Source organism: Grus americana, chromosome 2, assembly GCF_028858705.1.
Source record: "Grus americana isolate bGruAme1 chromosome 2, bGruAme1.mat, whole genome shotgun sequence".
Taxonomy (NCBI): domain Eukaryota; kingdom Metazoa; phylum Chordata; class Aves; order Gruiformes; family Gruidae; genus Grus; species Grus americana.
Genome location: NC_072853.1, coordinates 35,182,702 through 35,449,438, shown reverse-complemented (window position 1 = coordinate 35,449,438; position 266,737 = coordinate 35,182,702). Strand labels below are relative to the sequence as shown.

General features: G+C 39.7%; 2 protein-coding genes across 15 annotated transcripts; both read right to left on the bottom strand.

Moving 5' to 3' along the window:
* Positions 1-38,730: 38,730 nt before the first annotated feature.
* STAU2 (staufen double-stranded RNA binding protein 2) lies at positions 38,731-216,739 on the bottom strand. Of its 6 annotated transcripts, none has more exons than XM_054814524.1 (15): positions 216,618-216,738; positions 195,803-196,010; positions 194,577-194,707; positions 189,863-190,022; positions 187,397-187,532; positions 161,491-161,650; positions 158,460-158,567; positions 152,314-152,526; positions 148,691-148,828; positions 145,363-145,494; positions 141,249-141,309; positions 125,562-125,869; positions 106,665-106,778; positions 40,694-40,782; positions 38,731-39,836 (listed from the first exon to the last, which is right to left on the bottom strand). In XM_054814524.1, exons 2-15 carry the CDS (start codon positions 195,999-196,001, stop codon positions 39,743-39,745), a joined length of 2,043 nt encoding a protein of 680 aa, XP_054670499.1. In that variant the 5' UTR covers positions 196,002-196,010; positions 216,618-216,738; the 3' UTR covers positions 38,731-39,742. The 6 variants fall into 6 exon arrangements, with proteins under 6 accessions (XP_054670499.1, XP_054670500.1, XP_054670502.1 ...); XM_054814525.1 differs by lacking the exon at positions 216,618-216,738 and adding an exon at positions 198,093-198,307; XM_054814527.1 differs by lacking the exon at positions 106,665-106,778 and having other exon boundaries at positions 216,618-216,739.
* A 512-nt stretch (positions 216,740-217,251) lies between these two features.
* Positions 217,252-265,457, bottom strand: UBE2W (ubiquitin conjugating enzyme E2 W). 9 transcript variants are annotated; one of them, XR_008575675.1, is made up of 6 exons: positions 265,347-265,412; positions 244,458-244,549; positions 241,238-241,340; positions 238,522-238,677; positions 237,303-237,397; positions 217,252-217,396 (listed from the first exon to the last, which is right to left on the bottom strand). XR_008575675.1 is itself a non-coding variant. In XM_054814821.1 (6 exons), the coding sequence occupies exons 1-6, from the start codon at positions 265,359-265,361 to the stop codon at positions 217,392-217,394; spliced, it is 447 nt and encodes a 148-aa protein (XP_054670796.1). In that variant the 5' UTR covers positions 265,362-265,412; the 3' UTR covers positions 217,252-217,391. The 9 variants fall into 9 exon arrangements, 7 of the variants coding, with proteins under 7 accessions (XP_054670796.1, XP_054670795.1, XP_054670793.1 ...); XM_054814821.1 differs by having other exon boundaries at positions 237,303-237,378; XR_008575674.1 differs by lacking the exon at positions 217,252-217,396 and adding an exon at positions 229,895-232,813.
* Between the last annotated feature and the right edge of the window lie 1,280 nt (positions 265,458-266,737).

Sequence of the window (266,737 nt, the reverse complement as noted above, 5' to 3'; positions counted from 1 at the left end):
TTGTTCAGACCCTTAATTTTTAATCTCTTACTCAAAAGTCAGTTAGCTACATATAGAGAAGGGGATACTAGATAGCTTGCAGATTGGTGAGAATTGCTTAAGTACTTGTGGGAAGGTTCTTTGAGGCTAATTTTATATTATTCTAGTTTGTCAAGTAATACCAAAGTTACTGCACACAACATCCCTGGAGCCAGCCATGGTTGCAAACTTAATAAAATGGAGAGTGATTGTCTTGCAGAATGGGAGACTGAGTTTAAATTCAGTTCAAGCCTCTAGAGAAATGAATTCAAAGTGTTAGTTTTTCCTGATACAGACAAACTGGTTTAGAAACAGTCCTGAAACTTCTGTCACCTCTAGTCACACCTTAAAATAACAGCATGTAAAGAAGCTGGTCACCTGTCCAAGAGGGTTTTTTGTTGACTTGATGTGTTCCCAGTTACACAGGTGACTCCTACAAAGCAGGAAGAGAAGACTTGTGACTGAGGATGGAGTGGAAGCTGGGGTTTCCCCTGTTCAGATTACCCTAAACTGCTGCAAATACCACGTGATGCTGAGAGTTTCCTTTATCACTATGATCAGAACCTATGTGAATTACTGTCTGTCTGCAGGGTTGTGGCTACACAACGATTAACTGATAGACTGCATTATTTCAGCACAAAAGCCAGTGCAGTTTAAGTAGCTCAGATAGAAGTTTTAAGTTAATACTTTAAACTAGTAATTTGGTGTAGGAATGTTTTCCTTCATTCTGTAAGATGATGCTGAAGTTAACTGTTACATCCAGATGAGCCAATGTGGGTTCACCTCTTGGTATCTTCCTGTCTTTGCCTTGCTGTAACAACCAGATGGGATAGTCAGCTGATGGAAATTTTCTCAGAATGTTCCTGTCTTCATGGTGCTAAGCTTATAGTCATGTAAATGGTTTCTTTTAATCTGGCCAGACTCTTTTCAGTGGTGCCCAGTGACAGGACAAGGGGCAACAGGCACAAACTGGAACACAGGAAGTTCCACCTGAATATGAGAAAAAACTTCTTCACTTTGAGGGTGACAGAGCACGAACAGGTTGCCCAGAGAGGTTGTGGAGTCTCCTTCTCTGGAGATATTCAAAACCCACCTGGATGTGATCCTGTGGAACCTGCTCTAGCTGATCCTGTTCTAGGAGGGGGGTTGGACTAGATGATCTCCAGAGGTCCCTTCCAACCCCTATCGTTCTGTGATTCTGTAAACGAAGTGTTTGAAGATCATTCTGTATCACCGTACTTCCCAATAAGCAGCACAAATCACACACTTGATGCATCTACAGTTGTACTCTAGGGTTAACAGTCAATGGAGAGAAATAGGTGCTACCTGATTTATGGACTTGGGGTTTTTTGGCATTTTAGTCATATTCCTATCTGATGATTAGATACTTTCACAGCACAGGAGCTGGCTGCTTCCTTGCTACAGAAGATATCTGATGACTAGTTCAGACATTATCATCTGTGCTTGGTCAGAGGAATGCTACCTTAATGGTTTACATGTGTTCTGTTTAAACCAAAGCTCAGAAGGTGTGAGAGAACTTTTTCCTCTCTGAGGAATAAAATTCCTCGCATTTGCCCCATGGTTGCTGTAATATAACTGATGTATCAGAACTGTGTTCACAAGCAGGCTTACCTTGTGGTAGCTTACTCCTGGGGTTACGCTTTGAGGGTCTGTCTGTGTAGTTCCCAAGTAAATGTCTACACAAGTAGTTTTTTAGAGCCAGGCTCTTCCCAGTGGCATCCATATAACAGAGGTGCCTGGGGGAACAAACTTATCTCTGTAAAATCTAAGCTGTTCTCAAAGTGAGTCTTCCTTCTCTTCCATTCCCTAGTCTTTAAAAGGAATCTGGGGTTGCCAGGTTTCTAAACTGGGTGTGTACCAATTAAGTAACTGGGGTGAGATAGGACAAGTTTGGGCTTTAAGTATCTTTGGTTTTGGTGTTAGTAGTTTCCTGTACTACTGCCCTGTATAGTATAAATTGTTCTTTTCCCCACACCTCGTTAAGCCTGTTCGGGTGGTGTATAAGTGTGTACGTCAGCTTACATCATAATGACTTGTGAAGAAGACCTCTGAGGTAAGCTAATCAGGAACAATACCCTTTTGCTTCATGATGAATAGATAATTCAGGAGCAAGCATCATTCTTTACATTCAAACACCGTCATTGTCTGTTGTAACTTTTGTGCGTAGACAAATGCTGATGACCTTTGTCTTCAAGAGCAACTTGGGAAAATTCAGAGGAATCAAAGCTGTGTAGCAAATGTACATAAATTAAGGGATTAAGTTATGGACCGCTATGGTTCTAAAAGTGAGCATCTGCACAAGAGTTTAATTTGTATAAAAGCATTAACTTAACCTCTGAATTTGATTCCTAATTTTTCTCCATGTATCTGAGTAGACAAGTCCTAAGCATCTGTTCAACAAAACCAGATGATCGTAACACAAATAGTAATCTGGTAAGTATTCAGCCTCAGAGTCTGTTTCTGTCCACTAATGCTTTAAACCCCAGTTTTCCAAGTACAGAAACTTTGGGGCTGTGCTCAGTTTTCCATTGCTGCCAAGTTCATACCCCACAGACAAGAAATAAAAGAGATAACTTCTTCCAGTAGCCCCTGAAACAGCAGGTTAGGCAGAACTGGTTGATGAGGGCACCTGATTAAAGTTTGACTTTGTCATGAAGCTCTTAACCCTAAATTCCAGGTCTTAGTCACACAGCTGCTCCCCTCCCTTTCAAAAAAAGCTGGAAAGTCTAGGGATGGTCCCCGACAAAATTAGAAATGTAGTTACATAAACCCCCAAAACCTGATATCGTAATTAGCCTGTCATGTTTCAACTTGACCATTAAATGCTGATGTATGCAATGACAGAAAGTATGGCTTTATCGTGCTGTCAAAGAAATGAAGCAATTCATACTAACTTTATTTAAACATAGTTTAAGTGGACAAGCCAAATATTTATAATAACTTTAGAAATAACATTCCAGCTTACATACTTATCTATTTGCTTAATGCTGACAATACACAAACAATTCATTTCTTCCACAAAAAAAAAAAGCTTTTGAGCTTAATGATGAATATGCAGAAGTCAAGATCAAGTGTTTGTGTATGTGTGTGTGTGTTTGTGTGTAAGTTAAATTGGCAGGATGTTTGTTTCCCTCTTCCTAAACAGGGCAATTGTAGCTCTTAGCCAAGGAGTTACAATATATTTTGAAAAAAATGAAACCTTTAAACACATCCCTGTCTGCACAGCCTGACCAAACCGCCTTCAAAACATTAGCCTGTTCTGATTGAAAACATTTCGGCAAACGATGTGCCTGGGCCAGCGTCCATGGCACTGGGATAACTGGAGCCTTTCTTTCCTAATCCAATTATCGATAAAAGCTGCTGTGGCAGTGAGACGTAGGGACCAGCTAGAGCTCAGCCTCTAGGAAAGCTAGTAGCTGTGTCCAGGGACAGGTTTTTAGCGGGAGAGGAAGAATGGGGTGCTAAGATGACTCTGGGGATCTCCCCTCCATACCCCGCGCTAGCAGCATCTGTTGCGGAGTGTGTGCATGCACAGCATCCCACTCGTGTGCTGACATCCAGCCCTCCCTTCTCATCGCAGCTGCAGGCAGTCACAGTCCTGAGCTCGTCAGCTAGGGCTCGTCTACACACATCTCGGCTCAGAAGTTAGTCTGGAATAACTACGCTTAAGTGTGTGCATGTGTGTGTGTACGCCCTTATATTTTGCAATAAGCATAAACAGTTTCAGCCTAACTTAAACAAGAACAATGCTGTGAAGTAAGAAGTTATGTGCTCTGGGACTTATTCAGGACTAGCCAGTGCGTTGTGAATGCCTGTCGTACTCTCATCTACATAAACTGTCACGTCTAAACGAGCCCTTAGAAGATAATTACAAACTTTCATTGGGACGCGTCCGCTTAAGCTACGGATAAGCAAAGTTAGTTTAAACTTGTTCTATTTTCTTAACGGGCAAGAACATTTTGATCCACTGTTCAGAAGAAACCTTGCTTGATACAAGTTAGGTCTTCACATACGTCAGTAGTTAATGGGCAGGCCGAAGCGTGCCAGGGTGATTAGGATGTTAGGTTTTCCTGCTGCTCTTCCAGCTGTTTTGGAAAGGAGCTCCTGGCAAGTTAGACCTCTGACATGGAAGGTGAGGAGTTTCATGTCAACAGCAAGATCAGAGCAGAGGGTGGAATTAAGGTCTCACAAGCACCTAAGAACCAAGCTAGCATCAGCGCTCTTTGTTTTATGGGTGTCTGCACAGAGGTTTCATCACCAGTTCTTGTCTTGTTACTCCTACTAGTTCAACCTTGCTTCTAGTAGCAACAGTGGGAGCCCAAATGCAGATACGGCTCCAGGGGACCAGTGTTTCCTCAAGGCCTCTGCTTTCCCAGGGCTTGCCTGTGAACTGCAATGCTTGAAATGCTGAGGGTTGCCAGCTTCTTGTCCAGCAAGTGCTCACAGTGGTGGGAAATAAGCACGAGGCAGATGAGACCAAGGCTTCCAGTGCAGGGCTCATAAACTAGACCAGTCCGGCAAAAACATCGATACGTGGATTTTCTCATCTCTCTCTTGTATCCACAATGCAAACCACCTGATAAGAAATGCCAGCTTTTCTCTGCTTGCAGGGACTCAAAATAAAAATCATTTAAACAATTGCTCTCTGTATTTTATTTCTGAACTTAGAGAAGTGACCGCTTCTCTGGTTGTTTAACTAACAATTTTGACATTTAAAAATAACATGTGGCTCACGTAATACATCATCTGTTAGCACGTGCAAAATAAGGCACGTTGTTAGTCCCAGGGCTAAACTGGGAATTTCTGAGGAATACTGGGGTGGTTCTGAAAATGCTGGTTGTTCAAGAGAGAGTTCAGTCTGGTCTAGCATTCTTCCACATCTTTATTTTGTGTGGCAAACTAGAACAAATGGAGCAATTGGAAGATGTGTAAGTGTCCTTACTAGATGGGAGAACAAACTGAGCTTTCTGCAGTAATGCCAGGTCTGCAAAGAGGTTATAAGCTTTGGGAGTAAGTTTTTAAAAATAATTTGAACTATATTTTAATATGGAAACCTTATTTATAGGCAGAGCACTTATGAGCCACAGAAGTGGCTGTTGGTGAGATGGTGTTTTCTCAAGGAAATAGCTCATTTCTCCTTTACTGAAAGAGTACAGTAGTAACTTTCACTGAGCCACTGTCCAGTTCAGGTTGGGGTTGGGACTGTGACAGGGACTGGAAGAAAAGTTGTGCCCAAGTTTTCCATTCCTGGAAAAGATGTAAGATTTTAGCTGAAATCAGCAAGTACGATAGACTTGGAGGTTAGTGTTCCGAGAGTCTCAAACAAGCAGCTTTTAACTTTCTCTGGCTTTTTGGTATTCTAAATATTTGCAGTCCCCTGTGAAGGTTCTCCTCTGAAGACCTAGAGCATCTAATAAGAATGGTCAGGTCAGCCAAGGCAGCCCCTTTTTATTGAAGGGGCAAAATTGCACATGAAGTTCCACGACCCTTGAGCTTGTGGGACCTAAGTTTCTTGTCTTCTCAAAAAAAAAGCATATTTTCATTTTTGCCTTCCTCCTGATACTTGAATGATCAGATGTGGAGATGCTGTCAGTGTTCCTGGGATTCACCTTGGGAAGCCGAGCCTTTGTTACTAAATACTTGGAACCAGACCTAAAATTATTCTCTCACTGGGGACTCATAACACAATCTGCTGCCTTGAAAATTCTTACACGAAACAGCTTGTGGGACCGGGATGGCTGGGAAGCGGATAAACTAATACGGCACTCTGGGCCAGAAGGAGCAAGGCAGAGCAAAAGCTAAAGCCCCACTGGGAAATTCATTAACCGCAGCTCCTACAGCTGCTGTAACTTCCTGTTCTGTCACTGTCTGGAGTTTTTCCTCGAGTCCCACTCCCTGAAGACAGTTCCAGTGTGATGGTCAGGACTCTGAGGTTTCTCACCTGATGAGATGCATCCTTGCCTTCTCTCCCTGCCGGGGGTGATGGGTCTGACCCCAGGGAGGGCGGGGGGTGGGCAGGAATCAAACGCATGGTCAATGCCAGAGCTCCACATCTGTCGTGTCGTTCTCACGAGGGGAAAAGGGAAGTTATTCACCATCATCATCGTGCTTTTGCTTCTCCCCCAGCCTACACCGGGAAGCTTCAAGTGCCTACAACAAAACAGGAAAGAGAGTTACCACTTGCAGGCTGGCCCACGCACGGGGGGGGATTTTCTAGCCCAACTTTCTGGTGTTGCTCTAAGGCTGGAGAAGTTGCCCGTGGGATGTTGCGCTGCATTGTGCACCTACAGCCCTATGAAAGCATCTCTAGCTCCGGAGAAATGAAACACGAGGCCATAGGTGGAGAGCACATATCCTAATACCCGTTTCAGCTGGCAGAAAAAGAGAGTGTGAGAATTTATGTGCATGAACAGAGGTGCGCGTAGATGGTTAGGAATCTCTGACCCCCTAGGACAGAGCGGTGTCTGCAGGTATCTCCAGTGCCCCCGTGGTCAGTCATGTTTTGTCAGGCGCCCTTGACTTCTCCCTGAGTAAGAGGAAGTTGCACATGCACCTTTTCAAACAGAAACCCACCATATGTGGGAGAATGTCACCCCTTAAAAAAGATAAAGCAATGTGTCAGTTGCTGAAACACGGAGACAAGCCCTTCCCGACCTCGCCAGTACCCTGGTCTCTGAACAGCACGTCATGCCCACCGGTGCTATCATCAGCCGTGTTCCCAATCAAGTGAAGCTGTTACATGGCAACCGTGGTTGAACTGCTTGCTTTTCAAGGATCAAGGTTGTTAGGCCAGATCTGTTACTTGAAGCCATCCAGATAGGCTCCCATTAAAATTATTGGTACTCATTGGGAGGTAGAGGCTTTGTCTGCTGAAACAGCCACAGCTCGTGTGCCTGCAGCAGCAGGACAAACCCGAAGGATTTCTCTTTTGCTATAAATAGCCACTTTCTCACTAGATGGCTTGGCAGCAGTCTGGACTAGACACACTGTTGACTTTCCACCTGGGTGTCCTGTGAAATGGTCCTACTGCCATCCTGTCGTGCGGCTCCGCCTGTCCTGTGCCGGTGCTGAAGTCCCTGGCGCACAGTAACCCAGCCGGGAGTTCAGGCTGCAGCTCCCCAGCTGAGCAGAAGAGCCAGAGAAGGACAACTGAGATGCAAAGGGGAGGAAAGCATAAAGGCTTGCGGGACACTCTCCTCAAACAGCGCTGTGTAGTGGTACTGTGTCTCCAGTTATTAAATCACTGCCCACGGTGCGTCTGAGCATTTCGCTACAAATTCCTGGTAAAAATTGTTATTCGGATTTCACACTTTACAAAACAAAAAATGGTTTGCATGTCCTCTTAACCACTGGATCATCTTGCTTCTTTGCAAATCTTTGCTGCATGAGTACCTTTGCCTTCTCCCTTAGAGACCCAGTCATACTGGGTCAGATCGAACCATAGATTTTCATCCTGGTCTAAGTCTTTGAGTTTGCAGTTTACCTCACTTGGACACTGCATCTAACTACTAAATCTGCTTCACAGATCAGATCTGTAGATGTCTAAGCAGTGAGTGCGCTTGCAGAGAGCAGTGGTTATTAGCAAGTGCACACACAAGGCAGATTGGCATTGGAAAACAAAGCTCAAACACAGAGAAACAGAATTTTATAGCTGTCTGCCACACATGAAAAGCAGATCCAGCTCACAAAAATAGCCCCTTAGTTCTTAAATCTGTATCTTGAACTGACTTTCAACCAGGTGTTTCCACTTTAATTTGATCCCAGGCATTCCTAGAGGTGATGTAAGATCCAGATCCACAAGGTAATAATGAAGTCAAGAGTTGAAAAATTATCAAGACCTAATCTGGCAATTTAGTCCCTTGTAAATCATTGTGGTTAGTTATTGCAGGGCCATTCTTACCAACCAAGTTCTCTTGAGACTTAGCATTAACTTCGCCACCTGTTTGACTGTCAAAAAGATAAATTTCCTTGAAGGGAATCTTCCACTCCTCACTTTATTTATGACTGGGAGGAAGAGGATGGATTGACTGGAAAACTTCAACAACAAGGGTCTGCATCTGCTGAATCAGGGAGTGATACAATTCCTTTAATCTGTTTGATATTATATATAAGGTCCCAAAATGAAACATATAGGATTAAGAAATTCTTCTGACCTGTTTGCTGGACAGAAAGCTCTAATGAAATGTAGTCAATTGATGCTTTTTCTCTTTTTTCTTTTCTTTTCTTTTCTTTTCTTTTCTTTTCTTTTCTTTTCTTTTCTTTTCTTTTCTTTTCTTTTCTTTTCTTTTCTTTTCTTTTCTTTTCTTTTCTTTTCTTTTCTTTTCTTTTCTTTTCTTTTCTTTTCTTTTCTTTTCTCTTTAATAATCAGACCCAAAAGTCGAAAGATCACATCAGAGCTATTCTGTAACCTAATACAGCATGTCGTTCAGAGCACCTGTGCACTCAGTGTCCCAGTGGCTAATACCCAAAAAGTGTATCAATGAGTTTGAAAAAGCTCCTCCACTGGGAGATAAACAAAAAAACAGGATAATAAAAATAGCTCAGTGGGATGGATCCTTCAGCTAACTGCCTGGGTTACAGGAGCAAACCGTGTGAGAACTTGTAGGCTCCGAGCTGTGGTAGTGAACCGAGTAGCTTGTGTCTTGAATCAAAGATAAAGCAAAGTACTTTCACAAGCTCAAGCTTGAGACTTCTACACAAAGCGTAAGCTCAAATTGCTGCTCTGGCTTTTTTTTTTTTTTTTTCCTCCTTTTAGGAAAGTCCTTTGAAAGAACTGAAACTTGAGTGGATTAGAACTAAAGAATAAAAAAGACCTTTTTTTGTTTTTTGGATTTTTTTAAATCTGTTATTTCCTGCACACACCAGTTGCTTCTAGCAATATTTTCTTGAGTTTCTTCAGTTTGAAACGATACAGCTTATAGTGTGGGGTTTGTTGAGCGAGGTACTGGGTATGGACACACACACGCACACCACAAAACTCTCATCCTCGCCTCCTCTCATTCAGTACCCTGAATCTGCATCCAAACCACATGGCTTATTCTGTGTAAAGTCTGTCCACGTGGCAAGCAATTTTCTACTGCTCCCAGCAGTTTTGCATACATTTGTCATAAGCGGTACTATATTAAACACAGCCAATTGATGCTGCCTCTGCCGAAAGGCAAGATAACGACTTCCACGGCTTCTCTATCCCGTCGGTGTTCCTGACCACAAAAAGCGACTAGTGTAAAGAAATCTTTTACCTGAATTTACACAGAGTGTCTCATTTCCTAGGCTTTTTAGAGGAACTTGTTTTGTTATTCTGTACTCTTGGAGACCGCTGGCAGCAGTGGAAGGGAGCCTGTGCCTCCATTGGCACGAGGGCAGGACGCTCCTTCTTCCTCCAGGCTGATTTACCTGCCAACGCAGTGAGAATAACCAACAAGCTGCTCTTTACCATCAGGGGTTTTTTAAAGATTAATGAGAAGGTCTGGAGTTGAGGGGGCGGCGGGGAAGGGACAACCATCCAGCCAAGGAGAATATCTGTATTGAGAGATGTAAACTAAGGAACAGATCGATGGAGAGGAACTGGCAGTTCTGGAAGGTGCTGTGAGCAAAGCTGGGAATATAAGTGTGTCTTAAGGAACTGGACAAAGTAAGTAAGATGATACAGAGTTAAGGGAATACTCAGGATTTGATTCAGAGATGTTGCTTTTCAGGGTGTGAATCCTGTGTGCTCTTTATGTTGAGCTGTACAGTGGGCAATGCCAGGGCTGTGGTCCTCAGCACTGCTCCCTGCTCCCTGGTGGGAAATGGGGAACCAGAGCCAAAGCCCTCAAGCACTTTTGAGGGCACTGGAAATGTCCCCATGTGGATGGAAGCCTTCCTAGGCACCCTGGGAACACAGAGTCAATCAAGCCGTCGGTGAGGATAGACTCAATATTCTTTCTAACACCCACTGGCATTTCTGGAAAAGATTGACAAGCTTTCAGGTCCAGAATCCCAGCAGTCCACAGCCCAAAAGACCTTGGGCTGTTTAGAAACTGTTCACTCAGTTAAACTCATTACATTACTTTTGATTATATTAATGTTACCCTTTTTTTGACCCAAACTTTAGCCAAATTTGTGGACCTGCAGGTGTTGCACGGGAAACCGAAGATGGAGTCAGCTGTCTCTCTGAGGCAATTTTGTTTACTTGCAAAAAAATTCAGAAACTATGCTGTCCCTGGAGGTCTCAAGCTGCAGGTGACGGTCCTTTTGCTCCCTGTTTCACATTGCTGTCAGCCAGCACTCTGCTCAGGATACTGCCTCTCCCCAGGCTTTTCTCAGAATCACATTTCTGCACAAGTTTAGCAATGCAGGAATTGCCCAGGCAGCGTAGGAAGGAGCATGACACTGCAGCCCGTTTTTGGGGAGCCTTGCTAATGCATTTTTTTAAACTGGCTGGTCACTGAGTTAAAAAAGAAAATACAGAAGAGGCCAGCATTCAGATGCTTTCCAGACAAGCCCCACAACATTCAGCTGTGGAGCCACGGTCCTGTTCGTGCTGCCTCGCTGGCCCGAGAGCCTTGCTCGCTTCTGCCCAGCTTCAGTCACAGAAGGCTCTGGGAAGCTGCATGGTGGGAAAGGTCCTTTCTCATGCAGGGGTGGCATGGCTTTGACTACTGATTCCTTCTTCGGTCAAAACATTTCAGGTTTGTTTCCTAGAAGAAAGATCCACCCTTTGCCAGGGGCCCAGTTTTCTTCTTCCTTTTCTTGGCCTACGGGCCAAATGAACATTCAAAGCAAGTTGGGAGGGGACAAGCGCATCTTGATGCCCCAGTGATAAAGTGACTGGGGAGAGCAGTTTGCAGATTGAATTTCTTGCTTTTTGCCTAAGTCAGGCCAGCCAGACCTGTAAGCCTTTTCCTCTGTGTGACCAGAGATCTTCCAGTTTCCAAATTTTGAGCAGCTCAGGCAACCAGATGCCCACAGCTCCCTGACAAATTGCTTCTGCAGCACATCAGCCCCAGTCGCTGCACATGAGCAGTCAGGTCTGTGCATGCATAGGGTGTCCTGCGTGTCCAGGCTGCTCAGCTCAAGCAAATGTCCAGGTTGGCTTTATCTCTTGCCTTTAGCCCCTACGGCCTTCCTCTGCCTCCATGTGCAAACTGGGGCTATTTGTATCCTCTACTGACCTGGGCAGACCACAGGCAAAGTGTGTGGGAGACTTGCTTATAGAAGGTGTATCTGTGTATGTTCAAAATAATTGCACAATCTACAGCCAATTTCTCTCCACCGAGGTGTGTCAGTCTTCAGTGAGAACCACACTTTGATAGGAGAGCTGGGAGATGGCTCTGGCTTTTGCAAGCCAGGAGCTTAGGAGCAGCGTGAAAAAACAGGGCGAGAGGGGTGAGAGGCCGTGATGTGGTGATGGGTGCTTTGGAGGACGGGGCTTGGCTGGCCAAGGTGACAGGGACCCCGGAGGACAGGGAGGGCGGAGGGAGCTGATAAGGGCAAGCACCAGAGTGAACGGGGATTGACCCTAAGTGGAAGCTGTCTCCCTGTACGTAAGCGTAAGAGAAGTGAACGGGCTTGTGCGAGCAATTCATTCTGGCATTCCTTAACTGTTGAGTCCTTGGATCGCTTAATTACAATATTTTTCACTGTGTTGATAAGAACACATAAAACATACATATGCTTAAGATGTATTAAAATGAAAAAAATACCCCAGCGCTTCCAAAATAACATTGGTCTTATAGAAAACTGATTAATCTTTTCCCAATCCCTCTTTCTAAGTGTTATCTTTTGAAAAATGAGCAAGAAAGGCTGTAAAAGATAAAGCTGAAAAAGGAGGAACAATATAATCAGGGCTGCGCAGAAATTTGGGGTTAAGTCCCACTGGCTAATTTTAAAATATAGCCCTATAGACAGAAGAGTTTGTGTGTTCAAAGGTAAGAATTAAGGCCATGTGAGTCTTAACTCACATTTCCTGGCCTGTGTCAGTCTAAGCCATTATAAAAATGTGTGGATAGGGGTGTGGGTATTTATAATTCATGCCTTTCAGCTATCTGGGATACACTTTTGTGTTGTTTGTGTATGAAATTTAACAAAGAGCTTGGAACAACAAAGCCTGAAGAAGTCGTCAATTATAATTTGAATACACCCTCTTAATTATGAGAAAACAGCCAAATTGGCCATTAATTTACCAAACATGTGAGTTTAAGATGATTTACTGGTACTTGGGTGTGCGCACATGTACACACACACACACTGAGTTGCTTGCATCCAGCTTTACAAGAAATCTCGGAAAATATCCCAGCCTGCTTTACAGAATTACAGTAAGAAGAATGTGACACCCTTTGCCATTATGTTTGCTGCCAGTGATTCAGGCGGGGGTGGTGGGGGAAGGGGAAAGCTTTTGGCACAACAGCTCAAGGTCCCCCTACACTTGAACTTTGAATAAGCAGTGACTGTATCTTCAGGAGAACTGTGGGTGTTAGAGCAGGACAGTGAGATAGAGTGAGAGTAAAAATACCTCAGCAGGGGTTTTCCTTCTGCTTTATGGAAAATGATGCGAAACTTTTCCTTGTAATGGGAGTGAAAAGGGACACAGGCATTTTTTTTTTTCTTTCAATTAAGGCAGATGGCGGTTTTGTGAGGTCATCATTCTTAGTCAGAGCTATCTCATGGCAGCTAAGTTGCTTTTCTGTCTTCACCTGGCTGCATTGCTCATCCAGTGCCCTGGGAGACTCTCCTTCCGACCAGGTTTGAGAGGGCTGTTTGGATGAAAGGAGCTTTTAAAAACAAAGTGTACTTCCTTGTGACTAATCCCTTTCTGATTTCTTTTTGGTGATGCAGAGCCATCTCCGGCCGAAAGTGTGGCTGATACTGCATCTACCGATCGCTCCAGGGACTTGCCCATTTGTCTTTGCCCTGGAGGAAGAGCTCAAGAAACGTCTGAGAGGGTTGGAGCCTTTCCCATCGCCCTCGCACGTGTGGGACTACCGGAAAGTGAGGGTTAAAGGGTGGTGTGACCCTGGCACGATTCCAGGATCCCAACCCTTGAGACATCCCAGGGCTGGGAGATGCGAGCCCAGCCCTCCTGGGGTTTTGCTGGGAGCAGAGCCCCCTGCTCGGTCATCTCATCCCCACAGTCGGGGGGGATTTGCTGCAGCCGGGCTCCTTAGCAGTTTTTCCTCCCAACCAAGACCCTGGGAGGAGGTGGTGAGCAGCAGAACCCCATCCCATGTTGGCACCGTGCTTGCCTCCACTCGTGCTTAAGGCACTGAAAAGACTCAGTTACCGCAGTCCCCAGATGTTTGAAATGAGGGATGAGGAACCCCAGTAGGAAAGAAGAAACATTCACATCTTAAAAATCAGAGAAAAAGCTGCATTGCAGTCAACAGCCTGTGAGAAAGGCATGCTGCCCACTGAAAAACCATAAATGCATTTACCTGCGCACACACAGATACACCCCATTTACACAAATAGCACCCACTGGGTTGTCCCTCTTCCTGCCTGAACTTAACTAAAAATATAAGCTTATTTTCCACGTAGCTTTTGATAAAGATGTGGGCGCTTTGGGTGTATCTATCCCATGATTAAAACTCATGTTAGGCCATACAACCAGCTTAAGTCTTCTCTCACTTCAATGGTCATTGGATCAGCCCTGCAGCTAGTATCTAAGAGCTTTTTGACTGGTTATAAACTGTATCCCTGAAAATATCACTAAATCCTATCAAATTCTTCTCATATTTCCTTCCAAAGCAACCCTACCCTTATGAGTTGAGAATGATATACTATGCCTCATGGCAGGTTTTTAAATAACATACCAGAACTGTGTTTGCCACTTGCTAGCCCTAGTAAATTTGATATTTACACTGTCATCAGCTAAAGTGTGTTGGGCTCCTGTTGTGTGACTTTGGGGATTTGCTTGGTTTTCTATAAAACACAGGCCAGCTGCAACAGTGAAGGCAGTTCAGTTTAATAAGCTAATAAATACATTTAATGACCCTCATTATGTCTTGCAGTGATATCTGGTATTAAAGTGCAAGTGTTAGCCCAAGTAGAACGTAAAATAGAAAGTCCCCTGCCGAAATGGTGCAGTCTGTGTGCATGGATATGTACATAAACACACATACCTATGCATATAAACCTATTGGAAGTTTCCTACAGAAGAATGCTATAGCATTTATTTTTCATTAATTATTGAGAACTTTCAGCTGTCTTTGCAGCTCAGAAAGAGGAAATCATTTTAAGTTGCAAGAGAGTTGGGTAGATAGGAGTCGTGGGATAGACCTGCCCCAATACAAAGGTAAATAGCTGCTTGCTGGCTAGCAGACACACTGCACCCATGGCTGTGCCACTGGTGGGTAGCCAAAATAATTCCCCATGGGACTCCTTATGCTTTCTAATGGATTGGGGGAGGGGGTTCTGAAACCCCATGACTTTCATAGAATCATTTAGGTTGGAAGAGATTTTTAAGATCACAGAGTCCAACTGCAAACCTAAAACTGCCAAGTCCACCACTAAACCATGTCCCTAAGCACCACATCTACATGTCTTTTCAATACCTCCAGGGATGGTGAGTCAACCACTGCCCTGGGCAGCCTGTTCCAATGATTGACAACCCTTTTGCAGAAGAAATTTTTCCTAATATCCAATCTAAACCTCCCCTGGCACAACTTGAGGCCATTTCCTCTCATCCAATCACTTGTTACTTGGGAGAAGAGACCAACACCCACCTGGCTACAACCTCCTTTCAGGTAGTTGTAGAGAGCGATCAGGTCTCCTCTCAGCCTCCTTTTCTCCAGGCTAAACACCCTCAGTTCCCTCAGCCGCTCCTCATAAGACTTGTGCTCTAGACCCTTCACCAGCTTTGTTGCCCTTCTCTGGACACACTCCAGCACCTCAATGTCTTTCTTGTAGTGAGGGGTCCAAAACTGATCATACTATTCAAGGTGCAGCCTCACCAGTGCTGCAGTGGTAAAACTGGTCACCAAGCCCACATTGAGTGTGTGCGCCAAGAGGCTCCACTTGCGGCTGACAGAGGGGAAAACAAATCAGTTACCTTCATTAACACGACTTGGAGATAACGCAGGCAGCGGAGGCACCAAGTCCCTGTACCCCTGTGGAGCTGTGGGCTTTCTGGCACTTTCCTAAGAGGACACCATAGATAATTCTCTGGTCCAAGGTCCCAGGGTCATCCTCCAGCTGCCTGTGAGACCGTTCTTCTTTGATCCGAGGAAGGGGTTGACGCTAAGGGGGGTCCACACTAAGGAGGTCCATGTATCAACTTGCTTAGCCTGACATGTATTTGTAGCAGAAAAAGCCGAGCAGGAGCCATGATCATGAGGAAAGGCAAAAGCCTGCACATGACTGTGCATCATATGGTGAGCGCCACACAAGTCACAGCACACTGGCAGGTACTCAAGCCAGCTGAAATGAGTTACCTCTGGAACTGGAACTGGCCAAGCCAAGACAGCACGGCTCAGGGTGGACACCATTATCCTCGAGGGATGTATCCACTGCTCACCTGGCTCAGGCACGGCACCAGGGCTGCTGTCGGGAGGGCACAGAACTTTGACATTTCAGGCTAAGTGGAGACCATAGGAGGTTTTTAAAAATTCTCTCCCTGATTAAGTTCATGAGTTTGAATGGACAAATTGAAAGGGAGATGCTGTATGGGAAGAAAATGTGAAGTCAGTCAGTCAAAAAAGACCAGGTTTTTATTTAAAAATAAATCTTCTGGTAAACTATTCAGCATGTAGTTGCTGGATCCAAACATGCCAATCACTAGATCATCTGGGCCCAAATGTCAGCAGGTGCTCTAGGCATAGATGTATCTTTTTTATGCACAATTTAGATTAACTCATGAATTAACTGGCGAGTACAAATTTGAGTGCTGCAGAAAGCAGAGGAGAGAGGCTTGAGTGGTTTCTATTGTCACCAGAAAAGCGAGATTATCCTAGAATTCCAAATATGTCCAGTCTTTATTTTTAGTTAATATGTTAATCCGCTTAACAAAATCTCCCTCTCTTGCAATGCCCCTCTGCTTTCCTCCTTGTGGGATAGAAAATGATCTCGATTATAAAAGAATCCTCTCAGGCCTTGTTTTTGGTTGTTTTACCATAAACACAGAAACTTTTCTGTGCCAGTCAGGCAATGCACTAGCACGGTGACTTTCCAACGCTTCTGCCACCTGCGCACTGTAAGCAGACGGGAGGGAGCACCGCGTGCGTGCCCACGTGCTCTCCCTGCTCTGCGCTCTTCGCAGAGGCTTCCCGAGTGCTGGGGTCAGCTCTGCGTTCATTCGCTCTCCACGCAAGGTCAGTCTTGTGACCCCAGCCAAGCCCTTTTTTTGGAGGCAGTGTGCAGCTAATCACGATTCCGGTTAGCTCAGTTGCCGTGACGATGGGTGCTCACGACAGGTATGCTGTGGGGTTCTCTGATTCTGGCAAGTACAACAAGCCACATTTTTGCTTTGATCAACTGCTCCCATCAGGAACAAGGAATGATAGCTTTTGGAGAGAGAGTTTACAGCAGGTCGGGGAGATGCGGGCCAGGCTATAGAGTGCTGGACCACAGGGTTTCAGAGACAAGGAAAGTGTTTGGACAACAAGCTGGTCACCCACAGCCAGAAAGATTGTCCTCCTCAGAGTTCAATAACACTGTTAGTCACCATGGAAATATTGGAAAATGTAAACTATGGGTGAACTTCTCATGGGCTAGAAAGCTAAGCTGACTCCTAGAGCATCCCCTCCGAACTAGGGATGGGAACAGTATGCAACTGCAGGCTCTGAAGTCATCGACCCATGTTCAGTGACATGGCCTGAGCTCCTGTGTACTCAGGCAGAGGTGGGGGGTTAGAGTTAACTGTCTCTAACCAGTGTCGCTGTGTTTTCCTTCATCTCACCATAGAAGTCAGTGTGGCCACGTGTGGTGATTCCATACTGTTTTTCCTAGAAGCCCTTGTGGCAGGCAGAAGCTGTGAGAAGCACAAGCCTTGGAGGATCACAACCTCAGAAGGCAACAGAGGAAGGGACCATTATAATAATGGATTAAATCTCAGGGGTTTTTTGAAGCGTGATGTTGTGAGCCCTGCAAGGGCAGTAGACGTGCTGGCTTTGTTGCTTGTTTCCATGATGGTCCTGCTGTGGATGGACATGGATATTTCCAAACAGCTTATTTTCTCAATTCCAAATGCAGTATGTATGCCCCCACAGTACAGCAACGGCATTTGGGGGGCTGGTGCTGAGGCAGTCTGGCTGCTCTTTGCCAGAGCATTGGGTGGCTGGTTACATGCTACGAAACAAACTTCGTAAGCCAGGGCAGCCCGGGAGCGACAACCCCCATGTTAGATTTTTCCTCTCATCTATTACCAGGTATTATTCCAAAATCTTGCAGGCTGCACAATGGCACTGACAATTCACCACTGCTTTGGAGACTAGTGTGCTGAGCTGTGTATAAACTTGTTCCTGGTGTTACGGTCCCCACAATACTGCTGTGATTCATGCGACAGCTGTTGTGTTCCTTAAACACCCTGGCTGCTGCAGGATGTGACTCTGTGAGTCTTGCTATTTGGTTTTGTTGCCTTTTTTTTTTTAAGGGTGAATTTCCCTTCCTAATGGACCATTGCAAGATAAGGATGGGTGTGGAAGCGGGCTGAAATGTGACCTGGTGATGTTAGCATCAGCAGACCTGCCAGCTCACTGACTTCTACAGTGGGTGTTTCGGATTATTTAAGGACTTCTCAAACCAGCGTAGCCACACCACTAGTCACAGGGCAGCCTGTAATGGCCTTCAAGCCTAGTGCTGCCCCAAGGGCCACATGCTGGCAACAGGTAAAAGCTCGCCATCTCTGTTGGATACGACAGGATCAACGCAGAGAATTTCCTTCATGTGCCGCAGAGGTTCACTTGCATTTGCCTTAACAGAAATGTGCTCCCAGTGAGTCCTGGGGGAACACAACTTACCTCCAAAGGAGGGGGCTGCTTTTAAAGAGTGCTGGAAGATGCTGCACCCCACAACGCACGGCAAAGCCGCTGTGCCCGTTACAGCTGAGGAGGAAGCAGACGCACATCAGTGAACTCACCGGGGCTGGTGTGGCCTGACAGTGCCTTTTAGTAGGAAAATCACAAACTGGATCTTTATTCCAGAGAAACTTTGAAAGCCTTCTACTGTTCTGTGGATTCATGAGAAAGTGTAATCCATTTTTCTTTAATAAATTTTCTTGTTTCAGATTTTGATAATGACAGTCCAGAAGTTTGAACCTCTGTCTGGCTGCCACAGTCCCCACTAGGTTTACTTTGGTGATAGCTGCCCATTTGCTTTGACAAAAACAGACGACTCTCGCCGTGGCACTTCCTAGTGTTTTGAAACCAAAAGGTGCTTTTGCGAGTACTTTGCAAGACAGAAATCCTGCACCTGCCAAAGGAGCTAGAAGCGAGCTGAGCAGGCAGCTGGCCAGGCGGGCAGGCAGAAATGGGGTAAGAACTGGTGCATTTCAATACATTTCAATTTTCATTTAGCATTTCAATATTTTCAACAGAAATCAGTTTCAGTATATTCATATTTTCAGTAGAAAGAAAAAGAACATTTATCTAGAAAACCTTTAACTAGCTGTGGTAGCAGGGATGGTGCCACTCTCCGGGCCATAGGAACCATAGGAAATATTTCCCTTGTCCTGAATCAGCTCCAGAAGAAGCTCTTGTAGATCATTAGGAGGAGGACACGTGGTTCCTTACACAGTCACTAAATTGTCCCTTCCGGACTTACTACGCATTGCACCATTGGCAGTGGTTTGGCCTGAACACAATCTAATTTTAAAATGATGTGTCTGGTATTTCTGGTGACTAAGAACCAAAGAAGAAAAGAACTTTTCATTACCGCTGCTCACAATGCCTTCCCCAATTTTTATTCATCTTGATAATCTCAGCTATTCTCCGCTCCCAGGTGAAAAAGGGTTGGGCGAGTCTGGTTGAAACCGCACTCTTTCTGCCCGGACAAAGAGCTGCACCACAGCATTACGATGATGAGAATATTCAGGCTGGGGATACATTGAGGGCCGGGAGCTGATTCTTTCACGTGAAATGCAAGAGAGGTATTTCATTTCTTTGTATTCCTTTGAAAATGCCCACTGAGATGACACAAACACAAAGCAGACTCAGCCTACGCAACCCTGACTGACAAGCCCCTGTGTGGGATAGGTAGTGAAACCTTCCTGCTCAGTGAAACCCAGATTATTTGAGAAACATCTCCAGAAATAAAATTGAATGCTGTGCCAGGCAGGAAAATCAAGGTGTATGATTTATTGGTGTCTGGCCTGCCTCTCCACTGCTCTTACCCCACCTTAATTCTTCCTTGTGTGTTTTCTGTCTTAGGCTTGTAAGCCCAAGGTGTTGAGGGAGAAGAAGGCTGACCGAATGTTCATTTCCTGCAAGGGTTTCCTGTATGATGTAAGAACGAGAGTGGGAGCAGCAAACAGCTCCTCAAACATTAACTGTGTCGGGATGTTTGAGATTGTGTGAAGCAAATGGTACTCAGAGGCTCGAAGGAAAGGGTTTTTTCATAGGTGAGTTTAATCATTAGGGATTTTTTTTTTTTAAAGTTTTCCTTCTCCCCAGCTCTCGTAGGAATTTGCAGGTTAAGAAGGGGCCTAACAAACTAAAAGGAAATGTCCCCACTCTTCAAGTTTATTATTGAAATTGGCCAGATGTCATTTGTTTGTGACTAGAAAAGGGAAGTTATATTACAGAATGTGACACTTCAAACCCCATGATAAAAACAAAAGCGAAAATGGAAAAGCATTCAGCTGCACTCATTTACATTTGTGATCCACAGCCTGGGGCCCTTTGACATGGAGATAAGAACTGAATTTTATCACATTTAGGCACATTGTGAGCGTTGCGGGTCCCGTACATTCATTTGGGTGTTCATCAGATGAATCCGAAGCCAGCTGGGGTGGTGGGTGGTGGAGTGCTAGTGAAGGAAATGCACTACATGAACTGGTTGGAAGTAATCTAATGTTAATGTTTTTTTCTTTCCCAGTCCCAGCTGGAATGCCCTCTTGTACTTGGACTCAGAGCTGTGAATTGTTGCTTCGTATGGGACATGAGATCTAAGAAAAGGGATGTGAAGCTCTTTAGCAATTAACTAATTATTCTGGCACATGATTCTAAGCAATAATCAGAGTGGAGGAGGTAGAAACACCATAACTTGTATCTATCCTACTAACTTTAATAAAGAAGAGGCATCAGGCAAAACCTCTGCTACCATTCATGGATTCATATTAGCATTAAGGATCTTCTGCCAGAGTCAGAGAATGAGATGGCTTATATATGCCCACTTGGAATCATTTAAGCTCTTTTTTCTTTTTCAAGGTATGTGAAAGAGATAAATTCACCAGTGAACTCACAGGTAATGGCAAAAATTATATAGATGTCATGACATCAGATGCAGGTTCCCTAGACCCAACCAGTTGCTATCATCTCCAGTGAAAGACCATCCTGGAATAAAAGACACATTCACGCAACAAGTATGATTCACCCTAACTTCTCCATAAGTCTGCCACCAGCCAGTCACAATTTCTATGCTGTGAATAGCCAAAGAGTACGAACAAGAGGTGAGACCAGCAATTCCTGTCCCATAGGCTTCCAGACATGAGGAGAATGTCATGACGTCCAGTCATATCACCAAATGCTGGATGTGCCCTGGAAAACAAACAAAAATCTCTGTGCTGGCACTCAAATTCTCTGCAAATACTTTCTCACATATGGTCACTTTCTGTGTTTGTGCATGAGACCAAGTGTTGCTAACACAAATGCCTACAGAAGTGCTGTCCAGAAGTATTTTTTTACCAGCCAGGAATCACTGCCATTGAGTAATTACATCTTGAATCTGGGAGTTCTTAGACTGGGAAGGGGGTAGAAAGTACTCACGTTTCTTTGAGTAATATAATGGAAAGAATAAAATGAGTTCTATTCTGGACACACCGGCTATTGCTGTGTTTGTAAATTAAATAGTACCAAAGACCATTCCCAGGCACTGAAACATGTTTATGTTGTTAAATTGTTGTTGAGATCCCTGGCACAGTTCTGACTAATGCCAGGTAGCATTCTCCTAAAATCTTCCAAGCGTGTGTCAGGAGATGGCGCAGGCCATGGGCCAGATCCACTGGGTAGAGTGAATGTGCCTGTCCCCATGCCTTGTTGGCCAGAAAAGTTCAGGAGTGTGGATGCACCTAGAACATGCCTCTGGGTCTCAGGGTTGGCAGAGTTTGAGTTATTAGTATACATATAGCTACTGGTGACAGAAAAAGTGAAATGATTTTTGCTAGTCCCACTCCCACTTCATTAGTCATACAACCAGCATGTTTCAGATGACTACAGGAGACATACCATAGAAAACTACTGGAGACAAACTCCACACTTTCTAGGGGAAAAAACAAGAAAAGGGAGACAAAGAGCACGCCCAAGAACTCAATAGAGAAAGCAGCCTGTCTGGGACGGGCAAAGGTTGCTCTGAGCCTGAAGGGTCCCCAGGTGTGCTTTCTCAGGTGCCACCATGGAGAAGCTGCAAGCTCTGTGCCAGGCCATGTGGAGGGAGAAGCATTCAGCTGTTCAGGCTGTATTTGCGTGCCACTTTGAAGAGGTTTGGCTATTGCTAGTGACACCTGTGACACAAGATAGGGCTCCTCCTGCTCCAAGGTAACTCTCCGTAAAGAGAAGCGACCTGAGAGAAGAAGAGAGGAGAACTCAGAAGGCCACCTAATGGGTACCTTTCTGATCATGCTGCCATCAAGAAATAGGATCTTATCAGGACATCCATAAAATCATCTTGGATGGCAAGAAGAGAAAGGGTTGATAAGCTATTGGCAAAGGGATATATATCAGTATTCACAAACTGATTAATGGGATGTCCTTTGAGAAAGAAGCAATTATTCTTTCTCAAGAAGATCTGCAAAGTAGCAGTGATGGAGCTGGGTGCTTGCCTCAGTAACAGTGAACAATACTGCCTGGGCTAAAGGAACAGGGCATGCTCCTTACCGTATCCATGTGTGATTGTCCAGGCGCTGCAACGGGGATGAAGAGTCTCTCAAAGAGCTGTACAAACTCATTCCTGTGTAATCAGTACCTACCTGCTCACACCAGAGGTCTACGGACAGTCGATGTGGATGCAAACTAAACTGGTTTTCATTAGAATAAAACTAGGGTGGGATCATTCAAAGCCTCTGGAACAACACAACACCTGTTAGTTACGCTGAGTGCTGTTACTGCCTCTGTGAGATACAACTATTGGCTCTGTCTCATATGTGTCAGCATTATCCATCCCAGCTGGTTGAAATATTCTGGATTGCTTCACAGATCTGGTACAGATAGGCTCTCTCTGAGTCAGTGAACTGCCAGATCACAGAGAAAACATGTTTTTCCTCTGTGCTGTCTTTCTTCACTAGTAATAGCCTAATTGCCTTGGAATTTGACACATATAGGTTATGAGTGATTTTGTACATTTTAATCTGATCAATTGCTCACAGTAATTTATCATTTTCCAAAAGTGAAGAAATAAAGGTATTTCAAAATAGAAGTCCAATTCTTAAGTCTTCTGTTTAGGCTGCACAAAATACAGGAACCAAATCCTTGCCTTAAATGTGCAATCATAGAACAAATACAACCTGACACAAATCAGAGCAGACTTGATCTAGTTTGGGCATTGAAATAATTTATATTTCTTTTGCCATGAAGCCTAAGGTCAGACTGTTCCAACTGCAGATAATACAAACCCCTACTATATATGAGGGGTAAAACTTTGATAGGCTTATTTGGCTTTGTTTTGCTATAATAACAATACCAAACAAATAGCTGACACAGGACTCAGAGGGCATCATGCAGCGGGCAATCTGCAGGACCAGCTCCAATTGTGGTGCAGAGTTCAACTCCCTTCCCCTTCCCTCCCCAGCATGATTTATGCCTAGATGGAGCAAGTCTTTGATATGCTGCATGGAGCAATCATCAGTCTTAGCCAGGGCAAAGCCAAAAGGTAAACGAGTGAGTGAGAAGAAGCCATTTCAGTTGAAAAGAGGATCTCAAAGATTTGTGTTCCTGACATATTCCTATATTCAGTGGGGCTTTCCAGCACAAATTAGCAATGGACCAATTTATATGCGCTCAGTGGATTTGGGCTTGCAGACCAAGATCAGCCAGAGGATTCCAAGAACATTCCTAGAGGAGCATTATTTGCCCTGGAACTGGACGCCGTCCGTCCAGAAATACACTAGATGAAGAAGCAGCTGCTAGAAAGGAGGCAGAAAGCTGGCTGCCATGAACCCTGTACATACTGCTCTGTGTCTAATATCCTTGAGGAAAGGGGGATTCTGATCTGGCTCATGGATTTACTAAACACCAAGGACAGATGATGAGTTTATGCTGCAAAATAAGGGACTCTGACATAATATGGGTGAAATGTCAACTGTATGGAAAAAAAATCAGTGATACAAAGGAGTACTGTGAGTACCGGGCTGGACAGGGTGGAAGGAGCATCATCAGGGTCATCTAGCACAGGACATGAAAGGAAGGGGTAAAGCCTGGAAATGAAGATCAAGTCTATCAGTGAACAGCACTTGAGATTGAATGACAGAAGACAGGAAGGGCATATGGCTATGCCAATCCAGGCCAAACGTAAGTAGTGTTAAGATTATGGAACAGAGGGTCCAAGCCTGGAGCAGCCTGGAGCTCATCTACCAGAGAGAGTGATAAGGGAGCATGGGCCCATCTGCGCAGCAGTTTTGACAATGAGACAAAAGTGGGCATCTGTGTTAGTGCAGTCAGTGCCTGGCTATTTGTGTAACAGGGCTCTGGGAGAAGGAGCAGCACAAGGTGGGTTCAGAAGGACTCCTGCAGAGATGCTTCAGTGGGTACGCAGAGCCAGCCCAGCTCCCGTCCTGCTATCAGTGGTGTCAACCAGGCTGCGATCCTCTTGAGCCTCTACATAAGGGTCTCTGTGCTGCCATCCACTTCAGTCTGGGGACACGATGGAGTGGCACCTGGCCTCACCCTGAAGGCAGCCAGCTCAGGCTCAGCAGGACGCATCTGTTCAGGCTCCATACCACACAAAACCAGCTAACCCATTTTCAGGCCCGGCCTGACTGTGGCAACCACAGCAGCCTCCTGCTGTCACTAATCTACAATTGTCCATTGATGATGGAGAAGACCTGAGTGAAGTGGGTCTTATTACAGCTGGATAATTATGGCTAATGGCAGCTGAATATATGTTTATGCCCCAAAAAGTGATTACACAGACTTAAGCTGATTATTACTTGGAGACCTCTACACGCCAGTTGTAAAGGCAGTTGAGATTTAGAGCAGGTCTCACTCATGTTTAATTTCCTAAACAGCACAATCTATTAGGGTCAAGATATTGAAGCATCATCCATGAATATGCATATAATTGACGCAGTTGTGATGTACCTGGAACAAGGATGTATTCTGATGAACTTAAATGTGCGGCATGTAGCCGCTCTCACAGCTGTGTCAGAGAGGTGCCGACTGCTGGAAGTGGAGGTTCGGGCTTGTCACGTTCCCTTTTCTAAAGCATAATACAAGCTACCTCGCTGGGTGGTGGATTAGTCTTGAAGATTTCCGTTAGCCCTAAGCCAGGGTGTAGCGCTCCACAAGTCCTTATTTTCCTTATCACATCTATTAAGTTAAATATTTGGGATGATCGTCTTTGTGAATTCACGGGAAACTGCTGCTACTACATGAGCTTGTCATCATAGCTCGTCATTGTCTAAATGTAAAACCACTTAGAGAGAGCAACGGCCAGGAAGAAAGTTTTGTTTCACAGTGGTCACAATTTTCTAAGCATAAAAAGGTGCAAGAAGGGTTTGCTTAGATGGGTTTTAAACAAACATTCAAATGAGACAAGGCCTGGGAAATATAAGCCACGATGGTGAATTTTTCAAAATTATCTGTACAGGTTATAATGGAAAATGTGTTGCTCCTTTGGCTCAGAAACCTGGGTGCAATTTAGAGAAATGCCAGAGTTTGGTTTGTCACTGCTGAATGAGGTTGGGGGTCCCAATTCCCTGAAGTATTTTGGAAATCTCTACCCCTTCTCTTCATGATCTGTAATGCAGCCTATCTGTATAGACTTGAAACCCTTTTCTAACAAGACCCTTCTTGCCTGTAGCCTAACTAAAGCGACTTGACAATGCTGCTGAGCGTGTGCTACCCAGGCTGGTTCAATAAGGCAAGACACTGCTAAATTCTGACGCTGTCAAACAACACGTTGGATTTTCTTCAGTGGTCTTGAATCTCTGCGATTACATCTTTAACACATCAATAACTTAGCCTCTGGTTAGCAAGGATCGCTGAAGCATGACTAATCAGCAGATGAAAGTGTCTTTGTGGGGATTAGCTTTAATGAAAAGAAAAGGGATAGTTATTTTGGTAGTTTGAAATCTTCCATAAATCAAAGCGAATACTGACAAAACAGGTTCATACGGTAAGAATGAAGCTATTGTGAATAAAATTAAGGGAACAGCTACTTTTATATAAATCACAGGCCAGGACAGCATTTGTAAGAGAGTTCATGGGAACAAGATCATTTAACTTCTTCAGGTGTAAATAAGTGATATTTAGCTAATGTTAAAGCATCCCTGAAGAAACACAGATGGATGAGGGTCCTTAGTAGGGAGTTTCTATTTTGGTTTTCATTTTCTTTTCTTTTTTTTTTTTTTTGCATGCAAAGAATACCCAGCTAGTTTATCTTAGCCACTTTGTTCTGTGCAGAGACAAACAGCCGACATATAAGTTGTTTTTTACCACTGTCAGAGAGGAGGACATAGCCAGAGAAACTTTAGTCTGGATCACTGATGGCAGCTGTTTCTGTCTGGTGTAAATTAGAAAGTTTCTTGTTCTTCTATAATGTGGCCTGGAGAAGCTCATGGGGGCCATGGGGATAGTGGCGAATAGAAAGAAATGCAAACTCCACACCTTCTGGAGAGTATTCATGTTCAGCTCCTGAACTTTAGACCTCCTATATACTCCTGTGTGGTTAATGTGCTGTATAAATAATCACCCCTTGAGCTCCTCCGGGCAGTGACTCAGAGCTTAACCCTCTCCAACGACTGTATGGGAAGCCTGAAGTTAAACGGTACGTGTCGATGTACCTAACAACTCCCTTCCCTTTATGTTCTCCTGTTGGTTTATGCTGTGCCTTCTCCATTGCTTCATTGAAACTTTTAAATTTAATCCTTGTGGATGTGAGAATGAACACCAAACTCATAATTATGATATTGGAGTGGGTATCTCTGCCTCTGACTTAACTGAACATCCTCTCAGGCAGCCTGAGGCAAATGAAAATCCACTCAGATCCAGGTTCCCTTGTTTTTAGCTATGCCTTTGTACTGCTATCATACATACTTTTTTAAAAAAGCTATTAAAATGCTTGGTCTGCATGTTGCAGGAACTGTTGCTAAATGGTTGATTGGAAAACAGAAATGCTTGCTCATCATTCTAAAGAAATGTGGCATTAAAAGTAAGGCTCTACATAGACATGTCAGCTTACGGTACCACTCAGTTACCGTATTGGAGGGTTTCCCATGCTCCGGGGTCTTTCAGTTTGGGGTGGTTTTTTTGGTATATGCTCTCTTTTTCTTGTGCTCTCACAGCACAAGCTTTCAAGGGACTCCTGAGTGAGTGACAGAGCTCTGCTGAAGAGTTTGTGAATTAGGGTCTTACTCTAAGCTTCTTAGAATGCACCTTGTTTTCACATTTTGAAGACAATTTCCACGTTAACTGAGGCTGATGATTAAATATTTAATATGGATCACTATTCTAACCATTGCCAATTTTTTCCTCTTCCTCTACAAACATGCTTTCTATGCGAAGTCAGTGGGAATGTGTACATGTGCGTGCGTGCGTATCTGGGTCTTAAAATCATAGTTCAGTTACTGCAAGTTTTCTAGGGAAATTGAAGCAAATGACTGTGTGGTTACATAGCGACAAGAGTAGGATTAAAAAAATAATTTTCATGGAAGAATTTACCATACTGCCTAGTATAACTGCTCTTCCGTTACGTAGTTTTTAGAGTCACGATGAAAAAATAAAAACCCCAGACCAACAAAATTCTGTAATTCATGATGTTTACGTGATTCATAATTTACAATGGGAAGGAAAAGGAACGTTATGTGAAAAAATGCTATGCACATTTTTGCACAACATTCTACTGATATATGAATCATGCTTGTCTTTGGTTAACTCAAGGGAAATAATCCCAGTAATGTGTGTAAGGCAGTCATGCCCACATGTCTGGAGTTTTTTATATCCAGATTTCAGCGGAAAGAGAGATACTTTTTAAACAGATGGCAAACAAGCCCCTTTCCCCCAACTACTTAGCAAATTTAATAACATAGCTAATTATAGGACCGTGTATGTTAATCCATTCATATGCTTGCTCCATATATTTAATGTCACAAGTCAAAGGGATCTATGGAATTGCTGGGCAATGGCAGCTAAATTACATCCAGACAATATTCCCTCTTTAAGTATGCTTTTGAGACCGGATCTCTTGGGATTTCTGTTGGCAATTCAGTACAAAAGCTAATGTAAAATTATGTTGCTGCTCTGGCAGTGATGTCAAGAGAAGCTGAAAAGCACTCAGAGGCTGAATCTGCCTGGTCTAAGGTGATGTCCCATGTCACGTTTATTCCCAAGAGTCAGAAGGAAGAGAAAATTCACAGTTGTTCCCTGTGAATTTTCCCCTTGGCTGCTGGCTGTGTCACGGGGCCGTGATGCTCCCAGGGCCGTTGGCAGGAGCACCTCAGCCATCTGCTGAGTTGGAAGGGCCATTCCCTTCCTCAAAAGCTTCCTCAAAGCTACTGCATCTCTTTTAATCTTTCTAGACCCTCCACTCCACTACAGAGACCTGGTCACAACAGATGAAATACTAGACCAGGTCAGCATTGATTCGAGCATGTCAAGCACCTACATACTGCTGAGAGCTGCCTGTTGAGGGTCAGCAAGGAGCAGGAGCCACCACTTAGACCTGTGAAGCATCAGCCCTATCTTTGACTGCAAGCAGGAGAGAGCATGAGTGCTTCTTGGTGGTGCATCTAATGTAATTTTGCATGCGTTACAGTTAAAGTATGTCTGACGCCATTCGTGCTGGAGGTCAGAAGCAACTTTGAAAACATGCCTTTATGAGGGGAGAGGCATGCTAATTATTTGTGAGGACAATGGCTCATTTCGCTGTGACTGACAGTCTGGAGTACCTTGTACCAATAAAAGCCTGATCTCAAGTGTCAGATGCACTGAGTAAATATATACGGGGTTCTTACATCAAAAGCTGTCTGTACAGAAAAGAAAACAAGCTCAGAACCAGACTATCTCTTGGTTAGTTTTATATTTGTCATATGTAAAAAATTTGTCAGACAGGGAGATCTGGCTGTTTACATCACCAGTTCTTTTTATGTAGAATTCAAAGCATATTACTAATAAAGTATAAAAATTCAGGTTAAAAAATGTGAAACGTGTAAGAGAAAACAGTAATACAGTCTGGAACAGGTTAAACACCAAAAAGAGAAGAGAAATTTTAGAGTATCCAAGTTCTATAATCTGTGGATCTGCCTACACATATCTGTGTGCTTCAAGTGCTCTTTGTGATCTGTCAGAATTATTTAAAAACTTTAAAAATGTATGGAAACTAATTTAGTCACGTATCACAGAGCAGCTCAGGAAAGAGAAAAGTCTCACAGATCACAGAGGGATTAAGTTGGGGGGGATTCAGAAAAGTGAGGGTTGGTGACGTCTGTTTCTGTGCAAGTGCCATCCTCACCCTTCAAGTGTAGGGGCGAGGTGTCTCTCAGTTCATTTAACCATTGTGACACCCATTCAGTTCCCACAAAATGCTGAAAACTCAAAATATTTATACTGCAGAAAGTGGCTGGAAGCTAATCGTGTGTTTGAGTCTCCCTGCTAATTTCCATCATTTTGTTACTTCCATAATTAAAATTATTTTCTCCCAGATTTTAACTCTTGGAGCTGTCAGAAAAGCAAAAGTACAGTGAGTTTACAGGCTCCTACACTACCCCCACAAATGCAGGGTTTTCTTCAGCCACTTGGTCCATTTGTAGGGCCATTGGTGGGGTGGAGGTGCTGATGCTCCGGTTTGCTGCTTGTGCTGTTTCTGCTGCGGGCAGCAGACTTCCCTGCGAAAGTCCATCTGAAAAAGCCTTCCAGGACAGATTTCCACCGAGACCAAGCCAGCAACTCAGCCCCCTGTGCTACCACTGGCTTTCTCTGGGGCTTGATCCCAACCCCAGAGCTAGTCTGTGCCTTTACCCCGAAGGCAGCATCCCTTCCCTGTGGATGTATTTCTCTGAAGTGCCTTGCAATCCTGCAACAACCTCCCCCCTGCCCCCCAAATCCTGCCTTCTTCTTGGAGTCTGTAGGTTGCTTTTAAAAATAGAGCATGCCCTGGCTGTGTGTCTCACTGGGCAGAAGGCCTACTGCCTGTCATCCTTGATGTCTCTCTTACTACTTGTTTCAGCTGGTTGTTTTCTTCAGTATTTAAAGACTCTGTTGTGTTCCACACTTTCAATTAAGGAGGAAAAATGCTCTCTGTGTTGTAAGAGTGAAACTGGCAGTTGTACACTTTGGTTTGTAGCATAAACAGTTGCACAAGGATTCATTGGCAACCTTCCCTTCACTAAGGAGGCTATCAGCTAAATGTCACAGATGTGTCTGGGTCTTGCCAAGAGCTGGAAATGTACTGGGAAACTTCTGAAAATGCCCTCAATTAAAAAAAAGAAAAAAAAAACCAAACCAAACCACCAAACTCTCAAGGATGTAGTGGACACATGCTGCAGCAGAGGATGAAGACTCTCCGAGCATATGGTTAGCATCTCTTCTTGCACATTCCTCCTTACCTCTGGAGTCCTCTTCCTCATGCAACAGGCTGTGCCTCTCCCCCAGCTCGAAGTGAGTCTTCCTCCTCGGCAGCTCACGTCTTCCGTGTGGCCTATAAAGCTCAGCTTTTCCTTCTTGGTAACAGGATCACAAATAGCATAAAGCATTAAGAACGCCCTAACCCCTTGACACCTTCGTTAAAACCAAAGCAACAGCATGATCTTATTGCTGGAACGCTTGCCCTCCCTTCCCTCATCACCCATGATCACGTCATGGTTTAACTACAGCCTAATCCTGCAAACACTTCCTGCCCAGCAGAGCACTTACCAGCGCATAAGTAGCCCACTGACATCGGTGGATTATTCCAGGTAGTACGTCCTAGGAAAGCTAAAGAAGTGTTTGTACCACTGGGCCATTTGGTTTGCAAGCTCTTGGGGGATATTATCTTTTGTCTATAAAGAATCATGCACACGCACGGTGCTGTATAAATAATTAATAATAACAGAACTCACATCAAACTAGCACGTATGGGAATTTGTACCACTGGCTTTCCTGGCCACTAGAAGAAAAATTACCAAATTATGAAGTTTGGAGAAAGCCTCCTGATAGCATATCTGGGGTTGTGGAGTTCACCTCACTTTGGGAAAGTGTTTTCTCTTCCTCTGCACCAAAGGAAACATTGAAGGACCTTCACCTGGCAAGAAATGCGCAGGAAGCATATTTTAAGTTAATCCAAAATCTGATTAATATCTCCCAAAGGTAAAGTAAAGCTCTTATCACCCTGTCTAACCTTTAATTGCATAACACAGGAGGTCTGGGTTTTATCAAACTATTGACTCTTTTTGTGTTAAGATTTCTTTGGCTTTCAGCAATGTTGCACAAATTGTTCCTTGGTGAAAGCCTTAAGCAATAAGACTGCTAATATTATTTCCAATGCACTCACCCTTTTTGTTCTCAAATTCTGTTGTACAGTTTTCTCTCTGAAATATGATAGAATGAATCTGGATGGATCCAGGTTATCAAACAAAAATAAAAGATTAAACCAGGGAAAGCAAATATGCAAGCAAAACTGGAGCTGAGAGGCCACAGAAGCTTGGAGCATTATGTGATGTTATAATACAACTGCTGGAATTAAAGAGAAAAGCAAAAGTCTCCCTTTTTTATAGTACAACTAAAAAGGAAAATAAACCTAAGGTACTTGTTAGAACATAGTTCCCTCCTGACTTCAGGTGCAATAGGTGGTTTCTCACTCCAAGAATCCACGAGAATGAGCCTTTCTGTAAAGATACGGAGTATGTCATGGTCATACATTTCTTGGTCTTACATCACCTGTTGCTCAGAGGAAAGTTAATCACTCCAGTGCAGTAGTCATGAAGGAAGGTAGTTTCCTTCTTGGTAAGAAGACTTCTGCTCCCTCATGGGCAGGGTTGCGTACAGACATCATATTCGACTGGCCGTACTTTCCACGTGCTTTTGGAGACCAGAGTGAATTGTAAGATGCACAGGGTGAGACTACCATGAATTTTTGTTGCATGGACGATGTCTTTGATTGCAGGTAGAATATACTTTTCCACCTTCAAAGAATGCTTTAGCCACCAAAACATGGAAGTCACTGGGCTACTTTCCGTCTCCATGATAGGCATTCCATTTTGTACAGAATACTTTAATATTTGGTGGTTCAGAGAGTACAAAAGTGAACATGAATAACTGTCTCTTGATTAGATGATATTGATATTTCACTATTTCAAGGAGAAAACTTGGAACACCAGGCTCCTTCGGTCCTACTCTGCTAGTACCCTAAGCACCAGGTAATAGGAATACTTTCCTTTCTCACTGATTTAGTGACTGCTGAATAGATCTGTCCGAAGTGAAGAGGACCAGCTGTAGAGATGGATCACACCCTGCTTCAGCAGAGACTACAGCCTGGTGGGCCAGGGCATTCCCCAAAGCAAGCTGCAGAGGAAGAAGTTAAACTCCAGTCTTAGCTACTGAGTAAAAAGCAGATTTGTGTCGGCAGGAGTTCCTCCTTCACCAGTACTTTGTATCTTGCCCAAACTGGGAAGAATCCCTGAACAACTATAGGATAGGGTATCCTCTTCTTGGGAGGAAGGGAACGTCCAGCTTCAGACTCCCAAAGTGTCTGGAGCAGGAAGTAGTTCATGTGGCTAAGATCAAAGTGCTCTGAACATGCCCAGAAATGGAGCGATCTTTTGCTTTGAGAAGCTGTCTATCTGTGGACTGTGGACACAAAACAAAGATGTTTTGTGTTAAATCTGGGGTGCACAGAGATTTTTCCATACCTAGTTTGCCCCCAAGTAAGGCACTTAAACATTTGTGTATCTAAATGTAGGTGCTTCTTAAAATAGCATTCTGCTTTCAGATTGGCAGACAGATCACTTGTATACATATATTTAAATGCACACACACACACACAAATACATGTAGTTTGAATCCATTCACACACAGAGAAACATACAAGTATATATATATAATGTTTAAGCATAGTATGCATATATAATTATGTAATATACAAAATATATAATATATATAAAAATATTTTCACTCCATTCAAAAAAGGCAGCACTGTCCCTTTCTCCAGATTTTGCAAAACTGCTATTTTGTGTTTATTCTTCAACTGAAACAGAACGTGAAGGACTTCTGTTTGTTGAAAGAAAGCAAACCATGATTTATTTGGGAAGGGTTTATTAGGGGGGTTTCGTAAACCAAAATTTAAAAGAAGATAGTAAAAAAAAAAAAGTCGTGGAAGTTATTAAGTCTCTGATTTCTCACAAACTTTTGTTTCATGAAAATGTTTTCACAATCTTTTTGAAATCTGTACAGAAACTTTTGCATCAGCTGTAGTGCAGTTGGGAGTACAACTGATGTAGATGGAAGGGACAGAAGTCTCCTGCACTTACCTTCAGATGCCTGCAAAATCTGCCACAAAATTTTGTACATAAGGGTGTCAAGGTCTTGACAGTATCCTTCCTCCTCAACAAGCCACTTACTTTTGTAGGTCTTCACAATAGGCTAATAGATCTGCTGGTATTTCAAAAGCAGTTTCAAAATAACTCCAAAGGTGATATTCAAGATAATTGTGCCCAGTTGGGAACAGATTTTCAGAATGCATCAGAAATCTCATCATTTCTGGTATATTTTAACTAGGTCAACGCTATTAACATTCTGGCCCTGGGTTATTTTGTCTATGAGTTAGAAGAAACGTTGAAATAGTAGCAACATCTTTCTCTGTGCTGTTGATCACACGCAACAAATATTTCACAATAATAAGAGTAGCTTGGTTGAAGTGAGCTGCGTAAATTGACTGCACAGCCTTAGGCCTGGTGACTTTTCTTTTGTAAGGAACTATTTCTTTTCTCTGCTCATTCAATTGTTTACTCCTACCATGTATTGTACATGGGAACTGTAGTCCCCGCTTACTAGTTACCTTCCTACACTATTTCTACTACATCTGTAAACAATTTCCAACTTTATGAGTTATCATTGGGGTTGAACTTTCAATCACCAATAACCCTGGTGATAAGACAACGTGGGACTTGGTTAATAAGGCTGCGTGCAAAAGCTGGTCAGAGTACAGTTACTGTGCTGCACTCCGGACTGGTACATCTTCCTTGGCAAGAAAAAAATTTCTGCACATCTTTTACTTTATATTTTGTTCCCTGTAGGAGGAAGTCAAGTTTGGTTTGCAATAGATTGTCATTTTATGATAATACAAGGCAAGAAAGTAGGGTTGTCGCACTTATATTTGATCTAGCTAGCTACAGGGCTTGGGGGTACAATATTGGATTAAATTCAGGTTCTGTTGAAATCAATGGACAAATGTCTACTGTCTTCAGTAGAGTCTGGATGGAGGTCAGTCTTTCAGTATCAAAAAAATCAGTTATATTTTAGGCAATAGGTAGTTCAATTTTTGCACCACAGACGAATGTCACATTTTGATTTCTTTTTCCCTACCATATTTAAATATGTTTTCTTTGCTTTGAACCACTTTGAACCACCAATTCAACTACAGTGAATTGGGGGGGTGGGGAGTGGAAATGGGCCGTAGAATTAGGAAGGGAATGTAGGGAATTAGATGATATTGAATTTATTATTATTTCCCTTGAACATTTTTAACAGGTACCAGTGGCTTATAAAAAAGAAAATCTACTCTGCATATATAATCGCAAACAAAAAATAAATAAGCAGGCTTAGGTGATCTGTTTTAATGCATAAAGATATTTTTAATATATTGTAGTGAGAGGCATAAACTGTTTTATCCAGGTTCATTTTCCTCTCATTTATTGCGTGCTGTTGGATAAAACTTAATGGGCATTCAGGCTCCCCCAGATCCTGGTTACTGTAAATAATGGAAAGTTTGGCCCTTAAATAAGTTATATTTTCAGGTTAGCAACCACTGTGTTTTGCTTTCCTTCTTCTCATAAATCAATTATTGAGGTCTATTTAATTAAGAACAGATTAGAAACTTTTTCATTGTTGTTTTTTAAATTTCCTTTGTAAAGTGCTATGGAGTTAAAACACCAAGCACAAAAGTGCACAGCCAACCATGACTAACTGCATAAAGCAAATAACAAGCTGTATGATCAAAAACGAAAGCCAGTGCCATTCATGTGGAATAATAGAAATCATACCACCAAAGACTTCACACACGTCTCATCTACCGATGTACACGCTTGCTCAGCTCGTATCACGCCTCAGGAATGCAGTTACAAACAGAAAGGGACCTGCACGAGAGGTAAATACCCAGAGGGGAAGCCGCGTTTCCCTGTGCCTCATCCTGACGGTACCTTACCCCTTCAGCGTGGGGTTCCTTGGCTGTGGGGAGGGAAAGGCAGAGCAAGCTGTTACTCAGGACATGCTTCTCTCCTTCCAGCTCTTCTGGAGATGTCCTTGGGGAGCTATGCCAAATATATGCACCGAACATTGCTGCTCAGTGCCGATAACTTACCGTGTTTGAGATGGAAAGCTGGTGAAGGACAGTCACTATCTGTTCCCACCCAGCACAGAACGATGTCCCCTCAAAGCACACGAAATCATCATGCAATGTTGTGTTCAGGTTCAAGTCCCTCTCTTCACCATCATTAAAAATAACCTTCCAGCCTCTGCTGATTTTTCTCTAGGGTTGCAAAGGCCATTGTTATTTGAGCAAAGAAAATCTTACCTGCTTATGGGCTGCAGCTGAGAGTGGGGAAAAGATGGATGTTTCTGGGAGAGGATAAAGAGACTTTACCAAGCGTATTTTTTTACACAGTATTTTGAAACAAACAAACAAAACCCCAACCCTCTGCCTATTAACTCGAAAACAAATCCAGCTTAAAATTTGTGCTCAACTCTCACTGCAGGAAACGGGAAACTTTCTGCTGTGTCGTGGGGAATTGGAGCAGGCCAGAGAGACGAGAACAACAACAAGCAGCCACCCGCCAATAAAATGCATGTAGTAAAGTACTGTCAGAGAGATCAAGGGCTTTGCGTACACTTTAGGAAGGATTCGATTTCATTTTCACTTCAGGCCAAGGAGGAGGAGATTCCATATTCCTGCAGTCATTCATCCCGACTACTCCCCTACTGATTTTTAAAATCTGTTGTGGCTCAGACCTTCCCTCATGCTTCAGAGGGGAGAGGTGGCAGAGGGAACAAGAGCTCCTGAGGTTCCTCTCTGCTCATTATCCAAAGACCCTTTAAAAATGCTGCTGCGGAGCGCTAAATCTTTTAAATCCTGTGACTGTGACTTTGATCAGGGGAAAATATATTCTGGCATAATTCTCTCTTGAATTCAGTGGGGACTCTAGCTGAGGGGTAAATTCAGCTCCACTGTAAATGGGAGGTGACTGCTGGGATGGCTGGGGACAGAAATCTGCACCCTCTTCTCCACTCTACGGCCCTGGTGCTGCTGCATTTTGCATTTGTTGGAAGCAGCACATCTGTCCCTTTGGAATCAGTGCTACGCGTGCCAATGCGAGAACAAAAACTTCCAGAGTGTGTTGAGTTGTTGACAGGCTAGTGTGCAATTGGAGATGATAACTCAGATATAAAATGAACTGTGCGAATTCTTGTCCTTCAAGTTGTATCAGATACCCCACTTACTCAGTGATGAGGCTTTTCCTGTGCAAGTTCTTAGTTCACTGACCCCCAGAAGGTGTTGAGAAGATTTTCTGAGAGGATACCTGAGGGTCCTATTTTGTCTTTAGCATAATTCCTCCCAATTAATGAGTGTTATAGGTCCAGAAGTGATGACAGTTTGGGTTCTGAGTCCTTAAGGAGTTGAACACAGTGTTCACCACAGTGCCCTCAGTAGTCTGCTAGATAGGCAGACTGTCTATCCTAAGCCTTGTTCCTTATTCCTGCCTTATTCCTAAGCACCAGTTTGCACCTCAGATCCACATCTGTAAAATACGGCATCTGCTCATCTTTGATAGTGCTCTGAGATCCACAATGAGAGGTATGGGATGTGTGCTAAACAGGGAACTAAACTATTGTCAGTGCTTTGCGAACAGAAGTTTGACAAAGTCTCTACCTCAAAGAAGGTATAATCTAAAAAATAAAAATGAAAAAAATTAACTGCTGTCAGAAAAGAAAACTCAACTCCTTTAGAACTAATAACATTCAAGACATATTGATACTCTTCCAGTGTCCATCATTAGCTAATTATTGAACAAAAATAATAGAAATATTGCTCTGTTCCACATGCCCCTATTTACCAACTCTTACCTAAATTTAGGAAGCAAAATGAGAAAAAAAAATCAGGTTATTGAAGGAAAATAAAGTGGGAAAATAAAGTAGGGACTTTCAGATGCTGTCAGCTCAGGAACTAAGAAGAACAGCTGTGAACCAATAAGACTGAAGATTGGAGACCAGTCCACTGGCTGCTGCAACATCTCTGGTGCAGGAATTTTCCTCGGGCTCTTGGGAGGTTGCTAGTGACAATCCCAAACTACATTTAAATTTCATTTCTGCATATATGTGTGTGAATACTGCAGGATTTTCTTTGAGAAACTTCTTATGCATGATATGCAGGTGAACAGAGTAAAACCTCTGCATTGAGACAGGAGCCCTGGAGTGCCACGGTAACACTAAAGTTGTTCAGGTGCAGTATCTTGATGAGCTCCATATTGAGGTCTCCATGTTCCCATCCGTACCTGTAGGGAGCAGGAACTCTTTCTTCAGATTTATGCCAGGAACAGCTTTGTCTTAGCCTTCACTGAAGCCTCTTCGGTGAGGCTTTTAACCTGCAGCTTGGGAGGTGTTTTAAAACTGCCATCTGTGTGCACTTCAGGCTGCACAGACCTTTCTGACTTGTGATTATGACAATTATTAGTCAGTCCTGCACTTGGAAAATAGTTAGAAAACCTGCTGCTCTGACTCCCACCCCAAATCTGCTCCATGTTTCTATAGATTTGAGAAAAAGAACAAGTCCCCCAGCTCAGTTACTTGCCTTGGTTTTTGTCAGTGAGAATCAAGCACGCCTCTGACCAGCAAGAGGACCTGCGATGATGATAGTTTCATAGAGATGATCTTTCTTTACCATCGTCTCAACTGGAGGGGCTGAATGAGCCATCTTGGGCTTAGACAGCTGGTTGCACGCATTTGGTTGCAATTTGCTCATTTAGAGCGAGGCAAGCATCACTTTGCTGTTTTCCACATGCAATGGAGCAAGCCTGGAGCTCAATGCAGAGGCCATCTGCCACACAGCAACTGATCTGAAGTTTACTGGGCACATTTTTGTGGCTGTGCCTAGGGAACGGCACCAAGTAACAAGCTGTACCTTGAACCTCTGAGCAAACCAGTACAAAGGGTTTCTCTGCAGTGACTGGACAGGGAACACACCATGGAGGTGCTGTGAATGCCAGGGAGTCCATAACTGCTTGTCTCCTTGTCACATTCTCCCCAGAAAGCACAGAATTGTCAAGGAATGGGTTTGCCTCTTCGTTTTGTTTTTGTTCTCCATGGGAGGGGACAGTAATACCATTTGTATTCTGCACACTGGCAGGTACTGCTAAAGCATAGGCCGAGCCTGTTTCTGAGCTCTCTGAGCTCGCTGCTGAGGTGAAGGAGCAGTAGAATTTCTGGTCCCATTGTCAATTAGGCAGGTAACATATCCCTGAGAAAGATGGTGTGCAAGAGCTAAGTATTTTTGTATGCTGCCATCTGAATAACTTGAGCCTGCCAGGTGCCAAATGCCTCTGGAAATGTCCCAGTTCTGTGGGAACTGAAAGACTCAGCTTGTTCCTGACTCTTTTATGGAGTCAGACCCTAGAAAACGGCAAACTTTTAGAATAAAGGCTCCTCATCTGCTGGGGGGAGAGTGAATCATACCCATGAGAATCATGAAGTAGAAAAAAGGACTCCACATTTTTAGTGACCACTGATTCTGTAAGAGCATGATGCATGCTACCCTGAAAGCCTGTGCCAGAGGTGAATCAATGCCACCGTACCTTGCACCATTTCCTTACACTGACGTTTGTCTGCTTTCCTGCGTGAGTCACTTGGGTTGTGACGCCTGGTTTACATGCTGCTAAAACCTTGTGCAGTGTTGTCGTGGCTGTCGTGAAGTTGGTCAAAGCTTTATGTGTTTATTGCATTAGGTTTACATAAAATAAAATATCTGTATTTTGGATAAATAAATTACTTAAATGCCAGGATGATTGGTCTAACACAAGAAGATGTAGAAGGTGGTGGCATAGGGAAAGGCAGGTTGAACCCTAGCTTTGGCATGGTAGCCAGTCATTTGTTCGTTTGTAATTGTTGTTTTTTTCACTTCATTCTCTTAGTTGTCTACCTGTGAATGATAAAGAAAGAGACGACACTGTCATTGTACACATGAACTGATGTGGTTTTACTGCATTTGGCCACACACTTACAAGAAATATGCTGGTACAGAGCAGCCAAAGGTCTTATCTCTGCTGCCACTCCTTTCACAAAAGTATAATCTTTACATCAACAGTTTTCCATCCTTGGCTTGGTAACGGTGCAGTCCTACCTTTTGCTCTTGGTCCGAATGCAGATATTAAAAACACTCAGTTGATGCAAACGGCGGGTTGATACAACACACAGAATGGGGTGTAGATGTGCTTCACACAACAGAGAGCAGAATTGAAGGGGAAAATGTTGCTTGGAGGCAAGACGCCTCTTTAACTGATTATGGCAAGGAAAATCAAATCTGCTTTTTTCCCGGAGTATATCGAGACTGATCATAACTAACATCTGTTCATGTTAAGCAAATACTTGTCATGATTTAAACTTCTGTTTGCATACAACTCTGAGTAGTGTATCTTAAAGTCATACATATTCATATAGAATGAAGAATGCATAATGTCTGCATAAAAAGATAAGCTGTATGACTATATATGAAGACAACAACTACAATTCTCACAGCACTGTCATTGGTTAATTTTAAAATATTCAAGCATTATTTAAAAAACAGTAAGCTGAACTTAAAACTACACTACGAAAAAATTGTATAACTGAACCGATGCTGACTTGTTTTCCTCAATATTAATCAATTTTAAAGTTTTCCTTTTTTTTCCTAACACATTTGTTAATTAGTTGTTATTTTAACCTCCAGTAACATGATCAGACTTCTTCTGCCTCTGGGCAATTGAGTTATGCTCTGATCTCGAGTTCTAAGGGAAATGTTCAATTTTATTTTTTTCCACAGTTGAATAAACAGTACCATGTATACTATCTCTTGTGTTAGAATAGTGTTGTCTTCACATAAGACTCAAATAATGGTATTAGTCATTCATTTCCTTGTACACATACACCCTATTGCGTGTTGACAGGTTTATAAGGATGCAGTGGCAGCCGTGGGTGCTGGGAAGCTCCTAGACGACAGCCTTTGAATCCTTGCAGTCCTGAGCAATGGTGCCTGAGTTAGTCTGTTTATTGTCTGCTTTCTCTCCCAGATGCTTGACTTGTCTGAAAGATTAATACATTAACAAGAGTGGTAAGGTCCAGGGTTGCACATCTTTAAGACATGTTTATTAGCAGATGGCACATGAGATTCAAAGGTCACCGTGGAAGGTAACATTTTAAAGTGAAACAACAATATTTATGTTCAAATACTATGCTGATGAGATCATATGGAAAAATGTTTCTGATTAAATTAGTTTATAAATAGCCATGATACCTCTATTGAAAATTCCAAGTGCCACTTTTAGTCTTCTTTCTCTTATTCTTTTACTTCCTAATTTATATAGTAACACAAGACTACCTTCTTATGTAAACAGACTAGCACTTGGAAAAAGAAAAAATCTATACTGGACAGACAACCCCACTTCCTTAAAAAACTGAAAATCCAGCATGAAACCTGGTTCTATTGTCTACTACTTAAAGCTAATATTCCATGTAAGAGTTTTTTAAGACCTGAAAGAAATTTTAACTTACTTTTAAATTCTCTAGGGTAAAACTCATCTTGTGGACAGAAGGACTTATTGGCAGATAGCTATCCGTATTTAAAGGCAATATCATGTGCTACAACACATTTGACAAAAATCATATTATGCTACTTACACAGAATCCATACAATGAAAAGAAAATCCTTTTCTTTAGGATTTCCATAGGAGGACTGACTGTCTCATAGCTCATTAGTAAATATTATCAGTAACGCTAAACCTGAAATCTTGTTTATCCTCTCAAATTGTCAAAAACTGTAAGTAAATTCCAGAGGTAATATTTTTGCAGAGGTTTAAAAGGGCAACTAAGCTCTTAATTAACATTTCTTATCTTCCATGCCACACAGGCATTAAAATGCAGAGGATTTAAATGGTACTTACTTTTCATGTGAGCCATTTTCAACTTTCATAGCCCCTTCCACTGGATCCAGTCCTTGTTCTGAAAACTGTTTCAAGGCACTTAACGCTGCCTAAAGAAAAAATGACTTGTCAAAAAACCCACTGACACAACTGCACTAATACCAAATGAAGGAAGTTGTGTACTTTGGTATTTTGCATTTAAATAATTTTCTGTATATTGAAGCCATTTAGGCTACAGAGCTAATAGACAGGGTACATAGCAGCGCCTTGTTAAACAGCTGTGCTTGTGTACGAGTTTGAGGATATCTTCTTCTTCCTGGGGGTATGAGTGACTTCCATTTGTGTTAATGCAAGCTTCATCACCTACACGAAGAACACGATATACATTTAGGATTCTTGCCTCTCTGGCCTGTAAAGTCTCTCCAGCTTCCCCATGTGCTTTTCTAGAACTCATCCTTCCTGGAGCTCCTATGGACTAACTCTTGTCTTGCAGATGACTGCAGAAGGTGTGAGCAATGGGAAGAGGGTCACTACCGATACTCCAAGACCGGATCTCGAAAAACGCAGCAGACTGATGTCTTATACATAAGGGAAGCCAATATGGGGTGATTATGAATCATCAACAATAGAAGAATAATTAATTTTCAGCTGATATTTTTCTGTGCAAGTGCGTTCTTTATTGACCAGCTTCTCTCTCATCTTCACGAGTTCTCCTTTAGGACTCAAAATTGTTCTTCTCTCACCCCTAATTTGCTTTGGTAAAAGACAAATGATTTTTTTGTAATTAATTTAGCAAAGGTTGATTATGAAACTCTCAGACATGATGTGGCTGACTTTGAAAACACACCCAGCACAACAAAACAGTTGAGGTCAGTTCTGTCTTGAAGGTGAAAAGTAAAGCGGAACCGAAAACCGGATTTTTTTTTTCTCTTTAATCATGCCCACCTAAGATGCATTCAGCACTAATCATGGGGGGGGATGGGCAAAGGTATCTTTTCACAGACACTGTCACCTTAGGTAACATCTCAAACACTGGAAATGACTGCAGGCCCTGTGGCACTGTTCTTCATGGTGAGGCAACAACCGCCGTTTAGAAAATTGGAAGTTGCTGTCTTCTTAATGGTTGGGACAGAAAGAATCCATGTCTCTATCTTCATTTCCCACTCCTTTTGGAGAGCAGGGACTCTGTCCGGAACAGGAGCTGCCATTGTAATGAAGTATTAGATTTGCTTTTGTACTAATTCTTTGCCTGGATTCTCTCAACAGCTCCTTCCCTAGAAAGGTGTGTTTACACAACTTAAATATTATTAGACAATGTCTATTTTGGTGAGATGGATAACAGCACAAGAATTGCCAGGTTGCCCTAAAGTAAAAGACCATGTATCACAGATTTGTCTATAGTTATGACCAGCTGCTAAGACTGTACAAGGTACTCCCACCCATAATGCCATGAAGGTGGAATCTTTCTAGTCTGTGAAGTTTTTTGCCCTAGCAAACAAATAAAAAGCTAAACATTTCTTAAAGTGTCTTGGAAAACCTCTGATTATGACTGTTACCCATCCACTCTACCTTTACCATGTGTTCTGGGCCCCCTGTAATCTGACAGCTAACCTGCTCTCTACTTGCACTTTCTTCCCATCCATTGACATAATTTTCCCCTTCATCTTAAAATCTCTGCTGCCTGCATCTTTTTATCCCTTTTCCATGCTGTAGCTAAGAGCTGAGCCTCATCTTCACCTCAGTAACAACTTCTCCCATTACAGGATCTTTCACTTTTATCACCCATTGAGTTCCCCGGTGAATAAATTCTCTCTTTCCTCATTTCTTCTGGTTTTCTTGACATTTTGATATATTTGCATTTTTTATAAGACAGCTCTTTCTCTACCACCTCATAGTGTCCCTTGAAGTTTTAGACATGCATTCTCAACTCCTATAAGCTCTAATCACCATCTGCCTTTCCATCCTGGGTCTTGTCTGCACAGCAAAATCACTGTTTCTTCAAACCAAATAATTTCTCCCAGTGGCAACAGGGGTTTTCATCTACTCTCCTCTCAACTAGTTTGTTTGTTCCAGTAACCTGACACATTTCTTCATCCCAATTTCTCTCTTCTCCTCCTCTCCCTGGGGTTCTTTTCATCACAATGCAAGCACTACTCATCATGTGAGGAAGGGGAGCAACTTGGGCTCTTGTGCTTCCTTGCGCAGGACTGCTTCTGTATTGTACTTTAGTCAGTCATGGGTTAGCAACTATGAGAACCAGACAATTCAATGGGTAGAGACTGGCACACAAGAATCTCCTGTCTTCTCATATCCATTTTTCCTGATGCACATTAGCAAAACAGTCAGGATCTCCTTTCTTCTTAGGTATGGTAGGCCAAAAACCATAACCGGGTAGCACTGGAAGGAGAGAAGGAAGCTGAGACATCTGCTCCTCCTACACAGTTTAACTGCTACCTCATCTGTTTTTGAACCCACCTTGTTTACTTTTTTACATCCATTCTTAGCTTCCGGGACTGATGTGTGAATTGTAAACTTGTTGTTGAAGAACTGTTTGTTCAGGTTATTTGTTTGTACAGTGGCTTGGATGAAAAGGCCCTGATCATAGTTAGTACGAAGTAGAGCCAAGTAATGTTTCATTCAAGATTAGATCACAGGTTCACCATATGATATGCAGAACAGTCTGATCTTGATGCCCAAATCATCAAGAGATTTATTAGACCAACCCAAACTTCCAAATTCCTTTCTAGAATCGCTCTGAATATGAGTACATCTGTTACTTACTACTGTTTTACTCATAGAACTGGCTATTGCAAGGCATACCACATAAATTACAGAGCAGCTTTCAGGGTTGCTGTCCAGAAAAACTGCTTTGGAACTTCCTGGAGGAATAGTAGCCACTATTTCAACAGAAACAGATGATGAGAGCATCTCTTCTCTTCTAACAGCAGGGGAAGAAGTGCTACAATATAAAATAATGAACTCTTTGCCTGTAAGCATGGATCATCACTATATGGGTGTCAAGGAAGTAAATATGGAACAATTAGAGGAAACATCAAATGAAGGTACAAATTAAGGTGTTTAATGATAAGCATGTTTAATACCAAGACAACATCCAAATCCTAATGCTTGTAATATGATGCAGTCTTATTTTTCCATCTCATTCTTCTTCAAGCCATGCCCTTCCCAAACTGAAATGTGATATAAAAGATAAGATCTTAGATCTAATGTCTTTCTGAAACCAAATATCAGAGCGGGGAAGCGGCAGGAAAGCAGTCCTGTACCTGTATCCTTGATCTTCCAAGTAGAGGTGTCAGGGTGTTTGTGTGAGCACTGTGAAGAGCCAGCCCTTTACACTGTCCGTCATTGCTAGGCTTCTCACCTTTGCTGCTCTGGAAGCCGATGATCTTTTCAAAAGATCATGGTTCTCGCTACCGAGTCCCCACTCCCCACACCTTCTGCCAGAGTCCCACATCTTTCCCAAGCCACTCCAGCACTCCTCCTTACTATCCACCCCAGAGATCTGACTTCTTTTAAAACAATCACCTCTACTTCTTCACAAATGTCCTCCTACCCAGGTCCCTACTTTTTCCTGCTCCTAAATGCTCTCCCACCTATGTCCCCAGCTGCCCCCAGCTCCCAGAGCTAAACTTTCCTTCCCCAAGTCCTCCCAACCTTCTACACCTCACAGTCCCTCCTTATCTTCTAGTCTTCTAACATGTTGCAGGTTTATAGGAGGTCCGATTTCTTTTTCATAGAACTATGTCTCTCTCTCCATAGGATACCTGTGGGGAAAGCCTAACTACTGGTATCCTGACTTTTGCAACAACATTTGAGTTTTGGGAAAGTTTCTTTCCTTTTTCAAATGTCCGTTCAGGGGATGTGACTGAAGGGCAGCAGATGAATGGTAGAGAACACCTTGCAGCGTCTTAAAAACTCTTTTTCTTTCTCCCACAGCCTGCTTACATTTGGAAGGATCAGCAAAGCCAAGAGAAGCTGGTAAGTAGAAAATACTTTGGACCTTAATAGGTGTCCTTAATGTTTCTCCTCTCCCTGTTGTGCCCCTAGACAGACATGAAGATGCTGGATTCAGGAAGGAAGCTGGTAGCTGAGAGGCTGTGACCTCAATAGTGAGCAGAGTGACACAGAACCCAAGTAATCTGCAGTGAAGAAGAGTTACAAGTAGACACTAGGCTAATTTAATCCATGATTCAATTCTATTAGTCCCAACAGATTTACACCACTTGGCTTAAATATAACTTGTGAATAGCAGATAACTTAGGTTAAATGAAAAGGAAAGAAAAGAATGGAACATTTGACAGTGAATCTGGTGAACAATTTCCTCTTTTAAAAGCTCAACACTTCCTTCCATTGATACTTTTCTTACAATAGAGCATCTGCACAGATATAGAGAAATTTTTCTCTCCCCCAGAAGATTTTACAACTGTTTTGTGAGTGAAGCCCCATAGGTTACAGAACAGATGTCTTTACACATTTCTTGTATCACTTGTTTTCTGTGTAGCTACAACAGTGCCAAAAATACGATGCCAACAGGATGCACCGCACTGCTAGCTGTTTGTCTTGGCTGCCATTTCCATTATTAGAGTGTGTGTGTGTGTGTGTGTGTGTATCAGGATGGGGATGGATGTTTCCAGTCATTTTTTAGCTTTCCTCAAGTCAATTGGCAATTAGTAAATAGCATTGAAACTTGTGAATATTCTTCCTGTTTCTCACTCTAGGGATTAAGCATCTTATGATGACAATCTAGTAACATTAGATCATTCTTTTAGCAAGAACAGCAGACAGGCACTACACTAGCCCATGTGCATTTAAGAACCACATCCTCATGATAAAATTTTCACATGTTTGTTTTAGCACAGTATGTGGTTTGTGTTTTTCCTCTTAAATCTATATTGCATTTCAGATTATTCCATGAAACCAAAAATTGTAAAAGGTTGTTGTTCTTTGTGGCCCTTCCAGTTGACTTTACCAAGGAGGTCTGAGACAATCCTAATAAACACACTGCTTGATACTGTTAGTTTAGTGGTGATATGCTTCCTAACATCACCAGTTTTCTAAGTACATTAAAAACCATATTCCGCTTGGCCTTAATCAGTGTTTTCTAAAGACAGAAAATTATGGGCAGAAATAGTTATGCTGCAAAACTGAATTAAGTCAGGGTCCAGAGTAGGTCATGAAGGACAAGATTTTACTGTCTTTAGTAGATGTCTCATAGTTCAAGGTTGAGTTGGCAAAGTCAAGTGACTCATAGCGGTCATACCGCCTGTAGCCACATGCCATATACATGAACAATCTCAGGCTGTGCCCAAGTTTAGACTTGATAAAATGCTTGCATGCCAGGTTAAAATGATAGACAGATCTAATTCTAGTCCTTGATTTCACAAGCCAGAAGCCTAGAGAACAACAGAGTTAATGCATGAACAAAACCGGTAGCAAGTGTGTTTACAAACAATCAATGTTCATCTGTTTTCTAAGCCAAGAGAAAAATTGCCCTCTAAAGCAGGGAGGTTCTCTCTCCCTGACAGCTGAGGCCTCAAAAGTCAATATCATCTGTGCAATAACATTGCAGCAAAGCTGTTTGCATCAGTAATGAGATGCGCTTCATGACTTTTTAATATGTGGATTTAAATTTCACATTTAAAGGCTATTGAAAAAACCCCAACAATATCACAGCTGTAGAGGTGAGCCTGAGGACTTAGTGTCCCAAAGCTAAGCAACTATTTAAATTTGTATGTATTTAAAATTATTGTTCTTGGTGATTGTTTTTGCTTTCTCTCGAAGAAATTTTTGACCAAGCTTCCACCTGGCTTTAAGTTGTCCACACCCGAAATTGCATGGATACACAATTGCACAAAGGGAAGATATATTTACTTGTGTAGACTTATGTATATACACACACAAAGTAGCTAAAATTTGACTCCTGAACACACCCATTTAATTCTCTTGGATTTACCAATTTGGCCACATAGAAGCTGAACAAAAACTAGGTGATGGGTATTGCAAACAAATCCCTTTCCCCCACAGCTTCTGTTGTAAATTAAGTTACTATATCACAAGCAATAACTTCTGCTAGGAGTTTTCGCCACTTTCCTCACAATGTGCCGTTCTCCCCAGTTGATTAGATTTCATGTGAACCAATGTTAACATCTGTTTAAAAATTAAATTCAGAAAGGCTTTTCACACTGTACAATGTAAACCTTAATTAAATGACTTTAAGCCCTTTCCTCACACAGTTTATGATATGCATGAAAAACACAGGGTTATAATCTGATTAACTCATGTAGTTTACATGGAAATAGCATTTTCCAAACTGATTAATCTCTGCACAAAGGCATAGTCACCTGATAGGCACTGCAATTAAGGCTACTGATTGCACCTGTCAAGAGAAGGAGCTTGGAGGATAGAAGGAGTCCAGTAACTTCAAACAAAGAACGATGATTCACAGATGTAGCTTAGAACAAGTCCCACGTGGTAGTTAACGCTACCCCCAGGCACCTCATGCAGCCAGCATTTAAATGACACACAATCCACGTACAGCCTGACCTTGCCAGCTTTCTGGGGGTAATCCTAAAGCAAGGATTAACTGTTCTTGAACAATTTTTCCAATATATTAAGCAGAGCTTCTATCAACAACAGCGTGCATGTCACCTTCCACCTAGTTTTATCGGACACATGTATTCACTCCTCCATGCCTCTCAGTCTTCTTAAGAAGTGGATGGAGTGAAAGACACTATTCAACATGGAATTTTATTTCTGTAGCTTTTCATCTTCAACAATCTACTGAAGTAGACTGCTTGAGTTAACAGAAGAGAGAGTCAATTAAGCATGGCTTATTTTAGCACGTGAACCACCACACTAGAAATCTGACCACCATTCTTGGGACTATGCAATAATTCCAGACATAAGGAATGGCAAATCATTATCTCAAAGCCCAAGAAAAAGCTGCATGATCGTCTGAGGTGAAAGAATTCTATTGCTTTAATGATGATTCAAGAGTTTCTAGCCACAAAGAGAGAAAACTATACTGAAAAGCACCTGATTTAAAAAACAATTAAAAGGTATGCTTTCATATGAAGAGTATTTGATAAATAATACTGAATGTCAAACTCAACAACCTTAACGCTAAAGTAACAGATTAATCCAGTGTGGAGAGGCTAGTCTGGTTGCCAAGTTTAGATTGCAGTCTTACTTGTGGGTGGGAATAAGAGAGGACACGATTGCTGAAAGATCTGTACGGGACTGAGAAAAGAAATGTTCTTAAATCTGTATCTTCTCAGACTCTTCCCTCTTCACGTGGGACTGAGAAAAGAAATGTTCTTAAATCTGTATCTTCTCAGACTCTTCCCTCTTCAGGTATTCTCAGCTGGGAGGAGCAACATTTTCAGGTGCTACCAAAATGCTAACTTTTGCCTCTGTGGCAATCTGTGCAGCAAACCAGTAATTTGGCACTTCATTAACATCTTGAAAGAGCTTTCAGGTTCAATGCCAGTATCTACTGAGGTGTGTCTACATCCTCTAACAGTGAAGTGAGGTGTGAAAGTTCGGCCCCAGTATCAGCAGGTAAAATAAGTCCTAATCAAGCCACTTTTGTCGGATAATTTCAGTACCTTTTCAGTGTATACTCTTCAGTCTTTACTGGTTCTGGTCTAGAAACTTGGAAGTTCTCTTAAAGTAAATTTATTTCTTAAATTGAAATTTCATATTTTTTCTTCAATTGTTACAATTGAAAGAACAAAGTCAGAAAGAATCATGCATCATCACAGCTGACTTATCAACATGGAGAAAAATATTTTAAAATTAAATTTCCAAGTGTTTACACTAAATATATACAACAGAATTTCACCAGACAGCAATTAATCTTCAAATTAATCCGGCTTCTAATTTTGTAAGCTTGGACAAAAGCTACTTAACACTAACTTTCAGAAGGAGGTAGACATCTAAGTAAAATAGGTGCTTTCAGTACTTAGATACTTCCAAATGAGAGCATTTCGATGGCCAATTATTGTATGGGTAGGTAGATATTTAAAACATGCAATTGAGACAACACTCAAGCATGGTTGAGAAGCTGCAGACAAAAATTATAGGCGATTTTAAGAAACGTGGCTTTAAACTCAAAACTGAAACCAGCAGAATGTATATCCTCAGGCAAAATCCTGCACCAGCAGGGAAGAAAGGCCATGAATCACTGTCTCTTTCATCACTGATGGCTGGAAAATATCCTTGTCAGCTGTGTTCTCAGAACGATTTGGTTTATTTAATTATTTATTTATAGGCATTTCTCCACATCACTGCCATAGATTTGCAAGTCCGCTGTCATTAACCCTATCTGTATTGTAGGAGATTTTGACCTCTTGATTTTAAATAAGGGGATTGAGGTTCTCGGCTGTGTTCATGGTGACTTCTAAAATATGCTGCAATAGATGATCCTCTTGATCTGCATAACCTCCACAGTTCCATCCTGTTTGTAACATCATTACCACAACCTTCACTGCTTAGCTAGCAGTACATAAACGAGGCAAAGACCGTGTCATTCCCCACCAGGAATGGGCCCTGACCCATATGATGAGTAGTTAGATGTAGCCAGAACTGTTTTAACAAAATGAATGAGCTCTAAACTGAGCTGTATTTAAACAACATATAAGCATTTGTTCTGTTATTTAAGTGGTTTTCTTAGGCAACTGGTCATGCAGAGTGGTCAAAAAAAATGGGTATTAAAAGATTTTTATGAATTCTCAAAGATCCACACCAAAACTGAACAAAGTTCAAACTATCAAGTATTACTCAATGCTTACTTTAATATGGTTACTCTTCCATGTAAAGTAAACTGAACTTGTAAAACACACTCACTAGCGTTTAAATACTTTTAACCTCTACTTGCAAATACCCCTTTCTTCATGAAATAAAAATGGCACTAAGGACCAGAAGTAGTTTTATTATTGCTGTTTTTAAAGAGAAGGAAAATGAAGCAAAGAGAGAGTGCACGAGCACATAAAGAACTGGCCCAAGGTCAGACAATAAACGTAAGAATCAGTTTTACTAGTTTACATTCATTTTATCATAGCTCAAGACAGGCAGGGGGAGATTCTGGAAAGAAAGAAAAAAAAAGGTAGTCTTCACCGCAGCCGCAATTTTAATTCAAATGCCTCATTCCTGTCACTATCATCCAGCAAACTATAATCATCCCATTAATGTTAAACACTTTCCATGACATAGCAGAGAAAAAGACTCCCTTTTAAGAGAAGAGGACAGGTGAGAGCCTCTAACAAATTTGTTTTATTGAAATATTCTAAAGACTACTTTTTTGCCCCAGTGTTTTACAAAAATACATTTTTTTTTTGTTTAAAGCTTGACATGTTTCTATTTCTAAAGACTGTACACTTTGCTTTAGACCTAGGAGTAACTTCCTAAATATTTTAGTAATTTTAAAATGAAAGAAAGCTTGTTCACTCATACCAAAACCATTACCTTAGATTTTAAGTGCCTGTCAGTCTAAACATGTCTAGAAACTTTGGTTTGAAGACAAAAGCAATAGATCACACTTAATGCAAAGGACTGCCCATTGGCTTCTTCAAGCAGCACATTGTAGTTGGAACAATGGGGGAGTTTAGATGGGGCTGTAGATTCTTGCATTACAATATCTGTAATGAAGCCCACGTACTTGTATGTCTGCTTCTGTGTAACTCTACTCCTGTGGCCCGCATATACGCATTCAGAGAAGGATGCTTCTACCCTCAGAGCACTAACGACCAAGCCCCCTCTTATTCTCCAAGCCTCATTTTACAAGCATGCGTGTATGTCCAACAAAGTACCAAATCCAGACTGACAGCTAAAAGTGTTATATTTAGCATATATGGCATGTAATTAGAAACTTGAGTGTTTCCAAAAGACAAAAGTTTTTTATTCTGATCTCAGGGTATTTTTACACTGCATTAACTGGTATTTTTCTCCTAATTGAAGTTGATTTAAGTGAGATCAGAGTCAGGCCCAAGAACTACAGGTCGAACTTCTCATCTGAAGTAGTTTGTAATGTAATTTTGTCCTTGCTAACTGTTGATGGCTTGTCCTCATCCCATTTTAACCTACAACCATCAGCTCCTTTAATGGAAGTGTCTATAAAGATCTTCTCTAAAATATGCTTTTCCAGCACACTTAATGTCTTTTAATGTCTTTCCAATTAAATCCAGATGTGAAAAGCTTAAGGAACAGTTCTCAGGACTGAAAAAGATGACATAAATCTTGCAGCTGACAGAGATCCCACTGAGCTCAGTTGGGGAAAATCACAGAGGACTTCTTGTGGGCCAGAAAAGCTGCTGGGTATAAAGACAGATGTGTATACTCCTATTAAAAAAAATTTAAATAAAAACTGACTCCTACAATGAGGTATCCACAATTATCAGGGACATTACTTACTCAATCCCTCAATGTGCTGAGCACATCCTGTGCGGTACAGATTTCCCTCATCTTTTCGGGAAGTTTATCAGAGTTGAAGGGGGTCACATCTGTTTGGGAAAGAGCCCTTCACCTTTCAGGACTGCAGCTCTTAAACCGGTGCAGGGGCTGATTCTGGAAAACACTGTCTGTCTTGGTCTCGTACTGCTATCAACAGGGAGATAATGTACTCGGCAAAGCAAGACTGTGAATTTCTGCCCTCTCTCCTTTACCTCCTCCATAATCAGGTTAGCAGATTAAACTGCGCTTTCATTACAGTAGAGTCCCCAAATGTGCTATTAATTATAAATTCTTACCAATCTGATGGGAAACTGGGCATTCCTAGTAGCTGACTACCACTGCTGGGCAAGCGCTGTTTGTGCAGCTGTCAATTTGGGGTTTGTTTTGCAGTAATCACTTGTACACTCTCAGGATCTTTCTATTTTTTATTTTAACAACAGTAGATCATCTTATTTTGCCCTTCCCAAACTGTTTGTAAATGTGGGTTCAGCTCAAGCCCCGTCTTTCAGAGAGACAGGAAACACCTCCCTCCACACAGCTTGTGTTAAAGAAAGTTTCTAGAAAACTGCCCAACACTTACAGCTTTAATACTTTCCTACCCTCCTTCTACTTACTTATTTATTTTTGAAATTGGTAAATTATCCAGACAAATCAATGATTTTTAAAGAGCTACATCTTCATGAGACATCAAAAAAAAAAAAAAAAGAAAAATGTTCCAAGATAAAAGAAAAACCCATTTCTAACTGAAGATGAAGTTTGATCCATGTTCATTAGTGGCAGGAACTTCCATAGAGACATTTTGGATAGTGCTACTTAATTTCATTTTTCAATGCCCATAAAAAGGTTTTAGCACAGTTTGGTGTCATGAGTGAGTGTATGGAAACATGAAACTGCATACCTGAATTAAAGGACAATCTTACATACTCAAGTACAACAATAAGTGATCAAATATGGGATTTGGACACTAGCGCAGTGAATAGTGCACATAGATTTGGACAATAGTGCACTGAAAGCGGTAGGCTCCTAAACACGCACACAAGAGCCCTTGAAGATAAAATTCCTCCAGTTCTCAACTTGCTTTAATTTCCACAATGGCCAGCCCTCTTCAGACTATCACTCCTGCAGGGCTGAAGGCTGGATCTGACTCCCACCAAAATCAGTGCTTCATGACCATCACTCAGGAGACACGAGGAATGCCCTTCCTTTGGAATGAGCCGCTGTCTCCGCAAGGATCCCACTCTTGGCTAGCTCAGGGAATGAGCTCAAATCTCCTGTGCTTTGCTGCCAGGGACCACCAGGCCAGCTCTGATTTATAGCTTTTTCTTTGCAGTTTTATGATACAAGAATGTTCACTTGTAATTACAACAGCATTTTGTTGGCTCCCTGCCTTCACTTGGGTATGCACAACACCATATCCTTCATTCCAGCCTTTTTATGTCAAGACCCAAAATCTGAGAAGAAAAGTACATCAGAAGTATTATGAAGATGCTGCAGATCTTGCTACTCCTCAAAGAGGAGACTCATGCATATTGACTGGGGGGAACACACATGACCAGCTGGATAGGACACTGAACTAGAAGTCAAGAGGAGAGCTGGTCAAAATTCTTTCTCAGAAAAACACTAAATCAAGAAACAAACCTTTTTATGAGAATTTGTCAGTTTTGAGAAAAGGTTTTTTAGGTCCAGGATAGACTCTCCAGTCAAAATATCAGAGACAAGTGCCATACATAACCATGGGGCTACTGACTATGCTTGTGGTGGCACATTCATATATGTGTTTGTTCTTCTGCATTAAAAAATTTTAAGAGGTCTCTAGTTAATTTCAAAGCAAATGAAAAGACGTGAACTCTTGATGTGTTTTGTGGGATAAAAAAATCTGTTTCATTCAACAGGCAGTGACTCTGCCACTAATCTGCTGTGACCTTGGAGAACCACTTTAGCTCAGTATTTTTCAGACATATACTTAGCTCGTGACTTTGAGATCATCCAGTAGTACATTTCCATCACTTTCGGTGTAAATTTGATTTTGTCATTTTCAGTAAAGGTGTACACTTTTCAGAGGAAATTCCAGGTATTTTAGATACTATTTAATAGTTAACTGTGAAACAATTTCCAAGTCTTTTAAACAAAGAATACTTCTGTGCTAGCTTAATTTATAGAGCTATATATGTCCCATTTAAAGTGGCTGTGATTAAGAAGAAACGTTAAGCTTAAATTTTTCTACTAAATGAGAAAAGTTTAAAGCCAATAAACTGTATCTAGGATTTTAGCTGGGAGATGAAATAAAGGGCACATTTGTTCCTGGTCACTGAATTTTTAACCTGGGTCTGTTGCTCCTGCTGTTAAGCTCCTATACATTCCTTACTAGCCCATAGCGTCCAGCAATCCTAGCTCTCAGAGTTTGGAATTAGAGGTTAACTGCAAAATAAAATCACTTTTTTGGGAGAGCTAGTGCATGGCGAGTGCCACATATTCTGACAGAAGACGGCAGCTGAAAAGGTTAATTTTTAAAAAGAGGATTTCTTCCACAGACTATTTTTTTATTTTAGATTAGATGTATAAATTCCAATGTACCATTTGGATCTAAGGATTCTGACAATGTCTGGAAAACCTGGAAGATGCTGCTGAATCTGGTGGATAAATGCAACCTGTACTTTGTCTAGCCCTTTAGTACAGGGGAGAAGAGTTTGAGCCTTATGCTTAGATTCAGCTTTCTATCTCAGGTATGAGAATACCTTTCAAGTGCCCCAAAGTTTGCCTTTATTATACAGCAAGGAGGAAAGAAAAGCCCTGGGTTTATAGCAACAAAAGAAAGCTGTACTATTTCTGTCCCCCCCTATCCTTTTTCAAGCTTATATTCATATTTTTGATAATATATTTTTTTAAGTAAAATATTAATACCTGGTTTTTTTTCCAATACAGGGGCAGTATCATGACTTCATTGTTTCTCCTTTTACCTCAAAATCCTGTGAGGGTATTTGAGTATTTCCTAAAGGTGAAATAAAAAACCAATCTGCCTTCAGTGAATCATCATTCCAGTGATCAAGTTAAATGACAGCATTGCAGAAAACTCTCGTAATACATATTTTTCCCCCCGCCTAGTCCAGTGCTGCTATTTTACACACAAATTCAATCATTTCTTTAGCAAATGCATCTTCAGGTGAAGGATTAGTCTTCACCTAAAATCTATAGCAGATACCTTCCTATTCATTTTGTGAAGTGGCAGATGTACTTTTTACTGGATTATTTTACATTTTCTACTCCTTGCAGCTCCTTTTTTAATGGAAAGGCCAAATCTACACTCCGATTCAGCTTCTACTGCTGTTTAGGTAGGAACTGGCTGTGTGCACCTGGATTTGCTCTACAGTTGTTAACTCCTACTTCTGGCTGCTACTGCAACACAGGTAGAAAGATAAAAAGAGTACTGATGATGTGGGACCCATCAGTCACTTTCAGTCATCTCCATGAATACTGTCCTGTGTGCTTCTCTGGTAAGACTGGTATACCACAGGTACTAGGTAGCTCAAAAAGTACTCAGAGATGTTAACAGGCAAGAACCAGATTTCCTCAAGAACTCTGACTTCTTAAATTCAGGAACCTCTCCAACTGGCAGCTCAGCAATACAGATTAGACAATCCTTGACTCTGATTAACTGAGCTCTGCAACTATGGATCTGCTTTTCCTCCATTTACAGTTACAGTCGAAAATATAGATATATGTCCAGCAACTTTACTGAACAGCTGGCTTTTAGTCTGGAAGATCTGCTAACGGCTATTTTATCATTTCATCCTAGCACCTATTATTAAAATCCATTAACCACAGCTGTCAAAAAGAGCTTATTCAAAATCTTGCTAGTTACAAAATAACCTGTCAGGGTTAGATTCAATAAAGAATTCAGGTGCTTACAAGTTTTAAATAGCACATCCCTGGAATAAAATCAAAGGTCTAAAGTTAAGTACTCAGTTTCTTTATTTGGTGTTAGGAGGAGAGCCAGGTTTCTCTGAAGAATGACCTAAGAAAGTTACATGCTGAGTATGGAGCTACCTGCAGGCAATGAGGTACTCCAAGCCCAGAGGTGAACTCCTGCTCCTCTCTGGAGTCCAGCTGAAAAGCCAGGACCACATTCAGAGGACCTGGCAGCTCGATCGGCTAGGATCTACAGATGCACAATCCTCTCCTCAAGGCAGCTGGCTCTTCCAGCTCTTCAACATGCCTGAACAGAGCTCGTTGTTTTCACTGAGAAGATGACCACCAGAGGAGCGGATGGAGATGAGACTCCCCTTTTTCCACAGAGTCATAGAATCATAGACTATCTCCAGTTGAAAGGGACCCATAAGGATCATGGAGTCCTGCTCCTTGCAGGACTACCTAAAACTAAACCATACAGCTGAGAGCATTGCCCAGACACTCCTTGAACTCTTGATAGGCTTGATGCCGTGACCACTTCCCGGGGGAGCCTGTTCCAGGGACCGACCACCACATCCAATCTAATGTCCACTTTGTCAATGACATGGATGAGACAACGCTTGTCCAGAGTACAAGACATACTGATTTTAGATTTCTTAGCTTTAAGGCAGAAAACCACATGTCCTATGTCTTAGGTGACAATCTAACCTCCAGGATTAGTGATAGGGAAGGTTCAGCTGTTGCAGAAAAAATTACTCAAGATTCATGTGTCAAAGAAACGATAGTGCAAGGAAGAGCCTGACTCCATAGGCTAATGATCACAGCAGTTACTGAGCTATCCTGAGGATCATCCCATGCTCCCTAGATAATTTCTGGTTTTTATCTAATCATTACTTTAAAACCAAGTTCAGAACTGAAAGCAGGAACTGCAATCCAATACTTCTGCTTTTCAGTAGCTTCTTTAACCGGTAGGATGCAATAATAGTCCTTCTCATGCTTTCCCTGTGCAATCCTGAGTATTTTAAGTTTTTGTTATACAGTGGCTCTGGTTATCTCGGAAGGTAGATAAATAGCTCTACTTGCATTGGGACAATCTCCTGTGACATGTCATTATGCATACCTTCAAGCTGTGGAAAGAACAGAGTCCAAGTTCATGTTTGCTGAGTAAGGCTATGTTACTGTGTAAAGCACGGAAACCACTAGCAACTGCTCTGACCATGGCTAAAAAGAAAAGCCTTCAGGATGCTGTTTTATCTAATATTTTCCCTTATTTGGCATGTTAATTAATATACAGCTGTATCTTAATAAAAGATTTTATTAAGAAAAATAATAATAATCCTTCACTACTCAAGCTCTCTTTATGTAAATTATTCCAATAAGCTTGCTTATGTATGCAAACCCTATGAGACGGTGTCCAGGATCAGGCTACAAGCAGTTTTAGTCTGCCATGATAGAGTAAAATTAAAAGTCACTTAAAATCAACACACTCACAATAAAAGCAGAAATACTAATGTAACTTAAATGGCAGTAGAGACTAAAACATTATGCCCAGTCTTAGTTAGCTCCAAGAATTTAATACACATAAACAATACAATCAGAGCATGAAGGAACCACTAGCTTTTTAAGGCTGTCACCAGAAGTTGAGAAAATGCACTCATAACCATGCATATTATACAGTAATATTCTTCAAGCAAAAATAAGACCTAACTGAAACCATGCTTGAGATAACTGCCATGCTATCAAGTTACAATAAAGAGAGGAGATCAGACTTATTCTTTCCTTCACAATGAAATGAGTATAAACAAATCATATAATGTTTGGACACCAAACTCCTGAAACAAAGAAGCCTAGAAAATCTCTTAAAACCACCCACAGACTCTGCATGCTGGCCTGTGATTATACAACTGGAGAAGATCATCCAAACTGCGATGTAAACCAATGTCAGTCTGCAAATGATAGTACTACAATGGTTCTAACAAAAAATAAAGCAAGTCCCTGAAACAGCCATCAGTGAGGAATACTTTCATGTTTATCTAACCATTTTCCCCATAAATGAGGAATATTTTTTTTAAAACTTAGAGAAAGAAGACAACTTAATCCCCATATTGAGGATAATAGCTCTGTTGTGTGTCTTTACTAAACTGCAACACACATCCAGCTAAACAAAAAATGAGCCTGGGACCAACAGTAAAAGAGAAGGCTTCCTAATGTACCCCAGTGCCTCTTGCATTTCAACCTGCTCCTCTGTGAAACCCATTTTGTCCTCATTATTTGTCATGTGGGAATATTCACTCTCATTTTTAGAAATATATATGCCAATCAGCATATGTCTTTCTCCTATGGACTACACACAAAAAGAGAAGCTCAAACACTGAAAACTTTTCAGTTCTTTCAGGAAAATGCAGTGTTTCTATAGACCATACTTCTACCTCAAAACTGTAGTTTTTCTCCTTGCCTGGCTGTCAGAAGCAAATTATTCTAGATTTGAAAAAACATGTGCCAGTCTAGATGATATCTGAAAGAGTATGGCCAATTCTCTGTCTACAGATATCATCTGGAAAGTGTAAAACCACTGTGTACTTTTTAGGTGAGGCTTCACAAGATGCAAGTCACACAATATTAAGGACTCTAAAGCACTGGGAAAACCCAATTGCCCTGAAGGTGAGATCTATGATCTATCAATTTTTTTTTTTACCTGTTTCCACTCAATTTAAGATCCTATAAGGCTGAAAAATATTTTACTCAAATCAGAAGTTAATATGATACAATCACTTTCCCTTTCACAAATGCTGTGGAAAGCAATGGCATTTCTTTCTTTCTAGCTATGCCATAGAGGAATTTGATCATTTATACATGTACTTAGTAAAGAAACTTACTTCATTAAAATCAACCACCCCTGCAAATTGGTTAATAATTTATATTTCCCTAACATTAATCTCATTCTTGTCTTTAAGCCACAATTGACTGCACTGTATCTTGGTATCAACAATGGGTATTAATCATGCAAAAGAAAACAAAGAAGCAGTAATGAACTGACAAAGCTTGTTAGTCTTCTCCAGTAAGGGTGCTACAATTAACAATACAGTGAATGAATACCAATCATTCAATTGCAGTAAAGGAATATCTAGATGTAAATAAAAGAAATGAAGAATGGTAGCTGACAAAAACTCAAAAATCTCAGGGGGTGAAAAAAATCTAGTCATTATTACACTTAACAGACTGTGAAATACCAGTTTAATTGTTAAGAAGATGGCAAAAACCTGATTGTATTAAAATGAGTAAAGCCGTTCTTAAGAAAGTATCTTCTGCAGTACTTACACAAAGGTTGTTCCCTCATACAGTCATATATATGCTTCTTATATTTCTATATTACTAATACTTGATCTTCTCTAGTTCTGATTTACAATATCATGCCTGGCTTAAAGCTGTGCTACTGGCATCAGCATTACCAGCAATTGCACGTTGAGTTAACGATGCACTTGTACATAAACAGTGCTTTTCAGGAAACAAGGAAAAAGTCTTATCTGCTCTTTGTGACTGCTGTCTCTCCTGTGTTTTATCTATTGCAGTGATTTCATCAAAGCTGATCATATATGAAAAACTAAAGTCAAATAATTTTCCGCCAAATTTTGGTACGATTTTCAATATGCAATTTTAACTTGTAATGTTTATAATTGAATATAAATTATTTTGAATTCTAATGGAAAAACTTAAAAGTAAAAAAAAAAATATTTTTTAAGTTGCATGTTCAATCAAGATGTAATTCCCACCCTTCACTGGGGTAGGGGCAGGAAGGAGTTTTCAATGAATTGTCAGAATCATTTGCTGATATTTTTTCTATCATCGCAGTTACAAGTTCACAATGTACACTACACATTTTAATAAACAACATGCTTGCTTTGCTAATAATTTCTAAAAAGAGCAAACCCCTCCTTATAACAGCTGCAGTGGCCCAGATGCCACAAAAGCAGAATGCCTTTGCTATGCAGGGGAGGGGCAGGCCTTCCCTTTGCCCAGGCACGTGGAGGTCCCAACCAGCACCAGCCTTTTCCAAACACATCCTGCACAACAGGGTTTGGCCATGGGAGAGGGCAAGAGCACGTGCAGAACTGTTTTAATGAAGAAAAGGAATTTATTTGTTGCTGTACACATGGCAAAGGAGTTTCAGACCTGGTTTGCTGAGTGGAAACCAGCAGCTCCAGCCCCGATGCCTCAGTCTCCCTGTTGCACTGCCCAGTGCAACTGCCCAGTTTTTCTGATTTGGCAAAAGGATCAAGCTCTAGCCTTGAAAAATTGACTTCATAAAGAATATGATGTGCACATGCCAAATAACAACTTACCAAGTAGTCAGAGTTGATTGTTTCCAACGAACAGCAAAGTTTGGCGAGCAGAGGAGCTGCCTGCACTGTTGTGGGAAGTTGTGCACTTGTGGGAAGATAGCATTTTCTATTGTTGTCTCTACAAAGCTCTTAATACACTGTTAGAATAAGAGCAAGCAACAAAAGCACTGATTTCTCCTGAAAAACAGTGATGCTTCTTCCCTGTAAAGCATTGTGGAAGGTCCTACCTGGTAGTACTAGAAACACCAGCACTCCACTTTCCCATGGCAGCAGCAGCACAGAGCTCTTAGCCTCCTCCCATGGTTATTATTCTCTCTGTGCCTCATTCACGTTTTTCACCAGTTCCCCTCAGCAGTGAAAAAATCAGTCATCCTGCCAATTTCACTGTGGTACTGTTTCAGTCTGCAGGTTGCCTTGGCTGACACGGTGGATGCTGTCTCTGGGCATCTGAAGAGCTAAGCGCGGGGTCTAATGGAAATGGAAGACACAGGTTTTTGCCTCTAACATAATGTAACAAGAAAAGGGTAAGCAGAGGATGAGGCAAGGCCTGAGATCAGACAGAAACTGATCTGTGATCCTCATCATGCAAATGAGGGACTTAGTCATACAGTTTTCTCTTTGGAGAATGCTACCAGCCAGGAGTAACAACAGCTGTGCTCTCATAATAGCCAGTTCGGATTCCTGTATACTCTTCAGTCCTGTACATTGTTTTATTACTTTGCATTTAGATGTAGAAACCTCCATGCACCTGCACTACACAGCATTAAACCCTATATCTACTAAATCTGCCGACATAGAAGCCAATTCAGCCGGTGGATTTATTTGATGTGGTCACTCCCTACAAAGCGGGTTGAAAGAATAAACTTCTTTCAAGCCCGCCACTGCAGAAACAACTGTCGCATTTTACTGATGTGGGCAGGACCCAAGAGAGTAAAGGCAATTTGCAGCACACTTGTAAAATAAGTTATTTTTTTAAACAAAGTTCCTTTGTTCAGTTTTAACACATTTCTTGACTTGTATTACCCACTTCTCCCTTTCCCATTCCCAAGGAAGTTTCCATTAATCATCCCTCTAATGGAAACACTTGTGTCTGATCACTGAGCAGTGGACACAGGCATAGTCCTGGGCATGCACTGAACGAGAAGCCCAAGGGAAGCCTAGCTGAAAAGTTTGGGAAAGCAAGGATGCCTTTTTAAAATAAACTTTGGAGAGGTCAGCAGGACAGCAAGGGGTCAGCACCAGGCAGCCAGTGGGTGGATGGCACAGGAGAAAGACAACAACACTTGTCATTAATTATATCTGTTGGAATGCTACACATTTTCCCCCCCAAGTGGTAGTACTCCAGACATCCAAGCACAATCTCTCCCACGTCCTACTCGACCCGAGGCAAGGCACATGCCAAGAAGCTTTCATACACTAGAAGCCAAGAAGTAGCTAATACAAGCAGAGGTTAAAGAATTTAAATTGTCCCTCCACTTTGAAACATTTTTTCCTCTAGTTTAAAGCCATCCTCTCATAACTGCCTCCTCTACCCGTGAAATACATATTCTCTTAGAGCTAAATATGGCTAGATTTCTGTGCTCAGCCTCAAGCTAACAAAACTCTGACTTTCTTTGGAGAGGAATAACTACTGGGAACTGGACTGCTCAGAACAAGAACTCTGCTACTAAAACTGATCCTGCAAGATCCTGATACCATGTACCACTTACCTGGGTCCACATATATCTCATCTGCAAAGATGTTTTCTCCTATAAACATTTTTTGCAAAATGTCTGCAAATGCCGGAATGGATCACCATAAGAGATGCTCTTGCAAAACTTTGAACTATCCCTATTTACATGGCTAATTGTTTCATGAAGAGTAGTATCTTTTAATAAACCCCCCAATAAATTGTTGATTGCAGAAGAAATGGCAGACTACTAATTCATGGATCAGTTCATTGTCAATTTGCCAAGGGCATAGTCAAAGTTCATTGTCTATTGTGAGCAAAAGGAGACGGGTATCTCTGGAGCGTGATTTATCCTATCCTAAATAGATAGGTGGGAGGAATCAGCCTCTGGAAATGCTTCTCTCTGTACTTTCAGTATAGAGAAACCCATAAAACTATCCCAGTCTAGAAGTGGTGTACGTGTCTGAAAGGTATGCAAGATGTTTTAGTGACTATATGGTTTATGAGGAAGCTTTGGGTATTAGAACTCCAGCATAGTAGTTATAAATCATGGAACAATATTACCTGTTCATATTGTGAAAATTTCTGCCCATTTCTGCAGAGTGGCCTGAGATGTGTTAAAAACCACTTGTGGGGTTCTTTTGTGTAGATGGAACAAAAAAGCAGAATCTGGGGGAGGATCATGCCGGAGGAGAGTGGGGTGCCCCCCTGTACTGCAGAACCCTGTTTCACGCTAATGGAACTAGATAGAGATAACAACTAGAGCCAGATCGATCTGGATATACTAAGCCTTGCTAATGGGTTCTGATTATTAAGTGGTGAAGAAATGAAAAGCCTGTGGTTTTCTGGGGCCACTGAAAAGTGCTGCACTACTCTGTGGCTTAAGGAGAAATTCCCCCACAACGCAGGGAGTCCTCCTACCCTAAATCCATCTCTTTTAGATTGCAGTAGAAAATAATACATCTTTTTGTAGAGACCAAGGAGATCTTTGGAAAAAGATAACTCCTCCAGCAGATAAAAAACCAGACTGTGACAGTGTTTTCATTCGAATGATGCATCAAACGGAATATTCAAACTGAGAGTTACTGTCTGCCAGTTCAAGAGCCAAGATGGGCTTTGAACCCACAGCTTTAGAGCCCAAGTTAAGCCGCAAAATAGTTTTGCGAGCTTTTCTTTAACCTTATCTCTGTAGTTTTCAAGCTTTCATACAGTCATAAAACATGGGCGAAAATAAGCTCACTCTACAAACAGAAAAATATTGTGGAAGGAAACATATGCTGTGGTAAGGCACAGTATCCACAGGAAAGTATTAATCATTTTCTACTGAAAAAAGAAAAAACAATCCAATTCTGAAAAAGTAGTAGCGGTGTAAAAGTAACTTGGTGGACAAAGAACTCCAGAGTGACCCACACTGTTTGTCACTTGGAGGCCCATTCTTCAATCCTAGCATTGAACAAGAAAGGTAAGAATAGGGACTAAGTTACACATAAGAATTTAAAAAGCAACCCTTCCTGCCTTCCCCTCAGAAAACAACAGCAAACAAGCCAAATAATGAGCCTGGTTGTATTGATTTAAACCATTTGCAGAACTGCAGTTCTGAGTTGTGCTTGTATTAACCAGAGACCGGATGCCAGGCTTCCTTTCCTATTTTGAGAATTTCATCATAGCTAGAAACTGCTTCTACAGGAGATGGAGAGACAGTCCTAAAACACAATGCAACAACAATGAATTCACTACTCAAAACCCCAAAAAGAAGTGAAAAAGACACCTGACCAAATCATCAGTTTCAAATAGAAGCACCCTCAGGTAGCAGAATTCATTCCTTAGATCTCAACTGAGACCTTATTATGAAAGCAAGTTGGCACCACACTCCAGTACAGTTCCTTCAATTTGGCTCCTCTCCCTCTCTGAAAATGTGTATTCATTTTCCTGGTCTGTGCTACTTGGATGAGGGTTACAGGTTGGTGAGATTTCTGTTCCATAGTTACAAACCACATAGATTCATCAACTCATAAAGCCAGAAGAGAATCTGGGCTGGTGTAGTCTGACCTCCTGTATGTCCTACTGTGATAGTGCTGTCTTTGTGTGTTGACCAGAGAAATCCTATCCTGCTCCACAAGTGTTAGAGACATCTAGCTTGGAACTCATTCTTTGTCCTCTGAATTTGCGTACCTTCAGATTTTTGCTATTGGTTCTTATTATGTCCTTCTCAGCCAGATCAAAGAGTCCCTTAGAAACCAACAATTTTTTCTTAATAAGTACTTTGACAGAGTCAAGTCAGCTCCCAGTTTTTTCCTTTAGACATTGCACCAAACATTTCAAGTCTCTCACCAGAAGGCATTTCCCCCCACCTCCTCCAGCAAATACTTTTCTTGTGGTTGCTTTCTAAACTTACCTCAGTGTTTCCATATCCCTTTAAATATGCTGGCATCAGGACTAGATGAATTCTTCCAGCATCAGCTTGACCAATGCTATATACAAGGATATACCGTGTAACTCATACTTACTATTATCCGTGACATTCGTGGTCAAGTACTGTAATGGGAACTCTTATTCAGTTGCCCATCTTATATGACTCCTGATCAGTTACTTACTTGCAAGCTAAAATTCTCCATTCTGTCAGCATGGCTTTGATCCCGTGTTTCTTGATGAATAATTGTGCAGTTAGCTATGTCAGGATGGACTTTGTTGAATCAGCTAGGCTTACGGCATTGTATTCTACAATTTACCACCATTTAACACTCTGATGGTCTTTGTGCTATGAACAGATGAATTTATGCTTGCTTCTAGACGACCGATGAACATACTGCATATAACCCAAGACTGAAAATTAAAACTGAATTTTCAAGTGTTTATTTCTGTATAGTGTAGAGAAAGGGCAATAGAGTCTATCATGTACTGGAAAAGATTTCTCAGGATAACTTAGGAAATGCTGTATATATAATAAAAATAAAAGGTCAGGTCACATTTTCTACCCTAGTCTCCAGTTTTGTGTAAACTAATGATAGGACTGAAATGTAGATATTTATATGTGCCAAGAAGATACTGCAGGTCAAACTATCTGATTTCTGTGCAGATTAGGTGCATGGATCTTCTTCTTTGAGCCTAGTACATGTCATGCTCAAAATCCATAGCCTTCTCACACTCCTTTGGCAGATTAGGTTTAAGGAATAAATGTGAGATCAAAGTCTTGAATTTTGTGTATTAGTCTGCTGCAGTCTCAACAGAGCTAATACAGGAGAAAAGAAAAAAGGTGATACCTAGCCTACAACTTTGTTATAATCATAGAATCATAGAATGGTTTGGGTTGGAAGGGACCTCAAAGATCATCTAGTTCCAGCTCCCAGTGAGAATGTTAGAATGTGAGAATGAAGTTGAATATTGCCAGCAATGTAAACTATCAAACCTGAAGCTGGGAGCTTCCAGTACTATACACCTCATTAACACAGAATACCATATTCTGCTGAGCTGAAATGTCTGAAAGTGTTCAAAGAGATCTTGCCTATTTGTGGTGGGTTGACTCCGGCTGGCAGCTAAGCCCCACACAGCTGCTCACTGCCTTATTCCCTGTGGGATGAGGGAGGGAAATGGAACGGCAAAAGCAAGAAAAACTCATGGGTTGATCAAGACAGTTTAATAAATGAAGAAAGAGGAGATAAAATGAAGTGATGCAAAGGCAATCACTCACCACATCCCTCCAGCACCGATGCTCAGCCAGTCTCTGAGTGATGGCTACCTTGGAAAAACTCCCCTCCTGTTTTATTGCTGAACACGATGTTATATTGCATGGAATATCTCCTTGGCCAGTTGGGGTCAATTGTCCTGGCTGTGTGCCTTCCCAACCTCTTGCTCACTCCAGCTTGCTTGCTGGGGGGCCGGGGGTGGGGAGGGGCGGGCAGTGCAGAGTAGAAACAGAGAAGGACTTGGCACTGTGCAAACACTGTTCAGCAACAGCTAAAACATTGGCGTGTTATCAACACTGTTTTGGTCACAAATCTAAACCACAGCATCTTACAGGCTGCTATGAAGAAAACTGACTCCATCCCAGCCAGACCCAGTATACTACTGCACAGCAACGGAGCAGTAACAGGTACTGAATTCAGATTGCTAACAGCTCTGCTCTAGCCCAAGTGGATATTTACCTTATTTGGCTATAGAGTATATAAAGTCATAAACAGCTGTATATCCTGAATTCAACAGCCTGAGACTGTAGATTGTTATAACCAACAGAGCTATGAATTCCCACTTCCTCTAAACAATACTGTGTTTCTTTAAAGAAAATAAAAGATATCTGTATAATAAATGATAGGATTCTTTCCACACAAGACAAAGGCTTTCTTAAAACATGAGTTGTGCTTCACTGAACTTGTGTTGCTTTTTTAAAAAAATAGGTTTTTATAAAAAACTGATTTGTCTTTATTGCCTTGCAGTCTTAAACTTCATGCTCTGCTTGCTTCAGTATTTGAAAATCAATTATTTCAAAGTATTAATGTTATGAAGAGTTAGTTGCACAGATTACACTAAAAAAGATTGTTCAAAACATTCAAACTGCTTGGAATTATTTAGGGTGGCCTTACTTACATGTAAAAACAATAACAATCCTTACATCTCACTCTTTATTAGCTGACCAGTTCATTTTAATTCTCAAAATTCACATACTTATATACTACTCAATGTATAGTAGCAGCCTGCATTGTCTCAATGACAGGATATTAAATACCCTGCACTCTGTTTCCATTTAGTGTAGAAAGGAATCTAGGTCTGTTGCATCCAGAAATGGAATTAAGTTATCAGAGAATATTGATTTCAACAGTGAGAAATGTTGTGGCTTTGACAAAAAGTTTAATTGTGAAATAAAGTTAAAATAAAAATAAGATATAATGCCATCTATTAATTTCAGATAGGGTATTAGAAATATGAGATAAAAATTAAGTTCTGAAAATTCAGGTTTCTGCATCATCCTCACTCAACTGTGATGTTATTACTGGCCAAAACCACTTGGTTTTGTTCCCATAGCTTAGCTAAAAGTTTATTTGTTGATATATGATCCCAGAAAAATCATTCTCTGAGTTGGGATAGGAAAACAGCTTAGACATCCAGCCCTTCCTCTGGAAAGGTTTTCTAAAGGCTCCATTGCTTTGGTCAGACTTTTGTGTCTGGGCTCATAATCTGGGAAAAGCAAAGCCATGAATCCCCCACAGTTATTACTTTATATAAAGTGACCTGTTCTCCGGCTGTTATTCCAACCAGGGAGGCTGGCAACAGAGATCAGGGTTATACCTGCCTATAGTATATAGGCTCTTCCCACTAAGCTCCTGAAAGCTGAAACACTGTGGATTTTCTATCTTATAAATATCCAGTTTAAGAAGAAAAAAGGATCAGATAATCCATGAATTTAAGTGATGCTGGGATCCCATTACGAGCAGAAACCTTTGGACCTTCCTAAGGTTTACATTCCATCGCCTGAAGCATTTCCTTGAATTATTTCTTGCAGAGTTCAGTGCATTGAACAATGGGATTTGAAGTTTAGAGGAGGAAGACTTGGATACACTGGAATTATTTGAGACGTGAACATCAGGCAGAAGAACGGCCACCGTCCACGCTCTTTCCACACTCTTCAGGACCAGACCCCATGTACTTCACTCACCTTGGTGACTACTCCCAGGGCCTGCATCGGGGCAGTTCCCAGGGTGCATATGCCGAACACTGCAGGAGCAGGTACCTGCTGCCTGCTCCGGGGGCCTCGCTGCGATGCCTCCCCTGGCCCGTGCGCTTGGATTATGGCCGGGGAACGTCAGGGTGGAGAGAAGGCAGGAGGGAGGGCTGCTGGGCACCTGCTTCTTGTCCCTGTGTGAGGCTGGGAGATAGCCAGAGTGTCCACCAGTCTCAGGAGCCCAAAAGCACCTCTCAAAAGTATTTTTCTATATAGCGAGCTCAGATATGTTTCCCAGTAGTTACAACAAATGTATGAGAAAGTTGGAGAAAGCAGGTGGTAGGGCATCTTATTAACCTAACCGTACAGATTGAAAATTACATTATTCTGAATTTTGCCCTTTTCTAGACCTGCCAGAAACAGGATATCCTCCATCCAAGCTTTCCACACATGAAAAAAACATCAAATCACATTACAAATATTCAGGTGAAGGAGCTCTGTCTTATGACAAGTCATATTCAATTGTCATTATTATTTACCAACAGTGTCCATCCTCAATGAGAAAATTTTAATTCCTTGTTAAGTTTGAAGGAAGTACACAGGATGCTTTTGAAAACTGGCTAGATGTTCTTCCATGTAATATTAAATCTGTTTTTTCCTCTGAGGAAAAAAAACACCACTTCTTTATGTTCTCTTGAAATATTTTTTCTCACTGGTTCTGATGAAACTTCACTACTTCTGATGAAGGAGGAAGTGGAGATGCCAACATTTGATGCTGATTCAGAGGCACCCACCACATGTTGTAAAAGCTGCTGCCTAAAAGGGATTATGTGTTCCTTGAACTAATATACGATTAAGGAGATATGAATAAACTTCCAAATTCCAAAATGATTAGAAAATTAGAAATACTCCCACAGAAAAGAAAAAAAGGAGAACCAAAAAGAAAGTTGATGAAATGGAACCAATTCATGCCAAATTTTGCCAACATATTTCATATGAAAAAGATGTCAGATGTCCTGGAGTTATTTATACAGCTAGTCTACAAACAAGAACTGTCAGTACTAGGAAAAAAATGTGTTTCATCTGCCTATTTTTCAGTTCCAGAACATTTACAAACCTGTAGCAAAGAATAATCCAAAAAGACTTTCATGTTCAGTAGATTATACAATGAAGAATCAGAAGACGAGTTTGTTCTGCTATAATTTAGAGCAGCATTGAGGCTGATTAAGTCATGCTAGAGATTGGACAGACCATACATGATGTGCAGTCTTCTTCAACCTCATCTTCTAGATCCTAGTTCAGAGGGTGAAATATATCTGAAAGGAGACCAAATTTTCAGAGCTTTTTCAATCAGCTGTAGATGTGATGGTCAGTTTTCACTGGAGCTAGTTTCATTGTCACTATTCTCAATCATCTCTTTGAAATACATTTAATAGCTTCAGGTCACTATTCAGTTTTTGATAAGTGTAAATTACTATCTCCTCCTTGCCGTGAAAAGTTCAGACAGAAAGAAAAGTTAGACCCTTAACTTCAGTAGTCCTTGGTATTTATCAGAGGATTTTTTTTTAATCAACAAAGAACTATAGTGGCTGCAAATCTGAATGTAACAATCCGGGAATTACTGAACCAAACTATTTCATAATATACTGCAGTTCAGTTTCAGTATAACCCTAAGCTTTATTGCATTCTTCTCTTTAGAAGCAAATCTGCCTCAGGCATACTATTTTTGACAGTCTAGAGTACATCCTCCATAAACCTAAATTCATATGGTAAGCTCTTATTCTTAAATCCAATTTTATCCTTATTTGGGGGGAAAAACTAAAGATAAGGATCAGTTTCTACACTTGCCCGTAGCTGCTTCAGAAAAAGGAATGCAAACTGACAAAGCTTCTTTATTTCTACTTATTATTCTAATTACTTATCCACAGTTTGGATCATGATTGCTTCTATTTATACTGGGATCCTACACATAGCACTATTTCTGCATGACTGCTTGTCAAACAGACACCTCAAACAGCGATAAACAGCTCCCTTTCATAATTAGAAATTCAGAATTTTTCAGGGGAAACAAGTGAAACCTATTTAGATGGAAGGCGACTGAGCTGCAAAATGGAGCTGTATGCCTCAAATTTAGTCATAGAAGCAGCTTGAAGTAAAACAAAGTCCTAAAATAAAGATCAGGGCTCACAGTACATAAAGTAAACTTTTAGCAATAAAGCATATTTACACATGTGAAATATTCAGTTTTTAACACATGCAGTATGCAGCAATAGTCCATAGACATACTTTAAAATTACTTCAAATGATCCTGTTCTGACTAAATGGCTACCCACAATTAGCATGAAATGCATGGATTTTTTTACTAAGGAGAACAACAAAATTGCAGGTAGGTAGGTCTGCCTCTGTTTGGAAGGGTCATAAGAAAGAGGATGAATGTGAAACACCAGCTTTCATTTACAAAAATCCCAACATTTTAGGTCTTGTTATAAAGCCTTTACACACTGTACAGTTAGGAAAACAAAACCTGCGCATCGTTGTATGTTAGGAAACGATGCAGTTAAGTCAAAGTGACAGTCAAGTTTCCAACTGAAAATTAGGGCGGCTAATGGGGAGCACTGACACAAACTGTTTTTAGCCTCCGCGTAAGAACCTGACGTGCCAGTGACATGCCCTGCAGGTCTGACTCACAGGCTCTGCGTGACAAACTCCCTCCTTCACACGCTGCGGAGCAAAGTAGCAGTACGGAATTACTCAAGAGAAAGTTTGTCAACCCCTACAAATTTGGGCAGAAAGAAAGGCACAAACAATTTTAAGAGAGCAGTACTTGATTTCCTTCTGGGGAAGCTAATGTAATGCAGTCCACTTGTTAAGAGCCTGTTGTGGCGAGGTGTTGAGAGCACTCCAGTTCAATGGGCTGCAGTCAGCGTGGGATGCTGAGCACATTTCAAGTGGCACCCCAAATCATGCAAGCATCCAATATGCTCACAACAGGCTTATCAGTCATCCTGAAGATTTGCACATAACCCACGGCCACACAAAAAGAAGGTTGGAGCATATGGCAAGATTTTTAGTTGCTCCGAAAGACATCAGAGAACTTTACAGGCATCTGCAAAATATTACATATCCAAATGCTTCAAAGCTGTTTGCAAAATATTACTATCGTGCTGTGGGACTGATCCTGCTGTCCTTCTCCCTTCGTGTCAGTAACCCCTGCTGAGAATCTGAGAGTGCTTTGGCCCCGCAGCTCTTCATGCGATGGCATTTATTGAAAAATACCGGAAGAGAAAACACAGAGCTGTAGTTAGAAGATGCTAATGTAAGTGTAAGTCCTTCAGACACTAACAAAGGCATATCTATACAATTACAATATTTTGCAGGTTCAGATTTGTCCTGCTGTCTACCCAGTCTGCTCCGGTTTAGCAGTTTCAGTAAGGCGAGCATGCTCCCAAACAGGTGGGAAACTCCTGCGAAACTCCCCTCTTGTCCCCAAGCCCTTCCTCCCTCATTCATCCTGTGCGAACAACCAGCCTTGAATACGCTATCTAATCCTAGAAGCTCCATCTAGGACTACCTTACTGTCAGTTTTAGTCAGACAGCTGCTTTATCTTACCCTATACTCAGGGCTCAGAGTCGCACCCACTTTGACTGACAACACGAAGCAAATTGCATTACCCTGTTAATCTTTGAGATTGTCGCAACGATTTAGTGTGGCATGTTGGCAGTATGGTTAAACTCAGATCTTCTGCTCCAAAAGCAAATGTCCCTTACACTTTAGATAAAGGAAAGCCTTTGCTAAACCCTTACTACAGCAACGGTTATGCAGATACTTATTTCGGTGCCAGTATCTGCTAAAGCAGTTCCTCTCCGCTCCTTTTCTCTCCACTCCCCCATTACCATTCCAGCCCTTGTGTTGCTCCATTAATTATACTGCTACAACTGTCTATCAGGACATATCAGTGACCTTCCTACAATTAACTGGCCAGGAAAAAAGAAGTTATATTTAATGTCAGTCAGTTTTCCCATCTCATTCATCCTACAGGCCTGAAGAGTTGCACCAAGACAAGAGGTGGCATGTCAGGCATATGCATTAGTGTCGCCACTAACAGATGGTCTGTGCAACCATGCTCGATGAACTACATTAGAAACATGATTCACTGGGAAAGTTAATTCAGTTATACAGGCTGACTCACAACAGGAACCACAGATTTATTGTGGAATAGGGCAATTATGCTATTCTCTACAGAATACCAAGGCTAGTTTGGCAAGAAGGATAAGCCGATCTAACACTGTGGCACTGCTAAAATTAGTTGTCCAATCTCTCCCGTTTTTCCCCAGGAACATGCTCCTGCCCCCAGTCTTCCACCACCACGGGCACCTGATGGACTCCCAAGTGGAGCCTGAAATGTATTCACATATTTTTCCAGGGCTCATATTTTCTAGGTCTAGACCTCAAACCCGAGTCCCCATGGGGACAGGTGCCTGCGCGAAGCAGCCAGGGCGACCGTGCAGTTGGGAGTGAGATGCAGAAAAGGGATGAGACCGCCTCTTTTGATAGCAGCTAGCAATTAAGCTGGTTTAGCTTTAGTGTCAAACTACATAATGACTAATGAAATACAAAGAAGTACTACCTGTCTGTCAGTCAATCGTCCAGTGAGCATAAAAGGGTCGGAAGGTTCATTCTCCTGCCTTAACCTGGTGGGATGTGTTAGAACTGGGCAAAGAAAGTGGATTAATTTCTGCTGAGCCAAGAGTTTTGGGAGGATAAGAGGCATGGCTCATTAGCTCCCTTAGGTGTAGGGGAGGGGAAGGTGGCTTTTCACCTAGGGGCTTAGGTAAACACAGAATTTTGCAGGAAAGTGCTTTAAGCAGTCAAGCCTGAGAGGAAACATCAGACTAAAGTTTGCATCTTAGCTGTCTTTTTAACCAACAGTGGAGATAATTCTATGGAAATTACACATATAGGATTAATTCTGTTTAGTCTCTATCCTGTGCAGGTTATCATTTTTTATAGCCTTTTATCGATTCTTTTGTAAAAGATTTCTGAAATGCAACTTCTCTCAGTGTTTTGACAATGCAGAGACTTTGGCAGTAATACCAACTATAGAGCAAGAAGGGCTGATTCGGCATCTCTCTCAGCCTGAGATTTCCCACTTCTTGTGTCTATGCATTAAATGAGAGAAGCTAGGCTGTATAGGTGAAGAAAGTTGTGTAATAAAATATTATGGTGCTTGGAAGTGTGCTTTTCTACTCTGAATACCTAGATCTAGTGAAGGGTGTCATCATTCTATGATGATTCTATGATTCTATAAACATAGACACAGGAACAACATTAATAACAAAAAAGAATTAGAGTAAATCGAGGGGGAAAAGTATTTTATCCCCTCAGATTATTTCTTTCTCTCTTCCTCTCATCACAGTCTCAGCTGGGGGTGTGCTCTGCTCCTCCCACTGAGGCTGTGGCACTGTGCAGACAACAGCTAAAGGTTCCCAGCAAGAGAGAAGCCAGCTGCCTGACTCTATAGGTGGTCATTTGGGAGAAGACAGACCTGGATTTCCTTTTCTACTATGAAGATTTGTTGTCTAGTTTATCTAAAGTTTTATTTTCTAAATGTATGAACAGTTTTAGGTAATTTTAAGGTAGAACACGAGGTGTATTTGGAATCAAGCTACCATTAATATGATAGGAGCCTACTTGTTTTTAGGGTGAAGTACAAACCCCTAGCTCTTGCATCTTACAGTTAATCAGAGCACTGGAGTTTTTACTAGCACCTACTTTTAAGTAGTTAACTCTTTGGCTAGCTATAATGCTAAAGACCTAAACCTTTAAAGTCAAAAGATCCAGTGAATTTAGTCCCAATCTTTGAGGACTCCACAGGATGTGGCAGGAACTCCATGGGTAACACTCTGCATAGCCAGCGCTACCTCTATGGACATTGTCCTGGTTTTTGGCTGAGATGATAGAGTTAATTTTCACCAGCAGCCGGGAGGGGACACAGCCAGGATAGCTGATTGGTGCCCAACATGGGGCTCGAAGGGTTGAGATAACGACAGATCAGATCAGAGCATGTTAGAACAAATTTGTTATACACATTTAATATGTTAGCTAAATAGTCGCTGGTGACGATGGTGTTTTGTTTGTTCACATGGCTGTGATACGTAAACCCTTACTTGCTGTATGTATTTCCTGCGGTGCTGTTTATCACCTCTGGGAGTGGGATCAGGATTCTCATTTTGCTGTACTATGTAATATTGACTTATGACATGATAACATCACTGGTCAGGAGGTTAAGCTGCTATCTGTATGTGGCATTGCTGGCATGCCCGTACCTCAGATGACACCTCTCAGAATTGATTAATAATTGCACCCAATCTATGGGAAAGATGAGAGATACTTTCTCCTGCTCTTTCACCTCTCCTTTTCCCTTCAGGCTGGTTACAGCAGCTTTTGAGAATTTTGAATATCCTTGGGATGTCCAAGCCAGCATGCTTTTATTGCTATGTCTCCTGAACGTGTTCCAGGTCTTGTTTAGGGTTACAAACAATTGTTTTAAGAATACCACCCAGAGATCTGCCCAGAGGCTGAATAGTCACGGGTGCCATGACATGTGGGAGAATATGAGCAGGTATCTAGAGACCTTCTCACCCCCAATGGTTTGGAGCTGCACTCCTGAACAGCTACAGGACCCTGATAAAGTGATAGAATATGTGAAAGGAAAATGCTGTGGATATTCCAAAAAGGCACAACTTAACTGCGCTGTGCTGGGCTCTGGCCACTATCTACCAAGCACTGCTTGATATTAGGCAGTGCCATCAGGGGGAAGAGAGGGAGAACAGACTGACACTGCAGCTACTCCAACCCCTGTGACAGGCACTGCAGCTGAACCAAAAAACCAGCCTGTATCGGTATCAGTCACCTCTGTAGAGAAGAAGAAATACACAGTGAAATCAGTTTGCTTAGTAAGGGATGGTGATGAACCAGGACCATCACGAGAACAGGAAGAAGAGGCAGAACCAGAGGTAATCAAGTGATCCTTGTCCCTGAGTGAGCTGCGAGATACGCGGAAAGATTTCAGCTGCCATCCAGGGGAGCACATCATTACCTTGCTGCTCTGATGCTGGGATAACGGGGCCAGTAGCCTGGAATTAGAGGGTAAGGAGGTCAAGTAGCTGGGATCCCTGTCTGGGGAAGGGGGCATCGACAAGGCAATTGGGAAAAAGACACAAGCCCTCAGCCTCTGGAGGTGACTTCTGTCAGGCATGAGGGAAAGGTATCCTTTCAGTGAAGATGATGTGTATCATACAGGCAAGTGGACCACCATGGAACGAGGTATCGCAGTACCTGAGGGAATTAGCTGTGCAGGAGATGGTTTATTACGACCTGGACAACATGCAGTTACCCACTCACCCTTTAACAATCCCATATGATCAGTGCAAAAGTCTAATGGAGAGTGGAGACTGACAGTAGACTATCGTGGCATGAATGAAGTCACACCCACTGAGTGCTGCCAAGCTGGACATGCTAGAATTTCAATATGAACTGGAGTCAATGGCCGCCAAGTGGTATGCCACTACTGATACCGTTTGCGTTTTTCACAATCCCTTTGGCGGCAGAGTGCAGGCTGCAGTTTGCTGTCATTTGGAGGGGCGTCCAGTACCTGTGGAACCGACTGCCCCAGGGGTGGAAACACAGCCCCACCACTTGCCGTGGGCTGATCCAGAGTGCACTGGAACAGGGTGAAGCTCCGTAACACCTGCAATACATTGACAACATCACCATACGGGGCAACACAGCAGATGTCTCTGAGAAAGGGAAGAAAATAGTTCAGCTCCTTCTGGAAGCCGGTTTTGCCACAAAAAGAAGTAAGGTCAAGGGACCTGCACAGGAGATCCAGATTTTAGGAATAAAATGGCAACATGGGCGTTGTCAGATCCCAGTGGATGTGATCAACAAAATAGCAGCTATGCCTCCACCGATTAGCAAAAAGGAAACACAGGCTTTCTTAGTCTTTGTGGGTTTCTGGAGAATGCACATTCTGAATTATAGTCTGATAGTAAGCCCTCTCTATCATGTAACCCAGAAAAAGAATGATTTCAAATGGGGCCCTCAGCAACGACAAGCCTTTGAGCAAACTAAACAAGAAATTGTTCATGCAGTAGCTCTCAGGCCAGTCTGGACAGGACCAAATGTAAAAAATACGCTGTACTCTGCAGCCGGGGAAAATGGCCCTACCTGGAGTCTCTGGCAGAAAGCACCAGGGGAGACTCGAGGTCGACCCCTGGGGTTTTGGAGTCGGGGGTACAGAGGATGCGAGGCTGCTCCACTCCAGCTGAAAAAGAGATACTGGCAGCATATGAAGGGGTTCAAGCTGATTCAGAGGTTGTTAGTACTGAAGCACAGCTCCTCCTGGCACCCCAAATGCCGGTGCTGGGCTGGATGTTCAAAGGGAGGGCCCCTTCTACACACCATGCAGCTGATGCTACGTGGAGTAAGTGGGTCGTACTGATTGCACAGCGGGCTTGAATAGGAAGCCCCAGTTGTCCAGGAATTCTGGAAGTGAGCATGGACTGGCCAGAAGGGAAAGATTTTGGAATGTCACCAGAGGAGGAGGTGACGTGTGCTGAAGAGGCCCCACTGTATAATAAACTGCCAGAAAATGAGAAGCAATATGCCCTGTTCACTGATGGGTCCTGTCGCATTGTGGGAAAGCATCAGAGGTGGAAGGCTGCTGTATGGAGTTCTACATGATGAGTTGCAGAAGCTGCTGAAGAAGGTGAAACAAGCCAGTTTGTGGAGGTGAAAGCCATCCAGCTGGCTTTAGATATTGCTGAAAGAGAAAAGTGGCCAACACTGTACCTCTATACTGACTCATGGATGATGGCCAATGCCCTGTGGGGGTGGTTACGGCAATGGAAGCGGAGCAACCAGCAAACCCATCTGGGCTGCCCCGTTGTGGCAAGATATTGCTGCCCGGCTAGAGAAGCTCGTTGTAAAAGTACGTCACATAGATGCCCGTGTACCCAAGAGTCGGGCCACTGAGGAACATCAGAACAACCAGCAGGTGGATCAGGCTGCTGAGACTGAAGTGGCTCAGGTGGATTTGGACTGGCAGCGTAAGGGTGAATTATTTATAGCTGGGTGGGCCCATGACACCTCAGGCCATCAAGGAAAGGATGCAACGTATAGATGGGCTTGTGATCGAGGGGTGTACTTGACCATGGACACTATCACACAGGTTATCCATGAATATGAAACATGCGCTGCAATCAGGCAAGCCAAGAGGTTAAAGCCTCTCTGGCATGGAGAATGATGGCTGAAATATAAATATGGGGAGGCCTGGCAGATTGATTATATCATACTCCCACAAACCCACCAAGGCAAGCACCATATACTTCCAATGGTGGAAGCAACCACCAGCTGGCTGGAAACACATCCCGTGCCCCATACCACCGCCCAGAACACTATCCTGGGCCTTGAAAAGCAAGTTCTGTGGTTGCATGGCACCCCAGAAGGAATTGAGTCAGGCAATGGGACTCGTTTCCAAAACAACCTCATAGACACCTGGGCCAAAGAGCCACCAGAGCATCGAGTGGGTGTATCACATCCCCTACCATGCACCAGCCTGCAGGAAAAATCGAATGATACAATGGACTGCTAAAGGCTACACTGAGAGCAACGGGTGCTGGGACCTTCAAACACTTGGGGACACATTTAGCAAAGGCCACCTGGTTAGTTAACACTAGGGGGTCTGCCAATCGAGCTGGCCCTGCCCAATCAAAACTTCCACGTGCTGTAGAAGGGGATAAAGTCCCCATAGTGCACATGAAGAATACGCTGGGGAAGACAGTCTGGGTTATCCTTGCTTCAGGCAAAGGCAAACCCATCCATGGGATTGGTTTTGCTCAAGGACCTGGGCGCACTTGGTGGGTGATGCAGAAGGATGGAGAAGTCCGATGTGTATCTTAAGGGGATTTGATTTTGGGTGAGACTAGCCGATAAATTAAATTGCATGATGTTAATTGTTAAATAACCCTGCTGTTTTGTATGTCCTCACTACTACAATTCCTATACGCTATATCAAAGGTATTACAGTAAGAATCACACAAATTAATGAAGGATGAACTTTGATGAAACTGAGCAAAATGCAGCAATGAAGGAACTAGAACTGACTTCAGCAACCGGCGCCTGGCACCTGCCTCACAATTGACATCTTTGGCAGGCCATGGGTGTGGGTCATGCCAGATACACCAGCCGCAAGCTCCGAATGCAGTGTGCAACAATCCAACAGCACGCACCATCTCTCCTACCCTGAGACTGTTATGACAGATGAAGCCCAAAGTCATGGACTAAATGAACTCAACGGACATTTTAGAGGGATGGCCCATAGACTATAGGAATGATATCTTTGTGTATATCTATCTATCTATCTATCTATCTATCTATCCAAAAGACAGGAAAAGGGGTGATGATTATTTGAAAAGTGTTGTATTCTGGCATGATGTAGATGGTATAGAATAAGGGGTGGATAATGTCCTGTTTTTCGGCTGGGATAATTTTCACAAGAAGATGGGAGGGAATACAGCAAGGATAACAGACCCAAACTAGCCAGAGATATTTGATACCATGACATCATGCTCAGTATATAAGGGGGGGAGCTGGCCAGGGAGGAGGGATCGCTGCTCAAGGAGGGGCTGGGCATCAGGTTCTGGGTGGTGAGCAAATTACATTGTGTATCACCTGCTTTATGTACCCTTTTACTAGTATTGCTGTTGTTATTTTCCTCTCCCTTTGCTGTCCTAGTCCTTATCCCAACCCACGAGTTTTACCTTTTTCTTCCAATTCTCCTCCTCATCCCACCCTGGGGCGGAAGGAGCGAGCGAGCGGCCGCGTGGTGCTTAGTTGCATACTGGAGCTAAACCATGACAACATACACCAAGAAGCTTGATGGATATAACCTCAGAGGCCATCGAGAGCCTGAGCAGACCTCAGTGTAATAGGGGGAGAAATTTGTTTAGCTTCTGTAGCCTGCATATAGTTTTAGCAATACATCAAACACCCCAGTTAGCAGCTTACAGCACCGCAAGTGGACTCGAAGCTAAAGTGCTTCTTCACTGGTGACATTTTCTCCTGAACAAGGTCTGTCAAGCCAGTTTTTCTTTTTAATTCTTCTAATCGAAGACTTGGGGCTAAACTACTGCTATTATAAACGGGATGAAACTGTGACTTGTCTGTTGTGGAATCCAGCCCTTCAAAGTTTAGGCAGTAATTCCAGGTTGCTTTCTTATACAGTATTGCTTATTCACCTGTTACCAGCCCCACAATGTTTTCATTCAACAGAGAAAAATTTGCTTGATTCCTACCTCTCAACAAACAGAAATTAACTGGCTTACTTGCAACCATGCATGAAGACATTAGACCCAGCTGCTGTATATCTGCAGCAGGCCTCAAGTCAAGATTAAAGCAGTATACAGTGCCAAGTAAATTGACCTAACCAGCAGTTTTCTCTGGAAAGAATACTGAACAGAACTGTAATATACCTCCTCTAATTTTCTTGCGTCAGCACTAAAGATAAAATTAGGTATTTGCTTCACATCATTTACAAGGGAAAAAAAACTTGCATGGGAAAGTGTAGCGAGGAGCTGAAGCGGTAAGAGAAAGGACTGGTGAAATGCAGGTTTGCGGGAAGGAATCTGGGACAGAAATAGTGAAGGGCATTAAACCCTTTCCTTTTGCATTCACCTTCTCCAGGGCTACGCCATGCAGTAACACTCATGCTTAAAGAGAGCAGCGTGCACACAGCAGTTCAGGACAGGCTCCTGCTTCACTTGCACAATGTTATCCCGGGAGAGAGCTTGCACAGTGTGCGGATTTCACACTGCTTCCCCGTGCGAACGCAGCACTGGCAGCAGAAACCCCCACGTCCCACCGACATCCTCACCCACCACCCTGAGGCTGGGTTCCCACGCAGTCCCCACTCCGGCAGCTGGCACAGCACTGCCGGCAGAGATTACTAAATTACGGGAGCGTGGGTCTGTAGTGCTGACACCTGCCTACCCAGACCAAAACTTGCAACTTCCTTCACAGAGGCCTCCTACGGACATCACATCTGAACAGCTGTCAATCACCCGTGCCCCGGGCCAGATTCATGCAGGTGACCTGCAAATGAAATATTTTCCCCTACTAATCCCTAGTAGCCACCAAGGGCTCTCTTTAACAACGTAAGATGTCACTATGTCAAACAAAAATGGTACTAATTTCTGGTTATGAGGCAAACATTAAATTTTGTTTCCTAATAATTATTCATATCAAAGAAGACGACAACCAAATCAGTGACCCGTCCTTCACCTTTAGTTTTCTTTGAGCCCTCGGTTCCTTGGGACAACAATAACCATGGGAATCACGGCTCTCTAGGGCCTGGCAGCTCCACAGCCCGGCAAATCTGCTGTCTCACTCTGCCTGCGGTTACGCTCCAGTGAAGAAAGAGCAGCAAGAAAGCTGAGCATTGAACGGCCAAGGGGAACAGGGACCAAAGGACACTCCATGTCCCCGCTTTTGAGGGGTGATAACAAGACAGGCAAATTCTGTCTGCTAAATACGGTCTGGAGAGGGCATCGTCAGCGGGGACTTCTTAAAACCGATACTGAAGTCACTTGTAAGGCAGAAAACCAAACCAAAGCATGAGCTTGGAAGTGTATTCATGTTTAGATATTCATAGCCCAGCTGATATGTCAAACCATGTACTTGCTCCCTCTGCCAATAAAATTACAAGGATCTAGATACTTGGGATTACATATGAGAGAGAAATTTTAATGAATTCAATACGGCAGCTTTATGTTGCTTATTTTACATGACTACTCAAATACATGTATTTTTAAAACACAAATGTATTTCTTCTGTGGGGAGACAAAAATATGGCTATTGTCCCTCTGTTGAAAAAAACCAGCTTATATGGCAATTTTTAGCTAGATTTGGTTCAAAAATGAACTATGCACATAGAAGAAATACATCTTTTTCTAAAGAGAGACTTTCAAAGAGCCTTATGAAAATTAGCTATGCATTGGAGCCAAATATTTTACAAAAAGAACTTGGAAACGAAATACTGGTATTCTTTCTTGGATTACTCTCAAACGGAGGCTTCTGACTATAATACTATGCAGCACTTGCATGATATGGACAATTGCCTTGGGACTGAGAAATCAATTCTGCAAAGCACTAAAAATTTTGAAGATCAGCACTTTGCGGGATACCGCCGATACTCTTTCTGGGACCAGTTAGTTGCTGAGACACCCAAACTGCCTTAGTGCTACTGATATATTTCAAATGTTAAACATGATCTGCACATCTGAATACTACTTTATTAAATGGTGGTTCCTTCAAGCATCTACAGATAAATTCTTTTAAGTCCCTCCTGCAACAGACCGGTGCTTGTAAGTACAGAAATATTCTTCAGGAAAAGCTGTGGATTAACTTTGTAGTTAATCAAGGTATATATGCCATGCAAAACTGTGTTTTACTGGAGACAGTTAAACATATTGTTTGGGAATGGATTAATTCATTTTATAGAGAAAATACTTAAGAAAAAATAACCAGGTAGATATTTGTGGCCTAAGAAGATCTAACAGTAAATAAACGATCTATTTCATAAGGCACCTATGGACTACAACCATTTTACAAAGTCTTAGATTGTTTAATTATTCAGAACAACTTAATCACCAGTTTTTCCTATTCAGCTGCAATACTTCTGAAACAAGCTAATACTTACAGATTAAAGCGGTGTTCCAGATGAGTAACTAGAGTCTAAAAACTTTGTGGTGAAGTTTTAGAAAAGGATTAGCAAGAGTAGCTGGTCAGTCAGTGCTGGCTGACTTTCAAATACCTGCCCATGGCTTGATTTTTCATAAAATATTTGCTCAGTTCTGAAAAATCAGTTTCTCTGATTACTTTTTTTTAAACCAAAGCATCTACATTCACAAGTCACTTGAAAATCTATTCTCTCTTCCTACTAATGCTTTTGAATAACTTTCTACACTTCTAACTACCAGTAGTGAAACAGCAAAGAGAGAGTTTCTAAAACTGAACCTTGTCAGCAAATAAATCATTGGTATGCCACTTAAATAGCTTCACTCTTGGCATGCTAAATTTTCATGCTCTGATAAGATTTTGGCATGATCCTTTAATTCTTCTTGCAAAGAACACAAATAATTAAATCATGAAGTTTTCTTGGTATTGTTCCCAATCAAAGGCAATATGACTATATGCAAAACATCATTACTGCTATTACAATGTAAATAAGGCAATAAAACCCTAATAAAGAGATAAGAAGTAAATCACTACAGTGTGTGACCTCTGCAGAAACTAAAAGTGGTCAGCTTCATCATCCCCTGAAAATAGGGAATAATAAAAACTGCTTTAAAATGCCTATATAAAGGCTGAAGAAGTAAGCGGCTTTCCTCACAGAGTTTCTCAAACTCTCTTCTGCAGCACAATTGGCTTTGTGTGTGTTTGGGGGAAAGGGGTCCAAAAGCTTTGTAAATTATTCAAGAAATCTAGAAGTATTACAGTGGACGTGTCCCAGAACACTTTGTCCCTGGCTCAGAGCCTCTGCTCAGCAGCACAGACTAAAGGAAAGCATATTCTGAGGCTCCGTAGTTGGTGCCTACTGGTGATTCTTTGCACAGACCTCCAGCACTTGCTCGCTTTTTTCCCCTAAGTGCCAGTCTAGGTGCAAGTGAGCAGTCTTCGCCACACTCCTTCTCTTTCGCCATGCGCTCTCTTTCCATTCTGATCTCTCTGGACACATGGATTAGGCAGAAAAGGCAAACGCCTCAGGCCACAAACTGCTTTGTTCTGCCTGTAAGTGGGATGCACGCATGGAAAATTCTGCGTTATGACTGGAAGTCACCACCTACCCCTCGCTCTGATACCATTGTATAAATTCTGAACAGCGACCATGGTAGAGAAACAGATTTATATGCTTAGTGTGTCCTCAGAGCTAGCTCTGCGCAGCTCCTTTTTCAGCTACAAATTTATCTGAGATAACTAACTCTGCTGCCACGCCATCTATCTGCTGCCAAGACAGCCACGGCCTGTGGAAAAGAACTGAGAACTGGGGCTAGCAACCTAGTATACAAGTATAACCTATTTCATAGAGTTTCAAGCACTTGATTAGACACAGTCCATAAAATTGTAAAATTGCAGACTGAAAAACCTAGAGGCATTGGCCATGAGATTGTCTATGCAACCTTGGTACGGTCCTTTATGTAAGTGCAGTACGGCACAATCTTTAAATATATGCTCATTCCATTCCTGTCCAATGCCACTCACAAGATGGGCATATTCAAAAGAGTAGCTCTTTTCCAAACTTGTCCCATCACAAACCCAAAGTTTCATGATAAAGAAAATGGCAAATTGAAAGGATGCTCTGGTACAAGGGAAAGCAGCAGAATGCACTGAGTAGAGCACTATACCAGGGTTTATACTTTCAGGTTTGTCACCAGATTTGCTGACTTTTAGCAAGATGCTGAGCATCCTCGTGCCCCATTACCCTATCTGTAACATAAGCAGAATGATATCAACTTTCTTGGTAAAGTATTTGAGATACACCAGTGAAAAGTTCCATGCAGTAAGTAGGTCTCTCTTTTGAGAGACAGGAGTTACACACCTCATACAACCCTCCCTTGTGTAGTGGAAAGACTGAAAAAACTCCACACCTCTCAGTTTAAACAAGTCTAAACATTCCTAGTCCTTGGATCACACCTGGAACTATTTATTACCAAGATCTGATCGTGTGATGGGATTAGTTCAGCCTCAGTGTTACAGTAACTCCACTGTGGTTTCACTCTTGTAACAGGGAATAAAAATACATACTTCTGGAGTTATGTTTCATATTAGATGGTGAGCATATTTGTATGAGCCCTCATTTTCCCATTCAGCTTCAGAGGATCCCATTACAGAGTTTTGTATGGTTATTTTCTACTTCTGCATTGGGTCAAGCTTTCCCCAGGGTACACTTCTAATTCATGGTCTTCTACATTATTATTACCCTTTTGACCTAAATGATTAGCCAAAGTTTGAGGCCCTGAGGGCTGTTTCTATTAGGAGGAGAAAATTATGAAGTCAAGCATCATTTAGGCATATCTAGTTAAAAAAACACCTCAAAAGTCACCCGCCCCCAACTTCTCTCTTGTTTCCTTGAATGCAGGCGATACACAACAAAAAATCTCTGCCACCCCTTCTTGAAGGCTTTTCAGACAGCACTTAGACCTTTGTGGGACTGTCATAGTGCCTATCTAATTCTTTTTTCGCTTTCTTTTCTTCCTTTGAGATTTTTGCTATGCTTTTTCTCCTGCTTTATTTGGTTTTCTTTCTTTTCCTTTTGTCCTTCTCTTTCAGATATACCCAATTTCCACAGAGATTAATTTAACATCCAATCACACCCTTCTTCCACCCAGTTCAAATGCCTGAGTGTCCTCACAAACTGCTTTTGTTTTGGAGGGTGAAATGTGCCTGAGATTAGGGTGGAGGCTGCTATTGTTTGAACTGCTGCTGGCATAAGCTTACCTGTTCCTTAAAGGAAGGATGTAACATTCACCAAGTTCCACAGTATTTCACCCAAAGACACATGCCAAAAGTTTGCATTGTTGGAATGCTGTGGAGACCCTTCTGGTTTGCCTACGTACCCCACTCAGCTGCCTCCAGGGTCTGCAGTCAAATCAACACTTCTGCTGGTTGTGCCAGCGGTGTGAGCGAAGGAAGCAGTCCTGGCCTCCCCCAGCCTCGTCCCCCTTGCTGCTCGCAGGATAAACAGCTGCAGCAGCTCAAAGGAAAGCGCGGTAGAGGGTCAGGAGTGAGAAGCCAGGAGCCGGGGAAAGGCAGGATGGCGCTTTTGGCATTGGTCAGCACACCTGGTTTGAAGTGTTCATCAAACTCTCCTCATCCATTGAAATCTCCCTGAGCTTTGTGCAAGCAGAAATGCTTGTATAGTAGATACCGGTAGCTGCCAGTTCTAATCCGAGAATTTGGATAGGAATGGGATGGAAAAGATGTGAATTTTTAAGTTATGGCAGTTACATAGAGTAGCATAAAGGGTCTCAATGCTTTCTACCTGACATATTTAAATATCTATCCAAATGAATTAGAGAACATAACAGGAAACATGCTCATGATTAATTCCATCTTGATCCTGCACTGACGCAAGGGGGTTTGGGTATTTCACAGCCTTAGGAACTGGACCCCTTGAAAATGTTAAGGTTGTAGAAACCTCCAAAAGAAAGCTGCGAAAACAAGTACAATTTAAAGAGTGACTTGCCCAAAGTTAACGGTGGCATTTGTGGCACAGCACCCTTGTGCCCATATCCCCATCTCCTAGCCCATCTGATCACAGTGCTTTCCTCACAACGGGAGCCCAACTATTATCTTCAAAGGGGAAAACCCTGTGTGAGTAAGCTGTAAAAATAGCTAGAGAGAAGCACATCAGAGAATGCCCTGCTATGATTTCCTCTTGCAGACGCACATTTTCAAATAAATCTCCAGCATCAGTTCTTGAGGCAATACATGCAGCATTCTCTAAACTACTTAAGCAGTTGTGCTATACTTATAACCCCAATCTATAACACAAATATTAAAGCGGAAAAAGTGCGCATAAAATCTATATTACCGCATTAATCTCCAAAGGACATTTGGCTAACATAAAACTCAGCATCATCTTCATTGATGGTTCAGGGAAATAAAGTTGTAATAAATTGCTGCAAGGCAAAGTACTAATGATTGAATGAGGCTAAGCAATTAAGATGTAACTTTTTAAATCACCTTTGAGGTTAAATGTAGAAGAATTATGAGTAAAAGGGCAATTAAATGCCAGACTTTTCAATCTAAGGTCTCCTCATCAAAGATTCAGTTACCTAAATTGTTTTTCACTATTTCAGAGGAAGAGCTGGGTGTAACAATATTTCATCCCCCACAAGAGGAAGTAAAGAATACTCTTTCAAACAAAAGCATTACCAGGCTATCAAAATCTTTACAAAGAAAAATAAACTAATCGAGATTGATCTACAAGGGCTCTCAAGTTCCCGAATTCCTAAATCTTAAGATTAGGTTATAAAAGCGAAAAGAAGTGTAAAATGTAGCCTTTATCATCTTCATATCACAACCTTGAGTAATATATAACATAATGAAATGTGAGATGCATGAGCAGTGTACTTGATATTTCTATAATTTGTAACTTTTTATATAAATGTACATACTAGGTTTAAAAATACTTTCCTTCTGAAATCTTTTAATATTTTTTTTGAGGAGAAACACAGATTCACTTATGCTTTCTGATCCTGCAGACCCTTATGTATCTGACTGGTGTATATAACATCTCTGTTGAGTAAAGCTATTCCAATTTAAGTGTTTTCAAGATTGTGAAGCCCATTTAAGTGTTCTTCAAGAGACACATGCAAAATCTAATACTTACTGACTGAAAAATTAAACTAGCTGCAAAGTACAGTTGTGTGTGAAAATTATAAAAACATGCTTTACATAGTATTTAAAATTGTAACCTTTTTTCTACATTTCCTTTCTCTTTTCAACTGACAGTGTGCTAGTACATTTGTATAAATCAATATCAGAATTTTGTATTGTCATATTATATTCCATCCAAAGTTTCCAAGGCATGTTAAGATGCAGCAATTTAATAATCTCACTTGTTTTGTGAGGTTTTGTGCCTCTATTTCTAGCAGAAAAAAAAAATGGGGGGAAAAGGAATATGAGGAAAAAGGAATATAAGAAAAAAAGTTTCTCACCCAAGGTCAGTAATATTTCTATTACTAAGCAGTAAGATTTAGGCTACTATATCTGCATCATATAAACAAATAAAGACCATGTGCAGAATGAAAAAGGGAGGAAAGAAAGAAGGAAAGAAGGAAGAAAAGAAGGAAAGAAGGGAAGAAGGGAGGAAAGAAAGAAGGAAAGAAGGGGGGAGGGAGGAAGGGAGGAAGGGAGGAAGGGAGGGAGGGAGGGAGGGAGGGAGGGAGGGAAGAAAGAAAGAAAGAAAGAAAGAAAGAAAGAAAGAAAGAAAGAAAGAAAGAAAGAAAGAAAGAAAGAAAAAGTAAGTAAAGCAAGCAAGCACATTTGACAGATGCTAGTCACATCACTTAGTGCATGTCTGGAAAGCCCTTAGAAGGCGTATCCATTCCAAAATAACTAAATAAATTCAAAATTCACACCAGTTTGTTGCAAGAGCTCACAGTTTTTATTTTAAACTAGGAATGTGCAATTTTGCTCTGACTTAAAATAGCAATGCACAACCCTCATTTAAAAAAATACCACACTGAAAAATGTTCCCTTGAGATACACAAGACAAAACTGATTCTCTTACTGATTGAAGTTAAACCAAAGGAGCTCTAATTAAAAACTTACTTACAGAGTGGATAAAAGAAGAGTCTAACAAGACGGGAGAAAAAGTATATGAAAACATGGTGCTTTTTACCTTGTGCAAAATGTGCATCTTTATCTTCTCTTCATTTACACCATTAACCCTGTAGCAACCGTTGCAACTGTACTGTATGAGTTTAATTGTGCATTAGTTTGAACAAGTAATGGTTTTTACTGCTACCATTTGCATCAGAGTAAAAAAATCAGTTCTCTGATTTTCAAAAAACTTATAAGCCTCCTCACAGAGCTATTTACAATGGCCTTTCCAGCTTAACGTTTCTGAGATATGTAGGCAGATTTCCTGACACATGGAAAAGAGTGCAAATTACTTGAGTATTCAGCATCATAAAACACAGTCACTGATATAAAAGCTGAAAATGTGCATACCAGCTTTTTATTGTGCGTTTACAGCCCAATTCAAGTTTATGAATAAAGTTTCATTAAAAGTTGAATTATTGCATATCGGGTACACTGGCATTATATTAACACTAAACTAAAGACCAGAATCAACTGCATTTCTATTTGCCGTACACAATTAAGCTTCTCTACGTACATCTGCAATTTTTAAAAATTCCTCCTGCTTCTACAACAACCTTCTGCTAATTTTCTTCAATTTTCTGCTCCACTAACTTAAAAGTCATTTCCTTAAGAAAACAGATGACAGACAACCTGAGTGACTGATTATATTGTGCCATCACTTTGTTTTTTCTCTGAGGCCTTGGTTTAAGAGGATGGATGTTAGTGTAAATGACAGAAAGGGGAGCTTCGCATAGGATTTCACTTCTGTTCAAAGACAAGCTAATGCAACCTCGCTGAGGTGCAATCAACTTGACAAATGGATGCTGTGCAGCCCTGTGCCTCCCACTGAAACCTGAGAGTCTGATTTACACAATATTCCCCCTGTAAACGGAGGGAAGCCCAAATTCCAATCAGACTTAACGCTGCTCGGCTGTATAATGGGTTGATCTGATAATTCCTCCCATATAATGAAATCTGATAATAGTGGGAAAAAATACATCAGAGAGAATGGAATACATTAATGAACTTGTAAAAATACACTTAAGTCTTAACAGATTTAATAAACAGAGGAGGGACGGCTCAAACCGGGAGTCTTCATATGTGGTCAGCAGTTCTCCGGTTTAACAATGAAGCTGACTGAAAATACAGAGTTTCTATTTACAATTGACTACATTCACCACACCTTTTTTCAGATGGCCAGGAAAAGACAAAAAAAGCATTTAAATATCAAAGTAAGCTTTGTAATATGTTTACATGTCTTGCCTTGTTCTGTTTCCCCTTCAAACTAAACTAATTCTATGATACAAGCTGTTTTCTCAGGGAAATGTGAGTCAGATAGAAATGTTTTCCTATCCGAGAAACAGCATTTCATTTACTAACTGGAAAAAATAGGAAACATTTGCTTTTAGACTTTTAAGATTTTTTTGGGAATTGAAAAAACAAAGACAATTCCACTTCAGAACGCTTTTCACACGAGTTCGACAGCTGGCACAGAAATTAACTGAATGTTTACACTAGAAAAATGTCACAGAAATGTCTATTAAAATCAGTATTTTTTGTGTATCACAATAAACTGCTCTGATTGTCATTGTTCTCTACAAATAAACATTTTGCCTTAACAGCTACAGTTGTGACCAGAAGCTGTTCTCACACATATATGAGTTGAGTCGTGCGGGATTTTTAGTGTTTTATTTACTTTGCTGTTGTCACAAATAAAAGAAAAAAAGAAAAAAACTTATGCAAACATTTCATGCTGAAGTGAATGGATTTCAACAGCTGCTGATTTGGTGACATCGAGAACCCCAGTGGAGATGTCCTGCTGAATTAACGTCTTGGAAATGTTAAAAAGAAACTTCAAACAGCCCTTGTTTAGCAGGCGGTCGAGGCTCGCTCTCGGTGGGGATCATGTGAAGACTAGCAGAGCAGTCACTCAGTCATGAATCAGACTTGTCAATAGTTGCCTATTTTCTCAACAGGTGTCTCAATCACACGCCATAATCCTTCCCCCATAGGCTTCTGTCTAACAGAAATCGCTGTTGCATGGGACACTGGTTTTGCTTATATGAGGCATATATCGATTTCTTAATAACCAACGCCCTCCTACCGTCCTTACTGAATTTATACTTGGTATAAACACGTCTCTCTCGCCGATGTGAGCTAGCAGGGAAAGCATGAGAACTGTGACACGGGAGCGAGGAAACATTTAATCCTTTGTTATTGCTGGGGATAAGCACGGCAAACACCAAACACTCATCTGCTGTTTTGTCAGATAATTATGAAATGTTATTATATTGAGGTACCCTTTGCGAATTACTATGCAGTAATCAATTGGTACTCAGAGAGAGAAAGGCATCGCTGACATAAAAGGCCTTACTGTAAATAAAAACATAGGGAAATGGTTCATATTAACTAAAGAAAAACCAAAAAGTTTAAACTAAAACCCCAGGAAGGCATTTTCAAAAAGGTTGGGTGGTTTTTATAACTAACTTTCAATCATGAGTTTTTACAGCATCTTTTGTCATTAAATTAATTTTGTGAAGTTTTGAAATCCTCATTTCTTTTGTATGACTCATACATACATGTAACTACAAAAGCAAATTAAGTCCTATGGGTCACAGCTGTCAGAATGCTGAAGAAATACAAGTATTCACAGAAAATGTTAAATTACATACAGCTTTTACTCTATAAAAAAAAGTGTTTATCTCTATTCTTAGAGCTATACTCTTTGAGCCATATCAGTATTAAGCAACACAACAAAAAGATTTAGAGACATTTTTCTTGGTTTTTCTGTCTAAAAAGCAACAAACCAGTAAATATTCTACAACACTTACTAAGCTTGCACAAATTATATCATTTATGATGTCAATTAGAACCAACTTTGTATCATCAAACTATTCTGGGCTTCCTGTTGCTACCTTTGTTTCCAGTTATATGTACACAAAATACTGATGATCTGAAGTAATCTTTTGTATTTTCAGGCCAGTTTCTTCCTGTATCAGTGGAAGAAAGATGATTGTAAAATAATGTGGGCAGGTTAGTAGCAGCGTGCTTCACTTTTACAGTAACGGCTCCTGTGGAAACTACAGCTTCTGCATGGCTCGCAAATTAAACATAAAAGGAGATTTACCAAAAAATGCATCAGCTTTATGCAATGTTTTGAGATCACAAGACCCCTCATATCAGACTTTATAAAAAAGTTCCCTAAGGAAGGTAAACTCTCCAAATGTAGCATACAACTTAACAATTTCCAAATACCTTTGAAATTCATGTCAAATGAAGTTAGACAGTAAAACTGGTGCAGTTTGATCATTCCAGCTGTATGTCAAAATTCTTCCACATTGTTGGATAACATGAAAGTGCAGCACCAGTTCCTGTCACCCTCAATTTAAAAACTTTTGATATACTACCTCTGAGCATGGAGTTGTTTAAATACTATCTCTAACATCAGTAAACTGCATGTACCACCTGCACCGTGACTTGAATTACTGAAACACAACACTACACAATTAAAGACATCATCTCAGATTTCAGCAGAAAAAACATTGTACTGAAGAAATTTATATCAAAAGAAAATATTTTAAATATATTTCAAATGTGAAATATAATTTGATTGCGTATCTGATGTATACACAGACCATTAATTTATACAGGATACACCGTAGTGACAAGTTGTTTTAAGTATGTTGATAGATGCATGTAGTCTGGGCCAGATCTTGAAAATGCTGTGTAACTGAGTGACTTTACGTACAAGTAATCCCTGTGAATTAATTTTAACTACTCTCATAAGCGCTTTGTAATTTGACATATAAGTTTTTGTAATTTCTGTAAAAATGAACATAAAGTATATACATTGCTTCCTATGTTGTACAGACAGCATGTCAGTATATTTTTTTTGCTCTGAGGTAATTTGTAAGAATTTTGTTCCTACTCATAGCCTTAACTTTATTTTATTCAACATTGTATAAGCGTTTTGACATAAGATTGAATTAATCAATTGCTTTCAACAGGACGGCTCGGATGTATGCTGCTTCCTGTGCATTTGTAGACAGAAGACTTGCATTTTATAAGATTTATTTTCTCTGTAATTTTTGACACTATGTAAGGACACTACACAGAGAATATGCCAGATGATTATTTAGAGAACACAAACACATCCTCAGCAAATGCAACCTTTAATGACATTTACTTACGAAACTCACTGGATACTGATTGATGCTGAACAGGAGCCCAGCCTCATACAGACCACTTTCATCAAAAGCATCCTAGTCATACCAGCATATTATCATTTTGAACGTTAGTCTCAGTACTCATGGAATGTAACTCATGAAATGAATTTAGGGGAAATTGAATCTTGTTTTCTATATGTGAAGACCTACTTTCAACACAGATAATGCATTCTTGCTGCGTTCTCTGCTTTCTCCCCAGCAAAGAGCAAGAATTGATATAAAAAAGCATTTTTGGAGCAAACTCCTCATGATGACATGTAACCGTTGTAAAAATGGAACTTTCAGCTGATAATCTGTAACGATGCAAGTTCCATCTCATTCAGATGCAGCTCATTTATTGCAGAAAAAAGGACAAAATTTAAAACCCGAACAAACTACATTAGCAAAAGTATTGCAAAGGCTACAACGGTCAACCCTTAGACACATAGTCAGAATGGTATCAAGAAACAGGAAAGCATTATTACCAGTAGAGATAGCATTGATATTCTAGAACTTGCCCATGCTTAGCTCTAAGGTCCAAAGTTTAAAAGGTATATTGACAGAGTTAGAGGAATAAGGTGACTATGTAACATCTTCCCTGTATTTCAAGACTAAAGAAGCTTAAGTTCTTCTGCTTTTGAGAGAAGGTGTGGGTAACCTAGCAGTGGTCCTGCAGTACCTACAATGAGAGGGATCTGCGCGTAGATGTCTCAAAGTTAACAGACAAAGACAAAATAAGATCTTGTAGAAGGTAGAGGAAGCTCAGACAGGAAAAAAAAGGTGCACAACTTCTCTCAGAGTACAATAGGACAGGAGTGATCTTGACCCTGCTCTTTCTTCTGCCAGACAAGGAATGTAATGGAAACTTCAGCTGCAAACTCTGAAACATTGTCTTTAGCAAGTTTCCAGCATCAGTGTACTACACCAGCGTACTTGCACTGTCCATTTCAAGACTTGAAAGTACTTTTCTGACTTCTTTGAATAATAGAAACCAAAGCATGTCACCTGGTTATACCGCTCTTAGCTGGCAACTTGGCTTGCTTACCTTCTAATTTCTACTTGAAATGGAGAATGTGATTGGGAATGCAGAAGTACATAACATAAGCCCTAGACTCTTGTTCCATCTGATAAAGAACATCCCTGTCAAAATTGCACTCCTGCTCAAATCACCAGTCAAATACCACGCTGTGATATTCTGGGCTGCTGCTGCTCTCTCAGCTGTGAAATGCTTTGTGGTCTGCAACAAGATTTTAGAAGGCAGGTCGAGTAGAGAAGTAAGAGACACTACCCCAAAGGAGACCTGCGAGACACTGTGGTTCTTCAAGCCACAACCCAGCAGATGTATCTGTTCTCAGGACAAAGGCAGTAAATTCCTGTGATTCCAACAATGAGCCTTTACTTTTCTATACTTCCCTCCTCCTCTTTTTCTTAAACTATGAACAAAATTTCCCCTTCAGTCACTTGTGGCCAGCAGGAGGCAATGGGCGTACAGATACCAGCTACAATGGCTTGTCAAAGAAAATAGAAAGAACAAGAGGGAGTTCAAAATACAAATTATTAATTCTACTATAAAAATTGTGATACGGCTGGAAACTGCAGCTTTCATGCAATTTGGACATTAAAAACAAACTGTAGAAATATCAGTTCTTAGTATGACTGTGTTCAGAGATGCTCTGTTTTATTCTCATGCACTTAGACAAGATCCCAGCCAAAACAAAGACGGGAAACTAAACCCAGGCAACGTAGCTAGTTTGGTATTTCACCTTAGATCAACCTCCATTCACATCAGTTCAGCTTGCATTTCTGACTGTCTGTACATTTGCAGAGACCAATCATCAGGTAATCTAATGGGACTGCTCATGCAGACCTACATGAGTATGAAAATGTTTACAAGATCAGGACATTTAGTCAGAATTTCATAATGAACTAGTGGTGTGGATACTCATCCGGTATCATTATAAACTGAATGAGTAAAGCTCCTGCAAAAGATAAAGCATGCATCCATTTAAAAGCTGTGGGTGCTCTTTCTTTCCAAATACCACAGTTTAAGGTATCTCAAATTAGAAGTCCAGAATCAGAAGGTATATTTCAAATGTAGCCTTTAATTTTTCTCTCGAGGCTTTAATTTGTACTTTAGACTTTGGATTACAGTCCATATTATTTTTGCAGCTTCATGATTAACATTTAACTTTATTAAAACTGTCCAGATATCATGAGTGCTGCTATCCTGTTACATATGGCACTGTCCTTAGGCTGCTGATGGAACACATCTTGCCTAAATATCTCAACAAGTGATAACCTTTGAAACAACTTTTGGTGGGCTGTTACATCAAACTGTTTCATGCCTTTTCCTGCTTTCTTTCATTAAAAAAAGTCATTCAGGCAAATAAGAATATATTCCTTCTTTTTAAATCCTACATTTTACTTTAAAATGCTGTACTTTTTTATTTAATCTCAACGGTCTTCAGTCCATTTTAATCACAGCTTTTTTGTCTAAAGTTGAGGTTTTATTGAAAATAGCCAGTTTACTCCTTATCACTTTTCTCACTGTTTAGTCATAATCAGAAACAAGATGTTCCTTAAGATATTTCATAATTTCATCAAATTCTATACTTCCTGTTTTTCCAACTGCTTTCAGTACTCTTCTCGTCATTCCACTGCTTATTTTGTCACATTTCCCAAGCCTTACTATAAGTCAGTGCTTGTTATATTGCTGTATGTTCTAGAGGCTAGTTAGATATAAAGCACTCTTGGCTAGTTATTCTGAAAGGCATATCTTGTACACAGAAAATAATCTGCTTCTGAAGTTAACACTCAGCTTGCTCCTCTTCCTTTCAGTGGCATTCATTGATATAAAGTATAACTGTGACAATTTTATTTGGTCACTGGCTTAATACAAGTTATTTTGGGTTTTGACAGGTAAATAAAATCCTGCTGTTTTCCCATGACTTGCCATCACTGTTAAGATAGGAACGTGTATCCCTAAACATATTAAAACACAGATTCATAAGGCAGATGCAGTATGACCTAAAACGTGTATTAAAGCAGTCATTCCTCTAGCTGAAGGACTAAGACGTATTGCACTTGAATGTGTTGAGGGGAAAGTGTGGACACTCATTGCCACGCTGCTCAGTTGATTCCTCAAGAAGCTCCTTTGCTGCTAAAAATGTGTTCATGAACTTCCCTCAACAGTGACAGTTACTGTCACAGAGCAGCTCCAGTCATATTAAAGCTGTCAGATTTTGCTTTTATTTTTCACATTTCATTACATCTCTGTTAAAACATTTCTTAAAGAGCAAAACTGAGAGTCTAAATTGCAAATTTATTTGAAATCTCAAATACTGTTCTTTACTGAATGTTGGTCTTGTATCACTTTTAACTCTCAGAAACACTTTGACCTGAAGAGAGACACTCAGTCATCAGAAATAGGAAGAATGCACCCAAAACTTTTATTTTTTCAGTACACAATACATACTTCTTTTACTCCAATTAAAAGTCGCAGCAGAACGGAATCTTTAAGAGGATGATTTTTGACTCTTTCTGTCTACATTTGGCTCAGGTGTTACCTTTTCTAAATGCAAAATGTTTAATTTCAAAGTATAACTGTCCCTTTGAAATGACAATACATATTGCCCCAAACATAATTTCCTTACACTCTACTAAACACAGACAGGGATGACTAGAGGCTACAAATCTTTAGGTTCTCCACTGATGCATTAACTAAACAAAAAAGACAACCTTGCTTGTTTCAGAAAGCTTTATTAGAATAGGAATCTTTGAAGACAAACACAAAAGATTCTAATATGTTTAGATTTTATAATGTAAACAACTAATTTAATGCATCACTAGCAATATACAATAGTCACCATCTTGCAACATGAATGCAAGTAAGAAACTGATGTAATCCGTGAGATATTTCAAAATAATTAATTTGAGAATAAAAAAAGAACTTTTATTGTGTAAACTCTCCCTGTTTGCCTTTTTCAAAAGGATCAGAAAACTGCAACAGTTGAACCTTTGCTAAATGAAGGTAACGAGCAATCATTTGAACTGGCTTCTAAATTAAGAACGTGTAATTGCCTGAGAAAGGGTATTTGATCAAAAGGTGTTTAAGTGTTACTTATCAGAAGAGTTCCAAAAAACTCCACGAGATCCAGTTTATGTAAATGAGGGCCAAAAAACTTTCAAATTTTTGCAAATTTTCTCAAAGTAATTTGACATATCTAAACGATGTATTTGCCAGCATATCAGACTTCTGTGCTAATAATTTTGCTGTGTACGGGCAAATGGAGCTTTAAGCATGTTTGGGTCGAGCCAATGTTTGATACCTCCCTTTCATTTTCTTAACTGCTTCTCAAACCCGCATCTTCTTGCTTAACTATTTTGTAGCTTAGAAAATTATACCAAACATTCCTTTCCAATTTTTTTTCTTTGCTATTATTTTCCTCACAAGCATGGACAGATACGTGATGACAAAATCAGTTCTACACACTGATTTCTGTTTATTTTTTATTTAATTTGAAAGAAGGATCCCAGTTTTTGGCACACTCCAAAATCAAGCCCCAGGTCCTGCAGTACCATCTGCACTGATTAACTGAGGCACCCTGGGAAGCTCCTCTCACATGAACAAAGCTTCATGTACATCCAGATGTCCCCTAAATGACTGACAACGTATTATTGTACCACTTCGCATAAATGACAATGGGGTATTGAATCAAATAAGACAACATAGAAATCTCCTGAATTCATAATTTCGTACAGCATGCTGTGCTAGAAAAAAATTACCCCAATTATTCAAAACAATGTTAAAGTATGAAATATTTAGGGAGTACTCTGAAATAGGACTGGCTTGCTGAACAGCCGGACATTTTGAAATAATGGCTAAATAGACTTTCTATGATCTCACAAACCAGCTAAAATATTTACGTTACTGGGATGAGCCTTGTAGCCAGTATCAGCAAAAGGTGTGCTTTTCCTGTAAATACCTGAGGCATGGCAGGTACAGGGACTGTTCAGAGCCCCACTGCTATCAGCATACAGAGAACTGAGCCTTCGGCACTTGTCTTACTTTATCGAGCTGCCAATATAAGAGATTCAGCAACAGCAGATATAGAAACGTATGCCGAGATGTCCTTTATGAATCCATGTCATATAACCAAGTTTTAAAAATTCTAAAGCACATGTAAAGCTTTTTTATAGACACCTGAAGAGCTGGATGCTGAGGAAGGGAAGCTTTTGCTTTGTCTGCAGGTTACGCTTAGAAGAATTACACAAGGGAGGAAGAAGAAGATGACCTTCTGGGTACTGCTGGGGACCATAGCGACTCCAGCTGAATATGTCTTACTGCCTTAAACTGCCTTTGTAGCCTGACCTGGGAGGCCCTGCCTAGGGTCCCCGTGGCAACCTCCAACCTTGAGGAGTACGTGGCCGGGAGGTTTGAACAATGCCGCCACCAGCTGGATACATACCAATGGCAGGGATGGGGTTGGCTGTGGAGCAAGGTAAGCATATTCTTCCTGAAAAATATATATGCGTTGGAAAAAGCAGTTTTGTATTGGCTAAATCTGCTCCCGGACTTGGGACAGGTATTCTGCAATTTCAACTGTAAATAACTTTAGAAACTTTGAAGTGATCTGTTATAGTTTGTTTAGATTTGGCCATTTGTACTGAAAACCAAAGGGCAAGATTCACTTGATGGTCTATACTGGACTGTGGGAAATCATAACTTAAGGCTCTTTGACTCCCAGGAGGATCCGAATCCTTCTTTTCACTTTTCACTGCTGTTCTGTGGGGTGAAATATGGGGTGTAATAACTGTGGAGTGTTACAAAACGAGAATTCCCCCAGACTTTTCCGCTCAGGCAGCTCTACTGAGCACAGTGAATTAAAGAAGATGACTACCCTGCAGTTACCACTTTGTGCTCCTGTCGCTAACCAGCCGTGCTGCTCTGTAGCAGCAGGAGGGTTCCTACAGAGGATTTGCGCTCCTGCGGGGACAGGCATAGAATAAAATTTACATCTTCTGCATCTTGTGTGAGTACCTGAACCACTGAGCTTGTAGGGAAAATAATTCATCATCTTTCCCACCAGCTTTGTGAAACTCAGTCATTTTCTTAGTTTCACTTCAAATGCCCAACTACAAAATTAATTATTTATTTTGGCCAGAAGCATTTTTTTCTTTATTTTGGACCAATTTGAACTGGGTTTTTGAGGGGATGAAGGATGAGAGAGGAGATTTTGGACTGTAAAAATCAATTATTTGTACAGCCGTAAGGATCTGTGGAAAACTAGGTCTCACAGTCTCTCTAATGATGGGAAAGAGAAAGAACGAATATGAAGAAATACGTATAAAATTTGAAGTTTAACTTCAGAGTTCATTGTTTTGGTTTTGCTTGATACGTCCATTTGAGTGTTTATTATCTCAAGTCCTGGATCCTTGAGAGAGTGAATTAGTTGGAAGCAGTCTCACATTTAGCATATGTGAAGGATCTTCCTGGAATGAAGCATTAGTATTGGAACACAGACAGTCTGAAAGGGCTATGAAATGGAGGACAGAAGTACATACAGAGCTTCTGGGGTGCAGGAACTCCTGTATCAAGTGAGAATATTGCATATTTAATGCTTTGAAGAGAAAGTTGGTTGATGACTCCTTCCTGTCTCAAACAGTGGGATGTTCTGACTCGATGATCTGGGAAACCCAGTGTGACTACAAAAAATGGTATATGAAATGAGCTTTGGAGACAAGAGAAGGACTCGGATGCTATTTTAAATGAGGTATAGGAAAGAATATAAACACCTTTTTTCCCTGGAGATGTCTGAAACTTTCGATCAGGACATCAATGACAATCATGTAAAAAAGGAAAGTGAAATCATTTTCCTTGGTAAACCGTTAGTGATTAAGCTAGGGTAAGTCTTCAGCTCTTTCTTCATGGGGTATTTCAACAAACATCCAAGGAAGAAAGCAGGATATTGTTGCACCATGGATGTTTAGGAACTGAGTTTAATATTAGCGCTCCTAAACATAGCTCCACAACTCCCTTTGTGTTGCTCTGCAGAGATCCAGACCTTTAATGTACCGATCCATGCTATAGGTAGCATAGCTGACAGAGTAACTTTAGAACTGAACTTTAACTTGGACAGGATGTTGTCAAAATCTGCACTGAGCATGCATGCATGACTACTTTTATAACTCTTCCCGTTACTTGACAAAAATATTCTTTTGTTCCTCTGGTAGTCCTACCTCTGCCCGGAACAGACCGGAGTTTGCCTACAACAGCCTGAGAAAAGTGCTTCAGCACTAAAAACATGGGCCAGACTACACGCAGATGAGTACGTAAGTTATGCAGACACAAGAGACGACAGGAGTTTGCTATGGGAATGTGGTGCTGGAAGGCAGTCCAAGTTTACAGAAGTGCATATACTAGCTCACCACCAAGGCTGGGTACATAGTGTAGACCTATCTCAAAGAGAAGAAGGAAAAGTTGCTTGAACTCTGAGCAGATAGTCAAAGGAAAATTGTACCAATCTGATGAAACTAGAGTGGCGACAGAGAGGAGTGCTCAGTTTTGTTATCCCACCATATATCACAGTACATAAGCTTGACTGTCCCCCTGTAATTACTTATAAAACCCGACCTCCTTCATTTCCCTTTAAGGCTATTGTCAGAACATTTATTATGAGGTCCTAGCTTCTTTGAAATGAAGGGGTGTAGGATGTCAAATTTAGTTTCTACTTGCACTATGTAGATCCAGGGGTTGTATGATGATTATGCAAACAAATATCTATGCACTAGGTGAATGCATAAGGCCAGCCATGTCATATTATTCCAAGAGAAATGGAAAAATTAGGTGGCAAACACAATTTTGGCAAAAGCACGATTCTTCAGATGCAACATGTGCAAATCATTATTTTGTCTCGTAGAATGGTTAAGGAAATGCGTTTTGAAATGGCAATTATATAATTAGTGTGTTAAGCAACTTCACTGAATGACAAGCGATTAAACACGTATCAGCAAACAAACATAGCATTCCTTTGATTAGTGTGTGGAAAATGCCACAGAATAACTCTGGCAAGTACAGGGTGGGCAACAAAATGGTGGTGCTTATAAAATGGGCAACTGGGTTTTGACTGAGTGTTAGTGTTAGTTCATACGGTTGGAAAGGCTTTACCAGTCCTAGAAATGAAAACGAATATAGCTTTTAAAATGAAAATGCTGCCTGTCAGAGGTCAAGATGAAAAATCCAGACCCTTGTCGATCCCAACTGCAAGACAAGCTATTAGGGGGGTCTCCTTCCACTTCATTTTTGACTCCATCTGTCACCAGCTTTTGTCTAGTAGGTGTATGTCTATCCATTTTTAACTGTTGAGTAGGAGAAGAACCTACCTCTGTTGTCTTCCCTCTGTTTTTCCCTGCCAGAAAAAAAAGCTGTTAGATTTCTTGATACTGCAAGTGGGCTGAATCTCCTGCTGCAGTGTGACAAGGCAGAAAACTGACACTTTTAGCTTTTCCAAACCTCTCCAATACCTTTCCCTTTTAAGCTTTTTCCCTTCCCTAACAGCCACAGCAGCAAGAAAATTCAAGATTTTAATGTTTCACCATTGGCCAGCTGAGCCTAAAATAACAGCATAACAAACCAAACCAGAAACAGATTGCAAAGTAAGGATAGAGAACAGCTGGCCTGTGGTCCACGGAAGGTTGGCTCATTGCATGTTGTTAATGCCTTTCTTTTTGCTTCCACATGCTACACCGCACTGAAAGCCTGCTAAAGTATTTTAGTGCAGGCAACTACTAAGGGTGCAGTTCCAAACCAGCTAAACTTCTCTAGGTCGGGGCTGCTGCAACCCTGCTCTTCCTCCCTCCTCCTGTGTCCATTCCTGTTCTCTTCTTCATGCCAGGTTATGCTACTGCACAGTGAACAGGTTTAAGGTACTAAACAAGACAAACATTTCTATAGGAAAATCACTTTTCTGTACAGTTAATTTTTGCCTCATCCTCTTCGAGTGACATTGTACAAGATGGGTAAGCTGATCTAATAGCTTGCTGCTGTGGAAGGGGATGGCTCTCCCTCCTGTTCTTTTGGCCAGGCAGTCTTGATGTCTCCTTTGTTTCAGCTCACATACTCATCTAAGCCCCAGTGAACCAGTTCAACACACTTAGCCGGCTAAAATCCTGAGTTACTTTCTGCCAGCTCAGTGGTTTAGGAAACAGCCAGCATTGGAGGTGAAGTCAATGGGAAGGAACAAACAAGGTAGAGTCTCCCACCTTGAAGATATTCGAAAGCTGCCTGGACATGGACCTGGGCAGCCTTGAGCAGGGGGGCTGGACCAGATGATCTCCAGAGATCCCTTCCCACCTCAACCATGAGATTCTGTGAACCTCACCACTCATAAGAAACCTCACCAATAGTTGTCACCAGGATATTTCACCTTTTTTTTTTTCCAACAGAGGAGGAAACGGTCCTCAAAACATGCCTGGTCTTTCTTTGTCATCATTTATGTGCCAAGCATGTAAGACACCCAGAGACTACAATAGTAGCATTTCACACCCTGCTGACATTACTGTGTAAACAAACATGCAGACACAGAGCACTGAAAAATCCTATTCTGCATCTTCAGCAAGAGGCAGTCACATTGGAAGCTACTCAGGAAGCCCAGAATGAGAACACTAAAAGGGTCTGGCAGGGAGATAGCCATGCCTTGGTTCACATTCTGTTCCCATTCGGCAGTTAATTAGTAACTCACTTTTTGAAAATGAAAGATTACACATCCTGAACAAATACAAACGTTTGATCTTGGGCTCATCAAGGAAAACTTCAGCAGCTTCCAGGGAAAAGCAAGTGTTCTGTCACGTACATCCAAACTGAGATAATGTGAAACAGAACACGAAGAATACGGAGACAACGTACCAACGCTTCCACACACAGTCACGGGGAGCACAGCAGATGAGGAAAAAGTACCAAACAGGAGACGAACCTAGTGAGCCTGGCTAAAACCTGATGGGATGACTCCTGACTGAAATGTCAACCTAAGAGTTGCAACTCTCCCGACACAACAAGAGTGAAGTGTGGTTTTATATACGAAGAGCGGTTTGTATTTCTGTTGCACGTGAACTGTATCTTTTGGAGCACCGAGCACTCAACTGTGGCCATGCCTGACCCACCCTGAAGGTTACGAAGTCATCAAGGAGCAGGCAGCAGCCAGCCAGATCACACCGGCAGGAGAAGGAGACCTACTTGCGTGAGATGTTTTTACAAGATCAGGTAGGAGTCCTGATGCTGAAGGGGCTGTGATGGAATCACCAAGCTTTGGGAAAACTCCTAGAAGATTTTTACTGAGTTAAAGTAAAGTTTTCTCATTTTATTGAAGAAGCCACCCCAAAGAAAAGAGAACTGAATTATAGTAAATCAAGTAGAAATGAGCTGACAAGTGAAGCACATAACACCAGCCAAAAAAAGGAATACATATATTTTTTAAAGAAAATCCTAACATATTCTCTTTTTTTCGGCTATGTCCAGGACACAAACATCCACTGTGAAGTAAATCTGGACATCTAGAAAATACTAATTTGGCCTTAGAAAAAAATTAATTTTAAGCAGGAATTAATATAGTTTCCAGTAAATAATCTTTTTTTTTCTGTTGTGGAAAGGTAGCTTAACAAAAAAAACCAATCCCATTAATCTTTTTTTTTTAATGGCATTGAACAAATTCTCATCATCTCCATACTCACTGACTACACCATTAGGTTTTTTGGCTTTTGTTTTTCTTACAGATAAGTCAGTCAGTGACTCTGGCTGGCATAAATTCCCTAGATGCTGCCTCCCAAGCATACTCAATTCTCAGACCATAACAGAGATGTAGACCTTCATACTCGTTATGTATTTGCTGTTACAAGGTAAAGTTCTTCTTAAACCTTAAGTTTCAATGCTCCAAGCACCTTCCCTTGAGCCTGTCAACCATCTTTGAGGTCTTTCGTCCCTAGAGAACTACTTCCATCTTTGCTATATTCAAGTGACATCAGGAGCTGCTCACCCCTGGGCACCACCACAATCTGTTAGCCCTGCCCAGAAACACCCGCTTGCAGGCCAACAATGACGGTTTGCTACATACCATATTTCAGTTTGCTTGCCACTGCTGTCTATCAAGCTTTCCATCAGCAATTTCTGAAACTACCGAGTGCACCATCTTCCTTTCAGTACAGCCCCTCCCTGTTGGACACTTTTATAAAGTCTATCTCAACAGTAGCTCTTCCACTTCTACAATTTCTGCCTCTGCTTATTCTCTTTCCAGCTATTTTAATACTTGAAAATAAAAGTGATAATAGCGGTAGATTATGTAAAATATTACACATTTGTTATCTGTTCTAGAAAATAAAAGTATTCTATTTTATGCATTGTAAAGTGTATGAGAGTTCTAAAAACATGGTCTAATTTACAATATAAATATAATGGATGAGGGTAAGAATGCACAGACTAAAAATATAAGCGTAAAAGATTCATTGTCATCACTTTAGTAGCACATCTCTTTGGGACTACTGGGTGAAGTAAACAGAAGTAGTCAGTAATAAAAAAATGGGCAGTATCGCCAGCTCCATAAAACACACGTATGTTTAAACCTCCAAAATCATCAAAAAGTATTAAAGTAATGAGACTTTAAGAAAATGCACTGGTCTTTGATCTGTCTCCTGAAATTTAAGTAGAGAACTGGTCACCTCTCAATGAACATCAAGTTACTGGGGGTTAAAAATTCAGTTGCACAGGCAGAATACTCCATGGCAAGCATTTCAAAATCTTAAAATGGGCCCAATCTGTTCTTCCTCATCACCAGGACTGCCTTTAAAATAATTTTATTTTAAAATGAATGTTCATCCTTTCAATTTGCCTGCTGTTCAGAAAACCTTAAGAATGCACCCAAGTGTTTTTCCAGAGTTTTCTTCACAGCTATGACAACCACAGAGACGACACCCCTGAAGAGAGTTCTGCAGTCACCGAAGCATTCAGAAAAAACAGCAATTATTACAAAGCCACTAAAGATGGTAACATTGCAAGTTTCCAAAATATACATGCAAACATGGAAGCTGAGCTTGACACTGGCTTGTTCAAGACACAGCAGAAGTGTCACTTCTTAGATTGAAGCTATGTCATAGGCCATCTTGTATGACACAAGCTATCAAATTTAACCTAGCTACCATTATAGCGAGTCCAATAATTTGCACTGACGTACATCTCTAACCACTTTAAGGTATCGATTAGAATTCTCTCGGTGAAACAGAAATCTCTATTTCCTTCAATAGTTTGCTCTGATAGCATTACATCTTCTAACTAAGAGTTCTTGGTATGTCTGTGCTCAAGAATTCAAAGAGCTCTTCATATAACCCAGTTCGCTAAAGCTGAAAGATATTTATTTGTATCGGTAACAAGCAATTCAGTGTTCAATACTGTGAGAAGCTAAGCAGGCAGAACTCTCTAAGACTTCAAGCAGTAGAGAAGATGTCTTTAGTCATTTGGTTGTTATTTTGAGCCCTCTCTTCCACTTTGCTCTAATTTTGTCTGTAACCCACTTCTGCAGCCTTTAGACACTCACCGCCCCATTTCCCTGCACTTTCTTAGTTTTTTGCTCTGTTCCACCTATTTTTGCTTATATAACCTTTGAATTTTTCCCTTTTCTGTCTCCCACTCCTCATACCTTGAATTTTCTTAGTGACACAAATAGAACAACTACCTGGGCTTCCTTTCTGTTACTCTATATCACCCACATTCAATTCATTCCTCAGCTTCACACTGTATGCCTACAGTCCATCATAAGCCCTGAGAATAGGTTGTCTCCAGTCCCACAGCAAGGTAAAAAATACCAGGATTCATTACCATTAAGGACAAACTCAGGTTTGCTTGAGAAAACCACTAGAAAGCGGTGACTATTTTAACTAAAAGCTGCTTGTAGCTAAGTTCTACTGAAAAAAACTCAAAACAAATAATAGTGGCCATTAAGGAAAGAGAAATTTATAGTTCTAGTCAGGTACTGGGAAACAGAAAATAAAAAAAGCAATCAGGAAAAAAATATTCTAAATCCCATTAAATTTCTACTAAAGATTTTGGCATACCGAATGCAAAACCCAGCAAAACACGTGGCAAGGCTATACTGCAGTGGTACTTTAGAAATATTTCCCTTTTTTACTGTTTACCGAAAGAAAAATGAAAGGCCAGCAATTGCTTCCACAATACTGCTTCATGACCAAGTGAGATATGCCTTGTCAATCAGACATTTGAAATACACACTAATTAGTGTACAAGTATGAAATGTTTATTTTAATCTGAAATTGCCTAAATGAAGAACGTGGGGAAAAAAAATTTAACCTCATTAAAACCACAAGCTAAACCAATCTAAAGAATGAAAACTCCCTACGGAGTGTAGGAAAAGAGCAAGTGTCTTGAAAAACTGCTGTGTCAAGTCTTGGCGTATTTGAAAAAGAAGATAATATAGTTATGTAGGATTGTAACCGCCTGGTATCTGCTGGGTAACAAACCTCCCACTGTAGAGAGATACATTATAAAAGACAAGTCCAAGCTAAAAGGTAGACTATAGTTCTGGAGATGCCATTAGGAACCTGTTGGGTTTTAGGTTTTTTGTTTGTTTGGGTTTTTTTTCATGTCTGTGTCTTTTTTTGATCAATGTATGTGGTCAGCTGTGGTTCTTCTGCCACGATATAGTGACAAATCTGGTATATAGCTTTTTTTTATTAGATATTCTCATACAACAGATTCCACCACTTTCCCACAAACTATTCCAGAGTCTCATTCAGACAGATTTCCATTAAAGAACCTAGAAATTATAGAATCTATATTTTAGAATGAACATGACACAAATTATATTCATAACCACAGAAGTGGACAGATCCTGAAGTGAAATTATGTCAGGCCTCACAGCTGACACAAATCAACATGCCTCCATTGAAACCGCAGGCTTTCAGGTGACTAGTCCATCCTAATTGCTATACAATACAGGAGAGATCATTTTAAAGTAACAGATTACATAAGTTAAAGAAGAATTTCTAGAATTTAAGTTTTATAGCATATGGCTATCTTGCGTTTACTTCATTTGATACTTTAAAATGTGGATAATTCAGCTTAACAAAGGTACAGCAGCTTTGTTTCTTATTTTTATACGAAGGATAAGAGTATTAAATAAAACTTCTGTGAGGGAAATTGTAGAAAAACAAGCAAAATCATACCAATCACACAGGAACAAGAAAGAAAAGGGGATTTTATTTTTTTTTTTAGTCAATTAAGGGCGCTAACATTGTCATTAATTAATTAATTAATTCCAGTGCCTGACAAACACTTGATGTGCTTTCTGTTTGTTTGCTAATGATTCATTTTTCTTTATTTATGGCAAATAATGTTTCAACCCCCTTATCAAACACAACCAGTGAATAGCATCCCTCTTCCCCAGAAAGTGGAATTCCTTTGATATTTCGGAAGGGGACGAGCAGAAATTTGTGAGTCCTGTCCAGTACGTGGATCTATTTTGTGACCCACTGGTTGGCACTTGGCTTTTAGATTATTAATTTCTTTGGCTCTCAGCTCAGATGAAATCTTTGCACAGGTGATGTGGGTTCAGTAACGCAACAACCACCCATCATGCAATGACAAAACATTTTTCTTTCCTTTTTAAGAACCCTGTGGAAAATTACATAACTAAAACCAATGAAAACCATTTTTTTAAACTTCAAATTGAGGCAAAGTTAGGAACTTCTAGCTACATAGTGGCCCAGGCAAACTTAATTCTACCTATTTGTGCACATGCTATGATACAATCTTTGTCTATGTGATTTTATGCATATTTTTTCCCTCCCAGAATAATATCCTGTTTGGAGCACTGAATGGGTACACTTGGGATCAGACTAATGCTGCAGATAATCTGGAATTTCCTAATTTCTAGGTGCTTGACTTTGCAGGCTCAGTAACACTTTTTCATTTAGATGTCTTAAATACATAATTATTCAGATGGCTTAAATGTGCTTTTTGCTTACAAAGTCTTTTTTCTGTTTACATATCATACTCTAGCCTAAATAAATGCTAAGACAAAGGCCAAGCTGGCTGGTAGCCCAGAATGTAGTTGTCACCAAATTGACAGGGACCACCTTAAATTCATTGAAACATCTAAATATTGTATTTGAGTTATAACTAAATTTTAAAAGGCAATCTTTACTGAAAGAAAAACGAAGGGACTTTAGAACAGCATAAACAAGTTGCTGGATGAAATGAGAATTGAATGTTGAAGTATGGTCTGACTTACCACAGCTCTCCATTACTGAAAAACGCCAAACACTTAAGGACAGGAAGTATCCTCATGTTACCATGTAAATAACTAATGGGCTTAGTTTATGTTAACAACTAACTTAGAAACTTCCAATAAAAAATCCCCACCAATCAAAAATATGGCTAAGAGTATCTGAAACTTTTCCCCAAATATAACGAATTCTGATAATTCTTAAGGTGACTCTTCCTTTTTACTTAGAGTATCTTGCATAGAGTCTGATAAAATGTACAGTAAATGTGAACACAGTGCAATTTAAAGATGGCCTGCAAAGGCAAATAAAAAAGGTACTTTTCCCAATCTATTGAAGATCTGAAAGGTGCAAGGTTTGGTTTAAAGTTTTCTTCTACTTTTTTCCTTTTTACTTTTAAAATTTTTGGAGTATCAAAGTCTTGTCTTGCTTTTATACGTAAGAGCGATGGAGGACAAGAAGACTGGAATGGAAGTCCCCCTCAGTTCCCATCTGAAGCAGCAGGGTGATGAGTGATTGAGATTTTTTTTCTCCTGGCTTTTCGCCAGAAGCTTGAATTAAACATTTTAAGAGCAGCCAAACAAAATGGGAGTTTTACACAGTCTGATTAAAAATCCCTTTCCCCTCTCAAATGCCAGTTTCTTGTGACAGATGATGGCTAGAGATGATGGCTTCATCTCTGCTTTTCCAGCTACCCATAATCTTCTAATGAAATTAGGATAGACAAGACCTGATACATAAAATTAAACAAAACCTTTGCAGAACCCTTACATCTGACTTTAAAACCAAAGCAAGCTCTTCAGGCTTTCCTAATATGTCTTAAAAATATGTAAAAGGCCACATAGTTTTGTCTCCTTTTTGGGTCACGCTTTAGATCTAATCAGGATTTTACTACGGCAAGCTAGGCAAATCCCAGTGACAAGAACATGCCATACGAAAAGCACAAGATGTGTCGAAATTTAAAATTTACTAATGCTGACATTCTGGCCTTACTAGATATTAATAAAATCACAAGAGTGTGGGGTGAAGGTATTATACCTGGTCATGGCTGGCTTCAATGGAGCTTCCGATACCTTGGAAAGTCATCTGCACAGGAGACAGTGTCAAACTGGTCATACACTCTTTGCCATTTTGTCTATCACTGTAGTGTACCTATAACAGAATAACATACGTAATCTGCTAAACACCAGGTTTGTACAAGGGAGTCATGCTAAAATACTGTCCCTTTTCAACAAGTTTGTAAGAAGAATTCCAAACATTTACATTGAATTCATCTTTAATATAAAACAAGGAGTGTGTAAAGTATTCTAGGTAGTCACATACTGAACTGGGGCCAAATTTGCTGATATGTCTGTTGGATAGTTTTTGAAGTGCTGTGTTGTTCAGTTTCTGAGACCTTTGAGACTGAATTCAAGATGCTGTATCTATACAATTGTAAGAATCTAGTTTCAAGTTATAGTTTCCAGCCTAGATGTCACTTTTAACAGCATTTTGTAGCTTAGTTATAAAACTTCCATGTAAAGCATTATAACTCCAAAAACTTGGCAATAGAAGTTTAAATTTTTCAATTGTAATGCCATTTCTACTGAAATCCACTACCTTTTTTTTTGAGACGGCTATGCAATGTTGTATATTTGAATTTGATTTTGTAATTAAATCAAAATGACAGATAAAATGGAGAAGAATTCACATTCTTTTTGAGATGTCTGGGCTATCGTTTTCTAAGAGTAACTCATTTCTGACTGATGTCAAGATGTGCATGCTGAACCTGAACCTTGCATGAAATACAGAGGAAGATAGTGCTTCCACTTGAATTATTTTCCTTGTCTTTAGGTTCCCTTCAGATAGTGCTTAAATCCCCTAAAGAAAAGATGGATTTTAATATGTTGAGACAAAATTAAGTTAAATGTTGCCAGTGTTTCATTATTAAGAACAGGTTGCCACTCATGCTGAATTGTTGAAATATTACAGTTCTCTGCGTAGCTCCTGGCTTCTAGACAGGCAGATCAAGCACTTTGTTCTACAGGAGAGGTGGAATTTAGTTTATGGTGGTAATTTACATTGGCTATGTGACCCCTGTCAGAAATGGAAAGAGAGATCAGCTCTGCTGGAGACAGACCTTTTATGTTAGTATCTATTTACAGCTGTATAGCTCTCAGGCAAAAGTTACATGATAAAGCCTCGTCTTGACATTTAGGCTGCAAAACTAAACTTTATTATTTCTGAAGACAACTAGGAACCATATTAGAGTTATTCCTGTGGAAATGATGTAGCGTCATATATGATACTTCACTGTATACCGTGTGTATCAAATCCCCTGTGCCTAACTCGTCTTTGCCACAGGTGCAAATTGGGAATACTTCGGTTGAAGCAAAACCAGTGCAAAACTGGCTGAGTGGAGAGGAAAACCAAGTCAGTGAATTACTTTACTGACAACACATCAAAACAGTATTGCTGTGGCCAAAAGTGAGATACACAACACAAAATTCTTGTACTGTGTATAGAAATACTGATTTCAGTCAGCCCTTCTTAAAGCTTTCTGGATTACCCCTGTCTCTCTTCCTCTCAACCCCCACAATATGTGCCTTCTAAATTGCTTGTGGCTCTCTGCCAGAAAAGCCATACTACTTACTTAGAAACCACAAGAGGCCCCTTCACATATACAAAGGTTTAACTTTGATTAATCAAAAGAGGTATGAAGGTATGAAATTTGGCTTGCGAATATAAACTGAAGTTCTTTGAATGTCAGGGACTACTGTTATGACAAGGACTTATCAAGCTTCCACAACTGTGGTATCTGGTTGCAAGCTAGGTGTTCTGCTGTGTACGGGTTGTGGGAATGCGATGTGGAGAAATGGGGCAGAAAAGCTCAAGAGGATGATTCTGTACTGCAAATGTGACATAGCAAAAGGGGCAAAATCTGGTGACTGAGAAAATGTCAAGTCTTAGAGCACATACGGTGAAATGGAAAAATGGCACTTTCTGAAGTGCACGGCATGTTTGTAGGCTTATTTTTAATGAGAATAACATGAATAAGGTTACACTTCACTAATGTCCACTGGAATAAAGCAAAATTAACAAGCTGAAAGAACAGGAGATATCCATAGAAAAAATTACGACTAGTATTACCTGCAATTACAATTAGTATTATCTGCAATAGCAGATTTGATCCACACCCCCTTTAGAGTCCCACATTGAAATTGTAATAAATTCAGAATTTTGATATCTTTCTAGGCTTAATATTCCCAAAGGAATTTCATGATGCACTTTGGGCCTCATCTGAATGTATCAAGGCCATTACTTTGTAATTTCTCTAACTGTAATCCTCTAATTATCTCTTGCTCTGTTGAAGCTCTTCAGGTGAACCAAAATAAACATTTTCTATATTAATGATACAAATAGTGATATAAAAAAATAAAAGATTGGACTTTGAATGGAGGACAGAATAAAACTTTGTCCTTTCATCCATTCTCTCTAGTCTACAGATTTGTGCAGTCAGCAGAAACATTCAGGTTTCTTCTACATTTGGTGTGTGCATGTGCAATTTCCCAGTAATCCTGTTTTGCTATTTATCAGTCTGGCTGCTACATTCTCAAACTCTCTATTTTATTCCTTTCTTCTTAAAGTTTGATTTATGATCCAAACTTTGGGGTTTTTTTGTCAACCAAGAGTGCTAGGTATATACTGATTTGAGCAGAATGTCCAAAATAGGCACCCAGAAATAAATGGTACTAGTCAAATAGTTACAAATAGTCTGAAGAGCAGAAGATGCTTCTAGGTTTTCAGCCAGCAGTATGTTGCAAATATTTCAGTTTGTAGGCCCATGCTATTATTACTGAGCGTGCGAGGAGCCTGAATGTCTACAAAACTAGTTTAGGAATATCATCTGAGGCAGGGGAACGTGAAGTCACAGCAAATACTTGATTTGGTATCTGTGACCAAGGAGTGGTGACTGAAGGCTGGCCAAGTGCTCCAACGGTGATTACGTGGCCATTATTGAGATTCATGACGACTATAATACTTCTCTAAAAGTTCCTCAGTGCCTTAAGAGGCAAGAGTGCTTAACTACAGCCCATGTCCACAATAACTCTGTTAGGCAGGTAAGGACACTCTGCGGACAGACGTTAAATGACTCATCCAAATTCGCCGGGCACTGGCAGGAGTCAATGGCAGCGCTGGGACTACAACCCATCATTAAGGCCTCTGGCCTAACCACAATTGGTCATTTTCCCTTTCCATATATTATGGAGGTAAAAATTAAAGAGTTATGAAAATAATTACTATCTATGTCCAGGCTTCAATTTTTTGTAATTAAGGGACATTCACAAATTAGCTTAGTGCATTTTAAGGCTTAAATAGCAATGAAATTTCACTCATTAAAATTCAGAATGTTTTATTTGGGTAACATATAAGCAGAGATTTTGTAGAACAGCATTAGGGTCTGGTTAGAAAATAATGGCCAGCGTACAGATGTCTGTAGTAAGGGTTGTGCAAGTTTCTGAGTAAAATGCAAGACTCCAGCCTCAGACTATTTTGAGTGATTTACACGTAATTCTCCTCCAAGATATGTCTACACAGCACAAAGCAGTGCCACAACAACAAGATCTTTGCAATAACTCTAAATGAACCTGCTCATTTATTGGAAAAAGCTAGCTAGCTTTTCTCCTGGGTAACTACGTACGTGGAGTACCTGAGATAAATCATGTATAACCGGCTCAGGAATCCCAGACACAGCACTCAGTTGTGCTGTGTGGGCAGGGCACGAAACCTCCCCGTGTAAAGTGCAAAGTGCATCCTGGGCATCAAAATAATGAAAAAAATTCTAGAAGTAATTTTTTCCACAAGCACATGCCATGGATTTACTCATACATGTACACTGTCATGTTCTATATTCTCAGGAGATGCAACTGTATATCCTTTTCAGAGATTACTTCAGTTAGGAACAAGATGCATGGTATGAGTATGTATGGAGGGGTACGACTAGCTGGTGTATGTATATAGAAATATATGCGAAGGTCTGAAACCATTTGACAACTATGTTGAAATTTGCCCCTTGTTTTTAATATTTTAAATTATTGAAGAGATGCAAATATTTTGATGGACATTTATAGCTTCACATAAAGGAAGATACAAGATGAATGTTTACAATGTTACAACTGAATGTGGAATGGCATAGCCAAAATTCTCAACCTTATATGCTATTTTATAAAGGAAAAACTAAATTACACTGCAAAAAAACTGCCTAAGAAATTACATTTAAGTTACTTCTAGCACAATGCTGATCCAAAAGCAGGAAATTTCCCATTTCTTTTGTATTTATATAAAGATGTCTCTTGAATCTAGCTTTACTATAATACCTTTCCCTATGTGCAAATGTTCTGATAGAAACTGTAAAAATATTGCAGGATTTGTCTTGCAATAAACTACTTTACCACACTGGATCAATATGCAATTTCAGATAATGGTCATAGTTAATCTGCATCAATTATTCTGTAAATACAGTGTCCTAACCTCAAGCATAGGGTATTCTGCTGGTCTTCACTGGGCACTTCTGCATTGGAACATCCATCCTTTTGGATGAACAAGGGCTACGGTTTACTGATTCACAACTGAGGAAGGTGGGAGACCTGTTATACTACTACATAGTAGTTAAGTTTAACTATAATACACTAAACTACTATTAGAAACGAGCTAACTGTGCATTAACAAGAGACTGAGTGGAGCAAAAATAAAGGCTACTATTTTCACACACTGCTGCTTAGATGTTCACAGTTTGAAACACAACTTCTGTCTGGCCAAACACTTTCTTTCATGAGCATTTATTAACTTAAAAAAATAATATGAATTACCAAAAGAAAGAAGTCATCTGTGACATTGGAGTTCATGTTTCCAAACCAAAAACTACTCTGAGTCAAAGCATCAGCAGGAGTCTTAGAATGCTAGACAGAAATAAACTAGGTAATAAAATGCCATTATGTTCAGCAACGCACAAATCTTCTGGATTGACAAGCCCGGACTATTTTGTTGGAACAAAGGACGGTATTCCTTTAAGTCTGCCCCTTAAAGGGAAAGCACCCAATTTAGTCCTGAATTTACAGAATAATTTCCAAGATTTTACACAGGTTGCTCTGGATTTACAGTAACAAGCAAACCAGAATGGGCTTAAAAATCGGATGTTAAAATAGTAATTTTGACTTGGACAAGAGTCTCATGAAACCTTTGTCTTCCTTTAGCTTCCTGGTGAACTACTTGTCTTTCCCATATTGGTCTTGTATCTTCCTCTTTCTGTTGCTTATCTACTGTTAGTCATGTCATCTACTAAAAAAGAATTAAGCAATCCTGTTTGTTTGAGCTCAAACTCTGTTTCATGCATATTTGTTGGTGAAGAAATACTCCTGTTGTGAAAATAAATTAAATATACTTGCTCATTTCAACCATTTTCTCAAAGCCATTATCAGGAGCTTTCACAGTATAGTATTCTAGTACTTAAAAGCATGAAACCTTGTATTATCCATAGAGCTTTCTTAACAAATAACAGATTAGTCCACTAATAATAGATTAGTGGAGCAGCATGAGAGAGATTCCGAATACCACTTTGCATTCTTACTACCTGCTTTACAATTCCATCTATTTTATTTGTGAGAGTAGAACAGGAGTACAGTAAAAACAAAACAAAACAAAACAAAATTGGGGAAAAAATCTGGTTGTATGAACAAAGTCTTCTATGAAAAGTTGAAGGATAGATACAAAAAACAAGACTGAGATGAAAAAAATTGTCCCAGATGAAAAAATAAGACATACAATAAAAGAAATTTCAAAAAATCAGAAAAATGCGTTGAATCAAACTGTTTCCTGCAATGCTGGAGTTCCTTGATGTAGTGCGATTACTAAATATAGTATTTTACTAATCTCAGCAGGGAGCTGGCTAACTGCATGCCCGTCAGATGTTTTTAATGGTCACCCCCTGTGGAACAAATCTAAGGAGCGCATGAAAAACACCCACATTTAAAAAAGCCCCCTCGCTAGATCATTAAGGAAAGATAAAGGCCTGTACATTCGGATGTGATATATAACACAATCATTGTGTCAAGAAAACATATGTTTGATTAGCGCGCCTCAGGTTCATTAATCGCTGTGTCTGCTTCACAGCAGTGGGCAAAGTTTCCACCGTAGCTACTGCACGGAAGGGTAAAGACACTCGGTAGCTTAAAGACTGACAGTTCAGCAGTAAATCTTGAGCTATTCCAACGTGCTCCTCTCTTACAGTTTGACTAGCAGCTCTATCGTTGTCTTAAATCTCCATTAAAATACAGTCCTAGGGTTTAGACTAAGAAATAAACCATTACCGTACCATAAATAGGTAACAACCAGCAGACTACAGGCATCGTCATAGGTTGCTGCGGTAGTATTTTACATTCCTGACTATAATAAGGCAGACACTTGACATCTATAAAAACATGAGAAGTACGAATAAGATGGTAAAAACTAACTCGATACAGTTCCCAAAGAGAATATATAAAATATTAAATGCAAAACAAGTTTATCATCTGAGCCGAAGAAGCTTGTACATCGTATTTTTCATGCTATTTAGATAACCTCTGAATTCAGAGCTCCTGTTTCAGTGATGCAGGAGATCTGGAAAGTTTGGCTGTATACTATGCTCAGTCAAGGAAGGGAGACCCAGCTCCGTCCTACCTCTGGATGTGAAGTTTGGTTCTAATTAAGAGAAAATTAGCTAACATGGCTGCTGTCACAGCAGCACACAGGAAAATCAGTACAGTAAGGTGCTTACTGTTTACCTTCCATCTGTTAAACCTCCACCCAGGTATGCATTCATAAACACAGTGTTCCTGCGGAGCGCATGCAAAATGAGCAACCATATTTTCAATGGCTGGCATTTGAGAGCACAAGGAGACCTGTTTGTCTGATAGGGAAGATGAAATTAGGAGATGGAACATGGTTTTCTGTAAAAAATCACACTTAGGTTGAAGAGTACCTTGCTACCCTGTTCGCTTCCTCTGTTCTATAACTGAGATATGTATTGTTTTGTAGATATAGTAGAAAGTAGCTTAACTACAGTGATCTAAAACACTGAATACAATCTTTCCCCCAAAAAAGAATAAGAAAAACATGATAAAAAATAATAAATTAATTATCCAGAAATTTAAACAATGCAAAGCACTACAAAATAATGTAAGCTATACCTGACATGGGTTTATAATTCACAGTCAAATATGAAAAACTGGCAACACTGGCATCTCCTGTTTTCATCACACAGCCTGAAAAAAGGATGGCGGTGAGGGAGTTTGTGTTCTGCTAATAAAGTACACAGAGGACGAGCACGGTATGGAGCGTTTGCGGAGGAGCCTGTGTCTCAGGTATCACCCTGAACAACAGAGTACAGGGAGGGAGGATCTTGGGTAGTTTGGAGAGAGAAAATAGTTCGGGTTTAAAATCACTTTCTAGCAAAAGCGTCTATGGAAATATGTTTTTCATTATGAAGGTTGTCACTGGCGTGAAGAGTAAAGCAAGCATTAACTATTCTCTGTTTGCGAACTGCACATGAAAGCCCCGAACGCTGCACTAATGAAGAGGGAACGGGATCACTGTGAACTTGTGAGTACAAAACTGTCTGCCTGAGTTTGCTGAAAAGTCTGATACTGACACAGACGCTGGTTTTGTGCGCTAACCTAGACACGGGGCAGTCTGCGGAACGAACCACCCTTCTTCAATTAAAACAAGAAACAATCATTTCACTTCTGAAAATTATCCTGCTTCATTGTGCTCCCAATTCTGAACGAGACTGAAGGAGACGACACCCAAAACCCCTCTGAAAGCCTCGGCTTCAAGTCACAGCGAGAGGAATAAACTGCAACTTGTCTCTTTTCTCCTTCACCTTTTCTTGTTGCTTCTCTTTTTAAGGGTTTTTGCTTGACAGCTGAGTTCCCTTATTTTAATTAAAGCTAAACCCCAGTCTGCTATGAATTCACCATCGTACCTTCACATTTTTGCCAGCTGAAACTTCCAGTCTTTCAGAGTTTTGGCTGTATTCCAAGCCAAGGTCCGTAGCTAAGTTATCAAGTCACGTTAGGATTTACTTAGAAAGATTTTGGCAGGGAATGCAGACCAGTGTGTTTAGTGCTGGCTGCAGTATTTTGAGAGATCCTGACAGCTTTTAAACTTTCTCATACCTAAACCCCCTAAATTCTAAAATTGGTTATGAAAATATGATTCGCATTTTTTCCATGGACCAAGTTACGTGCAGGGATATGCGGGAGGATTTTAATGGTTGTATGCAAGATGCCAAGGAGAAAAGCTAAAATGTTACCAAGGTGACATCCACACCACACCTGGGGACTCACCCCATGCCATTAGCCAGTTATTCCCCATTTACCTTCTTTCCTTTTAGAAACTGAAACAAAAAAGAAGCACCTGGCTGTTTCTGGAGGCAAGAAGAGCAAAACTTCAGCAGCACTTGAATAAAGGGCTTTCTTCCTTGTAAGAGGGAGAGAGGTAACGATGGCCAGAATAGAAGAAAGCTACTTTAGACAGATTTCTGGCCAGAACTCAGGTAGTTGGAGACCTTGTGTCAAGAAATTTACTGCCCTTGTAGCTAGATTTGCATTTGCCTTCCTAATTCTGCATGCTCTTAAATGAATTCGGAAACATTCTTCCTGCAGCAAATATTACCTCCTGCAGTATGCTCTGTGAATGAATATGCTAGGTGTCCAAACTTGCATATCTTTCCTTATAGAAGCTGATAAGAGAACGATTCTTATGGTTATTTTTTTCCAGAATGACTACCACTATTTTGACTTCCTTTGAGGACAGAGATAGGGTAATATGGACTAGATGGTCTATAGTCAGCAGAAACATTTCTGAAAGAAATGGAAACTAATAAAACCACTTCTTGTAGATCTACTCTGGGTCACTGCCATCAGCTGTGGTACTGCCTACTTTCTCTCTGAAGTCGGTTGATTAAAAAACCTTATAAAACAGAATGCAATGAAGTCCAGGTGCTTTGATTTTTTGAAGCGCTCTCAAGACCAGTTCTTGCTATCAGCTTGTTCTGTTTTATCTCTCCCTCTATTTCACATTCCCAACATGTTTTCTTACTTTTGGCTAGTCACGTATAAATTAAGGTTTGGAGACCTTGAAGCCCTTACCTACCTAACATAGCCATTTAATTTCAAGTTGATTTTCAGTGTGGTAGGACACCTGCAAGTTTCTGAAAGCCAGGCAAGGACTCAGTTTACAAGTTGCCCGGTGTGCAAATCACAGATGCCACTAATATTACCAATGAAATCCTGACTGATCCACTGCCTTGCTTGAAGGAAACTTCTTTCCCAGTTAATCTGTGTTCCCTTTACAACAAAAATAGCAGCTGTGTTGAATAAATGGGAAGTTTAGTAGCAAATGACCTGATAAAAAAGTGTAAGTTTTCTTCAGAGCACAAAGACGGTAAGTTCACATGGATAACAGGAGTTCTCTGATTTCCTGACTTCTGCCCAGCGGTACACAGCTGTAAAGATGCCAGTGAAGTGTAGAAAGCTGCACTGGTTCTGGCTGGGAGGGAGCTAATTTTCTTTATAGCAGCTCATATGTTGCTATGTTTTGCATTTTTGATCAAAACAGTGTTGTTAGCAGTGCTCTCACAGCATCAAGGCCTTTTCTGCTTCTCACCCCACCCCACCAGTGAGGAGGCTGCTGGTGCACAAGGAGTTGGGAGGGGACACAGCCGGGACAGCTGACCCCAACTGACCAAAGGCATATTCCATACCATACGACATCATGCCTAGCATATAAAGCTGGGGGAAGATGGAAGGGAGGAGGAGGTTTGGAGTTACAGTGTTTGTCTTCCCAAGTAACTGTTAGGCGTGACGGAGCCCTGCTTTCCTGGAGATGCCTGAACACCTGCCTGCCCATGGGAAGCGGTGAATGAATTCCTTGTCTTGCTTTGCTTGCATGTGCAGCTTTTGCTTTACTTATTAAACTGTCTTTATCTCAACCCATCAGTTTTCGCACTTTTACCTTTCCTGTTCTCTTTCCCATCCCACTGGGCAGGGTGAGCAAGCGGCTGCGTGGGGCTGAGCTGCCTGCTGGGGATAATGCGTAACAGTCCATTCTGGCACCTCATGTGGGATATGAGGGGTACAAGATAACGTCAGATTTGATCAGAGTATGCTAGACCAAATTTATAGCTGTCTAGCTACGAATTGGCAGGCTCCTGTCCTTGCCATGGGGCTTGCTTGCTTTGCTGTACATTCAAGTCTAGTACTTGTTAGTGGCTGCTTTTGGCTTCTGCTGTTTCCTGTATTCCTCATCTTTATCGTCCTGTTCTGCTCTGCCTGGGAACATACTGATAACAGCTGGCAGATGGCCAGCGAATTGCTGCTGCTCCTGTGCTGCTGTACTGGGCAGGCTGGAACTCAAGTCCAGGGGACTGTGACCAAGGATAAGTCCATGCTGGAGCAGGCACATCCAGAAGCGTACGTAGCTGTGGAGTAGTCCATGCCAGAGCAGGTACAGCCCTGAAGGAACTGTGGCCCATGGGTAAGGTCACAGTGGAGCAGGTACACCCTTAAGGGACATGGGCCTGTGGATAAGCCCATGCTGGAGAAGGGGCAAGGGGAGGAGTTCATTGTAACATTAAACACTATGGCCTAGTCCAAAGGGACAAGGAGAGCAGATTGTGAGATTGTAATGGATATACCTCTTAATTGCTGTAACCTATTATGTGAGTTGCGTTTTATAGGAAGTACTATAATCGGGAACCACCTTAACAAACGGAGGACAAGCCTCACAAGAAGTAAAGTGCAGCAGAGACCCAACCTGAGCTGACCTGGTGCCAAAGAACTCCACACAACACACCACCTCTCCTGTCCTGAGCAACTACTGTAACAGATGGAGCCTAAATCATGGACTAAATGAACTCAATGGACATTTGTTGACTTTTTAAAGGGGTGGCCTACAGACTAAGGGAATGATATCTGTGCATATATCAAAGGATGGCAAGGGTGGGGTAGTTAATGAGGATCTATTGGATAGCATGAGACCTGAGCATGATGTAAATATTACAGGATAAGGGGTGAGGAATATACTGGGTTTGGCTGAGATGGAGTTAATTTTCTTCAGAGTAGCTTGTATGAGGGTATGTTTTGAATTTTTGATCAAAACAGCATTGTTAGCACACCCATGTTTTAGCTACTGCTGAGCAGTGCTTACACAGAGCCAAGGCCTTTTCTGCTTCTCACCCCACCCCACCAGCAAGTAGGCTGGGGGTGCACAAGGAGTTGGGAGGTGACACAGCTGGGACAGCTGGCCCCAACTGACCAAAGGGACATTCCATATATTCCATACTATATGATATCATGCTCCGCATATAAAGCTGGGGAAAGAAGAAGGAAGGGGGGAACATTCAGAGTGATGGCGTTTGTCTTCCCTAGTAACCATTAGGCGTGACGGAGCCCTGCTTTCCTGGAGATGGCTGAACACCTGCCTGCCCATGGGAAGTGGTGAATGAATTCCTTGTTTTGCTTTGCTTGTGCACATGGCTTTTGTCTTTATCTCAGCCCACGAGTTTTCTCGCTTTTGCCCTTCTGATTCTTTCCCTCATCCCACTAGGGGGGACTGACCGAGCAGCTGTATGAGGCTTAAGCTGCCCACCAGGGTTAACCCATAACAAAAGCCTGTATTAATTTGAACATCAGGCAACAGTATGGTAATTGGTGAAAGTGCAAACTTCACATTAGAGAAAAAAAAAAAAAAGTATCCAGAAGAGACAGAAACTGAGATAATGAGGTCAATCATTTCTACAGGTGTTTATACCCCCTGTGGGTAAGAGACAAACATTGCTGTTAAGATTATTGTACTGGCCACTGAGCACGGCATGGTACCAACACACAGGAAGATAATACCCTTCTTCAAAAGACCAGATTTCAATACTTTCAGTGATGATAGTGCACAACATCATTCCACACGTCATTTTACAGAAAACGATGTAACCAATGAGCAGGTACAGTGCTAGTAAACTTGACTACAACCCAAGGCACCAGGACAAGAACCAAAAGCTTGATTCCACAGCTTGTTTTGCAAAAGCAGGTATTGATAATACATGGCAGCAGGGTCGCTCTTGAGCTACTTCATGGGATTTCATGAATACTAATTTTTAAATATAAATTCCCACTGCCCTTTGACTGTTCACATTAAGTGAATCAGCTGATCACAGTTCCCTCTAGGCCTGACTGTACACTACTGTTTTAGAACAATTTCACTAATATTTGCAGTCTGGTCAATCCTGTTGGGAAAGAAGTCTCCAATGCCTTGAGGAGGGGGCTAGCTGCACAGTTATACACATATAATTACAGGAGGGGTTGACTACAAATATGGATGAAGCAGTATTTGCTTTAACAGCCTTATTTCAAAAGTGTTCTCTAACATTATTCTACAAACATTTTCATTTTTAAATATCCTAACTTTTCCTGGTTTTTGGAGATAAGATCATCTTCAAAGAAGCATTTATTTATATATTTAAAAACAGATTGCTGACATAACCTTCAAATCCATTTTACATTAATGATTCCAGGAAGCATGATGTTATAATTTCAAAAGCTTCCTTTAATTATTGTTCAGTTTTTCTAATTTGAATGAGTGAGAAGACTTTTGTACTCCCCCGAACTAGTGCATTTGCTGGGATTCCAGTCCCAAGCTGATAGTGGCCACAAACCTTTCTGCAGCCGACATGTTCAAGAACAGAACAGTATCTCCTGGGTTCACATTCTAGTTTTTAGCACTTGCTAAACTCTCCCTCATTGGCTTTAGCTGGAGACTTGCTAAAACATACCTTTTGATTCATTCATCTGCAGGGAACTTTGAAAATACACTCTCTCTGACAACTAACACTATAATTGCAACTATATTCATTATAATAGATTCAGTACATTGAACCGTTCCCCCCAAACCACAGTAAAATCTTCCTTTTTTTTTTTTCCTTACAGGTGATTTGGGGGAATCTGAGGAAAATCACATCTGCCATTCATGATTCATAAGAGATGGTTTGGATTTTGTCCAGTTTATCACAGCTCAGCTCCATTTCACCTCTAAATAAATGATCACAACCACCACAAAACAATTAAACTTCTAACTACAACTTTTGTAGTGTAGGCTCAGTAGGTAACTACTGAGGAAAAGTGCAGGTGACTGACATAGTGAGGGCCACTTTACGCAAAGCAGTGAGCCACAAGAAAGGCTGAAAGAAGCAAAGACAAGTTGCTGCTTTCTATCCTGACAGGAACGGAAATGAAAACAACAAAAAAAATTAAGATCGTCTGTTGTAGAAACTAAGACAGGACTTTTGGGATGGGAAGGTAGTCTATAGTCCATCAGAGACCCAGAGACAGGAAATGCCCACTGATTTTCTGGGAAACCACGGAAACTTCATTTGAATGTGCTGCTTCAAAGCCCTCTATTGATGCTTTCACCTCCATCACAGCATTCTTGTTAGTCTGGTTTCATTTCTTCCCGTCGGCCTCCTCAGCAGGGAGATTCTGCCGAGAATGAGATGTGATACTGAGCATTTCTCAGAATGCTTTCACCTTACTTCTACTCACCAGAGCAATAAAAAAACTCTCAAAATTCCCATAACTGTAGCCATTTGAATCTGGAGTCAACGGGGAATGCTTGGGGTTTTTTTCCTGCTTGTTTTTCTCCCTGACCTTGTAATCTGTACCAATGAATTCTTGCATTTTTCAAAGCTAATTCAGAGATTTGTGTTCTGCAAGAGCTCAAAAGACTGCTAAACGTCTTGCTCTAGCATTCTTCTCCTTCTTATTTATCATGACTTTTTTCATGAATGTGACAAGTTTACAGAAAATTTTAAAGAGCAGTCCTGTTGCCCAAATCCATAACTGCTGTGTCGCTCTGTTGCCTTCAGAGATACAACAATTTGTACAAGTAAATGATCTGGCCTTAGTTTTCCAGTTCTAAGTTATACTGAAGATCATCGAAAACAAATATCCCGGTGTGCTGGCAAAGACCAATGAAACTTCAATCGAAAAAAGTCCTGCTTGCTGTGGGAAGAGAAAAACATAGACAGAAAAGGGATAAGATGCTGCTTTTACTGAGGTAAAAACAAGCTTCACAGGTAAGAAAGAAGAAGGGAAATAGTTAATGTCAAGACTCCCAGGGAGCTCTTGCAAATTAAGTATGCATATTTCACTGGGTCATGTGATGAACAAGAACTAACGAAAGGAAAGCCACTTCCATCTAGTGAATGAATTTTAATTTAACTAAGTAAGCAACATTTCTTAATTGTGCCCTGCTTTGGAAAAGAACTTTTGAATTGAAACTGTTATTTCAGCTATCATCAGTGAATTGGCATACTTGCATACAAAATGTTAGTGAAGGATGATAAAGGCAACTGCATCAAATTTCAAGATGCAATGTGATGATAATAATAATTTATATTTCTATTATTTTCTTCAGGCTTAACCCTGAATCCCTCACTCATTCCTTTTTGTTTTAAAAGTTTCCACTGAACTGAAATCCTATTTTCATGACTGCATCTAGGAGCTTTGCTGGAGAAAGGGTTTCAGGCCCAAACCCTTCATCATTAAAAAGACCAAGAACTGTTTAACTATCATGCACACTGTCAACATTCTGACAGCAAATTTAATACTGGTCAAAGAGAAGGAGATCTTGGGTAAAGCAGGGGTGGGATTCACAAACCTTCGCAAATTCAGGCGGGACGGATGTGAAGGTCGCGCACCGTCCTTCACTTGTGAAGCTGGGCGCCAGTTCTGTGGTGCTGCACTGGTCAGCAGCGGCAGCTAAACCTGACAGAGACCAGAGAATGGCCACAGCACGACCTAAGATCCGACGGCTGTTTCATGTACTACGCCGAGTCTGAAGAAGCCAGACTTGCCCCTTTTTGCTCTTCCTGTCAGTGACTACACCCTTCAGCGAAAGCGGCGAGTAGATGCCGAGGAAAGTAACATTATCACTCACAGCAGAGTGACAACTCACAGCGCGTGAGGACACGTCTGCATCAGACGACACAGTCCAGGGCAGAAGTCTCAAGGGTGTGACTGACTTCAGGCAATGAGTTCACAGCATGGGGCAACAGCCCAAATTTGTAAAACGCTATGTAGGGTGCCCAGGCTTATCAGTGAACTGGAAGTCAGGTCCCTAATCTGCACAGGTGTTTATGAAAATCCCAAGAAGCATCTACCTTTTACACCTCTAAATGACTTGCTATTAGCATCCATAGTGCCTGTGATAAATTTGAAAATGGTATTTAGGTGCTTTTTAAAGTTTGACCTGCTCCAAGAAATTTGCGATTACATACAGATCAGACCGAAACCATAGCTCTTTCCTTGAAATTTACTGAGGGTTGAATTTCCCTGAAATTTCCCTCATATATATATTTCAGTAGTGAGATCCAAGCACTCCTAGACTGATTTCCAAATCCCACCTCCGACAAAGCAAAGCAAGTGTTTGTTTTGCTTAAAGCCACTGCAGGGAAAGGTCTGAGCTCAGTGTCAACCCTTGTACGAAGCGTGGAAATTTAGTTTAAGCCCACTTCCGCCGACAGTTCAAAACCATGCACTGAAACGTAGGGGCCACCAGTTAACCTGACTCTAGAGCACCCAACAAAACTTCTCCTGTGTGAGCAGTCCCTCAGAAATGTATGCCTTTGCTACTGGTTGGGGAGATGAGAAACATTTAGAAATGCTCAACAATAAAACATTGAAATCTACCAATGTATAAAATGGAACGGTTAAGCACTAGACAAATGCGGGGCGGGGGGGAAGATATAAATTGTGTAACCATTTCAATCAAAGGAATACATCAAGTAGAAACTATATCCTCTGTGAGATTTTATTATGTAGCCACTATGGAGAAAAAGTTAAGATCTCTAAGTCCTGCCAACGCAGCAAGCCAAGTATGGCTGCAGCCACGCATTGGGGCTGACTGTGGGCACTCAATCATGCCTTTTTAAATTTTACAATCTTTGCTTCATGGAAACTCCCAGGGGAATTTCCTACTGGACTACCTGCAACTTGTGGTTTGCCTCATTAAAACCTGGAGGCTCAAATTATTCATGTGTAAACAGCTTCTCTAAAAGTTGCGATTTAAACAAACTCTCTGAATAATTTACTGCACTTAAACAGTCAGCAAAAATAACTGTAACTTTCCTAATCCAGTTACAAAACAATGGCCAAAATACCACATAGTCACTTAAAAATAACAATTTTACCAAAGCTGAATTTTCCTTTAAACAATCTCCGGGCAAAGTCTGCAAAACAATTACCTGCTAGATCGTATTCATAAATATGAAGCAAGCACTAAAAATGCTTTATTCAGAGTTTGTAAAGGCTTGCTTGAAGAATTTGTGTGTAATTATCACTGGTAATTCGAAGCCTGAGCCTTGGAAGTATCCAAGCTAAACACCTGTTTTTCAGTGACACTGAGCTGCTGCTTATCAATTACAAATATCTTTAGAATAATAAGCTGTAAAACATAAAAATGTAATTTTTTAGTACTTTTCCATACATTGGTCCCGATAACTCTTAATATTAAGGGCTTACAATAGAACATGGCTGAGATCATATACAAACAGTTTAGAAGAATTTAAATTAAATAACCACATTTTAAAGACGTGTCCCCTGCAGCTAAAGAAGTTAAAAAAACCCATTCAAATAAGCAAATAACATTTTTTTTTACATTTACAAATGAAACACCATATGAGTATTTATTGATTTTTTTTAAAAATTCAAAAATACATTGTAACAGAACAGAATGTATACGTTCTTCAATGAAAGACAAAACTATGGTTATCATCCGGACCAGAATACAAATACATGCTAACAATTTAAAAATCATTTTGGGTCATTCAGGAAACATGAAACAAGCTAGGTGTTTGCAAATGCAGTAGTTTTCTACTTAGTAAATATGCCTGAGAAAGTTAACCTGTAAAGAAATCGGCTTTTAAACTCTTAAACACAAAGAGCTTTCTAGGCTGAAATGGTGAAGAGACCTGTGACATGCACCTGACAGGCCACCGAGCCATTTCCCACAGAGATTCTGTTCACTGCTCCACCTCGGCTCAGCCACCCAGCAGCGGCAGAGTTTCACATCAATACCAGGCTTATTCAAGCGAGGTGTTAAAAAGCATGCTAAGATGATGTAAAACCATCAGTTACATACACAGCAGGGACATGTTAATAATCGAGATTCTCTACCAAACTCCTTGGTTTGTACCAGGGCCAAGTAAAAAGCAGTAGTCTAGTTTATGGATGAAACGGATTATGTTTTTTGGCTCAAGGTAAGACCCTTTAAAAACAATTTCTACATACGCATCTAGAATCAAAGCATGGGAAAAAAAACCAGAACAGACACAACTAATCATTTTACAGTAACCACATACTGTAGGCAAGTAGGAATCAAAACAGTAACATAAATTGTGCATCGGTTCTATGAAAATAAAGTGTTACTAGTAGACACAAGCAATCTGACAAGATGTGAAAGCGAGCAGTGAAAACTTCATGGATTGAATTTCTTTTCATTGGAATTCATCTGTTTCTACTGCAGGCAGGTAACAAATGGAACTCAGAAAAACTGAATTCCTATCAGCAGCTCAGCTCTACTATGGTGAGGCTTAGACTTTTACCGTTTCTTGCATTAAGAGACATTCAAACTAATGAATCAAAAATGACATTTTAAAAATGAACACCAAAAGAAAGCTGAATGTACATTTTAGACAGAAACAGTGTTAAGTCAAATCCACAACTGGCGATATCTGATATATGCAAATGTAATTTAACTATGCTGCTTATGCCAACAGAACATCTGACACTACTTCTCGAATTCTAGCAGCCTCTTTTAAATCACTTCCAACAACTGCATGCTTTGTAAATTACATGGGCTTTGATGAAAAAAATCATTATCAGGCATGCAAAAATTCTAACAGAAACCTCCCATTTCCCAATTTTGGTTACATGATCAAATTACATATGCTAGAACATATGAAACCAACTTTTCAAATGAAACAAATTCACAACTCTGAAAAAAAACCCCAAACAAACCAAAACCCAACAAACCTATGACAGGAAAAAGAATATTTCTACATAGCTGGTCCTATCCTCCAATGGTACAACACAGTAAAATGAGCTACTATCCACATACGCGTGTAATTTTGCACGTAATGGTGATCGGGAAGAGGCTTCTTTTCCCCATCTTCCACAGTGCAGAAATGACTGGATGTACTACAGAGGCTGCCACTGTCCTATGAAATGTAGGGTATTTGCCATTGCTGGATGCAGGTCATCTGTGCCGAAGGACTCACGCGCTGACCCAGCGCGGTACACCTTACATTCTCTAGTATGGACTGTGATGTCAAAAACATTCTGCATTGCTCTGACACCAGGTCTGCTCCTAGGCTGCACCTTCTAAACAAAACATTGTTCTACAGGTTACGACTAAGAGGTGCAGACTAGGAAGCAGAATAACGGCTTTAACAACCTGGCCCAGAAGACAAACGCAAAGTTAAGGTGGTGCGTCAGCACCTTCTGGATCAGAGCCGAAGAGAGAAGCCAATGCCAGAGCAGTATGTAAAGCTTCTAATGCCAAGAGGTGAAGACTCTCAAAGAAATGCACGTAAAAAGCATAATTTAAGCCTGTAATTATTTAAGCAGAATAAACAAAGGAGAGGAAGATGGCCTGCAGTACGGTGGATGGAAGAAACGAACAAAAAAGAGAAGGAGGGACATGTATATTGGTGCAGGGTTGTATCTCCTGGACCCAAAAACTGCCTTGGACATCAGCTAATTTTACAAGATAAGTTACATGCATGCCCACATTCAAGAGGGCAAGAGTGAAACCTTGATGGCAATGCTATGATTCTGGCTGAAGAGCTTCATTTTCCCCCTCCCATACCTGAAAGCCTTGAATCCTTGCCAAATACTCCAGCTGTTTTGAAGGTTGCACTGCAGAACAAGGGGAAGCAGGAGATATTCCTTTTAGACCTATGGCTTCGGCAGTTGGGGATGTTCCATTCATGAGAAGTTCCCTGGCAATTGTAGCTGTGCTATTTGTTGTAGGAGATATGCTGAAGAACGAGCTAGAAGTCTGGCTCATTTCTTTTGACGACAAATAGCTTACAGTGGTACCAGGGGCTGATTTGTTGCGGCTTGCTTCCATCTCTTGATAAACGTCAGGAGACAGATGGAGTATTCCCTTTGGTGCTGAAAGTAAAAGCAAAGATCATTCTCATTACTCTAGAATGGGCCTGACATATAGACTATTTTCATTAACACACTTTGCAGCGGAAAACAAAGTAAGCTTTTCAAAGCAGTATCTTTTTTCCACAGTAATTGTAAATAAATTTGCATAATTTATTTAGAAACAAAGCAGATCTGAAATGCCCCTCTTCTTCCTCTTCCCCCACCCTTGTTAAGAAGGTACAAACCTGGACTTCACAACTGCGCCTAGCACAGAATACACAACATGAACAAATCAGGTTTGGAGATCTACAAACCATGAGCAACAGCTGCTACTTCAAAATAGCAGCACGGTCGTTATTTCACCACAATCTTCTGCCTCCTACCTGGTACAATAATTTAGGCTGCTATTTCACAAATGATTTAAACTAGCCTATGTCAGCACTGTCGCCACCAGAAGTAGTTTCGTCCTCTCCCACCTACAGCTGCTGTTTGTACTCGCCAGCTGCTCTACAGCTTGTGCCAGCACCAGCACCTGTAGGACCACGCAGTGATGCTCATGACAACGAGCTGTTGGAGGCAAAAGACGGGGCAGGGAAGCCGTAGCCAAACTGCCCCAACTGCTGCCTTCAAGTGTCTGCTGAATTACAACAGCAGCCTCTGCCTAAACAACCTTCCATTGCCCTGCAGCCACATCGTTACTGTGCCAATGACTCTTATGTGACTGACTGCTCTTCAACGTAAAGGGATTTATTAATTTATTTATTTATTTAGCTGCACATATGGCATCCTATAGCTTGCAAATAGCTACTTGCCTAGATCAACATTTATATTGAAGAAGGAAAGCACGTATGTCATCATTAATATCAATAGGACTTAGGATAAACATTAAAAAATCTAAATTTGTTTACGTGAATTACTTTTAAATATTTCCAGTGAAATGCAAATCAGGGATTTGTCTACATTTCAAAATTTTAAATATGTTTTTAGAAAACATTTCCACCCTAAACCTGCTTGAAAACAGGACTACATACCTGATCAGTTTTGCTGATAGTCCTGTGCATGGAAATGTGCAGAATTAAGGCTGAAGTTTGCTAGCTTTCATATACAACAAAGCATTTGTTGGGAACACGAGTATCCAGTTTGCTGATATAAGAGGAAAACCTCTTCCTTATTATTAATAAATTGAAAAATGATCTCGAAATGTGTAATTTCATATTAACAACATACTTTAATCTTCTAGCATATATCTGAAAATAACATGGGTGAACCTGAGCCATATGGCATTTCATTCTAGGGATGATAAACCTGTTTGTTAACTAATTTAGTAATCCCAAGAGAAATCAAAGGGTTCAATGCTTAATTCATTTGCAGTACATATTGAATTAATCTCAGAATGTAGAATAAATTCAAAGAAGAGAAGAAAATTAATTTCCAGTTACCTAGAAAGGATTCCTCTAATCCTAGTAGTGCAAGTAATATTTTTAAATAACATGTCTACCACAAGGAGAAGACTCAAAAAATATTACCAGTAATTAATATCCTCATTTTCAGCTACATGGTGAAAATTGAACTTCCTCACTGCTGACTCAGCAAACTGCTTACAGGTGAATCTTTTAATCAATTCGCTCACACATTTGGCTTTTAAATTAATATTGCTTTCAGAAAGCTGGAACATCTGCTTATACCATTCACAAAGACGTATCTGTTATTCACCTGATTGCTCTCCCCACCTGCCTTCGTGGGGCTGGGGAGCCTGGCTGGACCCTGAACTCCAACTTTGAAGGTGTTTTACTCAGTCTTACAACTGGCTCCAAAGCCAGCGGACCCTGCGCTGAACTCCAGAGCTAAGCACAAATTCAAGACACTGCTACTGGGAAAGATGAAGAACAGGGTCCCTAAAATTTCTTTTTCTCAATTTGGGACAATTTAGAATAGGACCTTATAGATAACAACAACTGTGTAAACACGCAGCATTATTTTATAGTGCATAATCACTATATGATAGAGTGATTCTATTCCCTTTTTTCTGAGGCTAAAATCTCCAAGCCCTATCACTGCTCATATTTTTAAATAGTCGTATGCAAGAGATAACATGAATGAAAATTAAAATAGATAATACAGATATTGATAGTTGACGATAGGTTACAAAACCAAACAGCAATAATAATATTGAGTGGCAGGTGTTCACGACCTCCTAAGACCTGCCCTGCCCGCTGTAAATCTGATTTCCTACAAATATTTGAGAAACAGAAAATTGAACAAAAGGTAAAACAATATATTTGTTTAGAAATAATATATTAGCCCCCCCAATCAATTTTAGAAAAACATAGTACAACGTTAACTTAAAAAAAGTTTAAAGAAGTTTAAAACTAAATCCAGTGCTGCAGATGTCTGTTCCATTGATGTAATATTACTTAAAACAAACATTTTACATGCTTTCTCAGCCATTTCACTGTTTTTACATGATCCACCCAAATATCTAACTGCTGTCTGGAACAATGGTTTGGAATACTTCCAGATTACTAAGCTTTCTAAATGTTAAAATAACTAATATGCAGCATATGATGAATAAAAAGATATTGAGCAGAGTAATAGCAAATGCTCCTAAAGTACTGACTTTACTCTAATGGTGATGTTAGATTAATAATAGTACTTTTACACTTATGCAACACCTTTCTGCTAAAGACTTCAAAGTGCTTTATAAGCAATAATTAATTTAAATCATACCTTGGCTCTGAGAAGGAGATATTATATTACCATCATTGATTATCTCTGGAAACAAAGTAACGTAATATTACAGACATTACATTAATATACTTGCAAGCTCTTAACTTTTTATATTCAGGGCCTATGTTTCATGAAGCTTCTTACAAAGTTGTTTTAAAAAGGCAGTAACAACTTGGTCTCCTTGAAAACTTCTATCAAGCACATATTCATTGTAATTCATTACCTATTTTTAATGTATTATTGGGGATATTCTTAATATCATTCCTCACTGTTGTCTGCTTATTTCAACTCTGTTGAATTGTAGATGAGTGGATACATATAACAGTTTAGTTCCAGTAGTAGAGATGTTATCACAAGACAAGGAGTATGACATCAACAGAGGAGTAAGAGTAAGAACAAAAGAATTAATCAGAAATTATCTTAATTAGTCTTCAAACAAGCACTTTAATAAAAAAACACGGGAGAAATACTGTCCTCTAGCACCTTTTTGCATTGCAGGAGAACATCTCTAGGTGAATATTTTCTTTTTTTTTTTTTTTGTCTTTCAGATTAAAAAAAATTGGATTTTTGTGTCTGCTAATTTCACCATACGCCAAAGGTAGCATCATAATTACTAGGAGTCACAGGGTCTATAATACTACCATTTAGACCAACAACATCACACCTTCTGCTGGACATACGAATGAGGTACATTCAGGAGGCATGTTAAAATAATTTCCATTTGTATTATTTAAACCTATGGGCAAATGTGCTATGAAAATATGCAGGCTAGCTATGCAATGTAATCACTAACATTTGAAAAACATGTCTTATTCATCCCTAGCAGTAATTGTTAGCAGTCTCTCACAATCTTCTGAAGTCTCCGCAAACCCCACACCAAAGACCTCTCTTACCTAAGAATCAATTTCTTGATCTTCCATTGTCTACTTTTGCTGTCACATACTAGACAACTGCAAAAAGTTTAGACTCCGAGGCAAATGTACGGTTAAGATACAAAATGGCCCGACTATCCTTCACAAGCCTTCCCCTTGAAGTGTAATCTCAGCGCGCTTGGGTTCTGCTTCTTTTCACAAGAGCAGTAGTAGAAGCAGTCTCCAAAAATCTGTTGGAGTGGTGTTATTTTTATCCCTAACCCTTTCTCTATAGGGTGCCTGTCCTGGTTTTGGTAGAGATAGAGTTAATTTTCTACCTAGTAGCTGGTATAGTGTGTGTTTTGATAACACACTCATGTTTTCAGTTGTTGCCAAGCAGCCAAGGACTTTTCAGCTTCTCATACTGCCCTGCCAGCAAGAAGGCAGGGGGGACCTAAGAAGCTGTGAGTGGACACAGCCAAGACAGCTGACCCAAACTGGCCAAAGGGATATTCCATACCATATGACATCATGCTCCGTATATAACTTGGCATTGGTTGGGAGGCAGGGCAGATCAGGAACTAGCTGAGCATTGGCTTCGGGTGGTAAGCAATTGTGCTGTGCATCTCTTGTTTTGTATATTTTTTATTATTAATATTGTCATCATCATTTTCTTTTTCTGTCCTATTAAACTGTCTTTATCTTAACCCATGAGTTTTACCTTTTTTTTCTTTTCCATTCTCTCCCCCATCCCAGGTTAAACCACAACAGGTCCCCTTGGCTAGGAAGACAGGGTGCCTTTGGCTGGGAAGACAGGAGGACCTTTCTACAAAAGGGTCCCCCACTGTCTGGACCTTCACTCCTTCTGGAGTTCACGGAAACAAAATTAACCATCAGAGGGACTTTCTGCATGGGGAATGGGGTTAGGAAGAAAAACGACTGACAATATCACCAAATGAGCCTCAATGTATTAAAACTCCACAAAAATGGAACTTGCTGATACAAGGACAGTGACAAGTTACCCCACAGCAGTGGGCTACTAAGTTAAGAAAAGTTCAGAGTGATGACAGTGTTGCCTGCACACTCACAGGGATTAGTGTCTATAATGGTGCCACTGGTGTCCCCTTTTCAATTTTGTACTTCCGTCAGGAAGACCAGAAAACATAAAAAGCTGAGATTTTTATTTTATCATTCGACTCCAAAAGATGACCTACAATACAGGCTTGTATTGTCAATGCACATATATATCAGTGCTAATTTTCTCTCTTTTCTACAGGACCAACACTGTAGGGATACTCTTCCTCTGCCTTCACTCAATGACTTCTCCGGGGTAAAGGTCACTCATTGACTTTTTGTGTTTTGAGGACACTTTGTCTAAACCACAACTTTATTCTTTCTCGGAGAACTACAATTTTCTCCCTGGGCTCTCACTGGCCCTACAGGAAAGCTATACTGTTGGTGCGTCAGAAGCAGTGTGAGCTGGTGTATGACATCCCCTGACACCTCCCAAGAGCACATTTCTTCCCTGCACCACAACCAGTGATATGGGGCACCAGCATGAAGGAGTACTTGTATGTCTCGTGTAATGATGCAAAGTAAACTTCATATACGAGCATGTCATATACATGGTTTAACACTCTGATACTTGAAATCATCCATCACTGGATGAAAAAAGGATTGTTCATAAAGAGGTAATCAATATTTTTGGAACTGAATAAAATACTCTATACATAATAACCAAAAAGGTTTTTTTCAGATTATGCTACTTGTATTCACATTGAATAAAGCCTTTTTATATTGTGCTGCTTAAAATACGTGGCAAAAACTTGTAGTAAGACATTAAGCAGGAAAAGCTAGACCCAGATCTAATCCTGACTTCACTATTATGTAAGTTAAAATGGACAAAACCTTAAGAGGCATGGAGGACTTCCACATGCAATAATTCCTCCATAGAACTGGCAGGTGCTCAACATGCCCTAGAATATGGCCCATTACAAATCCACTGAGAGTAAAAAAAAGAATTTACAAAACCAAATAACTATTTCAATAACAAGACTGAAAAATGTAAATATTATCATAAAAAGAAATTATCATTTTATACTCCACTCACTATAAAAGCCTATTTATATGCTAGAATATTTTCAAATTTTGTTTTATTACCTCAGTAGGAACTCAGAAAATGTCAGTCAAACACTTGAATAGGTGAATAGTACGGCTGTTATGTTCTCAGTAATAGTCTACACACAATCTTGGCTTGAAATACGAAGATGCAATCATTACCTACTTAACACAGCTATCTGTGGTATTTCTAAGTCACTAGCTACTGCAATATTCAGATGTGAAAAAATGTTTTGTCATTACACAATATCCTTCAATCAAAAGATCTCATTTACGTGACCTTAAACAAACTCATATTATATAAAGTCACTCATTAAAATACTAGTATATTTAACTTTAAAATAACCATGACACTGAAATAAATACTGTTTAGTTCTTTGCAAAGTGGTCTTGATATCCTTAATTTCACTGGTACATCATTTGTACAGCCAACTTGCAGTATCGCAGGAGACTTAAATTGTATAAATTTGGTGTTTCACTTATGTGAGGAAAGTCCTTTGAAATCTCCCACAGCTTTACTCCTGCTTGGGAACAAAAGGTTTTGGTAAAACTAAGACTTAGTGTTTGCAGTGGGGAATTCCTACAGGATATTCTATGAAATATTCCAATATACAAATGAAACACCTACACCATTATTTTTAGCTGATAATTTCTGCATCATAAGTTTCCAACAATATATCAGTGTACCAGATAACCTAAGATTAAGGTGAAGCAGGTTGTGAAAAGAACCAATCTAAATGAAGAAGGAAGGACAGTATTCTTATCAGTAAAGACGATCAGCAAATTTGGAGCAGGAGCAAATCAAGCTAGTGAGCTGACAGACAAGGTGCTTGTAAAAGCTGCAAGAAAATTATTTTTGAGGGGTAAAGCAATTAGGAGAGTGCCTAAGTGCAACTGGAGGTGACCTGTGCAGGCAAGACTATTCATTAACAGATTAAGAGGGGAATGAGAATTGCGATGATGAAAACAAAGGCATGATCCACACGTAGAGATGAAAGAATGAACAAGTCTACTAGACAAGGATAGAGAGGTTGCTGAAGCTAAGAAGGTCAAGGGGGACATCAACAAGCACAGCATAGGTATGAGTGAAGATGAAACCAGAGGAGCAGAAAGCGGTGGGGGAGTGGAAGTCATAGGGGTAAGATGTTTGATGTAAAGGAGAGAAGATGGAGGAGAGAATGGAGAATGAATTCTTGGTTCTGACAACAATAAAGCTTCAGTTTGAGCATTCCAATTCTTCAAGGATATTATTATCCTAGACTAAGGGTGGGACGCGTGGTGGGTTCCAGGTTGGGGGGATGGAAGTAGGAAAAGGAGAAGACTACAGAAAAAGACTTCAGAAAAGTGAAAGCATTTAGAGAAACACAGTATTGGGTTAATTGTGTGTTACTGCTCCGTTTGCTTGGCCAAAGACAGAAATCCAAATGCAGATAATTTGCAGAATTACATTATTAAATCTGAAATTGAGAATTAACATCAATAAAAGAGCTCTGCGTTGCTACTTTACATGCAGTTTTTTTCAAAGGAATAGGCTAGCAACCTTGAACAAATGTAATTCATATAGGAATTTTAGGGGACTGGGAGAATTTCTCTGAAGTTACCTCTGCCCACAGAGCTGGCTATCTACTGTCATGATGGCTGTTCCCTCTTTATACATTTTATGCATCAACATCACTAGTTAAGCAGTCTCCTAGAAAGCTGACTTGGGTTCCTTCTCAGCCTGAGGGCATCCAAACCACAAGCCTCACAGCCCAAGTGTGTGTTTTGCACAATTCACACGACTCAAGAACCAGGCAGCAGGTTGCTTGCAACTTTTTTTTTTTTCACCTGTATCTAAAAATATGCAGAATATAATATCTGTAAACCAACCAGGGAACACCTCGATACATATCTGCACCTTCACTCACAAGTGCTTTAAACAACAGACAGACTACAAAATCATGTTGCCTTTAGATCACTCCTTCTCTGTGGATTTCTTGCATTTTGACAGCACTTGATTTTTTATTTTCTATCTGCAAATGATAATGATATTAGATACATATCTCCAAATTATCAAGATGCCATTATCCAGATTACTCTGCACCTCATGAATACTCTCCTTCTCATGAAGAAGGAAACTGAATCTAAGTCTCCCAACTTTCTGGACACATGTTTAAAACTCTAGGTACTTTAGAAATACACATTATACTCTAAACTCAGCAAAGAAAGCATCACATCTGAAGATGCAAAACTTACAGTACTTTAAGCACCTAACCGAGCATCTCAAAAGGGGAAACGTGGGGAAAGGAGGAAGATCAACTGCAGTTGTGGTCTTACACACACCTGAGTTGTGCCCAAATCTCACTTACATACAAAAATGCTAACATGGATCTTGCCACTAGTTCTCAAAACAGCAAGGAAAAAATAATCACGGTCCCTTCCCTGTTTTGTTAATATTAGATGGTTTTTAATATTAGGTGGTTTAGAAGCTTTTTCAACTGTTTAAAAAAATATGTGCAAGTTGTATTTGATTGGTATTATTCTGGATAAATTATTATCTCATTCTCATTGCTAGATTTAACTGAAAAATTACACATTAATTACTAATAATGACAAACACAGCACAAATTTCCTAGCTTCAAGAGCTCAGGGAAGAAACAAGATTGGACAGATCTCCTCTGCTTTGAAATTTAATTTTCTTGTGTCTTCAGTTAGAATGAAAAATCTAGTTATCTCAGACCCTTGCTAGAAGATGGGATGAATACTTTTTTTTTTTTTTTTTTTTTAAATTAGCACATCAACTCAGCAGCCACAGAGGCCAGGTGGTTTTTAAACATAACCAACTGCTAGAACAGGCTCTAGCCAAGGTTATGAGACATACAGAGTGTAGACAAGTGGCTCAGCTGATGGAACCACTCCCCGAAACACACAGTGATGGTAGAATGTGCACCTGACAGTATGTTTCCTAAAAAACCCCGCAAAACAAAACCTAAAACTCAAACCAAACAGATGGAAAACTACTGTTCTGTGGCCTGTGCTTCATTAAATAAGTGGTGTTGTCAACTCCTCCTACTGTGGTTTCTATTCAGAATGACAAATAATCCAACACATGTTTAGTGATGTATCAATCTAACTCCTAGCAAGAGTGTATTATAATTGACGGAGTTTAGCAAGTTTGGAAACAATTCAAAAGTGAAGTCCAATGAAACAGCAGTACTTAGCAAAATGCACAGAATCCCTTGCAAATCAGCTTTGAAATACACCCAAAAGAATTAAATCTTTCAGCAAAATATAACAAATATAAGTTCGAATTAAAAATATCTGAAATAGAAAACAAAAACTTTATTCCCAAACTGTAGACTTCAGTAACTGTTCATGGAAATGCAGAGGTATTAAACTATCTACTGGAAGTCTTCACCAAAATCCCCAGCTGAAAAATAAACATGTAGAGGACTAGAAAAAAAAGTCTTTATAAAACTAGTGAGGGCCAGAACTATAACATTCACATAAATTTTGCTTCCTCCAAAATGAAGATGTATTAGTATGCAAAATTTCATAAATACATTATTTATTTTGCATTAATTTTCTCAAAAAAATATGGTGAAGAAACATCTAAGTAAGAATTTGAATGTAACTGTATAGTTAGGTCTTACAGTAACACCATATATTTTCATATTTTTTATATTTCTTATATTCTTAATATCTTATTATTTAAGTAGATTTTTAAAAATACTAAAATACATGTTATTTATGGAAAAATGTTCAAATTTCCTCATCACAGATTTAAGAAACTCTTCTGAATATCTATTTGCTTTTTTTCCCCTCACTGCTTTTTCTCTTTTTTAACTGAGAACAATCGCATGAGATCAAGTATCTTTGTTCCTTAGGAGATCATCTGCTCCTGCTGCTCATTTACCATCTGAAATCATAATCATCTGTTGGTGACAATCTAATCATCTTCACAGTAACTAATTGTGATGTCACAAACAAATGATTATGATTTCAGGTGGTGAACAAACAGCAGGAGCAGATGTACTCTGAAGAACAAAGACTGTAAAGTCATGCACGAATCCCTAGTAATAAAATGTTAGGCAAGAAAAACAAAGAGCCTGTCCTTTACAGAGACGTAGCGTTGCTCTGAATGTAACCTTTTTTTATTATTAGTTTTTCAATACTTACTCGGTGATTCCCAAAATTGCTGGAAATAGATAAAGGAAAACTATACTATGGGAAATTGAGGGTGGGGTGCATATAAAAACAGTTAGGGTCATTTTTTTCCTTGTTAGAATTAGAATATGTAAAAACACTGTCACTTTTTTCTTTTATTTTCACATATTTTTGTTCTTCATAGCTCATCTAGAGCTTCTCCTAGAACACATTCTGTATGATGTTTGCAATTACCCCATCTAGAAATACAAAACCAAAATACGTTCCCAAGAAAATGCACTTTGCATTATTTATTTGTTTCATGTTTTGTTTTTGTTGTTAACTGCTTAAGTCAAATCCAGAGAGATAAATGAGCATTCTGTTGACAGTAAACAACTCATGTATGGGCTGCAAATGCTCCTGGCCTGCCCACAGTGTCTCCATGTCTCCACCAGAAGCATAATGGAAAAAAGCCACTCAATGTTCTTGTTATTTCACATGTGAAAAATGTCTAAGATATCTCATACCAAGAAACAAATAGCTTCTTGTTTCATCTTTAGGATTGTGAAATGAAGAGGAAAGGTAAAGAAGTAAACATGTGGAAGAAGCTTTGTCAGTGAGTAGGAGGAACAGAAGTGAAGTTTGCTACAAGGACAGCTGCAAAAGTACATGATAGAAGGGAACAGGAGAAGTTAATTTTCAAGGATATTTAATAGGGAATACTAAAAATGCATTGAGCGAGTATGTAGGAGGATACAGACTGAAGGGTATTTCCCAGCAAAAACGAACTACATCATAAGGGTACAACGAAATCTGTTCCTCAATTGTACTAAAATATGTAACTGTTCTGATTTTTGTTTTCATTGTACTGCAGTATACACCTTCACTTTACTATTCCAGTTTTATTTCACACTGTTTCAGATGAAGACATAGTGCATTATGCACACAAAGAAAGAGCGTCTGCCTGAATAAGGAAACTGATGCACAGTACGTTGTCCTGACAGGACACAACTGTTTTCCTGGAATAAAATCACTAGAAATGTGAATAAGAGATGCCAAGTGGTAGATGCAGCAATCTCAGGGCCTATCTTACATTTTCAAGACCACCAAAAGTTAAATTTGAGGGTCACGACAAATGCAAACTGTACATTTCTCTTATAAGCAAGGATATAGAAGGGAGGAAGCTGCTCCATTTGCCCTCTTTAAAACTTCCTACAATAATGCTGACACTTCAAGAGTAGATACACCTACCAACAATTGTTGTTCTTAAATTAGCATATTCATACCTGAAAGGATGTGACATGTTTGATCTCAAACAGTGGAATTTGTTTGGAATTGCCTTAAAAAAAACCCCTGCACTTCACAGGTAAATGAGAGATCATGCATGCAAGTGGTGTCCTTCTTCCATTCAAAAGAAGACACTTCTAACTTCCTCAGTTCTCCTTGAGCGTAAAGCCCTGAAGTTTTCTTGGATTCTGAGGCTTAGGGGAAGATCAACTGGTGTGTGCAGAGAAATTTTGTAATACTACTAGTTCTTCTTGAGGGTTTTTTATGCATTCCCTGTGTGGGAAACTAGCACATAATATTCTACCACAAGAAGAAAAGGGAAAGTGTTCATAGATAAACATGTACTGGCAGACCACCCCCCTACAAAATATTAGCACAGCATTTCAACAGGTAATCACATCTATAGAAAACTGGTGAGAAACATCAAGTGATACTGTGTAGATCTTCTCCAAAATTCTGCAATCCCCTGACATCAGTCACATCCTGAAAAACAGGCCTCTTCATAAAGCCATTCAGTAGAAAGGTATCAACTGAACTTACTGGTTACCTAAATAACATACAAAAATTTTCTGTACATTTTCTATCCAGGAATCTGTGGTTCCTTCCTATACATTACAAATAAGCAGTGTGATATTTATATGCTGAAAGATCTACAGTATAGGAACTACTACAGTGGTTTTCTATATAAAAATATATTTAACAGAGTGCCAATCATAGAATCATAGAATGGTCTGAGTTGGAAGGGACCTTAAAGATCACCTAGGTCCAACTCCCCTGCTGTGGGCAGGGACACCCTCCACTAGACCAGGTTGCCCAAAGCCCCATCCAACCTGGTCTTAAACACTTCCAGGGAGGGGGCATCCACAACCTCTCTGGGCAACCTGTTCCAGTACCTCACCACTCTAACAGTAAAGAATTTCTTTCTAACATCTAATCTAAATCGACCCTCCTTCAGCTTGAACCCATTACCCCTTGTCCTGTCAACTACACTCCCTGATGAACAGTCCCTGACCAGCTTTCCTATATCAATACAGCAAATTCATAATTCTGTCAAAAAGGTTATTTCAGTTTAGCAATACTAGGAGAGGTTTCAATGAGAAACTAAAAAAGAACACCTATTAGCAATTCGTTCAGCCAGAGGTGATATCACATTAACACATACAGAGAAGAAAAATGCATTTCTAGGTCTTCCATGAATCCTGGATGAGACTGTAAGGTGAAGAAAGACTGGTCTGTCCTCTACATAACTGTACCATACTCATTCTCCTCTTATGTCTTTATATGGAAATCACAGTTAAGTTGTAAATTTTAAAGAAAATACCCTAGGAGAAAAAGGCCCTTTATGAAGTGAAGAGTTAAAAAAATCAAGGAAAAATACATATGCTTGTTGACAACATTTTGGGTTCAAACCCTTCCTATTCTGCAAAAGGATAGCGCAGTCCCTCTGAAATAAAAAATGACACCCTGAATCAACTGATTATTATTACTGTTGCCTCTAGATTGGAACCCTCAAAAAAGGAGTTAAGGGATTAAGCCCAGTGGTCTCTGAACAGCACTGTCAGAAATAAATGCTCTATGTCTATTGACATGATAGCTACATCTCCTTTGATTTCCAATTTACTTGGAGATCAGAAGAATGAAAATGAAGGCAACTAGAAATATCTTTCATACGTTAGGAAAGCATCCCAGAATGAAAACCTGTTTCTGCTCCGTGGCCTGTTGTGGCTGCAAAAAGGTCTGTGAGCAGGTAAATCTGTGAAAAATAAGTTCTTTGGTCAGCACAAGTTTAAAATATAATTTTTGTTGATCTTGTCTCCTGTTGAGTGAGTTTGCCTTTGTGTTCTCCTTCTAGATCTGGATTTACATGTATAACTGCTGAAGTTTTCTTGCCAGATGAAGCCTAGGAAAGGGATTGTTTTTTCTCGTTGCTGTAGTAGATGGTTGTGATGTCATCTGTAAATATCTTTGCTACAAGACACTGCAAGGACAGGAGAGAAAAGCTAGAGGTCTTATTCTGCTCTCCCAAACTCCAATGTGTTAACATTTGAAGATGTTAACATGTGAAGATGTGTCACAGGCCATGTCCTTTGAGATTTTGACAATGCAAACAGAAATCTTCTATAAGTATTTATGGGGATTGATGATAGGGCTGGAAGGAAGCAACTAATAAGAAGTCTTACATCCTGTAGAATGCTTCCTTTCAGGGAAACGCAATGGCATGTGCTGAATCCAAGATGACTTTAAATACTAGCAAACTTTTGTGTAAGTTGAAGCACAAATTATTCCTCAGGTCTAGTGACTGGGAAGACCGCATATATACTGGAGCACTACTGACCTCCCTTACAACCTGACATGTCCTTCAGACGTATATAGGCAAAAAAAAGAAGGTAGCTCATGTGTGTTTGTCTCTAGTACAATCCTTAGTTGAGGAACATAATGTTTGGGACTCTTAAGAAGTTCAAAACTCAACACAGTTCTACAGAAGAATCATAGAATGGTTGGGTTGGAAGGGACCTTAAAGATCATCTAGTTCCAACCCCCTGCCATGGGCAGGGACACCCTCCACTAGACCACGTTGCCCAAAGCCTCATCCAACCTGGCCTTGAATACTTCCAGGGATGGGGCATCTGCAACCTCTCTGGGCAACCTGTCCCAGTGCCTCAGTACCCTCACAGTAAAGAATTTCTTTCTTACATCTAATCAAAACCTACCTTCTTTCCATTTAAAACCATTACGTGCCATCCTATCACTACATGTCCTTATAAACAGTCCTTCTCCAGCTTTCTTGTAGGCCCCCTTTAGGTACTGGAAGGCTGCAATAAGGTCTCCCTGGAGCCTTCTCTTCTCCAGGCTGACCAATCCCAACTGTCTCAGCCTGTCCTCATAGGAGAGGTGCTCCAGCCCTCTGATCATCTTCATGGCCCTCCTCTGGACTCATTCCAACAGGTCCATGTCCTTCTTGTGTTTGAGGCCCTAGAGCTAAACACAGTACTCCAGGTGGGGTCTCATGAGAGCAGAGCTCATGGAAAAGTGAAGGAAGTACTATTTATATTATCTTTACCACTCTAAACAGCAAAAATCTAGTTATGAAATCACAAAGGTCTATCCTATTCATCACCTACTGCAGTGAAACTGAAGTCAGACTTCACCAACAAGGTCTCTCAGGCCTTTGTGTCTATAGACACAGCTCAAGGAAGAGAGAAACTACCAGTAGCAGCACCTGATCAGAGTCAGGGATCTCTTGAGAAATTTTCAGCCAATACAAGTCCATTGGACCAAATGGGATATGTCTTAGTGTGCTGAGTCAACTGGCTTATGTCATTGTGAGGCCATTCTATTATCTCCAAAAAGTCACAGAGACCAGGAGACATCTCCAATGCCTGAAGAAAGGCATCATCATCATCATCAAAAAAGGCAGGCTGGTCAGCCTCACTATAGTCCCTGGAAAAATCATGCAGTAAGTCCTCTTAAAGTCATTTGTGGGCACACAAATGAGAAGAAACCCATTGGGAACAATCAGCATGAATTTACCAAGGATAAAAACCAGCCTCAACAACCTGATTGCCTTTTATGATAAAATGACTGGATTTATGCATGAAGGGAGGGCAGTGGATGTCATTTACCTTTGCTTTAGGAAGGCTTTTGACATCATGTCTCCCACAGTATCCTTGTATCCAAGCTGTGATATTAGAGTCTAGGTAGATGAATTACTAGATGATGAAAATCTGTTTGGATGATTAGGCTTAGAGGACAGTGGTAGGCTTTGAGGGACCTAGCAGCCTTCCAATACCTAAGAAGAGGTTGCCAAAAAGATGGAGCCAGGCACATTACTGAGGTATGTAGCAGAAAAACAGGAGATGATAGTCAAAAACAAACAGAAGATGTTCTGACTGGCATAAAAGGAAAAAAATTCAATGTGAAGATAATTAAGCATTGGAACAGGCTGCCCAGAGAAGCTACAGAATCTCCATCCTTGGAGAACTGGAAAAAAGACATAAGCAACCTTGTCTGAACTCTGTACTGACCCTGCTTTGAGTAAGCAGTTTAGATGGCCTCCTAAAATCCCTTACAATCTGAAGGATTCAATGACTCAATGAGTAAATAAAAATTTCCTTGTTCCTGCACTCATTCACACCTATACTCGCACAGAGGACACTCAAGAGTTACTTCATCTAATTGCAATAAAAACTCCCAAATATTTACAAAAATAATTTCAATTGTACTGAATAATCCAAATCCTACACACACAAAGAGAAGTAAGTATAAGTATAAATTTAGAAAGCAATACTTACTGTTACTTGTTGGCTCAGGAAACCCAACATTCTGGCCGTTCCAACTCTTGTTTTCTCCAAGCTGAAACAGGTAGAAAAAGACAAATAAGTAAAGAGCAAACTACTTCTTAAACAGAACATGCATGTTTATAAATTTAGTTGAAAGATTCTAAAAAGGATGACTTGGGATTGCCACATCTGCTCACGAAACTTTGCTAACACATTTAATTTTTGTCTAAAATAGGTTATTTGAGGAATGTACCCTTCATGAATAAACATTAGCAACTATTGCATAGCACAGAAATATAAATGTTTCCCCAAGGATTAGGCTTGACTCAATATGTTACCAAATCAGACTTAAAATCAAATGTTTTAACCAGCTCTCAACTGCAAACATACACAGACAACAGAGAAATTACATTCTAAACCAAGAAGATCCTAATATCTGCCTATGAAAGAATGCACAAACACTACAAAGTACTTTGGGTGTAATTTTAAAATATTTACTTTCTAGGAATCCATTTAGTTACTGAAGTAGAAGCAAAAAAGGATTGCGGTTTTCCATTATTTTAATATATAGACTTTTTTGAGGAAGTTAATTGTCTTCAAATTAATTTTATTATGTTTAACACCAGGTATAACTCTGACACGGAAAAGGGGAAAAATTAACACAGAAGCTCAAAATGAGGCCATTCCTGAAGTCTACGCAGGAAATAAGATGGCAATGTTCTAGATTTACATGTAAATGTGGATAAACAAGTCCAAGCTTCTTCACAAACTAGGAGCTATTGACATCCAACTCAATGAATGTGAAACAAATGATCCTTTTCAGATTTCACTGGGATTTTTTACGCAAACAGAAAACCTCGCAGCAAAGCAGTCTATACGCCATGACAAAGTTGTAATCATTTGCTCTGGAAGACAGGGTTGATTGGAAAGCGGAAGAGACGCAAAGGAGGAACAGTCAGCTGAAATCTGCCTCTGCATCTCAGAGGCTGCGTTAAGGCTCTTTAGGTTACTACCATGTTGCAATGCAGACTACTAGCTGATATGTTTTCCTTGGGACAGAGGAGGGAGGAGCGCACTATGCAAAGTGGCTATCCCAATGATTGTTTCCCTGCCTTTCCTCATCATGTCCATCCCAATGTGCTTACAGCCTAGGCAACATGCAATAAAAATGGGAGATACTTAGTGGAAATGGAGGATAGGTATTAGAGCTGGTTCTCAAACTGGTCACCCACCTCCATGCACTTTAATTTCATGTAATTCCTTTTATCTCTATTATGAAGCAGATAATACATATATTAGAAAACATGGAAGACAACAGCTCGTCAAATGAATAAGCAATATGAAATCTACAAATATGTTTGTATTTACTGCTGTCTGTTACAACAGCATGGTTTTGTTATGAATCCATACTGTGCATCCGTAACACGATCTGAAAATCAGCACGAGCACGGTGCTACTATACCAGAAGAACATTTCCAACTCTCCTCATTCTTCTCCTTTAATTATTAACTTGATCATGATGAGGAATTTAACACAAATTCACCTATCAATAAATTATCCTTAGTGCTGCTGTCTCACATGAATGCAATCTACTCTGGTTTTCTTCTCTCAAAGAGAATAAAAGTGGCAAGAAGAAACAAAAAGATGGAAGCATGCAAAAATGAAGACATTACGATTCTCCATTCTGATCCATAGAGCTAAAATTCTGATAGCTGCAAAAAGTCTCCCAGGGCACTTTCAAATTGCTCTCCTCAGGACTCTGCACAGCCATTACTGATTTCTTCCATGAACTGGATTATCTCGGAAAGGAGCAGAGCCTTTACTTTTTTACATTACCTTGATTACCTGTTTACCTGTGCTGTCATCAGGTCTTCATTAAAATAATTAATATAGTCATATTTTATGCACTGGGGTTAAGGAAAAAACACTGAATTTGGTTTTGCTTTTTGTTTTTTGTTTTTTGTTTTTTTTTTTTAAGAGGAGGAGGAAGAGGGTGAAAGACCTCAGGAAGAGGCAGGGGAAAGAGAAGTTTCTTTTTTTAAAAGCATCAGAAACAACACAAGTGAAAGTTGTCCATTTAGATGCCAACCTGATATGTCAGTTATTCTACATTGGGCCCCATTTTGGATTCAAAGAGAGAAACAAGTTCTTCTAATGGTACATCTTTATTGTGCAATTTATATGGAAGGAATTTTGTAATGCTCAAATTAGTAAAGATCTAAGGGCTATTTTCCCCTCTTCTCCAGCACAGTTTAGTTTGAGAATTAAAATGCTTTCATCTACACAAACTAACTTGTGTATCTGCTTTAAGTATGTTCAGTCTGCTATATACAGAAGATAAAGCCAGATGTTCTAGATATTTTATGTCCTTAACCCCAACAAAGCTATAAAAATTTGTTCTATGATCTTGAATACTCCCGCTACATAAAATTTGAGTAGTTCACATTTTTTGGATACAGGATCATGTTTGCTCATTGTGTTCAGAATAATATTAGGCCATTGTATGCTATTATATCAATTCTGAGATATCTACATCTGCAAGTATGTAATTAAACCTGTTTTTTTAAAGACAATGCACTTGTAACCAAAAGTTTACTAAATGGAGGAAATGTTTATTAAATGTAGCAGCGCCACTTTTTAGGGACGCAAGTTTTTTTAAGGATTTCAATGTAACCACAAGTTTCCACTGTGTAGAGCTGTCCAAAGCAACTATGTTATGGGCTGAATTTTTTTCAGACTTTATCTCTGAAAATTACTGAGGAAAAATATTTCAGCCAATTTGAAGGCCAAGAATGAAAACGTATGTTTTCCTATTAGAAGAAGTGGAGTTTTCTGTTTTGCTTTGTTTTTCAAAAAGCCCAACTTGGAAGTGAAGAAAAAGTTGAAACTTTTTTATCTTCTACAGCAGAAAAGTCTCAGCATCCTGGTGAAAATGAATTATCATTTGACTCTGTCATAAGCCTTTTTTAAAATGGCTATGACTGCACATAGGAACACCATCTAGCCTCTGAGTACTCTGTTTAAAGTACTGCACTCTTGTATATGACTAAGATGTATAGTGGAGAACATAGTGAAGGTGAGTGTGAGTAGCATACATGGAGCTGCTCCTCTCAAAGGAGAGGGAAACAGGAGGAGGTGGAGGCAAGTAACCGGTATGGCATTTATCTTTTCCTGGCTAGGGGTATAGAATGTGTAGAACAGAGTATCTTCCTACATTATTTTTTTAAAGAAAAAGAAAGGGTGTTTCGGAAGATATATCTAGATATATACTATATTCATATTTATCGTGTAGTCCTCAGAAAAGCCCAGCAGAACATTCTGTTGATCTGAGCTAGCTGGTACAGCCACAGCGAACATTTAAGCCATGATCAAAATACATACATCCAGTAACTCTGCATGAGAGAGAAGCTGTTCAGAGTCCACAGCTTAGCCAAATACCTTACCAAATATCTTTTCAGGATACAAAAGGCAAAACCTTAACACCCGATTTTGGTTACAAAACCTTCCATCAATAAACTCAAGACAGGAGATAAGTGCTAAGGTGCACATCGCTAACATGGAAATACATACCTGCAACACATACAAATTTAAAATGTAATTCCTCTTCCACAAAAAAAAAAAAAAAAAAAAAAAAAAAAAGACACACATTTTCTTTCAGTCATCAAACCTGAAAAGGCCATTACTTTTCTGGAATGCTTTTAGTGCATACGCAACAGGAAAACAAACATTGACTACTATGACTATTTCATGTATGAAAATCAATAACATCATTCTTCTCAGTCTTCTCATGGATGCCCGAAATGGAATAAAAGCAAGAGGCACGTTCATCTTGATTTGTAAGTAGAAATAGGTGCGTACATCACATCTACAATTTTGTACACACTTTATCCCCTGGAACTACATTTCTGTTCTTAATTACTCTTACAGTAAGAGCTGCACTTACTACTAACTGTAGCAATAGAGCTGTAGCAATAGAGCTGTAGCTAAACAAAGGCTGGTCTCTAACAAGCAACATTCTAAAAAAGGGGGTGCGCAAGTTTAAGCTGTTCTTACTAACTGGTTAGCTGATATAGCTAACAAATCTAGACAAGGGTAAAATGTAGGCATCATAACAACTAGTTCTCACCTTTTCTGGCTGGTCTTGAAGAGGAGTAGAGGCTTTGTAACCCAGCTGTAGCAACATTGCTTCTGCTGCGTTTCTTTTAGCTATTTTCTTGTTTGGGCCTGTTCCAGTAGTAATCTCATTGCCTACTTTTACCTTGAAAAGAAAACATTGATCATAATCACGATAAATGCAAGACTCCTTTATATCACCGAGTAATAATCTTGCTGACCGACCAACAACCATCAGCTCTTTTGATGACGATGCAATCTTTGAAAAGTAAGAATAGAGCAGAAGGGGACTACAATACCGCTGCACACAGAGGATTCTGTTTAATTTTTCAGAAGGTCCCCAAACTCGTACCAAAGAGCTACATTTTTCTGTATCGGTGCACACACAGTTGTCCCTCTCTTCCACCAGCCTCTGTGCCAACCCCATCCCCCCGATGAACATCCCTCCCACTCTTGCTCCCCCCTCTTTCTTAACACAGGAAGCGCTACAAGATCAGGGCTTCCTCGTCCTTGTAGGAGTGTTGCCTGCAGCAGCTCCCCAGTGTCATCAGGACAGTATCCAGAACAACAGAGACACAAACAGTGACCTAGACATTTAAATCAAAGTGGCTTCTAAAGAAAGATGAAAACCACATTCACATTTTCCTCCCTTTGTCGCACTGCAAGGAACACAGGGGCTGGGGCTGCTTTCTTTTCTGCACTTACACCCGACAAGCTTTTATCAAAATAATCTTTGGAAAGAAGGCTCCTCGTTGGACCTGTAATCTGTGCTGCACACAGGGTTTCTGACAAACAAGATGCCTTTCATAAAACTAGGAGAAATTAAAACCTCAAAATAAAGACAAATTATAGACAATGAACACTTACAAAGAGTGAGGGTCTAACTTATTCCTTGGGTTTGGTACCATTCTTGAACTCCTGAAGCTGTATGTGTCTGGTTTGTGATATTAGCACTGTCACTGCTATTCACTTATGCAATATTCATAGCTCTTTGATAGCTATATTTCATTCTGTCCATTAAGCCATTTTATTTGTCAAATTTTATCTTAAACCAGAATATGGTTTGAAAAGTGTGTTAAAAAAAGGAAACCAAACCAAAATAAAAGTAAGAAAATAGCCAAGGTGATTTGAATAAAAGAAACCTTATAGGTCAAAGACATGCAAGGAAGGAAGGAGCTTTAAAAAATTGTAAAAACAGGTATACAATTGTTAAATAAATTCTCAGTGTTACTTAGTAATTTGTTATTCAATAATTATTCATGTTCCTCAAATTATTATGTGTATATTTTCCTAAAAGTTGTAATTTTTCTTTACTCAAATACCTATTAATTCTATGTACAAAGAAGAGGTTGTAAATAAATAATAATGATCATGAATATCCCTTCAAAGTACGTGCATAATTAAGCAGAAAGATTAGGCTACGTAAGACAGAAATAATAATAATCTTGAAATAAAAACTTTATCTTCTTTGCAGTTCCATCATCACAATTAGAAAATAGCCAATCTGCTACAAGTTTATATGCAATAAAATTGAGGGACTTTAATGGGACAAGACAAAATGATAATTTATAACATAGCTCACCATAAATCAATGTGTTGCTATTTCTCAGACCTGTAAAACTGGTTTAGCTATTATTATAACCTCTATCAAGGATTAAAGGTCTGACTACAAAGAGAAAGAGCTTTCTGAAATTAACTTTGGGAACAGAACACCAACTAATGTCATCAGAGGTTTTCTTCTGTTTATCCAGTGGTCAGGACAAGTAATTGGATCCATTTCATCACATCTAAACTTGCTCTTTGTGTGACAGATAAAAATGAACATATTATCTCTGGATATTTTACTTCCACATTCAATTAAATTAAATGAAAACATTGTTAAAGTAGTTTATACAAAGGCTTTTTACTCTGATAAGATTTTTTGTATGTCATAATGAATCCACTGAGACTTCCTGAAGGCAGGAGAAACAGAAGTATTTTAGTGTGAAAATATCACAAAAGGGTAAAAACAGGGTACGGTGTTTAAAAGGATACATAATAAAGCAACTGATCTATGGAATTTCTTTGGCTCTTTAAGATATTTTTTTTTTTTTAATTCAAACCAAAGATTTTGCCATTATTGAGACTCCTCCAATGGAAAACCAAATTCTCAGCCCATCTTTCTAATACAGTCCTCTTCTGACACCTCTCGCAATCATCTCTAGCTGTGGACACTCCCCACGGGGGTCTGAGCAGGGAAAAAGGGATGGTCTGTGATAAGATCACTTGTTTTCAAATACTTTCACGTTGCATGAAAAGTTGGAAATCCAAGTAAATACTCAGAAGTCAGATTCTGCAACAAAAGGAACCCAATATCTTCTTTTGCTTCAGAGAGAAAAATAATAAATCTTCAAGAAAGGTGACTGAGGTCCAATGGAAATGAAGATTGCTAGCCTATCTTGATTGATATGAAGGAGAGACATAAAGATTTAGGTGAAAACACAACTAATTTTCTGGAGGAGGTGGTGGTGCTGGAACATGATAAATTCTGCTTGTGATCAGAAGTTACATTTTGGTGTGGTTTGTAGACAACAAGTCAAAACATGTTCAGGTATGCTGTTCTGATTTGTTCCAGCACAAAATTACCCTTGAGTGATAACACAAGAGAAAAGAATTCTTTCCTGTTCCTAATCTTTCTTAACCTGCTGTTGTGCTATCTAACAAAATATCAGGGTTATATCAAATCTTTGTGAATGTTCTTAATTTAAAAATTTAAGAAACATTAATGATTTACTGTTTTTGTATTAGGTCCAGAGTCTTTAACTGGACAGGCTAAAACACATGATGGAAGGTTTTTTTGTGGTATTTCAGATATGAACAAAGCCACAAAGAAACTGAAAATCTGAAAAGATTTACAGCACTATTTTGTTAAACCAAAATGTTTGGTAATATGGAGATATTAATATCCGTATTTCAGAACACTTGTTTGTATTGCAATCCTCTGATCAACAACAGCAAAAAAAAAAAGAATTCAAAAAGACAAGTAAAAGTAAATAAATTGTGAACCCTCAGGGATAAAGACAGAAACCATCAGGTGAAATAAAAATAAGAAGAGTATAAAAAATGCAAAGCCACTACAAAAAAAGCATCTAGAAGGCACATAACCCAATTGCCATTTGTTTCACCAAGAGAAAGAAGAAAGTTCAAACAGGCTTTCTGATGCTGCATTTCAAACTCTTCTTGTATAACCATAAAGCGAAGAGCTAAACACAGAGGAGTCCGCTTTATATTGTGCCACTGTTTTGCTTGAGTTTGAACATAATATAGCAAGGGCATTATCTCAATGTGGCAGCAGATGATACCTGCATAACAAACTCTCGGCGGCGAGGCATTCCTCTCTCTGAGAGAAGAACGTACTCTGGCTCCTTCTCCTTTTTGGCCTGTTGGATCTGAGCCAGACGACTGATGGGATTCATTCCTTGACCGTATTCTGGTCCAGTCTAAAACAGGTTTAAAAGAAAGAAGCATTATTTCAGCATATATCCATACAACTGTTACGCTGCTTGAATAAATCATTTATCAGGGTTACCTCTTCCTTAATACCCCTCTGGAGAGAATAAGAAGTAAATTTCTTCCCATCTTCTGATCATGAGATGGAAGATAAGAATCATCAAGCTCAAAACTGTGGCAAAAAATACGCACCTATTGCCTGCCACTGCTGCAGGTAGTGTGCATATCTGGCATCTCTAAGCTACTAACGCTCTCATCTATCTACAGAGGTCCTGTGGGGATGGATGAAAATTAGCCGATTCATCAGTCAATTGTATCTCACTGCCCTATTTTATGACCCTAACCCCTTGAAATAGGTTGCTACAATGCTGGAACATGCAGTAAGCTAAGAAGAGTGGGTTTTACATGGAGACAAAAATATTTGCCATATAACAAGGAAGCTGCCTCTCTCAGCCTTCTTGCCTCCCTTCTCAGCGCTCCTGCCTTCTATCCTACAGTGCAACTAAAGGTGTAGAAGGTTTGCTCTGTTTGTGTGTCATAGGAATTCACCCTCAAAATATATTTATGTAGTGAAGCTAGAGAGGAGTATCTCCAATGGCTAGAATGCTGCATATGGAGAGCCACCCACAAGTATTTCAAATGCTTAACAGACAATATTCCTCACAATAACATGTCAAAATGTGTGGCTGGGTGGGGAGGGGATTGATCTGATGGGGAGGAAAACAAAAGGGCTGAGAGACTGGTCTGTACAAGATTACACAGGTGAAAAACTACAGTCCTTACAAACTATCTAGTTCTGAAATCCTTTTAATATGTTATTACTCAGATGGCAAATGCTCTCTCAAAGGAAATAGATATCAAAATATTTGTTTGTAGATCCTAAGGAGAAGGGATTAAGACTCCTAAAAATTTATCTGACGTCATATTTATCTGATTTATATACCACAACACAAAGAACGAACTTGCAAATGTAAATGGCATTTGAATGTAGAATTGTTTTTCTGTTATTGAGCTATTTCCTTTTCATTAAGCCATTTTCAGGATAATAGAAGATCAGCAGTCATGCCTATTTGAGCTTCTCAAATAAGAACAAACAAGTGGTCCAGAACCTAAAGAGATGATCAGCAAAGATGATGAAGGCAAAGACCAGAGAGGGATATTACATTAAGCAAGCTGTGCAGCGAATCTTACAGTGTAACTGCTGAAGTTGTTAGAGAAGATGTAGGTGAAAGACTTCAAACAATGTCAAGCACAAGGGCAGCTGTGTGGGCAAGAAGCCAGGCAGAGACAAAATGCAGAGCAGGCTAAATACAGTGCAAGCCATAAGGTATAGCCTCATAAATATATATATACAAATAAAAAGAAGTTATTGTTGTCACTTTTTTTTGATGCTCAAAACATGTGCATGTTAAATTAAAAAAAAATGGGCACACTGAAAACATTCCAGAAGTTTGGATATTCAAAAAAATAAAAACCTTCTACATATCCAGGTTATTTTGACTATTAATGTCTCTTTCTAACAAGACCAATTTTGGATAATTCAGTTTAAGATTGTAATGGTAATCCGTATATGGTAATATAAGAGATGTTTATATTATTATACCCTTAGCATCTTTCTTGAGAAAAACTTTCCAAAATGAGACAGCTAGAGCAAATAGCCTTTTCAGATCTTGCAGCTTTAAAGCTGCATTAACACTGATGGTTTCCCATTCAATAATTTTTTATGCTCATTTTTTCCTAGATATTTTTGAGAATTAGATCCCTAGAATTTCAGTAAGAGCCGGGTATCTAATTAACTGGGGTTTGTTTTTTTTTTTAAAATCACTCATTCCGTTTTGAAGGCAAGTGAAAAAAGGAAGATGATGAAGTCAGTCCTTTGTACATTTTCCAAACACAGTTTTGCACTCTCCAAAGTATTTGCTTATTTTAGGTGGCTTTTCTGTTGGCTGCTCCTACAGAACCCTTCACTCGGTGTACTGAGTATACAGATTTCTAATGGTCATACTTTTAGTAAAGTAAATACTGATTTACTTATATTTACAATCCATCAATGTAACACTCAATGAGGACTGAGTTCAAGCCATATTGGTATAATGCTGTCCAGCCTAACATAATGCAAGCCACGGACATATCATAACTCAGAAAAATTGAAGATTTTTTTTTTTAACTAACAAGAGGCAAATACAGAAAAAAGGATGAAATTTAGGTCCTAAAACTATATTCTGAAGCACAGGTTTTGGACATGAAGGTTTACTTGTTTCTTCCTGCAATTCTAGTCTCAAGGTTCCTGATCTGCATAGTATGGGGCAAAAGTGACTCTGTAACACCAGAAAGTGATCAACTCTCACCATTATTTACACTGGCCTAAAGTGAGTATGAAAGGCTATTAATGTGCCCTTACGTACACCTAAATGACTATCCAACATGCCAGACTATAGAAAATCATCCACAAAGAGTTTAACTACTTCCTCACAAAATAATACTTCCTAAAATAAAATTCAACGTAGCAGATTTGGCCACCTCCAAAGCCTCGTCTTCTGCACTGAACAGATGACAAGTTAATCTATTTAGTTGTTCAGTGCTGAGACTACGTAGCGATGCTTCATAAATATATGGACACTATGTGACTGCTTTTGCTAGATCATTTGGAAGACTAATTACTTCTAGATGACCCTTTGGTTTTGTACGAATTTAGGATCAGCCGACAAACCAGGGCTAGTCACCACAGACTGACTGAATTGTAGAAGTAGCAATAAATATACTGCCACCAAGAATAAAAGCATCATTTAAGAAGCTTGAGCTCACAAGAATCCAGAGCCTCTAAAGGAAGCCTCATCAGTGCACAAGAAGCATATTAATATCCTCTAAGATGGGGCATGTTTTAATGGAGAGATGGTTCAAAGTCCGCAAGTCCTCCATGGGCTGGTCTCCAGACAATTTTCTATCTGCATTTGAGAGCTAAAGAGCTTTATCAAACACAGGCACGTGAAACAAAAAAACTATTGTCCTTTGGTGCTTGACAAGTGACATGCTAAGCTGAGATGTCAACATACTCTTGGCCTTCTTTCAAATCTTTCAAAAATCAAAACAAATTGAAGCTGAAAACCACAAAACTCCCAAATATATCTCCATGAGGGGAAGAAGCTGGATTGTGCACCATTTCCCCATGTATCTACTATTTCGTATCTCTCTCTCTCTCCTTTTTCAAACTGGGGAGGAAGGAAAGACCAGGGACTGAACCACCACAGATGCCAGTAGGGCCTCCCAGAGGAGATGATGCTAAAAATTCCGTGGCTGTCCAGAGCTGCTTGGAGGGTTTGATCCTGCACGAGACTTGAACCAAACTCCTGAAGACTTCAGAGATGTGAGCTTGATTCTTAAGCTGAAAATGGCAAGCCTTTACTGATTTAAAATCCGAGTAACTCTGTTACTTTCTGAGCAAACATGCCTAATTCTGTCAAAAGCGGACACATACCTTCAATATTGTTTTTGGACGTTTTTTAAAGTAAAGTTTTGGCTTTTCAATCACAGGAAGAGGAGGAAGTTTCTTAAGTTCTTGTAGGACAGCCATTGCAGCACGTTTCTTTGAGAGTTTCTTACTGTTGCCTTCTCCTTCTGCAGTGAATTCTCCTACTGTAACTCGTGTAACAAAGCTCTTCATGTGAGGAGGTCCACTTTCTTTAATCACCTTTTAAGCAAAAATAACATTGAGTCAAATCACCCTATAGGAATATAATTTAATGTTTGTATTTCTGCAATGTACTTACTATTAATGTAGTTTTCCTGCTAACTGAAGGTGCTTAGATGGGTTTTCATAAAATCTGGACAAGTATTAATGACAGTACCAGGTTTAAGGACAGAAAATTAAGGCCAATTAGATAAAGCAAATTTAACCATCATATTCAGTGCTTCACAGAGAATATAGTAGAACTATATTTTCAAAAAGATTTATACAATAACACTATACACAACAATAATGCATATTTAAACCAAGGCTGCTGGTTTTTTCTTTGCAAGGTGCTTCACATACTGAAGAAATTCAATTTATGAAGGTCTACCAAGCTTTGGCTATTTCTTTACATAAACCATATTCAAAACTATATTTATATGGCATCACTTCAACCTGTTCGTAATTTTTTTCTATTATAATTAAAACATAGGATGTTCATGTATGGTCCCAAGCTTCGGTCTTAGAGATGTGTATTTTAACGCTGTCCTAGCTGCAGGCAGCATGCCTGCTCTCAACATTTACCTTGCCAGAGTACACAACTTAGAGCGATACCCTGTACGTTTGAAAGGCTGTCCCAGTTTTGCCTCCACAACTCTCAGCTGTCCCTCCCAACAGTAACGAAAGGAATTATCAAAAGAGCCACCATCACTCACACAAAAGCCAATCAGTTCTGAAAAGTTTCATCTATTCCCTTATTCATTCCTTTCCAAACATAATCAGGATGACAATGAGAAAACCCATTTGAAGTACTTCTCCATTCTTAAAAGTTACAATAATATAAAAAAAAAAATGAAGTTCTGAACACTCTACCTTCCTTTAGATTTTTTCTGTCTTCATTTTCCCACAGACACACATCTCCTTTTAGGAAGCTATACTGTTGGGATGAATTCACCAACACACCACAGCACTGCAAGTGCTAAGATAGCCATCTCTTCATGTATGCGCCATTTACTGGTCTGGACAATATTTATCAGGAATTAGAGACCTCATTTGGGAAAAGGTTCAGTTATTTTGTTTGATGGGCGGAAGCAGCTACCTAATTTAATCTTTGTTACATGTAATGTGTATAAGGAGACATTAGAGCATCTGACAGGCACCTCTTTGTATTATCTTCAAAATCAATACATATACATATTTTTTCAATAGGTGAAATTACATCAAACCGTTTGTTGGAGAAGCATAATGCCTGCGTGCAAAGGAACTGAGGTAAAGGTGCTAGGGCCTTCTTGGTGTAATAACTATATTTTTAATGGGCTGAAACCTTCAACCTTAATATTATTACAACATGTTTTGTATTAAAGTTCTTTTTATCAAGGTCATGTCCCTGGCATTATTTAGTTTTGCTGCTACACTGTAATGAGGTCTCCTTAGGCTTGTATTTCTTTTTTAAGCTCTCTTTTGTGGCAACTTTGCCCAGCAAATACAATTATCACAGCATATATCAATAAAAAGACACAAAATGAAAATTAACAGACAACTTTGTCCGCATTTTCCCAGAATAAGACGATATCTGTGCCAGCATGGGATTTTTCTGTGGTAGTCCAGGAGCGTTCCCACTCTAAGATTCCAGGTAATAATTTCAGCAGGGTTTTCAAGATTGCCTCACTTGCAAGTTGCCCACTAGTGCTACACCGCGTGAGAAGGCAGCGGCGCTTTCGAGGCACTGACCCGTGCTGAGCCACAGGAACCTGCGCTGCCGGCACCAGAGCTGGGACGAGCCCAGCGCCAGGATCTCCCGTTCTCAGGCACAGTCGGGCTTCGTCTCATGCTCAGCACCTTCACCGCACCGCAGCGTTTCCCACCCTGGTTTAAAGGCGTATCTTAATCCATCCCTGTACATTGCTATCCAAGTATTACAACACGCTGGCTGTAAAACACAGCTTAATTAACCTTACTAAGGTCCTTAATCTTTACGTGGTCTTACTAATACCATTATAGGTCTTGCTAATACCATTATATAGGTGTTTCTACTTACATGCAATATAATGTATTAATAAAATATACAAGAACGGCTATACTGACCAGATGAAAAAGGACAACATAACTTGCTTAAGAAATATAATTGCTGAGTTCCTAAAATATTAGTTTTATGTAAGTTTTCTCATATAGCCATAAATGCACACAAATATATATATATGAAAAAGAATGTTAATACAAAACCAGATTATATTTTCTTATACATTAAAATATATATTTCTTAATATAAAACTAATGTATTCCGGTGTGTTTTTCATCTTTTAAACTTTTAAGCATGTTACACAAGGTAAATAATTGCCTGGAAAACACTCAAAACTGTTTCTTTGTTAGTGTATAAAAGAAAAAAACCCTGTGTTGTCAATGGAATGAACCCCATAGTATTCAGATGGGATCCGGATCAAGCTAAACATCCAAATTTGGTAATTTAGCAAAAAAAAAAAAAAAATTTACATAACATTTTTTGTTAACCCCAGATTTTAGATCTTTTTACTCCACATGATTTCAAACAGTTGTGCTATAAGCCTAGGGACAGAAAACACTGAAAAGAAATTCATCCTTTGGTATCCAAGAACACTATATGCATTAAACTATTTCCTCCGTCGAAAGATAGGACCTGTGGACCAAATCACGGCTAATTTAAAGCTGAGAATTTGATTAAGGGTGACAGTTCAATACACTTTTCTTGTTCTGTTTCACTGATTTAAAGAATAACTCCAGCAAGAGAAAAAACATGGGGCCAAAACACATCTAAGGTCAAGTTACATCAAGAGTGAATTTGGCTCAACTTAATGAATCATGCTGAGAAATGGAAAACAGCAGTACAATTACAACGAAAGAGCAATGCTGCTGCAATCATTAATGAGACTGCAGGTAGAAAATTCAAAAGATTATGACAAGATTAAATGGACTTAAAAATCAAATAAAAGAGGTGACAAAAAGCAGGTCAACAAAAACATGTCACCTACATCCATGATTATTTAGAAGTTTTAAAATACCAATATATTTCCGTGTGCTCGTGTGGACAGATATACCAGATTTTCCAAGTTAAGGAAAAAAAAAAAGTCTGGATGTTTTATTAAAACTGGTGTGAGGAAGGGTGACCATCATGCAAAACCCAAATGAGAGCTGCTCAGTATGTCAATCATCCAATCTGAAAGCTTTAATCCCCAGGAAAGCAGGAGCCAGATGGGTGTGAAACTTCCTGTTGAGAACTTGCTCAGTCTCCCAAGGTCAGCAATTTGGTCTGTTCCTGGTTCAAAATACAGAATCTCTGCCTCGCTGTGATAAGACTGGGACACAAGAAACTGCAACTTTTTCCCAGCAGAACACTGGAAGGGGATGGAGGGGCAGAAAATTTGGCTGTTCAGGCACTCTTATCGTCTCACTCCTGATATTGAGAATGAGAAAAAGATATTATTGCATTTGCTATTCTAAAGAAATAATACTCCAATCAAAAAAAAAAATACTGAAAATAAAATGACAATCTGAAACACCCCAACATCTTCTAAAACCTGAAGCTGTTGACCTCAGTTATGTCTTCTAGGCTCACCCAACTGCTTACTGACAAGTCAGAAATAAAAAACATCTATGTTGCAAAAGAACCAAAAAAGCGCAAGATTTTAGCCTACTGTCAAGGAGGGAATAAGAAGCAAAATGACCATTTTACAGCTATTCTAACAATTCCTGCAGCAATCAGTTTTGTATCCCTCCTTAAAAATTGTTCATTGAGAGTCCCACAAATGCCTTAGAGGAGTTGCATTTTGACTTAAAAGTTGATGAATAAAGGTTAGCTAAGGATGCACCCATGATAAGTATGGAGTAAAGCTTGTTCCTTGTTAGAATTGAATTTTTTAGCTAACGATTTAACAGAAATTCCTTAAAACTCGTCCTAAAGTTCCTAGGCAATTTAAACTAGCCACATTACATGAAACAGGATAGACAGCAGAAGCCCATGGGGTTCTGCATGCTCTTCCTATTTTCCACCCATCATGCAATTCTAAGGACATGCTTACATAGAACTTTACATATCTTTATGACCATTACTTCGTTGCATAACACATTGGCTAAAGCTTCATCATATGAAGAAAAGGCAGATCATTTTATAGCTATCGCACACAAAAAAAGCTAGAGAAAGCTTTGATGACTGCCTGGAATAACACAAAACCATTTGTAAATAAAATCCTATTAGAAACATCAGATCCTGGAGATTATCATAATTGCTTAGCAGTTTTATTGAAATATAAGCCAGTACCAAGTTTAATCAAAAGTCTATTTAAGAATGTCACCTATACTTAGATTTAAAGGCAGGAAATAACACAAAACCTGTCAGGAGAGCAAGAAACTGTCTTTTTTCAATGTTGTTAACATTCTTTGGCAAGCAACACATTAGACTTTTCCTGTACTAAGTATCTCTGCCTTCATTCTCTCCTTACCAAATGTTCTCCCTTAAATAAGCTGAAACGCAGGAATGAAGACAGACATTCAAAGCACTATCCCTCTTTTCTTTCCAGTCTCCAAGCTATTCTGTGACCCGTGACCATACATCTTGTATTTTAATGTATTGATTTGTATGGAACTATTCCAAATACTTTTAAATACTTAAGGTAGAAAATTATGTGTGAAAACTGAAACGTTAATTATGAGCTTCCTTTCTGAAACATGGGCACGTGTTTCCATTATGTCTGATCTTCTGTAAGAGTTGTGTTCTTTCCATGTAGTTGCAAATTGATACACCAACATCCCCAGACACCCCAGTTTCACACTCGAGATTTTACATTCTCTTAACTTTCTAATTAGTGCGTGTTACATAGACCATATCTATGAAGCACGTACGCATTTGCTATACTGAGGAATTCCTTAGTCAAAATCAATATTCTTTGTCTTTGGCTCTTTTGCCTGCCTTCTGAGAGATTTCTCAGATTTCTAAGAAGGTCCAAATAGCTCATTTGACATTGGCCAATTCATGGATATGGGCCAAACATGTCAGTAAACTGCATACAGCACACTGTAAGGCATGCCACAGCATAATTTATTTTTTGGCATGCAAATATGTGCCTATACTTCAAAAGGAAAAAGCACTGGAGAAAATAACCACCACCAGTATAGGCGCTACCCACGTTGTTCATATATACTCAGTTTAAATGTAAAACAAAAAGCAGAAAAATAAAACTTTAAAGAGCTACTTACATTAGTGTTTTCTGCGTTTAAAAAAAAAAGGCAGAAAAAAACCCCCAGCTTGAAATCTGGTGGTACTTACCACAACGTTAGATTTTTACAACTAGTTTGTCTAAGAACTTTCCTCTTACTATCACTCATTCTCCTGTAGTTAGTTCATTGATAGCATTCGAGCTATTCCAGATATTCTTTATTACTTAAGGTAAATAAAGGTGCCAGAAGCAGGCTCATAGATAAAATCATATGAAATGAGACAAAAAAATCATAAAGGCTTAAGTAGAGATAGATAAGGAGTCAGACAGTGTGGAAAATAAAAAGATACTGATGACTTTCTGAAAACAGCACATCAGCTGCAAAGTGTCTCAGTGAGAACTTTTGTAGTGGACGCCTACAGTTAAAGCAAAGACTTTGGCTGACTGTTTTGAAGACTATTTCAAATCACATTGAGTGTGGCTACTGATTCTAATCCTACAGCACCATACAGAAGATGCCTGAACTGTCTTTCTGCCATCCACTTGTTTGCAACCAGATATTAGGTCTCTAATACTTCTGAAAGAGCATCTAATTTAATAGTAAAACCTCAGTGTCTTAGACTCTGACACACTACCAATTTTTTAATTATAATTTGCATGTATTTAAATGTCATATTCATAATGTATTAATATTATTAACTGTGTTGAGTTTTAGTGGCAACTTTTTTTAATACTTTCTTAGCAAACAGATAAATACGTAATACATACCTCAAAACTGACAGGTATATTGCGCTTCAAAGCAATTTCAAATACTACACTGATCTCAGACTTGTTTGCATCTTTGTCTTCTTCTGATTCTTTTCCTGTTTCCCCATTCTGAAAATGAAGAATACATAATCATATTACAATTTTTAGAAGATTAAAAAACCCAATATGCTTCTCCCCCAATTTCTCAAAGACTTTTGAGTTCTCCTGTCATGCTGTAAATCAGTGTTTGTGCATCCATCTCAGCATCCCATTATCAGACTCCCACTGACCGTGAAGCCATATACAGTGCACTTATGTTTCATAATAAAGGAACACATACACATGCATTTATAAATTAATAATAGATGGTCAAATAACTTCTATGGATTTTAGTCTTATTAATGACATGGATAATAATCATCTGAATACACACTTCTTGTGTCAAACACGAGGATCAAACAGATCCTTTGACCTGTTTCTCAGTCTCTCTGTGGGTACCCCTTCCAGCAAGGAAGAAGTACAGAAGACTGTACTTCTCTCAGAAGAAATTCAGTGTATCACCCCCACACTTTGACTGGGTCACCAGGTTACAGGTGTCCTCAGCAGGTCCAGCTGGTTAATGGCCTCTCCATCGACTTCCCTCTGGGAGTTACGACCAGTGTGAAAAGGTAGTGACAGAGAACAGCTTGCTCAACACAGAACATTATTTATTTATCCATAGGAACATAACAGAGAGGCTAAGAGATAAAACAACAAAAGGCACATGCAAACATTATCCTGCCTAAAATTCAGTTTTGCTTTACACTTTAGGTAAGTCTTATTTTTCTCAGACAGCCACCAGCATGGGGATCAGTCAAAGGGTTATCGCCTTCTGCAACCGCTGCCTTTTAGTGTTTGTCCCCCTGGCCACATCTTCCCTGGTTCTCATTCAGCTACTTTCCAACTGCAAAACTCTGATTGTTTCAAACTGGGATCTCTCAACAACCATGTAACCTTGGCCAGGCTCCCAATTTTTTATTAGTGGAGGTAAACTTCAAAGAAACTTGGGCTGAATTAGGTGGATTCCTGCAGAGTTCCCATCTTACATAACAAAGTCTGATCCAAATCTTCAGCCACCAGCATAGCTACAAAATGCAGACACCAAAGTTATAAAATAACATTAAAAAAGCATTAGGTTCTTCACATTAACAATGAAATTTATCAATCTTTTATCTACCACTTGTTAACTCTTATTATATTAATCTTTAAGATAACGCAGGACCAAAAATCCAGCAGTCAGCTAGAGCATGCAGACTTGGGGCAGGTTTTGTCTCATTAAATGGTTGCAAAATTTTAAGTCTCAAAAAGCAATTTACATCCCTGACAGTGATCTAGAGCTAAATACGAAACAAAACTTTATAAGGTTTACAGAACTTGCTGAAAAAAAAAAGGTGCAATGCAAAGCAGCAACAAGGGTAGTCACAATGAAATTATGTAGAACCTCTAGTTTATTTCATATAATGAAATGTAAAACACTACTGAAATCAAGAATGCGTGTCATTAATTATAGGACAGGCAAAGCATTGATTAGGTTCAGTGAGAAAGATCAACTGAACAGAGTTAAAAGGTCAATACCTAAAAGTAAAAATATATTTTGGGGATATAAAGAGTATCAAACATAAAGAGTGGGGTATTACTATTCTGTAGAAAACCTTAGTGAGAATCTTACTCAGTATTGTATTACATTAAGTTTGTGTTTTATAAAGGACAAAAAAAGACACGAGGATGAACTACTGATTAGAATAAAACAACTTCACACTGAGACACTATAGAAGCAATCAGTTTTATAAAAAGATTCAAAATTACTTAAGCATAATCTGTAAATGTATATGGGAGAGAGATTTTTGATATTTGTTTGTTACATTTAGCAAAGATAAGAAAATACCAGTTGGATAGAAAATGAAGCTAAGTGAATTTAGGAGAAATACCTTGCAAACTATCTTTGAAATGGAGAATAATCAATCACTGTCATAATTTACATAAAATAATGTAAGGACTGTCAACAAGGCTTTAAGTCAAGAATGCTTAGGTTTTCTAGCTATACTCTAGCTTAACAAGATATGTAGAGCGTAATGTAGAAATCACTGTTTAAAATTTCACGATTAATAAAAACACATCAGTCCAGAAAATCCCTGATTGTCCTTTCTGCCCTTACATGAACCTTGGCACCATGAAGCCCTTAAACTCTACTTCAACCAACCTCCAGCTCTCTGGACAGCTACACTCAGCTCCACACGATGTAGTTCTTTGTACTCTGTCATGATCTAGGTATAGTGTTACTTTTTCCAGTCACCTACAACTCTAACCCATGAAGTGACAGAGATGTTTCTTCATGACTAGCCTGCAACCAGCTCCCTTTACCCTCAGCATGACCAAGCCACAGAGGTTTTCCTGACTGAGGACTCGATTTAGTCTCCTACCCACAGACACCTGCTACTGAGATCCTACAAGTATCCCAAGTGGTCTTCAACTGCTGCACCAGAAACTCACAGTGCTCCTACAGGTCTTGCAAGTAGTATGTGAATGTCTCAGCTAATCTACAGCATGGTCTCCTGAAGGTGTCCCCTATTTTTCTCATAGATAATTGTGAATTTGATTCAGTTTACATATATAACTTATGTTGGTGAACAGAAGAATGAAGTTACTTCATTAGCTCACGGGAGAGGCAACACTTACAGCATGCTACAAGAACTTAGGAAACTCAATTTGTCATGACTACATCTTCTAAAGGCCTGCACATCCTAACAGACACTGATTTAAACAGACACTAAATAGACCAAATTTGGCAAGAATGTTAATTAAAGATTTTATTTTGCTACGTAAATTACATATATACATGGGCTATCAGAATACAAACCAGGTACATATCGATGTTACTTATATATATTATTTACTTCTGTCTAAGTATTGTGAAAAAAACCCACTAAAAATTAAACATTGAAAAACTGGCAAGTAAATTGTTCGATTTGGTATCTTAATGTGAAGATTAGGAATAGTTTTCTGAAACACAAACCTGAGGTAATTTTTCTGGAATAGGCTCATTCTGGAGAGCTTGAAGGGCCTTCATTGCAGCATTATGTCTAGCAGCTTGACGAGTCTTTCCTTCACCAAAAAACTCACTGTTGCCAACAGTTAACTGGACATAAAAAATTTTAGGCACTGGGCAGTGATACCTGGAAAAAAGTCATGAAAAGAATACAGCAATAAGAGTTACGAATTTTAACCATCAATTTTGTATAATATAGAGCAGTAGCTAGGGATAAAACATCTTTTCTCACAGATTAAGACCTAACACTCAGATACATGGATAGCTCCTCAGGCAAGACTGTCAGTAACTCTGACAGCAGCTCCTACGTGCAAACCAACTCTTCACCCACATTTGCAGGGCTCTTGCAACGAGCTCTACTATACTTCAGGCCAACAACCCACCTCCGCTCTCTTCTTGGTTTGAGTCTTGAGAACCATAGAATCATAGAATCTTTAAGGTTGGAAAAGACCTCTAGGATCATCAAGTCCAACCGTCAGAAGATTGTGCCTAAGGAGAACAGAAAGCTCCAGTGGAAGCCATGCCTGGGAGACAACTCCTGTCCCAGGAGAAAGTGGTACAGAGGAAGAAGGATTGTGAGGTGTCTCATCTGAAACTTGCCAACATAGCTCAGCTCTTGGGCACAAAAAGAAGTCACACAGCAGAGAGTGAAGGACCTGGACAACTTACTTCTAGCCTCTTTTTAAAGCTCAAGTATTGAAATTGTAGAGGATAAGAAGTTCTCTTCCAAAGTGTAACAGAGGGTAGGGAGAAGCTCTTCTCCAACACTGTAATAGCCAAAAATTTTCCAAGCACTGAAAGAAAAGCAGCAATCACCACCACATTGTTTTCCTTTTTCTTCCTACAGAAAATTTTCCAAATATAATGGCAGTGTTTGTTTTTCTGAATACGTCAGAAAGACACCAAAAGAAAGATAAAGCAAAAAATTGAACATTTTCCTATGAACTGGCACAGCTATTATTCCTCAAATAAAGTAGTGTCTTTATTGATATCATCTACTCCACACTCTATTTTCAGTATTAACAACCCAACCCACACTCCCTACCCTGAAACCTGTCTCTCACTAGCAGTGAATGAAGAAAGAGACGTAATGCCATTCTTGGGCTTGGGAGGTCCTGTCACAGCACTGTGACAACTACAAACATAAGAGTTTGTCCACATACGCCATTTCTACAGAAAAGAAGTATTCCCCCCGCCCCACCTGACTCAGAAAAAGCAATTCAGCACAGATTATTAGTTCTAGTCACTGTTAAAATTATAATCTTTTAAGAGAATGTTTCCAAAAAGTCCTCTAATTATATTCTACATAGGTGAGGGAATTTGCTTCATACTCTTCGCTCTGTGGTCTAGTCTGCCTGTGCTCCTTCCTCAAACAAAGGCTGTTCTAACACACTGGAGATTTAGTCTTTGGAAAAATATATACCCCTCAGAAATGGTTTCTCATTTATCACAAGTAACTTGTACATATTTTACGGCAACATAAAAAAAGCCCTGGATTCCAAAAGCATGGCCAAAAGCTAGGTCCATCACAACAAAATCAGAATCACTCAAAAGCATAACCAAGTACTACATTTTCCTTCTTCCTCTTAAAGGACCCTTATTAAAGCATGCTCTCTCCATTTTCATCTATTGGCATGGATGATGATTTTTTTTGGTATGAAGACTTTCTGACTTTTCGTTAATAATTGTAACAGATTTGTTTCAACTATAAAACAAAATAAAAAGTTTTTTCAGATAGCAGCACACTTCAAACCCCAACAAGTGTGAATAAGCGCTCCAGTCTCAGTGTCCCTGAACTTTGTGCCTAATTCTAAAAATATGTTTATATGGAAAGAGCAAAACCATAATACTGGCTCCAACAAGCCTCTGGCTATAGGGCCTTGGAGGGGTGAGCTAAGTTACCTTTACAACATGAAAAAAGTGGGTATTTACTTTGCTTTCCTGTTTACAGTTTAACACAGTTATAGGGAATTATTAAGGCCTGGAAATGCATTTGCTTATGTAACATTTTCATAAAATTATAGAATAACTCAGGCTGCAAAGGCTCCTGGAGGTTATCTGGTCCAACACAGTGCCCAAAGCAGGGTCAAGCTCTGAAGTTACACTGTCTTGTTCAGGCATTGTCCAGGGTATTGGGGATATTTCCAAGGATGAAGATTCCGTAACATCTCTAGGAAACCTGTTCCAGTGTTTTGACTACTCTTTCTGGAAGAATATTACAAAGCTCCACATGCGTAATGAACTCAAACACCACGGTGCCATTCGTTAACAAAGCAGCTGTCAAACCAAATAAACAGATAGTTCAAGAACACTAATTTCTAACCCACGCCACTGGGTCCTTCATTGCTTCTGACACACAGCATTCACCTTCTGCCTCCCCCTGCTTCTAAAAGGTACAAACCAACACCAAGATACTACCAATGTGACAAAATCTACAATAAAAAAGTACAATGGCTTCAGACTGAGATTTACCTCAAAAAGAATGGCAGTTTTTCAAGTGAAAGGGAGAATTTCACCCTTTGCCTTCACTTAATGAGTTTACATAAAATGCTTCCTATATCAACATTTTCCTTAGATTTATTAGTTTTATTTGGTTTGCAATACTGTTTTAGGGAATATTAAAAATAAATTTATGAATATGCAGGCAATAGATGTAAATAATACCTTGAAAGAATTTAAATCTAAGAATCAGGAACAGACCTTTGACATGAAACATAGGTCAAACTGTATTTTCCAAAGTGAAAAATATTACGCTTATTTAAAATCAAGGGAAAAATAATGAAAAGCTTCATCAGTATAGTCACCATCAACTACACTTCCTCCACAGCTGGCTTAGAGTTGCCTGTCCCTGGCTCCTCTACACTGCTAACGTGGTTCCTCTGAAAGTCTTTCCTTAGTTTACCACAGAAACACAGAGCGGTTAAGGTGGGTAGTGACCTCTGGAGATCCCCTAGTCTAAACCCCCCACCCCTGCTCAAAGCAGGTCAGTTAGAGCAGACTGCTCAGGGCAACTTCCCGTTGGGTTTTGAGCATCTCAAAGGGTGGTTGATTCAACAACCTGTCTGGCAATCTGCTCTGGTGTTTGACCACCCACATGGTAAAAAAGTCTTTTGTTACATTTAAATGGAATTTTTTGTATTTCAGTTTGTGCCTCTCTTTCACTGGATACCACTCAAAAGAGCCTGGCTCCACCTCCTTTACTCATCACCTTCACATATTTATACACACTGATAGAATTCCCCTGAGCCTTCTCTTCTGGTTAACCAGTCCCAGCTCTCTGACTCTCTCCTCAGATGACAGATGCTCTAGTTCCTTAATCATCTCAGGCCATTCACCAAATTTGCACTGATATGTCTGTGTCTCTGTTGTACTGGGGAGCCCAAAAGTGGACCCAGCACTCCAGATGTAGCCCCTTACCAGGGCTGTGTAGAGGGGAAGGATGACCTCCCTCAGCCTGTTGACAACACTCTTCTAAATGCAGTCCAGGATGCTGTTGGCTACCTTTGTTGCAAGGACACATTACTAGTTCACATTTAACTTGGTCTCCGCTAGGACCCCCAGGTCCTTTCCTGCAAAGCTGCTTTCCAGCCAGTTGGCCTCCACTGTGTCGTGATGTATGGGGTTATTCCTGCCCAGGTGAAGGGATTTGCATGTCCCTTTGTTGAACTTCATGAAGTTACTGTCTGCCCACTTCTCCTGCCTGTTGAGGTCCCTCTGGATGGCAGAGGAACCCTCTGATGCATCAGCCACTCACACCCTGCCACATCATCCAGATAGCTAATGAAGATATTAAACAGTACTGGCCCCAGTACTGACCACTGGTGTACACCACTAGTGACTGGCCTCCAGCTTTGTGACACTTTGTGCCACTGATCACAACCCTTTGAAAACTGGCTGAACAGCCAGGCTCAAACTGCCTCACTATCCATTTATCTAGGCCATATTTCACGAGTTTGTCAATGAGGATGTTATAAGAGACAGTGTCAGAAGCCTCGATAAAGTCAAGACAAACAACATCTGCTCCTCTCCTCCCATGCACCGAGCTAGTAATCTCACTGTATAAGGCTATCAGAGTGGTCAGGCACAATCTTACCTTCCTAAATACATGCTGACTACTTACAGTCACCTGTCATTCTTAATATGCTCAGAAACGGTTCTCAAATTATTTCCTCCATCATTTTCTCAGTGATTGAAGTGAGGCTGACTGACTTACTGTTTTCCCAGATCCTTTTTCTTGCCCTTCATGAAAATAGCAGTGAAATTTGCTTTCTTCCTGGCTTCAGAAACCAGCCCAATCACAGATATCTTTCAAAGATAATCAAGAGTGGCATCACTATGACACTCACCTCACCTGAGTCACAAACCCTGTTTGAGTTTAGTCAGAAGTTCCTTGTTCATCCATGCAGACTTCCAGCTGCCTTTGCTTAACTACCTGCATGTTGGGATGGACTGAAGAATGGTTTGTTCTTTAGCTTGAAGGAGATGAACCTTGACAAGCTCTCCTGGACTCCTCCTCTCTTCAGGACCATATTCCTTGGGTTTCTTCCAAGCAGGCCTCTGAAGAGACCAAAGTCTGCTATCCTGAAGTCCAGTTTGTGATCTGTGATATTTGCCTTATTCTCTTCTCTCAAGATCCTGTCACTATCTCATGGTCACTGCACTGACCCCATCCCTGACCAGTTCTTTTTTTGAAAGTGTGAGCTCTGGCAGGAGTGCTCCTCCTGACTGATTCCTCAATCGCCTATGTCAGAAATTTGTCATCGATGCACTCCAGAAACCTTCTGGATTGCTTGTGCCCTGCTGTGATGTCCTTCCAACACATACTGGTGTGGTTAAAGTCCCCCATGAGGACCAGGGCCTGTGGCCATGAAACTTCTTCCAGTCACCTGAAAAAGACTTCATCTACTTCTTCTTGATCATTCAGTCTGTAGAAGACACCAACCGCAATATTGCCCACACTGGTATGCCTTCCAGTCCTGACCCATAAACTATCAGCTGTCTCATCACTCATCCCCAGGCAGAGCTCCATGTGTTCCCACCGCTCTCTCACATAAAGGACAACGCTCTGTCCTTGCCATGCTGGCCTGTCTTTCTTAAAGACCCTGTATGCATCGATTGCAGCACTCCATTTGTGTGAGCTATACCACCATGTCTCTGTGATTCCAGTGAGGTCATAGCCAGGCAGCAGCTGCACACAGACCTCTCATTCCTCCTGTTTGTTCTCCGTGCTAAGTGTGTTAGTGTACTGGCACTTCAGATAGGAACCCAAGTGTACTAATTTCACAGAAAGGATATAAGGACTTCCCCCATCATGCTGTCCTGTAGGCTTTTCCTTACTTGTCTGCATACCCTTAGGGCGGGACCCCTTCAGCCCTGTTTTGTTGGTTTTAGGGTCTCTCCTGCCAACATCACCCTAAAGTCTTTGTTTACTACATTAGTCCATCACTTCCTCACTTGGTTATAGGTGAACTCCATTCTCCATCATTTAAAGCTCTCTTGACCAGATTGCCCAACCTGTTAATAAAGATGCTTGCCCTACTTGGTCATGTGGATCCTGTCTCTTTCAAGCATTGATCCTCAATGAGCGTGCCACAGTTGTAAAAATTAAATCTCTGTAGTCATGCTTGTTATGCTCCACGTGTCCCCTTGCAGTACCATTGGTGCCAACAAAGAGCAACGGTAGGTAATAGTCTGAGGAACAGACAACCCATGGTAGTCTCCTCACGATGTCCCAATCCCAGTGGTCAGTGAGAAGCAAAAGTCCCTGCACAGCAGGTCAGGTCTCCATCCCCTGTGGTAGGAAGTCGCTCACTATTATCACTTGCTGCTTCCTTCTGGTGCTGCTGCAGAACTCAAGCTTGGGTGGATTGGATGCTTCAAGAGTTCCCAGGCCCTCATGTGATGCCATGGCACTGAATCTGTAGTTGCAGACCTGCAGGTGGAGCAGAAACCTTCCTCCTGGGGCCAAAAGTTACAAGCTTCCAGCCTTAGCCATCACAGGACTCCCTGTTTCCCAACCCAACAAGCACTGATTGTCCCTGCTCCTCCTTTGGTATGGTTGGGGGTTCAGGCTCTTTTACCTGCAGGTTCTCAGAGAAGATCCAATTAATCTATGACTCATCAGCTTTAGTGATGTCAGCAAACTGTGCTGACATCTTCCTGCGTCTCCTTTACTTGGTAATACAGATCCTCTGACAGGGCACACCTCCTGCAGGCAAGACCACTGACTCCTCATCCCAGCTTCCAGCACTCCCTGCAGCCAAATCCTCACTCTGGAGCTAGATCTGACTCGAGGTGTCTGTACCAGGGATAGCTGCTCCAGATGGTGTGAGGAACTGTGCCACGTGGTGCCTTACCACCACTGCTGAGCACACACACACACCATCCTCAGCACAGTTTCTGGCTCCCTTCTGTGTGAATTGCTGTGCAATCTGCTGCATCTCCTGGCTGTCTCTAGGAGTGGTGCTCTAGGCCCTGCGCTTACATCAGCTTCTCCCTAGTACCTGCTGAAAGAGAGCTTGACTCTCTCTAACCAGGAGACAGCTGGAAGAAAAGCTCAACACAGCTTTTGATCAGGAGTAGCAGACAGGGTTTGCTGGCAGCTGCTAGAGCTTGCTAGAAGCTGCAGCCTCCTGCAGTTATCCCTTCCCTGCAGCAACAGGCACCCTCAAGTTCCTCAGAGTTCCCATGAATCCTCCTACCATCCCAGAAGTTCTTGGAAGATCTAGAACTAAAGCCTGGAAACCACTGCATCTGTTGGCTGCCTCATCTGCAGCTTAGCTCAGGATAAGGTCTGTCATGCAAAAGCGGCAGGCACCTTGATAGCACATCCACCTCATTACTCCACAATCCTTTTAAGTAAAAAGAAATGTGGTAGTGCTGTTAGCAACTACCTAGATTTAAGGAAAATACAGCCTCCATCAGAAGTTCCTGTTCCTTGTTGAGTAACTAGGCCTACCTTTCTCTCCATTAGATGCAAAGGAGGAAAGCACATGAACCTTAATCTACTTCATAAACTCAGATCCCACAACAGGCCCTCTCTTTTCCCCTCCTCCCTCCACACCTTTTCTTTTAAAGAGTGTTTAGGGAGTTATTTATGTGATAATATGAAAAAATTATATTAAGCCTGTGGCTCTAGAGCCTCATGCAGCTCTTTGGCATCAGCAGAATGATTAGGCTTTTATATGGTTTTGATTAAACTTTTCTTGCTCTGCTTGGCCTCAAGCAGAGTTAACAGAGCAGTGATAATATGAACATTGCCAGGAAAGTGCAACGGAGCACCTGAAATCCTCAGAAAATGGACTAAACCTGTGAGGATGTTGGCTTCTCTACAACATGGAGCGTATCAAATAGAAACAAAACATCCTCCTCTTTTCAGTGGTGAGGACAGAGACTGTATGAACAAAAGCCTTAAAACTAATCATAATATTGCAACCTGAAAGTACAGTGCAACGATTAAACTGAGTTCTAATACGGAATGATTCTGCATCCTGAAGATGCACACTGATGTAAGGAACAACCCCATGCAAAGTTAAGATATCACATCTGCCACTGATCATTAACAAACCCAATATATTTCATTTGAGTTACTAAAAAGGACTGAAAACATTAACAATCTTGGGAATATTTATACAGAATTTGCTGATTATTATGCAATAACATACTAGCACAGTATTTTCCATCACAAGAACAGCTAAACATTGGTCCTACACTCCTTATCTCTCTCTCGCTCTGTTCAGTCACAGAACTGAAACAGTCAGGATTTCCAACAGCAATGCTTCGTGTACGGACTCATTAGGTTTCTGAAAGTTTTAAAACTACCTACATTTAAAGAATATGCATCTCCCTACATCGTGGCTGCAAAGGCTAGGGCTTTTCTTTGGACAAAATTCTTATGTAAAAAAGATTACCAGGTGATACTGGCACACTCCTCAGAACATAAGCTGACAGATACATCCAAATGACAGAAGGCTAGAAGACAACAAAAGGACATGTGAAATCATACATTGAATTGGGGAAAAAATGTGATAAAGGATAATACTTCAACAACCAGTCACATATAACTTATTAAAACAAGTTAATTTTCATCTAGCTCTTCTGAACACTTGAGATTCTTAAGAAGATCCCTCAAATAAGAGGTCTGGAAAGCAGGTTCTCTTTATTCCCTCTATGTCTCATGGCATCAGAAATATACTTTTTAGCTAATGCCATTGGTATCACATTAGAATAGTCAACCTGAAAAAGGATATTTGCTCTATGACTGTGACCTTGAATGCCAAGTTTCAGCAACGAGCAAATATTTACAACTAGTTATAAACCCCTAAAAATAGGGGTTCATAACAGAAATGCTGACAGACCTTAACAAAGTTGGTGTGAGCGGGCGCCACTATAATTAAATAAATCACCAAGGTCTGTTGACAATTAGAAAACTCATTTTGGTTTGCCACAGAGACAAACAAAAATTCTGTTCATTATAATTTTACTGGAATATGATGTCATAACATGTAAGCATACTGAAACAATCTGCTGCTTTTCTAGCCAAAATATTAATTGCATACTAAGGAGCCCTTGGGGCCTCTTCCTTTTTGGCCATCAAATCCACACACACAAAGACAAATAAAGTATTAGTACATACGTTATGTGTTCATACTGCATTTCCTGCATTTCTCTGGATTCCTCAATGGCATAAATGTTTCTGATAAATATTGTTACTTTATTCTTAGAAGGGGAAAAAAACAAGTGCAAGTTGCAGCTCACGGAAACCAGGAAGTTTATTTAGATTTAGCCTCTTTTTCACTGATAAAAACTCCAGTGAGGTTTTGTCTAAATTCTAATGGCCAATGTATTCTTCACCTATGTAAAAAAGAACAAATAAACCAAATTACTTTCCCACTGCATAAGTGTTATAGGAAGTATTACCCTATTGCCATTTCATAATGCGAAGTGAAGAGGAACAGGGACCATTGTGGCCAAGGTGAGGGCCACTAGAATACGAGATACAGCATGGTACAGGAAAGTCATTCTTCAGATGCCAGCTCCGTGCTGAAAGGGTCATTCTCTGCACTTTTTCCCTCTGGCTCCTTTTCCATACCAACTCAATCAAGCTGGCAGCCCTGCTGACACTGCTTAACCAGGAAAATGCTGTGAGCTTTGCGAGGGGAGGGACAGAGAGCTACAGACCGTACAGGGGAGTAGGAAACAGCATTTGCTGCGAACAACTTTTTCTCCATAACATTCAGAATTTCTCTAGGGGAGCAAGTTGCTTAGTGCAGCTGTTCCCTGCCATGCCCTATTTTTCTAAGCAGTCCATTAGCCACGTGCATTTCTTACAGATGTGAGTTCTATGTTTTGAAGAAGGAAACATCCAGTATAGTCACTTTTGTCTTCATAAAGTCCACCTTCTGGTTCTTTCAGCAGGTCCATAACAACATCTGGGAACAGAGAGGCTCTCTTTTCCAAGTATGCCTTTTGAGAACTACAGTCCATTATCCCTGAATCAGTCTGGCTGTCCTCTTCTAGATTACCTCCACATCCTCCAAAAACATTCATAATGTAAAGCAAGCAAGATAAGGCACTATGTATTGCTTTTAGCCACAGACATCTCTTATTAGATGGAAAGATAATTTTCTGGAATTTCTATTCAGCTGATTTATTTATAGAACCTATTACTCTTTTCACCTTTCTAATGTTAACCTCCCCTCAGCTACACAGACGTGATTTAAAAGAAAAAGAAAAATCATGTATACTTGTCCCAGATTATCCTTCATTCAAAAGACAGTTTCAAACTATAACCCAAATCTTTAAAACTTTAAAATTAATTTCATTAATTCTGAATGATTCAGTATTTTTTCTCTATATAATATTTGCTATGATCAGTTTACGAAAGCAATTTTGAACTAGTTGTAGAAAACCCCTAAGCAATAGAATGTTTAATTGACTATGTAAGAATTGCAAAGAATAACCATGTGATGGAAATGTATTAACAGAAAGAGATTCAAAAGCATCTGTTAATTTTTTTAAAAAATAATGAGAAAACATAACAAAGATGCTTCCCATTTTAAGACAGAAACTTCAAACCTTGTCTATTTCAAATGTAAGAATGTAAGCAAATCCTGCATTAAACAGTCAAGATCCATGAATTGCAGGCAACTGCATAATGTAGTCCTCATTATGTGTTAAGGTCTATTAGAAAACAAATTAGATTACTTGCTTCCAGTGCTTCTGTTGGGAGGATGATCTAGAAGCTGAGTTGATACTTAGGAATCTCCTAATATTCAGCTTGGCCATACTTTTACATTTTGTTTTGTGTCAATACTATCCTTTATCTTAAATAGCTCATTCACTTTTCTGTTATGTTTACCCTCCAAGGTGAGCCTTCTCATGCCCATGGCAGGGGGGTTGGAACTAGATGATCGTTAAGGTCCCTTCCAACCCAAACCATGTTATGGTTCTATGATTACCTCTCAGCCTTTGTTTTGCAAGAGAACAAGTCAAGGTATTTTATAAGTCTTCTATATAAAAGGCTACCCACTATCCTGATAATCCTCCACAGCCCTTCCCTATACTTGCTCCTCTTCTTATAAGAGTCAAGAGTGGCAGACAATATGCCACATGAAAGGCTGACAGTGTTCTGTATAACAGCAATATTTGTATACCTTTACGAGAAATATCTTGCTCCACACATCTTAAAAATCACATTTGCCTCTCCTTTGGTTCAATCACAACAGTTGTTCTTAGTTTCTCTTGCAAATAATAATATTAGATAACACTCCTGCTCTGTGATGTCCAACTGAATAACTCTCAGGTGACAATAGAGTTAGTACTACTAGTGCCTATGGTCTTAATCCTACATTTATACTGGAAAGTCTAGTCTCATCCCATCTCTAATGTGTCAGTCCTCACGATCATCCAACTCTTCCTGCATATCTTGATCTTCCTGTGTAACGATGACGCCTTCTACATCCCATGAACATTCTCCTACTTTTTGTGCAAACACCTTTAACAAAAATAATTAAAAAGGTTGATTCTAAAACTGGAAGAACTGTACTTAATAATCTTTCTCCAAGTTTGTTTTTTAATACTGCTGATTATTTTTCTTCTCCTTTCCCACCTTGCATTTCTCATACAAATCCCCACGTCCTTCAGTTTAATGAAAACAGTAGCCTTATCTAATGCTAGAAAACGCTTAACTGAATCCCACAAATGCAAGACTTACATTACTCTCTTTACCTAAAAAATGAGTTAATGCATAATGTGCAAGGTTAACACATTAGTCAGACACAAGCCACCTTCATTATACAGTAATTTCATGTTGCGTTTTATCCTTTTTTACTTTCATGTCTTTATACTTTCTTTTAAAGTTTGTACTGAGTCTGTGAATATTTCATTAAGTTAATGATGATTCCCTTTTTTTTTTTTCTTTCCCTGGGCTAGAGACTATGTAGTTCCTTCAAGCAGTATGACTAACTTAATAAAAAAATTGATTCATGTTTCCATAATCACAATATCGAAACATTCTTGAGTAAAAAACAAAAGGGAGGGGGATTCAGTTTAACATAACATTATCTAATGTGGAATCTTCCCAGAGGAATTTATGATGACAACACGATAATATTGCCACATCACTGTATCTCTGAATTCCAAGTTGCTCAATACAAACATTTGACAGAAATAAATATTTCAATATTTACTCTCTGTACGTACCACTATTTTTTTTACCATTTGCAATAAATATGTACATCGACAAGTAAAAAACCAGTTGCTCATCAAAAGTAAATAGAAGAAATCAACAGAAAGCTTCAGACGTTATGAGTTAAATACTTTAACAGTCCTGAATAAAGCTAATAACTAATACAGCAAACATATATATGAGCCAGCTATGTAGCACTAGTTAGAGAGATGCTTCCATGCGCAGGAAGTTCAGATCTCTGCTTCCAGTTTTACTACTCGCTCTTCTTCGGTCTAAAGCCTAAAAGTCTAGAAGAAGCACGTTTCAAAGTGCCAGAAGTGTCTCAAAACCAGCCTGAATACCTTTTTTTTTGAAAAAAAAACTAGTGAGGGGGGGGGGGGGGGGGCGGGGGAGAAAAAGGCTAAGAAGAATTAAAAGGAAAAAATCTAGGGGAAAAAGGATCATGAGATGAACCTTCCAAAGTACTATACAATGGACACTAAGGTAGAGAAAACAAGTGAAAAACAACAATCAAAATCAAGAAGATAGCACAGAACAAAATGTTATGTGCCTCTGAAGAAGTAGGTTTTTCTGTCAACTGAATAACTAAGTAATGAAAATGATCAACACAACTTAAACTTATTCTTGACTGCAAAAATAGCATAAATAATATAAGAACATAAGAAGAATACTGCCTCCAGAGTTTAAGGCATTGGAAAACGTCAAGCAGACAATGCTGAAATGGAGATGGGGGCTGAGGGGTGGAAAAGATAAATACAAGGAAAAAGAAAATGTTCCTTTCCGTGACATAAAACCAAGTACAATAAGAATAAAAGGGAAAACATAATGAAGCTGTGATGTAGACTGTATACTTAGAGGTTAAAGCAGACATCCAGAAGACAAACATCTCAAACTCTTATCTACTTCAGCTCATAAAATTTCCCATGAACTGTATTACTCACTAATCTTTACAAGCATGCAGAGTGGTTACTGAGAATGCCGTCCAAATACCCATTACAGTAAAAGAACATAAACAATGTTGCATATCTGACTACAATATCATTTTCTTTCTACATAAGAAACTCATGTCAAAAAAAAAAAAAAAAAGAAAAAAGCATGTCACTTGCCAGCCTAGGGACTAGGCAAATGAGAAAATAAAGTACCTCACTCATTTAATTTTATCATATATTTATACTGGTAATATAATGCTAATAAAAACGTTACTAACAAAATCATCTCAGGCCTAGGACTTCATAGGAATTAATTAACCATTAAGTAACCTAACAGTGCACAAAGGAAGAATGCCCAAGAACGCTCACAGAGTGATTCTCACCATCCAAATCACCTTAAATTGAAACAACTAGCGTATATTGGGCTACATTCTGTTCCCACTTGAAGAATGTAAACATATGGACATTAAATGGCATTATCCTGAGTAAAAAAATTTAACCTACCATTTTAAACTTGGCAATTAAAGGTTTGAAAGTTAGAACAAATTGAAAATGCACACGTAATTCTGATTTAACAAGCCAGCCCTCAGCAGCTGAGTGCAGTTAACTGAGGATGCACACTCTCCTACCTCGCTGGTTATCATCTCTGCATCCTCTGAAATGTACTATCATGGCCAGCCACAGCTTCTGTCCAGGAATCTTCCCATCTCTGACATCAGATTTGCAAAGAAATGAAATGGGAGATAGAGAGAACTTGGGCAATTGGAAAGGGAGGGCATTGTGTGTTGTCTTGCACTGATCCTACCAGCACGCTGAAAACAACCTGGATGGCCAGGGAAAGCGGGAAGTGGATGGGGAAGGGAAGGGGGAAGGGGGAAGGGTCTCTTCATTAATCATAGTGAAGTTTGGAAGAAGCAAAAAGGTAGGAAAACAAAGAGATGAGTGGTGAAGTCTTTCTGTGTTTTGATTCTTTTCTACTTAAAAGCGTAAGAAGAGCAGTATTTCCTAGGGAAGCTTATTCATGAATAGCAGACGTAACACTCTCAATTTTCAAACTTTAATGGGCATAATCTGTTTATACCAATGACTGACAAGCAAATATAAATTCATTGCTAATAAAAATGTATAAGTGATGCAAGGAGGGCACAGCAGTAGCTGCCAGCAATGCACAGTGACTTGCCTCAGTTGGTCAACTGAATACAATTTAGTATGAGTAAATTTTAACACAGAAAAAAGGTTAGATCATGTTAGATCAATATACTAAAATACAAGGTTGCAGACTTGCTAAAAGGTGGGAAATGTAGGAAGTGTTTACAAAATGGTATGGAATAGTCTTCTAGAAAGCAGGGACTCGAAAAAAGACTTGGAGGATAAAGATACCAAGGACCGTTGATCGTATGTGTATCCAAAATGGTTATTATGACCTTTGACTTAGTAAACAAGGTCAGTATAGAGATTACCTTTACTGAATTGAACTAAGGCTCAGCTGCTGATGTCCACCTCCTTAAGAATTCCTATTTCTGTTTCACTGACACTCATATCAGACTTGAATCTAAATCAGTAAGGTGATTAGACTCCACTTTCTCCTCTTTTGTCATGGAAAAGAGCCTCAAAACTGAGAGTTGGGGGTTTTTTTCCCACAGATGATTTATCTTTTGATCACAACAGTGGGGGATTCAGCCCCATTTCAGTGAAACAAATCATCAAAACAAATTGTGGTGACAAAGTACCTGATGCTGTGAGTGAAGCTATCCTTTCTGCGACAATAACCAATTTAAACTGGCATTCCTCTTTAAAAAGATCCTAAAAAGATAAGCAGATCTTCAGAAGATCCTGGGAATTAGCATTTTGGAAGAGATGTTAACTGTCCTTTCTTTCACAGAACACAAGCAGCCACCAAAATGACTGCTGCAGACAAGACCTGAGCAGAAGCTATATATAACACAGTGGTTGCTGGTGAGAAGTTCTGCATTCAGACTCTATACATTATATCAAAAAAGAATCTTGAAAACCTTTCTTGAGAAAATTTAATATTTCCTCAGTCTATGGCAGAAGTTTCAGTTCAAAAGGGACAAAGACCTTGAAGTAGGAGAGAGTACAATTCCAGTCAGATCTTACTGAGTTATAATCTGTCAAAAATCAGCCACTAACCTTCTTTCTGCTTGTTTCCCTCAGGAAAACTATGACAGCCTCTCAAACTAACGTTTGAGCTGTAACAGCAGTTCACCTGTGTCCTTACAAAAAAGTAAGCAGAGAACATATTTACTGGTAACCAGTGCTCAGGTTCTGGATGCAGAAGAAAGGCCATAAGAAGAAGGGAGACCAACTAGCCTTGGTTCCACTGAACCTAGTATCTCACAGGTCTCTTGAAAGAAATATCCACAGTTCAGCAGAAGTACAGGAAAAAGATAAGGGTGAATAAAAAGCTAACTGTGGAAAAAAGAAACACACCCAAAATGCTCCTGCTCCTGGAAAAGCAGTCTGAATCAGGGCTTATTTTTATACACACCAACAACATTAATCTTTTGTCCATATCCTGAAAGTAAAACAATCAGGTCTAGAGAAAGGACTGGGGGACACCCAGCGAGTTGCAAAGCCAGCACACAGAAGAGATTCACAAGGTGCTGGGGCAGGCTGTTGGCTCTGGAGATGTTTGAATCAGAAGGTTTACAGGAACTGTCCCAAGTGGAAAAGCAATATTGACAGATATTAGGCAACCAAAGATGAGGAGGATCTGTATTTGACTTCTTTATGCTTTTCAGCCTAAGTGATAAGAAGAAAAGTCATGGCTGAAACTTGGAGACACAGATCTGGGGCCAGATGCACCTTGTCCAGAGCAGAGAAAGATCTGAGGAAAATGAAAAGCCAAAGAAAAGAATCTACCAAAACCTCGTCCCATAGATGGAAGCTTCAGGAGAAATAGCCAAAATGTGAGCCAAGGACCACAAAAGGAAAGGGCAGTCCTCTTACCAGACAAAGTAAGCAAGTGGTTTGAGGAGCTCACTATATTCTGAAAGAAAATGAAGAAAAATATTAATTAAGAGAAGAATAAAGTATTGGGACTCAGTGCTCCTCTGTAAATAGGGCCAAGAGGTCATTGACAAAATGACCTATTTAATCTTGAGTGAAGACTGTTTAGAAGAATACAACGGTGCAAAATGTCACATCTTAAGTACCACATTTTAGGCATGAAAAGTGACAATGCATCTAGATGCTCTACAGCTAAGGCTAAAAAGATTTTAATGATACCAGGTAAGTGCATTGACTTGGAGAATGAAGAGACAGCTGTACTGGGAATACTACCCACAAAGCTTGCTCTATATTCTGTCAGCTTGATTTTTAGTCTACATAAAATTATTGTAACAGCTGTCAATGTAATATTGCAAATATACTTGAAAGTATATATTTTATTGATCCCTGATAGGTTAAATGCACCCGTTAACATAGTGGATGGTAGCGATGGGATGCATTTGTCAGAAGGATTACATGCACGCTGTGCCAGAACACGTCACCTAACACCATTTTGTGAGCACTGTGAAACTTCACCGTAACAGCATGAGGGGACTGCAGAAAAATTGCTTTCGGACAGAATTTAATGGAGTCTGTAGATTCCACAGCAGAATCTGGGTTTTCTGGTCCCACATACTCTTATGTATTTTCATGATTTAAAACACTGTAGAAATTAAACATTAGCTGTCAAAAATTTTATTGCAGGAATAAATATCCTCTGTTGTTTTAGGATTTTTTTATTATTTTAAGCCAACCATACTAATCACTATTGTCTAAACTGATAGCTACTGGCAATGGCAAAGCTCATCACCTGCAAGCTCCCTTGCCACTGTTCTTTCGGGAAAACTATCTTAAGACAAACAGATGTTTTTGCTGTTTTAAACCAACAGGAAATGGACTGACTTTCTCCCTTTTCCTTTCCTAGAAACAAATACCAGCAAAGAAAAATCCTAGCACAGCTGTACTCAACCCTTTCCTTGTAACAATATGTCTGTGTGGGAGGCAGACAATGAGTGGGAACAAACCGGCCAGGGGAAGTGAAATGTAGCATGCAGAAGATGAACACAAAGAATTCATTTAAAAGTCTGTGAGCGGGTTATTACACCATAATGTTGATACACTAGCAGGGTAAAAACAGTGTGATGTACAAGATTTTGCTTTAGGATGTGATCTGAATCCTGTCTCAACCGTTAATGTACAAAACTGAATCAATTATCAGTTGTCAATCTCAATCCCCTCCAAGTGAATAGATGTCCACATCGCATCGTTAGTACGGACAGACTGCAGGCTTGGTGGCCGAGTTGCAGCCTTGTCTTTAAAAAAATGTCTTTAGGTCAAGCCTGAGAAACTAAATAATATGGTGAAACACAGAATTCTTGCTGTCTGTGTGTGAATAAACCAAACTCTTTTTTACTCACACTAGATTTCCATAAAAAAGGGAAAATGCCATTGAAGTTACTCCATTGTAGCCTCAATCATTATAGGAGAAGGAAGCTTGAAGCAAACGATGAGACAAAACATTGCAGCAAACCTGGTTTTAATTGTTCTGTGCTGGAATTACGACATTTTAAAGTCATGAAAAGCTTTAGAGTAGAAAAAGGCAACTTTTGAAAGAGTGCTTCTGCTGTGAAATTCTTGTACCGAAACACAAATTCATGCTGCCATCTAATGGTATAAATCAGTAGTTTCCAGCTGAGCAATTAAATCACTAATCTGAACATTCACTTTCGTTACTCTTAGGACTATTAATTCCTTCCCTAAATTTTAACTCCCTGAAATACCTATCTGTTTTTCAGAATGAAATTACAATGTATTTAAGGAGATATAACCTATTCTAACAAAAAAAAAAAATCTATTTCCATGTAGTTTTTAGTATTTCTTCCAAAAGTGTTTTTGTCCATTTAGCCAAAAGGTTGGGAGGAGGGCAAGGAATGCAGAAAGGAGTTTTTACAAAGTCAGTCAGTAAACATCTTTATCGTTACACCTCTTAATCCATAAAATGCAAATTTTAAGGACAGAATTTTGCAACACTGACTAGAAATGCAGGCAAAGCACCTCAGGCTCCTCCTGGTCTTTTCAGGGGAGGGATTTTGTACCCTATGGCTGAAGGCAACAACTGTAGCAAGGTAAAAATCCCAGTGCCACCTCATCCTGCTCCTGGACCAAGAGGTTTATTCTCCTATGACTAACTCTGCTTAATGCAACAAGCTTCAGAACCAAAGGTCCACTTCACCTGGAGAGTTAAGGGCACTGGTGTCCTAACAGCTTTTTGCAGCAAAATACTACCTGGTTAAATCAAAAGTGTTTCAGTACATGCATGCCCGTCTCTCCTTAGAACTGTTATTACCCAGATATACGTCCCTAAAGAGTTTGTTCTTCTGATACTTTTCTCTTCCTCTTCTCTCTGGGGAGAGATTTTTATCTTCTTCCAGTCCTTCCACTGCAATAGTCAGATGACTCCCACTATAGCACCTATAAAGCACTCATAAAATTATTACAAATCAACATTCTTAGGATTATTTCTCAGAGTAGGATTCAGCTCTAGATTCAGATGCCTAAATTTAGGTTATTTAGTTAACGTGTAGAAACCAAGTTGCTATTACAGTGAAGCTCTGAAGAGATCCATACAAAATGCAAATTTTACTTTATGGCGTGACAAATAGCATCCTAGACTAGTCACTGCCCTGACTAGACCTTCCAGTGGTTAGAATGGGAGCCTGGGTTTCTAGTGCACAGGCAGAGACTATTTAGGTATCTGAGGTTGGATCTGAATCACACCAGTACTGTAAAGAACAGCATCGAGCGTCCTAAACACTAGCACACAGTATCACTTGAGATGTGGTCCTGCACCCAAGACATCCACATGATGTGACACAGGACTGATCCATGAAAAGCACAGGTTTCCCACGAATAGCTGGTGGATTATATAAAATGGTATGATGACTGAACCCTGCCTTTAGGGCTTCCTTCAATTGCCTAAGCATAGCTACACAGGGCCATTTGAAATGCTCTAGTGTATCTTGCCTGGCCTTCAGCTGCCACTTTAGTAAAGGTCTCCTTTGGTCTTCCGCCAAATCCACCGGTCCCATGTGGATGTCTCAGAGACCCTACAATGCCTCAGGTGGCACTAGAGGCCTATGTTTAGGCAACTTAGTGTCCTCACATCTGCCACGGTACGTACGCTCGGGGGAAAAAAATCTGCTTTGGACACAGCTGTGCATAAAATCTTCCTCTGCTGCAGAAAGCCTCGATAACTGGAATTCAGCAACAGATAATAGGCTAATCGCACGCCTGGAGTCATGGACAGTCTCCACACAGTAAAATCTGAACTTTACCTTTTCCAGGCTACTGGCTGATCTAATCAATACTAGATCAAAGTCTTTCAGACCCAACAACCCTCTACATTATGCATTAAACTATTTGTGCCTCAAATGGATGAGGCTCTCCATGCAGAGAGAGGTCTCCTACCAGAAGGTAAACAGGGCTCAGGCTGCACAGAAGGACTTCCGAGGGCCAGGAGAATTTCAGACTTCATTCTCTTTCTGTAAATTAGGTAACTGGGTTGTATAGATGTAGGTGTACTTCTGGAGATAGTCCCAACAGATTTTACATTGTCTCCTGCAGTGCAACCTACTTCAAAATTTGGCTTTTACAGCTGTTTTTCTGGCTCGATTTTCCTTTTTTCCATAGGACTATGTATATCTTGTGGAACAAATGAAGCTGACTGAGGATTTAGATTGCATTGCTAAGCACTCGGTATCAAGTAACACTAGTCTCAAATTTGTTCCCTTTGATGCATGTATTTAATCTTCAACTCAGCATTCAAAGAAACAAACTTTTCATTTTATTCCATTCTTTCACCATACAATCTTTTATTCATCTGATCGGACAATTTTAGTAATTTATCCAATAATCACACAGTCTATTCTCTATTTTCGATCATTCGATTGGAGAACATGTTAGTCCGCCATGAAGCCAGCAGTTGTAGATGTAGTTGGCCAAAGACCGGTCCTCAAACTTCCTTTTGCTATACCTCATTTTTAAAGAGCTGATTCAGTATTTAGGGCAGTAGTTCACAGGGCTGATAAACATAATTTCCAGAGCAACTAAGGCTAAACAAACAGGCCCATGCGGCAGCTCAGTACCCAGCAGGGGAGCTCCCTACCCAGTAGGTAGGAACTACATGCCCACATAGGGCGGTGCCCTCTGCTTTGTGGCCAGGCAGCTTGGCTGGCTCCCGAAGAGGCAAGAATATGCTGCTTCTCTATTTCTCTGAGTTTGCTCTTGCAAACAATATATATGCAGGAAGACGCAGCCATAAACAAAACTAACATAAAGGCTCAGTGCAGCGGAAACTGCCAGAGCACACAGAAGCTGCAGTTTATCCCAGGGACACTACCGCTTTGCGTGACATGCTTATAGAGCTATCACACCACCCAAATTCCTCAAAACCAAACAAGAAATTGCTTTAATTACTTTACTCCCATTCTTTAGCTTGTCGTTGTTTTGTATTTTCCTTGTTCCTATACTTCACAAGTGTTTTTAATTTTGAAAGCTTCTTTTTTTAATAAAGGTTTTTCAAGCTCTCTAGATTGTGGTAAGACATATTTCAAGACATTTTATACAATAAGCAAATAATTTCTGAATTCTCCCAAAAAACAAGGGTTGAGTTTTGTGATCTCTTTGACACTACTTTCCATACTAAAACATCAAAAGCTGCTTTTCAGTTTCTAGTGGTTTTCTTTCTTGGCTGAAAACACTTAGTTTGGGTAAGTCTGTAAGATATCATTTCTGTTTCGTCACTTACAGACATTCTATAATTGAAAATACTGCAGTACAATTAAACTTCAGGAATGACTCTCCTCAATTCTAATGGAAGAAAAAATAACATAATAAAAGAAACCAGCATTCAATGGCGACAAGGCAAGCTGGATGACCCTGCAGTCAGAACCTGTATCTTATTTTATTATTTAATTGTTCTAATTTGAACAGCCATGATTTTAATTTTTTTTATGTGGTTTAAGCCAACTGCATACTCAGGGATATGAGGGAGTATGGGTTCTAGCATTGGCTGCAGATATGAGTAGTATGCACGTGGTTCACCCTCAGTTCTGCCAATATTTTTCAAACCTGACCTGCCATTTCAAGGCTTGGCCTCTTCCGAGTAGCGTGCCAGTTCTGCTGAATCATGCCAAATGGTGTGCCGACAAATACACAACCCAAATCAGCAAACAGTCCCTGAAAGCATCAGCACTTCCTTCCCCAGAGTCAGTCTGTAAAGCTCTTAGATGAAAGAAGCCATACAAAATGCAATGTTCACCATTTGTAGCTTTTCCGTAATATATATGTTTGAACGGAAATGTTGTCACGTGACATTGTTGCAAAATTGCTCAAAACTCCAACGTGTGAGGCTTTAAATAGCTAGTATACAACTGGTAAATTTTGAGTGCCAAATTTTTTTTTTCCTTTATTATAATCTCTGTTAGCAATATCGAAACCTCGTTAAATAAAAAGTTGTCTAACATGGCTGGATACAGGGTTGACAGCTTTTTTAAAAAAGCTCTGCCTTATCAGAGGCCGTCAAGTTTCCTAATCCCAAACTTGCATGGATTTTACTTGAATAAAGAAAATCCAGAGAGGACTCTCAAGCTGCCTCATCAGAGTGAGATGAAGAAAGTTTGAAGTTCTTATCTACATTGTGAAAGGAACTGCAGTATACAGATACCCAAACCAATAACTTCATGATTCAACTCAGCATCACATAGACTTTGTCAGCTCAGGTCAACATGCAGCATACGGGCAATGGCCCAGCACTGTTACAACCTAGCGAGTATTGCATTTGCTAGCCGGAGCGAAACACAACGTTAATACATCCATACCTCATCCACTCCCAAATTGGTCTGTGTTTTATCTACTTAACTGTCCCCTAAGAGAGGAACAGACTTGTCCCTGCGCTTCCTAACATAGCACAGGAAGAGACAAGGCTAACACCTTACCCCGGTGTTACACACTGCCGCCTTAAATGCCTTACCCTCTGCCGTCCTAAGAGTTTTGCATTTGCAATTCTGTAGCCTGCCTTGCACTTGCAGCTCTGTAACCCTTCACCTAAGCCACCCGACCAGTGTTTTCTCTGGCTGTATTTTTCCCTTGCTGGAAAAAGGCCCTTCCTCAAGGCCCTTCACCTGCAAATACCGATACATTGACAGTGTTGTACCTATACCATACCGTAGCCCTTCTCTCCTCTGCCCTTGACCTATCCCTTGGCAGTAGCTTTTGGTATACATTACAGAGCCCAATACCGTGCATGCACAAAGCTCAATAAGCAGCCAGGGTTCAACACCTGCCCTACCAACATCCTAACCAGGAACAGGGAGCTTGAGCAGGTCCTGGTGCAAACCACAGAATTACAATGGGAAAAGTGTTATGGGGAACACTTGCTGCAGGGGAAAGGACACCCAGAGGAGAATGCTCATCTCTGAGACCCCACCACTTTCCTTCCAAGCTGGCCACTGGGAAAACTTTCCCCTTTCTCTTTTTTTCCTCTCACTTGCCTGCTTTTCTTTTTTCCATGAAAGTAAATTTCACCTTCAGCATCAATTTACGCCATCAGCTACAGACCTTGCAAATGGATCTTTGCAACTTGCATGTAAACCTGGTTCAACATCTGTGCAACAGACAGCCCACATAAATACGCTCTAGAGCACGAGAGTGTAGTTCTTCACACGCCTAAATCAACCTGAGCTGCCCTTAACTTCCAAACACACATTCCTGCCCTCTCTCCAGTGAGGGCACAAGCTCCTGTGTGACTAGGTGAGGAGGTGTTTAAGGACAGTTGTAAGTCTACGAGTAACTTCTCCTTTCTTCTCCCCTCACAAACTGATTAATTTCTGAGCAGCTCAACCCCCAGTGCTGGAGCCAGGAAACTCGCAAGGACACAAAGGCTGGGGACAAAGAAAGGACGAATCACTGCCACCTCAACACAAATCATCTTAGCCTGACGCGGAAGCTAGCCCTCAACTTTGCATACAAATAGCAGCTCTTCGACCACATTTCCATGAGTTACTGAAAAGGGTCTTTTGTGCCACTTGAAACACTAGACTTAACCGGTCTAAAGATATGCCCTGGGATGAACTTAATACTTTATTTTTTTCTCAAGTCACTCATCTTGCCAGAATTAAAGTTCCCTAACACAATGTCCTAATCTTGATCTGTATCTTCACCTATTTGAAAAGCACATTTTTTTAAACAGAGATCAGTAAAGGGAATTTAGTCACTGTATAAAAGTTAAAAACAGGTTCCAACTTACCTAGCATATTTTGTGTCTGTTTCAATAACAGATAATAATCTACAGTCAGAAACTGATGAAAATTAAAAATACTGATTACAGCATATTACCTTCATTATTTTTCAAATCTTATTTTTAAACAGTCTGTACAGTCTGCACTTAGTTGGGAACTCCACCACCACTTCCATTCATATCAGCAAACGAATGCTAAATACAACATGGCAGTAAGTTACTTCAGAAGGTAATAAATCTAACATATCATACCACAGGAACATAATTCAGTACTACAGCACGTGCTTCGTATTTGGGACTTCGCTTGCTATTCTAACAGATCCAGAATCTGTCTCCAGACTTCCCTCCGGTGAGGGTGGGTAGGAGGTGTGCCGCTCCCCCTCAGTACCACCTGCGTGGCTTTGCCTTTATCTAACAGTCCAGCAAGAAGTTCTCACATGAAGACCATTTCTGGTTTGACTATAGCAACAACAGAGTTGTTTCCTTGTAAGAAAATCCTGTAAAAGCATGAATGACCAAGAAGGGGAGGATCTCTGCTGTACCGAGGTCTGCATGGCACGCTGCATGTGGGTTGCAGCCCCGTTCGATGCTACACCGCTCGGGGCTCCCAGCATCTGAAGGGGTGGAAGATGATCTGTGCTATTGTCTTCTTCTACTGTCAGCTCTAATAAATGGCATTTGAAATGATACCCTGCAGAGTCTAAGTGCCTTTCTTAGTGGGATCATAATGGACCAGAACCTCCCAGTGCAAAACAAGGTGATGCACGATTATTTCCGACACAAGAGTAGTCCCAAACCAGTAGTATCTGGCATCATTCTTCTGTTTTCTCTTTACTCTGGTATTCATGTGTGAGTTTGTCTATGTGGTATGTGTTTACACAGATAGACAGGCAGATCTAGTTATTTACTACTTAGTTTTAGTTATTTATCAATTTACTAGCCACATTTTTATTATCCATCCTGTGTGGGCAACTGCACTCAAGTAAGCCCAGTGAAGCAGGGAAGCAGATTCTGACCTTCTGTCCCACCCTGCCTGTTTGTTCTGCAATCAGAAAAACCAACTGCCCTTGGCCATCTGATGCGCCCAGAGAAATAAAGCTCATGTACCATTTTACCCAAACATGGGAACACAGTTCCTATGAAAGATAGTTCCCAAAGAAGAAAACTTAAAGACTGAACTAGACGTACTACTCATCTTCTATGAAAAGAAATGAAATCTTAAAAGTTAGCAATTGGTGTTTCGGGGTTCTGCTTCCACAAATATGTTTCAGTAACTAAGTTCAGATTCCAGAATTCCCCATTTTATGTTTTTTTACTATCTTGCATTTTTTCCAGCCTAGCCTTTTTATCTGTTAGTCAAACTGATCTCATTATAAAAGCTATTCAAATAAACGTAGGATTTCTAAATATTGCAAAACTCATCTCAGGCACCATAGTTAGCTTTTTAAACTGTGACATATGTAAGTGGAGACTCAGGTCAGCAGTGACTAGAAATATAACACAAGTAATACAATAACCAGGCTCTCTTCTGTCATGACAGAGTTTTCTTCCAGGTTATTTTTGTTTGTTTGACTTTTATAGTTCTAGGCATTGTTGCTATTGAGAAAAAAAATCAGAATGAAATGTTAAAACCCTAAAATTATCATGATTTAAAAATCTGGGGATAAGTAAAATAAGATTAAGTCAATCAAAGTATTTTCCTTAGACAACTCTGAAATGCTGCATGTTCATTTCAAACTCCTTAATTTTTAAACATCGTTGTAAATTCAATATCTAATAAAAGAGTAATTTTGAAGTAAAAGACTTCTTCAGGGTTCATAACATTGTTCTTTTTGATAATTATGAGATGCATAAAAATTAATAGGAAATCCATTAAGCAAACCTTTATAAGAAAGGCAACATTTTTCACTGATAAAACATGCTATTAGAAATTCCTGACCTGTTATGTTTTTTTCTTATTTTAGAGATTACACTTGGTATTAACTTTGGAGCTCCAAAAGACCTGATCTATTATAGTTCCTCTGCAAAAAAAAAAGGCAAAATGGGAAGAGAACCTATCTTGGAGAAAGAAGCTCTTGGGATTGCAAATTAATACATCTATGACCTGAAGTTTCTCACAGACTGTTGCATTGGATACAAATTACATTTAATTCAGGATAAGCTAGAACAGTTTTTCCTATCTGTACTACAGTTGTACAAATACCAAAGATGAAGACCTTTCAAAAATTTAGAACTTATTGAAGAATAAAATATTTCAGTGGTCAGTTAAGAAAACTGTTCCACCCACTTAAATTTTAATTTTTTTTTAATCTTTAAGAATTTGATAGTTTAAAAAAAAAATTTGAATACCATCTTCCCAACGATTATTCCAACTTACTACAGGAAGGACAGCATTGATGGAGGACTCTGAATATAGGTTTCCAAACTGTGAAATAAAGGATTTTTCCTAACCAAACGCTGAGGATTAAGGAACTGAGAGAGCTGGCCAGGCAGAATGGTTAAAAAAAAATGGAAACCTGATAATGGTTTCAAGCCATTTTTCAAAATGCAGCCCTCCTAATTTTATATCCAATTTTTGAGAAAAGAGTGCTTCATTTTTATTGATACAGATTCTAATTACATGACACAAAATAACAGCAAAGAAAAGCAAAACCTCTCTCTGAAGTTAATGCTCTACCTCCTCACTGCCATGGCTGTAGACTGTAACTCCAGTATGCACTTTAAAAAAATAGAAATGGTTTATGTGTCTTTATTCCTTGTGACATGCTTAGGGCATCTGCCTTCTTTTAGAAGGAGATTATGCATGTTTCTAAATAAGGCTGTAGAGACTCTCCTAAGTAAAAATGTTAGTTTTATTTTAATCTGAAATAACCTGGGAACTTCATAAAGATTTAGAACACAACGATAAGAAAAGGATAAAAACCATCAAGTAATAGAAAAAGTACAAACCTCTGATTGTACATGCCCCGGAAATTATAATTTGCTCTATAATTGGGAATTGGCTTTGGATCTAAAGGCCTGTAGATGGCAGGCTCTCCTCTTTTCATAGCCAGACCATTCAGCTCCACTGTTGGAGTTATACTGCCTGCAAAGCACAAAGACTACATGTAAGGCACTTAAACCACAAATACTGCAAAACATACAAGCAGGACTGAGAGGAGCAGCAAAGACAGAGCTGCATGATATTTTTTTTTCTCTTAAATTAAAAAAGAAGCAACTAACAATGACATTTCAGTTTCTCTAAAAGATGGGAATATAGATGCCAACTTAATCACAAGCAATGAAAAAGAACATTTAAACATTTATCTCGGTGCATTCTCTACGCAGTGTCAGTAGATTAATCTTCACATATGAATGAGAAAGCCACTGCTATAATAAAGCTGGTTATTCATTTTTCCAAAGTGCTTATAATACATTATGACACTTTCTGAAACAATAAAGATAAAGGAATAATGTCTCTTCCCACTGAATACCATTAAATAAAACCACAAATAGGACAAACAGGCATTGAAACAAGCAAGCAGTAATAGGCATTACTGCAGTCATTTGGTAATCTCACAAGTTAGAAAAAATGTTTTGTTTGCAAGACTTGAAAACTTAAGACTATGACTAAAAACTAATGATCTAACAGGAATGATCTAACAAACGGAAAATACAACTACTGGAAACCAGTGTCACTATAGCCATCTACTGGTGACAGAATACAAAACCAGAAAGCAGACAGCACTTGCCCACTTCCATGGTCTCCAAAATGCCAAATAAAAATCTACACTATGACTTCATTTATTAATTTATTTTTAAATAAAATGTTCAGCTACAGTATTCCCCACTTGTGCTTTTAAGAAAATCCTAAATGAGCTAAATGTACATTCCAATAATAGGGAGTTAATATTTTCACAAAATATTTTCATAAAAGGTTCAAACAAATCTAGCCTTAGAACAGCTATGATGAATTTGCCAGTCTGCTGTTGAGGCTTCATATGCCAACTGATGAAAATTTTTATGCAATACTTATTCAAAAACTTCTACCAACAACAATTTTTCTATTTTCCAGAGCAAGGAATGACTATGAATTCAACTATATAATAAAAATGCAAAATGTCATTTTGATGAGAAGATACCTATACATATACAATACACCTTTCTTAGAGCAAAATGACAGTGTTAAGTGATACGATTTTTTAATGAACTCTCTTAAAGCCTATTTCTTTTGTTATCAGCTTTTCCCTTTAAGAATATGCTCAAAGCAAAAAAAAAAAAAAAAACTAGAAGCTGAGTAATACTCTGCAATGTCAAGAATCAAACCCAGGATCCCTTTTTATAGAGGTTGGAGCCTCCTGCTTCCTAAACAGCCAAAGTCACAGTGACTGCGAAGGACACAGGGCAAAACCAGCGTCCTGGGTCTGGAGAAGCAATGTATTGATCTCCAAAGGAGCAAGAGAATACTACTGCATCACTCTCAAACAATCCTTAATGGCTAATGCTCAGGATAATACTCACAAGCTCTAAAGGAAACTTTACACCCACTTTTTTTCCAACACAGAGAAGATTAACAGCAAAATTACTCTATTTTAATAAAGTGGTTGAAGAACTTTTTTTAAAAGGGGGGGAGGGGCAGAGGGAAATAAAAAGGGAAGAAGGGAAAAGGTGGGGAAAAAAAGGAGTGTAAAAAGGAAAAAAAAGGAAAAGACAGTATTTTCTCACCATTTGCTTTCTTTTATATTTGTTTGAAATAAAGTTAGGAATCTATTTTTTTTTTATTTTATCGAACAAGACAGAACAGATCACCGAGCACGTGGCTGAGATGTGTGCCTCAAAAGGTGTTGCATACGCAGAAGGCAATTCACAGGTAACACCTCAAAATGAAGGATGCAATACACGAATCTATATTCTTTCTGTTACTGAAACAACAGTTTCTAAAGCCATCTGAAAGCATTTCAAAAGCACAGGTTGCTATGAAGGAAAACTCACAATGCAGGAAAATACCTGTCAAAGTTCTCATGCCAAATCCTGACCTTTTATGTACACCATAGATGCAATTTCACAGGATTGGACTGGATAAAATTTCCAATATCATTGGAAAATTAGCTAAAATAACTCTTGGGAAAAAATGTTTTACTCTGATAATAATGGTCAGTTCAGTTGGGTTTGTCCTATCTGTCTCCTATTGATCTCGCTTTGTATACATCCAAGCTTTATCTAAAGATATATTCGCTTACAGTTCGACCATTTTACCTATGCGCATTAAAAATTCTCCTGTGCAAACTCACGAGAGATTCTTCATTATACTATCATAACTATAAGACAACCATGTTGATTTTCATCCTCCAACTTATATCTTGTTAAATTTATTTATTAGTGGTATAATATTCCAACACTTCAACAAGATTTAACACACAGAGGAAAATGTCATACCTGGATTATTGTTAACGTTATTTTTGGGTGGTCTAGGTGTTGGTTTGGGAAGGGTAGTTTCATTCAATGCTTTGCTAGCAGCAGCATGTTGGGCCTTTTTAATACTGCTTCCTTCAGCTTCCCAGGTCTGTTCTCCAAGAGTCAGCTGCACTGTGAACATCTTCAAAGACAAAGAACAGGTAAACACTGGCAAGATTATCACTGTGGATTAGACCAATCTGCATAAAAACTTCCAGGGCTGAAGAGAAACAGTGCTCTTTTTTCATTATATTCAACTCTCAGATAACACATCTGATTCTTAGAGAGATCAGCAGTCCTTATCAGTGGGCAACATTTGGCCTTTTAAATGACAAAGTAAATAATGTTAAAGTCAACCATCAAGGAACAGAATACTACTTAAACCAAGTAATAATAACTGCAAACTGGTCCTCTGCTCTTGGAAGACTATATACAGGTCAGTTAAGACCACATTTCTTCACCTTTACCTGTAGAAAACAGGTAAAGAATGCTACTAAAAAAAAAGAAGTAATTTTGTAATAATTCTGAATGCATATAAATGCCTGCACACTCTTCAAGGCAGCGGAGAATTTGGCTCAAATATTTTTACACAGTGAAAGAATTTCTCACAAAACTTGATTTCTGAAAATAATGCATATTGTTAGGGCAGAGTCACAACTCAAATATGTTCAAAAATATAAAGTAAGAAAGAAAATAAGTATCTTTTTGAATGAAACTGTAGTTCTTTATTGTGGACTCTATAGTGAAGATAGGAATTGTAAAAATTCAGAGTTCAGAAATGGACTACTGATAAAAACCATAAATATGTCAAAATCTGCAATAAAGGATTATTTTAATCAGTATCTATGCTGTGCAAGTCATGAAGATAAAACTCAATGCATATTTAAGATACTGGATAGACCCTATCTTCTGTACAATACGTACATGTTCTGTTTAAATTTGAGCATCTAAGAACGAGAGGACAAAGGGTAAGAACTGAATGTCTGTTCCGTATCAGTTCCATACGTATAAGGCAGGATTTAATACTCAGTTACACGTGGTAAACTAAGATATACCTACCTCAGAAAACAGATCAACTTACTTGAGGCAACATAAAGAAACCTACATATTAGCATGAGCAGTATATAAAGTAAAATTTTCATTTGGAGAGTTATTTGCTCTATAATTTTTAAAATTATTTAAACTTGCTACATCCAGGACCAGGTATCTAGAGATGGACATGATGGACAACCTTCAAATTTGCCTCCACATATATTTTCATTTAGCATGTACTTGCAAACAAGCATTTGAACACAAGTGTGTACGTGCCTCCCAACTCAGCCATATACACATGCACATAATGCATATGAACTGAATGCTATAAATACATACTTGTGTCTCAATTACAAGCTTGAGTTTTGGCCTACTGTAATTTTCAGAAGCACAGTGCAAGTCCCCAGATCACAGTTCCTACCGCCATGCTATTTTTTCCACAGCAGTCATGACAATTTCCTCACAGACAAGGAGGAAGAGAGAAATAGTCTCTTAATTTTGCATTCCGTCAAACCCTACCCCCACCTGAAAGTTAAGCTGGGTATTAGAGCTAAACACCCATAATTATATAAATTATCTATAAACATACATCCTTATCACCAAAAGAACTGAAATTTGATTTCTGGATCTGGAGTTTATATATTTTATATTTTGCAAGAAACTATCAGTGTAGTATTTTCATAGGAGGAGAATAATCTTGAATTTCAATTAAAATATGATAAATAATGGCTACTTATCTATCTATAATTCTCCTCTTAATGCTTAGAGTAATAAACAGGAATTCAAGATAATAAAGGGCTTGCTCAGCAAATTTCTACAGCTGGAGCTCTAACCTTCTCACTTAGCCCATCTGACAGAAAACTCCTGCAAAAGAACCACACACAGTAGTAGGTGAGAATTTAATTAAAGCAATAAAATTGCCTAAAACTAAAGTCTGGAGCAGACAATGAAGTATTCAAGTTCTGTAAGACCTGAGCTGACAGTTCTGCTACAGATTGACAGGCATTTCTCATCAATTTTCTGAGTAAGTTTGTACTTCTGACGTTCAACCTAATTACCTGATGGCTAGAGAGTGGAAATGCAAAGGCCGCTGTGCTTTGTGCTTGTCTTCACTCCCCTGTGTTCATAAGGTCAGACTCCCTCAGCTCTGGGTCATCACTTTTTCTGCATTTAGAACTTTCTCTCCTGCTTCCCAGCCTTTTGAAGTGTTATAGAATCATTTTGGTTAGAAAAGACCCTTAAGATCACAGAGTCCAACCATTAACCTAGCACTGCCAAGTCCACCACTAAACCATATCCCTAAGCGCCACATCTACACATCTTTCAAATACCTTCAGGGATGGTGAGTCCACCACCTCCCTGGGCAGCCTGTTCCTTACCAATTCCCCTCTTTGCTGTACAACCATCCAGTTTCTTTTGCCACTGTCTCTTTTGTCTCCTGAGACGCCACTGACGTAGAAGCACAGAAGAAATGATCAATCTGACTAAGGCACTTGAAAATGTTGTTTATGCTAACAAAGACTTTCTGTTTTTCCTTATGATGAAGATTGCACCTGGAGGGCAGACTCCTAGAAACCTTGACTGTGCTATTGGGAAGCACCCCTTCTCTCCCAACTCCACTGTTTCTAGTTTCCCATTTCACCCCAGTTGTCAAAATTTAATTTCCAGAGACAACTAGAAAAAAGGATATAAAAAAATAACTAGCATTTGTGGTCTAGAGTTGTCTTGTAGACCATGTGTCTGAAAATCATGAAAACCACCAGTGGACAGGACCAGAGTATGTGTAGGAGGAAAGCAACGTGAGACGCTCCTTAAATGCAAAGAGCAGCAGCAGCATTACATCCTTCAGGTCAGGCTTTCTAGGACAGACTCAGCTCTGCTTCACGTATTGTCAGGTATATCATCATATTACTAGCAAGACATTATATTAAGCTGCTAACACAGTCATAATAATTTCTATGTCTCTGCTTTGCATAAGTCAAAGGTACACAAGTCTGCATAATCTTATTATTATCATCGTCCTTGTTCTTCATCCCCTTCCCTCCTTTGTTTTTCTCATTTGCTGCACAGGTCAAAATCAGACAATATTTTTCTGAATCTACAGAGCACGTTTTTGGGATTTTTTGTTTCTGTTTTTGTTTTTTTTTTTTTTACCATTATGAGTGAAATAAACTGAAAAATTAAGAAATCCATTGAAAATCTGGCTTTCAAAAGTGCACTAAGGCTCAACTAATTTCAATGATATTAGTTCCTTTAAAAGTAGTAACAAATACATGTGAACTATTTCTTATCTTGCAAAAATTTAAAGTATAGTATGAATGTAACATAACATAACTCAAATCTCTGTACTGCTGAGGAATATGAACAGCCAAAACCTCACCTTTTGGTACAACCAAAGCACTTATTTCACAATAATGGTGAAAAGGTAGCAAATTAAACATACAACACAACAGTGAAAAGTTACAGAAAGCGCAAGGGATTTAACATGCCGCAACCTAAAACCAACCGACCAGTGTATCCCATGGTGCAAAACGCCTCCAGGAAGGGGAAGAGCACTTCCATTTCCATTCGCAATGAGGGATCCTAAAAGCTTGCTGAGTCTCAGCAGCCCTGCACCTGCTGACATCATTTCCTCCAGCATAAAGGATGCATGAACACCAGCCAAACCAGAAGGTCACTGATTTGCATCAACTCTGCACTAGCTGGCAACATAACGTGCAACTGAGAAACCAGGGGCAACAGCAGAGTCAGCCCACGACTAACTGGAACTGTCACTAACCTGCAGTGTGACCCCAGTCTTATGAAGTTTTGCCACTCTAGAAATACCAAGCACAAAGCAGCTATTAATTACACCACCATCTCTCCCAGAGTTTTCAGGCTTTTTTCTCCTCCACTAGATTGCTCCTAACTAGGGAGGAAATTCAAAATTACATCTGAAAATTATCATCATGAAAATATCCCCCTGCATTCCCCATCACCCAAAAACATCCTCATTTGTCCTTATGAAATGAAGTTGGATATCAAAATTGACATGAGAACTGATCAAAATTAACTGTCAGTTCACTAGAAATTTTAATGCTATAGTCGTATGAGGAGTCTTAATATCACTGTAAATCTTAAAGTTGCACAGAATTTAAAGGAAAGAACAATAATAAAGTTTGTGCCCTATAATGCAAGATCCAAAGATAGAGTATCAATGCAATCAACTTTATGGACACAGAATCGTATCAATAAGCGCTTTAAAAAAACGACACAAATGAACTTCATCGTCATCTGCACTACCATGAAACAAATGCAGAGGTAGTTATCGGAGGCACGCCAATCTGGGAGAAGGATTCATGGAGCTTAAAAAGCAAATGCTCCATAATGATTAAGAAAGGGTGGTGATACCCTGGAATGACCTTCACAAGGTCTTTATAGAGACCAACAAATATAAACTCAAAGGTGTAGGTCAAAGTGAGGTACAAAATGATCTACAGGGCTTCAACAGAAATACAGACATACTTTCTGAAAGTGTAGGAAAAAAAAGAAAGCAAAATAAAGAGCAGTAAGAAACACCCTACACTAGAAATGTGGCTGTGTTTGACAAGCGATCTCGTCCAGACCATGACATTATCTGTTCAGCATTTAACGTATGGCTCATCACCTGGAACTGTGACCTTACCTTGGCATGAGCAGGCCCTCTTTCATTCAGAAGCTTATACTGGGGTTGAATTCTATTGAAACGGGCTAACTCATTTACCAGACACATTGGAGTTTTCTCTTTGGGGTTTGCCATGTTATCTTGGAGAGGAGCTGTAAATAAAGAGTCTGTAAAGTTTTTGTGGAGAAATGTATTCTTCACAACTTCGCAAAGCTTTGCAAAAGCAGCAGCATGCTTAGAAAAGAAAATACTTTGGCTAAAAAATAATTTTTGCACATATGCTAAATACAATGGTTAAATACCATTTACATATTAACCATATGAGAATATTCATTTTATAATAACCATTTTGATTACATGCAATTTAAAAAAATACAACTGTTTCTTTCCAAAATGTCTCTATAAAAGGTGACCGTATAGGAGGACATATACACATGCTACGTTTTCTATGTCACCAAGGTTTACTGTCAGGAGTATACTGGTTCCAGGAACTGACTACTCTTTCAGAATGGTTTCTCAACACTTTGAAGCAGAAATGGATAGCATAAGAGTTGCAAGATAAATATAGCAGATGAAACCCTGTAGTCCCCGCTTGCTTCTCCCTGCTTCTTCCCAGTGTTTTAGACTTTTCTCACAATAATGAAGTCACTCTCGGAGCACTCCCAAAGAACACCTTTCCTCCCTCTTTAAGGATTTTGTTCTGCTTTTCTTAGACTGCTTACTTTGTGTATGCCGCCTTACTATTTTTTAACCTTCTGCTATTTCTTTTTTCAACTTATTTGTATTTATCCCTAACATGCACTGTCATTTCTTGCTTAATTTTTTAGGATATCATTTCTGTATTTTATACCCAGTTCAGCATAGGAACTACAGCATTTACTAGGCTACAAAGGAAACACTGAATACTGCCAAGCAGTCTGAAGACATTCTGTTCTAGGGAAGAGAAATACACTTGGAGACCTTCCTGCACCACTAAAACTTCTCTATAAAAGATACGCTCAGAATTTGACAAAATAGACATGTTCTTTTCTGAGCTTTTATATCATTGATCAACACTTCATTGTAAGTCTGAGCTCAGTAAGAGAAACTTAATTTACTAAACAGTCTATTTAGCCAAAATATTTTTCTACAAGATCTTTTTCTTTATTCTAATCCTCTTTAAGACCTAACTTTTTTTTTTTTTAATTTAACAAGTCATCAGAAAGATTTATTCAAACACCAAAGAAAATATACCTGGACCAACTTACCTGGTGAGTTGCTAGAAGGCGCAGGATCCACAAGGCCGGCAGTAGGACTGCTACAGCTGGCAGCCGATTCTGAAATGGATCCATTCATTGAGGACGGCAGACCCAGTGTATTTGTAGTTGCAACTGGTAGGGGTAGCACCATAGGGGACATGGTAGGTCCGGACAGGTTTGTTGTAGTCTGCATCTTAACTTGTGCCATTTCCTATCACTGTAACAAACAAATTATTACAAACAGGGCACTTTGCATTTTGAATGTTAAATGACAGTGGTGATACTAACAGCAATTCAACCTGACTACAGGTTCTGTTGCTCAACTATGAGGTGACTCTGCCTGAAAGACAGTAGGAAGAATGACTATTCTAGAATAAAATTCCATATAATTATTCTGTGGATGAGATTGGCATCTGCCAATTCCTTCAAGAGAGGATGTCTGCAAAAAACTGCCACAGAAATCTTTTGCCATAGTTTTTGCAGTAAAGTGCACACAAACAAGGCCACAAGAGAAAATCCCTATTTTTTTCTGCCTGTTACCAAGCTAGGAAAGAAAAAAATTAGAAAACAACCAACCACCACCACCAACAACAAAAAAAGCAGCAAAGAAGCAAGTTCTGAAAAATTACTGCTTATCCACTCAACACACTGGTGCACTGGTGGAGCACTTCAATCCTTATATAAATGACTAGCACAGGTACCAGGATTTCCTAAACTAGCCTTTAATCCAGTGCCTAAAGCATTTACCTGGAATATGCCAGGTACTAATTGTCTCTCTCCATCTGCCCAAATTAGTTCCTTTATTACCAATACCTGTTTCTGGCTAAGTCTACACTCGTAAACAACCAGAGCCAGGGCACGGCTCGTTCATACTATTCACTGAGAGCATGCTCCTTGGCAAAAAAATTGGCTACTGACAAAAAACTCCTGCAAAAACCACACAGGAGCAGTTCAGAGGCCAGGAGGCACCCCAGGCAATCCACTCAAATAAGCAAGGAGGCAGTCATTCTCAGTCCTTTGGGGAAAAGTCTTGGGTTTCTCCTTTTGGCATCAGGAGCAAACAGGATCACAGAATCATAGAATGGTTTGGGTTGGAAGGGACCTCAAAGATCACCTAGTTCCAACTCCCCTGCCATGGGCAGGGACACCCTCCACTAGACCAGGTTGCCAAAGCCTCGTCCAACCTCTCCTTGAACACTTCCAGGGAGGGGGCATCCACAACCTCTCTGGACAACCTGTTCCAGTGACTCACCAGCCTCACAGTAAAGAATTTCTTCCTAACATCTAATCTAAATCGACCCTCCTTCAGCTTGAACCCATTACCCCTTGTCCTGTCACTACATGCCCTTGTAAACAGTCCCTCTCCAGCTTTCCTGCAGGCCCCCTTCAGGTACTGGAAGGCTGCTACAAGGTGTCCCCAGAGCCTTCTCTTCTCCAGGCTGAACAACCCCAACTCTCTCAGCCTGTCTTCACAGGAGAGGTGCTCCAGCCCTCTGATCATCTTTGTGGCCCTCCTCTGAAGTCACTCCAACAGTTCCATGTCCTTCTTATGTTGGGGCCCCCAGAGCTGGACACAGTACTCCAGGTAGAGTCTCATGAGAGCGGAGTAGAGGGGGAGAATCATCTCCCTCCATCTGCAGGTCACGCTGGTTTTGATGCAGCCCAGGATATGGTTGGCTTTCTGGGCTGCAAGCACACGCTGCCAGCTCACGTTTAGCTACTTGTCCACCAACACCCCCAAGTCCTTCTCCTCAGGGCTGCTCTAAATCCATTCTCCACCCAGCCTGTATTTATGCTAGGGATTGCCCTGACCCATGCGTAGGACCTTGCACTTGGCCTTGTTGAACTTCATGAGATTTGCACGGGCCCACCTCTCAAGCCTGTCAAGGTCCCTCTGGATGGTATCCCTTCCCTCCAGCGTATCGACCACACCACACAGCTTGGTGTCATCAGCAAACTTGCTGAGGGTGCACTCAATCGCACTGTCCGTGTCACTGACAAAGATGTTAAACAGTGCCGGTTCCAATACCAACCCTGATGAATGCCACTCATCACTGGACATCGAGCCATTGACTGCAACTCTTTGAGTGTGACCATCCAACCAATTCATTATCCACCAAGCGGTCCATCCGTCAAATCCATGTCTCTCTGATTTACAGACAGGGATATCATGCAGGACAGTGTCAAATGCTTTGCACAAGTCTAGGATCATGCATTTTATTTAGTAGCATTGACATAGACTATTTTTTAGGGTTCATACACACGATATGATCTGTACAGAGTGGATAGAGAGACAAACCTTGTAACAACGAACAAACAGCCTGAGGACCTGGGACCTCTCCCAGCAGCAGCTCTGACTAAGGCAGAGGAGGACAGGAGCCCAGCTCTCCTCCATCACGGGCAGCACCATTACCAGTAAGCTCTTTGCTACTTCTGCTGGGGTAATTCTGACTTCCTAAGCAAAAATCCCATCCAACACCTGGAAAACTTTCAAACTAAGGTCTTTTGAAACAAGTACAACTATATTAAATGTTTTGATTACATCAGTACTCCCCCCCGCAATCCATTAAAAAATAGCCAAGTATCTCCAACTCAGAGGTTCAGTATTGTTAGATTAAGATCTCAAATCACTCAATACACCATAGATTGCAACTACTTTAGCACATTTGCACTAGTTAAATGAAAATAATAAATCCTATTACTATTACTCTGTGCTTTGGAGAAGAGGTTCAGACTGGAATGACATTTTTATTACTGAGGAAAGACAGATGACTGATTTAGATCTCTGGAAAGGCAAAAGTGAAAAAAATAAAAACAAAGCTGAGATGCAATGACTTGCCCTTTTCATAATTATCATAAGTAAAATGCTAATAGTGACAGATTTTAAAAATACATATGCAGTCAGCTGAGATATATTCAAATACTTCATGTATTCAAAAATCCTAAATTTGGACTGTAAAAATCCTGCTGTCACTTAACCACAAATGTTATACAATACAGCAGTATTGTTAGAAGGGCCTAACTTAGAGACTGAGAATGTGTACAGCTATCGAATTCTTTGGTATGCCTCGTGTTTAATTCTGATTTTAAATATATTAGTATACATCAGAATTAATTAAAAAAGTTTCTTAATTGTAAACATCAGTCAATGATGGCAGAATCAGGCCATATTTATTATACATCTTTAAAATGAAACCAATGTAATATGAAATATCATCACAACAATTAAAGTTTAAGAAACTCCTTAGGGTATTTACAGCATTTTAGCTTACAACCATGAGTACGAGAAAGCCATCACTCATATAATACTGTACAAGACACTACTGAACACTTATTCTTGGGCCCTACCAGTCGTGAATTACCCTTTCAGCTCTCAGTATTTTGAAAGCTTATTCTTCTTTTCAACAAAGCAGAAATTACTAATAACCAGATAAAATCATGTGGTTTATGAAGTATATTTATAGCTCCTATGGTATTGCTGGTATATTTTGTAGGATTGATCCTTTCCTATTAAGGATAAAAAATCAGTTTGATACTAGATCAAGGAACTGTAAAAATGAACAAGATAAAATTTAGGAGAAAAAAGACATTCTTTATCCTACAGTAATGTAAGTAGGAAATTAAACTGTGAAATCAGAACAAAATCATAACATATTAGGTTTTGGGGTTTGCTTATTTTATTAGTTTTCTTCTATATTTAAAGCTAAAGAACTCCTACAAGAAACTATGACTATTTCATAAATTAATCCGCATAAACAAAGATGCTCAGGAGCTAAATATAATTGTAGGGACTAAACTCTTGAGTACATGAGGTATGAAGATAATAAATTTGTAATCTGTGCAAAAAAGCCACTGAGAGACAACAGAGAGAATATGGTTGATATAGTGCTGTCACGTCATTTTCACATTACCACGCAAATAACCTTTGATGTCATTGCAAAAAGGGGACAAAACCTATACGCCTCATCTTTTCTTTACATATTTTACATATATACCAGTGTTGTACTATTTTATAAACAGTGACGCAAAAACATTTTGGGGCCTTCCAGTCACAAGCACAAACCTGTGCTACTACAGAACAAAACGTAGGACTCTGGGGAGAGAGATTTCGCTAAGATGGTGATAGATGAAATGCAGTTACATAATCAAAATAATATGAAATCTGCGATGCGGATACTTTTGAAAAATCTGGCATACAGAAAAGGGATAGTTTATTTAGGATATCAGGAACACCATTAGAAAAGCCCGCACACCTCATTCCAGATGGTTAACCCAGCTCCCGTCTAGGAAACCGCTACACCCAAGCGTCTCCAGAGGAGTTTCCCTCGATGCCGGGCGGTGGTTACAGACGCCCGGGTCGCTGTGAGAACGTTGGACTGTGCAGCTGTGGCTGCCAACTCTCTGTCTTTAGTGAGCCGCCAGCTGCCACGCCGAGACAGCACAGCAGTGATATTTCTTGCGGTCTTAATCACATACATGCCTACTCAAAGTCTGCAAGCGCTGCAATTTTTGGAAAGTTAGATTCCAGAGCTCATGGTGCCTTCTGAAGTGCTGCAATCTTTTTTCCTCTCTTACTCTAACCTGCACAGCTGCATTGGAAATGCAACAGCAGACATTTAGAGGGATGTAAATATACTACAATTGCATTTTACTTCATTTCTGCTTTTGAAAGAACTTTCTACATACACAATTACACTGGTTTCAATAAACAGTTGGTATTAACTTCCTTGTCAAACTATGTATAAGTTGTGAATTTTCCTCTCACACTAATAAAACCAAACCAAAATAAACTCACATTAAAACAACAAAAACCCCTCCACATTTTAAAGTGAAAATATTGCTGTCAAGTATTCCACTCATTTTTTCTTGTGAGTTAGGAAATACAACATTAACTTAGTTATATTCACAGATGCAGAATATTTTCAACAACTGTGAATACACTCGTGTGTATACTAAAAAGCATCACACAACATAAAAGAACTACTTCTATTTTTTCTGATGATTATAATTTCTTGTACTTTTCTGGAACATTAATCACTTTATATCCTTAGATCTTATGACATAAGATATGAATTAAATGCTCAGGTGAAAGGATTCTTAGACTATGTCACACTAATTGAATAAAGACAGACAAAGTAGATAAGACAGCACAGAAGGTGGAAAACACAAACAATGAATTTTCAAGTTAAACACACTTTCACAACATGGAAAAACTGAGAAAGCAATACTTGACTTGAAACACAAGTTGTCGTATGAAAAACCAACAGCCAGAGAAACTAATGACCTGAACAGCCAAAACAGAAGACTGGACTTCATCTGTGCAGAAAGTGAAAATGCATATATGCAGTAGGGTCTTACCACACTTTCACATACAACCCAACGTACCAAATCTAATCTGTGTACAAGTATGTAACACATGGCATGTACTACGTATCTGTGAAGTGCTTTACAAAGGTAACGACTGAGGGCCAGCCACTGCTAAGCAAGAAAAATTCCTTGACATATCTTGTATCTCATATACCAAATACGTCTGCTTATACATTCTAATCGGTGCCTATTTCTCACAACAGCATCATATTAATGATCACAGAATCACAGAATGGTTTGGGTTGGAAGGGACCTCAAAGATCATCTAGTTCCAACCCCCCTGCTGCGGGCAGGGACACCCTCCACTAGACCATGTTGCCCAAAGCCTCATCCAACCTGGTCTTAAACACTTCCAGGGATGGGGCATCCACAACCTCTCTGGGCAACCTGTTCCAGTGCCTCACCACTCTAACAGTAAAGAATTTCTTTCTAACATCTAATCTAAATCGACCCTCCTTCAGCTTAAACCCATTACCCCTTGTCCTGTCACTACACTCCCTGATAAACAGTCCCTCACCAGCCTTTCTGTAGGCCCCTTCAGGTACTGGAAGGCCGCAATTAGATCTCCCTGGAGCCTTCTTTTCTCCAGGCTGAACAACCCCAACTCTCTCAGCCTGTCTTCATAGGAGAGGTGCTCCAGCCCTCTGATCAGCTTCGTGGCCCTCCTCTGGACTCGCTCCAACAGCTCCATGTCTTTCTTGTACTGGGGCCCCCAGAGCTGGATGCAGTACTCCAGGTGGGGACCTGATCCCAGGTCCTTTTCTGCAGAATTCCTACCCAGTGTACTCTAGCCTGTGCTCTGTGAATCTGACCATTCTGCAGCTAATGAGATTTTGTTCTTGTCTTCCTTGAATTCCCTTATAAAAAAAAATAAAAAAGAGAGAAAGCAAAAAGACAATTGTTTCAATTTTTCAAGATCACACTGAATTCTAATTCTAGTTCTAAAGTCTCCTCCAAGCCTGCTTTATAGCATCTACAAATTAAATAAGTGTACTGATTCATCCACATCATTACTGAAAAGTACAGGAACAGCATTACAAGAGATGGGGGGCAGTGTCTAAGCAGGCAGCATCTCAAGGTTTTTTCCAGACCAACTCATGCTTTCGTTATCAGCTTGTTAAAGCGATTCTTCTGCAAAACCCCCAAGTCACAGAACTTTAATAAAGTTAATGGTTTCCTAACTAAGGAGGGTTTAGTTTTAGCCTTCAAATTTCATTAAGCTTTCCATTCTCCTTCTATTCTCCTGATATTAGTTCACTCGGTTACACAAAAGCATACAAAACTGTCAAAAGGTAAAATGTGTTTCTTGTGTGCCATTTCTCACATTTACGCCAAATATTATACATGGATGCACATTAATATAAAAAGTACTACAGAAGTCCTAACCTTTATGTAATTTCTTCTTACTGTGTTGTATCTAGCAGCTTATTTGGGGATGACAGAAAACACAAAGCTCTGCATTACCTTCAGAGCAGCTGTTAATTGAATCTTTTCTATAAAACCAAATAACAAGATAGCCACACGGCAGCAGTTTAGCAAGAACATGGCTTAAAGTAACAGTCAGCAGATGGTCATCTGGAATTACTAACAAAATTTATCTTATTTATACATTTTTAAATAGGTAAAATTGACAAACTACGCATGAAATCGCACAGGGTCTCTCTATATTGTATATCACTGCTGGTCCCCACTGTTTGTCCTCTCCATTTGCTCCTCCATCAGTTTGTTGCATTTTGCCTTACTAGGGGTGGTTTGCCACAGCCAAACTGATCTAATGACTCGCTGCCATAGCAGGGGACAATCCCACATCCTCTCTTCCTAGCAAAGAGCTAATACTTTTCTGTCCATTTACCTCACTGAACCAGCTCACGAGCGGGTAGGGAGGAAGATCAGAGGAGCGTCGGTGTCTGCACAGGGAAGGCCATAAGCTCCTGACCTGGAATGGGTGCAAGGAATTAGCCCTTTCAACTCCTGCTAATCAGCTTAGCTTTGCTGTCAAACCATACGCCAAAGTTCAGCTCCTTCACGCTGTTCCACATAAAACGTGCGATCTCAACCCCGATGATTTAGTCTTCAGAAACTTGTGGCCTGGTGTTTTGTTTTGTTGGGTTTTTTACAGTGTCTTACACTAGAGAATCTTAACTTCAGTGCAAATCTAGACATAGCTACCAGCTATGTAACAACTAAGTAATACATGAGAGCAAGTGAAGTTAGGCCTTAAAAGTGTTTTACGTTCCTGAAGTAGGAGGAAAAAACAAAACAAAACAAAACACTCTTATTTTGGTTATTTTGATAAAATAATTTACAGGCAAAGACAAAAACACACACAAAAAGGAACTGACACAGAATATTAGGGACTAATACTCAAAATCCAAGGAGCTGCAAGGCTTACAAAAAAGTTCCCTTACTTGCTCAGCGCTAAACCCAGCCTCTGAGGACTGACTAAATACTACAGCTCCTTACAAGCGGTTTCCTTTGCTCTTGGCCTGGAGCAGAAGGCAAGGCAGGGCCAGGCAGCTGCAGTGAACACCAGGTTAGAACATTAAATCCTATCACACTTTTGGAAAACACAGAAGTTGTTTTTGTAAGGATATTATCATCCACAGAGGAATTTCCTTTGTAAACTCCTATATACGATCAGTAAGAAGCTTTCTGAGGAGAGGCAGGAAGGTATTTTTGGAAAAAAAAAAATCAAGTAGGAAATCGAACAGATTAAAAATCTGCACTCGTAATACTTTTCAGCCACTTCTTCAAACAGCAATCAGCTCAACTTCCCTTTTGAATTACTACACAGAACAAGTACATTAAAACAAACAAAAAAAAAGACTTAAGACTCAGAAGACTGAGCTAGAAACTGCTGCATCTTGCAAACTTCTTCCATCATGAAACTATATCAGTTCCCTAATCTCCAATACTATGTTGACTCAAGATGCTACACGAAGCATACATATCTCTAAATCAATGACCAGATTACCGTTACTTGGGAATATACATACTATTAACATCTGTCACCGATTCAATCCTCCTCTAACAATTCTCTTTACAATAGCTTTGTGTAATTTTGAAAAGAAAGGAAAATTTCCAAACAAAACCAACCCAGACAAACAAGGTAACTAATTATGGAATAAAAACCTAAATTCTAAGATTTTCTCAACAAAAATGACCAGAGGTGGGGGGTTTCGTTGCCGTTTAATTATGATGTGTTAATAACAGGGCTAGAACAGAAAAGGCTTACCCTGCAATCGAGATAAGATTCATACAACTTGAAATACACAGCATATGTCGCAGAGCAAACAAATGTAATAGGCAAACATTTTGGATGTAGTAAATTGCTTAAGCCACTACAGCAAAAGACAAGTAACTCATATGAAAAAATGTGTGACCTGCAAGGCCATCTACATGCACAGTGTATCTCACACCGTTTGGAACTGCTGTACAGCGAGATATGAGGATTCAGGTAAGGATTAGAGACATCCATAATTTAGGTTTCCAAATATAAGGAAGGTGTCAAAACTCCCACTGGAGTCAAAGGAAATACAGTATGGAACTCAGTAGTCCACCCATGGTTACCAAGGCCACTTAAGATGCCATAAGATATCACATCTGGATACCTGCATATTCCACCAGCTGCTGCTTCAACAAGCAGAAGTCCTCTCTCAGAAGACCCATGCCACATATGGCACTGCACGTGGCAGATGGTTCAGATAAACCCGAACATGAAAAGGCAATGAAATGGCAATAATGTATGTGTTTAAACAAATGTGTTACACCACAAGTCGATATAGCCAGCAGGCCCAGGGAGTTATTCAAGGTGATCACGCAGCAGGCTTCTGCTTTAGGATTAGCTGAAATACTCAGCTGAGTGCAGCTGAAGACTAGACAGGATAACTTAGTGTCTCAAACTGCACTAGATACTAAAATACAGGCAGCTGAAACCTACCCAAAGTCTACCGCCAAACCTGTCTTCAACAAATAAGTGATCACAGACCTTATTAAAACTAACAGACACAATTACAGAAGTAAATTCCCTTGCAGAGAGGTTCGCCACATAATATATTTGCCTAAGATGGGACTTTTTGTAAGGAATGATGGAAACACAGAGGTTAGGGCACTGACTGTAATTGTACACATTTGCATGTGCAAGAGCCTAAAAACTTATAACAAGAGCAACTTAACAGAAAGTGGAGCATATTGACAGGCAGGAATGCAACTCTTCCCTTGCTCCCCTGGCAACAGCGAGGCTGACATGAAAAAGCTGAGAAAGGAGCAACTCAGGCCACGGTGTATCTTTCTCCGTACAGCAAAACTGAACAACCCCAGCCTGTACACATGGTTAATTTTCTCTTCTTTCAGAGACATTATAGTCAGGTCCTGTGTATACTGGACAGTCACTTGAATTCTCAAGTGGAGACTTCGCAGGCAGACATGAAACAGAGATCCTAAGTAGAGAAACTTTATTAATATTCATCTTGAACCCTGATGGAAAAAATGATTGATATTCTCACAAAACAACCTCACTAACACCAAAGATCACTGAGGCAAAGGCTGAAACAAAACAAAAAACCCAAACATCCGGAAATCCCTTAGAGAAGACAGTCTGCAACCAGAGCGAACACTTTGTGGGGACAGCTGCTTGGCATGGGGGAAGTTTGGGAAGCTTAATTACAGAACTCCTGCTTGAAATGACAAGGGAAATCAATCAGATTATCAACTGAAAGGTTTCAATGCCAGAAGAAAACTACAAGATAAGGAAAGGCAATCTATTGCATCAGAAACCAAGCCAGGCGGGCATCCCAGCGCTTTTCAACCTGTTTATAATCCAAAACCCAAGGGGGAAAGATTAGGCCATCTCATATAAATGTCCACTACTTTACAAAGAGAAACTCTTCAGAAAGTTTATTAGTCTCAATTTATCGTTGTCCAGAAAACAGAGAGGATGATCAAAAAGCCATGGAAATTTCCAACAGCTGATATGAGCTAACCCAGTTCTTGCGCTGCCACAAACTTTATGCCCAGAAAAGACACCGAACCAGCCAGCCAAAATATTGCAGTTTGACCCAGCCAGCACACCCTGAATTATTACAGAGAAGAAAATGGGACACTCCTCCATAAAACAGCAAGGCCTTCTTTGTGGAAGGCTTTCCACATCCAAAACCCATCATGGCTTCAGGTATATCCAAAAAACTAACTTACAGATGCCTATATAGTCTTACAGATCAGAGACAGGCCATCAGACACATTCCTCTACACTAGAGGGTAATATCCTTCTTTGCATTCATCTACTGCAACTGGGAGCAACCACTAATCCAAAGGACAAAAGCTGTCTGTCCAGTATTGTAACTCTCTAGATCTCTTCCTTCCCATGACTGTAAACCATCTATGACTTCTTGAAAGCTGAAAACTTGTATCTCCCCAGACACTCTGTGATACACGGTCATATCTGTAAGTTTGTGAAAAGATGACCTCATCTGGTCCCACAATCCTTGGAGGAGGGAGAGTAGGACAATCAAGAGAGACTCTAGGCAACACTGACACAAATGAAGCTGACTTTCCAGGGCTACCTCAAAATTTACCCACAGAAAACAGTTCAAAAAAGTTCAAGGAGACAACTAACCAATTTAGTGACTCCAGAAATTGTGAACACAGAAGCTAAGATTACAAAAATGTGGAATGAATTATTGGAATTTTTTTTTTTCCTGCCTGGGATAAGTCATTCAAGCATAACCATTTAAATATTCCGCTGAGACTCAAAGGGTTATACAGAAATGGTTACTGGCTGCCATCGTATACAGAGGTCATCGTACCATCTTACTGCAGATGACGGGCGGGTAAACCACATTTGCCTTAGGTTAAATAAAAATGAATTACTAAGCTTTTTCATGAAGAAAAATAGCTGAAAAGAAGGGAAGCCTAAGCCACTAGTTTAACAATCAATCATCAGCTTAAACGTGCAGAAGGGGATTAAGTAAGCAAATGAAAAAACCATGACTCAGTCTTGACACACTGCTGCTACAGACTCGTTTGCATCAAAGCTGTAATTAGTTCGTTATTTGTGATATTGGAGTTTAATCAGAGCTCCTTCCAAAAGTCCAGTTTTTTATTTAATTAGTATTTTTAAATTTCTTTCATATATATTTCTAAAAGCTGTATTTTTTCCAATTTGTGGTAGCAACTAGTAGTTATATTCCTAACATCTGAAATAAGCTTTGACTGACTTTAAATTACTAAATAGTCTTATTCTAAGTAAAACATCCCTCCAACTGTTACTTTGTTCCAAAGCAGGCAAAAATTACTTCTTCACTAGAAGTTTATTCCCTAACTAGAAATTGCATATTATTAATAGAATTCAGAAAATTATCTCGGTTTTCCTTGGCTGCCTGTGACAAACTACTTCTCAGACCATTTCAAGAAACAGCTCAGTGGAGTAGCAGAAACACGCCTTTTTCTTTGTAAAAGGTTACAGCTCTTGCTACCAGCCCTCCTCACACTGAAATCATTCCCCTGTCATTAACAGCTACAAGCTCCTCAGAGGAGGTTTCAGTAGACAAAGTGGTGGGTGTTGTGGTCTGTTGTCAGAAATAGATCACATTCTGTTTTGCGTACCTTTCTTTTTGTTCTTCATGTTCTTCATGAGTGTATTTAAGCAAAAACAGTATTTCAAAGCTAGAGTGATGAATGCCCACCTTGAAGTCTCACACAGCTTCCAAGAAGTTGCAGCTCCTTGACATAGCTGGGGTCAAATTGCCATCTGCTGTTCATGAATCACTCCTGGAGTTCCTCCTTCTCTCAGAGCACCCATAGACATGTTTTGCAATGCTTGGATATAAGGTAATTTCGACACACAGCTCATGAGACGAGCTCGCTGGGAGACAGAATGGGACCTCTGCTCAGAGGTGTAGAGTACCTTGTCAGATCAGGAGTTCTGCAATAGTTCAAAGAGCCTCCTCCCTACTTTAAGTTCAGCTCTTCTCAGTCGATGAATAAAGGTAAAACAATTACTGAGTATTGGATTGGGCGTACCAAGTTCTCTGACTGAAGAAAAGCACAAAATCTACGTTTTCAACTGGAGAAAATTAGCGGTTTAGAGATGCTATGTTTGGGGGCAGGGCGTGAACAGTTGCAGAACTGATGACACTAGCCCAGCTCAACAACAATGAAAACAGACTCCAAAAATTAAGGAAGTGGACTGACAATATATAGCCAGTGGTGACCTGGGGCCACTAACACTGGACTCCAGCAAACAAGACGGGAACAGACATGAGCCTGGAAGAGTTTAAGAGAAAGCCAAAGGGAATGGAGCTAACCGATCCAGCCACACGCAGCAAGCAGCTATCAATGCAGACTCCTCAAGCATCCTGAGAATGAAAAGAATCATCAACAACTCAGCATAGTACACAAGGACAGCAATTGCCTATTGATGCCTTGTAGCAAACCCATGCTTTGGTCAGAAATTATGAAGTTGTGTGATGAAACAGTCAAATAAATTATTTATCTTTAGAAGAAACTACAGATTATAGAAGATTTTGACAATCCAGGAAGAGGAAAAAGTCCTAGTGGCATACTTACAAATCCTTTCAGAGTTAGCAAAGGCAGAAAACACTGAAGAAAACCTGTTGGATATACGATCAGTGCTAAACATTATAAACTTGCTGCACATTGACCACACATTCTGCTGCAGCGCAGAGACTACACGCATCTGGCAGGATGGCAAAAGGTGAATCTCTGGAGTTGAATCAGTGAGGAGGATACTAAACTAACAACCAACAACAGAAAGGAAGAGTGCTGATAAAAAGAGATTTGGTTCAAATTGAACACACTGTGAGTGCACAGAACCAGCATGACAAAACCAGACTTTTTCCTCCAACTCCTTATGTAGCAGTGGTTAGGAGTATCAAGTAGGATATATCAGAAGAGAGCAAATAAAATATCCATCCATATAGTTGATGATTCAACATAACTTGTTTTGTAGACCAAAGGAAGTTATAAGTGTAATTACTACAGGAAAAATGTAAACAAACTGTGAATTAAAATTGGGAATTCTTTCAAGTATTTTTAGACAGATAAAGAGTCAGAAATAAACCAAAGGACAACTCTGGCTAAAAGTGCAACCTGATCCAGTGGTAACATGAAATGATTCAAAATAAAAGGAAACACCACCTAGAAATGAGTGAAAGTGAAAAAGAAGTTTGCATACATGAGGAATGACAACACTGTTCGCAATAGCATAGGCTCACGACTACCTGGAGACGGATGGATGATGCTCTGAGCCACCCTTTAAAGGAATGTCTTTCTCACCTCTTACTGTACTTTCAAGACTCCATGGCCATTAGCTTCAGCAGGGCAAAGTTAGCTTTTGTGCCTCTGGAACCAAAGTGAAAGAATAAACTTGCTTTGAACTTGCAGGGACCTAACGTTTCTGTTCACTACCGAGCTAAGACTCTTGTTCCTTACCTTCAAAACCAAAATCAAATAAACAAAAAGCACTTCAAAAGGGAAGAAGGACCCTGTTTTCCAGGATCTCCAACAGAACACACACTATTTCACTACATATATATGCCTAATACAGTCTTACCTCCTGCAAAAGATTGTTCCTCATTAACAAAGGGAAGGCATCTTCTTAGCCCGAGAGCCACCCAACATCTACGTTGCGATAACACACACCAGAAGTTTAGGTAGAAGTGCAGAGCCCAGAGCTGTGGAGCAGAGGTCTGCAATCCAGCGCAATCGCAGAGACACACACATTTGAAAAGCAGTCAGCCCTGGAACTAGAACTGCCTTGGCTAACCCTGTTCACCCGCACTGCTCTGTCCTGCCTGATCTTGGGGATATATTAGGTATATTAGTTTGAGAGTTACTATGTCATCCTTGCTCCAGTCAGCTATGAGGTGCCTGAGCAGAGGTGAACAGTACCGGGCAGTATTTGCAATCATAGCAAATAAAACTACTTTTTTTTTGGTGCTAGATGTCAAAATTCCTAGCGAGCCCAGAGTTGGCTTAAAAGCCTTGAAATGGTTCAAAGTACTACTGTGACCAAAAAAAAATTAAAATAAATCCATAATGGGTAAGTTGCTGCTTGCATCTCTTTTAAAATACTTGAAGTATGGTATTAAAGGTATGGTACTAAAGATCCGTTTCAGCAGCTACAGCAGCAGTTTGCTCTCATGCCTACCTGTAATGAAGGTGAATGTTACAAAGTGTCAAGGGGCTCTGATTGCAGTGGGATTTGAAGGGAACCAGAAAAAGAAGAGTCAAAGTTTTACATACGATTTAATGGTCACATGAAAAAGGGCCTCCAAAGCCACCTCCTCTGGTGAGTTGACACTGACGGTAATTTAGGGAATGACCAGCTTCAGAAGAGCCTTGCAACATAACAGCTAAAGAAAGTACTATATTAATTCTTCTCCTGGGACCTGGCAAATACCTGTGGTTGTTTGCAAGTCTACATCTAGAACATCCTCTTGAGTGACAGCTGCATCAGGTCCATGGAAATGGGATCCAGTTGTGGCACCTTCAATGACTTTTCACTTGTTTAAGGCTCTAAGTGATAACGACTGGCCAGTTGAAGAGGGGTGAAGAAGAGATGATGTGGATTGTTCTCCCTTCCAAAGAGGTCAAATCCCATATCTAACCCTGTGGATTCAGCTAAGACAGAACATTGAGAGATGTCCTGAGAAACTGGAGTGAGCTTTACCTGCCTCCTGATCCAGGACAAGCTTCTCATCCCCTTCCACGAAGGACAGACAGCCTTAGCTGCATGCAGAAGCTGAGAGGACACCTATTTCATACAAGACCAGTAAGTGTCTTGCACTGAATTGTAAGAGAGTCAGAAGGATTTTCAAGAAAATCCCTCTGTAGCCATTCATGAAGATTCCCAGGCCTTAAACGGGTACAAAAGGAATGTTTCTTGGGTACATACTCTCAAGCAAAATACCCACTGGCAATGTCCCCTCGAGGAACATTGACACCACAGATTGAAAGCAGTTCGAAGCAGGCACTAAGTACTATCAGATACACAGGACTGGAACAAAAAGCAGAGGACACATTTTCCACAGTCTGGAAAGGAAAAAACCCTGCAAGCTAGCATCCAGGACTGAAGAAGGATCAGAAGCAGGAGCAGGGGGGGAAGTGGGGAACGACACCGACAAAAAAACAAACCAAAAATGAACACATGACTTTTTAACAAGAAATTTTAGATCATTTTCTTGTTCTTACATCGACTAACAAAGCCAAAGTTCCTACAAACTTTGTTATTTATTTCATTTATTTGTATCACTACAACTGGATATACTACAAATTGACCCAACATTGCTCTGTATCAACTCTGCTCTTTCACCTTGGGAACAATGTATCTTTATTTCTTCCCTTCAAAAGGTATCAGTTGTATGGATGTGTAGTCTAGGTGACATGGAAGTAGTTCTCTCTTGCAGCCAGTTACTTCTCCAGACAACTTCAGTTACTGACATCCATCTGCACGTTTAGTATACTGAAATTTCCTTATTATTTGTATAACACTACTTTTTTTTTTTTTTTTAACTGGGTTTATTGTATAAGAAACTGGAAACTACAAATACAAAACAGCTGCCAAAAATAAGAAACTAAGAATAACAATAAAAATTAAATTCCTTGTCTCTTAAAGACCTCTTCTTGTTCCAACAGGTAGCCATTTCCATTGCAAGAAACTTCCCCTGAAAATCTGGTCTCCTATGCTCAAAAACATTTCCTTCAGCCTGGAGACAAACAGCCTCCTTGAAGCTGGCAAGCAGCGGAACTGGAAGCGTGACCGCTGCCAGTATGATCCTTTGGAAGTTTTCAGGAGAAGATGAGACTGTAAACATACCCTTCGAGCATGTGGTACGATGGTAAACATCTTAGCAAGCCGTCTTTTCCCAGAAACTAAGGATACCAGGTTAACCCATACTCACCACAATACTCAGCCACCGGCTATTACTGGGGACCTCCCCAAACACCAATGGGAGTCTCTGCTCAAACACCAATTTCTAATTAATCTAAAAAAAGCTCACCTCCCCCAATCATTTTAATGGTGACTAAATTAGAAGATTATGGGGATACAGAAATATACTGAAATCACAAAATTAAATAATTTAATATGCAAAAAATACTATAATTTACCAGGACAAAAATATTTAAATTTCATAGTTTGATTTTATTTGGTTAAGTATCAATAAATTTGTAACATACTAGTGATGTACTATACAGAATCATACTTGACTAAAACAAAAGGAAAGATGTGGTACGACACAGGTGAGTACACTGTGACCCTGGAGTACAGATTTTACTACTGGGAAAGTTTCCAAGTACTACCAGCTTAAAACAAAACAAAACAAACAAACAAAAAACCAAAAACAAAACCCCCACAACACAAAACAGTTGCTGTTGAGATGAAGTATGAATAAACTTTAGCAGCTACAGACATGCATGTGAATTTAGTATTACACTACCACAGATGGTTTTTCAAAATTCATTTTTAGATTAGGAGTTGTGACAAGCAATTTTTTAAATTTTAAATAGTTTCCAGAACAATGCCTGACAAGATATCTCTCAGATTTTTACTGAACTCTTGATCTTTTAATGCAAACATACTTCAGATAATGCTGACCGTGACTGGTCGCTGACAATGAGCAGACCCCCTAAACGCAGAGCCCTTGACTTTTTATATATATATAGCTATTAACTGTGTTATACACGGGTTCCATTTCCTCTCTTCCTGGAGTTTGTCACGTGCTCCCACCAACTCTGTTTCCCCCCTGGCACCATATATCCTCTCCTCCCTAAGCAAAACTGCCAGCCCCATTCCCTGACCTGCCTTTGCAGGACACCAACCCCATACTTTATATATATGCTCCTTGACTCAATTAAAACCCCTGCCTTATCCTTCTGACCTCCTGGCTTCAGAGGCTGCGTATATGGTATCTGCCAGCGAAGAGCAAGCAGATGAAAAAGGGGTGGTGGGGTGAGAGCCCCAGGCAGGGTCTCTGGCAGCTCAACCTTTACATGAGTGTATTCGCCAGCATTAATGTGGTGAAATCAGCAACAGGAATGGCCGAGAAGCATAAAAGCAGAAAGGGGTAGCAGAGATTCCTGGTTTCCTCCATGGATTTTGATATCAGTACCCACAGCAGCTTTGAGAGCACCAGTCTCTGCCTTTGTTTCTCTTCCTCTTTTTGGAAGAGAGAGAGAAAATTCAAGAATTATTGTGAAAAATACAGGCTTGGAGTGACCCAAAGATTAGAAATGCAAAATAATTGGTTCTGGCAAAAGACAGGCCTAACATCTTACAGATCTTGCTGTTGCTGATAGGAAATCAATGTAAGCAGGGGAAGGAAAAGTGAAGCTTTGGTGGCTTATTAACAGAAGTTACATTGTTGCAGTTATCCTGAAAAGATGCAGTTAGGTCCTTCCCCACCACCTCAGTGTGACCCATGAGAGGAAGCACATACTTGACTCTCCAATGGGAGAAAATCTGTGCACATGTATACATGTGATTTATGAAGCATACATCAAAAAAAAAATTGGCACTAAACCCCACACACTTTATAAGGCCTGCTCTCCAATGGTATGGTATTATAAGATGTATTTTGGGCTGACGGACTGGACATAATTGATGAGAGTTTATTCAGTCTTTTCAAAGACTGACAAATCAATAGCCATGTATTTTGGGCAGGTCCAAAACAAACTGTCTAGATAGAGCATGACAGGTGCAGCTTTCCTAATGGTTGGAGAAACAGTCTTGGAATCGGAGGATCTGCTTCACTACAGCCTGTTGCCTAACCTTCCCAAGGTCACTTTTCACAACACTTTACAAATAAAACACATAGTATTTGATTCACTTCCCACATTCACACCAATGTAAACTAGGATTACAGTGCAGTTATGTTTATAAACTTGTGTAGGAAAATCAAGCCCAAATATTTGCCCCCAAGGAAGGGGCTGATTGAGTTAAGTGCCTATTTAAACTTGGTTAAGTCAAAGATGGGGATAAACTTTTTAGTAGGGCCTGTTATGATAGCACAAGGTGTAACAGTTTTAAACTAAAAGAGGGTAGATTCAGAGTAGGTATAAGGAAGAAGTTTTTTTTTACAGTGAGGGTGGTGAAACAGTGGAACAGGTTGCCCAGAGAGGTGGTAGATGCCCCATCCCTGGAAACATTCAAGATCAGGCTGGATGGGGCTCTGAGCAACCTGATCTAGGTGAAGATGTCCTTGCTCATTGCAGAGGGGTTGGACTAGATGACCTTTAAAGGTCCCTTCCAACCCAAACCATTCTATGGTTCTGTGATTAAATCACCCCTGATCAGGTTTTCCTGCAAGTAAAATCAAGGAGTTCCTTTACAAACTACTTTCACAATTCAGGATGTAAGATTGTTCAAATTTATTATTTTCACGTAATTTTGGGGGACAAGGTAGCTTAAACTGGCAAAAAGATATATAAAGACTTCGGCCTCCAGACTACAGCCTGAAGTGAACCCACGCTGGATGATTTCTGCTAAAGCTGAACAACATCACTGAAAAGTTCTTTGCAAAGCAAAGAAAATCTGAACTGCCCCTTCCTCTCAAAAACTATGAACAAGCAGGCAGTCTCAGTCCTGTTCCTAGTTGTCAGCAATAGGAATCTTAGCAAAGACAGGCAAGAGCTGAAGTCTCTCTCTCCAGGAGTTTTTCTAGGGCAAAGCCAAGATCAGTTGCTGGAAATCAGTACTGGAAATCTTATGCTGCTGCTGGCTTTCTAGAAAAAAGATTTTATTCAGAAAACTGTCAGCCTGGCACTGTTTATAGGCAGCAATGTCACAACAAAACCTGTACAAAACCTCCCTGTATTTAGTAAATTGCTTAAATACATTAATATTATTATACTGGCGTAGACTGCTAACCTGGAATTACCACACAGCTCAGGAAGACCTTACTCCTGCACAGCTTGATGCCACTAGCCAGATATAGCAATATATGCTTGCTTACAGAAGCACAATGCAACTACACCTAGTTACAGCAGAGCAAATAGTCTCACTCGTGCCTTGCAACACCATGGTTATTCGTGCACATTCCTCAGTACTGTGGGCTACAACGACAACAATTCACCTACTCTTTTGTATAATATAAACTTTTTTTAGTACCATGGCAGTTGCAGGGGGAGCATTCCAAGCATGGCCCGAGAAGCTTACATCTTAGTATCCACAGAAACAGCTTGCTGGCCGTAAGGCAACACCAGGCAGATGTACTGTGGGGAAATATTTTCCTTGGGTATCACTGGCTTGGCGGGTGGGACCCCGAGCACAAGGCCAACAGCTCCACTGCAGGACTCGCCCTCCCAGGGCGCCCCAAGCAGCCCACGCTGTCCCAGGAGAGCATGGCTGTGACTTCCAGGCCCTGCTGCGACCGAGATGAACTTTCTCCCACAGGAGACCCGAACACCTGGAAAATGCCGCCGCCACCGCCTGGGCCAGGCCGTCCAACAGCGGCGTCTCCCCGGGTCCCACCCCCACCTCAACGGCAGCCCCGAAGCCCTCGTCCCGGGCGAAGGCCGGCAAACCGCTCCACTGCCCATCGCTTCGTGGAAGAGACGCCGACATCCATTTTGGGAGCGGGAAAGCCCGGTCCTGCCGGCGAAGTTTCGGGCCCTGTCCGAAGTTTGGGGGCAGCGCAAGATGCGCAAAGCGAGGGCGATTAACACGGCGCTGAAAAACGCGGTGGCCGTGCTGCGGGGTCCGGGCCGCTGACCGGGCGAGCAATGAATGCCCGACGCCCGACGCCCCCCGCCCCGCCGGCGGCGAGCTGCCACGGAGCGCCCCCGAGGCCGCGCACCTCCTCCCGGCGCGGCCGAGCCCGAAAGGGCACGCCGGGCCGGGGCGTGCCAAAGGACGAGGGGCAAGTTCAGGTCGCACCCAACTACTTCCCGAGGTCTGAGGCAGGGCAGGCCCGGCGCGGTCCCTGCCGAGCCCAGCCCCACCGCACGGCCCGGCCCCGCCGGCCGCGGCCCAGCCTTGGCGCAACGGCCGCCACCAGCAACCGGACTCGGCGCGTGTGCGTGCGGAGCTGCTGCGGGGGCTCCTCCGCGGGCCCCGAAGGCGGCGGCGCTGGGGCGGCCCACCTGTGCCCCTGCCCGCCCCCAGCCACCCGCTGAGGGGCGGAGGAGGCGGGCGGGGGCCCCGGGCGGATGGCGGGGTTGGTGACTCCTCCACCGCTGCCCCCCGCCGGAGCCGGAGCGGGCCGGCAGCGCCGTGGCGCAGAAGCGCCTGCCCGGCCCCGAGGAGGTGGGGGGCGGCGAGGGGTCAACGGAGCCCTCGCCCCGGCGGGAGGAGGAGAAGGGAGACGGGACGGGGACTCGGACATCATGGCTGAAGCAGCCCCCTCCCCTCCGGCTTGGCCCTGCACGGCTTCCCCCCGTCCCGCGGCCTCCCCGTCCGGCGGCGGGGCGCAGGGCCGCCCCCCGCGGGCCCGGTTACCTGCTTCCCGGGGACACTTTGGAGACGCCTCCAACATCGGCAAACACTAAAGAGAACTGACCCCGCCGCCGCGGCGGCCGCCGGCGGCCCCAACCACTCCGCCCCCCCCACCACCTCACCCTCCCACCGTCGCCACCGCCCCGCCTCGGAGCCGCCCGCCCCCCCTCTCCGCCATCCTCCTCCGCCTCTCCGCGGCCGCCCCCGCCGCTCCCCGCCACCCCTCGGAGGGGTTCCCGGCCCCGCGTCCGGGTCTTGCTCCCCCCCGCTCCCGCTGTACGAATGGCCCCGTCCGCGTCCCTTTCCCGGCCCGGTGAGGCGGAGCGCAGCGCCTCTAGCGCCGGCGAAGGACCCTGCTCCGCGGCGTCCGCTTGCCCTCCCTCCCTCCCTCCGCCGCGGCGGGGCCCGTGGCTCCCCGGGCTCCCCTTACCCCACGAACCGGGGCGGGGCGGGGGGGGGGGTAAGCACCTCCCCGACGGTGCCGAGGCAGTTCCCGCGCGTGGGCGAGGCGGAGCGGCCTCGGCACCGTCGAGTGGGGAACCCCCGACCCGTCCCCCCCCGAGGTCCCCCGGTCCTCAACTGGGTGCTACGAGACGAGCAGCAAGGGGAGGTTATTTCATTTTTGTAAATAGCTTTGTAAGATTTTTATTATTTTTTTTTTAATTTTTTTTTCTCCTTCCCTCTCTCCGTTTCTCGTGTTTTCTGACCCCTACTGGCTGTTTCCCGCAAGCCGCTGTCTTGCACCGGTGGCAGATGTTTCTTCCTCTCTACAAGAGATTAAGCTGTAAGGAGTAAAATAGCGAGGCTTAGTGCACGGAAAAAGAAAATAATAGCTTGCAGTAACACAGAATACAGTACAACAGACAACTGGCTTGATTTTATTTTTTTTTTCTCCTCAGGGCGGCTGCAAAACCCTCCTTACACATTGCCAGGGCTCAGCTAAATAATTTTTTTTTTCTTTGACAGCCCTGTTTCAGTGCCTATGGTTCTGCTATCATCAAAGATTTATCCTGTTGCCAGCTTTCAGGTGTTTTTGCACGTCCCCTATAGAAGGCGGAGCTGGACAGAAGAAATAATAAAATAATAATTAAAAAAAAAAACAAAACACCATGAAGCATTTAACAGTCAGAGTTAGGGATATGCAAAATTGAGATTAAAGGCTAAATAGTTTCCTGAAGTCTTCCATTAAATTAGAAATTAATAGAAGAATTAAAGGAGGGCAAAAATCAAAGAAATTAATTTCTGACCATCTTTAGCACTAAGAAGATAACATTCAAATTCTTTATCTCAAAGTAGTCAAAAGTTTATTGTTCACTAAAAAAAAAAGGCGGCTTCCAAGTTTAATCCACAATCCACCTAACTTAATTTGTAACAATCTGCTTTCTTGATTGGCTCAAGTAATTATTTGCTAGGTAAGACAAACTAGGATTTTTTTTAAATCCACAACAAAGGCAGGTAGAAGCATCAGAACTTGAAGCAACGAATTTCCTACCTGAAGTACAGGACTGCAGTAACAAAACTCTTCAGGCTTAGAAACAAAACCAGTTTGTTTTTTGGGGGGAAAGATGCCTGTATCTCTTTACTAGGCAATTTTAATGACAGCTATGAGAGTTAGATATTGCTATTAGATATAGCAAATGTAATTTAAAACCCAACAGATGTAAGATATGAACTCTGGATTCATTCCTGATCCTATTTCCTCCAGTATCTGTTATTCCCTAAGATTTTTTTTTTTTTTTTAAATCACGACTTGAAACCAAGTGGTGGATCAGTATGAAAACTGAGCAAAAAGGAGCAGCCTGACAGGATCCCCAAGCGCTCGTGGTGTAGACACGCTCTAATAGTGCACAGCTCAGGTGAATTTTGGTAGTAAGCTTGTATATTGTAGACAATAATTTCCACACCAAATACACGTAATGGCACTCAGTGGCAGGGCTGTATTAGGAGTATCTAAGTGATAGCAAGGTTTTATTCATACTAACAGAACACTAACATGACATTTACAACTTGTTTAAACACACTTTGGGAACTCAGCATTTGCTAAGAGTTTTATACATACCCTGTATTCAGCCGTGCTGGCTTGTCGTCATCCTCTTCTCATTCCTCCGTTGTTTAGTTTTCGGTTTCTGAGATTCCTTACCCCTTAATTCATTTCATTTAAGAACTTAGCATAGAAGCACACAGTATAATACAATTTCTTAGGTATTCTTCTGATACAATTTAGCAATGGATAATAATGTGAGTACTTTTCATAAGGCTACTACAAGTTTCTGCAAAAGTTCATTCAGATTTCAGATGCTGAATCATGATGATGTTGTCTATAAAAGTTTGTGGGGTTTTTTTATTATTATTTACTTACAACAAATTTTATTTTTTACTCTACTTACTGTTTGAAGAACAACCTTATAGTATAGCATATACTTAGTATGGGTGTACCCAGCAGAAAAATGCGTTCAATGAATATCAGCATCAGATTACAAGGGAGGTTTTCTGAACTTTCTGCAACAGATATAATTCCAACAAGCCTCTAAAATCTCCAGTCTTTGCTATTATTTCAATACCTAACACATTTATAATATTGCTTTACTACACAGCTAAAAGCTTAGTTTAAAAACATCTCTTGAAATATATGTATCAACTCAGAGAGGTCTCATAACAATCTACATTCTGTGCAGCAAACGGCACATAGCTGAAAAAACTGAATACAAAAGAGCAAATTTTATCTGAAAACTTACTGTATCTATTTTAAATACACTGATGACTTCTGGATCTAATTTTGCCCAGTTATAAAACAAAGGATCAAATACTTTATAATCGCTTTAAGTCCATGATAGTGTTTTGCTTTTTAATAAGTTTCCTATATGATTGGAGTTTTACATACATGAAGTAAGTTGCATTACAAGCCACTCTTTAGATGTGCTGTACTTTTTGTGGGTTTTGCTCCTACTGTTGAGATACGGGATAAAGGCTAGTCAGTACCTCCAGTACGAGCAGCTTAGTAGAAACTAAAAACTACTCGATTTTGGAAAATGAGATGCATAGTTTGTATGTACTCATCTGCTCGACTCCATTAGCACACAGTGGGAGTGTCATGACTTGCCCAATACAATCTAGTTTCAGTAAGTTGTTAATTCAGTACGCGGTTTGAAAACAAAGAGGAAGAAAAAAAAAAACCCCACACTCATGCCTAAGCGCCTGCACAAATGCCTAACTGGGGGAAAGGAAACAGAGTAATTCCATTTGGTCTGTATACACAAGTGCAGGACGCTTGAAGACACTTGGCCTTGTCATTTTTAACCTCAGATTCAGAAAAAATAAATTGGCACTTTCAAGCTGACTTGCAAAAAAATCAAAATATTTTAAATTTTATTGATAAATTTTACTATTAGAATTGTAGGGTTTTTTAAAAAAAGTCATCAATAAATTAATTTCCACCTCTCATTACACATTGGTGCAACAAAAAAAAAATCAAAAACTCCCCAAACAAAATGCACAGTGATGTATTTAACAAGGAGGAGACTGACAGAACCACAGAAGCAGGAGCCTGCTTGTAAATCAATATATTAGAAACAGAAAAGTTGGTTGGAAAGGGCCTCTGAAGGTCATCTGCTCCACCACCCTCCCCACCTCCTCAAAGAAGGTCCAACTTTAAAGCTAGATCTGACTCTGGAGTTAGCAGGTTGCTCAGTTTACTTCTGAAAATCTCCACGGATGGAGATTTCACCACCTCTTCCAGCAATCTGTTTGTTCCAGGGTTTGATAAAGTTTCCTTTTAGCTGTACTTTTAAAATGTATATTAAAGAACTTTGATAATATTTTGATACTGAAGTTGAAAGAGTAATTAAGCTGATACAGAGCGCTCATAATATACCAATAGGAAGGTGGATAATGCATTATTTATATTATAGTCATTCAACTGAACGAAAGCCTCTAATAGCTTAATACCAGTAGAATGGGTCACTTAATTTTTTAAATAATATTTTTCCAATAACTAAAAGCTATTAGAAAAGCAAAAGCCAGGAGTTTGGGACTATATTTTATTAAACTCTAGTATTATTAATAAATCTAAGTCTAATCACACCACTCTCTCCCCAGTCTCACCGGTGCAGAACTGTGACTATGAAAGTAGATTTGTGACTACAATGCATGTCATACAAGTGACTAAACCAATTTATCACCTTATGCAGTACACAGAATGAGACACACGAACAAACCAAGATACAACAAACTTACCAGTAAATACTATACAGAGTTTTCTCAGGTAATGGAAACAATTTATTCCCTATGCTCCAGTGAAGACTCACGAGCACCGAACAACTCATGTTAACACATTATCTTTCATGATTCATGTCCAAAATGCGTCCCTAAATCAGATGAATCACACAGCCACTTCAAGAATCTAAATGAAGTGAACTAGAACTTGCTCTTGTCAGCATATATTCCACCTTTCCCATCCCTTCAAATTACTGTTGGTATAAGGACATTGTGCAACCTCTAGGTCCTCATCTCCTTTACAAGTACCATTTTTTCAGAACACACCAAAGTGAATCCAACGATGTGCTGATTTTGCAACTACCGGCTTAAATCTAGGTCTGTTATCATCAAGGTATCAAAACCATTTCTTTATTTGTTGGCCCACTGACCCAAATTCAGATTGCTTTGCAGGTAGAATTGTATTCCCCTGAAATTATTTGCTCTCATTGCTCTCGCACATCAGCGCTGGCAATGGTAAAAGCCTTGACTAAGTAAAAGCTTTACCCTTTTAATAATGCTAGCAAAATTTAAAAGTTATACTGGTAAATTATTTTATAGTAAATATTGGGAATTTTATTACACATTCAGAAAAATTCACATTATTCATTATCCTAGTTCATGTATCCAAAACTGCAGAAAAGCTAGCCCTAAGTCTCTAGTTTTAATCTGCACATTTGTTTTGTGTTATAATGGCATGACTGATTTTGTGTCAGCTATTTCCATCATTTTCCATTTATTTTCAACACAAGGAACTGTAAGAACTTTCTGTACTGTCATCTCTCCTTCTTACAACTACAGAAAATGTGATTATGCATATTTATGCCTATCTAGTTAGTATGCATAGTAACTGTATAAACTTCTCTGTGTGTGTATGCACAGTTATTCAATACACACAAGTCCATCATCTATGTTGAACGCAGGAAACTTCTCATTTCCTATGTGTTTTTCACATTTAGAAAAATCTAGGTTTGGATTACTCCTGTAAAACACAGACCACGGAATTTTAGAAGAAAACTCAGATAATTCAGGTCAATCATGGGCTTCAAATTGCACAACTACAGGCAATGAAGACAAACGTAACTACAGTTTGATGAATTAGCAAGAATAATAGCAGAGGTACCAACCTGGAGAACACGGCATATCAGTTTTCCATTACAAAGCGCACAGTCAGACATTTAGGAATGGCCCACTTTTGCATTACTGGGCTTTGCTACTTCATGAGAATACACTGGCTTTACTCAGGAGAGAAGTATGGGAAAGCCAAAGTGTAATTACAGGCCAAAGCAGCAATAGATTCTATAAGATTAAATTCCTGTTTACAAGCCTAGGTTGGTTTTTTTTTTTGTTTGGGTTTTGTTTTACTGATAGCATTCTGACTACATAAAAAGGCCTTCAAACAAGTCCAGACACGATGCTATTTTCATTAACAGTGTTGTATGAGAGCATCACACCCATCTTGAAGTGCTTTGGACTCACATTTAGTGCCTCTCACTGCAGGCACACATTACAGCAGCACACTTCAAACACAACACTACATTAGGAACAGCACTGGTCTGGCTGTACATCAGTGTCAATACTAGGTACATTTATTGGCACAGTTGTGCTGGTGAGAGACTGTACCTAATCGTACCTGTTGACAACTTTACATGTAGCAGACTGTAACTGACTGGGTCGCAGAGAAAGCAGGGATCAGGCCTTTTAAATATGGAAAAAGATTTTTTTCTTGTAAAAGGACACAACTAGTCTGGAGAGAACTGAATCAGTAGAAAGGTGCTTTCCATTTTGCATGGTTCATTTGCTTTTCCACCCAGCTCTGTAAGTTACACTGCTACAACACGTGTTGTGTACTTCACTAACAATCTTATATTCCATACCACACCAGGGCAGCTAAGGCAAACAAAGTCTAACCCTCTTAAAATACTCCTTTTATTGCAGGGCAATGGAAAAACTCTGCAACAAGTTGAAAAGGACTTGAAGTTTTACCATTTTGCAGAAGTAAAAAAAATCAGGCAAGATTATAAAATTATACAGAAAGTTAAACTTATATTAAATTACTAAGTTTTAAATGATTCTTCTCTTGGAACAAGGACTATCTTAGACATACATGGAGTCAAACAGCAAGCAGAAGACAGAAATTCGCTGTACACAGCATTATGCAAGCTGTCCATACAGAAAAAGGCTTCCTCCCTGAAAAAAAAAAAGCTTCAGAACTTACTAGTAAACATGAATCAGTAAATGACATAAAGGCTTATCATAGTCAATAGGAACAACACTAAAGCATTGCCTACACGTGCTCCTAAGTATAGAATCTCATGAACGGAAACAATAAAAGCAAGGACAGCCAGCAGCACTGTCACTCAAATGATGTTCGTTTTTAGAGGAGTACTGATGCCTCCAATTTGCCGTTTGTACTATCTCCTGCCAGCACACTAGCTCCAGTCTCAGTTTGCCCAATTTTTTAAGTGACAGCTCTTAGAGTAACTAGACACGTGCTACTTCTAGGGACAGCAGCAACACACAGCTTCAAAACACATGAACTGTTCCTGAGTAAACAGTAGGTATTACATGGGTTGAAAATACAGAATCTATGCGTCTCCACCTACCTCACAATCCTGTCAAAATTAAGTCCCCAACCCTTAGTCAGGTTTTTTTGGGGACTGCTAAAAAAAATTTAAAGTTCCTAGCAGTAATGAAGCACAAATATTGTCATGCATGTAATCTGACAAAAATAGCTGAACTAAATTCTACTGCTATGTGAAGGCGTAATACAATTGTAATTATAATTGTAAAACAATTTTGCAGTTCAAACATTGTAATTTACTTTTTTTAAATAAACAATCAGCACAACATTCTCCTATTAATAAAAAAAAAAAAACAAAAAACAAACCTTGTCCTGCATCATCACCAAATCATCTTTTGCAATTATGTGCTAGCTATGCCAGGGCAATGGGAGCTTGGGGTTTATAGGAGTTCTAGGATATTTTGAGAATTGACACAAATGCACTAACTGGATATTTCTACTAAAATGTTGCTGTAAAGCACTTAATTAGGTCAGACCTTTCCTACCCATCCAATAATTTACCATAAGCATTAGGGTTTTTATGATTGAGCACTGCTGAATTTGACAATTTAAGCAAGAGCAAATCCCCACACAATTTGAGGAGTTCAGTGATCATTTAACAAGATAATAATACTAATCTACTACATGAACAGCAATTAAAAGTGCTTAAAAAGGGAATGTCTGACAGATATCAACATTTTGCAATTTCTCAGAAAATTTAAACAAGTGCAGTGCTCACATGCCTTCACAGAAGTTAGCGAAACTGAAAGTGTTTTGATCCTTCAAAGCCATATTAAGATAAAACATAAGCAATCCACAAGGCACTGTCAGACAAAAGCCATCCCAAGATTTTTAAATTAGTTTCCTCACTACACCTACAGCTCACTATGGAACTCAGTATATTATTGTTTTATATATACATTTGATAAAAGAAAAAATATTAAACAGAAAAAAACACCTTAGATAACAAAATCCAAATTTGGAGGGAAGCAGCCTGTAAGTTTCTACTTCAAGACACGAGTGATCACATTCTCACTTCCTTTTCTCCAGATTATTTTTAATGCATTATCTTTACTTTTTAGAAAAAAAGAATGAAAATGTAGAAGTTGATAGAAACCTGCACTTTTAAAATGAAAAGCTATAATAAGGGACTTGATACTTTATCAAGGAAGGTAAAATATTACATATCAAGATAGATATATACTAAAATCAACCCTGATTAATGCCCAGCCAAAGCAAGATTTATTAACCACCCTTAGAATGTACCTACACATAAAACTACTGTGGAGACCAAAACCAAGAAATAAAGCTCCATGACAGAAAGCAGCAGCGTTCTGGTGCAGACCATGAAGTAGGACTCCTTTCCAGAGGCCAAATCCTGCAATACTACTCTGTAAATATAAGAAAGAATTAAGTAAATGCTTTACCTTGTGACAAACTCTAACAGCGACAGGGCCCTTTACTCAAAATCAAGCAAAGTGCATTAACAGCTGCCTTGAAATGTATAGAAAAACATCTCGCCACAAAACAGTATGGAATTGGCTTATGCAGAGATCACCACAAATTTTCCAATTAGATCTTTGGTTTACTCCAAAGAGAACCCCAATACATTAAACATGAGGTGCAGGGAGGGATGCTCCAGACTGGGCTGGCTGGCACAAGACAACTCTTTGTCATATTTATGCAGACACGTCCAATACTGGATAAAAAGTTCAGATGGACTTACATTTCAGAAGTCATTCAGGAAAACCTAAGCCCTACTATATTGCATGCTACAGTCACTAGCATAAAGAAACTTGCCTTCTGGATAAAATGACAATTCATATCAACATCCAAATGGTAAACCTTTATAACGTTCACTTTCAAAAACTGTTGCATAGAAATTAGTTTAAAACCCCCAACATTATGAAGTAGCTGATGAGAAAAGTAGAGAAGTAGATGACATATTTAGATGAGCCTAAGAACTATTCAGAGAAGTTTTTATGGAAAAGAATCACAAACTTTTCTATATAGCATTCCCTAGTAGTACCTGAGATACCAGAAAGACATGAGTAATGTCCAGATATGATTCAGGTCTATTCCTACACACTAAAAGAAGGATGGAAGCTAACAGAAGGAACACTCAGAATTACAAAAAACACACAGCAAAGCATCATACCAGGTCTATTTTTCACCCGCAAGACTTCAGAATCTCTGATCAGGCACAGTATGAAGTCTACTTGGCTCCCAGTTTACTAGGATTTCTGGAAAAATTATTGCAAAGGCAAAATGAAACCTATTATTACCTCGGTTCATGGAGAGGGCTATCCATCCTCTGAGTTGTAAAGTCTGATTGGACCAGTAGTTTTTTCTTAGCATAGCACATCCCAGCAAACTCTGATACTGGTTTTCATACAGGACCTTGACCCTTCAGTTGCATCATGGCCGTAGTTACATTGCATTTGCCCTCTTCCACTTTTGAAGAACTTCACAAAATAAGAATTACAGCTTGGTGCAATTACTGATGTCCTCTTTAAAAAAAATAAAGCCAAAACATCATGCCACCAGCCACTGATTCTCGGAGAATCTTCAGAAATCTCCCAAACTTAATCTTCAAGAACTGGTTGTTCGCCCTCTCGTTTCTCTCTCCCACTCCACTTTATGAGCATAGCTTATCTCCACATGGCATCCTCAATCTGTTAGTCAACACAATTTGCAGGAGCGTTTAGAAGATCATTCCCAACACAGGATTGTCTGGACTATTACTTGTGTAAGCTGAAGTCACCTGTTACTCCAGCATGATGCTTAAGACAGAAGTTACTGCTTGGGGCATACGATAATGCAGAGATATATAAGAGATTAAAAAAGATTTATAGTCCAAAACTCAGTGTGATACAAAACACATCAGTGCAAAGTCATGCCTCCAATTTCTCTTCTCCCCTGTAAACTCAAACCCTTATGTAAATCAGGACTTCAGACTTGATATACTCTAAATCATCTGGAGACTGGGAGCTTTATCAGTCTTTGTGACCTGTTCACTTAGTGATGTATACTTCCTACACTGCTACTTTCAGAGTACTAATCTTTAATATATCATCTATACTCAATAAAGGTGTACTTTATTTTGTGCATATGAAATATAGCTACTGATGTTTTCTGTAGACATATGGACAGTTTAAAGAATAAGATAGTGAAGAGCTATTCACTCTTCATCACTGGTCAGAATGACAGCTGTCACACAGTCTTTACTGACCTAGTACAAATAAATAGAAATCAAAATCAGATTTCATCTGTCTTTTGAACAAGACCTTCAGAGGAACAGGTGAGATGAGGAACAGTGTGGGTCTGTCTTGAAAAATCTCCTACACCACAGTGCACGAGTCCTGTTCTTTAAGTATAGAACAGACAAGTGAGATCTGTATCCGAGGCTTCTGTCTCAAGTGTTTTCTGTATTAGAAGATGCCTGTACAACATTTCGCTTTCTATCGAATCTCCAGAACACTTGATTTGTAACATGATTGCCTTCCTTTTGGAAAATAACTGGGCATTTTCTGAGCAGCTTCACTGAATCTGTAACTCTATATCTGACTAAGGTTTAACAACGTTGGTCTGATAAAAACTTAATGAAAAATATCTACATAGAGCAATGCTAGCAGCCTTGCTGTTTTAAAAAAACCAAAATCTCAAAAGCCAACCAAAAAAATCCTGGGCACAGAAACTCAAGGCATCTAAATGAGGAGATAACAAATCACTCGAAGGCTTTGGAACACCTTCAGAATTTTCCCAAAAAAGAGTTACAACAGACAGGAGAATCCCCTGCCATAGACTGTCATAAGCGGTCCAGACCTCCAGCTCTCAAACCTCTCATAGCACATAACCCAGCTTCTGCATAAAAAAAGGTTTCTAGTCCTTTACATTATGCAGAAAAGTCTAAGGTATGAATCAGGTTTCAGCCATCACCTCCCAAACCCAAGCTGCACAATCCCTGCCATTTCTTGCACTAGCTCTGAAACTCTTCATTATGCAGCAAGCTGATTCTATTTGCTAACTGAGAAGAAAAATTTCCACCTTCTTCTCAAGTCAGTTTCCTACTGGTTTAACAAGCAAAATCATCTCAGTACAGCCTCGGACAATAAAGCTAGATGCAAGGTAGGAATGTGAATCCTGAGGCTGAAAAGGAAGGAGGAGTAGTAGAAATTCCTTCTTTTCAGCAGCAGTAAACTAAGAGAAGACACTGAATAGCAGGAACCCTGCTTGATTTTATCTCTAAGGATAAAACGCCCTGGAGAACTGAATTGACACCATCCAGATAATATATTGTAGTCCTGGAAGAGAAGGGCCCAGAATGTTCATCTGAACAGATTTAACACTGACCTACTTGGCAGAAAGCGCTCAAGACAATAGGATCCCACCTGCTGAAGACAAGACAGAAGTTTTAAAGTCTTATCGCGGAGATTTTAAATACCAAAAGACAGATCAGCATGAGGAAAGCAACTGTGGTCAGTTACAGGATTTTAGATTGTAACATCTTTCTCTGAGGCTATCATTGTGGTTTTCAGTCTTTCACTGAATTCCTATTCCAGAAAAGCAGAGTCTCTTGTAAGCAGCTCTTTCACCAGCAGAACTCAAGAGGAAAATGACACCTCAAAAGACAAAGTTACACTTGCAGATAGCAGGTATGTAAACCGAAGGGCGTTAAACACAATCTAACCTACTGTCACTGACACACACCTTAAGAGCTCCTATGGAGTATTACTCTAAAGAAACTGTGGACAGAGGCTCATAAATCTGATCTCTACACTGGTATCACACACTGCCTGATCAATTGGTTCTGCATTTAGTTTTTGCTTTTTAAAATACAAAACAATTATCTGAATGAAACCCATACAGGTTTCTAAGAAAGCTACTTCATGACAGCAATTACTTTGGAACTACAGGAACAGAAAACGTTCTTGCTTTGTAATTTAAAAACCACTCACTTTAAGTAGCTCTAGAGATAATTTCTTCAATTGAATCAACTGGACAAAACCCTTCAAATGCTACTTTAATAAGTACTTAAAATCTGGAGAAGGGGGGGAAAATATGTCAAGTGAACAGAATATCTTGCATTGCTATTATCAGCAAAATGAAATAAGGACAGTGGCTAAGTATTTTCAAATTTGTATTTCTGAATATAATAAAAGAAGGCTCATGATGTTTCTACTTTTCAATTTTTATTAAGGTATTTTGAAGCCTGATGGTTTGGAAAGTTCGTAGAAGTCCTGGAAACAACAGGCCAACAAGCACCTGGCACACAAACCAAATCCCGAGTCTCTCTTCCCGCCCTGCTGCATAGCTACAGCTGGAATATCACTTAATTCCCCTTATCCACTTCAACACTCAACTGTTCAGGTATCACTCATCATGAGAGCAAATCCAAACTGGATTGACTGATTTGGACTAAAAGTAACTGGTTTTAAAAGAAAGTTTGTTCAAACCTAATTTTTTAGAATGATCAGGATCTGTGAGTGTGCCAGCACAACATAATGCTGAATTGGTTTACCAAAGGAGATAAAAAGCTATACTGGCTACCCCCCCCAACAAAGCTAGAAATTATATACCTGCACTACTGCAAAGCTTTTAATATCAACAGGACATGTTCTAAGAAACATGAGTGCCACAGGCTGTTTCCTCCCCTGTTTTTAAAACATCATTCATTTTAATAAATATTTACATATACAAAAAAAGAAATCACCATGAACAGGACTGGAAAGTCTTATTATCAATTCTGTTTAAACCCTCTCTGACACATTTGTTTAATCTGTTCTTTAAAATTTAATTATTGACATAGCAAATTTTATGGTGTCCTTAAACCATACCTTTAAAACCCGAGATGTGAACTCTATTTTTCAGACTTTCAAATACAGTAATAACTAAAAATCAAAGATCCAGAACAGCATTCATAACATATCATATATGAATTTAAAAACTTACTTTTTCACAAAAATAGGGGGTTTTTAGGTATAAAGTGCCTTACTTTTTTCCGAAACAGAAGCCATCACCTCTTGAATGAAAAATCATTAAAAAATGAAAGCAATTATTGATATGAAGCAGCAGAAGTTTTAACAGTCCTGACATATGCTAACAAAGCAACAGAAACTCACTTCCCACCACTGCAAGCAAACAAGAATCCTGCATTTGAAACTCCTCATTCAATATTTGAAGTGTTTGTCAAACAGCAAAGAACCATGATAAGGAACTATATGATGATCTATGCGAAATGAAAGCACATCTTAGTGATTTTTTTTTTTAATAAAGAAACTATTTCCTTCAGCTGTCATAACAGATACACTCTGTAGAAGAGAGGAAACATCTCACTAGTATCCAAATTCCTCCCTTGATATCCCTCATAGCATTTTGGAATTACTGACAGCTTTGTCTCAAGAGAGCTGAATGTAAGGAACAGTGCTTCTGCACTCCACCATGAAAAGGTCCACACGTATTTCCATTCAAGGGTAGTAATCTATTTTAAAACAAGAATTTATTGTGTTATAGTATAAAGACACTAAACACAAAACAAAAGTGTTTAACAACATGAACATTGACACAAAATAAAAGCAGGATCGTTTCAAGCCAATTCTGTAACCATTTCATGTGAGGAATTCCAAATGAAAGAAAGTTACATACACAGGGTCACCCTACGGAAAGGATGGCACCACCTTCATCTAATTCAAGCCCTATTTCAGGACATCGTAGCATTGTCAGAATAGTTGCATTATTTTGAGGGCTTGAGTGGTACATAGGCTTTGTCTTGGCCCTCTGTATACAGGTGAACTTACCCACAGATCTACAAGAGAACCAATGGAGACACTTCTACTGTAAACTAAAAGACCTGAGGTACATTCTCTCCTAATCTACCTTGCATTTTTTTTATCTATTATAGGAGGGGTTATTAAAGAGCAGCATAAATTTGGTTAACTTCATTGTAGTCCATGTGATAGCACAGGTCAATAAAATGTATAATGCTTTGCACTACCAACACCCATCTTCAACAAAATACATACAGTATGTCATAAAGCTTCTCTGAAATCATGTATTGTAGTAGAACAAGCCACCATATGAAAAGATACATGAATCTGAGAAGATGAACTTGAATCATTTCTTCAGAGACATTACCTTGTGTCACAATAAGATCTCTTTCCTGCGGACTATTTGATAGGATCCGTTATGTGAACCATTCATACATGAATTTCTCAAAGATGTGGCAATCGTTTCAATCAATACAGAGCAGTTAACACGAATATACAGATTGAGTATCAGATTACTGCTCTTTCATATGGACCATTTCAAAAAACAACCAGTTTAACTCACAACAACAAAATTTTGCTAAACAAAGTTAGGAGCAGAACTATTTCATTTGCTTAAAATTATTATTTTTGGCTCTTAAAGAAACTGAATTCTATGTTTTAAAGGCTCATTGTGAAAATATACACACACACATCAAATTTATATCCAAAGCTAGATTTTACCATTGAGTTTTAAAGGCCAAGAGATATTTTCAATACAGTAGAAAAAATAGCAGTTCCTGAAGTATATTGTAGCCTCACTTCACTGGCAATATCCATAACTCAGTTGCTGTACAAAATACTTCTCTGAAGCAAATCCATCTGAACTCTATCCACCCTGAGTAAAGCATCTATACTTTTTTTTAAAATGTTTTAAACATTAGGTAACAGAGAAGTATGTACAAGGCTATAAAACTTGTCAGTTATCATACAGCAGTAAAAAAAAAAAAAATCACTATTTTCAGCCAATTTTCTGTTTGTTATTGTAGTTATTTATTCTGGGTTGGGTTTGGGTCTTGGGGGGTGTTTTTTGGCTTTTGTTTGTTTTTAAATCAAGTAGTTACTTGATTTAGACATTCATGCATTAATCGCTTGGATTTTTTTTTTTTTTGAGTGCAACAATAAGGCAACAGTAAAAAAAAGTTATAGAAATTTTGCATATGTGTAAAGGTATTAAGTTTATAAAAGTGCTTCCTAAAAAGACAACCTAATTGCAGTATCAAAATATTACAGAGTGGTGAGAACAACTATCATTTCAATAAATGTTGCTCCATAGAAAAATGTCAATCTGATTTTAGGCTTTTTCCCCTTTTTTGGTGAAGTAAAAGCCTGGAAAAAAAATTGGTATGGCTGCGTGGGACAAGCAAGTTAAGAAAATATACTTTAGTCTAAACTTAAATAAGAAGGTCCACACTTTTTTGTCAAAACATTAAGCCTCTCTCAAAAATGTATTTTTTTTTTTCTTTTTATAGTACAGGATTAAAAGACAAGATGATGCTTACAAGATAAAGAAATAATTTACATGAAAATATCTTCTGACAAAGCTTTTCAATCAAAATAGTTTTGTAACATTCAAACATGACATACAACAACAAAAGAAACAGTGAATGCAAACAAAAAATGTTATATGGATTGCTTTCAAACACATAAATAAATGAAATATTGGTGTAGGCAGTAGGGCTCATGCTGATGGCTAGCAGGAAATAACTGTGCAATCTATTTGGAAAAAGCTCGAAAGTACAAATTACAAGCCCAATTACGGACTGCAGCAAGTTCAGTTATATCACTGCCATCCTCTCCTATCTCCAAAATAAATTCTTGATTAAATCACTCATACCCTAAATTACTCATACCTTTGCTTCAGAGATATGAATAACTATATACAAAAAGTAGTTTTATTTCACCATAGGGATAACATTGTACCTCTCTGCCAATGTCACTTGAAAAACCTTCCATGTCAAAACAATTTGACAGCAGATAAACAATTTAATAAATATGCAATGATCTTATTACAGTCCTTCAGCTAAGCATGTTAACTCATGCTGCTAGTTTTGTGATCACAGTGCATAGAATCCAAATATAAAAGAATGGGGTGGCTTTTAAGGTAATGGTAGATCCCTTGCTTCTAATCCAAATATATCCGAAACTTTCATAAGGTCTGTCATGCATCAATCTTTTTTGTGGCAGGAGCAAAACCTTTCCCTGGTACAATGTCCATTGCCGGCAATGGATGCACCAAAACCGCCAAGGAGCTCAGTGTTATTGCACAATATATGAAGACCTGGAATTCTTCCAAAAGCTTAAAATAAAAATAATGGAATTATTCTGACATTTCTGGACACCTGCATTAATACTGTATGACTAATAAAAGCATGTCAGTTGCATGGACTGAACCAGCGATCAACATGCGCCCAGAATGCACACTAGTAAAAATGCAGTCAAAGGAAGTAGTCTTCATTGCCTATAGGTCACTTCCAGTCAAAGGTTAAAGTTCAAAGACTGAATGATCAAAGTGCTCATTTTCTCAGTAGGACTATCTTCTGCTACGAGGATCACAAAATGGTGGCATCAACATGTGTCATCTTTAAAATAAAAGAAGAGCATTTATGGAAAACATATAAACATTCTATGTCCAAATTAGCAAGGTGCTGTATGCAGAAACAACTCCCAGCATAGACAGTAACATGCAGCGGAAATACGGCGATTGAATAATTCTGTGGTTTTGTTCAATAATGACTCAAGAAAAAAAGAAGATAATATCACACGTAAAACTTCTGAAATACACATACACCCCCAAGCATTAGTATTAGCAAAGATTCCATTAAAAGGACAGTAATGTCCACACTCGATATTTAGAAAGCCACTCATCTGGAAAATGAAAGACCAAATATGCTTAACATTTTGCCCCACTGAAGTACAGCAGGTCCACACCAGTCACCGAATAGAGAAATCCTTTTATAAGAAATATATAGTGATGAGAGCTGGCAGAGTGGGCTTCTCCTGATGCATTCTCAACCCTTTATACATACATATATATTTATTTATTTCTCAAGGATCAACACGAACTATAGCTGACAATTATGCAAAAATAAGAGGTTAATTCTATAATCCCAAAAACTTAAACCTAGAAATAACTTACATTCACCAAATTTTACATACTGTGACTAGTCAGAACATGTAACAAAAAAACATATTCTATGCCAATCTCTTCTGCATTATGATCAATATGAAAGTAAATATTTGTCTGTGAAAGCTCTTCCTTTTAAATTGTCTCTTCCACACATCAACCTGTAGTATATTTGCATCTGGTAACAGTGAATATTAAGCTTGTTAAGAGAAAGCAAACTTACTGTCTGGTTATTTTTAATGCGCTTACTTGTAACTTCGCACACCTAGAAAATGTAGCCTCAGAAACAGTATTTTTACTGTTTACAGATTTAGGATGTATAAAGTAGCAGTGAACAATTCTACATTCTCACTGGAAAACATTATGTCATCCATACTATTACATGTAAAACAGCTCTTAATTTTGATAGTAGGGTACTGTACATGTAAAAAAGATTGGACAAGGATGCAAGAAAGATGGAAGGGGTATTTAAACTCTGTACTAAAAGTTTAGGCCAAATACCAAAGAAAACACTTCCTACTTAAAAAAAACAAACCTCAAAAACAAACAAACAAAAAACCCTCCCCAAACCCAAAAGCAATAAGGAGTTGCTGGTTGAAAACAAACACCATCGCCCTCTTTTTTTTTTTTTTTTTTTTTTTTTTTTTTTTTCACAAAAATCTACCTCCTGACAACACCAAAGCCAGGCAACAGCTTTATGAAACCAATTTCAGCCTGGATACCCAAGAAAACTGTATCTGAAGATCCTCCTCTGTCTTTAACACAACATGATCAACTCTCAGATTGAAATTCAACATGAAATTCAATGTAAAGTTGAAGCAGACACTGGGTAGGGCAGACAGTCTAAATATTTTTAGTTATCAAAGATCAGAAGTTTTGAAACAGGGCTTGTGAAGACATCTGTTTGTTTGTAGCAAACAAGGCTCCATAACTCTGCTTATGGAATATGTTGCTTTGTTGGGGCAGGGATGAAATAAGAGATTAAATGCACAGAGACACATGTTTACATAGATCTCAAAGTGCACTTTATCCCTGTGTTCATATTGGTTTGCTTTACATCAGCTCCCAACCATGCACTATTTGCTCCCAGCCAAATATATTGCAGGCACTCAGTAGAAAAAAAAAAAGGTTCCTTCGAATGCATATATTAAGAGTGGTGACAGTCTTCCTCCTTTCTCTTCAAAACACAGGGATTAAATTTCACATTAAAGCTAAACCAGTCCAATGGCTAGCTGACAACAGAAGGGGCAGCGGGGTTGTAACAAGATGATCTTTGAGGTCCCTTCCAACCCAAATCATTCTATGATTCTGTGAACCACTCTGCCTCTCCCTCCACATGTTCTTGTATTAGGACTGGCATTTATTTCACCCAACAGTTATCCTTGAACACCTAGTTTTCTTTCTTGGTTGGGATTGTTTTTTCTCCCCTAATTTACCCAGCCCTAAGTGGTTCAACTACAAGATTAGCTATGTGATACTTTAGTTGAAGCAGGAGCAGAAAATGAAGATGACAGAACCACCTTTTCTAAGGGCTTGTAAATCTTTTCAGGTGTATATAACATTGAAGACAGTTCCTTTCCAGAGAGACGTAGTTAAAATTAGCAGGCAAGCTACACTTCTCATTCTAGTATAAGCCACCATTTCTTCAATCCCATTAAGAAAACACTGAAAATTTAAAGACCATGCCTTGGCAGTCATGTTTTATGTCCAAAGAAGAGAAACAAAATTACTTGTAACTGAGAGAAGGAGCAAGTGACACACAAAACTTGAAGGAAAAACCCTCTAGCATTTAAGAGAATTTTTGTTCAACGGACATCAGGCATGTTTTATTTTTAATGTAAGAATTTAATGGTGGAGGGAAAAGTCCAATGAACTTCTCATAATTAGTACTTAAAAAAGAAGTTAAAAAAAGAAAATATTACAAAGTAAAACAGTATGAGTTATTTAAGTGAACTGACTTGCTTTGTCTTGCCTCAGGTTGGTTTTTAGGTTCCTCTGAATTTGGGGAGGTGTAGGGTTTTCTGACTTTCAGAAAACAGCCATTGCTTAGTTACTTGAAAGTAATTAAATGACTTGTTCAGTGGACTGTAAGCAGCTTGATAGTTTTGAGTCACAATTATATAGCAACTTGCAGAGTCAGATAACCCACATTTCTTTTCATGCTTATTTGGTGTTTCACTAGTTTAACTCAAACTGAATTTCATGAATAAGAAATCAAAGTAGTATCAGCAGACTGTTCTCCTTGATAGACAATCCTGAATCAAAATGAGACTAGTACAAAGTCGATGTAGGCAGAACATATTTTAATCACAAGATAAATCAAATAAATGAAACTTTACTTGTTTCTCTTCAAAAATAACTAACAAGTGATAATAAAAATAGTTAATAAAAAGTCTCCCAAAATTGCTAATAAAGAGAAAGCAAAACTAGAAATGGAGAAGCACCAAACACATTACAAGAGTGCAAAAACAGAAAGAGAAGAGAAAGCAACTACTGAATAATCTGGTGAAGATAAAAAATCCAGTCTTGCAGGCAATAGGATTATTATTCTTGGAGTAAATTTTAAAAACAACATAATGTAAAACCACACGATAAACAGTCCTGAATTTCTTAAATACCTCTTAATCCCATGACATACAGCACTCCTCTTACTGTAATTGAAGTCACCTTGTTTTAGAGATACTATTAGAGTATTATGAGAAACAGAGTTTCATTCTGTTCCATTACCATATGGAACAGAGACCATGGGTCTCAGTAAGTATTATGAAACTTAAGTTTTTCTTGTTAAGGCATCCACAGGCTTTTAAGAATCTAAGGATGAAGGCTTCGGCATTTGCCTCTCCAGTCATTAACTCCCACTGTCTCAAAATACCTGGTCTTATTTCACATAGGGGACAGAGCATGTTCTGAGGTGGGGAGGCAGTGAAAAACAGAGGATGTCTTATGATAGAGCCTTCAGTGAAAGGTAGTGATGGGATCAACTCCTCCTGTACCATCCTAGCACACAGTATTACCTGCTCTAACACATCCCTTCCCAAAATGCACAGGCTTCCAATAACTACCATTTGTACAGTATTTTCCTAGGGAAAGCAAAGAAAGTATTGCCCAACAAGAAAGGAGAGAAAAGCATAGCCTGTTTCTACCCTCTCCATTCTTTCCTCACCAATGGAGCAGATAAGACAAGCACACACAGCCAACCCCAGCTCTGGGAAAAGGATGACAAATGTTAAGGCAGAAGAAAGAAACCACACAGCATAAATCCAGACAGAGAGCACATGGAAAGAACAAACACACACAAAAACCCCAAAAATCAAACCAACACAACACTAGCACTGCAGACACTATAGTACTATATGTAGCAATTTTAGGGTGGGTTTTGTTTTGTTTGTTTGTTTGGGGGTTTATCATGTACATGTAGAATCTTATTACTGTATTATTGACTACTAGTTCTTAAGAACCTTTAAGTCAGCCAACTATCCCACATTAGAAATTCTGATTAACAGTGGAAGTCTATTAAAACACATAGCTGTTTACAAAGATATAGGCATCTTTTAATCATCATAAAAGCTCTTAAAGCGTTACCAACAACAACAAAACCCCTGGGTTTAGGGTTAAACCTAGTTTCATTATGGACGTTCCCTAACCCCAAACTTAAGACTTGTCATGGACTAATACAGTTTACAAGAACTTTTGTTCAAATTCAATCCTACAATTTAAAACATATAAATCTGTGCTGTTTAAATTTCCATAAGGAATTATTAAAATGTGATATATATATATAAAAAAAATCACAGTAGAGTATCTCACAAACAAGATTTTAATAACTTTTTGAAATTAAAAAAAAAAGTTTAAGACTTTAAATGCATGTATCCTACTTTCCTACATTTTAATTGCCATCAGCCTGAAAAAAACCTTCTAATTCCTGGTCCTAGTTAAATACTTACCATGATACCACCATTTTGTTTTCTTTGGATTCTTGTTACACGTTCTTACATAAAATGAGTTATCTGGAGGTCGCCTCTGCAACAGAAGAAAAGACCTACAAATAATCAAACAATCCTCATATTGTAATACATGAGCTATTTAATAAGCTTATGAAAGGCTACCACATGAATGCAGTGAAAATGAGGCAACAGGCAGCACTAGACTTTTGTCAAGAAAAATCTCTTAAGGATCCAGGACACAATTCTTACTGGAGATACTCCCAAACAAAAAATTAATGAAAAATACCAGTTTTGGAGACAGATAGGGAGAGAAATAAATAAAAGAAAACAACCCACAAGAAAGGAACAGCTGTTGTTCAAAAAAACCAAATGAAATTCCTTTGCAGTTTGGACTCTAATTCTGATATATTAGATCCAATTCACATCCATAAGTCTCAGCTTGGAGTAATTGGAAAAAATGAACTTCAACAAACATCTATATACGATCAATACTTCATATTCTTCAGGTTTCTTCATAAGTGTTAGCATTATGCAAAATCAAAGTCATAGGATACAACACAAAGCCATTTTGGAGGTGTTTTTCTACTGCATACACATGACTACGACTGATTAGGATGTGACAAATAGGCACGTTTGGATAGCACGTGTGTTTGGATGTACAAGCTCTGACCACATCTAACTTCCACAGATATTCCACTGCAAAAGAAATGGTGCAGAGTAAAAAGGTAGTCTCTTCACAAAAAAAAAAGGTCTGATGTATCAGTGCCACTCATCTGCAACCACAAAAGCAGCTTAACGCCATTTAATTTCCCAAAATGAGAATTATCAAGATCACTGAAATAGTAGAGCTTCAAAGCCTTACAAGCATCTGCATTAAAGACACTTCAACAGTCATTTTGCACTGCCTTTAGAGACAGATTCAATTTACAAAGAATTGTACTAAAACATGACTGAACTTCACAATTAGTACAACCAGAAGTGTTCCATTCACTCCTCTTTTCCAATAATGATATATGAGCAGGTTACCATGAAAACAGTGACAAAGTACTTACTGCACTGTTTATTTTGCAGTTCTAGCTTAGTATTTTTTCAGTGGTAGAAACATAGATATAGTAGTTCTGCCTATTTAACAATTTGAGAAATGAAAATCTCACTTTGCAAAGTAGAAAACTATTAACTTTTACTTATTCTACTCCAACAATGCTAAAAAAGCCCATACCTTTTCTTTGCAGCTGGAAAGCATGCTAATAATGCTAAGACAAACAGATTGCACTGAGAGAGCTGGAGACCAATCTTCTGTTAGAATGGATAAACAGATATGACCATTGCTATAAACATGAGGATGAACAGGAATATTGTCTCCAGTAAACATGACCTAAAAAAAAAAAAAAAAGAACAAACATAATTGTAATTTATTTTCCACATTTTAAATAAGACTGTATTGCTTTTGGGAAAACAATAACATCTTATTTAAGAAGTGGATCTGCCATTTTCACTTAGCCTAAATAATACACTTCAGTGTGTCAGGTTCATTCATTTTTGGAAGCTAATAACCAAAATGTAAAATAAAACAATGGAAGCCTAAATGGCTAGTGAAGATAGTTAAATAAATAGTTAAATGTAGGGAGTTTTTTCTATGAATATTTATGCAGCATAGAAAAACACAAAGGTAACAGTGCAAAGACATCAAACTAAACTTTTTATATCTTGCAGCCTCAGTCTTTCATGTACTAAGTAATACAGTTGCCTAGCCAAAATACTGGATTTTAATGATTTCATAAGCCACAATGTTATGTACACCAGGAAACACAATGAGATTCACAAATGAGTATTTCTATAACCTTGGACACAACAGAAATTAAGTTTTGGACAACTCATCCAAGTTCCAGCATAAAGAGTAAAACGCATCAATCCTATTAACTATAAAAGAAAGGACTTGTACAACTGACATATGTTACCATATAGGAAATATTTTAGATCATTATTTCAAATGGAATATGTTTTTGACATGGACAAATATGGAAAAACAGCATTTAGAACCTTAACTCCTCTCTATTAAAATATAACATCACAGTCAAGAAAAGGTTAGAAAAGCAATTTTGACAACTAATGCTCTTACATCAAGCTTTTGTCAAACACATAGTTGGCTCAGGACCAATGGAAATGGAGTAAAAGTGAAACCTTCATAGCAGCATTAATCTCCTGAGCTCCTTATCCAACATAACCACTGTCATCTTTTATGCAATGACATAATAAACCTCTACCACTCATAACCATAATACCTAGAAGCCTCTTAAGTGTTTTGTAAGTTATCTAGTTATATGTATGTGTACAAATATGTATATAGGTACACAGCATGCCCACCTCATCACTGACTACAAGAAAGAAGCAACAGCTTCATCATACAGGGAACTAAAATTAGAGAGCTTAATCTATTTTCCAAATGGCAGATACATTTGTAAGGCAGCAGAAAAACTGGATGCAGAATCATCTTTCATATGTCTTAAACCTGATATTTCTTAAGCATTGAAGAGCTTACCTTTCTAATGCAGTAATGTATTTCACTTCTAACTGTCTCCCTTTTATAGGAAAACCAGAACTAGGCATACTAGGTAAGTAAAAGCATGCACACTATGATAGACAACATACATTTAAAGACAGAAAACAACCAAGTCATTCAGTAGCAGAAGTATAAATTGTCAATTCACAGTAAGTAGATTTGTAGGAGAAAACTATGACCCAGAGGTTTGTAATATAGAATGAACTTACTGCACAGCAGCATTTTTAAAACAGACATTCTAGCCATCTACAACAATCAAGTATCCAGTACTTAAATTCTTAATTGTTTTCTGCGCTAAAAATCAATGCACAGGCAGCTATCTAATTTGCTGGTATACAATAAACTGCACAGAGCCATATACACAGGTTGGGCGGTGAGTACAAACAGTACCTACTTGGAACCAAATGAAAGTGGCTATTGTCCTGTGGGTCACCTATGAGTAATTTACTGCAAACCTGATGGGGTGCAGAAGTACAGGTGGCCAGTTTGTTCCTTAAAACCTAAGACTGAAAAGTCAGCATTCTAGTTTTTATCATGGTATCTAAAAATACGTGATGATAATGGTTTAAGTGTCTCTCAGCTCTGTGTTTCAGTTTCAACACCAATGAGAAAAGTGTCAGAGATCACTCTTGGAACTTTGAGCTGAAACAGACGGGACAAGAACTAAGGCACTTTTGCTTTTCTTCTTCCTTTTTCAGATGAGTGGGCGTGATAGCTGAACACTACTCTTACCAGCCATGTTTTGTTAACATTCCCCTCAGGTAATGGAGAGATGGATGTACAGAGCTCATTCTGCAGCCTAGTAGTATTGCAGACCCTTCAGTTCTTTATGTTGCCACGAAAGCAACACAGTATCTCACACCTCAATTATAACCACTGGATTTGCAGGCCTCTCGTAAAGATGTCATATATCTATGAGATTCCCTACCACAAGCACCGTATTTCTCCAGCTGTATTAACAATGGCACCAGAGAAGATGCAAGAGGCTTAAAAACAAACTACAAAAAAAAAAAAAAGCTGGAAGCAGAAAGAGAGAGGACAAAGAAGCTACGTTTACTCCTACACTGCAGTGAAGGGGACCTTCCTACTCTACTCTGTGCTGCTCTTTCATATGATACGAATATCAACCACAAAGAAGTCTCCAATTTACACTGCTCTCATCTCCTATGAAACCAAAGTAGACTGTCACAGCACTACATCTCACTGCAGAGTCCTTTTTAAAAGCAAAGGCATCTGCACATCTGCACAATGTGTTTAACACAAATTAAAGTAACTAAACCTCATATTAGGATATGTGGATGATACTAATATTGAGCATGTGTCATGTAGCTATAACCTAAAGGTAGCATTAAGCACGAAGTAAGAAAGCGGTTACCTGAGGCGAATCAAAAGGATACCGACTACTGAACTTAAATAGAAGCTGAAATTTCTCCCCTTCATATAGTGTTCCTGGAGCACCTTCCATGTCTACAATCCATCTAAGGAATGGGGAAAAAACTGTTAGTATTGTGTACTGACAAATTATAATTTTACTCCTGGAGCACAGGACTAATTAAATCAATTACCAATCACAGCCAAATCTTCTAAACTCTCCATAAGTATCATAACTATCACAAAAGTGAGTAACACATCAAGCCTACATTGAAAAGAAACAAGCTTGGTATTTTACACACAGGCATTGTTAGAGTGCTGCAAATTATACCAGTAATTCTGACTTGAACTCAACACAGACCCATCAGTTCCCAATAAAATGACTGTTAATGTGAGACAACAGAGGTGAAACAAAAAACCTGTTCCAAAGTTCATTCCTACACAAAAACAGGCTTGGAAGGAAACAAACTAGTACCAATTCTCTTTCATGTTGGTTTACTTTTCTGTCAAGGAAATCATCAATACAGTTTATTAAAATAAAATCTGTATCCAAGGGGGAAGGGCAACACTCCTCTTGCACTTAGGCCTGAGTGAAAAACTCAGGAATTAAATGGTATACTGACAGGTAATGGAACCAAAACTGGAAAAATTAATAGTAAAAAAAGGAAAATGTCACAGAAAATTAAAAGCAAAACAAAAACAAACAAACAAAAAGATGCTTTGCAACTGTAATAAAGATAACACCTCAACATACCACAGTATTCTTTTTCCTCTGCATCTGCTCCTTTCACCATACTAACACAGAAGTAACTGACAGGTGGAGTTGAGGGGTGGGGTGTTGGGTGTAGGTTTTTTGCTGCTCTTGGTTTTGGGTTGGGGTTTTTTTAATCCAGTCAAAAATAGATGCTTTGCATATTGTTCAACACATACAGCAACACTCTGCTATCTAACTTCTGTCACTCTGCAGTTCTGTTGTTGATCTCTTAATACCATTCTTTGCAGCATCACTTCCCCATTTTTGTCTTTCACCTTTGATTGAGTTTTACACATTTGAGCAATACGATAAGGTAAAGAATCAGCAAGAGACTATAAAAAATGATCAGATAAGATTTATATTCGACTCAAGTGAGGCATCTGAGATTTTTCAGAACAGCAATGTGTACAGAAAAGTCAACATCTCCTCCAGCTGGCAGTCTGATGATCCTGTTCCCAACCTCTCCATCCTCCTGTCTTTTTCACTCTCCCCATGTATTTAAGCCATGCACATTTTTTATCTTCCCCTCTTCTCTTCTTTTTGAGAAAATTGCTTCTCTACTGAACTGTTATATGTCATACTCTTCAGGAGGAATGCATCTTCAACAGTAGCGTGATGATGGCTGTATTAATGTTCCACATTTTAATTTTGTGAAGACTCCTTCAATTTAATCTACCTGTGCTCCGGACCACATATCTCTTCTTATGCCTTCTGCTTTTACATTTATACACATGCTGCAGCAATACCCTGCAGCTTTATTGGTCCTTGTGATTCAGAACCTTCATCTTCACTTTCAAGTTTTTAAAAGTTTAATTTACTAAGTAGAAGATAACTCTGCCTGGACATTGCTCCTTTTATGGTCAAGGAATCACTAGAACCCATCTTTCCTGTGTGCTTTATGGTTTAGCCATCTCAAATTTCTAATCCTTGTGTATTTAAAATAGATGATTGCTTAACATTTCAAATGACCCAGTTACATCATGGGATCCAATTATTTTATTCAACATGTTTCAAAACCAAGCTAGTATTGCTACACAAACCTCTACTGCACCAGTCCAAACTGCAACTTGATTAATGAACTCAGAACACGCTACCTCACATCAAAAACCCTCAAAGAGAGAAAATACAATGTTATTTGCCACAGAAAGCTTCTTAAACAGTGACAATTCCAAAATCTAGCATGATAGTAAACAAGAAGTTTTTATTTGTAAGGTATTGAAAAGTATAAAAATTGTACAAAGCAGAAAGAGACATCGTAAGGAAAATGGAAATCCCTAATCAGGGAAAAAAAATGATCTGTGGGTCTTTTTCCATCTCATCTGCTGTGAATTTTCACTTGATAGCTGTTTTTTGTTTAAATGAAAAACACTTGGAATATTAGAGTCTTTTTTTCAGAAAATTTAAGTATTTTGCTTCCTAAAGAAAATCCAAAGTAAAGCAAGAAACACAAGCTGTAATTCAGCAGTTGTACAGTAGTTTATTATTATTTGTACCAAATTCTGGAAAGTGCTATTTCAATTTGTTTTAGTCATATTAATCCGCATGAACTATCACAAAACCCACATCATTTAAAAAGCAATAGCAGTGTTTAACTCAGCATATACAAAGCTAAGAAAAGCCTCGTGTAACATCATCTGAGCGCCACCACCAAAAGTGCAGATGTGAAGCAACATCAGAAATCAGGTCTATGTTATGTTTTTAAATTGATTCATGAATCAATAATATAGTCCAGAACATATAGCCTGAGATTCATACTTTTATACACGTTTACATCTGCTAAGAATTTTTAACATTTCCATAAAATTAAACTAAGAAAATTATCTAAAAGAAATGTCAACACAGTCTAAATCTTTTGAATTTCAGTCAATTTAAAAAAATATTTTAAATACCAGGAACAACACCTGTCCATTTCAATGGACAGAACAGAATATTTAACCATGTTTGTCTTTGCATTTTGCTAATCACAGAAAAAACTACAGTAGGAAGGAAAGTGCAAAGAAATGTCCCTAGATAACTTTGCTCTTTAAGAAGCTTCTTCCACTTCTTTTAGAGAAAGAAGGTAATGGAAATTATCAGCTACAAAATATACTCAACACAAATAATGGAGAAACTCTCAACCAGCCACTCCATTACTTCAATAAATTTAGAGGGCTTTCAGAGGTTAGTAGAGTAGCTATGAGAGATTGTTAAATTATTTTATTCCAAAATACGCAGAAGCTTTTACCAATTGACATTTTGTTAGACAATAAAATGCCTAAGAGAAATTTAATGAAATGACTATCCAGTTCCTGAGAGCGTCCAGCACATTACTGCAATATGCTCATTAAGTAGAGCGATGTTTCACTCCCTAGACTAAAAACAAAAATTCAGAATGTTACTTGGAATAAGTGGTGGAAGTGGCACGCAGAGGACACTTCATTACTTACACTTTTCAGCTTGATAGCAAAAATAAAACAGTATATATACTTACTGTGTAATTGAATTTTGTACACTCTTTTCATTTAGAGTCATTCCTGGAGGTGGATCATTTTGCAATGCCAATAGTTCTTTTTGTAATCGTTTCTATAAAGAAATAGTACAGAATATTTGAAATATAAAGTTCAAGAATAAACATGCAAACTAAAGTACATTTCATCAATTGTTGAAAAGTAAAAGGAATTTTATTTGAAAATTTAAATACAAAGTGAAACTGAAAGGTGAGAAAGAGGGAAGACTCCCCTGAAAAGTCAAAGGCAAAAAAAGTCACAGGACTTAAACTTACTTCTTTGGTAAAATGCAACGGCACCTACATTTGCAACACTGCTAAGTGAAGAACTGTTGCATTACGAAATACACAGAGGTATCCAGTATTCTGTCATATTACAAAGACATCAATTAGAGCTCTACACCTAGGAGTAAACATTTCATATTCCCCTGATAGCATCAGATTTACAATTAATTCTCCAAGAGTTTAACAGCACAACTCTTCCTTTTATCTGGCATCTGTGCAAGCCTTTGCCTTTTTCTAAATCATCCCAGAGGACAGAACACAAAACTAAAACAAGACTACATGACTTGCAGAACACAAATTATTTTCTAACTTTATAGTAACTGCATCTTGGAACCTACAGAGTTGTAATATTTAGAAAAGTGTTACACCAGTAGCTCAGGTAATTCTTACCTCTTTTGACAGGGATAAATCTGTATCTGCAATCAGCCGCTTCTATAACAACTACCAGAACCGTTTCTTACAATCTATGAAGCAAGGGAAATGCAACCTCTGTGAAGTGCTCTCATTGACACTGCTTTCAGAGTGTATTTTCTCCATATAAACAATTATGCAATATGTTTTGTCATTTCCAAGCCATCTAGATAACGGAAAGTTCAAGGCTTTCTCATTTCTTACTCTCCTGTTTCCCGTCAACAATTTTAGTGTTTACCGCCTACCAGTACACTTCCATCATCCTACTAGTTGAAATAACCTTACATAAGATTTAAGCCTGACCTAGCACTCAAGAGGAATAAATACATATGGTTGGGGGTTTAGTATCTAATTTTGATTCAACATACAATTTTTTAAAATGTAGGTTTATCACGCATTCGTAGCTGTTTCTTACTAATTTTCCAAACAAATTTTCTGATGCTTAGTAGAACTTAAAATCCACAGGAGAAAATAAAAAGTGTTTGTCAACACAGAAGTGATTCAGTATCTCATTAACACCTTTGAAATAGGACTACAATAAATTCAGACACACAAGTCCTAAAGAAAACACCCTCATACATTCACAATTTACATTTTGAAACAACTTTCTGTCTCTATCAAGCAGCCCTGAAAACTTGCTTTGGGTTTCTGTTTTGAAAGTTTCTGCCTCGAACCCAAACACACACTTTAAAAGCCTTTTATTTGCAAGCAATTAAATATGTTTGGAAGTGAAAAGTTCTATCATAAAAGAATTTTAAAGGCTGTTATAACTGGCATACAGATATAAACTAACTAAAAAAACAATGCTAGCATTTTTGTAAGAAAACTATATATGTTGCTAACAGTGAAAAACAGATTAGATTGCTAGCATTCACCTTTTGCTTTCTGCACAGTTTAAGAAAATTTCAGATTATAAACACCAACAGTGTTTAACACTACTATTATGAATTAAACTTACTATTATGAATTAAACTACAAAAGAACAAAGTTCCAAAACCGTTTGACAAATCCTGAATTTGAGGGGTAGAGATATTTTGAAGTCAATTCTCTAACACTTTACAAGACCATCATCAAATAAACCTCAATGGTAGTCAACCTGTGTATGCCTTGTCATATAGATCACCATATAGAGAAGTATTTAAAATATTTCAGAGATCAGAACCTTATATGCTAAGGGAAAATTAAAACTCTTTCCCTTATAGAGGAGATTTGGAAACATTAAGAAAAAAATAGTAAAGAACAAATATATGTAAGAACCGCAAATAATTCAGTAGTAGACCAACTATACAATTCTGTCTTTATAAAAAGGAGCCTAAAATCCATTTTAAAATTAAAAACCAGCCACATTAAGGTATCAGTATCTGATCAAACACAGCAATTTGAAAAGAGGAAATTTTGTTTGTTCTGTAACCTACTAAAAATTCCAACTTATCAACATTTAAAATACCTCATTTGAAGTTTGAACCTTTGACTCTTTTCTCTAGCAACCATCTTTTCAGTTTAATACAGCCTCACTCTTTTATCCATCTCCCCAGCACAAAGATATTCTCTCTGATTGCTTCACAGCTTTTCAGTTCTCATATATAATATTTATAGTTCTTTCTAAAAAAAAAAACCAAAACAAACCAAACAACTAACCAGTAACCCAAGGAAAAAAAAAGTGTACTTGATCAGCAGAGTACCACTGAAGTGCTCGGTTCCTCTGATCTTAAACATTTGCTAACACTGTCAGAGGGGCCTGTCCATTACATGCAAATAACGCATACAGATAACACATTGCTTCTCATCAAAAATGATCCAAAAATGCATCCCAGGGAAGTAACAGAAGATACTATTCACACTTTGGGTCAAAAGTATCACAGTAAACAGAATTGCATTTTTAAAGGTAAAAATGAAATTATCATTTCTAAGTTAGCCAGTTCAAACAAGTTTCAACATAAGTTCAGTCTGACCTGCATTTGCAGCTCTCGGTGAGAATATAAATAAATAAAAAACCCATCCATGTCATTCCCATATAAAGCTAAGAGGACATTCAGTAGAAAACAGATATGTTATCTGACTATTAAGCCAAAGAAACCAAACAATAGAAGTCCCCCAGAAAACCAAGCCTATAACATTGCTAGTGTTGCAATGAAATGAAAACAAGCTTTAGCAAAAAAATGTATCACTTTGAAATAAGGGAATCCACAAAGAAAACCTGACTATGATTACCTATTATGCATAGAAAACTCCAGTGCAATTCTGATTAACAGTAAGTTCCTAAGCAGAGCTCCACACTGGAAAGGTAGGGAGGGGATGCAGAGGTCAAGAAACTCACAGCTCTTCTGGACTTGTTCTTCATTCAGAGGAAATGTCCCAAACAGAACCAAGTATCAGGAAAAGCTGTTAGGCCCTTCAGCCTTATGTAACCTCTCTAACCCTATGTCTGTCTGAAGTATCAGCTGTGTTCTCCATTATACTTTGCCCTGATGGATTTCATGTATCTCAACGTTGCTCCCCTTCAGGGTAAGGCCAGGAAAAAACCAAACACAAACAAAAGCTCAAAAATTAAGAAGATCTCATCCCAGAATTGCAGGCAATCAGGACAGAAGACCAACAACTGCTATTAGAGATGGTACAGAATCCTTTTCATTTTTATTCTCTCCAGCTATATTGACTATCTTGGATAACTTCCCTTGAAATTAAACAGCAAAAATATAATTTTATAGTAAGTTCCTAGATTTCTCCAGTCCCCATAATGACAAGAACTCTGAAAGTGTTAGACAGCTAAAGGGGAAAACAATTTTAGAGATTTCAGCAGTATTACTCTAGCCACTACAGTCTAAAGAGAGAAGCAAGGCGAAGTCCTTACACGAAGAGAATTACTGTTATTGAACCAACTGATACACATTTAAGATGTGATACTTTTGGGAATATAAGTCCTTATTTGTTTGGTTTTGGGGTTTTTTTGTTTTGCTTTTTTTGTTGTTGTTGGGGTTTGTTTGTTTGTTTGTTTTTGGTTGTTGTTGGGGTTTTTTTCCCAACTGGAATAATAAAATATACTATCTGTTTTACAGTTCTCTACTATTTCATTAACCATGCCATACAAGTTAATCATACCTTATCTGATGAACACAGTTGGGTATCTTTAATAGGCCTTCACCAGACATTTTCAAAATTTGATTTGTTCTATCAGGCATCAACTCAATTATTTCTGTACAAACTAACAAACAGCTGCCTACAGACCTCTTCCAGAAGATGCTCGAGAGTACTCTATAGCAACTGAACAAAATTGTAGAGGGCATCACGGCCTACTAACCAGAATTCATTCAAATACTGATTTTTTTTTTTTTTTTTTAAGAGAGGGCCTAACTAATATTTAGAAAATTGTATTTTAATCAGCCTCTCTGATCAATGCATTCCAGTGTTTGACTATCCTCATGGTATAAAATGTTTCTTTTATATCTTATTGAAAGATCTCATGTTCCAATTTGTGTCTGTTGCCCATTGTCTTCCCACTGTGGCTCTGTTTTCCCTATCACCCTCCCATCAGGCTGTTATAGGCATCAGCAAGATCTTCCCTTTGCCTTCTCTTCTTAAGGCTGAAGAAATCCAGTCAGCCTCTCATTGTACATCACATAGCTCAGCCCTTAACCATCTTGGTGGCCATCTGTTGGACTCACTCCAGTACATCAATGTCTGTCTTGTTCTGGAACTCCCTAAAGACGGTACTCCAGATGTGGACTCAACTGACAGAGAGAAGGCAAGAATCGCTTTTCTCAAGCTGCTCGCTACAGGCTGGCACACACAGCCCAATATGCAGCTAAGGATGTTCAGAAAATTTGGAAGACACTCTCCAAAGATATTATGAAGGGTTTTTTTTTTTCCTTCCTCTCTCCCTTACCACAACTCAAAATAATTTGTCTCGTGCTGTGTCTCATTAATACACAAAACTGGATTATCGGGAGCCAGATCTAGTTTAAACAAAACCAAACCAAACAACAAAAAAACCCCACACAAACACACAACCTCTTAAATAAAGTCCTTGAAGGCCAGATTCATATAGTTTAATTAGGAAATTGAGCTCCTAGTTAGCATAGTAATTCAGAAAACATCTAAAGTTTAAATACAACTTGAAATTAATTCTTCAGTGTTTAACAATATTGTACTAGCTGACCACAGAGGTTACAAGGAACATTAATTTTCTCAGAGTAACACTAACCCTAAAGACTACTGTAATATCACGCACAAATCCAGAAACACACACTCTTTAACTTCAAGAGAATTCAGTTATGTACTTTTAAAAAAACATGATTCTGATATACCCAGCCCACACACGTTATGTACAAAAGGCATGCTGCAACTGTAAGTTTCTGAAATTAAGCATCTAAAAAGGAACAGTTTCAGAGGAGAAAAGCCTTCCTTGTATTTGACAGCTATGAATACAGCAAATTGTTTTTCTGGTACAAAATTCTTGAAAATAAACAGCAACATACATAGCAGGACAAAGTATAATGGATTAACACTTCAGACAATTTTAACTATCTCATTTACAGAATCCTATAAACGTAGGACTTGAAGATACGTCAGGGAAGTCACCTCTCCATCTTCCTTACATAAGGATGGATCAAAGATTCTTAAAATATCCTTGTAGTTAAAAGCCTTTAACATTTTCCACATCATCCTATCTCTTGCTTTTATAATTGGAAGAATTTTCTTCACAGTAAGAGATCTAGGTGAGTAGAATAAATTATGTTAAATTACTTCTCTTACTCTTCAGGGATATAGGAGAGAATTCTTTCACTTAGTTCAACTTCTCTCTCTCCCTAATGTTAACTAAACTAACCTCATAATTCTTTCAACTCCTCGTCCTCCAAGTATCATTTTCTAAGCATTTAATCTTTGCTGGTCTCCAGCTAATTCCTTAAATTGTATTTTTACATATATGTATTTATATAAAAAGAAGAATGTTTCATCATGACATTTACAGGAATATATTCCAAAGATTTATTTTTTCTTAGTAGCAGCACAATACTTTGGCTCACATTGTCTGCACACATAACTCAGAGCCTCTTCCACACAAGCACTGATCAGCCTGCTACTCATTCATATTTGTAGACTCCCATTTCCCCTCTTCTCCCTCTCTTAAATACTTTGTAGCTTTCTCTACTGAATTGCATGTTTTCAATTTTAATTCTCATTTTGCTGTCACATATGTATTTTGTAAGAACACTAATATGCCAATCATCCAAGCCACTTTCAGAAAGCATGAAAGCCAATGCAGATTGCCCTCAAAATATCCTTTGGTAGGTCCACTCAGCTTGACAGAACCGAATGCCGTCTCTGAATCAGACACCCAGTCGAAACAAGAGTGATTTTACTACAACCAAAGTACAACTGTGATACCTTGAGATGTGGTCTTTGTAGTTAAAAAAGAAAAAAAAATCCACTGATTTGGACCATATTTTTCTTGTGTGCTTATTCAAATGTCACACTACTGCAAGTCAAAAACATTTACACAGTCAGAATACAGCTACTGCTCCTCTTTCACAATAGTTACCACACACTAAGAAGAGCAAATCACGTTAGTTCAACGTGATTCTTCTTCTGAAATCCATTTTGGCTACTTTTTATCTATGTACTCACAAGTTAATTGTCTATTATATCTTATAGGCATCAGAAACTGTTTGGTCCAGTGATTTCCAGAAGCCACCCTTTCACATGATACTAGAAGAATAAAAACAGTATTTATCATCTGGAAACTCAAAGTAACTATCAAAAAACTCAGATTCAGTTGCTTAAACACTTAAACAAAAAAAACCTACCCCAAAACCTACACAGCTGAATCCTAGTGACTGACAGAATATCCAGTGCCTAAAAGGCATTGAATCTGCCCTTTGTTTGGCATGATTTACTGCCTCGTTATTCATTTAAGTACCTGTATCATCTATTCTTTGCTTTCCTTTTCTATTTATAGGCTCATCCCTTTCTTCATCTTTCTAGTGATTTATAAAAACCTTTCTAACACTTTTAAAATCTGCTAATTTAAAACAATGCACCACGCGTAAATTTCACTCTTATATGGTTGACCCTTTATTTCATATTGAGCTTCAGCAGTAATTACTTATTTTCACTTTTCTGTTTTGCACAAAGCCTTTTCAGTCTTCAAGTCATCACATAGCTCCTCACATAGCCATACTGACTTTTACTATATTTCCTCTATTTTTTCCATATTGAGACAGCTTGCCACTGTGAATTAGTATTTTCTTCTAGAAACCTGTAGCCCTTCAACACTCTTAATTATCAGGAGTCCTCCTTTATTTACAGATCTCCAGCTATGTTAAGACATGGTTATCTAAAGTCAATATCATTATTACTTTTGCTTTTCTTTCTTATCATGAACCAAGAATACCATTTTTTTCGTCACCTACTCAAGTTGCTTTCAGCCTCTCAACCAGTTCCTTTAAGACAAAATACAAGCTAGTGCAGCTACTCACTCCCACAACAAGCTCCAAACAGATATTTTCTGTACATTGACAGGCTCCTGTGAGTTGTGCTTGCTGTATTGTTCTCTTCACATCACAAGACCATCTTTCCAATGTTTCTGCTAATTCATCATAAAGTTTCATATATAAACTCCCTTCCTACTTGTCCACTTTCTATTTAAAGAGACTGTAAAAGAAAACACGGGTTGCAATCATGGAGTTATTTACAAAAGGGGGAATAAATGCAGGATGCACAGGCAATTTTAATTTGATCTTTTCCTTATTTTTGAGAGAGGATTTTATGTTTAAACACTCTCTTAATACAGCTTCCAAGTTTAATAAAAAGCATCAAATTGGTAAGAACATTCACCATCTAGAAGGAAACAGAACAGCAGAGTAGGAAGATCAGACACCTAAGACTGAGTAACACCACAGCCCTTCAATTAAAGGAACAACCAGCTACAAAAGGCAAAGAGTAGTGACATAACCAGTAGTTTACACAAGTATTTTCAAAAAAGTGGAAGTCTTTGAAACCAAGATTACTTACTTCACCAAACACCAGTTCCAAAAGAAAGTTTACAAGTAGCCAAGAAATGACTGACATAGCAATGGCTTGTATTCTGTTGCTAATTCTGTCAAATAGGATTTGTGCAACCCTTTCAGTTATCCTCCACAGATTTTCTGAAGTGTCAAGCTCATAAGACTTCTCAAGGCATACAGAGCAAAATTAAAAGTTTGGTTACTGTGCACCATTGAGCTAGAAGTTATGTATCATATAGATGTTTACTAACAGATACAAAAATCTTTTCACTGGTCTTTGTGTCCCTGTCAGCTAACTCAAAAGGCAATAACCTATATTCCTAAAGCATATATGGCAATATCATCATCACACTCCCCAAAACCAGGGATCTTTTTTCTGATTCCACCACTGTCATGGTTTAACCCCAGATGGCAGCTAAGCCCCACACAGCTGCTCACTCACTCCCCCCATGGTGGGATGGGGGAGAAAATCAAAGAGTAAAAGTGAGAAAACTCATGGGTTAAGATAAAGACAGTTTAATAGGTAAAGCAAAAGCTGCGTGCACAAGCAAAGCAAGACAAGGAATTCATTCACCAATTCCCACAGGCTGGCAGGTGTTCAGGCATCTCCAGGAATGCAGGGCTCCATCGTGCCTAACGGTTACTTGGGAAGACAAACACCATCACTCTGAACGTCCCTCCCTTTCTTCTTCTTCCCCTAGCTTTATATGCTGAGCATGATGTCATATGGTATGGAATATCCCTTTGGTCAGTTGGGGTCAGCTGTCCCGGCTGTGTTCCCTCCCAACTTCTTGTGCACCCCCAGCCTCCTCACTGGTGGGGTGGGGTGAGAAGCAGAAAAGGCCTTGGCTCTGTGTAAGCACTGCTCAGCAGTAACAAAATCATCTCTATATTATCAACAGTTTTCAGCACAAATCCAAAACATAGCCTCATACTAGCTACTATGAAGAAAATTAACTCTATCTCAGTCAAAACCAGCACAATCACAAACAAGGATCATACCCACAGACACAGGCAGGTAGACAGACTTTAACCACAAACCTCCACAAAGCAACAGTGCAGTCAAAGATATTCCCCTCCTCCGCCATGAAAATTTATCTAGCTCTTGTAGATACGTGACAATTACCTTCCTCAATGCCTTTAAAAGGAGTATCACAATATCAGGTGTCTATTTCCAGTTCTAAGCCCATTGTCAGAACTCTTGCAACAGCTCTGCCCCTCCCTTGAAAAACTGGAGCCTAGAGAGTTAAAGTTTAACAAAGCTATATGCAAACAAAAACATGTACAGTGAAAAAAAAGTAAGGCACCTTTAGTTATAGGGGTCACCACCAAGTACAAATTATGTACATATAGGTGAGAGCAACTAAGATAGCCAATAAATAGTTTCAGTTAACATATTATACTTCACAATTAGAGTAAGCAAAGCATACATGCACTGTTACATTGGCTTTTTTGATTAGCAGTAAAATATCCAATCAAGTTCAACTGTGTGCCCATACTCCTGGCTTATTATAACGTTTTTATTCTCAGTTCTGAGGAGATAAAGGTAAATCATACAAAGAAAATAAACCCAAACAGAGATCAATGCATACATTCAACTGCCTCATCTTTGCAACTCTTGAATATTCCACATTTTGGTGTTTCAAGAAATCATAGAATCATAGAATGGTTTGGGTTGGAAGGGACCTTAAAGATCATCTAGTTCCAAGCCCCCTGTTGCAGGCAGGGACACCCTCCACTAGACCATGTTGCACGAGATGTGCAATGTCTTAAATGGGTAATATCTTAAATGGGTAAACTAAATGATGAGCTATCTTAGCCAAATACTTTACCTGTGAATAACCCCTAATATAGACTTGAAAGTCTATTTTACAGATTTTCCTTTTTTTTTTTTTTTTTTTAAAAAAGAGAAAGGAATAGAAAAGCTGAGTTGTTTACACCAAAAGGAGATTCAGTACAAGACAGGATATATTAAGAGCAGTGGTAAGAGTTTCATAGAAGACAGCTAGGGGAAAAGCAATTTCTTCTCTACCAATAGAGCACAAACCTACCAGTAAAGCAAGACATGGAACATGGGAAAACAGCTTCTGTTCATTTCTGCTGGAAGAAATGTTCCATCACCACACCTTCTTTTACCACTAACACCAGCTCTGATGGGCAATTAAGCGGGAATGCGGTGGCCTTCTCACCTGGAGTGGTAGAGATTACTAGCCATGCTCAGTTAGGCAGTATCATGAGGATATGAAGAAGGTGAAAGATGGAACAGTAACTTCACAGACTAGGAAGCATGGGTGTCCAAAACACCCGCATTTGAATTTTGTTAGAAACCTTCTTTTTCCATACATTCAAATTCACTTTTCTTTTCTGCGATGATGTAAGAAAGGAGTAGCCTTCCAAGACCAAGCTTTCCTAGACACTACAAACTCAAATCTTTATGTGGCTTGGAGATCAAAGAGGAAGAAAAAACTAAGTGATAAATAATTAAAAGTTAAAAATTAATCCCACAGGGGCTCCACTCTTCTACTTAATGTAGGTAAAGCTGCTGCACCCTAGGGAAACCTAACAATATTTCTTCAGTAACTACTAATGATTCTTTTCCACATCCAAAGACTAAAATGTACCCAGCAAACCGTTAGCACAAAAGCACTGTAAGTATTATGATGAAGTCCTGGCAAGAAATTTACATTTCACTCATAAGCTACAGGCTGTCACCCCCTCCCCCATTCAAGTTACAAAATGTTTGACAAAAAAAATCCTTTCTGTTTTGAAGAAGTTTTTACATGCAGGAGAGGGATTTTTTTTTTTCCAAGCACTCCCCGGCTGAATGAAGACAAACAGTAACCTTGTACCAGAACAGGAGGAGTTGTTAACAGGCTACAACAACATTGTTACACCACCACCACATTGTTTCATAATCAAAGCTGTTACCAGTCTGTTAGTACAACCTACTAGCCTGAGAGAGTTAAGACCAGTAACAACTCTATTTTCAGCATTTTGGTTCTTCCATTCACACATTTCTTACTGAAAAGTATCTCAAATCCAAAATATGAAGGTGTAAACACTGGATAGACAGTCTAGCTTTTCAAACAAAACTCCTCTACAGAAAATAATTTTTAACAGTGCAAGCATTGCTGGAACTGATTGCATGTTACACCTAACTTTAAATACCAAAAAGCTCTCAAAGATAAGGGAAACAAGGTAAAGATTAAAAACAGTGACATTTAAGAAAAAATTACCTGCTACGGTCCATCTTGCTACTGAAGAACTATAAAGAAAAGATGAAAGAGTTCCTACAAATTAAAAAAAATCCTTTGTTTCCTAACCAATCAGGTCATTCACGAAAGCCCCCGCAGAGTATATCCCATTATTCAGGCAAAATCATTTGGCCCGGGTTCCCAAACTCACAAACCATCCAGATACTTGATTATCACAATCCTGGGTGATTTTTTCCTAATGAAATTTCTTATGGTAAGATTTAATCAAGGCTGCAGGAAGGAAAGATAATTACCTGGATGTGCCAAATTAAAGCTTCAGCAGGACACATAACAAAACAGCTTCAGAAAATACTCTGTCCATAAAAAATAATACCAGGATTTGAATTTGAAGAATTGTTTTTCAGTTTTATCTATTTTTGGCTGAATATCAGGTTTTCAATCTGTACTGAGAATGCAGAAGCAGATTAGTCTCCTCCTCCTCATTTCTAATAAAACATGTTAACATCTGGCAACCCAGTTCTAATGTTATTTTCCAAGATCAATCCATACTTCAAGTCCTGAATGTCAGGCATTTTGTACATTTCTCTCTTTTTAAAGGAACTGAAAGGCAATGCATGAATCTTTTAATGAGCTACTTACAAAAAAGTTTCCACCACTAATCTTGCATTCTTCTGAGCATTTAAACATTTCATTAGGTTATAGACTTGGGGTGGGGGGGGGGCAAGGGTGGGAGGAAGGATTGTTGATTTCTCAGTTTGATAACAGAACATTATCTTCACATGCTCCAAGATATTCTAAAATATTTGACTGGAAGGTCAAAGCAACACAGCCCTCTTCTACAGGGAATAATATGCTTGACTTAAACTCACTAAGAGACAAGTGAAAAAACCCTGGACAAAAGGCAGCTCCCGGGAGATCTAATTGCGGCCTTCCAGTACCTGAAGGGGGCCTACAGGAAAGATGGTGAGGGACTGTTTCTCAGGGAGTGTAGTGACAGGACAAGGGGTAATGGGTTCAAGCTGAAGGAGGGTCGATTCAGATTAGATGTTAGGAAGAAATTCTTCACTATGAGGGTGGTGAGGCACTGGAACAGGTTGCCCAGAGAGGTTGTGGATGCCCCATCCCCGGAAGTGTTCAAGGCCAGGTTGGATGGGGCTTTGGGCAATGTGGTCTAGTGGAGGGTGTCCCTGCCCATGGCAGGGGGTTGGAACTAGATGATCTTTGAGGTCCCTTCCAACCCAAACCATTCTATGAATATCAACCTGAAATCAGAACTACAGTATAATTAAAGATAAACCAATAACTACACACAGACACATAAAACACTCTGTATAGAATCATAGAATCATTTAGGTTGGAAAATACCTTTAAGATCACAGACTCCAACTCTTAACCTAGCACTGCCAAGTCCACCACTAAACCATGTCCCTAAGCACCACATCTACACATCTTTTCAATACCTCCAGGGATGGTGACTCAACCACTGCCCTGGGCAGCCTGCTCCAATGATTGACAACCCTTCCGGTGAAGAAATTTTTCCTACTATCCCATCTAAGCCTCCTCTGGTGCAACCTGAGGCCATTTCCTCTTGTCCTTATTGCTTGTTACTTGGGAGACCAACACCCACCTGGCTACAACCTTCTTTCAGGTAGTTGTAGAAAGCAAGAAGGTCTCCCCTCAGCCTCCTTTTCTCCAGGCTAAACAACCTCAGTTCCCTCAGCCGCTCCTTGTAAGACCTGTTCTGTAGACCCTTCACCAGCTTCACTGCCCTTCTTTGGACACACTCCAGCACCTCAATGTCTGTCTTTGGGGCCCAAAACTCAACACAGTACTCAAGGTGTAGCCTCACCAGTGCCGAGTACAGGGACACAATCACTTCCCTACTAGTCCTGTTAGCCACACTATTTCTGATACAAGCCAGGATGCTGTTGGCCTTCTTGGCCACCTGGGCACACTGCTGGCTCATATTCAGCTGACTATCTACCAACACCCCCAGGTCCTTTTCCGCTATGCTGTTTCCCAGCCACTCTTCCCCAGACCTGTAGCATTGCATGGGGTTGTTGTAACCCAAGTGCAGGACCCGACACTCAGCCTTGTTGAATCTCATACAGTTGGCCTCTCAGTCCATTGATCCAGCCTGTCCAGATCACTCTGTAGAGCCTTCCTGCCCTCAAGCAGATCAACACTCCCGCACAACTTGGTGTCATCTGCAAACTTACTGAGGGTGTACTCGATTCCCTCATCCAGACCATTGATAAAGATATTAAAGAGAACTGGTCCTAATACTGAGCCCTGGGGAACACCACTTGTGACTGGCTGCCAACTGGAGTTAACTCCATTCACCACAACTCTTTGGGCCGAGACATCCAGCCAGTTTTTTTACCCAGCCAAGCGTATGCCCATCCAAGCCATGAGCAGTCAGTTTCTCTAGGAGAATGTTGTGGGAAACAGTGTCAAAGACTTTACTAAAGTCCAGGTAGACAACATCCATAGCCTTTCCCGCATCCACTAATCAGATCAGCTAGTCACAGGAGATCAGGTTGGTCAAGTAGAACCTGCCTTTCATAAACCCATGCTGACTGGGCCTGATCATCTTGAGTGCCATCACACAGCATGTACAGGACAATCAGGTGATCTCCTCCATAACCTTCCCTGGCACTGAGGTCAGACTGACAGGCCTGTATTTCCCCAGATCCTCCTTCCGACCCTTCCTGTAGACGGGCATCACATTTGCTGACCTCCAGTCAACTGGGACCTCCCTGGTTAGCCAGGAGTGCTGATAAATGATGCTAAGTGGCTTGGTGAGCACTTCCACCAGCCACCTCAGTACCCTTGGGTGGATCCCATCCAGCCCCATAGACCTGTATGTGTCTTAAGTGGCGTACCAGGTTGCTAACCATTTCCCCTTGGATTATGGGGGCTTCATTCTGCTTCCCTTCCCTGTCTTCCAGCTCCACAGTCCAAAAAGCTTTTTGCCAGGTAATCAAATTTTTTACAATGAACTTGTCATTTTAAAGCAAATTAAGCAAAGCCCACTAATGAAGAATAAAATGAAAAAGACAGCTAGTCATCTGCTTTATAAATGGAGTCTTCAAATGTACCAACACCCAGCACAAGCCCCACGCAGTACTAAAAAGTCAAACAATTTTATCTTTTAAGGACAAGAATCTGGCATTACTTGAACTGCTTCAGTTAAAGAAATGAATTTAAGACAATAGCAAGGGCTGGCACAATGAGGGCAACCATATGTTTACTGGGGAATTTCTCACCCTTACAAAAATCATTCCAAAGGTTGATAATAGAGATAAAATGCTGTATTCTGACAAAAAGCACTTTGAAAAGAGAAGGGGCAAAATGTTGCAAGCTATAAACTGTAAAAATATTTAAATACTCATCAAATCTATATCCCTAAAAACAACAGGGAGATAATTTATAACTTAGGAAACCTCAGTCCATTCAGTTTCCTTGTCCCTTTTCATTATTGCCCACCAATTTCTAATGAAGAAGAAACAAATAACTCTATGTGAACAAGCAGCATCAAACTATGAAACATTTTATTCCAGCAGACTTTGAGAGACAGTATTTGCTATACTCTGTAAACTATTATGAACATTTATTGACATATATACAGGATTTTTTTCTTGAGGCTGATCAAGCAATATTTTTAATTAAGTTGAATAAAAAGGATGACAAACAACTTTGTAATCACCCAAGGAGAAACAGAATTATTTTTCAATACTGTGTATGAAAGGATGAATAGCTGGTAGTCTCAATGAGATTATTAATTATCAAAAATAAGACGTCTCAATTCCTCAAGTGCAAATGATGGGGTTCCCTCCCTTCTTTCCCTGCCACCCCAGACTGATACCTGTTTTTCATTCCAGTGATTAAGGTCACCTCAGAGGAAAAACAAAAACAAAGAAAAAACCTGCAAAGGCTGGCACAGATTCCAGAATACCTTTTTCAACACCCTCAACTCCAAAAGCAGGCAGAATACAGGTTACCTGACCTTCATTCTATCACTAATGATTGCTTACTGGCTCTTCTTATTTTAAAACAACTAATCTATTAACTTTATTTTCATTTGGTTTTTTAATAAATGAAATTGTAACAGGTTTAAATGAACATATAGTATTGTCTAGTCCTCCCTTCCAAGGGGAAAAACCCAACTGACAATTCTGTCACAGTCCTTTGCTACTTCAAAACCGTGCAAGATGCACAAATTTTTTGTCTCCAAGTACCAAGCAAAAGACCTTCATCGCCCTCTTCCCCAGTGGAAACTTTGGCCTGCAAACTCCTTGAAAACTTACCTCTTGGTTGTAAACCAAGGCTACAAAAGAGACATGATCATTATATCAAACACATTTGTATTTGTTGAACATAGCCATAATTACGGGTAAGGTCAATGGAAGTTGTGCCTTCTCTCTTTCATATTAATGAGGGTAATTTAATCACATAATCTCCAGGAGTACCCACCAGTATAGCCTATACCTGTATATTATATACCGAAGATCCTTTAGTATGAAAGCCTTAGCTCAGTAGAATTTGAGCAAACAATTAAAGAAAGTGCTCGATCACCGAGTTTCGCACATTGTTTGAGCTAAGCTGCTTTAGCTTATTAATTACAAACTCACAGAGCTTTCCAAGGGAGCAGCTTAACAAGACAACATTCCCTGGCTTTTGCAAATCTATTGTCTTCTCTTTTCCCCTTCTCAGAGCTTGAATAGCTAGGGCTAAAAGCAAGTACAAGACATTATCAAACTCTGAATAAAAAATATTTACAATCAACTGGAGTAACTATTCTTTACAATAAATATCTGCCTGCTTTTATTTTCCTGGTTTAAATCATACGCATATTCATGAGATAGCAACGTTCAAAGAGACAAAGTTGAAAGCATTCATGGTTTATAATTTAGCTATGTAGTTGGTCTGTTTAGAAGAAAAATCTGCTGATAATGCTCAGGGACACTGGTTTCAGTAAACTTGTCTACTACTGTTTTCTCAGAAGTGAATCCTTCCATTCTAGCTCAAAAATTGTGCAGATGCTGCACAGCAAAGTGTTTCCCAAAATTCTATTTACACAAGCAGATACAAAACCAAGCCAGTAAGACTCCTTAGGGCCTGAAGTCGTAACTTTGATTTTATTTATCATTACTGACTTAAAGACTATAAATTTTAAGCTTCATTTGATATTCATCTCACTTTAAAAGTTTATTAGAAAAACTCCCCAAGATTAAACTAGCTCATCGTGGTAAAATAATTATAAATTTTGCATTTATCTTATTTTACTTAGCATGGCAATATGCCAAAGCTAATATACCACATATCAGTACAGACTGATAACTGAAGGTTACATAAAGGACTAACAACCTCTTAGTGGACAGGAGAAATGCTTTTTATTCTCCACTCATTCTGGTCTCAATCATGGTACTTGCATTTTTCAGTTTAAAAACAATTGAAATTTTAATCTTCAACAGTATTTCACCAATGGCACCACTAAAAACTTCAAGTTGTTACTGACTACCAATAATTTCTTTGTGTTTATATCCCAGAATTAGTTATATAATTACTGTAACCACTCATTTTCTTTTTCTTTTTAAGTATTTTATTTGAAATAACATGAATCCTGTACTGTGATGTTTAACAGTACAGAATACATGTGCATCATCATTTAAGTTCCAGTCGACTGAAAGCTTTCCTCACTTAAGGCTGGGTTTGTTGGGATTTTTTGGAAGATATATTAAAAATAGTTTAGAACTTTTTCCTGAACAAAGCTGTCAAGTAAAGAGAAAATTATTTCTAAATTATTAAGTAAAAATGCTGCCAATATTGAAGAAAGATTAAGCAATTGTCCTGAGAACAGCTGGAAACACAGAACTTCCACTGAGACTAGAAGAGCAGGTAAAAGAATAGAACCAAGGAAGTTTAACTGGATGTGGGTATAACCCAGAGCATAGTATTTTCTTATGGCTTGTATACTCATCACCTACCCCACTGGCTGAAAACATTGGGGTGAAACCTGTGGGAAACTTTTGTATTGCTACTGGCTTGTGTTTTGTGATAAAAGTTCCTCAAGCTAACATGAATTCTGCATTGTCATCTAGTACAATAATTTTATTAAATGCCTGTTTAGACATGCATTTCGAAAAAAAATCTATTGCTGGAACAAGACTTTTCAAGCAGCACTTTTTATTTTGATGTGTGCATGTATTTGATAGTGGCTCACCAACAGGCAGTTTTCAAGGGCAAAAAAAAAAATTCTGATAATACAAGCACATGGTGAAGGCTAACATTCTACACCCTTTACTAAAGCTGTTCATGTCACTAATTACATTAGCTCTGTATTTAATCAGACTTAAATATCTACATGTACAAATCTCATGTGCCTAACTTTAAAGGAAAGACCAGAGGTTACTTTGGTGATAAACTGCAAACCTAAAACTGCTCCCATAGATGTGTTTGTCAAAGCTGTTTAAATATGTACAATCATAATTCACGGTTTGAAGTAACTTGGTATTAAAAATGAAAGGAGGGGAAAGACAAAATGGTAGTAATTAAAATGTCAGCAGTTACGGATAAAGTCAATATTTCGAGTTTAAGATGCAAATAGTTGATATCTGTAGGTTGAGGAAAAGGCCTTAAGTATCTAACACTTTGTACAGCAATGATATATTTTCTGCACATTTTCAAGCGAACTTCCTTGTTTCTATTTCTTACCTGCTCTTCTATTCTTAATGTAAGTTTGGTGTTTCCAGCTGTTCCGAGAACAACTGTTTATTGCTTATTATTTCTTCAGTATTTACAACATTTTTATGTTATGTGTAGCTTTAAGACTTCAGATTACCATACCTAAATTTCTAAAGCAAACCCATTCTACTCATCTACACTAATGACAACTTTTCAGAATATTTATGGGGGCTTTTTTTCAGGAAAAAGTTGCACAAGCTTGGGATTTTTCTGGGAAAAACCTTGAAAAAATGCTTTTCCTTCAAGGTTTGTTTGGGGGTTTTGTTTGTAAGGGAAAAAAATATCATTTGCTTAAAGTTATGCAAACCAGGTTTAAACCAATCCAGCAGCGGCAAATCAGCCACCACTTTGGACAACACTGTGGTTAGAAAAGAAACAGGATCTTGTCAACATTGGCTTCTATTATTCCAGAAAAAAAGCGTTACAGAAAACTACCATTAAACAATGTCCTTGCAGACAAAGATCATAACAAGTTTAAATAATACCCATAAAGGCTCAAACTCCCAAGTTTTACAAGTTACTACGCGTCAACTGAACCCCAGTAGCTCTTTAGGTTGATGTTCATTGGCAAATAGAGGTGATTTGGACTTAGACTGATCAGATAACTCTAGCTTTAAGTTAATCAGAGAAATTTCAGTAGATCTGTAAAAATAAGATGTAGTTAACACAGCGCATCCTACATTGCTGTATAAAATTATGGCAGTTTAAGAAGTAACTAAAACTTAATGTACCAATATATCATTCTTATCAGAAATATAAGTAATACTGCCATAACAATACAGTGATAGACTACTGGTATAGTTAGAGACCGCAATGAGTTGCACAAACATTTCAGTTAAACATTGGGTATTTAAAAACACTGTATAGAATCAGAAAAAGGATGTCTCCTTTTTATGTCAGGCAACTTACATATTAAATGAACCTGAACTGAAAAACACTTAAAATTATATACAACAGCTTCCTTTGCAAAATGTTTTTTGCACTGAAAATTCAAATGTTAATTAATAGAAGAATTCAGAGCTCACCTGGGAAGGTGTCTACTATTGAGATACTTACTAATTTTACAATTCACTTACTAATTTTTCATTTATGCTTCCTGTTTATTTTAAAAAGAAAAAAAATCCCAGACAATTTGCTAAACTACATTACTAAATTCATAGTTTACTAAACTCAGGAAAAACTCATCTGAACAGTCTACAACTAGAAACACGTAAACAAAAAAACCTCCACAAATTTCCTTGAATCTCACATAAAAAAACCCAATAGAACACCATTTAAAAGAAAAAAGTGTAATCTTATAGCTGGTATTTCTAAAATGAAAGCAATTACAACATTAGACTTACCATGGCCATACTTTCAGGAAGTGAGTACTACCCTCCACATATAACTTACCTTACTTTTAGGCAACATTCGTCATTCATGTATCCTAAACAACCTCACTTAATTTGTAATCATTATTTCCCCTTTACAGAGGGAGCAAAAGGAATGAGGGTGAGGCAATCAGTAGAAGGTCATTTACCAAGCCAGAGATAGCAACACAGCACAGGTTTACAAAGTCCCACAGAGTGACTCCTTCAAGCTTCACCACTGTCTTTTCCCTATAGTTTTCACAGTTTTATAAAAGATACTGCATAATAAAATTATTGCCTCTATTTTGCAGTTATGCTTGTAAAAGTCTGAACATTAAGAGCATTACAAAAATGCATTTGACAGAGCTGATAAAATGAAGGCAGATCAGACTATCTGTCTAAACTACTGCTAAATGAAGAACATTCTGTACAGTATGTTCAAGTTCTTGATCCCGTTTCATTTCAATAACTCGGAAAGACACACCATGATTTTTTTATGCTTCTGAACTTCATGAGCAGAATTTTTACCCCATAAAGTTCAATGCTTTGACATTTAAACTCCTTTCAGCTATGCTAAACTCAGGCTATCAGGACAGTTAAACTAATTTCATTCAATTTGTCCACTCTTTCTGGGCTGTTCCATTACTAGTGACCAAAAAAAAAAGTTTTACTGAACCAAAACCAAAAACAAGAACGAGTAAAGAAGCAGTTTGAGAAAGCAAGCAGAAGTGCTAGATCATCCAGATCTGAAAACAAAATGGAAAACTGTAAAAATTCAAGGAAAAGCAGTGCAGTTACAGGTGAAATAAAGAAACACATGGGCCACTGCCACAAAACCCAGTGATTTTTTTTCTCCTGCCCCAGTCACAATAAATCACCACCCACCCAAAGCAGCACACAGTGAAAGTGATCCATTCCTCTAGAGCAATTTCTGCAGCTCCTATTTAAGAACTCCTTCGGAGAAGGCATGAATAAATAATTCAGCTGGAAATACCTGTCAAGCAGCAGGATGTTTCATGCTACTGTACCTACAGCAACCCCATCCAACCAAGTAAAACCAGACGTTATTTGTCCACAGGACTGACACCACACTACAATCTCATTTTATGGACAGAAAGAGGACCCCACGGGCACACGGCTTGGGATAAAACTTGTCTGTCCCAGCCCCCCCACACCCGAGAATTACAGTGCCGTAACCCCAGAAACGCCCGGGAAGACTGAGCTGTTGGTCACATCCTTCGACACCGTCCTCACGGTGTCATCGAGGGGATCTCCCTGACCCCCCGCTACGCTGTGGCCACACCGCCGGGGGACTGGGACGAGCCGACCACCTCTCACGGCGGCCAGCGAAGCCGTGGCCCCCTCAAACCCTGCCGATGGGAAGAGGGATGCCTTCGCCTTCCCCTCGCCTCCCCAGGCAGAGGGGGCATCGCTGCCAATCACCCCCTCCCCGCGAGGCAACTCGCCCCCCACCCTCCCGACGCCCTCCCCCGCGCGCCATCCTGCCCCGCCCGCCCTCACTTGCGGCTCCCTCCTCCCTCTCCCCGCCGCAGCTGGAGCCCGGCCTCGCCCCTCACAGCCTGCCCCCGCGGATCCCGGCTCCGTCCCGGTGCCAGGCCGGCCCTACCCTACCTCCTCCTGCACTTCCCGGCCCCGCCGAGCGGCCCCAGGTCCCCCTACCCTCGCGGCAACGCCAGAGCCGCCGCGCAACCGACCCCCTCAGCCGCTGTCCTAGCGGTTGCTCCGCCCGCACCGCTCTCCAGAGCGCACCACCACGCACAACAACCGGGGAAGCATCTCTTCCCGGCTCCGGGCCCCCGCCGCCGCTGGGCCCCCACCCCGGCTCCGCCGCAGGCTCCTCACCTGCATAGACGCCATGATGGATCCTCCCCCTCCCCTCTGCGCCGCCGGCCCGGGCCCACAGAGACGCAGCGCCGCGCGCCCGTCCCCTCCCCGCCCTCCACGGTCACGTGCCCGCCCCGCCGGCCGGCCGGCTGCGCATGCGCGGATACAGGGCGGTGCGGGCGGGCGCCGGGCCGGCTCGGGAGGCGGGTGGGCGGGCGGACATCGGATGTGGGCTCGGGCTCCCGCCGCCGCTCCCGCCCTTGCTGGCCGCGGGAGAGGCCCCTCGCCGGCTCGGTGCGCCCATTAGGGGTTTTACCGGTGCTGCCCTGCCTCTGCGCGCCAGGCGCGGCGAGGCGAAGCCGCGCCGGGCTGCCCTGCGGCCGGGGAGGGAGCCCCGTCGTCTCCTGGGGTGGGTGCGGGCCTCAGGGCCGGCCATCACCGGCGGCGGGAGGGGGCTGACTCCCCGCCCGTCCTCTCTGTGAAAGGTTTTTAGATCTGCACGTCCAGAGTCTTCAAGGAATTTAGTTAATGCCGGCTGTGCCCTTTTATGGGTTTCTGCGGGCTCCCCTCACGTCTGGTGTGTCCTGGCGGGAAGGTCGGATTAGGGATCCGCGGCAGGCCCGGCCCTGCTCCATGGGCTGGTTTGGTGTGAGAAAAGGCCTGCCTGCGACCTGGGGTGATGAAGGGCGCTCCTGGCGAGGGGAGGTGTTTCTCTGTGCTTCCCGTGCTGCTCTGCCACAGGTCTGCAGTCTTCAGATAATCTGATTTTTCTGCAGTGGTGGTTTGGTGACATACATTTCCAAATTAGCATGGGTGTATTTTAAATGGATTCTACATTTTCCTTTCCTGCACTGGAATAGCTGTCCTTTGCACTGGATGGTTTTGTGGTAACTGTGTAGGTGAAAATAAACAAGCACCACTAATGAGAAGCAACCTGCGTGTAATGAAATTAAGGCACTTGCAGAAACACTTTTCATAAAGCAGTTATTCCAGCTATAGTATTTCAGACCTAGCAGATCCTTAAGATAAACCTACAAAATGTTTTTCCAAAGACAAACATAAAGCTCATAATCCTAGTGGATATGTAAAACCAAGGATTTAATAGAGATACTGATTTTGTAGCTCTTTATAATCTCCATCTCCCCTCTGATCTTGCTGTACGTTCTGAAAATGTTGGAGTACCTTAATCTGTGCCTTCATACCCACACTTTCTGATGATGCTAAAGAATCCCCTTGAGTCACTTCTGCTCGGTCGGTAGCACCTGATTTTTCCTTCAGAGATGGCCTAATGTACACATCCAATTAAATTATTGAACAATTGTCAGTTTGTATTTACCTTTGAAATCTGCTGCTTTAATTTTAGACTTAAAGAAGGGTTGTGCATCTGAAAGCCTGCTTACTTTCTTTAA

Excerpts from the sequence above, each read along its gene's own strand:
- STAU2 (XM_054814524.1), bottom strand. The coding sequence starts at position 196,001 with ATGGCACAAGTTAAGATGCAGACTACAACAAACCTGTCCGGACCTACC. Across the intron at positions 158,568-161,490 it reads TTCCAGAAAAATTACCTCAG|AATGGGGAAACAGGAAAAGA; the intron begins GTTTGTGTTTCA and ends CTTCATTTTCAG. Across the intron at positions 106,779-125,561 it reads CAAGGATTCAAGGCTTTCAG|GTACACTACAGTGATAGACA; the intron begins GTATGGGAGGGG and ends ATTCTGTTATAG.
- UBE2W (XM_054814818.1), bottom strand. Across the intron at positions 238,678-241,237 it reads ATCCTTTTGATTCGCCTCAG|GTCATGTTTACTGGAGACAA; the intron begins GTAACCGCTTTC and ends TTTTTTTTTTAG. Across the intron at positions 237,379-238,521 it reads TTTCCAGCTGCAAAGAAAAG|AGGCGACCTCCAGATAACTC; the intron begins GTATGGGCTTTT and ends CTTCTGTTGCAG.